Source organism: Carassius gibelio, chromosome A1, assembly GCF_023724105.1.
Source record: "Carassius gibelio isolate Cgi1373 ecotype wild population from Czech Republic chromosome A1, carGib1.2-hapl.c, whole genome shotgun sequence".
Taxonomy (NCBI): Eukaryota; Metazoa; Chordata; class Actinopteri; order Cypriniformes; family Cyprinidae; genus Carassius; species Carassius gibelio.
Genome location: NC_068371.1, coordinates 5,250,068 through 5,538,425, shown reverse-complemented (window position 1 = coordinate 5,538,425; position 288,358 = coordinate 5,250,068). Strand labels below are relative to the sequence as shown.

General features: G+C 37.0%; 10 protein-coding genes, 1 long non-coding RNA gene and 1 pseudogene across 26 annotated transcripts; 5 read left to right on the top strand and 7 right to left on the bottom strand.

Annotated features, from left to right (window-relative positions):
- Nucleotides 1-62,172: 62,172 nt before the first annotated feature.
- Nucleotides 62,173-151,574, top strand: fat1a (FAT atypical cadherin 1a). 7 transcript variants are annotated; one of them, XR_008155762.1, is made up of 31 exons: nucleotides 62,173-62,394; nucleotides 65,335-68,618; nucleotides 87,629-87,943; nucleotides 103,336-103,397; nucleotides 110,064-110,393; nucleotides 111,073-111,283; nucleotides 111,641-111,709; nucleotides 112,410-112,549; nucleotides 122,879-123,154; nucleotides 123,421-123,631; nucleotides 124,368-128,444; nucleotides 129,030-129,226; nucleotides 129,683-129,836; nucleotides 132,363-132,596; nucleotides 133,831-134,220; nucleotides 134,457-134,671; nucleotides 135,075-135,212; nucleotides 135,301-135,444; nucleotides 136,290-136,487; nucleotides 137,489-138,311; nucleotides 138,396-138,527; nucleotides 139,088-139,245; nucleotides 139,712-140,168; nucleotides 140,258-140,411; nucleotides 140,716-140,826; nucleotides 143,076-143,710; nucleotides 143,826-143,963; nucleotides 146,191-146,251; nucleotides 148,457-148,516; nucleotides 148,941-148,976; nucleotides 149,916-149,959. XR_008155762.1 is itself a non-coding variant. In XM_052568297.1 (30 exons), the coding sequence occupies exons 2-30, from the start codon at nucleotides 65,360-65,362 to the stop codon at nucleotides 150,590-150,592; spliced, it is 14,001 nt and encodes a 4,666-aa protein (XP_052424257.1). In that variant the 5' UTR covers nucleotides 63,654-63,763; nucleotides 65,335-65,359; the 3' UTR covers nucleotides 150,593-151,574. The 7 variants fall into 7 exon arrangements, 4 of the variants coding, with proteins under 4 accessions (XP_052424100.1, XP_052424016.1, XP_052424180.1 ...); XR_008155794.1 differs by lacking the exon at nucleotides 148,941-148,976 and having other exon boundaries at nucleotides 149,916-150,000; XR_008155795.1 differs by lacking the exon at nucleotides 148,457-148,516 and having other exon boundaries at nucleotides 149,916-149,955.
- A 3,578-nt stretch (nucleotides 151,575-155,152) lies between these two features.
- casp3a (caspase 3, apoptosis-related cysteine peptidase a) lies at nucleotides 155,153-159,206 on the top strand. Its single transcript, XM_052567937.1, has 7 exons — nucleotides 155,153-155,294; nucleotides 155,795-156,029; nucleotides 156,399-156,541; nucleotides 157,253-157,381; nucleotides 157,564-157,739; nucleotides 157,861-157,969; nucleotides 158,360-159,206. Exons 2-7 carry the CDS (start codon nucleotides 155,986-155,988, stop codon nucleotides 158,587-158,589), a joined length of 831 nt encoding a protein of 276 aa, XP_052423897.1. The 5' UTR covers nucleotides 155,153-155,294; nucleotides 155,795-155,985; the 3' UTR covers nucleotides 158,590-159,206.
- A 969-nt stretch (nucleotides 159,207-160,175) lies between these two features.
- On the bottom strand, nucleotides 160,176-183,416 carry LOC127966589 (long-chain-fatty-acid--CoA ligase 1-like). 2 transcript variants are annotated; one of them, XM_052567817.1, is made up of 21 exons: nucleotides 183,075-183,416; nucleotides 181,966-182,187; nucleotides 179,858-179,972; nucleotides 179,691-179,755; nucleotides 179,426-179,527; nucleotides 173,300-173,399; nucleotides 170,636-170,811; nucleotides 169,481-169,513; nucleotides 169,298-169,349; nucleotides 168,807-168,880; nucleotides 168,211-168,288; nucleotides 167,565-167,699; nucleotides 167,324-167,458; nucleotides 166,097-166,192; nucleotides 165,930-166,002; nucleotides 165,746-165,834; nucleotides 165,488-165,604; nucleotides 163,835-163,978; nucleotides 163,517-163,618; nucleotides 163,259-163,330; nucleotides 160,176-162,705 (listed from the first exon to the last, which is right to left on the bottom strand). In XM_052567817.1, the coding sequence occupies exons 2-21, from the start codon at nucleotides 182,158-182,160 to the stop codon at nucleotides 162,565-162,567; spliced, it is 2,094 nt and encodes a 697-aa protein (XP_052423777.1). In that variant the 5' UTR covers nucleotides 182,161-182,187; nucleotides 183,075-183,416; the 3' UTR covers nucleotides 160,176-162,564. The 2 variants fall into 2 exon arrangements, with proteins under 2 accessions (XP_052423777.1, XP_052423693.1); XM_052567733.1 differs by lacking the exon at nucleotides 168,211-168,288 and adding an exon at nucleotides 168,339-168,416 and having other exon boundaries at nucleotides 183,075-183,414.
- A 2,989-nt stretch (nucleotides 183,417-186,405) lies between these two features.
- helt (helt bHLH transcription factor) lies at nucleotides 186,406-191,987 on the top strand. 5 transcript variants are annotated; one of them, XM_052537667.1, is made up of 6 exons: nucleotides 186,412-186,522; nucleotides 186,765-186,800; nucleotides 186,878-187,036; nucleotides 190,995-191,099; nucleotides 191,190-191,286; nucleotides 191,471-191,986. In XM_052537667.1, the coding sequence occupies exons 4-6, from the start codon at nucleotides 191,082-191,084 to the stop codon at nucleotides 191,914-191,916; spliced, it is 561 nt and encodes a 186-aa protein (XP_052393627.1). In that variant the 5' UTR covers nucleotides 186,412-186,522; nucleotides 186,765-186,800; nucleotides 186,878-187,036; nucleotides 190,995-191,081; the 3' UTR covers nucleotides 191,917-191,986. The 5 variants fall into 5 exon arrangements, with proteins under 5 accessions (XP_052393471.1, XP_052393627.1, XP_052393547.1 ...); XM_052537587.1 differs by having other exon boundaries at nucleotides 186,412-186,644; XM_052537511.1 differs by lacking the exon at nucleotides 186,878-187,036 and having other exon boundaries at nucleotides 186,406-186,522; nucleotides 191,471-191,987.
- A 3,569-nt stretch (nucleotides 191,988-195,556) lies between these two features.
- On the bottom strand, nucleotides 195,557-210,930 carry LOC127941831 (uncharacterized). The gene is made up of 5 exons (XR_008149155.1): nucleotides 210,572-210,930; nucleotides 209,485-209,584; nucleotides 207,456-207,566; nucleotides 200,170-200,269; nucleotides 195,557-196,360 (listed from the first exon to the last, which is right to left on the bottom strand). It is a non-coding gene; the product is annotated as an uncharacterized LOC127941831 (long non-coding RNA).
- A 4,766-nt stretch (nucleotides 210,931-215,696) lies between these two features.
- LOC127982617 (ADP/ATP translocase 1-like) lies at nucleotides 215,697-217,831 on the top strand (annotated as a pseudogene).
- Nucleotides 217,832-218,231: 400 nt separating this feature from the next.
- Nucleotides 218,232-225,829, bottom strand: LOC127966438 (cilia- and flagella-associated protein 97). Of its 3 annotated transcripts, none has more exons than XM_052567612.1 (5): nucleotides 225,612-225,829; nucleotides 220,872-221,805; nucleotides 220,514-220,803; nucleotides 219,174-219,321; nucleotides 218,232-218,808 (listed from the first exon to the last, which is right to left on the bottom strand). In XM_052567612.1, the coding sequence occupies exons 2-5, from the start codon at nucleotides 221,761-221,763 to the stop codon at nucleotides 218,717-218,719; spliced, it is 1,422 nt and encodes a 473-aa protein (XP_052423572.1). In that variant the 5' UTR covers nucleotides 221,764-221,805; nucleotides 225,612-225,829; the 3' UTR covers nucleotides 218,232-218,716. The 3 variants fall into 3 exon arrangements, with proteins under 3 accessions (XP_052423572.1, XP_052423403.1, XP_052423490.1); XM_052567443.1 differs by having other exon boundaries at nucleotides 218,232-218,811; nucleotides 225,612-225,827; XM_052567530.1 differs by having other exon boundaries at nucleotides 218,232-218,811; nucleotides 225,680-225,824.
- Nucleotides 225,830-227,019: 1,190 nt separating this feature from the next.
- Nucleotides 227,020-230,024, top strand: ankrd37 (ankyrin repeat domain 37). Its single transcript, XM_052567324.1, has 4 exons — nucleotides 227,020-227,171; nucleotides 227,372-227,524; nucleotides 227,680-227,771; nucleotides 228,997-230,024. Exons 1-4 carry the CDS (start codon nucleotides 227,148-227,150, stop codon nucleotides 229,214-229,216), a joined length of 489 nt encoding a protein of 162 aa, XP_052423284.1. The 5' UTR covers nucleotides 227,020-227,147; the 3' UTR covers nucleotides 229,217-230,024.
- On the bottom strand, nucleotides 229,735-234,729 carry ufsp2 (ufm1-specific peptidase 2). Its single transcript, XM_052567223.1, has 12 exons — nucleotides 234,610-234,729; nucleotides 234,334-234,412; nucleotides 234,045-234,228; nucleotides 233,873-233,933; nucleotides 233,631-233,785; nucleotides 233,293-233,485; nucleotides 232,502-232,648; nucleotides 231,842-232,006; nucleotides 231,609-231,733; nucleotides 230,985-231,061; nucleotides 230,591-230,715; nucleotides 229,735-230,196 (listed from the first exon to the last, which is right to left on the bottom strand). Exons 1-12 carry the CDS (start codon nucleotides 234,610-234,612, stop codon nucleotides 230,110-230,112), a joined length of 1,401 nt encoding a protein of 466 aa, XP_052423183.1. The 5' UTR covers nucleotides 234,613-234,729; the 3' UTR covers nucleotides 229,735-230,109.
- Nucleotides 234,730-235,381: 652 nt separating this feature from the next.
- On the bottom strand, nucleotides 235,382-236,342 carry si:dkey-256e7.8 (cilia- and flagella-associated protein 157). The gene has a single exon (XM_052585453.1). The coding sequence runs from the start codon at nucleotides 236,306-236,308 to the stop codon at nucleotides 235,382-235,384; it is 927 nt and encodes a 308-aa protein (XP_052441413.1). The 5' UTR covers nucleotides 236,309-236,342.
- Nucleotides 236,343-237,528: 1,186 nt separating this feature from the next.
- pdlim3a (PDZ and LIM domain 3a) lies at nucleotides 237,529-242,237 on the bottom strand. The gene is made up of 7 exons (XM_052567107.1): nucleotides 242,050-242,237; nucleotides 239,967-240,118; nucleotides 239,681-239,765; nucleotides 239,407-239,594; nucleotides 239,099-239,232; nucleotides 238,323-238,434; nucleotides 237,529-238,075 (listed from the first exon to the last, which is right to left on the bottom strand). The coding sequence occupies exons 1-7, from the start codon at nucleotides 242,140-242,142 to the stop codon at nucleotides 237,907-237,909; spliced, it is 933 nt and encodes a 310-aa protein (XP_052423067.1). The 5' UTR covers nucleotides 242,143-242,237; the 3' UTR covers nucleotides 237,529-237,906.
- Nucleotides 242,238-244,605: 2,368 nt separating this feature from the next.
- LOC127966054 (sorbin and SH3 domain-containing protein 2) lies at nucleotides 244,606-287,763 on the bottom strand. Of its 3 annotated transcripts, XM_052566917.1 has the most exons (26): nucleotides 287,310-287,763; nucleotides 270,880-270,935; nucleotides 269,210-269,305; nucleotides 268,141-268,167; nucleotides 267,708-267,832; nucleotides 266,816-267,373; nucleotides 265,496-265,879; nucleotides 264,066-264,186; nucleotides 263,338-263,513; nucleotides 262,388-262,454; nucleotides 262,235-262,285; nucleotides 261,418-261,622; nucleotides 261,072-261,186; nucleotides 258,817-258,900; nucleotides 257,163-257,219; nucleotides 255,639-255,685; nucleotides 255,009-255,184; nucleotides 252,886-254,568; nucleotides 251,865-251,926; nucleotides 251,523-251,620; nucleotides 250,734-250,848; nucleotides 250,518-250,646; nucleotides 250,241-250,411; nucleotides 247,108-247,145; nucleotides 246,902-247,008; nucleotides 244,606-246,716 (listed from the first exon to the last, which is right to left on the bottom strand). In XM_052566917.1, the coding sequence occupies exons 2-26, from the start codon at nucleotides 270,887-270,889 to the stop codon at nucleotides 246,655-246,657; spliced, it is 4,764 nt and encodes a 1,587-aa protein (XP_052422877.1). In that variant the 5' UTR covers nucleotides 270,890-270,935; nucleotides 287,310-287,763; the 3' UTR covers nucleotides 244,606-246,654. The 3 variants fall into 3 exon arrangements, with proteins under 3 accessions (XP_052422877.1, XP_052422915.1, XP_052422973.1); XM_052566955.1 differs by lacking the exon at nucleotides 252,886-254,568 and having other exon boundaries at nucleotides 287,310-287,741; XM_052567013.1 differs by lacking the exon at nucleotides 252,886-254,568 and having other exon boundaries at nucleotides 251,523-251,569; nucleotides 287,310-287,741.
- Between the last annotated feature and the right edge of the window lie 595 nt (nucleotides 287,764-288,358).

Genomic DNA, 288,358 nt, shown 5'->3' with positions numbered 1-288,358 from the left:
TTTTCCCCCCTTCATTTTTATGTTTTGGAATATAGTAACCTGTAATACTGTTTCTGCATTTTGTTGTGAGTATCTGCAGTGCATTTCTGTATTTGTCTGTGTTGTGAGTATTTGCAGCAGGTTTCTGTATTTGGTTGCATTGCTAGTTTTTGCAGTGCGTTTCTACATTTGATTGTGTTGTGAGTATTTCAATTCAATTCAAGTTTATTTGTATAGCACTTTTTACAATACAAATCATTACAAAGCAACTTTACGGAAAATTACATTTCTACAATATTTAGTAGTAGCTTTTAAGTGGTGACTGTCAGTTTATGTGCATATGACAGGAATTTTCAGAGAAATTAATACACGACGTAGTCAACCAGACAATGAACATTATTAACAGCAATTATATGATGCAATCACAATATTTGTTAGTTCTGTTTGTTGTTTCATCTGGGGTCCTCTGAGGGTCAGCATCATCTCTTCTCAGGTGTTCTGGATCCAGACTGGAGCTTGTGTAAATCCTAGTTACCACAGGATGTAAATCCTATGGCAAAACAGAAAGACAAATAGAGACATAATTAACATAACCTGCTGTTCCAACAAAGTAAAATAAATTAGTTTAACCGAAGATAAAGATTAACAAACATTCATTGCCAAAGAAGCTAGCTGTTCACAGAGTGCTGTATCTAAGCATGTTAACAGAAAGTTGAGTGGAAGGAAAAAGTGTGGAAGAAAAAGATGCACAACCAACCGAGAGAACCGCAGCCTTATGAAGATTTTCAAGCAAAATGTATTCAAGAATTTGAGTGAACTTCACAAGGAATGGACTGTGGCTGGGGTCAAGGCATACAGACATGTCAAGGAATTTGGCTACAGTTGTCGTATTCTTCTTGTTAAGCCACTCCTGAACCACAGACAACGTCAGAGGCGTCTTACCTGGGCTAAGGAGAAGAAGGCAAGGCAAGGCAAGTTTATTTATATAGCACATATCGTAGGTCCAGTGTTAAGTTTCCACAGTCTGTGATGATTTGGGGTAAAATGTCATCTGCTGGTGTTGGTGTATTATGTAATGCAGATGAGCTGAAGGTCACTGTGAAAGAAACCTGAGCTTCCATACCACCTGAACAGTCCCACAAACTGTTCACCTCCATGCCACGCCAAATTGAGACAGTAATTAGAGCAAAAGGATAGTATTGAGTTCATGTACAGTTAATTTACATACTTTCCAGAATATCAACAATTCACAAAAAATTATATATATATATATATATATATATATATATATATATATATATATATATATATATATATATATATAAATAATTTTTTGTGAATTTTTTTTTTTTTTTTTTTTTTTTTTTGGTCTAATGAAGTATTCTAATTTGTTGTGTTAGTGAATTGGTGGGTTTATGTTAACTGTGAGCCAAAATCTCATGGAGTTTCACAATTTGAGTTGAATTACTGAAATAAATTAACTTTTCTATGACATTCCAATTTACTGAGATGCACCTGTATAGCCAATGGTTTCCACTTTATTCAGTAAGTCTCTTTTTTCATCCATGATTGATAATATTTTAAAGGTGTGCATGGCTATATGGCACAATGCATAATAAAAACCCAAGCGAAAAGTTTAATTAAATGAAATAAAATAAAATGTTATCCGATGTTTTATACTGATTGAATTATAATTTATTTTTAAATAATTTGCCTATTCCTGACATCAAAAATACTGACTGAATGTGGCCAGTGACAATTTAAAATGATGCATGGAAAAAAAGTGTCAGAAAGCAATAGTATATCGATTTTTATAATGCAGTACATTATAATCCCGTAACTGCCACATATGTTTTTATACAAGTGTCTGATTGAGTGACTATTGCAGGTACATAGTAAATTGTAGCTGTTCAGCTTTCATTGACCAGCCCAGATCAGGAAAGGCCGGCATGCTAGAAAACAGGTCCTTGCCTAATTAGAGCGGACTGAGTTAATGAGTTGTGTGTGTGTGTGTGTGTGTGTGTGTGTGTGTGTGTGTGAGAGAGAGAGAGAGAGCCTGTCCATGTGCTGCTCAGTCCTTGCTGTAAATAGAAGTCACCCAGGGAGCAGTGAGCTGTGAATACTTCCTGCTAAAGGTACAGTTCATTACAGCCCATGTGTTTTAAGAGGTTTTTTTCTAGTCATAGATATATTTTGTTTACAAAATCTTTGAGCATTAAAATATGATGTGAAAATATGATGATTTGATGTCACTGACAAAAAACAGACACATTTTTGACTGATTGACTGTAATGTGCTATTGGATATAAACACCTGTTTGTGGCAAACATTTGCTCTTGGTATCTCAATCGCTCTTGAATCATTTCATCAATAATGTTGTCTGGCAGAAGTTATAAATATACAAAAACCATTGTTATAGAAAATACAAAATTGCGGAAATGCCATTCAAATGCCCGGCTCGCTGTCTTCCCAGACTTACATTTCTTGTCATCATGCGAAGATAAATTAATAAATTCCTGATTAAAACAGTTGAAGTTGTCTATCTTCTCTTCCATTATGAATTCATGAATATGTTACGGGAGTGATTTGAAATTAGAATGAGGCAGAGAGAGAAAAGTGTATGTCATTAGGCTTAAAAGATAAGATAGCATGCTGACAGGGATTCACGTTTCTCAATCAGAATGCCGCTTGTGTCGGAGGAGAATAAATCCCCTCATTTGCCAATATAATAGGTATATTTTTGAAAATGGAGATTGGAAAGCAAACCCACACGAGCTGTTTTCAGGCCGGCAGGTGTAGAATTCATAAGCGAAGGGTGTCATTATCATCAGAATTGCACACTGAAGGCGATGAAAGCAACTCTCTAACTAGCACAGGAAAACAACTGTACCTCTCATTTCAAACTGATATGTCCAGCGGACATGATGAGAACTGCTTTTTTTGTTGTTGTTGTTGAAAGAGACATGTTTTTAATTCAGGGAGATACTTTCTGCTCTGGAAGACATCAGTCTGTTCTGACACTTGGAGAATAGATCTTTTTCTATCTCTGTCCACTTCATTTTGTCCCCAGCCTCTTGAAAACACAACACACATATACAATGTAGTTTGATTAAACTGACTGAGACATATGGATTTTGATATCACCACTTACACCACTCTGGATTTAAAGGGTTTCAGATTCCAACTCCTACAAAAAAAAAGGCTCATTCAAGTTCTCAAAAATGTACTCAGGTTTAGATTATTAGATAAAAAAAAAAGTTAAATAATGTGGAGTAAACAAAGTAAAAAATTAAAAGTATATTTCCCTACACCTTCAATATATGTGAGTACACACATCTCATTGTGCAGCCTTTTGAGACTTTTATTAGTGTTCTAAAGTTTTCAAATACTAAAAAGCAGTGAAGCAACTTCCTTATCTTTGATTCTTTTCCTTTCTGAGAAATAATAATAAATATTTTTCAGTCTACGTAATGTTTCGTTTATACTTATTGTTTTTTAATGAAGCTTTTTTTCTGAGCTATTATTTCAGGAGAGTTGTATGATCCTGATATTTTTACTTTATGAACCCCAAAATATCAAATGCTTAATTACCAAAACCAATCAAAATGCAGATAAAAAAATTATAAGACGGATACAAGTACATAAGATATCTGTATATCTATAAGAAATCTGTGCCTACGCATATTTAGTGAATGAGACCCATTGTTTTCCATTTGCACTGTTTCCCTTTGTTAAATAGCTTGTCATTCATTTGATTATGTTCAGGTGTGTCTAGTTATCTCATGTATTTTAGTTCAGTTCCATTTGTGTTCTGTCAGTCGTACTCTGTGTGTTAGATTAAAGACTTTCTAAATCTTAATATTCATGCATTTGTTTAGCGTAGCGTGACACTATCATATCTAACTTTCCTAGATTGTGTTTTCTAATTGTCGGTTAAGACAACTATACTATACTAAGTTGTACTAAGTTAATTGAACACACTCACACCTTTACACTCATGCAAGCCATACTACATAAATATATGCATACATACACACTTACATTTACACCTAGTCTAGTAACAACCATCCTACTGAGTTTAAGTGTATGCAACAATCTGGCCCATCTGGAGAAGAACAAAAAAGGATTTAATGAGAAAAGCAGAAGGAATGACAAACACAGCAGCTGAAAAGAAGCTGACATAAGCACAGAGAAGCACATTTGTGTGGAAGAACACAACCGAATAGTGGTAGACAATTCGGTCGGTGAGAAGAAGAGGAGAGGAGAGCGAGACGATAAGCAGAGAAACTCCCGAAGCTTTAAGACAGCGAAGATAAGTCTGCTGTAATCTTAACTGCAGGTGTGCAGTGAAAGGGAAAGAAAGAGAGAAGGAGAGACAGAAAGCCTCAGGTTTTTCCTCTTTCCAGCGTTACAGTCTCTTGCATGAAAGAATGTATTTTTCAGACCTCTTACAAAAAAGTTGGTGCAGTTAAGTAAGGTTTGGAACAGACTAGATGATTTTCAAATCATAACTGCTTTTAAAACCATGGTAGACCACAAACATGAAGACAGTTTCAACTGATTGTCAGCCTTATAATACTCTGAAAGTGCACAGTAGATGATTCGAGCAGGCCGTGAGACCACACTTGTTGACTGTAGGAACGATTTCACAGTGACACGAGATCTCACGCTGGTTCTCCTGAAACACGTTTTGTTTTACAGTGAAAAACAAAATGTAGGTGATTTTCTTTCTCAGTCCTCCACTTTCATGGCATGTTTCTGGCCGCCAAGTTTCGGCTATAGAAGCACGTGTTTGATATTTTAAGATTTGAGTTCAGGGGCCGTCCATCTTAATCGAAAGGAGTAAAATAATTCTAATGTGTTTGTGACAAGTCTAGATTGAGGACATGCCCCCTCCCCCTCAATATGTCATGTATACATTTATTTTAATACATTTGAATGTACTAAGATAATACAAATTTCAGGAAAGTCCAACAACCACACCCTAAACATACTGCATAAAGTAAAAGGACAGAAATTGGTTCTCTTAGACCATGATATTTTTGATAACAGATGGGTTTGGCTCAGCTATGCTTGGATTCAAAAAATAAGTTTGAAAATATCCAATGAATTAAAGCTTCTTTTTTTTACTTAATGATTTTATTTTGCAAAGATGTGATGAATTGAGCAAAAGTGGCAATGTAACGTATACATTTATAGAATGAAAGACATGTATAATAACCATAAATATATTTACTTACAAAAGTAAATTGCATTAATATTTCACAATTGTATTATCCCTTTTGAACAGTAGAGTGCATGTGTAGTTCCGTGATTCCTCGTTACAAAATAAGCAACTATGTGCAAAACCAATGACAGTTAGTTCACTCTGTGCTCTAATGGGATATTTTCACAAACCCTGTTTAATGGCTAAACCCAAACAGTGCAGAGTAAACCAGATTAAAAGACACATCCAAAAAAATCTCCCTTCTTAATGCTGACTAGTCTACAGTAAATTACATTTCAGATTTTCAGAAAGTGAAAGTGAAAGTGACATTCAGCCAAGTATGGTGACCCATTTAATTTGAGGTCTGCATTAATTAAAAATGAATACCTTAAAGTGATGCTGCAAAGTAACAAAATGTTACGCATAAATGCTTGATCTGGATTATGTTCTATGTTTGCAGTTCGTTCATCACTTGTTTCCAGCTGTGACTATTGACACGAAGCAAACCAGTAATAGTCTCTTCCACTGATGCAATTTTAATCCTTTTTTCTTCTTTAATTCATTAAAGTGACTGTAGGTTATGATCTCCGTGTTTGTGTGTGTGTGTGTGTAATTTAGCCCTACAGTCCCTACGAGAGAGTCTTGCTGTGTTCTGACCCCTGAGTTATACCCCATTGTCTCAGTGTGTCACGTTTAGCAAGATGGACAACCACAACACTGTATTCATTCCCCCTCTATACATCCATCATCCCTTTTCTCTCCCGAGACTGACAGAAAGAAAAAGATATCCTTCTCTGCACTGCTCTTTGCTCTTTCCTTCAGGAAATCAAAAAGAAAGACCTTTCTCTGATTTTACAACCTCAAGCAAGAGCTGCTGAACTAACTGAACAAGCCGAGACTCAAATCAGCTGGAATTCTTTGAAAGTAAGACTCGGAACTCACAAATGAGGAACTAACATGAACAATGGGGTACGAATTCAGTGATCCTGACATTTTTTAATTTCTGAGTGTATCACAACAGTGCAAATTCCAGCTGAGCTGGGTCATACCTGATTAGCTTTTGAGCTTTCTGAAGTAGGTATACCAGAATTTCAGAAATTTGCTTGTAAATTCCAAACCAGTGTTGATATATATATATGACAGCACAACAAAAACTAGGAAGGTCAATGTCTTTCTGTTAATTCTCTTCAAGATATGGAGGAGCCTACATCCAAACTCAAAAGATTACACGTATTATCCAAATCCTCAGAATTGCTATAGTAGATTGGATTATCTTTTTGTGACTCAAGGGGGAATTAATAAGTGTATATCATGTGAAATTGATAATATTATAATTTCTGATCATGCTCCAGTTGTCTGCACCAAAGAAACCACCATACAACATAGAATTTGGAGAATGAGTATGAATTATTTAATGGATACGGTATTTGTTGCATATGTAAAAGAACATATTAATATATTCAATTTAACCAATGTGCAGCATGGATTACTAAAGACTAACAGACATGAAGGCACAATGAAAAATAAATAAATTTAATAATAAATAAATTTAATAATTTTTTTTCCCCACTTTTTCACCAAGGAAGGGACAAAAATGACAACTTCTCAAGTAATTGTCAAATATCACCTGTTAATTATCACATTTGCAGGTGTGACAGAAAAATCCGTCAGAAGGAGGTGTCTTTCAGTCTGCTCTGAAGTGAACAGCAGCGATGTGAATTTAAAATCCTCTTTGTTGTTTAAGAAGTTCTTTCATCTGATTTCTCTGCCTCTCTGTCACTCTCTTTGAAAAAAAAAATTTCTTACTAATGTATGTATGTTAGGCATAATATGATGTCTTTAAGTTATGGGTCTGGAGTCTTTACTAACAGTAATAGTAGTAAAATGTTATTTATTTGTATTTATCTACAGTACATAGTGACAGCAAATAATTAAGGGTTAATGTTACTTTCTAAAGTAACAAACTTTTATCTTTTTTTGTTTTCTTTTTTTTTGTGAAGGTGACATTAAAGCATTTTATTAGTTAGAATTTTTTTACAAAACGCGTAAATCTGACATTTTATTCCAAAAATTTCAAGCACAGCACATAATTTGACAATTAGTAAAATTACAGGATTCTACTTCTACTTCTTCTTTCGAAAAAAAACAAAACATCAGTTTGTTTCCGCTAGGTTGAACATATTTGATCAGCAGAAGCTGCTTGTGCACTAATTCTACCATCAACATCAGCACTCAACACACACACACACACACACAAGGTAATTTGTTCCTCAGCGGTCGGTGTGGCAGCAGTGAACAGGTTTGAGATGTGAGTGGGAGTGTGTTTGACTGTTTCTCTTGCACCCAGCTGCCTGGTAATCTCTGATGCAGGATTTTAATGCAGTGAAGTTCACTTTGTGAATATGTGTAAGAGAGAAAGAAAAAGAGCGAGTGGGTGACAGGTAAACACATTCAAACTTTCCACAAACTGTATACTGGTGAGAAGAATTTCATTAAAACTTTCTAGAAGAGATGTTAAGCTTGCTTTCAGCGAGCAGCCTGTCCTCGAAGAAGGGTTAGAGATGCTCAAAGAGAGGAATGAGGAAAACTGAACGCTGTCTGAAGAATTAAACACACTCAGGCTGAAAACGACAACTTTCTGATAGATAGATAGATAGATAGATAGATAGATAGATAGATAGATAGATAGATAGATAGATAGATAGATAGATAGATAGATAGATAGATAGATAGATAGATAGATAGATGTCACACTCACACATCACATTGACTTTTGTCTTCATTTGCACCATTCCTCCCACCACTGCACCATTTGTTGTCATGGTTACAGATTCGATTTTGTTATTTAGTTCAAATGTGTGTGCCTTTCATATTGTATGCTCTTATATTTAAGTTTTACCTTCAGTTTGTTGGGTCTCATCAGTGGTTATGCTGTTTTTCTTCATTCTGTTTTCTTCAGATTTACATTATTAAACTCTATTTTGAACTTGAACTACTTTGTGTGCTTTATACTACACAACATTGTGACACAACATTTAGATTCATATTTATTAATTAAAGTTTAAGTGATAACCACTCATTCATGCTGCTGACCCGTGATCAGGCCAAACTCACTGAGCCATCACCCAGATGACAAAACTAAATCTGACCACATCAGGACGCTCATGACTCATGCATTTGAGATAAGGTCATATCTACTGTAGCTCTAAGTGATCAGCATGCCCTGACCTGCTGGATTATTATTTAAACATTTAGCAAGAGACTTCTCTACTTGTGTAGTAAGTAACTGGGGAATATCAACAGGGAAATCCATTCTTTAAAAGACCAGAAAAGACCAGCAAAAATGCAAGGAGAGGGTGGCAAACTGTGTGAAACAGAAGAAAAGCTCTCCTAATCTCTGCCCTCTTGATCTCTCTCATGTACCAGTGTCAAATGTGATTCATTCTACTGAACTGAATCCTCATGAAATTGTAAATGGAAAACACCCACAAGTCCTTGCATGGCATTCTAAGTCTTCTTCAGCTCTTGTCTTTTTGCTTGACAAGCCCTTGTGACATAGTCGCAGTCTTTGCAATGTGTGTCCTCCTTGCTTTAACATTCTCTTAAAATGGCAGGATTTGCTCTGTTGCACTGGGGTATGGCTTTTGATTGAACAAAGGGTTTTCTCCAAGCATCTGGAATGTTAGGTATTTGAATCTAATTTAAAGTTAGCTAACTGATCAAGGGCTTGGAAAATGAATGTGACAGGTACTTGGCAAAAGTCCTCCAAGGCCCTGTACCTAGTCTCAGGAGTTGTCAGAATATGATTTCTTAGACAGTAATTGCCAACTCATCCACATTTGTTCCAAAAATACGAAGTGAGCGTGAGTTATTACCCCTTTTAAAAATTCAGACGATCCGCTCATCCACAATGCCTGACTACTCAGATGATAAAACACACGTTTATAAAGGGGTTGGATTATGATTAGAATGATTATGAACATTTCATGTAGCAAAATTTTTATGTTTTTTTGGATATTTAAAATATCTTAATATTATTCCATTAAATACAAAATGTACAAGCAATTATGATTATTGTTGTTTTTGTTAAACCAAATGTAGTCAGATTGATTGATCTATAAACAGAAATTCCAAAAGAAGAAAAATCTTTAGAAGTCTTTAGTTTATTATTATTATTATCATCATCATCATTTTTTAGCCTAATGTAGTCAGATTGATTATCATAGATAATATACAACAATAATATTAACTTTCAAAAATATTGTTATTTTAATATTTTCAACTGTGCAGTAATTTGAACAATAAATCTGTTTTGTTTTTAATTTGATAATCCTCAAAGAAACTTTTTAATGATTTTATTAAAGTTTCTTTTTCACGTTTCTTGCACTTGACACATGGTTTGACTCATGAGAACAAAAACTGATTAAAACATGTAAGGAACATAAGTTTCTGCTGTCCTCACAAGTTCCAAACTTATTTAGAAGATATAGAAATAAACAACTGTTTATATATTGAGCACTGCGTTTAGCGATTATATGAATATACTCTTCCAAAGTTTACGTTTAGAAGCCCATTTATAGAATACGTGAAGCAGCTCTGTCAGCCTTCCTCTAAAATGCTCAAACCCTTGCCAGATTAAGGTCTTTTTAAAGCTAAAGCTGACTCATACACTTTAAATTATGAGTGCTACAGAAAGATCTACATACCGAGAGACGCTTGCAAATCACACAGCTGAGGAGCAACTGACAAACATAAGCTCTCGCAGCTTTCCACTTGGAGGGTTTAGCTTTTACTTTTGATAAGTTGGAGTGCATTTGTCCTGAAGAGATCTCTTCACGTTCACTGACTCCACTCTGCGGGATCAGCAGCTCTGCCACATCTAATGAAAGCAGCATCGATTCAAGAAGCATTATTTCTTCAAATGAAGTTCTGCAGCATAAAAATGGAATGAATCAAATCAATATGTTTATTTCCTTCTGACCTGAAACCTGCCGCTACATCATGAAAGGATTTTAAATGATGGTAAACGGTGGTTTTCAGAAGCGAGCTATAATGTTCTATGAAAGCTCTTTGATTTGGTTACGCTGCATTCTCTTTTGTGAGTCGAGCGCTTTGTAAGATCATGTGGTTCCGCATTTGTCTCTACACCAAAAACTAAAAACGGGGGATGAAATCAGAGCTCTTCAGAGCTCATCACATTTGCAGTGGCCTTGATATCTCACTCGTCCTGCTTCATCTCTCTGTCTCGGCCCAATGTATTGTCTCCTTTCTGACCTCAGCAGGAGATTAAATGGATGATGATGATGATGATCATAATGGCATCATTAACGCCTTATGCTCCCTTCAACGACTGATGTTATGCCCCAAAATCTGATAAAAATTCACCCCAGTGAGTGTCAAAAACCTTTTGTATGGGCTATTTCACAACAGAAGAGGATTACAAAACCATATCCTTTTTACAGCCCAACAGAGCCTATTTAGATAATAGATCAGAGTTATTATTATGGTCTGGAGACGTTGATAACCTGGAAACTAATCCTTGCAGGGGCTATAAACAAACCTTGTTAATAGTCATGTCTTTCAGCTGCTGTTCTGAGCCCAGTTTTGTGGATTCTTGTGAAATGTTAGATGTTAAATCAGGTTGGAAGATGCTGGTCCAAGGTCAGGTAAAACAACAGAGTGTTGCTGGTATTTTCAAATGCAGACTCAACAATTCACTTCATTAAGAGAAGACAAATTATCTGAACTTACCTTGCCCAATGAAATCTTATTTTTAATTGCAATGCGGAGCAGACATTAGAGAAATCATTTTTGTAACCTCGGGCATTCTTCTGTGTACACTTATCAACGCACAATGGGTCCTAACGCTGTTTGGAAAGTTTTATATCTTGCAGAGAGCAGTAAAGGTCCAAAATATTCAAAACACAGCACACACAAAGAAAAACACATCAGCCAACACATTGTAAATTATTAATAGTTTGAAGGACGTAAAGAACATATTTAAAAAAAAAAAAAAAAGCTTACAGAGTGCAGCAATAAGCAAACAGTTCTACTAAAAGAGTTCACAAATAGGTTAGAAATAATATTTGTGGCCATTTATTATTAGTTGTATTTCTTCCTCTTCTTCTTCTTTTTTTTTTTTTTTTTTTTTTGTGTGTACATTCTAAAAAATGCTGGGTTTTTTCAACCCAACCTTGGGTAAAATATGGACTAAGCCAACTTTTGGGTTAAAATTTTTATTACAAAATTTAACCTAAAAGTTGGGTTAGTCCATATTTGACCCAAGTTGGGTTGAAACCACCCAGCATTTTTTAAATTTAGGCGATTTCAGAGAGGCTGACACCAGCCAGAGCTGTTGAGAGAGAGAGTTGCATCATCTCCATTCAATCCAAGGGACCAGTATTAAAAGCAATGGCAGATTGTGGAGCCTCACAATAGTTGCCAGAAGTTAACACCAAATACTATCAGCGCCACAGATGTGCAGCAGAAGACACCGCTGTAAGGAACTTTTAAAAGGCAAGACATTTATAGAATAAAACTATATTATCAGCAAAGATAATCAATTACCTCGGGCATTAAAACAGATTATTATTAGATTATTTCTCATACAAAATGATCTTTAACCAAGGTAACTTTAATCTACAATTTGTTAACACTGCAGGTGACCAAAGTTGACCACATTAATCCTCAAATATTAGCCAATTTTATCTTTTAAAAACAACACTGATGTAACTGTGTATACTATATGTTGATGTATTTTATAAATATTGTAAATAAATCAATTTATTGTCAACGAATTAACAAAAAAACTGGTTTGAGTCTGCGTGAATCACATGACGATCAAGCATTTCGAACTTCCGTTTTCACAACTCTCTCTCTCTCTCAACTGCTCTGGGTTGCATTTCCAAAAAAAAGCATTAAGTAGGTAGTAGAACCATTGCCACCAATGGTCTTCACGATCAACAAGACGACTCTGGCAACAGCAAGCTAGCTTTGAAAGCAAGATCCCACCCTCTCTGCATAATCACTCTCCAAAGCCATGCCTGAACAAATGAACACACAGAGGCAGACCAGACTACAGGGCAGCCATTTGCTCCAATGCCTAGAAAAATGCAATGAAAAGCACTTTACATTCACTTCCCAACCTACAACTCTGCCAGTACTGAGACTCAAACCGGCAACCTTCAGGTTACAAGTCTTAAGCATTAGGCCACAACTCCCTTGTATTCTAGGAGCAAAAGGAGCCAGCCCGTACAGATCTTTACAACCTATTAACTTTAGTTTGTCAAAATATAACGCCCTTTCCTGCTTAATAAGTCCTTCTTTATATGATCTAGCAACTTCCACAAATTTTTTTCCATGGTTTAGACGTCATAAATTAGTAGAACAAAACCATAACCATGACGTATAGGTGCAAACGCTCTATAACATATCTTGCCAGTGATGTATAATATCTGTGCAAACAGGGTGCAGGACAGATCATAATCCTTGGAATGAGGAATATGATTGGACAAACATTTTAGGGTCCTACGAAAAAATTAAATAAAACATTTGAACCAAATCACCTACCCTGCCTTTAATTTCTCGAGTCATGAAAATATGTTTTAGTTAAGTTTCATCATTTTTTTTTTCTTTTCTTTTTCTTTTGTTTACTGTAGTTTCAGTTCATTCGAACACCTCACCCTCACTCATTTGCTGAGCCAGAAGGGGACATGTTGGAATACTCAAACAAACAATGTTTTGAATAATGCCTTTCATTTCAGCCTGTTCTTCATACAGAATGACTTCAGATACTTTGAAACACAATGCAGCGTTGTTTGGACCACTGTTATTGCCCTTCCACTGTGCCTTTGAGTCCTTTTTGATGTTTGAAAGCTCTGGTCCCCATTCACTATAATTGCATTGTTCAAAATAAAAAAAGAACATAAAGAAAGTCATACAAGTTCAGTAAATGATGACAGAATATTCATATTTTGGTGAACTGTTCCTTTAAAACACAAACACACACATAAATAAATGTCTACAACTCTAATGAGGAAACAATGATGACTGGAAAATCTTTCAGGAAGCATGTCTCAAGACACCGAAACGGTCCAGAACTAATAGCATGCTGTCTTATCAGCTGTGAAGATTCTCTATAGCTCTGACAATCTATCAAGCTATCAAGTTTTTAAGGTCTTTTTCACATCCTCAGGTGAATAGCTGTCTTTTACGAAGCCACCCGCAGTGAGAAGTTCTCTCATACAGGTAATTAACTCTCTACGGGGGAAAAGGGTGAAGGGACTGCTGGATGCAATTCTTTCCAGTTCCACTCATGTCCTGGAATATAACAATGGCTCAAAGTGAGTACGATGGCCATGGTCTCTTATCTCCACAGGTATGTTCTTCAAAACAGCACACAGACCGTCATTATTGGCTAAGAGGCTGTCTTCATCATCATGTGATGAGTTTCAATGAGAGGCGACACTGTTGGAAATTTATAGTACAGGCCAATGGTGAAAGGTACTGTGAAAGGACAGATAAAATGAGCAAGAGAGGGGGATGGAGCGATGGATGATGGGCTGGCTAGGACAAAAGAGACAAATGGGAATCTGTGAGGACAGCAATAAATCAACACGCACCTCAATCGCAAATAAATCAGTAAAGTAAAGGCAGCATAGTCGAAGGCACAGCAGGGGAAAGATCAGAGAAGACCTTCCCGTTTCAGACACTCCCCGGAATCTCATGAATAAACTGCTGGCTATTAATTCATTCAAATATGCAGCTTTGCATGCATACATTCTAATCATTACTATGCAAATGAAGTAGATGAGTGGGAACGGCAAATCACACGAATGACGAAAAGAATGAGGCTGGGAAGAGAAAACAAAAGCGAGAAACCATCTCGTCTGCTCTGTATAGAATGAACATTCCCCTCCGTTCTCAACTATCTGATCTCCTTATATGCACAGTCAGGCCTCAAGGAAACAGTGTCATTGTATCAGGAAACTGAATTTAATTTAAACTGCATGGAGGGGGCTGATAAGAACGTGATGTGTCACCGTGATTACACTTCCCCTTATCTATATTTGCCAACAGACTTATTTAGTGTCGGGAATAAGCCTCACCTTATAGACACCTAATGTCCTGAAGTAGACACAGACACAACTGTGTTTCCCTCCGTTTACAGCGGTGGGTGCAGGAGCTGAATTTTAAATGCCATAAGATGGATGTCCTGTTATAGCAGGATTAGACTGCACACTCCTTGTTTTATTGCAGCTTCTTCTTTTTGTAATATCCGTGTAATGGCTTTTTCAAACTGCAGGGCCCCGATTTCAGCCATCACTATTTTCTCATCTCGATTTGGTTCGGCTCCTGCAGCTCAGCTCCTTCTTTTCATTCAATTCCTTCCAGTCTCAGCATAATAAAATTCCAGCTTGGTGCCGGTGAGACTTTAGGCACAGATGACATTGTTTATTGTCTGTGTTCATTTAAGATGTAAAACATACGCAAAGCCTTCTTACAGGATATTAAAGACTGAGATAATACTCACAAAATTGAATGCAGTTGTTTTTTAATGCATGATTTCATAGCATTATGGGTTTTCATATGGATGCATGTGAAGAAAAAATGGAGAAACACAATGACATCTACTAAATATGAAGGTCTAGAGGGTCATTTGAGTTGCTCTGAGGTTGCTCTTTTGTAGCTTAAGAAACTTAATAGCAACATTCTGGCAACTATACAAACCCCCTAACAACCATATAGCGACCACCTAACAACTGGCTATCAACCACCCACAACACCCAGCTGTATAGAGCTGTATAGCAACAGCCCTGCTGGAAATAAAACATTATATATATATATATATATATATATATATATATATATATATATATATATATATATATATATATATATATATATATATATTCATCAAACCAGCAAAAGCTTGTTTTTGTCTTAGCAGGTTTAAGCTGGAAGCAGTCGGTCTCCCAGCCTTGCCAAGCTGGTGTTTAGTTGGTTTTATCTATCCATCCATCCATCCGTCTGTCCATCCATCCAACCAGACTTGCAAATTATTACTTTAAGTATCTACTTTGCATCAGACATGCATTATATTGCATCAGACAAACATATATTGTTAACATTAAAGGAAAATTTGAACAAAACATTTTTAAGTTGACTTATTTTTTAAGTGGAGTAGCATAAAAGTGATTTTGAAGAATCTTCTTGCAGCTCCCTTCCAGACAGTATTTAGTGACCATATCTGTCAAGCATTCAAAAAAGCAGTATAAAAGTAACCAGTATAACTTTTGCAATATATATTCTGAAGTTATACAACAGCTTTGTATGATGAATCTAAGTTGGATGTCAATCAAACCTGAAGCAATATGTCTAACGGCACCATATCTCATTTTTAGACTGTTCGATCCACAGAAAGTTATTGTATGAATGCAGAGGACTCTGAAAATATAGAATCCCATTTATAAGAACTATGAATTATTCCTTTAGTGTAGATAGTATAACCCATATAATTTAGATGTGGGAAATTTGGATGATAACAGTCTGAGCTAATAAAAAAATAAAAAAATTAATTGATCGCAGAGTTTGGTATCTTGTCAAATTTGAGCAGAGTTTATGAAATAGTTGAGGTCACAGTGGATACTGTGAGATTACCAGGGGCATATTTTTCTTAGGAGAAAATATGATAAGCAGGAGACCGAAGTAGGAAAATCTCTAATGGCTCACCATGTAATCTCATTTCTGTCTAGGAGGAAACAGTTGATATTTTAAAGAGTTCTAACTTGTGATTGTTCTTGAGTGTGTGAGTGTGTGTGTGTGTGTGTGTGTGAAGGAGAGTGGATGATGGAGATGATACTGTGAGTTCTGCCACCCTGTGAAAGGAGCTTAGAGCCTTTACCGGCTGATTTTTTTTTTTTTTTTTTTTTTTTTTTAATTTCAAGAGCTTACTGACCCAATGAGGTCACAATGTTGACAGGACTCGGGCTGTGACACATTAAACACTGTGTCTTTCTTACCCACTGACATGGGCTTCAACAAAATCCCTTCCATTTTATTGACAATAACCTGCAGTCCATTGTAGTTTAAAGGGATAACTCACCTAAAAATGGTACTTCAAATGATGATTCATTTGGAATTTTTTCTGCATTGATTACAAAATAGCAACCCAAATTATATCTGCAAACATATTATGTTCTAACTTTTCTCAGAAATTACACTGTTAGAAATTTAATTTTGCTTTCCAGTGATGCCATAAAAATACAAAATTAATAATGGAGAAATGAAGGTGAGCAAATAATGACAATTTTTAAAGTGTTCCTAAAGTGTAGCGGGGAAAAAAACACATTTCGGTTACATATGGTAACCCTTGTTCCCTTTCAGTCAATCTCTCTCGACGTCACGTCAGTGACCGACAAATTGGGATCCCTACCAAAGCGCCATGAGTGCTGCCCTTTCCAGTGCCCTGTGTAAGCTGTCTGCACCCCTATTTGGTGAAGACCGGGGCTCAGAACAAGTAGTTACACTCGCCATTGTCAAAGTACTACCACACTAAGTGAGATTGGATAACACTCTGAAAACTTACCCGTTTCACTGGGACCAGGGACGCTGCGGAAGCCCCATCTTTCCCGAAGGAGTTTTCGAAAGAAAATACACATACAGCCTTGGTTTATGTGTATATGGAGAAATTGGAGGTGATTGTAACCCTCTTTGGAAGGCAGAAATCTGCCGGGGAAACACGGGCTCTAAGGCTATACTGTGGCTATACTGTGGACTATACACATATGAGTACCGCTTAGGTCTCAATATGGAACTCAGCCTTACGGTTCTCATGGATTCTACATGTTCCCATGAAGGCCTGGCACCGGATACTCCGCCATGTCCAGCTGTCAAGGGTGATGGAGGATCTCAACAGTGTCTACAGTACGGACACTGTGGAGTAAGGCTGTTACGATATTAGATTATTCATATCACGGTTATTTTTCGCCATAAGAATTCACAATATCAATATATCATGATATCTATAGAAACTTGGGGGGGGGATAAATCAGTCAAATTATGTTTTACTTTGTTTATTGAGTTTTTCTTTTTCTCCCAACGAACAGAAGGATACTGATGAATGCAGGGCAAGATTATGGCTTTCTCCATCTTCTTTGAAGCTCCAAGAGACAAAATACTGTCAAGTTCAACATAATGATGAATAAATATTAATGGTAACACTTTACAATAACATCATTTGTTAACATTAAAGAATTAACTAACATGAATGAAGAATGAACAATACATTTATTACACAAATTATTGATCTTGGTTAATGTTAATAAAAAATACAGTCATTCATTGTTTATGTTAGTTCACAGTGCATTAATGTTTTGACACACCTTTTGATTTTAATAATTCATTAGTAAATGCTGAAAATAATATTAACTAAGATTAATAAATGCTTTGGAAATATTGTTCATTATTATTTATGTTATTCATATAAGTTAACTGTAACAATATGCAAATCTCCATATTCATCGGGAAGAAGGAGGCGGGAACCGGCGCACAATCAAAACTCATTTTAATATTCAAAAGTAAATACAAAACGGCGCACCAGCCCCTCACGGACGACTGGTGCGCATAAATAAAAACCAAAACATAAAGTAATGTCCCAGGCCTGGTCCTCTCTCGTCCTTCACGGTCGTCGCTCCAGTTTTATATCCTTCCATCTCCTACGTGGGACTCGATACTAGCGGTGGGGCTCAGGTGTAGCTCATCTCCAATCACTACACCTGGCCTCACTCCTCGTTCCCACGCCTCTCGGCCCCGCCCCACTCGCCACATACCCCCATCGCCCCTCGCAGGCCGGGGGGTACTCCCGAGACTGCGCTCTACTCCCCCCCCCCCCTTCTCTCCGGGGGAGACCGCTCACGGGGACCTGCGGGAACCTGGGGGTAGGACAGACGAGGCGAGAGAAAAGGAGATGGAAGGAGGAGCGACAGGGACGAGAGAGGGGAGAGAGGAAAAAAAAAAAAAAAAAAAAAAAAAAAAAAAGAAATCCGGTTCCCAGACGCACTGCTGCTCGGCCCTCCACCGGCTGGGTGATCTCCTCCGCGGTGCCCGGCGGTGGCACTGGACAGCCCTCGGCGGACGGCACGACACTCCTCCGCCGCCCGGTGGACGGCGACGGCTCCTCCGATTTTGGGCAGCGGCAGGAGTCCCCTGTTCCCTGCCCCTCCGGATTCCGTCACGGAGGCGGCAGGCTCCGGCCCCCTGGCGAACGGCGCCGACTCCTCCGCTCCCTCACGGACGGCAGCCGCCCCTCCTTGTCGTGGGCGGTCGGCAGCGAGCTCGCCCGTCCCCGGCAACTCGCTCCAGCCCACCGCCTCGAGCGTCCATGGCGGCACACACCTCGCCAGCTCGAGGGCACCGCGGATTCACCACAGCGGCGAGGGATCTTCAGCAGCGCGTCCCTCCTTCTCCCGGGCTTCGGCACCACTGTAACAATATGCAAATCTCCATATTCATCGGGAAGAAGGAGGCGGGAACCGGCGCACAATCAAAACTCATTTTAATATTCAAAAGTAAATACAAAACGGCGCACCAGCCCCTCACGGACGACTGGTGCGCATAAATAAAAACCAAAACATAAAGTAATGTCCCAGGCCTGGTCCTCTCTCGTCCTTCACGGTCGTCGCTCCAGTTTTATATCCTTCCATCTCCTACGTGGGACTCGATACTAGCGGTGGGGCTCAGGTGTAGCTCATCTCCAATCACTACACCTGGCCTCACTCCTCGTTCCCACGCCTCTCGGCCCCGCCCCACTCGCCACATTAACTAATGTTAACTAATGAACCTTATTGAAGAATGACCACAGATGAGGCATTAAGTGCATGTACAAAAACGATAATTATCACTTTGAATATCACAGTTGTCGTCAAATCCAGTAAATTGTGACACCCCTACTCTGGAGCTGACAATAACCGGGGCCTCTCGGTGCCACTGCCCCATTTGAGGTGAGAACACAGGAGGATATCGACTCCACAGGAAAGCTATAGAAACTAGTGAACGTGTCGTGGTCACCCAGCCTGCAGCTCTACAAATATCTGTCAGCGAGGTGCCACGAGCCAGTTCCCAGGAGGATGCAACACTTCTAGTTGAGTGAGCTTGCAACCTGAATGGGCAGGGAACACCTTATGCCTGATAAGCCAGGGTGATGGCATCCACAATCCAGTGGACCATCTTTTGCTTAGAGATGACATTACCCTTCTGCCGGCCTCCGTAACAGACAAAGATCTGGTCTGAGGTCCTAAAGCTTTGTGTCCGGTATACATAGCATCTTAATCACCACTTGGTCTTTGAAGGGTGTAGTAGGAACCTTTGGCGTGTATGAGTTGGTCCGCAGAAGCCAACGATATGGGCTGGGTAGCGCTGACCAGGCACCAAGAAACTGTTCAAGGGGGACCAGTGGAACCACAGTTGTATCCGCAGTGGGGCAGTGAGGTGGAACACAGGGACCAAACTTGGGTGTGAGTGTGGGGTGCAAGGCTCACCTGGTTCCACAGGTAGGCAGAGGGTGCTTGAGTAGGACCTTTGTTGAAACTCTCGAAGTGCCCACTGCTGCCATCTGGTGAAGGAGGAGGATGAGTGAGGTCGAGTGTTTGGCCATCCGCAACTTTTCATGCCCTCCTGGGACCCAGAGATAAAGAAAACTGCACCACTGAAGCACCATCTCGCCAACACAGGAAGCACCCAAGAGCATGCTGAACTCATAGTTCATGACTGGACACACAGTTGAGCAGAACGATACTGTCGCTCGGCTCCGAAGCAAAAAGCTGGTATGCAATAATTGCATGCCAATGTGCATTGGCTTGATTAGTTTACACTCAAAGTAGATTGGTCTATCGAAGCGATATCCCAATTCGTCGGTCACCAACATGACATCGAGAGTGATCTACTGAAAAGGAACCTCAGTGTTTCTAAAGCATTCACCCATATTCCACAGACTGATCTCTGGTCTCAGACAAAATCTGTCCCATCTCTAGTCACACATCACAGGCTTCAGATCTCAGAGGTGACACAGCATGAATCACACAAACCCCATGTGTACACTGCTCTGTAGATTCACACAGCTCTTGTGTACATCAGCCAAGCATTACCCACACACCTGCAAATATCCCAGAGATGAAAGGAGGGAAGGAAGTGGCCTGACAAAAGAGAAAAACAGAAAGGATAAATGAAAGCTGCTATTCTTTCAACCTGTGCAAAGCTACTAAAAATTATTTGGATGGTTAAAAAAAAAAAAATCTAGTTCCCCATGTTGGAAAAAAACAGTATGTTCCATGAGTGGCCTTCAGATAACTGGGACTCTTTCATGTGTGTTTACAGTAGATTTTACAAACTACAATTTAATGAGGAGAGACTTAATGTGAGGTCACTGGGGACTTGAAAGCTCACAAAAAATAATTTTTTGAAGTCCCCTGTGGTTTAGAATAAATAAAAGAAAGGATGAAAAGTAATTAACTTTGGTGACGTAATGCTGCATAGACTGCTTAGTCGTCTGCTATGGAGATGGCATTAGATGAGGGGCTTTGCAAAAAGGCTATAAATGCACCTATATCTGAAGCCTAAAACCTTTTCTTTCTTCTATTTTTTCTCTCTTATGGTAACCAAGGTCACCAAAATGACAGTAAAACATTGTGAAATATTATGTGAAATGTAAATTTTTGCATTAATATTAAAACAAATTACTTTTTATATTTTAAAATGTAATGTATTCTGATGGTAAAGGTGAATGTTAGCTTGGGCTAGTAGTTAAATTATACAAGTGGATTTTGCACACCATCAGTGTTTAATTCAGTTAATATAAAGCATGTATTTATTTCATGCCTAGTGCCTGTGTCATTTTCTCTGCTGTATGTGATTCATGCAACTGCTGAAATGTGATCAGAAGAGCTCTTGGGAAGCCCTTCATAATAAGAGGCGTCCCGGGTTGTTCCTCGCCACAGTAAAGGATCATCTCCGGCCCTCTTCAAACACAACGTCCCTGGAACAAATCCACACTCTTGAGTGTTAATCAGCTCCACCTCTACTAGCGACAGCACAATATCAAATACCTCCACCATCCACTCATCACAATGAAAAGAAGGGGGAAAAAAACAACTAATTTCCAGCCTCTGTGTGGGATCTTACTCAAAATTCAGTTATACCAGAATGAATAATATAACTGAAGATTAAAGGGTGTTGTCTATCTGTCCGTCTATCTATATTACTGAAGATTAAAGTGCTATCTATTTACAAATATATGTATGTGTCTATTAAAGATATCTAATTTAGTCAAACACTTGAAATAAGTAAGAGTTTGATAATTGATCTCTGTATTAATTTCCCCTATATTTAAGTAATGGACCGTATGACATTTTAATGTTTTAATGAAGTCTCGTACATGAATTACCACCATTACAAGCTGCCCTTCCTTGACAAATATAGGTCACTAATTAAATTTTATCCCTTTAGTCCAGAGCAAATGAAAATGCTCTTTTAATGGAGCCCATTATTTTACTACAAGATATGCTGATATGCATGACCATATCACTTTTTTTTCAACCTTTGTTTCATTTGAAAATGGATTCATATGATGATGGGTTTGATTGCACGTTAAAGGGCAGCTCTTTAAGAAGAGCCTGGAGACAATGAGAAGCACATTTCATTGTCTTCCTCTCAAGAGTAATAACCTAGACATGATACTATCCACAAGGGATTTGACAGCCATTCAGAATGACATTGTGTCATTATGTTACCCACAGCTCCTTATGTTTTTGATGCCACAGAATACAATATAGAGCTATTAAAAATGATGGAGCAATATGTCTGCCTGCATTTGAATTGTTGAGTTAATCGTGTGACAGAATTCTTTGCAATAAAAAGCAATGTAATTTAAAAACAATTTGCATTTATTACTTTAAAGGAAGACAGGAAAGCAAACAAACATAGTCGTCAAAAAAAAAAATCTATTTGGCTTGCAGAAATGGATATGAACTTAGAAACAATATCCATTCTCACAGCCAGATGTGAAGCAGGTCTATTAGCCATCAGATAAAACATAATACCCACAATCCCCCAGTTTTCCTCCAGAATTTCTATGTTAATTAGAGGAATTTGAGTCATCTTCTTTCCTCAACATGTTATTCTGAATTTCTCTCTATTTCCCTCTCTCTTCTCCTGCGGCTTTCAGCATAACATGTTGGTGTTTCACACACAAGCATTTGGCACACACTCATTTTCTGTCTGAATGTTATCTCTTAATTGCTTTTACTTTCTCACAACGTGTGCATGTTCATGTGTGTGTGTGTGTGTGTGTGTGTGTGTGTGAGTGTGAGTGTGCACTCTCGGAAAAATTAGCTTTCTTCATGTCAGGAACGCTGGTATTCACCCCACGTGTCTCCATCCGCCACCATTTCTATCTTCTAAATGTATTATCAACTTTAATTATTCATCCTGATTTTTATTCCTCAACTATAGCATATAATTGACTTATGAAATCCATTACTGGAAAGCACTATTGCATTATAGATAAGATGAATGAGCAGAAAATAAAACACATAGATGATTTAGGTAATTTAGTATAGTCAGTTTTTTTATTTAAACTTTCAAGTTGATTGGAAGTTTTTAACTTTATGTGCACGCTCAAAACTATGTCGAGCTTTGAAACTGGATTCTTAAATATTGATCTGCTGTTGTTATGAGGAAACCATTTATGTTTTCTGAGAGACATTTGATGCACAACCCTGTACTCAGTGACTTTGGGCCACATATGAAAGGTGTCCTTATCTCATTGTGTTTTATTATATACACTTAACTGCTTCAGGGGACAGAGGAATCTCTACTGTATGGTTATGAATTTGCACATTTCACCAAAGAGGTCTTGAGACGGAGTTCTTGCATGAGAATATCTCTGATTATTGTGACACTGCTATTGAGATTTGCGGAGGTTCAAACGTTTGCTTGAGAGTATAGGAAGGAGGGCACGAGGAGGGGTAAAAAGAGAAGTCCCAAGCTTTGGGCCCTCTATATCACAGACTAGTCAAACTCTTATCTTATCATCCTCGCTGCCTTTGATGTGTGTGTGTGTGTGTGTGTGTGTGTGTGCGCGTGCGTGTGAAGGTCATCTTTGAAAGCTCGCCAGGTACTTCACAACAGTTTAACCCAAGGTTCACCAGCACAACAGCTTCCTCCTCCCTGAAGGTAAGGCCTGAAAAAGCCCATCAGAGAGGAGCAAAAAATAAGTCTTCCTCTATTTTGATTCATGCTTAAAGTGTCTGACAAGTCTGACCCTCCAAGTCTTCCTGGATTGTGTGCCATTCAGATCCCAGTGGAGAATGTCTTTTAAATTATAATTAAATTCCTGAACTTGACGTGAAACTGAACTGAGATAGCAAAAAAGGATTGCAATTTGAATATACAGAAGTATATTTAAAATGGAATGAAATTTAAATAAATGTAATTAACCACATTTATACACACAAGATCAGTGTATGGGTATGCTAGTGCCAATTTTATCTAACTTGTCGTTTGTGCAAAGACGTCTTCCCTATAGTGACTACTATGGCCATGCACTCTTCCTCCCTATATATATATATATATATATATATATATATATATATATACACACAGACTGTACCACAACTGGATATGTCTGTCTATGTATACTGTATGGCACAACAACTCCTTATCCCAGCTTCGTGGACTGCCCAAATACAATTAGGTTCTTTCAGATTTGACAAAACTAAATTTTAAATTCTGCTGCGCCAGAATCTGCACTAATTCTAATAGAAGCACTAGTGTATTTAATAGACCACAGACTAAATTCAATAAGAATGTATGTTAGCAGATTAGAATTCTACAGCTGGAGCTTTACTGCTGGTAATTTTTGGGCAGCTTATTTTAACCAAGAACCAATGTGCTAAACAACCAACTACAGTTTGTTTAAGGATGAAGCAAATTTTTACCTTAATATTCTTCCAGGTTTTATAATATATTAAGGATATGTGGTATTTCATGATTCATATTTTATCTTAATGAAATCTAAATGCATTCAGTGTGTTAGAGTATGCACATTTACACATATTCATCAACCATAAAAATAAAAAAGCAAGGTCACGCAGGGTAAACTACATACTTTTTTTCAAAAGGTGCCATAACTGAAAGCAGCAGAGCCAAAGAAAACTTGAAAAGGAAATCAGAAACCTTTTGTTCCTCCAGAATAAAAATTTCAAGACAAAAGCAATTTAGATGATGCATTACATCTCAACCAAGAGCCATGATAATGAAAAGAGATAATATTATATCAGACACATCAGACAGTAAATTGGCCCTTTTACATAGAGCACATTGCTCATTAACTCTCTATAGCTCTTCATTGGAAACCTGATATAGCTCTTTCCATTTATTATTCACTCTTTATCTCATCACTGCACACTCAAATATTGCAACTAATATACAGTATGCAATTCAATACCCTTTGTAAATGAGAAATGATATACTGCAGTATACTTTTGACCAAAGCATATTCTAAAACATTTAGCTATGCAATCAATAACTTAAAGTTTTTTCAAAGTTCAAACATTATGCATATTCTCAATGACAAGATAACATTGTGCTGCATGATCTTAGTTGATTATTTATCAGTTCTGTTTATAGACAATAACAGCAGCAGTTCGTTTACCTGCTTTCACTTCTTCTGTCATTTAAAAGGGCAAAACAAACTCAGTGGTGCCACCTGGGACTGACCTGATCAAACATGTATATATTTACTCCAGAGAAGAGGAAATAATGGATATTTGTTTGTGCTTAAATTGTTGCTTTTTATGAACGTAAAAGACGTGCCTTACCACATAAACCTTTGTAATCCTACAGACTAGTTTTATTACATTACAATGGATAAATACAGTATTTACAATTAGCTTGTGAACCTCTGGTCTGTTCTGGGCTGAAAGCGTGGAAGAGTTTATCAATATTTACAAACCAGTATTTGGTCCTATAGCCCCTATACTGCATGGCAGCTTAAATACACCCCACTCTGACACAGCTTCTGTAAAACATTTCAGTTTCAGACCTTGTTTTCCTCATGGAAAGTGGCAGTGTTCTGTGTGAGCACTGAGCAGGAAGCTAAATTCTGATTATTTTTGTACTGCATATTTATGATAAAAATGCATTTTGTAGCAAAGCCACGGTCAGCTGTTATTGATCATAAACACTATATGTTATGCTAATAATATTGTTATGCATCCAGATGGCCTCAAATATATTACAATAACAACTTCCTCAAAACTATATGCTCATGAAAGTAGACAATAGAGCGGCCCTCTGTTCTGAAATTAATCATTATTGCGCATTACACTCTGAGCCTAATCAGCTGATTCCAAATATACAGGGGTTTCGGGAATTTCATCTTCAGAGCTCTCTATGAAAGTGCTTCCCGCCTCCTTCATTTGACTTTACAATGGTGCTCTCTCCAGTAAAATAACATGAATATATTTCTTTTCACCGCAGCTCATCTCTTGGGAGAGAGAGAGAGACCTGACTGAGAAGGCAGTTTTTAAGCCATATGTTGAATAAGAATTAATTATTTGGAGCACAGATTGAAGCATAGAAACACTGTACAAATGTTATAATTGAATAAAAAATAAGATTAATTTCTCTAAATAAAAGACTGTACAGAATTTTACTGTGAAACCATTGTAGATCATTATATGACAACAAATTGTTTTTAAATTAAAAAATTTCCTAAAATCAACTATGATCGCAAGTACCGTAGTTACCAGATGAGTTCAACTGAACTTGTTCTGTCAGGATTTTCTATATCTTTAAAATGTGACTATTTTGTTTTCAAATATAATAATAATGTAGTTTTATTCTTAAAGCACAAAAACTTAAAAAAGTTTTACAGTTTATATATATCAAATTTTTTGATGTTTGAGAAACAACTTCCTTAAAAAACACTGTAATTAAAACAAATTCATTATTAAACAACATAACAACACTTCCTCTGGTAAAAAAAATAAAATAATAATCCATCCCCTGTTGTCGACTCACATCAAAATCTACCAACATATTTCTTTAGAGCTGTTTTGGACAGTTTTCACTTGTAAACTTAATATGTGCATATTTCTCTCCTGGTTCAGACAAGACTACTTCAGAAAATAATTGTATAGATAAAGGACTTGTATATTAGACAGAAACAAAGGTTTGACTTTTAAAATATCTCAATGATGGATGTTTATTGCAAAATTACAGCTTGTGGGTTATTTGTGGATTGTGGGATGTTTTATCAGCTGTTTGGACTCTCATTCTTCACTCCAGGATCCATTGGTCAGAAAGTGATTTATTGCTACATTGCTACACAAACTCATCTAATTCATGGGTGGCCTGAGAGTGAGTACATTTTCAAAAATATTTAACTATTGCTTTAACCAAAAGTCAACAATGGCCACAATCAAAAAATGTATTTTTGAGAAATCCACACTAACACATTGCTGTTTACATCACACCATTACATGTAAACTGCAAATGCATTACTGTTATGCAAACACATGTAATCATTGATTCTGAAACACATTAAACTGCTTACTTAACCTCGATCACTTTGAGGACACAAGCATACAGCCACTATTAAAATCACACTATAAGTTTTTACATTTCATACTCAATACACTGCAACATCTAGACAAAGAACAGATGAGAATCAATCCAAAAATGAAGAAAACGTAATAACGTGTGGTGAAGGCAAGATAATTTACTTGCACACAGATTTATCTTTAGGTCCACACATGCACACAATCTTTCGCTCACACACACACACACACACACACACACACACAAGCAAAACTGCCAGAGAAGTGTACAATAGAATCATGAAATTCAAATCACTGACACAAAATACCATCTTTTGCATAGTCTTTCCATAGTCTCAAAACACATACACACAGCATAGATGCAATAAATGAAGATTTCTCTGCTCAACAAAATAGTATGAATATAAAAGATACAATGAATGTGGAATGTCTATGGGTTTAGTGAAGCATCTGGTTTATGGAAGGAATCTGATTTAAAGGAAAGTGTGCTGGAAAAAGATAAAGCTTGGCATAAAATGATAGTTTTCAGATTTTCAGGGCTCTAAAGATTTTTGGTACCGTTTGTGGATATTTTGTTCTACTGTATTCCATTCGGCCTGGTTTGAATCTATTTTATTTCATTCCAGCGTAGGAGATAAAGCCGTCTAGTTTGAGACAGTTCGGAGGATTTTTAATCTGTCAGTGCGTGTTCTCTCTTCAGCTTGTCGAATTATCCAGGTACAAAAATAAACGCTTCAAAATGTATACCCTGAAAGCAGCACTTTAAGATTAAAGCGTATCTTTCCTCTCATCCAAAACATGGTGATAGATGTGTCATGCTTTGACACTCGAGATATAAATGGGCAGTTATAGAAAAGAGTATTTTATAAGGGCTCTCTTATTGCCTGCCCCTTACTAAAACTTGTTGTCAGGCAATTTCAGTCCACTGAGAGGTCTTTCATGTCATTTGTTTGATGTAACATTTAGGAGGGTGAAAGGCATGTTAATGTGACAGAGAAAGACAGCACATGAGAGAAAAGCCTCATTAGAGCGGTCCACAGCCGTTTTGAAATTTCAATATTTGTAATGCTCAAGAAGCAGAGGTGGTCTTTAGCTGTAACTCACATTCACAGTACAGCAGGACATCACAGAAAGATGCTCACCTCCTCTTCTGTCAGATACATTCACAGTCTTACACACTGCAATTCTGGTTTACTCATTATGAACCTGTTCGCTGGGTGGCTGGATAATAACTGTGAAAATATAAAGGAGATGTGTGCATTTTTTAGTATAGAGACTTTGAGCCTGTTTTAATTAGCTTTGGCTTCAGACACCTCACTGTGGCATAAAGGCCCTTATATAGATCTTATATCTGGTTCAAAATTTTGGGGTTATAAGATGCTCAACAAGTCTGCATTTATTTAAAGCAGCTGTATGTAGTAATAGTACAACAAATAATTTTAAATAATTTTTAAATTAACTATTTTCAGCATCATCACTCCAGTCTTGATGCTGTTGTTCAGTAATCATAATGTGCTCAAGAAAATGTCTTATTATTCTCAATGTTGAAAACAGTTGCGCTGCTTTTACACAAAAAATTATAGCGATGGATTTTACAAACACTACTCACATTTTTACATTATCACAGAAGGTTTGGCAAAATATATGTGTATGATGTCAGAAATCATATAGAACTCATTAAGCATTATAGATAGGGAGAGAAAGAGTCTCACGTCCTTCTCCTGACAGATTGAGGCTGGAGGTGCAAAGAAATGAAGGAGAGATGAAACTCCACAAGCAGCAGATAAAGTGATAAATGGCTAAATGAACTTTAAATGATGTGTGGGGGAGTGGCTGGACGTTGATAGATGGATTGGTTAAGAGAGTGACTGATGGATGCAGTGATTGGTGGCAAGTGTTCAGGGAGGGCTGTGCATCACACCGGAGCACTCAACGGTGTCATATTTCAGATATATATTGGCAGAGATGAATTTGCTGTTCTTTGAGATGAACACAACTGATGCAGGATATTTTATTGCAATCGTTTCTAGTAATATGGGAAGTTTTAAAACCTTCAAAAATCAGGAAAGATGAAGGACAGATATGTTCAAAAGGGTCAGTAGGTTTTTTGTTCAGAAAGGAAGCATTAAACTGATCAAAACTGACAGTAAAGACGTTGTTAAAAATCTGCATTAAGTAAATGCTTTCTATTATTTTATAAATACCCCCTAAATACCCCTATTTATATCTAAATATGTTATATAAGTAATAATAAGTATAATAAGTATATATATATATATATATATATATATATATATATATATATATATATATATATATATATATATATATATATATATATATATATACAGTACAGACCAAAAGTTTGGACACACCTTCTCATTCAAAGAGTTTTCTTTATTTTCATGACTATGAAAATTGTAGTCACACTGAAGGCATCAAAACTATGAATTAACACATGTGGAAGTAGCCACCTTTTGCTTTGATTACTGCTTTGCACACTCTTGGCATTCTCTTGATGAGCTTCAAGAGGTAGTCACCTGAAATGGTCTTCCAACAGTCTTGAAGGAGTTCCCCGAGAGATGCTTAGCACTTGTTGGCCCTTTTGCCTTCTGTCTGCGGTCCAGCTCACCCCTAAACCATCTGGATTGGGTTCAGGTCCGGTGACTGTGGAGGCCAGGTCATCTGGCGCAGCACCCCATCACTCTCCTTCTTGGTCAAATAGCCCTTGATGCCTTCAGTGTGATCCGACAATTGAATGAAAATAAAGAAAACTCTTTGAATGAGAAGGTGTGTCCAAACTTTTGGTCTATATATATATATATATATATATATATATATATATATATATATATATAAAAATATGTATATGTGTGTGTGTGTGTGTGTGTGTGTGTGTGTGTGTGTGTGTGTGTGTGTGTGTGTGTGTGTGCGTGTGTGTGTGTGTGTGTGTGCGTGTGTGTGTGTATGTATAAAAAAAATACAGAAAAGAAAAAAAAACAGAAACTAAATGTGTGGAAAGTCCACAGGGCCAAAAGTGCCATATTATAGGTGCACAATGTGTTCACTAAAGGCTTTTAGCAGCTTTCTGAGTAATACGTCTAAAGGAGAGAGAGAGTAAGTGTATGAGTTCCTAATTGTCAAAGAAATATAAGACTTCAAAACAGAGCAGGCACAAGTGTATTGTTTTTAGTTGAAGTTCTAGGGATGTGGTTCTCAGTCTCACACAGTATTAATCCTGGCATCGTTACAGAAGTCTCTGTGTGTGTCTTCATAGGTCTGTTGAGGCTGAGAGGCTCTGCGATTGCTTTGGGGAATTATAACAGGCTTTATCAGCAGGATAAAGAGTTCAGAAGAGCAGTCTGTCCTTAGTGCTGCTTGCTCTAATCTCATATGCATATCAGCTACAGCATTAACGCAACTCCTCAGCATTCTAATAGTGTCTTTGAATAAGACAGTGATCTTCTCTGTTCCATAATGGTGCAATATTTCACAACGGATGACCAAGCAGGAGATTGTGAAGCACCCTAGACTATAAAATGCTTTGAGACATTTAAATAAGACAGGCGATTCTTTGAAATTAGTAAGCACAGCACACTGAACTAATGAAAAGACCGTATAGGGCTTCTCAGGATTGTTTGTGAAAAAGAGGGAAATAAGGGAAACTTTTTATTTTTTGAGTTGCCTTGGAATTAAAGCACCATTCAACAGAAAATATACACTATAGTTATTTGATTCAGAACTAAAGTATGGTGTTCCATATTTCTCTTAATGGCTACCATGAATGCTCCATTGTCCAGTTTAAAGAATAGAGGAAATACTGAATGGCCCAGTCACTGCAGCTTTGAGTTCTGTGAAACTCTGACCCCTAGCTGGGGCGCTATGAGCGGCCAGCGGTCACTCCTGCATTAAGACCAATCACCATCCAATCAGCTGGACTCACTGACCACGTTCTATTATCTCTGTTAAAGACAGATTTCTTCCCTGCTGACCCTGAAAGGACACAAATGACTTTAAATTGCTTTAAAATCACAGTAGTACAGTACTGCAGAAATTGGACCCAGCCATTTGCTAATCATACTCACCTAAAAGAAGAAAATATACACACATTTATTCTTAAAGTTTCAATGATACATAAGTGCGTCTGAACTTTTCTTCCATTTTGTGATGGACATTCAAATTGAGTGAAACAGAGTGAAATGACTGGAGAAGTCCAGCATACATCGCCAGACAGAAGTCTGTAGCTTCACTGGAAGATTGAGTTGTGAGACATTCTGATTAAAAGTTACAAGGTCAAAAAATAAATAAAAAAAATTCATAATACATCATTCACAAAAAGATCAATAACATGCATTTAGAAAACAGATTTAGATTTCATACCAACTTAAAGCTTCCTCAATGGTTTTTGCAGTTGCATAAATATATATAACAGAATAGAGTTTTCGACTTGACTATATGAATCTTTGGAGATTGAAAGTGTTCTTTGATGTTGCATTACATGCTCTTCAGATCCATGTATTGGCAAAGTACTCTCAGCTCTCAGTGGGCATCTTTGAAACACCTCAGCTATTTTCTTTACAGGTAATAAACAGACATATAAAGGTCATATCTATGGTGGAAGGATCTTTTGTTTCTTTGCTAGCAACTATCAAATTGCAGTTGCCCCTTTTACCTTAAAAATGCAGGACCTCCATTCCTATATCTATCATACTAGAGCATTGCAATTTCTCCTTTTCATTTTTCTACCTTATAATGTGTCTGGCGTTGGTTTCTAGATGGATTTCTAAAGAACTAGAGAACAAAAAGTTCTTTGTGAAAGTGAAAGGTGGGTAGTTTTAGTTGTTAAAAGGGTCTCTAATCTAAGGAACGTTGTGCATTGGAGCCAGGAACCAAGGAGTGAATTTCTTATGGATTTCTGGACAAAACTGACAAATCTCAAGGGTCTCTGCAAGCTGAAAATGGGTAGTGGAATATCACTGTGACCCTAAACGCAAATGGAATAGACCATCAGTGAGCTGAAATGTGTACATATGACGAGCGAGCTTTGTATCAAAGTCAAACTCATCTTTATTGTCATTTTTAGCATATTGCATGGCAATGGTTAAAAGCTAAACATTCAGTTCATTCAGTGAGCAACGGTGACACATATATACAAATATACTAAAGAAAAAGATAAAAGAAACCCGTAAAATAGGTACTTAATATGAACAATAGGTAGTTAAAGGTCAATAAACAGGACTTTGGAAAATTTGTAGTGACATTTAAATAAGTGTGTTCTAATTAACATTTATATATGGAATATAGTGTATATATGTACATGAAGTGTAATAGCATTGCCATGAGAGCAATAGATAAATAAATATGTTCTTATATACATATTATATATATATATATATATATATATATATATATATATATATATATATATATATATATATATATATACACACATATATATATATATATATATATATATATATATATATACATATATATATATATATATATATATATATATATATATATATATATATATATATATATATATATATATATATATATATTTATAAATAAGTGCCTATGAATAACAAAGTATTGGACATCTGTATGTAGTATAATTAATTACAAGTCTATGAATTAGGCAGAGATGATGAATTTGTAATGGGCTGTCAGATTCTTACCGAGGGTGGTGTGTGTTTGTGTGTTGTATGCTTGATGCAAGAGAAATAAGCCAGAATATCATCAGACAAATGTGCAGGGTGAATTAAGTCATTGCTCGCATCTGAAAGCTCACATACTTCTGTCAACAGCAGAATATTTAAATAACGCAAATCAGATGAAAACTTCACTTTTGCAAGGTCTGTGTTCATCTTCATCTATTATTTATATCGTTTCATATTAAAACCAAAACATTTTATCGGAACATATAAAATCAGAATTAAAATATGAGAAATGTGGTGTAATGAGTTTAATCTAGGTTGTTGTGTCAGGGTTGAACTTTTGGCTTGAAATTCTTCAGTGGCAGCAAATCAATCCATTAACATAGCAGCGGCATTGAGCTGCAGTCAGTCAAACATATTCACTGCCACAACAAACTGCTCTCATATCAGCTGTCAGTCAAGCACAGGCACATTGCCAACATAAGATAAGCCAAAGGAAATGTTATTATAACTATTGGCTAAAAGTGTACTTCACCTTCCAGTCGTTTTTCCACACATTTCACACACTGTGTGCAAAGCTGATATGCCAGCAACACCATTAGGAAAGAGGCAGAAACTAACACTTTTTGGTTTGCTCAAGTTTGTGTAATTTCACTTGGGGTAAGAAGTAATTTCCTATTTTTCACATTAATTTTACACATGCCTGGTACAAATATGTGGTCTTGTTTCAGAGCATTTTTTTTCACTGTCATCCTAGAAATAAGAAAAGTGAAGTCCATGTTTTTTTTTTTGTTTTTTTTTTTTAACATGACCATATGACTGCTTAAAATCCCCTTATATAAATGTAATCTGATTTAACTAAAAAACCGACTACATAGGTATATCATGCCTGTCTACTGTATAAGCTAATACTGCACCTTTGCCTTCTAATTTAAGATCAGATTATTCACACTCACACAAAGTCTAAGGAGCTGTCTGTGAAACATTCAGATGTTGCAAAGTGGGAAAAAATCTTACTTGGAGCTCAAAATGGAATGAAAACTACAGAACCCAGAGACTGTCTGGCCTTTTAAACAAAACAAGCACTGAGACAAGAAGGGGAATTGTCTGAAAATTGACCAAGAGACCAGCTATTACACAAATAGAGTTTGAGCTATTTGGCTGAAATGACAGAAACTGTCTAGACACCAACAATCTTCATAACACTTTACAGATTTGCCTCTGGGAAAGTGGCTAGAAAAGAAAAAAAACAGCATTAAGTCACATTGGGCAATGCTGGAAGCCACATGACCAAGCTGAAAACATTTGGATGAAAAGATTGTGTTCTAGAGAGATAGAAGTTGAGGTCTTTGGCCTGAAAGCACAGCACTGTGTTTGGGTGCCAGCCAAATACAGCCCAACACCCAGGTAACACCATCTCTTCTATCAAGCGTGGTGAATGGCAGCATTATGTTCGGACATTTCTTTTCAGCAGGAGCGAATGGAAAGCTCGTTGGCATGGACAGAAAGCCTTATACAAATAAAGCCTTAAAGAGAACATGCTTCAATCAGTTACAAACCTGCATGCTGAATAAACATTTTTTGTCAGTAGATGACTGCAAGCAAAATATAACCCGAAAAGCAATCTTTTTTATATATTATAATTATAAATAATTTTTATAAATTATGTTTTAACCTATGTGAAATATTTATTAGTAGTATTATAATCATAATTAATGATTAAGACAGTGATTTTCTATAATATTTTTATTCGTACATCATTTAATTTACATATTTGAAAGTATCACATTGTAATAATTGTTATGTGTCTGTGTGTGTGTGTGTGTGTGTGTGTGTGTGTGTGTGTGTGTGCTCTTGTTTTTGTGACATATCAGGACACAACTCTGTATAATGACATGGGTATGACACAGGTATTACAAGGAGAGGGTGACTTATGAGGACATAACCCATATCCTCATTTTCCAAAACACTTATAAATCATACAGAATGAGTTTTTTTTTTTGAGAAAGTAAAAATGCACAAGTTTCCTGTGAGGGTTAGGTTTAGGTGTAGGGTTGGTGTAGGGCGATAGAATATACAGTTTGTACTGTATAAAAACCATTACACCTATGGGATGTCCCCACCTTTCACAAAAACAAACTTGTGTGTGTGTGTGTGTGTGTGTGTGTGTGTGTGTGTGTCTGGGTGTGTTCAATTTACATATATAAATATTACAGAAAAAAACACTATGAACTCAGAAAAATTAATCGGTAATAATAGTAATAATAAATGTATTATTATTATTAGTGATATTCTTATTTAATATGTATGCGTACATTTTATCATGTTTGTTTTTAATGCAAAATGAATTTCAGCCGATTTAAACCAAAACTCAGATTATAAGACTAAGAAGCACTGACACACACACCCACACACACACAAATACAGACCTCATTGTTAAGAGACGGTCATTGTTTTGCCACAGATACACAGCTTTGTCAAATGAAGCTTTTCTTTTGGAGCTCTAAAGGCACTGACAGGATAATTGTTTTACACAACAGCTTAAATACCAGATGATCCACTGGTCTTATGTTGACAGTCTAGAGCACATTTACTCTGTTCTGGTGAAGAGCTGGCAGAAGGCCCTCTGTAAAGCTCTACTATTTACCAGAATTGTCAAATCATTACACGCCTGTACCAAACTTTTTAATTATATAATAGCAAGTATTATATTTTTGTGGTTATTAGTGCAGACAAGTATTTGGCAGCATACTAGCTTTGCTCATCAAATGCTGCTAGTGATGTAATTTCCTTATTGCAAGTCTAAACCACAACATTTGAATCCTAATATACTTGATCGCTAGCACCATGACTTAATAGATAAAATCCTCCTATATGTTATAGTTGTGGTCTCGTAGTTCATTATTAGAAAGATATTTGCTTAATGCAATTAACTAACCATAGCTTTTGTTCAAACCATCTGTTTGTTGACAGAAATTGTTACGTTTTTTTTTTTTTTAAATGACATAACCTAATATTAGAAAAGACTTGTATATTAATCTTGGTGAAGGCAGTTGTACAGACACTAGCTTCGTTCCCCAGTGTTATTCACCAGTGTCACGTGTAAATAGAGCTAATCAGTTTTTAACTGCATTAAAGATGCTTATTTAATGTCTTTAGTAATGCTGTGACTGATGCATCGTTAGATCAGGCAGCAACTTTTTCATTAGCTGGTGATTAATTTAAAGGACAAATTGTGGATCTTGCTATTAGAGACAGCTGGGATAGGCTTTAGAGTTGTAACATTACAGACAATTCATCAGCGGGGAGACCAAACACAACTGTGCTCTTGCAATGCCTTTGTTAAAAGATTTATTATTAGTGATGCACCAAATTTCATCTCCAGAACCAAAAACAAAGTTTATTTAACAATCAATTATTTTATCCAATTAATTAAACAAAAGGCACATACAACAATTTTGATATTACGTTTTTAATAATATAATTGGTACTACTCTAATTTGTTTGTTGAAATCTAATCATTTAAAAGGCAGCTGTAATGAAACTGTTATCAAGTTATCAAGCATACATTACATAATGAACACAACAGGTAAGGTAAAATATAATGAATATGTAATACAGTACATATATGCACATACGGTAAATATTTCAACAAACTATGGACACTGAATGTCCAACACTTATTACAAACATTTACTGAAAACCTTTCCGGGCTGAAACATTAACTGAGTGATTACATGAGACATGATACATTTCAGCAAGTTGTTCTGTATCATTAAACATTCCTTCAAATGTGCATTCATGGTTATTTCATCCTATAACTAGTATTTTGAACTAAGGTGCACAAAATAAATGCTGAACAGTAGCATTCGGCGAAACCCAAAATTTCCATTATGGACATTTATTTTTGGTGGCATCACATTTACTATAGTACTATGACAGTTTTTGCAGTCTGCCAGTCCTGATGGATACCTAAAGGCCCAAATAACCAATAAACTTTTGGATATGGGTATTTCAGACCCACACACAGTTTTTATTTATTTATTTCATTTTTTCTTCTTATTTTAAGCTCAATTTGACAGAAGCCATGATGTAAAACAGCTCTTTTCCGAGCTGCTATCACAAACGGACGTGTTGCAGATGATTTGTTTGTTTGTAAACTGCAATTGCATCTATACACACACAAAGTTATAAATACACACAAACACACTCTGTACAGTAGCTAAGTGAGAATAAACAGATATGTCCTAGTCTTGTTTGTCTATCATCACAAATGACATATCAGTGCTTTTGGGACCAAACGAGGTCAGTGCTCTGAAGCCCAGTGACCCACAACAGGCTACTGAGCCATTCTTCCAAAACTGACAAAAGAACATTTGATGGAATCCTTAAGGAATCCTTGCTGAGGAATCTGAACCAGAATGGTTACATTCCACTTCCCATTGTTACTGACAGAGTCAGGTATTTGTGATGGTCTGTTACACTAATTAATGCTTAAACACCCCCAAAAGTGTCAAAAGCAAATGGTTATTTATTTTTATTTAAAATTATTTTATTATTATTATTATTATTATTATTATTATTATTTAATTCTCATTTAAACTGTTTTCATATATTTCAGGATCCACAAAAGTTAAAAAGTGTGCTTAATCCATACATTTTAGAAGCCACTTTAAGATGCTTGATGTAGAAGAAACAGGGAGCATGCCAGAGAAAAACACAGACTGACCCAAATATATTCAAGGGTCTCTTTATGAACTCTTGACCCTTTCATCCTTGTGTTCTGTTTGTCGTCCTGTGGTCAGCTGTGTGAGAGAAAGGTCAGTCTAGCAGTCCCTGACTGTTTGTACTAGGGCAGGACGTGAGGTCAAATTACGCATAAACTCAATATGACAATATATGTTAAAGAGTTCAAGTCTGGTGTATAGATTTTTGGAATATAGCTGACTTACATTAATGGCTGAAATAATATTTATTAATAATGTTTAATATTATCATTAAATAGTATAATAATAATATTATTAATAATATTATCTCATAATATTTATTAAGTCTACAGTATACTGTCCTGCAGATTTGATTTTATTCTTTTTTTATCTTACTTTTTCCATACCATATGTATATATAATGTTCTTGTGTTTGTATTCTTTAATAATTGCGCTGTCCATGGAGCAGACCTGACTTACATTTCACTGCTGGTCATATACTCTCCATATAACCATGTATGTGACAAATAAAAATCTTGAACCTTGAATCTTGAAATATGTGGTTTTGAGTACAAATGCTGATTGATTCTCACAATGTACATCTTTACACAGCTTTAAAGGTCTTTCCTAGTAATTCAAATGCTGCATGTCCAAAAAAGACATCACAAAAGCCTGATAATGTGCACCTAAGAGCAGACCATTTCAATTTAAAAACAGCATCACTTGTCCCAAAATATATATTAGATTATTTGCTATCAGAGCCTAATGTAAGAAGATGCTACACCACTTGAATTGTGTAGATGTATAGCTTGTTTTATATAAAAAAAAAATAGCAGCTGTCCAAAAATATATAAACATATTTAAAAACTGAAGGTTATTAGAGCTATATGTAGAATTATATATATATATATATATATATATATATATATATATATATATATATATATATATATATATATATATATATATATATATATATATATATATTTTTTTTTTTATCCATTATTTTAAAATTATCTCAATAAAAATCGAATGAAAAATAAAAAATAAAATGCTTGGGAAAATGTATTTTTATACCGGTATTAATTGTTTAATTGTATTATTAATTTGTGGTTTATTCTTCAATTTGTTTTATTGTCAATTTGTTTATTCATATATTTTCTACTAAGTCCTACTAAGTACGAATCTATTGCATTAGCTATTTGATGTTCATAGCTCAGAATCATTTTCACAGTGTTGATTCAATCCAACAGAGCATTTTGATTGGCCTGTTTTCTTAGTAACACCAACAGACAATCTGTTCTAGGATTCTTAGCCTAACCTTTCGCGTCTATATGTTTACTGTAAAGGAACCTTCTCCCTCCCTTTTGTTCTGCAGTTTAACCTCTGTATTGGTAAAACAAAGATTCTGAGTAATAAACATACAGCCAGGAAAGACAATAGTGCAATTTATTTTTAGGTCAACTGCCATGTTTTTCGCAATTATCTTATCAGCCGAAGGAGGATTTGTGAGCACTCAGGCATGTTGTAGCTATGTGTGACGAGGAGGAGTCTCTATTCCCTGGGCATTAGATGTTGAATTGTCTTCGCCCAGCATGCATCTTGACTGACCTCTACCTTATCTTCTCCTCAGGGCACTTGCCTTCTGACCTTCTGACCCAGTACTCAGCACAATGATGCTTTAGCCAATCAGAGCTCAGATGACAGATGAAACTCTAGTAACTGGTTAGTAATTAGGGTCCAAGCACTGAAGGTGCATTGGTACCTATTCTATCCGTTGGCATGCTTATTCTTCTTCTTCTTCTTCCAATTTGATAGTCTATGGCAGCCCATAGGACCACTTGTGGAAAAGTTATGAAATTTGGCAAACAGATAGATGACAGTCTCAGAGTTCAAACCAAGAGTTCAAATTTGCACACGTTTATGCTAATACATTTTGAACAGTACATTCTAGAAGCAAAATATTTGTATTCCTCCGATTACATGGTTCATGATCAGTCAAATGGACACCAAAATGTAAAAAAAAGTATGGGTCAGGATTTTTTGTAAATTTTAATTTTAATCATTGACATTACCTCCCTCCTTACAATGTCAATGTAACAGATATGTATATTATTCAAATGTGGGTTCCCCTAGTGTGTGGTAAGTAAATGTCTGCTTGTGCTTTCGTTTTCTTAAAATATATATTCTCTGTGGTAGTACAGGTTCTGGCATCTGGTTACCACTTGCTCGTCTTGCTCAGGGGTGGCTGGTTCATCTGGTTCAGCTCTCGAAACTGCTGGAAACCCCTCATCAGGCATCACCAGTTTCTCTGTTTCTGAGGACCTCTTAGGCTGTTTTCCTATAGAGGACTCCATGCTCACCCAGGAACAATTTTTGTTCCTCTCCCCTATCAGAACTCCCCCAGCATATCGGTTATTGTTGTAACTGGAGTAAAAGAAGATAGAAACATTCTGAATGATGAAACATGGAGGCATAATCACTCGACTGCAACAATGTTCTTTAAGCCATCTCAGACATTTTCTTTATAATTATTATATTTATAATCCATTGCCAATCAACATAGCCTTTATTACAGTATATCGTATTGCTCATTCTGATAAAAAGCTACATCAGATGACAAAAAGAAATAATTTCAAACACGTGACTTGTGGAGTTGTGGAGTAAAAATATTTTGTTTTGTTGGACAGCAGGTTTAGAAATGCTTCTCATTGCAAGTCACTCTAAGGGAAGATTTTTTATTTGTGTTCCTTTTTCAAATCCACATTATAAGTGGGGACAATCACGGACAGAGAGAACCAATTCAGAGAGAAAGAAAACAAACGGAAAGTGTTTCCATGAAAAACCAAAAAAAAAAAAAGATCCATAAACATGTACTGAACCATGGATGCCATACCAAATGGTTCAATATTATATTGAGAATTGTGGCATCACTAGTACACATAATCTCTGAAATGTTCACATATTTCCCACTTAATGCTTCCCTGAATGCAGATGTTAGTTCTTTTCTTAGGCAGTCATTTTTTGTATCCATAAGGAAGCCCAGTCCTTACCTTCCTGTGTTTGATACAGAACCGCATCCAGCTTTTCTAGAGATGGATCACAGTGGAGGATGAATGGCTCTTCAAAGTTGGGTTAACCCAAAACAGTGGGTAATGGAAGAAGATCAATCAATTGGTAGAGCACCTTCTGGTGTTTTGGCATCCAGACAATTGGGTGGTTTGAGTGGAGCTGTCCCTGACTTTTTCCTTTCTTAACAGATTTATTTCCTCATTTTAGAGCTGTCTGACGTTCACCCTTTCCCAGGCTCAAATGATCAAAGAACAGAGAAGCTATCCTGGAGAAATCTGGTACGTATGAGCGACAATATGATATAAATCCCAACAACTTCTGAAGGTCCCCTACCGTTGCCCAATTCCTCTCATGCAAAGTCTGTACCAGTGTCAAGTCTGCAGGGTCCATTGTCTGACCATACTTGGACACAAGCTTTCCCAGGAACCTCTCACGATTCATCAAGAACTTCACACTTTATTGCCATCAGCTTTATCCCACGTTTTGATAGGACTGATAAGTCCCTGAGATGGACTTTGCTGTACACCAGTTTGTCATCCAAATAAAGCTGACATTTATCATCATCTCTCAGCCCTATTAAACACTCCTCCATGCAGCGTTGGAATTCTACTGGCACTGAAGACAGACCAAATGGAATGCGGAGCCATTCGTACAGCCCCCAAGGTGTTATAAAACCTGTCAATGGTCTGCTATTTTCCTCCAAAATTCCATGGAGGTAAGCTTTCCCCTGGTCTAAGATGGAAAACCAAGCACTTTCACTGAGTCTGTCCAGCATGTCCTAGGTGCGGGGAATTGGATGGCAGTCAGATTTCTGGTTAAGTTCACGATAGTCACAGCACAACTGCAGACTCTCATTTTTCTTAGACCTTGACTTTTTGATCCAGCCACAATTTAAGATATATTCTATGTACTCTTTGACTTCTTTATGAAGTCAAGATTTTGGTATTGACATGTACTTTCGACTCACTGGTGTTGTGTCTTTCCGTCTGATTTTCAACTCCAGTGATGGGATACACCCTACATCTTTTTCATTTCTGGAGAATGCATGATATTCCTCCCTAAGCAACTCTCTCACCTCCTCCTGCTGTTGAGGCAACAAATGATCAACAGGAACAGGTGAGTCCCATAGGTCTCCATCAGACTGCACTATGGAGTTTGAATCTATTTGTTTTGTCACCACAGGTTTTTCTACTCCTTATGTTTCCTCACCATGACTTATTACACCATCAAAATCCACCTGTTGTGCAACAATGAGGTAGACAGCTTTAACACTTTATATATGGTGCGAGTTTAATGTCATGGCATGTGTCATTACAGGGATGAAGACCTTTGATCAGGTGCCCGTCTGGAGCTTGACCACATTCTCAGTTACTGTCAGTCCTTTGGGACAGTCAGGACTCTCAACTGTAATAAAAAGCATTTCCTGGTTACATGATCGCCACTGAACACTTCACTACTTTTGTCTCACCAGGTAATATATTTGTGCTCAGCCTGCTCCCTCTCATGGTTCACGGTAGGGTTGGAATTTCCCTGTTGGACAAATCGCATAAGCCTGCCATCAGTGTTTTAATGATAGCTTGAGATTATATATATTTTTCTCCTGCTGCAGAAGATGTTCGATCACATTGAATCCAATAATTTGTTCTTCTGCCACAACTGATGTGGTGTGTCATTGCTATTAGCAATGGCGCACGCAGCTCTGAGCTGGATACACCAGAGGGCTTAAGCTGGAACTTTACTTCATCCACTGAAAGGAATTTACAGCCCTTCCAGTCAATGTACCAGGTCCCAATTTCTCCTCTGTCTCTTACCATTGTGTGAGTCAGATGTTCATTGCACCACTTTTCATTAAGAAGTCAAACTTGTGAACCAGTATCCCACAATGCTTGAGTGGGCATACCATCCAGGAAGCAGATAACCATATACAGTATTTCTCTCCCATCAGGTTCAGCAGTTACGTTTTACGCTTAGGAGAAAGGTGGGGTGGATAGATGGACTTGGCAGCGTTAAATATTCTTGTTGTTCGAGATGTTTTTTTTTAATTTTTTATTATTATTTTAATATTTTTTTTTGCAGAGATGCTCATTTTGGTTAATTTTCCTGACCAACAACTGCTGCTTGTTAGTCAAACATTCACCTGTTAACTGATAGTATTATAATAATAATAAATTTGCCTTAAAATAGAATGGACAAGTGTGTGTGATACATTAAAATTACAAAAACATTTTGACGGGTTTATTAAAAAAATAATAATAATGCAAACAGCACCACACAGAACAATGGTGTAAAAAAATGAACCTGGATTCACACATTGCCAAATTATCACACACCTGCAGTGCTATTGAGAAAAGAGATAAACAGAATACAATTATCAAAGGCTAAATAAAAAGAATAAAATAAATAGGCATACATTAAATATTTCCCACTTAAGTTATTGACAAATGATAACCGACAACACATTGAATCCCTCTATGCACCTTAACCGGCAATCCTTTTTTTTTTTTTTTTTTTTTTTTTGTCAGACATCATGTAGAGCCCTTTGAAGGTACATTCAAAAGCCTGGTTTTGTGGCTCTTTGATATGTCAAGACAGATTCCTACATTGCCACCAAAGTTAATATACTCTAACTCTACTATCTGATTTGTTTGTCTGACAAAATGATGTATTCGGAGTTACGATTGGTCAGATTGTGTGTCAATCAGGTTTTTTGCGAATTGTCATTTGGGCTAATTTCAAACTGTTAACCTCGCTTATGCCCTTACATATACACAAACTTATTTCTCAAAAAGGACACTTTAAAATGGTAATTTGCTGAAAGATTAACTCTGAGTGATATTTTTATGAGGAGTTTAAAATAAAATTTCAAATTGCACCTGCCCCCTCGTTTAATATAAAAATAACCAGAAATGATAACTGCTAACCAAATGTGGTTGAATGATGCATGCACGCTAATCAGTTACATCTAAATTATTGGTGTAAATAAAGGTTTGTAACCATAGTAACACAGTAGTGTATTTCGTGATGTTCCAGTGTTTTTTGTTTTGGCATAAAGTCTTTTATTTACAGGTTTGACACATCAACGTGATCTCATGAGAATGCGTGTGTATTTTTACGTTAAATGTGGTTCTACCACACGTACATTTACTTACGTTTTCATGCACATAAAAACGTACAACTTAGATGTATAAGGTCCTGTTCTCCTCTCCTGTCCTCATTCCCTGTCCTCTACTAACCTGTGTCATCCAGTGTTATCATCCTACTCAGTGGCTCCAAAGGTTCACCCAAAAATAGAAATTGATCATTTCGTTCTACACTATATGACTAACATTGTTCCATGAAACAAAAAATAAAATATTTTGCAGAATGTCAAAGCTGCTCTATTGCGTATGATGTTTTGTTTTATCTCATATACAAAAATATGCATACACACACACACCCACACACACACACACACATCTCCTTAAACATCCTCCAAATTCAAGTAAATCAAATCATATAAAGTAAATGATCAAAAATAAAAAGTCAGTCCTACTAATGTAAATCATAAAATAACTTAATATGGGATTAAAGGGTTCTTTATTGATAAATTACCACTGAATTTTCTTTAATTATCACTGAGTCATCACAGAAGTGGTGGATTGTGGGTAATTGGGCACAAGTCTGATTTAACACTATCCTGGTGGTATTTTAAAGCAGGTGGCAAAACTCTCCAGCTGTGGGACTTTCAGATCACCTGCACACACACGCACACACACACACACACACACACACAGCAGCAGAATTTATGACACTTATACTTCTGACATCTGCGCTGTCTTCTCTCAGCCCGAGGTGGCAGAAGTGCACGCTTATTTACCCTGAGACAGATCACTCACACTCATTGATGATGCATCACTTGTGCGTGTGTGTGTTTGTGTGACTTTTAAAGGAAGAGCAAGAGGAAGGCCAACTGGGTGGTCTACCACATCAAACTGACTGCAGTGCATTTGAACCTCTTCTACAATTAAACACGGACTAACAAATGAAGGCCATGAGGCATGTTGCTTTCTTTCTCTCTGTCCTCTCAGTGTGATCAAACCGCCTGGTGTCTCTTGACTTCCCATGCTGATTCAGTTGTGTAAAGGACAAAGTGACTCAGACCCAGAATACAAAATATTTACAGAGGAGAAAGGTCGCATCAAGTGCCGATCATCGAAGCTCAGCTATCTCTTTAGACTGTGTGTGTATTTGTAAATAATGCAACTTGCTAATGATTCAAGTAATCATTATAAGCCAAGAAGATGATACCATTCATGATAACTTCCCGGTGATCAGCTACACCATTACTAACAGGTACATAAAATCAAGCCATGTAATTCCTTTAGTTAAACATTTTCACTAGAATGGAGTGTGCTAAAGTGTGCCATTGTCAGAAGATGTCAAAAGGATTCCTTGAGTCTGGGGCAGAAGAAAAACCTGATCTCATTGGTATTCGTAGGTTAAACTTACATATGATGAAATGTATATGTACATAACAATCTAAAACACAAAAGCATTTGAATGTGCACAGCTAGATACGTTTAAAAAATCTTTATGAATTACTTTGTTATAAATTTCCTGCACTTTAAAAATATATTACATTTTACTATATAGATATTTTTGAGTCTCTAAACTCACCTCTACTCTAAAACAAAAAACTTCTTGGCAGTAGAAAACAGATAACAGGCAGATAAATGTACAGTGAAAATAGTTTTACAAAAATCGTGACTCCATGTTTACAAGTTCTTAACAATTCAGCTTCCCCATGCAGTGTTTCCATATATTCCTTTTAACTTAAATATAAGAAAATGTAATATTACTAGGAACAGTGGTCTGAATCTTGTTACAAAATTAGAAAGTATTATGCTCTTTTATCTGAGTTAATTAAAAGATTAAAATTAATTTTGATGGCCTTAATTCAATCTGCTTTCCCTTTCTTATCAACATTAGGGTTTAAGAAAACAAGGGAGACAAATCACCTCAGCCTCATATGAGGATTTTGTTTAAAATGTTTAAAGAAAATCTCTTCTGAGGCTGAGGTGATTTGCCCCCAGACCCTCCCAATTTAAATATTAATTCCCTGTTCCCCATGTCCATAAATTAATTCAATGATTTAATTTATGACAAAATGTATACAACAAATCTACTGGTAAAATTAGATTAAAATGTGTAATGCATAATGATATTTCAATAATGTTACTAAACAGTCTATTGAAGTTTTAATAATAATTTGTCACATTTAAGATGATGTCCATAAACATTTTTTTTTTTCAATTCACTATTGTCTTTTCTACTATAAAAAAAAAAAGGTCATTATGCTTTTACAAGTAGTCTCTTATGTTCACTCAGGCTGCAAATATTTGATTCAGTAACAACAGTAATATTGTAAAATATTACTACAAAAAAGTTCTGCAATCGTGATTTCAAAACCCAGAAGAATAATTAGCCATGGGATCCTTGAGATTGTCCGTTTTTTTTTTACCAGTTCTTGGACATTTTGCTATACAATACAATCATTCTTTTGTAGTTACTAATTTCAAAATAAACATAACTGCTTCAAAATTCACATTTTTAGTATTTGTTTGTATAATCTACTTTGTAAAGCAAAAATTCCAAGTTTAGTAAGATACTCAATATGTAACTTATTGTTTATTGAACTGCTGTATAAAAGTGTTATCAAGTGCTTTCCTATTGAAAAGGGATTATAGCATTCTTGTCTGTGTAACACTGCTGAATTACCCCAAGCATTGATCAGTAATCTGTAGATAAATAAATAAATAATCTTTGAAATTAAAAAGGATACATGTGCAAGTATACGAGAGAGGATGAGACCAGAAAATGCTACATCATTACACTGCAATATCTCAATTATTGTTGTATACCAGGCAAAGTCAGTGCATACGTCTCTCTGACAGTATAATAGTTTGGAGGCGCTAGCAGCCAATTTCAATTGAGTACAAACAAGAGTAATCTCTGGGAGTGGACTGAGGAGGAAAGACCAGAGCAGTTTTAATTTCGGATTGTTATCAGTTCTGCTGGAACGGTCTCATAATAGCCTGCTTTCTCTCACACACAGAAGACAAAGTGGCCTGAACGTTTAAGGGAAGTAATCTAGATTGACCTTGCCCTCTAAATGGATGACCGGCAACGGCAGCAAATGAAGCTGTTTGTAGACGATGGGTCTGGGATGATTGGTCCATTTACTATAGCAGTACAAAGCTTCATATCTACGTTTGATTTATATGCTTCTTCATTTGTCTTCATGGATTCAGTGGCAATTATTGAAGACAAGATAACAGCAATCTTAATCATTTTCTGCCCCCAATATGCCGCACACACTGTATGTCAATGAGAGAATAGTCTGGCACATACCATCACTATCCATTCATAGGGATGGATATTGCACACAAAACTGGAATCCATGTTCATGTTCTGGCAAGCTGGCAATCTGATTTGCTAGGTCTGGTCTATTTTATTTAAATATTTATAAATGGTACTAATAATTTGTACATCATTGTTATAACTTATAGAGGCAGTTGTTGCAATATAGTAAACTCTATTTAAAGTGTAGTCAAGAATCCTTCTCTAAATCTTACATTGCAGCATGTCATCCTGGGAAAAAGGCTCTTTACCCAATACTGATCTCAGACACACACCAGCAGTCAGAGTGACAGGAACAAGGAAAAGAGGAGAGCAGCGAGCTCACTGACCTGCAGACTGGGGTCATTGAATCCTATTACTATCACACAGAACTGAAGTGAGTATCAGAGCAATGCTGCAGCAGAGGCACGCCATGCCAGTCAAAGTACTGTCGCCTATACACAGCATAAGCTGTTAACTGTTTTTTTTTTAAAGAACCATGACTTTCTTTTAGTCACGGTCATGCCATTCCAAACCCAGATCTTCAGAATATCTTCTGTGGAACACAAAAGGAGATGTTCTGAAGAATGTTCATGCTGCTCTTCTGCATATAATGAACACGTACAGTCACAAAAAAAAAAAAAAAAAAATACAACTCTATACAGATTGTGCGCTATATTCCAAATCTTCTGAAGCATGTTAGAAACAAACTGAAAAAAGTTGTCTCTTTTACTCATGCGCATATTCAAACTTGATCTGTGAGGATGTGACACGTCTTAATAACACCAGTCCTAGTTTGAAGTTTGCATGCTTAAATGAAAATGGAGAGACATGGCAGAAAGAACACACTGGAATTAAAATTTTATGAGTTCAGTTCAATTTTCATTACTGGATTCAAGATGATTTCATGTTTGAATACAATCAACACATTTTGGCACTTCAAGCATTAAAAAGTCAAATGAAACACTAAATAAGCTGTGTCGCGTAATAGCATCAAACCGATTATAATGGCTTTTTTGACATGGTATTACCCTGGTATTCTCTGAAGTACATTAGATACATCAATTTAGTAATCATTTAGTATCACAGTATACAGTATATCAAAGTACCACAGTAATTCAATTTGATGCCCTCATTTTACCATGGTACATATAATTAGGCTGCAAACATAAAATACTGCAAAATAAAAATGGCTTAATTAAAAATGTAATAAAAATGTGCATAAATATATTTAATTTCATATTTAATCCAGATTACAAATTGGCTGTATAACCCAATATTTGTGTATGTGATGTTTTTTGATATAGTATCCCACTGTTAGCATAACAATATGCATACAGAAAGCTTAATTGTTTTCAATGTAAACTCATTGCTTTACGTCACAAAATAACTGTGTTTGTGTGTGTACAGAATGGCTGCACATGCAGTGTTCCAAATCAAACAAAACGTTAACTCATGTTGCTTTAGAATTCGCTGCTATATGTAGTAGTAGACAGCTCACAATGTTTTGGAACGGAGCCCATAACATGCTTTCTGTCAACTGACAGCTTCTCTGAGGTGTGACAGTTCTGATGACTTCTGAGTCAGAAACCCCGTTTCGTTGCAGCGCACCTCCCGAAAACAGGAACATCAGCAGAGATTCTGCTGAGACTCAGTGACTTTCTCTTCTGCATCTACTGGGATATTTACAACTGCTCTGTCATTTACTACTTTCTCCCTCAGTCTTTCTTGGAATCTCTTGTAAATAAATACACCGTTCCATGCCGCTTTGGACTGGGTTTTATGTCCTTCTGTTGACATTTCCTTTCTTTTAGGAAGCACTCAAAGCTACACCTGAGAAGAGCACAGGCAGAGATTCATCGCTGTTATCTGCTGCTGTCTGGAAGAGAAAAACAAAGAGACGTTTTGTCACAGGAACAGAAAATACCGCATACCTGTCTCCTTAAGTCTGTGCGTGCGTCTCACAGCATCTTAAAGTGTACAGCATGCAGCACTAAGAAAGGATTTACTCTCAAAATACAGGGATGCAATATTATGCAAAGGTGGCAGATATAAAAAATCAAAGAACTGCACTTGTGAATCTGTGTAATAAGAGTGTGCAGGTCTCAACAATAAGGTCTAGCCAATGGCCCTGGGTTAGGATACACTCGGGACAGTGACAATTTTGGCAGGGCAAGTAAATCACTGGCCTGAGTGGCCCAGTAGAAAAAAAATCCATAGTTGATTTTTAGTAATTGATCCAAGTGTTAATGTTTCTGAAATTACAGTATATGAAAAACAATCATGTTGCAAATTATGAAATCTGATCTGTAGTCTTAGCATGATGCTAAGAGACTTTCTCACACAACAAGAGTAGATATCTGTCTGGAAAGAGAAAACTGAAAACTAGAAACCATTTATTCATTCATGCATAGAATGCAGCCCAAAACGCTGATCTGATCACTCACATAATATGTAATGAATATTTTATAGTTCTTTAAATTAAGAAGAAAAAATAAGATAAATGAAAATAAATGTATTTGGACACTTTTCCAGGAAATATTGCATACTTTCGGTGACTTTATATGCACACCATCTGCTGAGCCAAAGCATTTCCAAACCTTTCTAATTTGATTTTAAAAGGTTAAAAGCCTCGCTCTTGCTCTTTCCCACACATCTGTGCCATTTAAAGTGATAAATACTTCACGTTTATCACTTTCATCTTTCTAGCTCTTTAATGGCTGTTACTGTTTTCCTGTTTTGAACACATTCTCAGTGAAGTCAGAGCTAAGAGGAACATTGGTTTAACACAGCAACGGTAAACATTTGAGCTCCGCCATTAGAATGATGTATACAAACAGGGCTTTGTGGATTTATTAATTTGTGGCATTAATAAAGGGACCCCAGCGTAGTGTGATGGATTATGGTGGTCTGCTCCATCCTCCACATCCTCATGATCCAGGCTCTAAGACTAATGCTGTGGGAGTTAGCAAGTAAATGACGCTATCAACCTGCTATTCTGAGTGAATGCTCCCCTTAAAGTTTCAGTCACATTTACAATTACGCAACAAAAATTTGTTGGTAAAATCCAGTCATTTCAAGAGGAATTCACACGATCCGCAGATTTTGCTCATGTTCAAGTTGGCCATTCTGACCAAAAGATGAAAAGTGAAAGTGACTTCTGTGTGACCAGTGTTTTGTACATCGCTACACTGATTTTGAGGGACAACAGACCTGCTTGCAAAACTGTGCTGACAATTCACTAATGTGTCCACACTAGGTATTCTTCAGTTTTTAGATGCATGTGTACAGTGCATGTGTCATAAGTGTAATCTTCAGCAATAGGGTTTAGCACAAATATGTATATCTGTATTTATGCTACACAAAAACATGCATTACCATTCAAACTAAATGATAATAATAATGATTGTATTCGCAAAGAATGGATTAAACTGAAGTGAAAGTAAAGACATGTAAATAGATGAATTCTCTATTCAACATATGAAAAACAAATTCTTTAGGATTATTTGAAAATGAAAACTGGAATAATGGCTGCTGAAAAATCATCACATAAACTACAATTCAGAATTTTGTTTGTTTGTTTGTTTGATTGTTTACAAAATCAAATTGGTGATTTGTTGTTTTTTTCAATAGCACTAAAAAGTCTTACTGACCCCAAACTTTTGAATGGTACTGTAATTAATATTGAATTATTATTCTTTACAATATTTTTTATTATATATATTTTTATTGTTATACTGCCAATTGTTTAATTTAGCATAATATTTAATATAATCTCTCAAAATGGGTCTTCATACTGTACATGAAAAAACATATAGCTGTTTTTATATTTTAAGGGTACCGCGAGAGGATCAACTCAACTTACATGGGCAACATTCATTTTAGAATGACCTGAGGTTAGGTGTCAAGTGTTCAGAGTTACAGAGGTGATGACTCAAGGATCACCTCATGCAGGGTCACTAGACTGGATTTTTCACAAATAGCCTATCTATGAATGTTATTCTTAAAGGACTGTCCCTAAAACCACTTTCCATCAGTGCTCAATTTATTATTTCTCACCATGCGACATAGCTGTGCATGAAGATGCCACACTGCAAAATTCCTTATGACAGTTATATTGATTCTCATTTTTAATATCAATGAGTCCTCTTGAACCTGCCCACTTGTGACTTGTGCAGTCTCAGTGACCTTTTAAAATGGGCGAGTGATGGCCCATCATAAAGCAGACAGCGCTTTGTTATGTTGTTGGGATGGAGCGATATTGATTGAAATCTTTTGACAAGGCACAGGGAGACTGGAAACACTGTAAAACCACTGGAGAGGATAGGTGGGATATTTTAATTTCGCTCGATCCCTCTCTCTCTTTCTCCCCACTCACTCGTTCTCAGTTACACTTTTCGTATTGGTACCTGCTATCCTTGTCTCTCGGACACAGCTCAGTGTCAAAAATAACAGACCTCCTAATGCTTTCTGTGTGTTTGTCCTTTATTCAAGCAAATAGCTTTTCTTTTCAGCTGTCAGTCAAACTGCCATGAAGATCCGGAGAGGGCACACCATTTAAGTGTATCAAAACACAGACAGATATAGAAATACAGAGCGAAGGAGAGTCGTACTCTGGTGTTTTTTCTTGTTTGCCATCCTATAAAGATTGCAGTCTGTCTTCTGAAATGGGAGATGGCTGGAAACTAACACGGCTTCTAAAATATAAAATGAGCGTAGCCTACATTTGCTGTCTTTGTTCACAGGTATTTACTCATTTAGAGCACAAAATTCACTTTGAAGTATGACGGGATGTAATTTAGGTTGAAGAACAAAACGTGAAAGTGTCTTTAAGGAATGTTAACCACAGACCTTACGTGCTCATAAATTTAAAACCACTATTTTTAAAGCATACTTCAGAGGGAGAACATGGAAATTACTCTTCCAGGTTGGCCTACAAATTGATATCATGACTAAACCGCACTGTTGCACCAGTGGTAGGAAGATGCCTTGTTGCAGTAACACACGGTTAAAATTATTAACTTTTTTTTTCTTCTTCTTCTTCTACTAATTTTACCTTAATTATGAAAAAAACATTTATATAATAATAATATTTTATGAAAGTTTATGCAACTTTTTTCTTAATCTGTTGTTAATAAATTACAAATTAATACAACTTATATTTTAACAAAAACAGAATTCAGACCATTTGCATTTTAGCATTTTTACAAAAATGTTAAAAATATGAATGACTTCATGGCTATAATTGCAGTATGCCTATTGAAACCACAAACCATTCCATTTAACAAATGGTATTGGCCTTGGTACATAGCTTAAAAGAAAATAAGTGGCATTAACAGTTCTTAAGTACTCAGTGGATAAAGTATTTCTTTCCCCAAAATCTAGCTATATTTCCCCAACCATGTTACTTTTTAAGTGAATACATTTTCACCATAAATTGTTATTATTTAAATAGAATAAAATTAATTTAAATAGCTAATTTATTCATATAATTATTATTTGGATGTTTGGTTATTTATTCATTTATTAATTTTCTGTTAATTAGGGGTTCTGGAACGGGGTGGGGAAAGAAAATACATAATTCGGTAATAGTTTGAACTTTTTTGTCTAAACATGTTTTGAAAAATAATAAATAAAGTGCAAAAAAAATCTATGCAAATGACTAATAAACGATGCCTTTTTTTTGTAGTGCAGAAATCTTACCTTTTCATTTATGCATGACAGACAAGCAAATATTCATAATATTACATTTATTAGTTGTTGTTTTTTTATGATAAAACTCTGTAATCCAAGTGGAAGAATATTTTATATGCAATTCAAATAAATATTAAAACTTGGAATACAATGTGTGATTCTTAAACTGATCAAAATCTCCGCACATTGAAGAACAGACATTTTATGAAAGAAAATGTACAACTAATGATGAGCATGGAGGCTTTTGAAGAGCCGTAGCAGCTGACTCTTAATTGGCTCAGCGCTCTGACATGCTAATGGCTGCACATTCACGCTCATCTCCACTGCTCCCTGAATCATCCACAGCAGAAATACTCAAATTACGCTGCTCCAGAGCACTTTTAGAAAACCCAGGATGACCAGCGGCTAGTCAATGAAATGACCTGGTCATAACAGTAATGATTTTGATTTGGCTTTAAAATGTGCCATGACCAAACTATGTCTTCAAACAGTCAGAAATTCAAAAGACCCATTTCATTTTCCAGAAACAATGCAGTGAAACAAATGCATTCTTGAAATTCATAAAATTTCCATGTACGTTTTCCTATTTCAACTATCCTCCCTGCATTCGGCACCAGTCTGACGGAGTGGTGCAGAGTAAAAGTCGCCAGTGTGGAGTTTGCTTGTGAGAGTCTGTTGGTGTGTGAACATATCATAGCGCTGTTCAGAGATGAACGTTTGGAGACCCAGTGGATGCTTCTAGAATAGTTGAGAAGCATTTTGTCTAAATAGTTAAAGATTTTGGTTACTTAAGTGTCCCTGCATTTTCCCTCTGAATGTTATCGAAAATAAAGAGAGAGAGAGAGAGAGAGAGAGAGAGAGAAGAAGAAGGGGGTCAAAAGAGAGACAATTTCAGGTAGGAAATGTTACAGGTGACTCTTGGTTACAGTGGACACAGTGGACTGTTTTTATTATTTTTTTTTCACAACAGAATTAGAATAGGACTGTAAATGAGAGTGGTGACTATGTGTGTATTTTTCAGAATGTTAACAGGATCCTCAATGTCAAACACTTAAAAGCGTCTTCGAGGTCCTCCATAGGGAAGCCGAGTCATCCTTCCGTTTCTTTTGATCTGTGGGATTGCACATGCATTAGCTGAATATCTAACAAGATTGAATGCTTTATGGTTTTGCCTGAAACGGTGGTTGTTCTTTTTGCTGTTGTCGTTTTATTATTATTTTAGCTTGTACTGGAGGCAGAAACAATGATGTATTAATTAGTAATGCCAACCAGCTCAGTAATGTAATTTTCCCAAAATATGTTTAAATTGCAATTGTGTGCGAAACTTAAGTTGTATATTAATTTAGTTTTAATTGAATGCGGTATTAGTATAGGTCACGTACAAGTGAGAAATGTCATTGTTGAATTGAAGTGAGTTCATTCGCATTGCAGTTTTCTCAATACAGTATATTTTGTTTCAAAGTAGCTTTACAGAAAATGTATCATTTTTAACCCAGGAATCAAGCCAAATACTTGATTATGATGTCAGTTAGTTTATATGTATATTCAACTTATATGTTTTTATTTGTTCTATCACTTGTAATTTATCACTTGTAATTTGCTTATTTTTATAGAATACAGTATGTATAGGTATATGGGTCAAAGACGTTAAGATGTCCGCATCAAAAGAAATGTACAAAAGTGATTTTGTGTCCATAGAAAGCACATTAAATGTAAGTAAAATGTCTACTTTTAAGGTTTCAAATAACTTTTTGGAGAATGAAATGTCAAAATTTGTTTGAAATAATGATACAATGCCATTCAGTGTAACACAATAGTTATGCTAAAATTCAAACAACATGCTTATTCTGACGTGTACATATTAAAATATCTAAAAGAATAATGGAGCATACTAAATTTTATTGTGTTTTAAATTAGTAAAAAATTCTTACAGACAAATGGGCAAAACCTAGGATAGTGGCAAATGTTAAAAATGTAAAATTACAAATCATTAGTATTTGGGGTGAAAGTAATTAGTCTTTTAATATGTCATAAATAGATTTTTGTTGTAAATATGCCTGACAAGATTGTTACACTGAATGACATTTTACTGGGTGTCTTCTGTAAATCAGGGGAAAATGTTTGATATCTATTTTTTGCTCAGAAAAACAAACACAAAATTGCAATTAAATAAAACAGAAAACATTTTGAATTTTTTTTTTTTTGGGGGGGGGGGGGGATGGGCTACAACAGTTTGAAGCAATATTACACTTTTTTATGGTTAAACATTTTTTCGTCTTTGACCCATATAGATTTTTTTTTTTTTTTTAAGTAGCAATGGTAATGACTTCTTATATTGTGACTCCTCTCCTCTCAAAATAGTCCATTTGATTAATTGTGCGCTATATTCCATACCTTCAGAAGCCATAGAACTGCTATGTGGCTTTGGCACTTAAGCATATTCAGACCTGCCCCTTCAAGACATGTTGTACCAGGTTTTACATCAGTGACGTCAGACGCCATTGAATCTCGGAAGTCTCCTGACTGATCTTGATGTGCCAGGTTTGAATGCACTCAAGTGTGAATGGGATTTGAGAGCTTCTGGGTCTATTTGCAGCTACATAATGAAATAATAACACAGAAAGCTATCGCATGATTTTGGCAGACCTGGAATTTAGCATGCTCCATGCTTTCTGGAGCATAAAAATGCCACTGGTCTCCACCTGCTTTTGAAAGCATAAGGGTAGTATGGAATGTTCTATTTCCATGGGATGCAAATATCGGAAATGTAGCAACTACCAGTTCTTTAAACAAGCCTTAGCAAAACTCAATTTACAGGGAGAATGTTACAGAGTTTGGATAAGAGACCTGGATAAGAAATCGTCAAGCTCTCATTACCATGAATTGGATTGAAAAAGTTTCAGATTGCATTTTAGATTTTATCCAAATTAGCATGAAGAAAATAGCACAGCTCCAGTTGAGTGTAGATGTGCTCCGTCTAGCTCAGGAGAATGGAGCTTATTTCAGTCAAAAAGCAGTATCACTGCTGAGAGATGGGGGATTAGAAACATGTAACCCCATGGCATTCTGTAAGCCTGATAAATCTGATAGAATATATGATCTTCTTACACAGGCCAAGGGGGCACCATTGAGAGCATTTTTCTGTGCGTGCTTTTATGTTCTGTATTTGTACAAATACTTTTTCAAGTGATCCCAAAGTATTTGAACAAAACAAGCTAAACATATATACAGTATACCATTAACATTAATTATTTTTAAATAAACACGGCATAAGCATATTTTTCATACAAATCATTTCACAAAAAATTGTTTGTTGGTTTGAAAGGGATAGTTACCCAAAAATAAAAATTCGGATATCCCGTCGCACCAAACCCATTAGATTATTAATCTTTGAAACATAAATTAGGATTTTTTTTTTTTATAAAACCTGAGAGGTTTTTGTCTCTCCACTGAAAGTCCAAGTAACCAAAACTTAGAAGATACAAAATATGTTATAAAGATATGGTAAAATATATCCATATGAATTAAGTGGTTCAATTGAAGACTTGTCTAGAGATGTGATTGCTTTATGATGAACAGATTTCATTTAGCTTTTATTCACATACATATAGTGCTTCATATATAGTAAATATTACATTTATGTGGATAGATTCACAATACTTATAGAAAGACTTATGATTCGATGGTTTTCCCCCAACTTTAACTGTAACTGAAAAAGTTTATTTGATTCTGTGCAAAGATCTAGTAGATGTTATATTGTTTTTATATAACAACATTTATATAGGCCTATTGATATTTATTTGAAGTAGGACTTCATATGGACTGCCAACTTCATGTGTAAAATGCTCTGAAAAGTGGGGCTACTTTTATTTTATTCTGAATGCTAATACCACATTTCTATTTTATAGCAGTGACCTTGGCTCAAATTTACAACAATGACTCTTAGACCTTGAAAACACCTTGAATGATTCCCATGTGTTTGTAGGCCATACATGTGGTCTTCGTACGACAATCCTATGGTGAAACTCAACTCAGATGTGTATGCACAAAAATCCAGAGAGGTCACAGGGATGATAAGATCAATCATGAGTTCAATCCCACAAAATCTTCGACTGGGTATGTTGCCCTCTGATGCTGCTCCATTTCCTGTTTGCTATAAAGGCTTTGAGCACTTTCCGTGACAGGAACACGTGGGAAAACCAGCTGCTTGAGAATGCATCAGAGAAAGCAACAGCTACACATTTAAGGATAATTCAGAGCATAACTTTAGAGACAGACAAAAAGACAGTGATGGTTAACAAAGAATCTCCACAAACTTGTGCCTCAAGTACATGACAGTTCTTAATCCAAGCATGCAAATCCATGTAGGAAATACTTATTTTGTGTGTAATCCAACACAATTTCCATGAGATTATGACTGAGGGGCAATGCGGCTGGTGAGGAACAGCAAAATACAAATGTAAATGTATTTAATATTGTAGAGGAGTTCTGGGGTTTCGGGGGCATTCGGGGGTTAAAGTTATTATTATTATTATGATAGATGTTTTTTGCGGGTTGACATTATTTATTTATTTATTTATTGTTAAAACATGAGGGTGTTTAAATGATGATAGCATTTTCATTTTTGTGTCCCTTTCACAATATTTGATTTGACAAGTTTTTGGGTTCTTTGTCACCCATCTATACAAAAACTTACACGCACACAAAAAAAAAAAAAATATATATATATAACATATATAACAATCCCTATGGAATTTATAAATAAATAATAAAAGATGTGTTTGGCAGAAATTTTCCATTAAAATATGTTCGTAACACTTACATTTTTATGGGAATTTATTTAAGTTTAGTATAATTTATTATATTTCACTAATATCAATATTCCATACAAAGTCTCATTTGAACCAGTCCAATATACTGATGACCACCATAATACTAGACATGGTAAAAGAGACAGATAATGAATTAGAGTTCATCATAAATAGCCAGTAGATATTTTATAATATAAGCTGAACACAGTCAAAACAACACCAAATATAGTAACACACAACACTTAAAATAATGCAATAAAAATGTATTAAAATAATAATGTGCATAACTGATTACAAAAATATATTTTTTAAATGCCATCAAATCTGAAGTTTCTATGTAACTTAACAACTGTTCATTTGTACTGCTAAATTCTGTGCATTTGACATTATTGCATTGTATAAAATTATATAAAATTACCCGTTAGAGCTATAAAAAAAAAATTCAATTGTAAGAGAACTTGTCATTAACCGATTACTACGTTTTTTACCATAGCATTCTTACAGTCTTTTACCTTTAAAATTACAAATATTTTCTACAGTTTACTATTTTCTCTGACTATTTTCCCCCTGTGGTGTAAAGATTATGATTTCATTTTTCATCAGAAATGCTTTCATGCTCATATAAATAATTGTAACATGACAAACTGATGTTACATTAAGTGAAATTCAACTGATAGATAGGTTGTTTAGTTTACACCCAGCTGTGTGAAAAAAAAATACATGACATTGATTTTTAAGAACAAACCAGCATGTTCAGATTATAGTTATTGTTCCTGTCATAAACAGCAAGACAGAAATCGCAATTTCTCTCAGACATTCAACCAGGAAAACATGTCATTTTTGAATATGACATAATTACAATTATAATTACAGTGTGTCAGTTGAGGAAACAGACTTGCAGGGTAAACTACTGTGATAAATAAAAAGTCTGCTCTCTCATGTTAAAGGATTGATGGACTTGATGTTTCAAGGTATTACATCAGTTTCAGCCAGGGCATTCACTCGCAAGCTGTCTTATATCACACAACAAAGATTACATTACACATCTCTTTAGTCTGTTTTATATCTCCTAAAACTATCCTTGTTTCCTAATCCCATATTTGCATGAGATCTGCTTTAGTGCTCAATTAGACCACCAGGCCTCATATTTTGCATTCTGTGTTTTCTTTGAGTTTTTATCTGTTCGTAATTCTCTCTGCAACATTTATATATTTTGACATGGTCTATTGTTTCACTTTTCTTGCAGTACTTTCTAAAAGCCTCTCGCACCATTACCCCTTCTCCACCGACAGGATGCCGATGCTCTCAAACCAGGAACTGCACAACATGAGTTGCCCGAGGAATGAGATAATGTCCTCACCAAGAACATTTTCAGAGCAACAACAGTTAGATCGCTTCAGTTGTAATCAACGAAGCTGTCTGCACTGTCTGATGTAGCGCATTCTGTAATTTTGTCACACTACAAAGCTATTTCAGACACTTGACATTCCCTGTCTGTCTTAAAATAGTTTATAAAAGTTTTACATATTTGACTTAGTCCATTGATTTTATTATTCATCTCGCTCTTCCCAGCCCATATTACCAATATTACAGCAATGTATTGTGACATCTTTTTGAGTGGCATTTACGAGTAAAACTGATTATTTAATTCGAAAATTATGCAAAATGTGAATCAATTGGATTGTGATGGGCTCCATACAAGAATATAGGCAGACTGAATGTGAATTTACAGAAACAATGGGTAAATATGAAGATTTTCGATCGTGTGCCATATTTGTTTGTGGGTATCGGGCCGCAAATGTCTCATATGAACACTAGCCAAACTAGTTCTGTAGGCAGTCGAATGTAAGATGATAGTATTTCATGCAGTACCACTGCAAATGCTAGCACCCTGCAGCAACATATTAGAGATATATTGTACTGCCATCAGAAGCAAAAAGTGCTTCTAATACTGAATGAGAACAAGCTCTCTATTTCTATAGAAACCCATCTTTGAAATCTGCCCTGTTCAGTAGAATGGCAATGCAGCAAATAAAACCAAGTGTACTAGAGATCACCCATGATCATTTTCAGTGGTGTATCAGTGGGGTGTGAGACTGGTAATTGGCAATTATGACTTTTTTATCTTGAAAGATTTACAGAGATAATCTGCAGTTTTCTGGAGAAGTGCAAAAGAGGTGCAGTGAAAAACAAAATGCCACATTCTCTAAATATGGTAAGATTGATTGCTTTTTTAAATGTTTGCAGGGACAGAGCTTTTTCTTTGCTGTATGCAATTACATAAAGTCGGTTTTGATAAAAACATCTGTCAACCTCATACATGATCTACTTTGTATAAAAGTTGGCAATCACTTTACTTTCACACTTGGGAAGTGTCACTGTGTGTGTCCACTTCTCTTTTAAATGGAACTTTAGTTAGCTTTTATTTTTTAGATTTTGTTCAGTGATCAAATTTGGCTGTGATCATACTGGCTACAATGTGTCTTTATGGAGTAATATGAAAGCGGTAAGATAGTTTTAATTCTGTCATAATTTACTGACCCTCATGACGTTCCAAACCCTGTAGCATTTCTAGCCCTTTACACACTTCTATCACATAAATATTTAAATCTTGAAGTTTTCCTTATCTTTTGAAAGTCGGTTGACCAATTCAAAAGTGATTCATTATCAAATCTGACATCGATAATTGAAGTATTGCTGAAATATTTTCAGGGAAATTGATTCTCAGGTTGTTATATTGTAATCTCTATTGACATACAAGGATTTATCAGAAATATTATTCTGAGGCACAGTGATTTATTTACTGGGGCACCAGTAAAATAGGTCTAGCGGCCCATGACCAAACCTACGTCTGATACTTCTACAGAAAAAAGAAAAAAGAAAGAAAAAGTGAAATGAAAGAAGAATGTTAGTAACCATACTGTTCTGTTTCCCTTTGACTTCCATTGTATCTTGTATCTTTATTGTAAACTTTACCCAGGAACTAGGGACTTTGGGCTGGTACTCGGTGTGTTTCCACAGGAGGAACCAGGCTCTAAATAAAGTTCCGGGTAAAATATTGCCCCTCGGAAAGTCGCTACTGGTTAGGGAGTACTTTTTTAAAGGTCCGGAACTTTTGGGGGCGGTTCATGCAGCATTGTGATTTCAACCAACATGTATTCTTTTCAAAATATTACTGTTATTGTGAAATGTAGTTTTAAAACCATTTCAGCTGAGAATGTAGTTGTTTAAAACTAAAATCTGCGGATTATTTATAAAGACAGGGCCTATTTAAAAATGTGTTTCGCCGATTTCGGAGACGATCAGCTCCACGCGATCAGCGGGAGCTCAGTGCTCATGTTTACCGCAGAGAGCAGTCTTGACTCGGCTAGTCCTTCTGACATTTGCCACTGGCTCTGATGTCTCTTTAGTGGTTAAGCATAAAATATAATTCATTTTGAGTAAATCTAACAGGTAATCTTTGGTCTTTATTCAATTTATGTTAAAATTACAATAAAAATAAGCAATTGATATCAAATTTTGTTTCATTGTAATGTAGGCTGTATACATTTACCTGAACTAAGTACACTTCTGCGGCTATATTTATGTTTAGGAGGCAGTGGTATTTGATATATTAGCCAAGGCGAGCTGACTGATGTTATCAAGCACGCTGCTGTTTGCAGAATAAGTCCAGCCTGCGGGAAATCACACTCCTGAGTCGAAATCGCAAAGTCCAAACTACCGAGGATGCAAGTCTGAAATTTGCGTGTGTGTCGTGAGACGTGTGTGTCGTGTTCTTTAACGTTGCACCTTGGAAACAAAGATACTGTGGCGCCAAACCCCCTCAAGAAAGTAGAAAGCCGTCATGTTTACAACTGAACAAAACAAACTGTGTTTGGCTTTTAAACATGTCAGTCAAATGGCCTCATGGGCGGGCCATGGCCAATGAAAGCTGCCATGAATTTCAGACCTTCAGCCTGAAGCCAAAAATTTCAGACCTCCATCGGAAGCAAAACATTTTCATTACCACCATTCTTTACTCTATCTTCTTTCGTGTTCAACAGAAGCAAGAAAGTCGTACTGGTATGGAACAACATGTGAATGGGTACCTTTTAAACAATTTTCATTTTTGGCTGGACTATCCCTTCTGTCATTGTTGACTGTTAATTGTTATGGAATCTGAATGTAAAAAAGCACGGAAATATAAACACCCTCCATGTCCACTGTTCTGAGATGTCAAGGTAAAAGAATTACTCCCTGCCTGTGCTGAAACAACCAGTTGTGAAGTTCTCATTCTTGCACACACACTCACACACACACACTTGGATGCACCTCATCCATGCCGGCTGTTCTCTCTTAGGGCTGCCACTCCACAAACTCCAGATCAGCAATGGAATGTCTCGGCACTGGCAGGATCAAAAGCACTGGCCGGCTCCCTCACGTCACCTGACCGGAATCCAATTAAATCTTTATGGAGGGATCAGAGTGATGCAGTGTGTTTGCATGAGTGTGTCAAGAAACTGTGGGGGTGACTGAACAATGTTGCATCTCGATAAATGGTGAGAGGAGGAGTTGGGGGCACACACACACACAAGGGACCTGATGCATCTCATTGACAGAGTCCCCAGGGCAAAGGTTTTATGAGTCTAAACTTAATGAACATCAGGTGCTCTTATTTAAGCAACATGCCACAGTCCGGCTATAATAAAGATTTCAACAGGTCAATATAGTCCCTTTATAAAATCAAGAAGTTTCAATCGCTCAGATTAGGCTTTTTTTCAGAATTAATCTATTAAACTGAATAAAAAGTCTATTTGAGGGACAGGATGCTCTATTTTATTGATTCTGATGTAATGGATCACCACAGACAGCTGAAGTCTAAAGTTACAAAGTTCAATTATAACTCAAAAAGCAGGCTCGGTGCGAACCGTCAAAGCGTACGGTAGAGGTGAGATCACTGACTCAAATGATCGACACCCCCGGGAGAGCGGTGACGTCACAGCGGCGGAAAGTCAGCCAGGCATCCCGGAGGATCCGCGCGCCCCTCCACTGCCTGAGCGCACGAGCTCTGAGTGAGTATTGTGGATAGTCTCTGCACGCGTGGTATCCTGCTCGCGAGGATTTCGGATGTGTAGGGGAAATGTAGGGGCTACTACACCACGAGCCGGATTTATTACGAGTTTTGTCTGAATCTCCATTCGAAGATATGCCTACATACTCTTTTTGCCAACACATCCTGGAGATCATTTAGACGCAACTTTGGAGCGGCGGCTTTTGCCCGCTTTATCTGTGGTGAGCCTCCTTCACAATAGCTTTTCAACTTTGCCGAATGCGGCTACTTTTATTACAAAATGCATTACAGAAAAGAAGGCAAACAGAATTACTGTATCTACTACTGTTACTACAACAACCAATCATTTACTTGTGGTACTTAACCAGTAATAAATATCATAATTATTAACATCGTCATAATATTGCATGCTCATGCACAGGCAATGGGCACACGCAAATGGATGTAAGCATTAGTAAAGTGAGTTGCACAGATATAAGAGCGCACAGTCTCGCGGTTCGCTCGCGCTCTCTGGTACAGTCAGCAGTGAGACAGCGCCATCATTCGCGAGCAACATCCTGCATGTGCCGTGCTGGAGCGACGGGGTAAAAAGGTTTTCCGTCTGAGGATACTTTTTCTGCGGTTTCCATATGGTATGGAACGTTGCTTTGAAATTTTCAAGTGTTTGTGTGTTTCTTTAAATATACCTCAAAATATAAATATTGTATTTTATATTTCACTATACCAGGCACCAGCCCGGGATATTACGATGCACAACACCACAGCAAAGATTAGCAATTACTTCTTAATTAAGCAAACATTACCTTAAGTTCTCAAACAATTAAAGGCAGGAAATCAGTCAATAATAATATAAGAAGATGAAAAAATGACAAGAAGGCTTGGTTTTCTCTTTTCATTAAGCTATATTGTTATATTAGCCTCTATATGTTATACTATTCGCTTGCTTTTACACTATAGTTTATATATTACCAAATCTCTTATTTATTTTTTATACATATATTCAGCTCTTATATTTATATTAACCAACACAACTTTGTTCACACTAATAATCACCAATATAGCATTTGAATAAACGCTTTTCACAGAGCACAGCCGCATATGTGTAATAAAACGCATTAATGCTGTAGAAAAACTGGTATTGATAAATCTTTGGACTTGGTACCGAAGTACTGGTGTTACTTTGATATCCCTAGAAATATGTAGCTTAATGTACCATATACCTTGCGCATCGACCTTTATCATGTCAAGTATCTCAAATGCAGACATGGAGATAATTGTTCTGCTTTGTTCCAAAACGCATGATGCAGCATATTTCTTCATTAGAGAGAGGTTTGGCACATAAAATAAAACATCAAAGATTTCTCCTGTCCCCCTGTGAGGGCAGAGCGACAGCCGTTTCATCTTCATGCCAAGAGGAAGTAGATCCGTGCGCTGTGCAAGGAGCGCGGAGAGATATTAAGAGCGCTTTGTGTGTGTGCAGATCGGAGAGAGTTCAGTCAGAGCGGTTGAGAGTGTCGGTACCATGCAGGGATTCGGAAATTACAAACTTCATGAAAAGCCACCAAGCAAAGGACGTTGGTACTGAAATAGGTATGTAGGATTTAGGAAGTCTTAATATTGCGCGAGGACTTATTGGACGTGTTCTAGTTTTGTGCTATTTTCAGAAATGCGTAAAAGTTTCAGTCAGCTCGCGGTGTAAAGTTCCCGTTGGGAGTCCTCCACTGCTCTCCGTAGTGGAAATAGGGCAGCTTTGAAGTTAACCGTAGGTGGGCAAAACTGTCGGAATACTTAATGTGTTCAGTTGTAGTTTAATTATTTGAGGTAAGCGGTCCAGAGTGGTCAGCTAATTGTTTTCGAATCGGAACAGTTGATACATCTGGCCAGCGCATGAAGGCATCAGTGTGGCGACGTGAAATGAATAAGAACTGACGGACTGGGGGATGGGGATACACTTTAACAACGGAGCAGAAGCCCGTCTTTTGTTGCTTTGGTATTTTGTTTCCATTCCAAAGGCTAAATTGCCGTATATTTAGGAGAGTTAACAGCGAGGTTCCTGCGAAAGCATTCAAATAGAAGGCTATGTTGTTTAGTGTGCTAAAAACCAAAAGGTTGTATGGTTCTCTGGTATTTCTGATAAAGTTCAGTCATATTTATTTAATTTCTGAACGACATACTGACGGTTGTGAGTCTTTTACTGTTTTAAACGCTCGAGGGCACGAATAGTTGCGAGGATATTTGGAAATCTCGAGCACGCTCTCGCGGAGTTCTCTGCTGTACATTGCTTCAAAAAGCAAAACCACTTATTAAATGTTAAATGCTGTATTAATGTTAAGAATGTCTACATTGCTCCATACTTTTAGCGAAAGATTAATGCGAACAGATGAAACGAATGCTGAAAGTTTTCTAGATATTTTTTTTGGTTAGCCATGCTAATTACACTTTCCTGATGTGCAGCATATCAGAAAATAAACAAAACAATTAAGTATACTACTAACCATCATTCAATGCCTTTCTTACAGCTAATACAAAGCATAAATGAATACATATTGTAATAAGCTCTTCTTTGTAGTGTATTAGTGAGTTCCGGTAAATAATACAGATCAAAGTAAAATAAAGTTTTCGTATTTGATCATTTTTTTTTCATAGTGATTAACACAATTGTTAATGTTTTCTTATTTATGAACATAATATTGAATACATCTCTGTACACATTGCATTGTTTTTAGCTAAAGAAGATTATGTCAGGAAGCAGTGAGAATAATGTATAATTTATTCAAGAAGCAGTGGAATGTGACTATATGTATACAAAAAAGGCACTTCCATCCTCACAGTGTTCATGACAGTTCATCATTTGGCCTATCAGCTGTCATGGTGTCTGTGGTGAAGTTGGAAATATAGACAAATAGTCAGTGGCTGTGTCTATGGATGCTGATGCACTAATCGTATTTGTTTTGAGTGATGATATACCGTAAACAGATATTCAAAAGTTGCCTGTCAGTTTCTTTTCTGCTGCAACCCAGATCGTAATGATAATTTAAGAGGTGATAGATATGAATTTTCAGATAGAAGACTCAAACCATGCAAATATGTCCCAAATGTACTAAATCTATTAAAATTGGAGCTTCATTATCTCTTAACTTTTTTCTCTTTATTCTCCACAGTTTCAGTGAGGAGTGCGCTGCAAACATGCAGAACCACGTGACTTCACTTCTGGTGGTTCTGCTGCTCCTGTGCGGCTGCACTGGGATCCAATGCCTCGACACTGCGCACATCCCTCTGTTTACCCAGTCTGTTTACAATGCAACCATTTATGAGAACTCAGCTGCTAAGACCTATGTGGAAAGTCCTGTCAAAATGGGAATCTACATCACAGACCCTACCTGGGAAATACGGTACAAAATCGTGTTGGGAGACAATGAGAACCTGTTCAAAGCTGAGGAATATCAATTGGGAGACTTTAGTTTTTTGCGAATAAGGACCAAAGGAGGTAGCAGTGCTATTCTTAACCGGGAGGTTAGAGACCACTATATTCTCACAGTCAAAGCCATGGAAAAGAATTCAAATGCTGAGGCTCGAACACAAGTCAGGATTCAGGTACTGGACACAAATGATCTTCGACCACTGTTCTCTCCAACCGCTTATAGCATATCTATACCGGAAAACACAGCTATTCGCACAAGCATAGCCAAAGTGATGGCGACGGATGCAGATATCGGCACGAACGGAGAGTACTACTACAGCTTCAGGGAATGGACGGAAATGTTTTCGGTCCACCCCACAAGTGGTGTAGTTACGCTAACTGGAAAGCTGGACTACTCTGAGACAAAGCAGTATGAATTAGAGATTTTAGCAGTGGATCGAGGCATGAAACTGTATGGTAGCAGTGGATTTAGCAGCATGGCTAAGTTAACGGTACGAGTAGAGCAGGCCAACGAGCACGCACCGGTCATCACTGCTGTAACCCTAGCGCCCTCAGACACAGACAAGGACCCTACTTATGCTGTTGTGACTGTCGAAGACAATGACCAAGGTGCTAATGGTGAGATAGCATCTCTCAGCGTGGTTGCAGGCGACCCTCTTCAGCAGTTTAAAGCCATGCGGACCAGTCCAGGCAGTAAGGAATATAAAATCAAAGCAGTTAAGCAGGTTGATTGGGATAGTCAGCCCTTTGGATACAACCTTACACTCCAAGCCAAAGACAAAGGGAGTCCACCCCAGTTTTCATCTGCAAAGGTCATCCATGTCACGTCCCCCCACTTTAAAGTAGGGCCTCCTAAGTTCAATCAAGATATTTACAGAGTCAATGTGAGTGAATTTGCACCACTGCACACACCTGTTGTAATGGTAACAGCTGTGCCAAAGTATCCTCAGCTTAAGTATGCATTCAGACACAAATTGGATAAAAATCATTTTACCATTAATGCTGATACAGGCTTGATCACAACAGCTGGGCCCCTTCATGCAGACTCTGTGAACAAGTATGAATTAGAAGTTGTGACCAGCGACAAAAAAGCATCTGCAAAAGTAATCATCAATGTGATCGACGTGAACAACAACGCACCAGAATTCAAACAGACATCTTATAAAGCTAGCATTGATGAAAATATGCCCAAAGGTACTAGTGTACTAACCGTAAAAGCCACTGATTTAGACAGTGGGGAAAATGGATATGTCACTTACAGCATTGCCAATGTGAATCCCCAGCCGTTCGTCATTGACTACTTCTCTGGTGTCATCAGTAGTTCCGAGATTTTGGATTATGAACTGATGCCAAGGATTTATACCTTGAAAGTGCGGGCGTCAGACTGGGGTTCCCCTTTTCGACGTGAGCTGGAAACTCAGGTTACAGTTACACTTAACAACTTGAATGACAACAAGCCACTTTTTGAGAATGTGGATTGCAACATAATTGTGCCAAGAGACCATGGCCTTGGTGAACAGATCACGACGGTGTCTGCTATTGATGCTGATGAGTTGCAGTTGGTGAGGTACAGAATGAAAGCTGGGAATGACTTGAATCTTTTTGAAATGAATCCAAACTCAGGCGTTCTGTCTTTAAAGCAGCTTTTGAGTGAGGGTGAGGCAGCAAAAGTGTCCTATCACAGCTTGCAGATCATAGCCAGTGATGGAGAACAAGAAACTCAGCCCATGTTTTTGAACATTACGGTCGTTACGGCGCGTAAACCAGTCCAAGTGAAATGTGTTGATACTGGAGTTGCCAGCATGTTGGCAGAAAAGCTGCTGCAAGGAAGCAAGATCCACAGCCAAAGTGAACCTGAAGACCACTTCCAAGACTTTCACTCTGTGAATCGCTTTGCACCCCAGTTTGCAGAAACATTTCCCAGTGTGATTGAGGTCAAGGAAGATTTGCCTGTCGGGGCCAGGATTGTCCATCTTAGTGCCACGGATTCTGACAGCGGTTTTAATGGAAAACTTGTTTACGTTATCTCTGGGGGTGATGCTGAGAGTCGTTTCGTTCTTGACATGGACAGTGGGTGGCTCAAAGTCTATGCACCTCTTGACAGAGAAACAACCGATCACTACACATTGAACATTACAGTTTATGACCTTGGAATACCCCAGAAGTCATCTTCACGTCTGCTGGATGTAAAGATCCTGGATGCTAATGACAACAGTCCACAGTTTTTACAGGACACATACTCCGTAGACATCAGCGAGGGCACTGCGGTGGGCACAGAGATCATTCAAGTTGAAGCAAAAGATAAAGATCTTGGTGATAATGGTGTGGTCACATACTCCATACTGGCAGACATGGATCAATTTTCTATTGATCCAAAAACCGGGATCGTTACGGTGAAGAAGCCTCTAGACCATGAAGTGCAAGCCAGTTTTGTGCTCAAGATAGCAGCTCGTGATCAGGCCACTGCTGAACCTCAACTTGTCTCTACTGTGTTGCTTAAAATCACACTGGAGGATGTAAATGACAACCCCCCAAAATTTATTCCTCCAAACTATCAGGTGAGAGTACGTGAGGATCTACCCATTGGTACTGTTATAATGTGGCTGGAAGCTCACGACCCTGATGTTGGGCCATCTAGCCAGGTACGATATAGCCTCATTGATAATGGGGATGGGAAATTTGAAGTAGACAAATTGAGTGGTGCCGTACGAATTGTGCAGAATCTGGATTACGAGAAAAAGCAAGTGTACAGTCTCGCAGCAAGGGCAAAGGACAAAGGGAAGCCGATATCTTTGTCCTCGAGTTGTCACATTGAGGTGGAGGTTGTGGACGTGAACGAGAATCTGTACAGGCCATTGTTCCCATCATTTGTGGATAAGGGATTTATAAAAGAGGATGTGCCCATTGGAACATCAGTGATGAAAATCAAAGCTCAGGATGAGGATAAAGGAAGAGACGGAGAAATCCGTTACTCCATTCGGGATGGGTCGGGTCTGGGGATCTTTACTATCGACGAAGAAACTGGTAAGTTATCATCCTTTCTCTTTTATCCATTCATGACTGGGGCGGAGTTGCGGGGGATATTTTTTCGGGTCATGAATTATTCAAGAAACAAATCTCATACGGATGAAAGTGGCCGGTGATAAAAACGATGCCAACGTGAAAGGGCTTGCTGTAGTAGAGGTGGTTTTTTTGTACAGAAGCAGGGATTCATATTTTGTGTGGCATCAGTTGGATACTTGCACAGGTTGGTGGAAGCAGTTGGATGTCTTTGAGAGAGCTGATGAAGAGCATCCTGATTCTTTTCATTTTTCAGCCGGAGGAGAGAGAATTGATGGCAGGAACAGATGGAGCAGCTGTCTCTCGGACCTGCTCTAGACATTCCACACTAGTTGCCGTGGTATTAAGAGGATCGCTCGCCCTCCCCACTCCCTACTTCCGTGCACACATATTTTTCTACTTCATTCTTTCTCACTGTATATTTTTCTTTTAAAATAATCAAATCAAGCACTGGCTGTTTCTCATTTATAGATTATTTTGTTATGTAGGCCATAGGGTACTTATGGTACTAACCTGTATTAATGTGAGCCGTAGAGAGTTAGGGAATGGTGCTTTTTGAAGCAAACACATTTCAAAAGTCAACATCTGGACTCATTATCTTTATACAAAGAATGTATTAATACCTCTCTCAGCTGCCCTGACCACTCAAAGCACCTGTGCCAAAAGCTTAAAATAAGCAGTCTGGAATTTCAACGGTCTTTGACACAGAGAAACTATTGGCCACCCGGTAAAAAATGAAAGCCTTATATACCCAAAGATCACAAGACTGTGAATATTAAGTGTGTGTGTTTATTTTTATTTATTTATTTTTATGCTGAGCTAAATGATTAATGTACAAACAGACCAGTGAAACGTCATGCCTAAAATATGTTTTTGTGCATGCATGCAGTCAAAGTCTGGACTTTCACTAGATTATTCAAGGTGGAATTGTATTAGTACACTCAAAAAAATATATTGTTGGTCTAACTTAATAAAATTATGATGCACATTTCCATGCATTTAAACTGATTTATTTGAACTTAAATGAAGTTAAATGAACTGAGAAAACTTGTGCTTAGGTTGTCAATAGCTGTCATACTCGCACTAAAATATTTTTGTTCATTTCATTTGTTTTAAGGAAGACATGCACGTCTACATAAAGCCACTTTCACACTTCATTCACATTGCCAATGATTTCCCGGAATATGTGTGTGCGTTCACACACCACCCGTAAAGGTCCCATAATGACACGTGACATCAGGATGTGACGTGTAATGTAGTACTAGTCGAAAATGCTTGGCACGTTAACTTTCACTTAAGCTGGCGAACAATCTCAGATTTAGCACAGATAATAAGGAGCTAACTGATCTCTGCTTCATTACAGTTTGCACCTATTTTTTCGGCGCAAACGTTGATCTGCCTTTAGAACACCCACACGATAACGTCACTACAACACACCCTTTAAATAAAGTTGTGACATTTGCCAACTATGGTAGCCCATACTCAGAATTGGTGCTCTTCATTTAACCCAGCACCCAGGGAGCAACTAGGGGTTCAGCGCCTTGCTCGAGGGCACTTCAGCCATTGGTATTGAGGGTGGAAGAGAGTGCTGTTCATTCACTCCCTCCCACCTACAACTCCTGCCAGGACCAAGACCTGAACCTGCGACCTTCAGGTTACAAGTCCAACTCTCTCACCATTAGGCCACAGCTTTTGTTCACACAGCGCTCATTTCGGGACTTAATCTGGCAATGTTATTAGATCCCCAACCCGGGATCGATCCCGGAATCAATCCCGGGACGTGTTTGTGTTCACACTGAAGGCTATATGGCAGTGTTCCGGCAATTTTCCAGGACCAATGTGCAGTGTGAAAGGGGCTTAAGAAAGTAAACTAGCAGTATCTCCTTTGAATCCCTTTTAAGAAATCTTGCTTTCTTGGGTGGTAAATTTAGCATGACAGGATGTGCTGGCATAGGGATGTCCCCCCCCAACAAGACCATCTGTTGGCCATTGTGCCTGCCCAGTCTTATGGAGATTGAGCTTTGCTGCAGTTCCAATGGATGGAAGCTTACTTAAAGGTTTTTCCAAGTTGATTTGGAAACAGGAAATAGTTAAATTGTGTCTTGGGTGTATCAAAAATTTAGAAACCTGAATGAGTTTGTCACCACTGCAGATATAATGCTTCTAAACTTAAAAAGTACTTTGCAGGGCTCAACAGTAAGGATGGTCTGCTGACCTAGGGCCAGTGTGAGAAAGTTTTGATCAAGTTAACAGAACTTTCAGTTTTACATTTATTGATATTTCAGGCCTCTATCCTTTTCTTGGTGCAGTATAATCTCCATATCAAAGTTTTAATGCAATAGTTACCATGATGTTTTGTGGCTCCGAGTGTTGTCAATTGAGTCCACTCAGCACCACCCCTAACTAGAGATGCAGGTCACCGGGAGTCTCTGACCTTCTCCCCCGCTCTTTGACCCCCAAATCGATCTGTCTGCTCCAGCAACCATGCCATTGTCTTTTTCAGGGTCCTATTGTTAAGGATCATAGCCAGGACTGGTAGTAGTGCAAATATGCCTGAGGTAACAGCAGCTCTCTTGGGAATGGAAAGATTAGAAGAGTGATGGGTAGGAGGTGTTCGGGTTTGAGGTCACTACATGTGGGATGAATATCATGTTTTAAGCAAGGAATCAATCTTTAACTCAGGTTAGAGAATAGTAATAAAGAGCCATTTGTTGTTCTGCACTAAATGAGTATTTTAAGAACGAGAGGTCATCGTTGCTGGAGGCTATGGATGTACCTTTAGTCATGTTTTATGAGAATGAACACCAAAAGAAAGACTGAGACACATCTGGGCCAGATTTGGTGCTTTGGACTATATTTTCCATGTGTATGTGTTGTTTACCCATTTTATTCTCTACTTCTGCAGACCCCACAGGGGGCCGAGGAATGTGCAAATTAAATGTTTTCCATCGTTCATTTCTACCCCCCATTTTGTTCTCCTCAGCCCTACATGTTTGACTTCAGTAGTTCTGCCTCGTAGGAATTTTAGGATTCCGTCATTTATATCCCGTCTTCCCATAGATGTATTTTTGTTTGCCTGAGCAGAGCAAAAGCTTCCCTCAAAAACCTCAGTTCTGAGAAACATAGTATGAGTTAAACTATTACTGCCACAATGGAACTTGACCCGATTAATGCTTGAACACTGAATGGTTACTTGAGATTGTGTGTAAATAGCAAAACTAGAAATCTGTTTCTAGAACCTCCTGCAGTGTTTATTTGTGCGATTTCCACAAATATGTCAAGAGCAGAGGGCTAAAATGGACCCTGGTGAGACCTTAGTGCTTAAGCCAGGGAAATTCTGCCATGTGTGTGTGTGTGTGTGTGTGTTTGTCAAGATGACACACACACACACACACACACACACACACACGTTAATGAGGTATGCCACTAAATTGATTGATGTCACCAGAGCTGTGCAAAGAGTCTAGTGCCTTTATTTAAGAATCCGCCCATGGTAAATGGGAAGATAAAGCTGGAGAGCAAAGTCACAGGTCAAGGACCTTAGACTTTGATATTTATTCTTATATTAAGTCTTAGAAATAGATGGTTGCTGATGCTGAGTTTTCTCTAGGGACACTGTGAGTGAAAAACAACCACACCACCACACACACAGACACGTATATATCTGAGAAAATCAGCGAGACCTGGTTGGTCTTAAATTGGGAAGTCTTGCTTTACTACCTTTAATGGGATAAGTTAAAAACTTATTTTAAGAAGCAACACATTAAAGGTGATGCAAAGGAGCTCAAATTTTGACATTGAATACTTAATTAGGTTTAACCTTTCATTTCATCTACTAGAGCTCATTTTAAAGAACCACATCTGCCAGACAGTTTTCTCATTTGGGTTCTGAGAATAGTACATTTCTGCTTCATTTTATTAATTTGCTCTATAATGAAGTCAGCTCAGATTTTTTGCCCAGGTGACCATGCAAGATTTGATATAGCAATCTCACTCCTGTGAAAGTTTTGCAGGTGTCACCAAGATTGAAATGCTGAGTAGCCACACATTTCAGCTCTTTAAATTTATGAAAATGACTCTGAAGTACATTTAATTTGTGTTGTTATTTAATATCCCAAAGTAAAATCTAAATAGCCTTTAAAAATTTGGATCAATTTGTGTTAAATCCACTGAGATTACAATTTCTCAACTATGTGAAAAATAGTTGTAGTTTTGATGAAAAAACTCACAAGTGACATACACTACACTTGTTTTTTTTTTTTTTTTTTTGCTTAGAAAAATCATCCAGATATTTGAAGTGCATTTCCTGTTGGAATTCTCATTGCAAAAAGACTAAAATGGCATGGAATAGTGCATAAGCATGCAAATTCGGATGCACCTACCTACTCAGAAATCAGCATACAGAGATACCTCTGCTTGAGCCAGACACCATTAGGTCAGAGAGTGCCCCATAATGCAGAGCATGCAACCATGCCTAATCCTTGACTCACTGCACAAAAATATCTGTCTGTGCATGAAGCAGCATAGAAAGCCATGATTTCTTCCACATTGCTGTTCCCCATGTGACTGATGATAAGAAAATTTAGACTGACTTGCAATATAACTATTCTTTTAATAAAAAACATTTAAAACTTCTGGTTAAGAAGTTTCAAAGATTGATTATTCACTAGGCAAGGCCAAAATCTTCAAACACGGTCTCTAAATGCATTTTAATTTATGTTCTCGGTCCTTCGTTTTATTAACATAACTGTTAACATCTTTCTCTCTTAAGTCCATATGCTCTGGCAAGCCTTTTTTGAATTCTCTTTGAAGACTTACAACCCCACTATATTTTTAGAACTTTTCAAATTGCATTTTTGTAGTGGAAACCAATGCAGTGTTTTTGAAAACTCAGTCCACTTGATACATGCTGACACAAATTAAGTCCTCTGTTCATTAACAATTCTTTTAGCATTTTTGTGGAAGATATTCAGAGAACAGAATTTGTTCTTCTATGAACTGGCACATAAGTGTATTTGTCAAACTACAGTGGTTGAGCCGTATGTTTTTGGTTTCCCTAAAAAGAACCAGTAAGATTCATTGATTTGTAATCCGACTACACTGATCGGCCTGTTTTTGATTTCCCTAAAAATAACTGGATCATAACTCAGTGGTTTATGACTCGTACCTTACTGGTCATTTTGTGTGCTTTTTAGATTCTGTAGAGGTTTAGTGGCTTTACTGAAAACTAAAAAGGAAAACACTAACAGAGTAGTTTGGTTCTAGTATTTTCAAAACTAGGTCCCATCCTTTATCAAAAATGCTTTATCTTTGCTTTGCAACATATATTGACTGTTGTACCTCTGAATAGTGAAATGGTACTTATTGAAGACATGAATTAGTATGATGTACAAAGCACTAGTATGAGAGTGTGCATGTGCTGCTTATTGTGCCGTATCCTCTGTATGCCCTTCCTATGGGGAGAAAGGTTGGCTGATTTGCTCTGATGCCAGATAACAGAGGAATGTACTGACGGCTTTGTCTTCTCATGTTTGGCTACCTTTCAGTTGGCCCGGGCAGAAAGAAAGGGAAGGGGTCATCTAAATGAAAGGGGTCAGGAATGAGTTTTTTCTCCTGTCATGCCATACCTGGTACCATCACATTTTCCACCAAGTGTCACAATATTAAGCCTATTATGCGACTACACTCTTTTACCAGTCTCGCCATCTCATTTATCTTTTCCTGTCTCTCAGGAGTGTGACTACTTCATTTCCACTTTTTGCAGAGGGCAAATGACTGTGACTGGCTGACTCTGTGTAGTCTTTGCTTGAGTCGTGTTGCTGGAGCAACCGGATTCTGGAATGCAGGATCAGGAGTTGATTGTAGGGTGCTAAATGAAAAGCACACTTTCCCTCGTTAAAGTCAACTGCCTTCCCCAACCATCAGGTCCCATTTTTGGGAACTAGTGCTGAAGTTAACTCTTGTAATTTTAATGTTCCCTAAATAAAAGCCAGTTGTGCAAAAGAAGGCCGTTTATGCCAAAGACAAACCAGCAGTGGAGTGTTTTTGGTCTTAGACGTGTGCGCTACAGGATTGATGGTTTGACGTCAAGCCCAGTGTTTCATACTCAAATTCCATATGCCATGGTCCAGCTCTCAGACATGCCAATTCCCATTACGGTGGGCAATGTTGCAGTGTTCACTGTTCCCCTGTGATGTAACAGATTTTTTAACGAGAATCTAAGGCGAGTGACAGCAGATGTAAACATGGCGCTGGTGGAAGCAGAGTGCGAAACCAGAGACGCTAACCACCGACGCGAGACAAACTGTATGATACATCTGCTCCCAAACTATATCTGACTGTGCGTCAAAGTTAACTGGCATTTTAGCATTGCACATCTTGGGACTATGTATGTCACACCCACAGCTTTTTCACTCAGAGTTTAGAAATGAGAAATGAAGATGAATTCTTTTTATTTCACTGTTGGGCTTCTGTGCTCGACAGATAATCACAACAGCTTGTCACGAAGGCACAACAAATGATTGCGTCATGGACTGTTTAGCAAAAATGCAGTGTTTTTCACCAAAATCTTGCACCTGTTTTTGAAATACCTCCATTTAGACAAATTTAGTGTTTTGTATGAATTTTGACAAACACAAACCAACATTCAAACAAAGGCATAACAAATAATTGCATAGTCCTATTACAGTGATGTTGCCGATTTAGTTCGTGTTGTTTGAAGACGGTGAGCGATCGGCCGGGGGTCGCTCTCTCTGGCGCACTCTCTCTCTCTCGCACTCTCTCTCTCTCTGCCCTGTTAAACTGACAGGACTTAAAAACACATGCAAATGATAAACTTTCACTCCGCAATTAATACGCGAATCACATTCGTCAAGGACCTGTACAGTTAATGAATAACGGATCAACTACGACAGCCTACATCGCACATCCTGAGATGTGACTATCGTGGATTCGTACATCACGATATCGATGCATAAATGACACACCGTTTTTATTAATCTTTGTAAATGTTAGTTAATGAAAATACAGTTGTTCATCGTTAGTTTTGTTAAATCACAGTGTGTTAACTAATGTTAAAAAGCAATAAAAAATTATTTAATAATGCGATAATAAATGTTGGAATTAACATTAACTAAGATTAATAAACCCTAGAAGAATTGTTCCTGCTTAGTTCATGTTAACTAAAGTAATTTACTAATGTGAACTAATGAACCTTATTCTAACGTGTTACCAGATTTTTTATTATGCAGCCCCCATTGTTATATATATATATATATATATATATATATATATATATATATATATATATATATATATATATATATATATATATATATGAAAAAATAGCAGTTAAAAACAGCAATAAGTATAATGTAAATTGGCATTTGTCATGTAGTCTTTGCTGCAGTCAGTCTTGCCCATCTTTAAGGCTTTGAATGTTTTCAGGTTTGTAGTCACAAGACTGTCCATGTAAACTCCCTCAGAAACAATTAAAGAGTTAGCATAGGCCTATGCCTTCATTTAGACTGGTTTGTGTGTTAACACTTTAATGTATGTAACGTGATATCACAGTGTCTGTGTATGTTTTGGAATGTTGGTTTTTCACAGCTTTGCCCCTAGATAACGGTTAGGTATAAATTTGGGTTCATAATTATATGTAAAAGTGTAATTAGGAGCCTAGTTAAGAGTCAGACATCTGGGGTTTGAACCAAATGACTTCTCTATTCCCCGTGTTTTACTGCCTCGCCAGACTCCTCCCTGCAATATTTTAAAGGCCTTTGATCCTCGCCACACTGAAACACTTCAAGGAGCACACGTTTATAAATAGAAAAGTTAGAGAAAAAAGATGTGAGGCTTTCAAAATGTGAACGCAGCACCCCGTATGAAACATACTCTCACTTCATAGTCTTATCAGCCTACCCAAAAGAGGAGAGAAGAAAAGCACTCCAGCATGAACTGGGACAGTAATGCGGCGGACTAGTGATAATGCCAGTGCCGACTATGTCACTGGGCAGCTATTTCATGCTTTGAAAAAATGTTGCTACAATGGAGGACAGATATTTGCTATCAGGGCTCAAAGATTGGAGGCAATTGATGGGGGAAAGAGCATGGATAAAGTCCAGACATGATATTTAAACAAACAGGCCGGCCTCACTGCCAGTCCTCTGCAAAAACACAAGGTCTTCTGGACAATGGGATCTGTTTTGGGCATGTGTCAAAAGAAGCTCTCAACTGGAATTAATAGGCTAAAGCAAGCAGGAAAATGATGGGAAGAAAAAAAAACTTTTTTTTTTTTTTTTGACAAATTTCCTCTTCTTTTTCATGCTCCTTTTTTGTGCCAGGTTAGAATATGTCAGCATAGTAATTTTTTCCCTCAAGATTGCAAGATTTCCACTCACTCTCTGCTTTTAAGATGATAAGATTAGTGTCATATGTAGAACGAGACACAATGACATAATGTAAGTGTACTATATTAAGTCGGTCAAATCATTCTGTTCCTCCTAAGTATGATTTTTCCCTCCAGCCAGATGTTCCAAGCTGTTTTTTGGTGCTAGTCAGGTTGGTAGTTGCTTTGTTAGTCGGGACGATATAGTGAAGATGCAATGATGCGTAACAAGAGGCTCAAGAGACTCTACAAGCCCGTAATCACGTGTCCAGCATGCCCTGCAGATAAGATGGCTTTTGTGTGCCAGAGTGTTTGTTAAAGTCATCAAGCACTCATTCTTTAATTGCTTCCTCAATCTGCTATTAGAGGCCGATAACCATGGCTGTGGAAGTCACTTTTTTTCTAAACTAGATTTGTGTTGGTTTCCAAGAGAATTTTATTCTATAATGCATCTTTTCCCATACATACATTAATAGCTTTTTAAAAGTTATAAAGTTTATTCAGTACTCTAAATATTTAGGGCTCGACGTTAAAGGGGGGGGGGTGAAATGCTATTTCATGCATACTGAGTTTTTTACACTGTTAAAGAGTTGGATTCCCATGCTAAACATGGACAAAGTTTCAAAAATTAAGTTGTACATTTGAAGGAGTATTTTTGTTCCAAAAAAACCTCTTCTGGTTTGTCACAAGTTTCGGAAAGTTTTTTTCGAGTATGGCTCTGTGTGACGTTAGATGGAGCGGAATTTCCTTATATGGGTCCTAAGTGCGCGCTCTTCTGCCGGAAGAGCGCGCGCTCCCGTATAGCAGAGCACTGAGAGGCTGAGCACAGCCTGATCAGAACGAGAGCGTCGCGAAAAGTCAGAAAAGAAGTGTGTTTTTGGTTGCCAGGGCAAGACAACCCTGCACAGATTACCAAAAGAGAAACAGCATTAAGGGACCAGTGGATGGAGTTTATTTTTACAGAGCATCAACGGAGTTGTGCAAGTGTTTTTGTGTGTTCCCTGCATTTCGGATTGCACATCGTTTATTTCTTAAGGATAGTCCCAACGGAAAAGGGTCACGATTGTGTGTTGGAACCACATGCGGTGAGTAAAACTGCTTCAAATATCTCTGTGTTGTTAACTTAGATATCAGCGCGTAAGCACATCAAGTAAACAACATGCGATGTTGTCATCAAACTGCACTTTCCACATGTACAGCTTTTGTTAAATTTCAGCCTCTGGATCTGTGTCACAGCTTCCACATGCTCTCAACTCAAAAGCCTACTCGCGCTCGTGATTCTTTAGCTCCGCCCACACGTCACGCCTCTAGGCTCTTATAAATATAATAAAATCTTTCTCTTATAAATATAATAAAAATAAAGACTTTTTGGAGTCATGAAGGATGCAGTACTACTCTATAGGTACTCAAGATTAACAGGATATTGAGTGAAAACGAGCATTTCACCCCCCCTTTAAGAATTCCCTGCTGGCCTATACATGCATTTTATACCTTGTAAACTTAAATATTTGGTGTTCTTTGTGGTTATAGATTCTACTTGCTCTCTAAAGTCAGCTAGGTAAATAATAAAGTATATTTCATAATTTTTAAGAAATATTATAAATAATTATTAATATTACAAATTATATAAAAAAATACAAAACATATAAAAAAAATGCTAATAGTATCAGCAAGTTATTAATGGCAGCATAAAATGTATTAATCAAGATTTTTTGGTGGGGTGGTCAGCAAGACAATAATGTGGTAAGTAAATAAATAAATGATGATTTTTGAAGTGTTATAAATCATATTTATTATATTATTCTTATTATTAAAATTTTAAATGAATATACATTTTTTAATACAATTATGAATGTCGACATAAAAGTAAAAAAAAAAAGTTTTGATTATTATTTATATTTTTGTGTTGGGGCAAGTGATGATGTAGGCATGGCCAAATAGCTTGTTTGCAGTCACATGATTCTGATGAAGTGTGAAATTCAGATGGATATCAGGAAGTTAAAAGCTGAATGGGTGAGATACTGTGCTGGTTTTGACACTATAACAAGAGAAAGGTATAAACATAAAATTACAACATATGTTGGATGTGATCCTTATTAGAGATGTTCCGATACCCTTTTTCTCTTCCCGATACCGATTCCGATACCTGGGCTCAGGGTATCGGCCGATACCGAGTACTGATCCGATACCTGGGTGTATATCTGTATATACAGCTGTATATACTACTAGCCCTGTGTAAATTGCTAGAATTTTTTTATGGTGTGCTTCAGACAGATCCCTCAATAAAACATGAACAAATACATGGTGAACTACTGTATTTATTACAGTATTTGTATTATCTAACATGAATTTGACAGTATTATTTATTTTCTTATGCAAAAAAGAACTTCAAATGCAGCCAAAAATCTAACACCGCAAACTAAAAAAGGTATTTAAGTTTTACAATATAACTGTATAAAAAAACTGCAACAAATAAGTCTAGGAATATAAAAAAAGATCTATTAATCAGATAATCTCTAACAAGTAAAAAACAAGTAAAAAACAAGCAACCATCTAGGCATAATTATTATTATTATAGAGATGTATTATTATTACTGTAGGCTACAACAGTAGCTTTATATATTGTCAATTTACTCATGTAAACCAAACATTTATTTTAATGGGCTGCCATGAAGATCTTTGAGTGTCTGTGTTTATGATATGACAGTATTCTCAAATGAAACGGTAAATTCTCATGAAGTGACGGTTTATGCGTTCGTGTCCTCATGACACACAGCAGAGACTACAAAACAGCGAGCTCTCGCGCATCTGTGCCAGTCACCCACAGAGATGTAGATTTTGCGGGAGTAATATTTAAATAGTATTTTGCAGTTTAATATTCACAGACACTAGTATATATTCGGCTACTGTCTGGAGCCCTGCGTTTTGACTTACACGGAAGCGACTGAACGCAGCTGCCGGTACTGAATATACTTGAGAGTCTGTAACTACCGGTACTACAGAGACATACTGCTAACCACTGATCTATAATATAGTAGCGGCTTCACTGTCTTTTGGCAGTTTAGAATGTGATGAGTGATCCAGTCATATATAGATAAGGGCTGCTAACGCGTTTTCATTTCTTCTTCGCTGCTCTAAACAGGGGTTGCTTGTGGCAACACAGCACAACTTCCTGTGTTTTCAATGCATTTTGAGCAGCGAAGAAGAACCGTGCAGCGGTTAGGCAAAGCTTGCGGTCATAACTAGGTCTTTTTTAAGAAAATGGTATCGGATCGGTATATGGGTTCATGTACTCGCCGATGCCGATGCCAGAATTTGTTGTGGTATCGGAGATACTTCCGATACTAGTATCGGAATCGGAACAACTCTAATCCTTATGTGAGGAAGAGGAGCGATTTTTCAATTAAAATGAAATACTTGACTGCAATCGAGAAAGGGATATAGTCTAAGCAACCAACCATAATTGCAAACAAGCTATTTCAAAAGTGAATACCATGATGGATCCAGGATATATGTCACTTTTTCCAGCATTTTTTATTCAATTTCTTTCATTTTCCACCCGTATGTACAACTAATTTTCGGGCATGATAAAAGCTCCTTGTGTTTTCTTGGATTGACCAATTTGAGCATTCATAAACAACCCAAAACATTTTGGATTTTGAGATTCTGCTAGCGATATAGAAAAGTCACCTCCTGGCATGCAGCTGCATTTCGCGCCACAGCAATGACATCATGTGTAAACAACCTATATGTGAATTATTATTATTATTATTATTATTATTATAAATGTTAAGTAAAAAATAAACAACAACAACATATCGTTCAAAAGTACAAATTTGACATCCTGCATCCCTAAAGTGAAAGTAATGGGGTAGAGCCCTTTTAAAGCCCCTAAAAAAACTCTGGGAACCATAAGCATGATATGATTAAAGTTGGGAAAGGAGGGGGAAGGTGGGGTGATGGGAGCTTAGCCGAGGGTTCCCTCATAGTACTTTTGATTCTGACACTGGAATCTAAACTATTTCTCTGGAGTCTCAGGAAAGAAAAAGAATGAAAATAGAGTGAAGCGGGAGGTGGAGAGAAAATCGCTGAGAAAGTTTATGTAAGCATGTGAGCAGGAGGCCTAAGAAGGTTGAGGAATGCAGGAGCCCGGCAAACAGAATTAGCCAAGCCAGTTCAAAGAGAAACGGACCACGTTTTTAAAGTGCAGGCCAGGAGAATACAAGCTGCCCTAACTTACCCTTCTGCTTCCAACGCCTCCATTACATATGTGAAACCATGTAGAGTCACTCTCTGAAGGTCAAAGAATTGCTCAGAGTTAGTCAGACTTTGCTTTGATGATATTCACAGCATTTCAGCTAACGTCAAGTGTGCTTAGAGAAGCTGAAGTCTTGTGACTTATTACTTATTTTGCATATCTTAATCCTCTGTTTGACATCCTTGGTGATATTTTTCTAGCTTTTTAATTTGGTGAAATTGCCAGCTTTCAGTACACATACAATTAGAAATTTCTCAAAATGAAGCAGTGTCATATTTTTGTTTTGTGTAGAAAGGAGAAACGAGGAGCTGCTTTTAGCTCTGTGGGCTATTCAAAAGTAAAATCTCTGAAAACACACTTTTTACACTCTCTCTCTAGTTTAGTTTGCCGACCAGTAGGGTTGGGTACCGAAACCCGGTGACAATATGGAACTGGTATGCACTGAACTGAATAAGAACGCAGATTTACTTAATTGCCTGAGCAATCGGTTGAAATATTTGTCCTGGTTCTCTGAAATGTACACAAGAAGCATAGGCATCGCTAGGCTTTTTTAGCGTGCTATATCATTTAGCTCCATAAACTGTACACACATTCGCCTCAAGAGTCAGTCCCCTTAAATTTTATATGAAAACGACGGCACACGGGTCTCCTCCCCGTCTTTCAGCATGCTCTTCAATCCGCAGACCATTGCAGAAACGGTGTGTGTTTATCGACAGATTGTCAGAATATTTGTATCTGTGCAGTTCTTTGTCATAAATATAGTTTACAAAGGGTAATGGGGGAGTAATCAGTTTCTCATCTACTGTAAAGTTTTTGCTTGGTTCACCGCTCATCACACCGTACACAGCTGTTTACTCCAGCGAAAATCTAGCCCTTAACACAATATGAACACATACTTTAATTACACTTATTTAAATATACTTAATCAAATTATATTTACTTTATACATACACTACTGTGCAAAAGTCTTAGTCTTAGGCAGTAGGGGTGTGCACGTATAGTCGAACATTCGAATATTCATTCTGCTCTAATTATTCGATAAATTAAAATGATATTCGAATTTCAAAAAAAAAAAAGTTCACAGTAAAACATAATTTGGTCACTTTCTGTTTTTCTCTATGTTGCTGAAAAATAACGTCTGTCTCATTAAACTTAATTTAAATAAATGAATATTCGAATATTCGTTTTTTGTGAGCTCAAATATTCGAATGTGATATTTGCAGAAAATGCCCATCCCTATTAGGCAGTCTGTCGTCAGACTGCTTATGCATTCAACAATCTCACTAGATTATTATAAAATTAATGGCAGAATGTAAACACACTACAGCAAAATATATAAATAACTTGCTTAAAACTCTTTTTTGGGGTGAAAATACTAATGTGCCTAAGTCTGTACTTTACAAACGACATTGTTGCTACTTCATAAAGAATAACCATAGAGTAATTCACAGAACTGATTAAAGACAGGTACAGACAGCACTCATTTGAACTAAATATCAGAGTGATTGATACAGTAGAAACATTATATGTGGTTTTGTATTAAATAATGACCCAGATCGTGAAATATATTTTATTAGCCTTCGAGCAAGGTAAGCTTGGGAAATGAAAGCCTCCAAGGAGCGTGTGAATGCTATGGATTTATTTTAAATCTTTTAAATTTTCTTTAATGTAATCCTTTTTAGGATTTTTTTATTATTTATTTATTTTTATAGAAGTATCTGTTCAGGCACCGGTACCATTTTAAAAGTATCGAAATGGCACCGGTATCGGATAAAACCCAATCGATAAACCAACCCTACCAAACAAAAATGTCCAACAGTGGATGTACATAGGTCGTGAGAAGATCAGATAATATTTTAATATTCCAAATAACTGTGAAAGAGTAGACAATAGGGGGAGGAACCGACAATGACCTAAGCTGGATCCGGTCACATGACCATCAGGCCACAGCATGTTGGTGAACTCGTACTAGCCAACAAGCCATGTATTCAGTGAGACCCTCTCTCTGACCCTCATTTTTGGAAAGTTGAGAAACATAAGACGAGGGAATGCAGCATGGAGACTATGCTATTACCCAATCCACTTAACATTGCCATCATTATGGTTTTTATAACTCTCAACCAGGACCAAACCTTAACATGTCAAGATCAGAAACCAAGAAATGCTTGTTAACTCAGTGTGGTGATGGTGTAGTCGTGGCCTTCTCATGATCTAATCAGTCACTGGGGATGTTGATCCAGTCTGAGAATGAAATTGGCTTCCTTTCTGTCTGTCTCTCTTTGCACACACAAATATGCACACACACCTTCGTGCAAGGTCAGCCATGAGTCAGTGCAAGTGATTCTCATTGTTCATCGAGGCAGTCAGGTTGCTGTGAAATGTATCGCTTCAGGGTGAAGAAATAAACAGACAAAGCAGCCAGAAAGAAAGACCTGCTGTATTTCTGTCATCATACTTTATAGCTTCAGGGCAGGTTTTACAACATCCTCAACCACAGTTGATTCAAAGGTGTGGCAGAATACCTATGAAACAACCTGAGTGAATCATTACGATTACAGATCGTCCAGATTGTGTTTGAATGCGTGCGCCAAGACGTTTGTGTGGAATTTACCAATTCCAAGTCTTGTTTGAACTGAACCAAGCTACATCTATTGCAAGTATTTAAATAAAGGATTCGACTTTGTGCAAATATCTATTTTTTTAAGGTACAAACTTCTTGTTGCACTCACGTGTTGAAGATTGTACCAGCAATTAAGCTTGAGCTTTAATGCTGAATAATGCCTGAAGCTTCTTCTCGATCAGGGTTGGTTAGTATTGTAAAGGACTCGTGTGTATGAATCAGACTCCTGTGGGGAATGTTTATTGTTAGGTAAATGTCCTTGCATGTCAATTCGGATCTATTCCACTCAGCTGGGCACCTAGAGGATGACTGATTGTGGGTAGTGTGGGTGGTAAATCCATGCTGTTGGATTTAAAGTCTATTCAGACCAAGTCAAATTTGAGTGAATTTGAGTCTGGCTTGCAATCTTCCTAATCAGTTCATACTCTAAATAAGTGTAAAAATGCTGTAAGTATACAATAAATGTGAAGTGTATTTTAGCATAGTATGATCGTTAGTGAACGTGATGAGCTTTTGTGTGTTGGTAAAGTCATCATCCTGTTGACTGCTTTTTCAGCAGCGGCCTTTTGAGCTTGAAGGAGTTTCTTTCTTTTGTGTGTGTTCCGTGGTCATCCAAATGAGCACTCAAGCATGGACAGTCGTTTGGCAGAGACAAAGCTCATTTTCTGTCTCACCCTTTCTCTATTCCACAGCTATCGTTAAGCTCCTCTGACTCTATTTGATTCAACTTCATACCCTGCTAGCCGCTTGCGCGCACACACACACACACACACACACACACACATGTTTGTCTTTGTTGTTCTTTCTTCTCAGCCAAATATCTACCAAGAAAAGTTTTATTTTTATAGATGTCCAACATTCAAAGACTTGCACAAACAATTTCTGCACTCACCCTCAGTTTAGTAATCTTAAACCTGTACAAGTGTACGAGTTAGCCTTCAGCGCTAAATGAATCCTTTGCAAAGTTCAGTTTAACAACCTTAAATATAATTTATTAGGCTGCCAAGACAAGAATTGCAATTACTATTGCTCATACTTGAACATATCCCTGCCATAGGCTTTAAAATGCTGACCCTCAGAGGACCTCAGATGATGCTAACCCTGAATCAACAAACAGAACTAACAATTATTGCTAAATGTGTGACTGAATCATATAATAACTTAATTAATAATATTGATAGTTCATCGTCTAGCTGATTACGTCTTGTATTATTATTATTATTATTTTTATTTTTTCTAAAATCCTGTCAAATGTGCACAAACTACTAGCTACTACTAAATATTGTAGAAACATAATTTTCTGTAAAGTAGCTTTGTAACGATTTGTTTTGTAAAAAGCGCTATACAAATAAACTTGAATTGAATTGAATTGAATTAAAATTACGAATGTAACTCATCCTAAATTATTTGTGCATGAACAGCACCTCAAATCGTATCACTTTTGACTATGTTATTAGCTTTCTAAGCAACAATGTTTATAGCATTATGAATGTTAGAGTCATTAGAGAGATTCATTATCATCAGTAAGTTTTGGGGTGAATTATTTTAGCTTGTTTGTAACCTTATATATGATATCTAATCTGAATTTACTTCAGTGTCACATGATCCTTCATAAATCATTCTAATATGCTGATTTGCTGCTCAAGAAACATTTCTCATTATTATCGTTGTCAAAAACAAATATTCTGCTTAAAGTTGTTGTGGAGACTTTGATAAAACTGGATTCTCAATATAAAGTTCAAGAGAACAGCATTTATTTTGAATAGAAATCTTTTGTGACATTAGAAACGTTTCTACTGTCATAAATAAGAGATGTTGTCTACTGTCTTTTAAATATATGTAATGTCCCTGCTGAATAAAAGTATTCATCTCTTGAAAACCTTGAACCCAAACTCTTCTAAAAGTGAAAAAGTCTAGTAAAATAAAGTCTTGCTTTTTTCAGTTGTTTTATTTCTGATTCATGTTTTTACTTGAAGTGTTAACTCTGCAGAGCTTTTACAGTGTTGAGTATATATCAGTGCTGATCTATGGGCCACTCTACACCGACAGCCCCGGGCAAGATGAAGAGAGCTATCTGTTTCCTTTCTCTCACCTCCGATATTAGATCCTTAAGCTATCCAGCTAGATTCAGGTGTAACAGATTAATGATGAATGAAAAATAAGGCCAAGAAGGTCAAATAAAACAGCCTGAGTCTGTGAAAAGCAGTAGTTTTTCCTTGTCTGTTTTTAAAAGAGGAAGTCTCCTTTTTCTCACGTAACCCTGTTGAGGCTCCATCGAGTCCTCTCGAGTTTGGTAAAGCCCAGCAGAACAAGTTAAAAAGAGAAGGAACCAGAATTGACACTATGCACTGTGCAAAAAAAAAAAAAAATGTTCTGGATAATCCAAATTGGATAACGTTGTGGCTTCCTTGTTTCATATGTCTTTGTGCAACATACTTGTACTTTGTAACTAAAAATGAATTCTGAGTTGGCTCAAATGAAGTTGGAGTGAATGAGGGTATTCTTGAAATGTTTGCAACCGGATCTTTAGATTTCTTAACCAGCTAGGTATAATCTAAAAGTTCTAGGGCTCAAGTTTATTCGGATCGAGTTTTCAACGACAGGAGCCTCCCTTTTCCTTTCTGTCTGGAGCAAACTTTGGCCAGGGAGTGTCGTTCACACACCCCACCTGCCTGCCCTCAGTAACGATGAGATCACTCGGCTACTGATAACATTACATGTCTTTTCAGGCAAGCCAATCTTTATTGACCTTGACCAAGCCTACACTTTATTCAGCGTGATGCAATAAAATATAAGTAAGATACAATAAAATGTAATGAATCATTCTGCAGCATAAATTATGCCACACCTTTTCACACTAGTGTGCATGGCCTGGATGATTGTAGAGATCACAGTCCAAGTGCTTCTTTTGCTTTCTTACTCTCTTGCCATCATATGTGATAGATTCGACTGCTCTTTGTACGCAGACCTGCTGTTTGCTCTTTGACGGCCTCCACCTCTTCTTCCTCCCCCATCTCATTCCTTTATGGCAGTGAAACAGAGTCTTGCCCATGTGAATAGGCAGACTGTTGACACAGCTGAGTGCAAGGCAGCACACATGTGAAACGGCTCTAATGTTTTGTGATTGCTAGGCAGAGAGCCGAACAGGTGACTCTGGCTCAAAGCAAGCAGGTTTAATAAAGGCCTTGTACACTTAGAGGACCAAGACACCTATATAGGTGAAATCTATCAAAGCCACTTATCTGCTTCTAAGGCTACCATTATCATAGGCAGTGCATGATGGGTATAGGATGTTGTGGCTGTGAAATGTAGAAATGCTATTTAAAGTTCTACTTTAGGTTTTACATCTAGAGAAAGAAAAGTAAATTGCACTCATTTGTGCTGAAAAAAAGATGACTACATTACGTAACAATATTACACCAATGCAACTTTTAAATATATATTTTTTAAAGCATTGCTTTATTTTAGGTTATACTTTGTTTTACAGTGTCCTTTTTACAGTGTAATTATACATTTAAATAGTGAGTAATATGAATGCAATTATGCATAATTTATTGTTAATACTGTAGTAAGTACATGTAAAGTGTAACAAACACACCATAAAATTAAGTGTTACCTTATTTTATTGATTAAATATATATTGATAATTATTTTCTTCATTTGTATGTGTCTTGCAGAGTTCCTTTAAGATTTTCTTTTGTTATTCTCAGGTGTGATCCGAACACAGGAACTGCTGGACCATGAGACCGTAGCTCACTACTGGCTGACAGTCTACGCCACTGACCATGGTGTGGTCCCACTGTCTTCCTTCGTGGAGGTCTACATCGAAGTCCAGGATGTCAATGATAATGCCCCACAGACCTCTGAACCTGTCTATTATCCGTCTGTCATGGAGAACTCACCTAAAGATGTCTCCATCATCCAGATTGATGCATTTGACCCAGACACCAAGTCCAGTGAAAAGCTGTCCTACAAGATCACTAGCGGGAACCCCCAGGGTTTCTTCAGCATCAACCCTAAGACTGGTGAGTGTTTCAAAGAGCTTTTCATCTTATCATCTTACAGTCCTTCTAGCAGTCGATTTGAAGTCACTGAGGTTGACAGAATTTAAAAAAATGGGCTCAAATCAGAAGTAAGGCAGATTTAGTTGACATATAAATAATTGCTATTGTAAATGATTTGACACACATATTGATTAACTACTACACTAAATTAAAATTATTACATATCAGATTACATTTTGCATTAATTCATGATTTAACCTGAATGCTGAAATTTCAGCTTCAAAAGTAACTTTTTTAAAGAAATTGAGACTTTTTATACAGCAAGCACACATTAAATTGATCAGAAATGGCAGTAAAGACATTTTTAATAAAAAATTATATATATATATATATATATATATATATATATATATATATATATATATATATATATATATATATATATATATATATATATACTTTTTTTTTTTTTTTTATAAATGTTTTTATTAACCTTCTGTTTCTCAAAGTATCCTGGAGAAAAAGTTAAGCAGGCTGTTCAAAATTCAGCTTTGCCCTTACAGGAATAAAATCTGTTTTAAAATACGTTGGAAATAAATGGAAAACTGATATTTTAAATTGTAATAACATTTCACAGTATTACTGTTTTTACTGTATTTTTGATCAAAGAAATGCGTCCTTGGTGATCTCGGTAATCTTAAAGTCTCCTTGAGCCATGTAGTGAACAGTATGGCAACTAACAGTAGTTCTGTTAATCATTTATTCAGCTGACAAACAACTCAGCCATTGATTTCCTAGTCGAGCATGGTGTGCAGAGCATATTCTGTTCAAAAGGCCATTTTTATGTCATATTGACCTACATCAGTACAGTGAAAATGGTCCATCAGAGCATTCATCCATCAGCAGGATGCATTCAAACAGTAAGAGATAGGTTAGGTGCTGTACATCCTAATGCTCTTCTGAGATTCTTTGCGTGCCATCAGTCCCAAACCTCTGTTTTTTATGTAAATCTACTGAAGCATAAGACTCAGTGAATAAGTTTATGAAGCACACTCGCCTGCTCTCAGATCTACTCCATGTTCTTGTTTTCTCACCATGTTTCTCTCTCTGTCGCTTTTCTCTCTTTCTCACTCTCTTCATGGATCACTGTGTACGCATATGGGGTTTGCTAAATGGACCCACACTGAATATTTTATACAGCTATGGTTCCCCCTCCTCGTGCTCCTCTCCCCCATAGAGAAGAACATGATTTTGCAAGCATACAGAGGAAAATAGGTATAAAAAGGTGCAGACAGCAGATCCAGAGGCCGGGCAGCTGTAGAAGACTTTGGCTTGAAATGATTCAAACTTCAAGTTCAGGACTTTTCGGAAACATGTTAGGTCACATTACCTATAGTCTGCAATTCCTTCATTGTTGTCTGAACTTGTTTTAGTGCTAAGAACAAATAACTTTTAACTGAAAAAGGCTGTCAGGGCTCTACAATGCTACAAAACGACTACATTCGACTGTGAAAAGATATTTAGGAGCCTTTGAAACTACTGTTTGTGATGTTTCTTGGAAAAAATATTTGTGGACCATTTGCTCTACATTTAATCTCATTATTTCCTTCGAGAAATTGTTACGATTTTAAAGAGATATCATTTATGAATGATCTTTCCTATGGGTAGATTTCTTGGAAATCCGCAAGCTTTATATGGATGGAGTGAGTATGTGCATCAAAAAAAGCCCACTGAACCTGAAAGGAATCAGTCTGAGAAACTGGCCCTGAAGTTTTATTTGAGTTGAAGGTTTTGGCTAGTCTGTGAAAGTTGGTGGCCACCCTCTCTCACAGTGTTTCACTGACTTGTGTGGTCTTTTTTCCCCATAGCAGTTACATACACAAATGTGAAGGTTATTTTTGCTAGCAGTGGCCAATGAGAGTTTTCAGACCAAATAAGGGTTTGTCCTCCAGCAGACTAAGTTCTCTCAGTAACGGTTCCACATTTGGATTTGATCCAGGGAAAGAAGGAAAGGGTGGGGGGGGGTGGAGGATAGAAAGAAAGAAACAAAAAAGAGAGGAAAATTTAGGCAGTCTGACTTTTTAGTAGAATATTTACAATTCCGGGAGTGGCAGATGTGTGGATTTACCATGAGAAAGAGATAAGGCTGGTAATCAAGAAAGCATGTTTTTGCAGCACTGCTAGTTTTAATTCCTAGTGTTCAACAGAGATGGTTCAGAGAAGGTCCTGAAATATTTTGTCATCTTGCAAGTGCATATCAGATCTCCAGAGGAAGGGCTCTGCTAAGCACAACTGATCTTGTTCAACCATATCGGTATGCAATGTAGACGGTACAAAGTTTTTCAAAAGCACAGGGTTCTCACCCACCCAAACACTTAGAGACATAATATAATATAACTTGAAGTAAACAAGGATGGGCCTGTCTCTTCAGATAACATACAGCTGCACAGCATGTCTGTAAATGAAGAAAGTTCATTGGAGGAGATCTTTTTTTACTGAGATGTTCCATTTATTTAGCCGGTTAATAAAAAAAGTCTATGAAAATATTAAAGTTCAGCCTCAAGGAAGTAACTGTTGCTATTATTAACAACAACTAAAATATTTGTCATTAATTGTAATAAAGCTGTAATAAAATAACATATAAAATCAACCTACATCTGTAAAACTTTAGAATTTTTACAATAAGAAATGTTGTCTTGGCAACTAACTCAAATAAAATAAGTTTTAGTTAAAATGTTTAAAGAATTAAAACAAAAACTGAAACTAAATAAATGAAAGCTTAAAAAAAAGCAAATGTAAATTAGCCACATAAGAATTAGTGAAACTTAAACTATTTGAGTATTCAAATTATATTAAATTAATACTGTCTAAAGGTTGATTGGTTTGGCCGCTTGAATTTACTTTATTGCTGATTTACACAGGCTTATCGTGGGTGATGAATGAAGTAGATGATGTTATCCCTGCTTTATTAAGCATTTCACAATAACCGGGAGTATAATCCATTTAATCAGGATGACTTGCAGTACTGTTTGAGTTTTGAGCTCGGAGGGAAAATGAAAGATTCCACGTACTAACTCTGAATGAAAATAAGAAAAAAGACACTAAACAGTCTCAGAAAGAAAATGAAATGTTTCAGTCACTGCCTTTTAATAATTAAACAAAATAGCTGCTACCTCTAATAAATGAAAAGTTTGGTTCGGAATTCAGTGGCTGATTCAAAAATGTGGGAAAAAAATCTACACTAGGCTTTGAGTGTACAAAATGTATTATCTAAATCACTCTCTTTGTCTCCTTTAAAAAAACATCATGAATTTAGCAAATACAGGAAATAGTAAATCCAAAATATCATGATGTGAATCACAGGTCAGAGTTCACTAGACTTTAACTTTGGAACATAGATGACACTTGCATGAGCTTTTGTATGAATGGAAGTCATTGGAAGGAAAAGTATTGTGTGACCGCCCATTTTATATAAAGGTAAGGTAAGGTAGCATACAAACTACCAGCATCCCAAATCCTGGTGACCTTTCACCTCTGAGAATTTTCTGAAGCAGAGCTCCAGTAAGAGATCCCCACTAAATCTTTATAGACGAGTACCAGCAGCCTTTACTTGTGTGAGAGAGAAAGAGTGTGCAGATAGTAACAGTATTGCAGACTATGATACTTTAATAGCTATTTCAACAATTAATAACTTTCTTGGAACACTTAAAAGTACTTCATGTGATATGGCTCAAAGCAATCAAGCAATTAACTCATAAAATTTATCACATAATAGCTACCTGCGTTTTTATATTTTTTCAGAAACAAGGTTTGAATACTCCATTGAATCTGGAGTTAATTGTTATCACCACTGACCTCTATTATTAGTATTTAATTTTCATGCCCAAAACGTCACGCCTGACGATAAAGCAGTTAAATATACAGCAGGCCAAACCTCAGTAATTACATGCTCAGAAACAGCAGAGCCCTGCACTGGCGTGTCTACAAAGCTGCCCTGCGAAAAATAGGACCTGTGGGAAGAGGCAGAATAAACTTGTTTGTTGCTTCGCTGGTAGATCGGTGAAGAGCACATCTGCAGTCTTGGAGTTTGATTGTTTATTTGTCAGCTGACATTTTTGTCTGCTTGGTCACAAAAGCACCTTAGCCGATATTGATTGGTTGTTTTTTAGTTGTGTGGGCTTTGATGAGAGTTTCCTTTTTTTCTTTTGGCAACAGTAAACAGGTCTTAGTGCTGCTTTTGTGTTTCACTGAAGGGAACATGTCATGGAAAACAGGATTTTCCTTTATCTTTTGAAAAGCATTTATTGTACTATGTAGACACACTTGAATGTGCACAACACAAAGCCTCCACATCAGTTCAGTACACCCAATTATAGAAAATAATCTATAAAACGACTTAAAAAAAAAAAAACAGGCATAATTATTAATATCTTGACATTTGATATATGCTATTTATTTATTAGTTTATTTCTATAGATAGACGATATTAGAAAGCAATAGCCCATATACTGTAAAGCCGATATAATTTTTTGTATTATTATTAATAATATTTAAAAACTTTGAAATCATTTGACAATGGATAAAAAAATAAATTTGTAAAATAAACAAACTTATACTTTATATGACAAAGTATTTTTCACTAATAAATAAATGTTTAATACAAATATAATTAAAAAGGAAGTAACCACTGTAACCAACAGGGCACTCAGTGTTCTGGGAAGTTTGTGTGCATTAGGAATCATATTTTTCAAATACAGCCAGGGTAACACTCATTTTACATACAGCACACAGTGAAAATGTCATGACTATGGCAGTGTGCAAATGCATAAAGCACAGCATAATTTGAAATCATGAGTTTAAAGTTTAAAGCATTCGGTTAACACAGACACCATCACACAGAGCACACACGATCATGCTAGATAAAAATGCACACTTCACAAAATCTCACAGCTGGAGTTTGCAAGGTTTGTGAAATTAAATGTAAATTAAATTAGTCTTTCAAAAATTTGTTTAAATTATATAAATGCGTATTTTCTTAATCCTGATGGAAAACGGGAAAGTATTATTTTGCCTTTCTATTCCTAATAATATATAAAAAGCAGTCGTTATAATAATTTCTACATTAATTCCTTTGTTTAACAGTTCTATCTGATTATTAGACAGAATAGATAAAGCTGTTAACAACGAGGGTGAGTGTGATCACTGTGTGCTCAGTCACTGAGCATCAAAATAAAAGTCCCGCCTCAAACACATTGGCCAAGTAGAAAACTTATTGGCCAACGCCGACATTAGAAAAATGCCAAATATCGGCCGATATATTTCGAACTTAGCGATATATCGGTTGACCACTTAAATCAATATAATACCTATATTAATTTATATGCCTCTGTTTATTTATATACTTACTTATCTCTGTTTGTGTATTATATGTGGCTGGGTGGGTGGATATAGGTAAAGTGACGTGACATTCAGCCAAGTATGGTGACCCATACTCAGAATTTGTGCTCTGCATTTATCCCATCCGAAGTGCACACGCACAGAGCAGTGAACACACACACACACACACTGTGAACACACACCCGGAGCAGTGGGCAACCATTTATGCTGCGGTGCCCGGGGAGCAGTTGGGGGTTCAGTGCCTTGCTCAAGGGTCGTGGTATTGAAGGTGGAAAGAGAACTGTACATGCACTACCCCCACCCACAATTCCTGCCGGCCCGGGACTCAAACTCACAACCTTTCGATTGGGAGTCAGACTCTAACTAGTTAACTAGTTAATTTTTAGTCTGTTTATTAATTTACCTCACAATAGATAGATAGATAGATAGATAGATAGATAGATAAATATTTTTTTGTCTTTATATTTGTTTACCTGTCGTTTTATTTATCTCTTTAACTTTAGGATGAATTAAAGAGATAATGTATTAAATATTTTCTAAAAAAACAGACAAAAATAAAGGATTTTGGTAAAAGACAGTCAAGCATTAAAGAATAGCTGCCTTAAAACTCATAACATCTGAAGACTGTAATTTTCTCTGACACCTGTGTTCCACAGCCACACTAAACAAGAAGCACTAGAATTTTCCAGGGAGATACCTGACGGAGAAACAAAGATCCCTGTTGAATTAGTGTTTTGTCCTAGAGCTGCATTCACAGATATGTTGAGCGACTGTAGCTGAGGATAATAACACACTGCTGGTGAACGGATTGTTCCCGTCTTTGAGTCAGGTCATGCAAAAGGTTAACCTGCTCATACTGACCTCAATCCCTTCTGCAAAGCTCAGTTAAAGTAATAAATGAGTGTGTGGGCATGATCTTGCATAAATATGGTGTGTATGTACCTGAAAGTGTTTGTTACAGTATAAGAGTTCATGCATTAGCTTGCACATTCATCATTCTTTTGCAACTTAATTTTTTCACTTTCTCTGTATCTTTAAGGCTTTTCCCAGAGGCCTTTGCTTTGTGTGAGGAGTATGGGTGGTTCCCTAGTCTCTGTCTTTTCCTTTGCCCTTGTGAAATGCTTTCTCTCAGTGACTGCACAACAATTTTTTTTTTTTTTAGCTAAACCATATATGCAAGAGAGATTATTTTGGTGCTCTACTTGTCGGTGAAATTAACCTGTCTGCCTTGAAAGCTGTGTTCATCGCGGTTTTTGAAAGCCCAGTGAGTTGGACTTCAAATGATGTAATAAAGGAAAAGGCTTTATGTGAGTGGATGTATTTGCACAAGTGAATGTGAATCCTCATTTTTTTTTAGAGCGGAAGCACATGTATAGAGAGACAGGGATCAGATATCAGTATATTCTTCATGACAGCAGCATTTTCAGCTTAAAGGTATAGTTTACCCAAAAATGTTAATTCTGTCTTAATTTACTCACCCTTGTGTTTTTTCAAACCTGTTTGACTTTCTTTTGTGGAACATAAAAGATATTTTGAGTGATGTCACTATGTAACAGTGGAAGTCAGTAGCTCCGATTCTCAACATTTTTATAAATGTAATTTGTGTTTGCAGATGAGAGAAAGTCATACAAGTTTGGAATGACATGAGGGTGAGTTAATGATTTTTGAGAGAACATTATGCTTCTCGTACATGAACAAGTCATGAGAATCTAAATATGATGTAAAATCTTCTTTTTTTTTTTGTCTTATTCGCTATCAGGAACAAAATAATTTAGTAAAAATAACTATGTAATTTTGTTGACTAGGTTAGAGCTGATATTAAGTAACTCCATTTAACTTTACCAAAAACAATTTTTACGTACTTTTGCCTCACGTCAGTGCTGTTTTTGTTAACTAAAACTATAAAAAAAAAAAAATTGTTTTCAGTATTGTGAAATGAACCTAAAATAGAATATAAATAATAAACAAAAAATATAAATAAGTTGATGTTCTAAAATTATTAAATGTAAAATAAAATGAAAAAAATAAAAAAATAAAATGTAAATTATTTTTAATAAATCTTTAGCTGAAAATATAAAAATAAAAGCTAATTCTAATATAATTATATATATATAAATATATATATATATATATATATATATATATATATATATATATATATATATATATATATATATATATATATATATATAATATTGTAATAATGTTATATTATATAATATTATATAAACAATATTAAAATAACTGTTCATTGTGGACCTTGAGTGTGCTGGTATGTGAGTATGGGAGTTATTTCTTTAGCTGGCAGGCACAAGCAAAAAGAATTGTGCTCAGTACAGTGCAGACAGCTCTTGCTCTGGTGTACAAACTACACACATTTCTGGAAATCTCAGATCTCTGGTGTAATACCTGATATCTGCATTAGCTCTCTCTTTGTCCTCTTACCAGAGTAGTTTAAGCTCACTCTACTGACAATATCAATAGCACTGGCTGCTGGGATAGAAATCAGCTCAGGTAATTAGAAGTCTACGAGCCACCTCTGTGCCTTTGAGCTCTGCTCTGCTTGTATAATTGGAGTGAAAGGAGGATATAGCTGCAATGATTCACAAGACCTGCTTTCCTCTCCTCTCTCCTCCTTTCCACATCTTATCAACTTTCAGCAAGCCCCTGGTTTTTTGAGAGAGAGAAGAATAAAGGAGAAAAAAATTGGGTTGTTATACAACAATACCATGTGCTCTTTTCAAAGGGTTCAACCCAAAGCAGGGAAAGCATGAAAGGAAATGGATACTATGTCCAACGACTTCCTGTCGTTTCCTGGCTTTTAGGCTCCCATGGTTGGCACGAGGCACAAAAGGTTATTAAGGATAAAGCAAGGTGCAGAGTGAAAAAAACAACACAAATCACTCCCCCTCCCTCTCATACATTCCTTTGGATAAAGTTGCAGTGTTTTAGAGGCTTGTAAAGCATATCCACTGGCACACCTGTATTGTTTGATTACAGATTTCACACAACAGAAATCTCCCTGATATTCAACCCAGCCCAGCGAGCACACATCCATGAAAACATTTGACCTCTGACAGAATCTTTGCATATGTAACATGGGTGTATAATAAAGAATGTGATTTGCCATTGTATAGAGAATCTTGAGAATGTTAATGTTTTTCCTCCAATTCTAAAATTGCACTTTTAAAAAATGACTATTTGATTGAATGACCCTACATGTCAACCTCTAAATCAACCAATGGTATGTTTTGGGCGGGACTAACTGCCAGAACAATTGAGCGGTACAGAGATGACATATGGACATATAAGACAACCCAGAATCACCCTGGTCCTTTGATTTTGACAATTTTTAGCTAGTGGACTGTTTTGGAACACTATTTTGGATCAATGGAGAAAATAAGCTTTATAAATGTATGATTCTCACTTTGTTAATCAGGATAATATGCATAAACACAAATTTTATTACTTTTATTACGAGTCCAAATATAATCGAAAGTACTAGTGATTAGATGACTTCAGGACAATGGAAGCTAGGGCTGGGCGGTATATTGAGTTTATACGATATATCAATATTTTCTTTATAAGTGATTCGTTATGAGACAATACCGTTTATAACGATACACAGTAGTTTAATACGAGCGCATTTGAAAATATAGCGAGGACACAGACTTAGCTGCTGCGGAGAAAGTGCTTAATCCAATTTGTTCTTAACATATGACAAGCTTCATTTTAAGTCCTTTAGAAACTCGTAAGACATAGTTTATAGTTTTGTTTCGCAGTAGTTTAAGCAGCTTGGCCCATCAGACTCTCAGACAGAAAGGCTGCGTGTGCCTCTGACTGAGACACAGTCTTATCACTCTATTTAATGTGCTTGATATGTGCTGTCTTCCTGAATGTATAACTTACATAGCACAGGTATATCCTCCAATTGTAAATGTTAGAAAGACATGTAAATATTTCCATTTTTCTGTCAGAAGTGCGTGAGCTTTCTGCTTTGGGATTCTCCGATAAACTTCAGTGAACGAGCACCGCCTCACGCATGTGCTCCAAACAGACAGAGCTCACTTAAATAGGAGCACTATAATTATAACCACATAAGCAAGTCTATTTTTATGATAGCACTGACTGTAAAGAGACTGCAATTGGATAATCAAAATAGCCTAACACAACTCTGTGCTTCTTGTTTTTTTTTTTAGTTTCGTGAATTTAACTTCTGCTTTAAAAGCCTTATTTTTGTTTTTAGATTGTAATGTTACAATTTTAGAATGAAATGTGATTTTAACTCTTTTTTTTTTTGCACATACTGTAATATAAATGCATGGTTCCATTAACTTTATTTGTTTTCATAGCCTTTGATATGTATTGTTTTGTTGGACAATATTGGGAGGTAAGTGAAATAAATAGATATTAAATACAGATTTTTTAAATACAAATACAAAAACGAAAATACAGAGATATATATCTGATATCGCAAATCAGCAAATCAGATTAAATCGCAAATCAGCCAAAAAATATCAAGATATGATTTCATCACCCAGTCCTAATGGAAGCAGAAGGTCAAAATACTAACTTATTTTTGTTTTGGGACTCAAACATTTTTTTTTTTTTTGCAATTGCTTTTGGTGCAACTAGTTGCACAACAGCAATTCATCCATAAAGGACAGAACAGATAGGTTTTGTGCCATACCTTGTGCTGTAGAAAAAAAATACAAATCAATGCTGCAGTCTTAATGCGAACAATGAACACTTTGAACACAACATGCTTACACAGAGGTGGGAATGCAGTGATTTAGTGATATAAATCAAGATTGTCCCTATGCATGAGTGAGTCATGAGCTCTGAATACTCAAACCAGAAAGAATGTTTTCAAAGAGACTTTATCTGCCAGGGATTTGTCTCTCTCTTCCTGAACCACGCTCTAAATGGAGTTAGTACACCGAATAAAGTGGAGGTCTGAAAGCTCAGTGTTGGTAATCTCAGTCACTCTCAGATAGGAATTTCCTGCCATCAGCTGCCCCATTTCCAGGGGCCTTCGGTTGCTAAATGCGGAGACTCAGCTGAATCCACTTGACAAGACTGATGGGATTTATTCAGATGATGTCTGCTTTATCCGCCAATGAGTTTGAGAGGGCCTAGTTTGTGAAATGTCTTGAGACGTCATCATTTAATGGACTCTATAATTACAGAATACATACTGAACACTTGCAAAAACAAAGTGTTTTGGGAAATTACATGTTCAATTCTGTTCAAGGCCACTGGTAAGACTGCCCAAACAGAATTGGGAACCTAGTACTTGCCGCTGTTGCTTATGTCATCTTCAATTGTAAACTTACTTTAGGTCACTTTTACTACAAAACACTGTCCATGTAAAGGCCTTTAACAGGTCCTTCGTATACTATTTCATGTGAATATACTCATTAGTTAGTATAGTATTAGTAACAAATTTATTAACGAATAATATGAAATCATACAGCATTTGCACTGGCTTGTCTACATATTTGTGTGTGCGAGTGTGGAAGAGTGTCTCTATGATAGGCTCTATTGAGTGTTCTGCAGGAGGTTAATGGTGTAAGGCTAATGTGAGGCTTTTTTCTGATAGACACAAACCCAGCAAAGACTCCTTTCTCAGCCTCAAGTGTTGCGCTCTCTCTCTCTCTCTCTCTCCACTCTTAAATGGTTGCCATTCACACACACAGTATGTGTTAAAATGAGGAGGAGGGTAAGGGTGCATTTGGAACATTGCCCAGGTCTGCCCACTGTAGTGCACATCTTTGTTTGTGCGCTCATTTATCTATGTAGCTGTGGCGTGGACTGTTTTATGCTTGTTAGTGGGCCTTGAGAGTGAATGTATGTACATTCATCTGTGCTCAAGAGCGGTGCATGTGTTTCTGTAAGTGTGTGTGCACTTTAACATGTGTTCGAAACCCTTAATGAAGAATGTGGCATAAGTCCACTGAATATTCTGAATATCCACTGAATATTCGGCAACCGAAATTATTCTTGCGAAAATATTTAAAAAAATCTCTTTCGGTGTTCAGCCGAGTAATATGTACCGAACAATGACTAACACAGTCAAATATAGGCACGCACTAATGCAAACATGTCGGCAGTGTGAAAGTATTTCTAACGATCAGAGAAAGAAGTAGAAATCATTTTAAGCATGAAGCACCGACAGCGAGAGACTGTTAAGTGCTGCGTTACATGTTCCGATTAGAAGAAGATATGATGATTACAGTATGATGATTGATATTGCGAAATTTCCTCAAATGATTAGTAAATAGATTTCAGAATGTAATATTTTCTGATGCACGCACAAAATCTATGTATTCTGAAAGCACTGCACAGGCTCGCGGCACCAGGAAATCTGCGCTGAAACTGTTACTTGTCAGTTTCTCAGTAACATTTTTGTGAATTTTTTAAAGGCATGTGACAGTGTGATATGTGCATCAAACATCTTTCCAAATTTGTAATGAGAATCATTTATAAATCTGCATGCTGTGAGTGCTGAGAAGCACTGAGATCTTCCTGCGGATCTGTAAAGTGCAAAGATTAAAGTCTCAAATCCAACGAGATATTCACATGCGCGTGTGTGTGTGAAAGAGAAAGAGAAAGAATCAGCCGTCTTAACCGTCCGTGGCTTGTGTACTGCAAGCACATACGAGCTTCATCACTGTGTCTGTCATGTCACTCTGTTCCTCTTTCTGGCCTTAACTGATGGTAAAACTAAGCGATTCTGAGCTCAAGAGAGCCAGAAAGAGAAAATAGCTCTTCTTCTTTTTTCTCTCAAGTGTTTTAGAGGAAAGAGTAGAGTTTTATTTACCCAGACACTTAGATGCTCTTTTTTTATTTTATTTTTTTTTCTGTTTTCTTTCTTATTTTATCCTTTTCTCTAGAGGGAGTGTAGTGGCACTATCATTATATGTGAGATTTCACTGTGTTTACAGTAGGAGGTCAGCGGTTAGCAGAGGCGATTTTAGCTGTGGATCACACTCTTGCGCTCAGTGAGACAAGTGCAGGCTGTAAGTACCGCTGACTATGCAGGCAGATCAAATAATGAAATCTTTGGGCAAAATGCATTTGCTTTCTCGGAAACAATGAGGTTAAACACCACCTGACGGCTAATGAAATGAGATTTCTGCAAACAGGACATGATTCATCCCAGTCTGCTGGTGTACTCACTAGGTTTCTTAAGTAGCTTAACTAGAGTTGACTGGTCAACTAACTTCACTGGAAAAGCCTTTAACATCCAGGGAACCATTATATTGGACTTTATGCCAAGAGAAAAATGGTTGTTTTAAAAAAAAACTTTTACTGAAAGGTTCTTTAGAAAACCAAAAATTATTCTTCTGTGCCATCACTGTGAAAACCTGCTTTTGGAACAATTTATTAGTAAGAGCGTAAACCATTTTGAACCTGCATCGAAATACACAAGAGTTCATTCATTGGTCTCTTTCTTTCTTTCTTTCTTTCTTTCTTTCCATTTGCTTTCCAATCTCCTAGCTTCAACGTTTTTATTTTTCTCTTTTCCAAAAATGGCTGAACTGTAATTTTCTTTGGCCATGCTTAGCCCACAATGCAGGAGACCACTGTTTTTTTGGCCGGGGAAGAAATGGATTGTGGGTATGAACACGGGCGTCTTTTTAGCAGCATGTTCTTAAAGTCTATCCAGCAGCCATACACCTCAGCATTACACGCATACGCTCACGTGTAGCAATATCTAGGGGATAGAGAGTCATTTCAGCTGAGAGATGTGTTTTAGCTCAATATGCATCCCTCATGTGCAATATATTCATATGAACTCATGAAATTGTATTCAGTAGAGGAAAGCATCACAGTCATATCTGCCTATTCTGAACACCAAAACTTTAAAAGCTGCCTAACTGAGATTAATTCAGAATAGCAGCTGCATATTATTACATTTCAGCCTATGGTGAAAACAAATTATTCTTAACCCGCTACACACACCAATTGCAATAGAATCGCCGCTGGCTAGTAAATGTTTTTGTCACATTCGGTGATACAGGAAACACAGGAGAGATCCAAGTGCAGGTAAGAGGTTTATTGAGGGGCAATCCAAAAGGGTAAACAGTCCAGGCAGGGTCAAAACCAGAATATCCAATAAGCATAAAAAAAACTAAACAAGAACACACGGCAAGAGCAGACTATGGAAAGTATCACACATAAGACAAGGACTCCGTGACACAGACTCAGACAGACCGGGTATAAATACACAGAAGGATGATGAGGGAACTGGAGACAGGTGGGGAACAATCAATTAACTAAAACAAGGAGGAAGGTGACCAAATAAGGGAACAGGAAGTGATAAGGTGACAGACACCGTGAAAAAGGAGGACATCTAGTGGAAACCCAGGGAACACAACCCAGACACTGTGACAGTTTTAGTTTACTCGCCAGAATGATATTCTATTTATATATATATATTTGTCTGTAAAATGGCAGTCAAAACAGGGATGATAATAGAGGAGCACCAGCCATTGAGATCGTAGTTGGCTCATTACTTCCGCCTACTACTTTATTTGGTAAGGTCGTTCTTTCTCTCTTCTTTGTGTGTGTGGGAGAAACAGTGCTCTCAGCAAAGTGACAGCGAGGCATGCACCTTCACACTAGAGTTTACGGTATGTCAAATACAGGTGCGTTGCATGTTCATTGAGATGAATTGAAATAATATGGATTGCTTGACAGAGAATGAAACTCTGAAGCGCAGTCATAGTGTTCGGTGAGTGAAAACATATCTGTGGTAAACTTGTAATTGGCTCTAACACACATTGGTGGGTAAAATCGAATAATTTATAAGCCAGTGAAGATTTAGTCACATATGCAAGTGATTTACTGTAGAGGGATGCCTATACATAATATTCCTGCAAACTCTTATAAAACCTTTTTAAATGTCCCTATTTAATGCTCTTTTCCATTCCAGTCAAATTCTTGGGTCTATAAATGTAGCTTTGCCTTTAATATAATGTTGTAAAGTGCATAGATTTTGATGTCTGCCCATATTCAGAGTTTATTTTCATTCCCATGTATGACTTCAAGAGCAAAGGAGAGAGAGATGGTTAGCAGCCTAACACAGTTTTGAGCAGGAGCAGGAGGCGTGTTGCGGCCGGGCTATTTCTGCTGCCTGCATGTGCGCCATTGATGGCTTCTGGTTTCGGAAATCCTTTTTCTGCACTAATCAGACGCAGTGCGGTCGGCAGGCATCTCTCGTGTGGCCGGGGCTGGCAGCGTCCACTGCGCTCTCTGCCCCATCTAATGTACAATTATACTGACAGAGGAACACAAGTCTGCTTATTATCTGCAATCAAGACGCTCTTTACAGAAACATGTGCTCATTTGCATTGTTGTTCGATCTCTGTCTGCCTGTTTATTCTCTCTTCACTGGGTTCGGCACTTGAATTCACTTCCAATTGGATTTCCGTTGTGCTCAGATCTTATTTTCCTGTAATGTAAAGCCCTTGAGAGAAATCTTCTAAAACCCACCATAGAAAAACACACCTACTAATAGAATCATATACGGAGTAAACACAGTGATGCCTGCATTGACATTTCACTCATCATTTCTGTGCTTGAAGCTGTTTATGATGAGTGTTGTGTGTTTGGTTCAAGGTAGTGTGTGAGGATGGTGTTGTCTGTTTTCAGGCAGTGTGTGTGTGTGTGTGTGTGTGTGTGTGTGTGTGTGTGTGTGTTTAAAGCGTGGTTGTTTGTTCAGCAGTCCTGACACGATCACAGTGCCCTTTTCTGCAGTTCTGTGCAGCTGGATCTGTGGTATTTAACGTTTGTTTGTGTTTGTCTGTCTGAGTGTGTGTGTGTGTGTGTGTGTGTGTGTGTGTGTGCTACATTCAAACAAATGTATCATAAAAAAAAGTTTTTATAATAATTATTATAATTGAAAGTTTTAGTTTAGCCAAGTCAAACCTTTGCAGTGAAATTTTATTTTATTTGGCTAAAGTAATGAGTTTTAATGTGGTTATTAAATTTTGTTCATGTGTTTGCAGGTTTGGTCACCACCACGTCTCGGAAGCTGGATAGAGAACAACAGGATGAACATATTCTAGAGGTAAAAACAGCCAGATGCATCCACTGATCACATGTTCACTCCTTAGAGCAGACAATTCTTCAAACTCATATTTAGGGTAGTCCTAAAAGGTCAATTTCTTTCTTCTGTTCTTTTTTTTTATTATTCCTAATTAAGGAGTGTTCTAGGTTGAAGTTTTGAGCTTTATTCAATCTAATATAATAATTTGATGCCCAAGAACCATTTCATAATTTTATCAATGTTGATATCAGTTGCGCTGCTTTGTGGAATATTTGTGGAAATTATGAGACATTTTTCAGAAATTTTTGATGAAAGTTTAAAAGAACAACTTTTGAAATACAATTTTTAAAAAAACATTCCAAATGCATTTACTGTCACTTTTATTCAGTTTAATGCATCTGACCCCAAACTTTCAAACTGTAGTGTATAATAAAATACTTTAAAATAGTAAAAAGATTTTTGTTATTGTTGTTTTCTGGTTTCAAATTTAACCTATAATATTATTTTAAAGGGAACTACTTGGGAGAAAAGGGGCAGAAATCCTAAAAATTGGGAAAACAGATGAGTAAAAAACTTTTAGCTTTGACTGCTTAGATCCAAGGCATAAACCACCAAACTGAACTGTGCACATGAGCGGACTGCATTCTCCCCCCTCCATTCCCTCCAGAGTGCTTCTGAGGGGATTTAGATATCCGGTGTGTGTGGAGGGTAGGTGTGTGTGTATATATGCATGTAGGAGTTTGCCTTTGTTCTCTCTCAGTGTACCGTCTCAGGATTAGGCAGGCCAGAACAGGAAGCGTCACCATGCCCAGCCAAAGTTTATACTTGTGGATTTTAATTGAGCTGCAAGATTCTCTCAATCTCTCCTTCTCTTTCTCAATAACTCTTTACCACCCGCTCCCTTTCTTCCCCAATGCTCCTTTAATTATCGTTATAGATTGTGCAATTCAAAGCCTGTGGCATGTCGTTTCATTTGCTGAATTTGCACCAGCCCTTACGAGTGCTTTCATACCCATGTCTGTGACGCTAATTGCATTGTAGATGGCAAGAGGGATGCGGACAGGAAATAAAACCAGGGAGGATAGTACACCCTGCAGCATACCCTCATCCAATGTCTGTCCTCCCTTCTTCTCTCCATGCCTCAGTGATGTGAAGAGCTCTCCTTGACTTCAAAGCAAAGCCTGCTGACCGATAGACAGTAGGCTTGTAATTAGCTAATGCCAACATTTCAGCTAAATATCAGTAGTGCCGAGAGCCCCTCAAGGTTAAATCTGTTCCTCTGGGTTTTAATTAACAAAGCTTTTTTTGTTTGTTTTGTTTTTTTAACTGTTGAGATTGGAGTTTGGCGGCGCGTGTAGTTTCATTTGACGTGAATGCCATATGTTAGCTGTATTAAGCGTAAGGAGCTGCAAGGAATGCTTTTCACCTGACATTGTCTTTTACCCTTTTAATTGCACTTTTAAATAGAAAAGCGAAAACTTGAAAAGTTTGTTAAAGTTGGTAGCCAGCCCAACTTGAAACCACATTTAAACCTTCCAAAATCTCCACTTAATTTACCCGTACAGAAACAGATTGTTATGCTATTACCTGAGAATGTGTGGGACTTCTAATTCATTCATTATTAAAGTACCCGTGCTGTAGACAGTAAAACTATTTGTGATATAAAACTATTTATGAAAATATGGTAGCAGTTTGCATATTATAAGCGACTTAGACCGAAAGCCTTGTCTGCTTTTAGTTTGAAATTAAGATAGAGAGGATTTTTTGCAGACGATATGTTGTGCTAGTGTGTTAAGTGGTTAGCCTATGAAACATAAGATTACTAACACAAAGAAAATGTATAAACAAAATGTTTTGTTTCAAATTATATAGTTTTGTTTAGTATTTTGCATAGTATATATTATATACTATGCAACAAAAACTATTAATGATTCTGTTAACGGTTGAGATGGCATGCACCATGAAGCAATTTTGTTATCAACCACTGAATATGTTACTTATTAAAGATTCTCTTTGCCAATAGAATCACTTTGAGGACCTAGGCAAACTCAATAGGCACACTAAATTGTTCATTATAGCGGTCCTAAATTTAACATTAACACAAAAAGAATATGAAAATAAATGTAAAAGAAAAAACTCTCCAGACTCTGGTCGGTTAGATATCTAGTCCATAGAACAGAAGGATAGTAATGAGAATTTTGGATACATTTCTCACAACTTGTTCTTCAACTGTCTTCTCTGTATAAACACCTTCTGGGACTGTTATGATCTCATGCTTAATTTGATTACCGCGCAGCTTTAGACCGGCTGAACGAAAGACTAATAAACAAATGACCATCAGTCTAGTCACTGGTTTTTTTTCCTGCACGGCTCCGGTGGCCCACTGCAGTAGTCATGACAACCCCAGCAATTTTGGTTTTTGGCCTGCGTTTAGTCAGGGGTCCAGCAACAGGAAGTTCTTTATTGACATCTTCCCTCCAGGGGTCTTGTCTCACCCAGCCTCCTGCCCTGGAGTCTGGCTGTCTCTCTCCCAGGGGCAGTACAATCCTGCTGGGCAGAGCACCGCAGGAGACAGGGGAATGAGCTGGTGCTCAGGGGCTCGCAGAGGTTAGTTGGAGGCAGCACATGCTTGGGGGGGAGGGAGAGGCAGTTATACGGGGCCAGGGTGAGGGCATTTGAGTGTGTATGTGTGTGTGTGAGAGAGATATATGGGAGAGCACCCTGCAAACTTTCACACACACTTAAGAGCTGGGAGGGAAGGAAGGTGTAGGGTGCAAATGCTCCTAGAGGGGGAAGGGAGTGAAATTTGAGAAAATAAAGAACAGAGAGAGAGAGCTAATCTGGAACATGTTGAGGCATGCACAGAACGTCGGAGAGTCTGTCCTGTTGCTCTTTGAACTCCCAAAAACCAAACAGAAAAATAATGAACATGATTCATTTATGCTGATTTGCAAAGAAATGAAATTTATTTCTGGGAATACACCCTGAGCGTCTGAGGATGTAGGGCGATGCTTTGCCTGTTTTCCAGGCATGTGAAATCTGTTACTGCCTTGCCTGCACTGAAAGCTCAGAACACATTCTAATTTTTAAGATGCTTGCACCTATTAGCATTGATTTATTCCAATGACTGTGATTTATATATTTATTTTATTTGCGATCTCTTTTTGCAGGTTATATTGCTATGTGGACCCAGACTTTATGCTTGTAATGAGTTACTGAATCATTCAGTCGACCCTTGTGTTTTTAACAACAAACTACACGCCAAGTCACCTTTATTTATATAGCACTTTATAGAATACAGATTGTCAAAGAAGTTTAACAGTGTTAAAGGGGGGGGTGAAATGCTATTTCATGCATACTGAGTTTTTTACACTGTTAAAGAGTTGGATTCCCATGCTAAACATGGACAAAGTTTCAAAAATTAAGTTGTATGTTTGAAGGAGTATTTCTGTTCCAAAAATACTCCTTCCGGTTTGTCACAAGTTTCGGAAAGTTTTTTTCGAGTATGGCTCTGTGTGACGTTAGATGGAGCAGAATTTCCTTATATGGGTCCTGAGGCACTTCTGCCGGAAGAGCGCGCGCTCCCGTATAGCAGAGCACTGACTGAGAGCACAACAGACTTCACTGATCAGAGCGAGAGCGTCGCGAAATGTCACAAAAGGAGTGTGTTTTTGGTTGCCAGGGCAAGACAACCCTGCACAGATTACCAAAAAAAAAAAACAGCATTAAGGGACCAGTGGATGGAGTTTATTTTTACAGAGCATCAACGGAGTTGTGCAAGTGTTTTTGTTTGTTCCCTGCATTTCGAAGATGCTTGTTTTACAAACAAGGTCCAGTTTGACGACGGATTTGCGTATCATTTATTTCTTAAGGATGATGCAATCCCAACGAAAAAGGGTCATGATCGTGTGTTGGAACCGCAGGCGTTGAGTAAAACTGCTTCAAATATCTCTGCCTCCTTGTTAGTGCGTCCGCCTCCCATGCCGGAGACCCGGGTTCAAGCCCCGCTCGGAGCGAGTCGTTGCTGCTGCTGCTCTCGTTCAGTTTCAGCCTCTGGATCTGATTCTGGATCATAAATAAACGGCTGAAACTGACTGTTCGCCATGGTTTGTTTTGGATGTTTTTTTCCTCACGGTAATGTCACAGCTTCCAAACGCTCTCAACGCAAAAAAGCCTTCTCGCGCTCGTGATTCTTTAGCTCCGCCCACACGTCACGCCTCCAGCCGGTCGTGTTTTTCCGGGAAAAATCGGTACAGACTATCTTTCTCTTATGAATATAATTAAACTAAAGACTTTTTTGGAGTTATGAAGGATGCAGTACTACTCTATAGGTACTCAAGATTAACAGGATATTGAGTGAAAACAAGCATTTCACCCCCCCCCCCCCCTTTAAACAGGAACATAATTTTTTAATAATACAAAGTAAATTCAATTCTCTAACCTCTAAAAAGAGGACAATAGCAAACAGTCATTTTTTCAATTTATGTCAGTTCATCATTGATTCAGTGATGTCATCTTCATCCAGCTCAGTTCAGTTATCATCCAATAACATGTCCAAAATACATCTGTTTTTGTTCATTTGTTCAATGAGAATTAATTTGTTTACCCAGTTCATTCAGTTCTATTTATTGAATGATATGTCGAAATGTTTAGAGTCAATAAAAAAATCAACATTCCTATAAAAGATTTGTTCAAAAGCACAAATTTATTTAATAATGAGAGTCGACTATTGCTCATACCCGCATGATTTATAATTCGTCCTGCTGCTAACATGATTGTTAGCATCATGGTAGCTCAAGCAGTAGTGTATGGAGCTAGTAAACCCAAATTCATGGATTCACTTCTCAGGGGATGCATAAACTGATAAAAAATGTACCATTTGTCCAATGTCAAGTCATAATGCATAAATATAATGTCTGTAAATCTTTCATCTTGTTGAAGAGAGGTATGTTCTAACTTTAAGCAATCAAATTAGAAATTTACCCTGTGGAGAGTTTTACTCAGGGTAGTTATGTAATTGATGTTCAAAGCAGACATGGTCTATTTTTTACCGAACTGGAAATAAAATGTAAACTTTCTTGAATTATTTCCATTTGCCGGTAGAGGTTTAAAAAAAACGTGCACTGCAGGCATACAAACATGCTTAACTTAGGAGAGTGGTCTGTTGGAGCTGTTCAGTTAAATCTATTTGGCCAAAACAGTTGGATGGCACTGGACAGATTTGAAAACGAATACACATTAAAGGTCTACTCGCTGTTGACACCAAAAGCTGGACTGCTTTTACAGAGTGCTGAACAGATGCTGTGCTGGCCTGTTATTCATCTGCTCTTGTCTGCTGAGTTCATTATTAGGAAATCGTGTGTGTGTGTCTGCATCTCTGTGTGTGTTTGCATTCATCAGCTTCTGCACCAGCGTACAATTAAGCTGCCTCATATGGGCATTTTCAGAGATTTAACTGAAGATATCCAGAGGAATTAATGAGCTGGTTAACGGATAGCAGCTGAGATTGGATACAGCTTTCTGAGCATGAGTATATGCTTAACAAACCACCAGCCTCTGCTTAATGCTGCCGTCTCTTCTCGTTTGTAACAGCTCCTGTACCTACTGTTCATGTTGTTGATAAAAGTGCTTTGCTGTTAGAACTGGTGCATTTTTCTGAACTTTTCTTTTTTGTCACTGTAGTGCGCTTGCAATACAATTGAACTAATCTGATCTACCGTCTTTTTGAATAATGTGTGAAGCATTCATTTCTAGGTCTGCAAGCAACACTGATTGGATAGCTTTTTGAAATCTAAAAATCCATATCCATTGTGATGCCATGTAATGTCTAACTATTACATTCAATATATTTTTGTTGTTGTTGTTGTAAAGTCATTAAAAAAAATTAACTAGGAAAAATTTTATTCTGTAATCATACAGAGAAAAGCATAACAGTCTGTTCTCACCTCCGGAAACCCTTCCCACCTTGCCGCACTGATCTGAAATATTGCTTGACAGCTAAGTGCACAGGGAATTACTTCAGTCTTGTCAGCCAATTGACTTAGATAAGAACACTTGCCCTCATGTTCTGAACAGGAGATTTTTCTTTACCTCTGGATGGCGATTGATTGAAGCTCTCACTATAATGAAGGTTTTCAATCACTTGTGTCAGATATTCTTGAGTGTGTTCTATTATTGTCCTGTGCACCTCTCTTAGTACCGCTCGTTTTGTCACTCTAATTGAAAATGTTCATTATGACACCAGCTCTCTTGGGTTTTGGGTTTTATTCGACATGAAAGGAAAGAAGAAAACTAGAACTGAGTGAATGAATCTTTCCGCCCCCTCAATTACATGCTGTTCTATCAGCCCCCCGAAGATTTCTATCCAAACAAATCAAACTTTAAAGAAGGGATGTGCAAAAGTACATATTTTCAAAACCATCTACTCAGTGGGTTTTTTGAACATCTGGTCAACTAATTGGTCTGAAGAATACACTATAATCGATTTATCTATCCATCCATCTGGTGTAGGATATACTTTGTATCTGTGACAATTTCTGAGTGAAAATTTTCAAGTATAAAACTGTTTATGTTAGTAAGTAGTTTATGTTATAAAATAAATATTGTAATCTTTTATTAACAAATTTGAAAAATATAACTTTTTTTATAGAATATAAATATTTAGAATTCTGCATTCTTATGTTACAGATCACAGTATCTGATCAGGGCGTTCCCGTGAAGTCCGCCACCGTTCGTGTCATCGTCAAAGTCCTGGATGAGAATGACAACAAACCACAATTTATGGAGAAAGTCTACAAAATCAAACTCCCAGAGCGTGAAAAGCAGGAGAAAGAGCGTGCCCTCAGGAGAGATCCTGTGTACCGCGTCATCGCCTCCGATCGAGACGAAGGGCCAAACGCTGAGATTTCCTACAGCATCGAAGACGGAGATGAACAGGGAAAGTTTTTCATTGAGCCCAAAACTGGCATGGTTTCCTTTAAAAAGTTTTCTTCTGCTGGAGATTATGATATCTTAACGGTGAGGACCTAGCCGTTTCTGTAGCACATATTCTGTCATTGTCATTTTGTAATTGCACTCTTGGAAATATTAGAAATGTGCAAATATCAAGATATGAAAAACGGGATCCTTTTCATTGGGAATGTATTTGCTTGCTAGCTTGAGTTACAGCATTTGAGGAGACCGTTTTTAATGATTTGGAATGTAGAAACCTGAGCTCTCAGATTTGACACACACTACATTTTTCCTGAATGCCCCTTTGACTGAAGTTTTATGAGTGTAAAGTGAACTCCCTGCCGGCCCATGTGGCCCGTGACATTTTTTGTCAGACCTCCCATTGTTTCATCACCTAACATCTGTCGCTTTCTAAAGTCACAGTGACAGGTGTTCTGGTACCGTTCTGTCTTTCTCACATTTATTAGTTTTCAGACAGTTGTATCTCTCCTTGATTGAGCTTCGAGTATGGCCATTTTGGTACCACTTACAGCACCACTAAGAGAATTGCAAAAATTATTATTGTTCCCAAACATATGGATCCTAAAGCCATTGTTCTTACTATTTTATGGCCTCTGTTTTGTTCCATACATTTTTAAACATTATAGTTCTGTTATGTTAATAAATAACACTGTAATATATGTTGCAGTTGTGTTATTTAATTGTACACATCTTCTTAGTCTTCTGTTCAACATTTATCCACCAGATTAAAGCAGTAGATAATGGCCGACCCCAGAAATCGTCCACCTGCCGTCTACATATCGAATGGATCCCCAAGCCGGAGCCGAGCGAGGTCCCTCTGGCATTTGACGAGGCATTTTACACCTTTTCAGTCATGGAGAGTGACCCCGTGTCACACATGGTCGGGGTCATCACTATAGAGTCTGTGGATACACCAGTCTGGTTTGAAATAACAGGTATGGTGGATGTAGGTTTTAAGAGTTTATTGTTTGTTGGTTTGACCTGTTTGGCCTTGACAATAATGCAGCTTGATTTCTAAAAATGTCTTTGTAACAAACTAAGATGATGAAATATTCTCCCTAGAGGAAGTTTGTTTGCATGAAATAACCTCTTTCTTTGTCTTTATCTTCTCAATAGAACTCTCATAATATGACTTAATAGTTTGCGTCTTCTTCCTGTCCCTTTATCTTTTAACCACTGACAGCTTTTACTTTCTCTCTTCCTGGTTTTGGAATGGTTTGGTTTCTTCTGCTTCTCTCCTCCTGCTTTCCTCCTCTCGTTTGTCTCCTTGATCCTCTTCTTGGCTTTGGAAGAGGACATGGTGGCTAAAGAGCTGTTTTACATCGTTCAGATGGCTTGCGACCTGAACTGCACCGCAGAAGGTATCTGCCGCAGAGCTCCTAATTCTACTGTGCGTGGCCATTATGAGATCTGTCATGTGCTTTTGTACTCGTGCTGTTGTGTCCGTTTCACATTGTTTGCACCAGGTCCCAAGTGTTGAACCTCTTTCCCTAAGTGCTAACGAGCTGGCAATGAAAGAGTTACATTAGTCTCCGTCCAACCTATGAGATCCATAAAGAGTAGTTTGTTTTCCTTGCCAGCATATGCACTGAGTGTTGTTCACTTTGAAGACCCAGTGCTCTTATTTTCTTTCATGTATGGTGTTTTTATGATTGTTATATTTATGTCTGGTCATATAATCATAAATATATATATATATATATATATAAGAAAACATAATTGTGTGAGTCCTAAAATAAAGAAAAAAGAATGTAACTCTTGAAATTAAACCCTCAGTAGTTTTTTTGTTTATTGTGGAACCTCTTATTTTGTCATTAATTCATATTTTTATTCATAAGAACACAAAATCTTGTGGATTTTCCTCCACTAAGGCAGCGAAATGGCAGAATGTATGTCAGACAGCCATTATTGTGGCATAGTCAAAAAGTGTGAAACAGAGGAAACTTTGACCCCTGTGCAGTTCTCTTTTTCTTTCTCTCCTGTCTTCAACTGCCTAACTTGTGATGATGGCCGTCTAATTTCCTGTCCATTTTGGTTGTGGTGAAAACCTCCTCTCAACAGGTGGTAATTCTGACAGTCGATTTGAGGTGGGGAAGGCGAGTGGGACGGTGATTGTGGCCCAAGCGCTGGATGCAGAGCAGAAATCCCATTACAACCTGACGGTGGACGCAACAGATGGCAACAGATCTGTCAGCACGCAGGTAATTGAATCGCTAATGAAGTGTTTATGGAAGCAGAGCATTCTGCGCTCACTATAGAGGCCTGGGCTTCTTTTTTGAGATAACTACAAAGGGCAAAAAATGGCTCAACCCAAGGAAATGCAACCCAAGCATTTCCAACTTTCCAAATTGAGTTTCCGTCTTTGGCTGCACTGGCACTGAAGGTCCCAAAGGTCTTCCCTGAATAAGCTCATAACAGCCTTTAGGATTAAAAAAGGAGCAGAACATCTTGCTACTGATGCGGATGTAGATAAGTCTAGGGAGAGCACAGAATACAGTTATTAAACCTAATCCAAATACATGTTTTGCAATTATTTTTTTTAGGTATTTATAGATTCATTCTTTTCAAGATCAGTGTGGGCCGGGTCATAAGCTGTTCTAAAAAAATGTTCAAAGTACCACATTTAAGACTTTTCTGGTTAGATTTAGGTCTGTTATTGTGGACATTTTTCATGTGTGAAGGTTCCCTAAATGTTCTTCAAATGCCTCACGTCACAACATGCTGGCAGACATTCCTTGGCCTGGCGGACAGAGTTTTTGGCCAGGGTTCCTGGAATCTTCCATTGTCTCATTCCTGGAGTGTGTGAGGAGGATGAAGCTGTCTGGCTTCCTGCTTTTTCATTTTGCTTTCTATGACAATCTCGCTGTCAGTTTACTTGAACCTTCGCTTTTGATACAAATGAGATGATGACACTCTTTTTTTCTACTTTCTAAAGTTGCCATATAAACCCATTTTATCTGTTTTGGGTTTTTGGATTAAAAAATGGATGACAGATGCTATAAATCCTGTAATGCCAGGGGTGATTTTAACAGAAATGTAATGAAAAATATATATATTTTTTATAAAAATCAAGGTATTTAGACGTATACCATTATTAATAAATCAGATGATCATTATATATTATTTCACAAATATTTAAACCATTTTAAACATCACAGCATATATATCACTAGACTTTTGCCCTAAACACTCATTCCTAAAAGCTATTGTAATTAGCACAATATAAAAGTAAGTCTTTTTTTTATTTAATTAATATTATTATTACTTTGTGGTGTGCTTTTTTTGTATAGTTAATATAATGTAATTGTGGGGTGAATGTAACACTCTGACACATTGTATTTACTTCAGTGGTGGGCCGTTATCGGCGTTAACGTGTTGCATTACCGTGAGACTCTTATCGGGCGATAAAAAAACTATCGCCGTTAATCTATTCTCAAAGTTATGTTGGGAGCTGGGTCTATACTAAGCAAGCTATGATGACTTTTACCTTGATATTTTATATAACCGACTGGATGAAGCCAGCCTAAAAAGATGCTCAGGACAGTTGACGGGCCACTGCTGTGCATCGTCACGAAAGCTTATCTTTTTCGTGTGTTTTTAAGCCTTATCGCTTGTCGACTTAAACATTAAAGCATCCAAAAACAAGACGCTGAAAAGCTGAACAGAGTAGCTGGTTACTCGCGCACTGTGTTCGGTGCACACGAGCGAGAGAGACGCGTATCACAGACAGCGACACTGAACCGAGCTCTCTTCTGCAAAGTTCTCCTCGAAGTCCCTCCTGCACCTGAACAAACAATTACAAATCACAGTTTGAACAAACAAAAAGATGTGAAAGAGCCCAATTCAGCACCGCGGTGTTCTGGTGTTCAGGGCTCACGCAGAGAAAGGCGTCTCAAAACACTTGAATATCGAATTTGCTTATTTTTGCTCGTGCCGACAAATACATACAAAATATATAAAAATATCCACCTTGGAAATTATGCTCGAAAAAACTGTCAGTTATTTCTAAAGTGCAAGTAAACTGTTGATGAAAAAAATGCGATGTGTATTATATTGGATGCGTTCATCGACTCTTAAAGTGACCGCGCCTAATTTAGCTACTGGCTGCTGTAATGTTAATCCAAGAAAATGAAAATGAAAATCACTCACTGTTCTTGACTGAATTACTTTGTAGTTTTAACAGTCAAACCAAAAATTATTCAGACACCAGATATATTTTTTGATATATATAGCAAAACTGTAATAATGTGAGAAATGTTGAAGGTGTCTGAATAAATGTAGGTTTGATTGTATATTTCATTTTTCCGTTGAAGACTATCCAGTGCTATTTTACATTTTATTATTTGGTTTCTGTACCTTGACACCTACAAACTTGAAATAAACTTAAACATTGTCTAAATAGCACAAATAAATAAAAATAAACAAACATACAAATTGATCAATTTTAAACAGGGCCCACTGGTACAACCTTCACCGGGTCCCCGCTGACCCAAGCTACGGCCCTGCTCACTCCTGTTTCACACATACTCCGTATGCAGTCCGTGTGCGTTACGTATGTGGTGCAGCACGGACTCAATGTGCTTTCACACAGGACGTGTTTGCAGTTCACTACTCGGTACGTAAACGATCGCTGCACTGCTGCAGATGCACCGCTACTGGAACGCAACTGGAATCTGTTAACATGGGTGCGTGAAAAAATATGCAACACATTCGCACTGCAGACGGAGTATGTGTGAAACAGGCGTAAGGTTGTTTGCACCTTGTGCAATGTGGAATTAGTTTACAGCTTTTTCAAGTACTTTGTGATGCATTTTGGAAACAGGAAATCAGCCCCTTTTCTAATGCAGCACCTAGCTTGATAAACCCCTTCTCAAAGACTTACTGTTTGTCAATTTTATTTGGGTAACACACATATTCTGAATTCCTTCGGCAGAATTCGAATTAGCCATTTTAATCTAGATCACAGTGAGATTAATCTAGATTAAAAAAATTAATCTATGCCCACCACTAATTTACTTAAATAATATGACCTCATCTTTGTCATTATAAGTTTGTTAATAGTTAAGTTACTGCTGGCACATGTCATTTTTTTATTTTTCTTCTAGAAGAATTAGCAGGTAGGATTGTAGTAGTCAGTGAGTTATGGAAGTGTAAAACACGTTGCCCCTGGTCTTTCCTTCATCAATTATATCGCCTCCAAACAGCTTGCACAGTTTATGTGCTGATTTCCTGTTGGATCATGAGTAAATCTTTGCATATGGTCCTAAAGAGGTCACTGAGGCTGTCTGATTGAGGGCTGTGTTTGTGCACTCACTCTTTTGAACAGAGCCCGCATTGTAACCTGCTCCCCAGCCCCCTTCCCAGGATATGTTTAGCCGACACTGTCAGAACTCTCTTGTGATCAAGCAGACCACTGTGGCCAATGATTCCACCACATATATACATTCCTGCACGCAAAATTAACTGCCACGAATATCCTGAACCGAAGCCCCCACCATCCGACTCACTCTCCTTCTTATTGATGAAATTTCCAAACATAAAGACAGTGACATGACACTGTGAGCCTTTGCACTGCAGCCCTTCAAAGCATCCCCTGCTTAATCTGAAGCCATTGTTGGGCCTTAAAACCTTTCAAGTCAAATCAGTTACAGTTGTCACATTCAAGGGGCACAGAGTGCAGATTTCAGTGCCCTGCATCTGGTTTTGTCTGGACCTGCTTGTGAACAGATTTTTTGGGTTTATGACTCTTTTGCTGTTGGGTTTATCATGTTGATGTTGTAATAATTCAGTTGAATTTGTTGACCTATGACGATTGAGGCTTTGATGGGAAACATTAAACTGGCTCTAGATCAGTGATCGTGTCCCCGTAATAAAAACTGATATTAAAATCTTTTGTAATACTGAAAATCAACAACAGACAAGAGCTTTTGGGTGATTCTCACAACTAATGTGGTTCAGATTTCGCCCCAAAATAACATTCTTTTGTGTATTTGGTGTAATTAAATGTGTTTATGTAGTTTAAGGTTGAAAAAACTCACTATTTTCCACATACTGTACATTATTGTTTCTGTACATACTGTACATTTATTGTTTCTGTAGAGTCATATGCCCCGTCTTTCTGAAACGAATTGATTTTTACAAAGCTCATCATTGTGAAAAGTGAGGTGTGCTCTGATTGGTCAGCTATCAATTGCTTTGTGTTTGGCCAAATACCTCAAGCATGTGACAGAAATTTTACGCCACTCACCATACTGTGATGCCGTGTCCATGTGCAACGAGACAAAAACAATAAAACCCATCACAAACTAGGCATTTGTAGCATCCAGTGGGGACATAATTATGGATTATAATACTTATTAAATGTTGTCTTTTTCTATGTGTTGCGTTGCATTGCGCCGTGTAAACATAAAACCGTGTCTGCATTTGTGATCAGAGAAATTACGAACAACATGCGCTACTCTACACTGCTCAAAACTGGTGTTTGAGTCATCAGTGGCAAATCCTTTAAATATGAAAACATACTTACAGGCTGTTAGTCAGCATTATGTGTCAGAACACTGGCATGGTAGGCTGCTCTCCCATTAAACAGTCCTCGTCTTCTGTAAAATGCATTGCACACATCTGAATATTTGAGTTGAACTTTTCTAGAACAGTTTTGTAATTACAACTTAACCACTGATTTCTAGTTTTGTCTTCTTTTGGCAGACCGAACAAAGTAGTTTCGCTTTCACAATAAAACACACAGCATCTCCACAACATGGCGGCAGCAACAATAATGCCACAGCAAGAATAATAGTTACTGCTTCTTTCTTTGTGTGAACATTTGGGTAGTGTTATGCAAATCTTCCCACACAGTGACATAGACGTGTGGGGGCGTGTTTAAATGAAGCGTTTTAGGAGTGCGTGAACGAGTCTTTAGCTTTTATAAAGAAAATCTCTTTGGGTTTGAGACTTTAGTCTTTGCAACTTAAGGAATCTTGTCTATTCACAATCAGCTTGTAACACTCTAAAGAAAAAAGAAATAATTGAAATTGTATTATATGACCCATTTGAAATGATGTCAGAGATCAAAAATCTGATTCTAAAATAGTAAATAGAATTAGAATAAATATATAATTTCTTACTTTATTTTATCTTTTTTTGTGATGAAATATGAAATGGATATATAACTCACCTTCTAACTGAAACTCCTATTGAATTTCGGAACCTATAGCTTGTGTCTCAGTACAGGTCTGACTGTACTAAACTAGGGAAGAGACTAGGGAAGTTTGTTTTTCCTTTGCACACATCCTCCGTACATTAGACCACCCTGACAGGAGTTTTCAGTTTGCTGGCTAATTAGTAATGACAAAAGACAGTTTCTACTCAACACTTCCAAATATCTCTGTAAACTCTCAGGCAGCTGTTGGAAAAAAAAACCAAGGCCAAACGAACAAATCAGGCAAATATTTGCTCCTAAAATTAAAGAGACGATATTAAATGCATGCTTGCAGGTTTTCATCTCGCTTTACAGATCAAGAGAAAGATGGATGGGTAATATAACCCATTTGATGCTTGTTTCATATTTGATTTCTTCATTGAACAACCAATGAGTTTGGAACCTTGTTGTATTTGGATGCTAACAAGTGCTTCTCATAGCCAAAGTCAATTTCAGTGTGTCACCCAGCGAGTACATCTGCAACTATATCAAGCTGTGTTTGAAAGAAAACACAATCTTAAACAGATTACAACTGACAAGGAGAGGATTTGATTTGTTTGTTTGATTTATTTGTATGAATCTGTTTGCCCTTGCAACTCACCAAAAACAGATTTTTTATCACAAATCTGCTTTCAGGCTCTGCTTTTGCCTTTGTATGTCTAGTGACCCTCTGCTGAAGTGATTAGATATCTCCTCCTTGTGGAGCAGCATATCTTTGTTTAAATCAAAGTCATGTGTATTCCACATGGGCTTGCTAGACCTTCTCCATGCTCTATTTTCAATGTTTTTGTCATTTATGAGGGATTATGATTATTTTGGAAGGGAAGAAATGAATGCAGAGGGTGATGAAAATGTATGCTGGGTGTAATCCTATTTTAGGCCTTCTGAGAGAATGTGTGGCAACTCTTGTGTGTTATTTTCTCTAAGACGAGTCACATACAAAGAAATATGAGGATCTGGGTGGACAGTGCCCCTGTGACATGTTACTGTGACACTTTATTTAATGCATATTTACTGAATAAAAGTCTCAGTACTGACCTCAAACCTTAACTGTGCATGTCACAATACTTTTGTGCTTGGTATAAGAATTATGTTAATTCCAATAAATAGCATTCATAATTGCATAAGAGAGTTTTCTAGGTATGTGCATGCTCGTGATTAAGTACCACCTTCATTCAGAAAAACAAGGCATTGGGGTGACCACGAGGGTCAAGCATTAGAGATCGACTGATCTCCATCCACAAACAGACGTACATCGTCTGCAGATGTAAGGTATTTCATTGCACTTTAACAAGTAATCTGAACGGCCTATATATTTTAAACGAGCCCTCACTGACTGAGTTTAATGCCACAGTTATGTCAGAATCCGTCTACTTGTTTCTGTGGCGGTGCGTCGGTCTCGTCATGGGGTGCACGGTCTGGAGCGCTGTATGACTGATGCATCAGTTCAATTTAACTTTACTCCAAATATATGAACTTACCTGTTTCAAATACTTTATATTTAACATGTTCGTCTATGTCCAATATTAGTGTTAAACTGTTGGACTTTAAATTAAATCTACTATTGATTTTCACCGTTGACTGGTTTTACAGAACATTATAACTTCCGTGTAACAGTTCGTCCTACTATATGTGAACTAGCTGTTTTAAGTACAGTATTATTATATTTAATGTTAGTTTATCAGTATGTTTGAAAGTATATATTTTCGATTATTGGTGACTCCACAGGCTCTCTCTCGCACCTGCATGGTTTAAAACACAAAATAGTTATTCTATGATGAGAACAAAGAGTCTCTCTCTTGCTTCACTCATGCAAGATAATATCGTGTATCGTCAATCTCACTGGCTGATGATATGACGATTTGCAAAATGACCATATCGCCCAACACTAATATATATGTTGTTGCATCTGAATTGCTTTAAACCAGTCTATCACATGTCCATGTGTGGGAGGAAATGCGTTTGCATGCATAGTCTAAGAGGTAGGAGTTTGTAACAGGAATTTCTCTTCACTAATAGGCTGCTAGCTTCTGGAATAGCCCCCTTAGGGATCATCTGATGAATGTGTATGTATATCTCATTCACACACACAGATCTTCCAGTCCTTTCTGCCTTTCTCGCTCTTATTGTGCCTCATTTCTCTTCCACATCTTTCTCCTTTTCTGTCTTTCACACGCGCATCCTTCTTCATCTGTCATTCACACTCTCTGATCTTTCTTTCTTTAATCACTCCCTCACTCACCACTTCCTTTCGAATCCCTCCATCTGTCCTTCTTTCTCTGTGTGTTATACATTAGTGGAGTTCCTTTGAGTTTTTTCCCATACATTTACAATCCCAGTCGTGAAGCCTATCGTTCTCTTCTAAAAATCGTGTAAAGCAGGCAGGATATAAACAAATAGAAGCTACAAGCTTCGTCTGTTTACACCAGTGCTTTCAGCTGACTGTCTGTGCTGGCATGAATTACACAAAAAGGAGCCAGGCTGCCAGGGCCAGGTGGCACGTCTCCAGGGTGAGGTGTGAGAAAGTAGGCAAGAGAAGATAAAAAAAGGCAAAGATTCTCTTCTCTGACCTTTGACATTCGATAAAACCAAATATGTTCTTCAGGGACAGGGGACATGCTGATGCTGTCAGTTACCCACACTCACACCCACATGGGCTAATCTTGAGCTGAGAGCAAGTAACAGATAACAGCCATGTTTTAAATAGTTCTTTTTGGCTATATCCGTCTAACATGGTTGAGAGATATATGTTCCAAAGCGAAAAACAACAAATTTGACAGTGATTATGCCTTATGAAGTGTTCAAACACATTGCAAAAGCTTACAGTGAATCAGCATTTTAACACATCTTTTTTTTATCATTCTTCTTATTTTATCTTATTTATAAAGTTTTAGGTCAGTAAGAATTTAAAACTTTTATTCCGCAAGGATGCATTACATTGATCGAAAGTGTCAGTAAAGACTCTTACATTGTTCAGAAAAATCTATTTTAAATCTCTTTTCAGCTATTGTGGTAATAAGAAATGTTTCCTGAGCACAAAATCTGCATATTGGAATGATTATGTGACACTTAAGGCTGGAATAATGAACCTGAAAATTCAGCATTATCATCACAGGAATTAATAAAATTTCAAAATATATTAAAACATAGGCACACTGTGATTCAGCACATAGTGATGTATCACTGTATAATATAACGATTGTAACTGAAACTGTGGATAAAATGCAAAAGAACCAATCACAAGTTCCAGTATAGATGACATGCTTCTTCTTCAGTAATACAACTCTATTAGGATTATGTGCACAGTAATAAAATATTATTAAGGTTCTAATGTATTGATATATATTGATATATGACTGTCTTAGCATAGCCACTCAGCCAAAAAATATATTAAGGTATATGAGAATCTCAAATGTTTGTACGCAAAAATTATTCTCGAAACCAAGCATCAGGCTTTCTAGTTAATGCTCTCTTGTACATTTGCTGCTAGATAGATTCCTTCAGTTATCACTCTGTGATATACCGAAATCCTCCCACATACTCCAACTTTCACTCCCAAAACATATGTGACTAGTGGAGCACATATGTGGCCAATCCATTTGTGAGGATTCTGCTTTGAATCAGTTGATCCACTTCTCTGTGCTTTTATTTGTTTCATGTAAAACAGCGCCCCCTGATGTCTGGCACGCATGCCTAACTCTAACTAGACAATGCATTTCACCTTTTTTGTTCTATATCCTAGTTTTATAAAACAATTTGATTGTATGAGCACAGTTTATGTATGCTCACACACATTATACACTTCTGTTCAATTGCTCTGGTTGTGTTGAGTGTTGAGCCTCCTGGCTATTCACTAATCCACTAAACCCGGAAGTCAAATAGACAGATGGTTTACTTTGATAAAAAAAAAATATATTAAAAACAACCCTGGGAAAAAAGATGACGATAAATGTGTGAGCACAATTTATGTGTCTCATAATGACAGCTTATAAATTGAATTAGTGCATTAGCCTATGTACAGGAAGTGTGTGTATTGAGAATTGCTAAAAAGTCAAAACGCTCATAAGTATGCAGTGGAATAACCTTGGCATTTCATTCGCTGTAGGACTTTAATCTGTTAATGAAACACATCCTTCTGCATTCCCGATACAATCATTCCTAACCAAAGAAAATGTCGACATGGAATGTTATCACAACCAGCCACAACTCATTTGAATTCATGTTGGTTTTCTAACAGTAATTGGTGAATGCAAGTCATAAGTAACCAGACATTTATATTATTGCCTGAGCTATTACTGGTATTGATCAGGTCAATATCAAAGCAGCTATGATAAGAGTTATGATCCCCTGAGGTATGCGACAGCAAGCATAAATTAAATTCAATGTCATGATGTGCACATTTTTTAATCAGCTTGTCTGTGTGTTGTCTGAACAACTAGTAATTGACTAATATGACTAAAAGAAGTGCTGTTTAATTAGGCTGGTGAATCATGTTGATCAGACAGCACAGCATTATATTTAATGTGGGAACTGACAGATATTCAGCAAATAGACTGAATTTGGATGTTAAATCTGATGTCACACATCACCATTATTGGGTCCAAACGAGTCCCTATCCCGAAAACATAAATCCTGAGCATAACTTTATCTCCATAAAAAAAATTATTCCATCAAGACTTAAGCAGATAACTATTACACTTCATTCAATGTTGCACAAAGTCATTACAGTCCTTCTGAACAAGCAGAGACCTACAGATTTGGCATAACCTTGCCCACAGCAGGTGATTTGAAGTCTAGTAGTAATTGTGTAGAAATATTGTTGAAAGCGATTCATTTGTTGCAAAAGCGGTGCTTTGATGGCTTTGGATGGGGTGCCTTAAAGAGAATGAATTTAAGCACATTTGATCTGACAGATACAGAGATGTGTGGTTTTCATCCTTTTGGAAATCAGTTGCACTAAAACGTAACAAAAAAACGTAAAAGATAAACTCACCTGTCAACCTCATTAAACAACTAGATGGATGTTAGACTGGCCTGTCCTAACTGTCTCACTGATCTTCCGCTCTGTTTCATAAATTAACAGTTATATTCCAGGTTTATGGGTGTTGTAATGGATCTTTTAAGAGCATTGATACATTTATCTTGGTTTATTTTACCCCATTTACAATGATCACTGTTAGCCAGATATTTTACTTGTTTAGTGTATGTTATGGTTTTTTTATTCATTCATCATGGAATACCAATGATGTTATCACTAATTATAGTAATATACTTCAAATTTAACCTGACACAAGCAGTTTCTAAACTGTTTATTTTTTGTTTGTATTTACAGGTTCTTATTAAAGTGATCGACACCAACAATCATCGCCCGCAGTTCTCTAAGTCCAAGTATGAAGTGAATGTCCCTGAAGATACCTCACCTGACACAGAGGTGTTACAGGTTTCAGCTACAGACCAGGATGAGAAGAACAAGCTAACCTACACGCTCCTGAGCAGCACTGACCCATTCAGTCTACGCAAGTTCAGACTAGATCCTGGAACCGGCGTGTTGTACACTGCAGAGAAACTAGACCACGAAACCATGCACCAACATACTCTAACTGTCATGGTGAGATCATGCGGTCTGCAACCTAATTTACAACATCATCTGTATAATCGATTTTTCTGTCTGATTTAGAAATGTTAGCCAGACAGCCATCATTTACTATAAACTATTGTGGCAGTTTGTTCTCCCTTTAATGCAGTCGACATGGAGGTGAATCTCCTAAGGACTTGCATGTAAAGTGTTTGATGTGTTTCACAAAAGCTTGTAATCAAAGTGTTGAAATTATTGGAGAATTGCTCTATTATATGCCTATCCTCTCCTCACTGCAGGTACGAGATCAGGACATTCCTGTGAAGCGGAACCTGGTGCGTGTGATTGTAAATGTGCAGGACACCAATGACAATGCACCTTGGTTCTCTGGTGCACCATATGTGGGCCGTGTGTTTGAGTCTGCTGCAATCGGCTCTGCAGTGCTTCAGGTCTCTGCTCTTGACAAAGACAAAGGGCAGAATGCTGAGATCATCTATAGCATTGAGTCAGGTAATCCATCTGATTGATTTCATTGCCCTTGACTTTTATCCAGTTTGTCCAGGAAACTACGTATTTTATACATATAATGTATGAAATGCCTAAATATTGAAAAGGCAACTAAGTAGAAACAGACAAAGTTTCTAAGCCTATCATATATTTGTTTTAAATTGGGATATTGCTAGGAGATCCACAGGAGCTGCCCTTGCTAGCCACTTAAGTCAAAAATGTGGGAGATATTGAATGTGGCAGCCAAGGGTCCTTCAGTCCACCGAAGTGTGAGCGTTTTGAAACTGAGCAGTGCATAGCACAGATATGACGCCAAGTGGCCTTTTGAGAATGCACATATTTGTAATGTCTGAGATTACAGAAGCTAATTGAAATGTACTGTGTGTGTGTGTGTGTGTGTGTGTGTGTGTGTATTTGTGTGCACACGACAGCAAACATTGTTCAGATCACATACTGATTGATTGACGTGCAGGCAGCTGATTGGTCAAATATAGATAGTTCCTTTCCTTGACAAACTCAAATATTCATTATAGATAAAGCAAAACAAACATTTATACTAAGAAAAATATTACATTTTTAACTTTAAATAAAATAATAAGGGAATAAAATGGATGCACTGATTTAGTCTTTAAAGCAGTTTGACGGAATGTTTAAATTAATGAGTTCTAAAGAGTTCACAAAAGTAAAATCTAAACCTTTTAGCAAGTGTTTAATGCATCTTTGTCATATTCCTTCCTAGGAAACGTGGGAAATTCATTTGCTATTGATCCTGTCCTGGGCACTATCACTGTGGCAAAGGAGCTGGACCGTAGCAACAGGAACCGATTTGAGCTAACTGTGAAAGCTTCTGACAAAGGCACACCACCACTTAGTGCTACTGCTTCTGTTGACTTAACTGTCACTATTTCCGACAATGCCATCCCTAAATTTGCAGGGAAGGAGTTTTCTGCAGAAGTCAGCGAAACCGCTCGGCCTGGAGCATTTGTGAGTCTGGTTACAGCCAACAGCCAATCATCAGTGTTCTATCAGATCAAAGACGGAAATGTGAATGGAGCATTTGACATCAACCCCAACTCTGGAGTCGTTGTGACCCATTCGGTTTTGGATTATGAGAATATTCCTTCATACAAACTAACCATTCAGGGAACCAACATGGCTGGTCTGGCTAGTAACACTACTCTGCTGATTCACTTGAAGGATGAAAATGATAATGCACCTGTATTTATTCAAGATGAGTTCACTGGAATGGTCAGCGAGTCTTCTCCAGTCAACAGTGTAGTCCTCACCAAAGACAACACACCACTTGTCATCCGTGCTGTAGACACTGACCATGATACGAACTCTAGGCTGGTCTATCAGATTGTTGAGCCCTTTGCCCATAATTACTTTGCCATCGACTCTAGCACTGGTTCAGTCAGAACCATCAGTGAATTGGATTATGAGCAAAGATCTGTGTTTCGCTTTTCTGTTCAAGTCCACGACATGGGAATCCCCCGTCATTTTGCAGAGAAGGCTGCTAACGTGACTATTGAGATCCTGGATGTCAATGACTGCCCGCCTCAGTTCAGCCAAGATCTATATGAAACCACAGTCTTAGTGCCAACTTACAAAGGAGTGGAAGTGATCACTGTCAATGCCACAGATATAGACTCTGGTCCAAATTCAAGGCTGTTTTTCTCTACTGTCGAAGGCAATATTGGAGAGAAGTTTAAAATGGACCCGGTCACAGGGGTTATCACTATTCGAAATGTCACTCAGCTTAGAAGCAGGTATGAGCTCAAAGTTAGGGTTTCTGATGGCAGGTTTTCTAAAACAGCTTTGGTAAAAATAAATGTCAGAGAGAATAAGGAAAGCACTCTGAGGTTCACCCAAGAATCATACAAGGTCTTTGTACCAGAAAATTCCGTAGAGAAAAAGACTTTAGCTGTAATTGCTGCAGTGGGAAACCAAGTCAATGAACCTTTGTTTTATACAATTCTGAACCCTGATAAGAGATTCACAATAAGCCGTACTTCAGGAGTACTCTCCTCTACAGGCACACCCTTTGATCGAGAAGAGCAAGCTGTATTTGATATTGTGGTGGAGGTGACCAGAGAAGACAAGTCATCTGATGTAGCCCATGTCCTTGTGACTGTAATAATAGAGGATGTTAATGACAACCCACCTGTGTTTGTCAATTTACCCTATCAGGCACTGGTGCTAGTTGACACTGAGGTGGGTCACATCATCACAAAAGTGACTGCGGTTGATGCAGATATTGACAGAAATGCTGAGATCAGCTACCATCTTCAGGAGCAAAATGAGTTCGTTCAGATCAGCATGGATGGTGAAATCTCACTAACAAAGAAGCTTGAGAAAGACTCCCTTAACACTGAATTTGTAGTAACCGCTGTAGCCAGAGATGGAGGTGAACCAGCTCTTTCCTCATCTGTTGAAGTGCCAATAATGGTTGTAAACAAAGCAGTGCCTGTGTTTGAGAAAAAATTCTACAGTCTGGAGATCCCAGAGAACATACCGTTACTAATGCCTGTTGTACACATTCAGGCTAATGACTCTGAAGGCCCTAAAATAGTGTACACAATTACAGAAGGGGACCCTCTCAATCAGTTCTCCATCAACTTCAATACTGGCGTCATTCAGGTTGTAAAGCCTTTAGATTTCGAGACCCACCCAGCCTATAAACTCAGCATAAGGGCCACCGACTCGCTAACTGGTGCCAAAGCTGAAGTCTTTGTCGACATAATCTTGGAAGATGTTAATGACAACCCACCTGTTTTCCATAGCAAATTGTACAATGCAAGTCTTTCAGAATCGTCAGTAATTGGGACATCTGTATTACAAGTCTCAGCTACAGATGCTGATAAAGGTAACAACCAAGTGCTCTTTTATCAGATTGTTGAAGATAAAGATAAAGACAAGAGCTCTGATTACTTTAGCATCGATCGTGACACAGGCACAATCTGGACAACTCAAATGCTTGACCATGAAGAAAAACCCTCACATAAGCTGATGATTAGAGCAGTTGATGGTGGAGTACCTGCCCTTTCCAGTGAGGTCATGGTGTTAATTGATGTAACGGACCTTAACGACAACACTCCAGTGTTCTCACAGAATGTCTATGAAGCTACGGTCAGTGAACTGGCACCCCGTGGCCACTTTGTCACCCAGGTTCAGGCTTCTGATGCTGACAACTCAGACAGTGGTAAACTTGAATTCTCAATAATATCAGGAAATGAAGGACAAAACTTTGCTATAGATCCAAACAATGGGGCTATAGTCATATCAAACCACCGGAAACCCCATATGGAGTCTCTCTACAACATCAATGTGTCTGTATCAGATGGTGTATTCAGAAGTTCAGCCATTGTGAAGGTCAATGTTATTAGTGCTAACTTTCACAATCCTACTTTCAACCAGGTGGATTATGTTGTTGAGCTTCTTGAGAACTCACCAGTTGGAACATTAGTCACTGAGGCTCAAGCGACAGATGAGGACTCCGGTACATATGGAAGACTCACCTATCATATAGTCAATGACATTGCTAAAGACAAGTTCTCAATCTCTGAAGATGGAGAGATCTTCACTTTGGAGAGTCTTGACCGAGAGAACCCACTGGAGAAAGTGATTCCGATTTCTTTAATCGCTAAAGATGGTGGTGGAAAAGTTGGCTTCTGCACTGTAAATGTGATTTTAACGGATATCAATGATAATGCCCCGCAGTTCAGAGCTGCTGATTACAAAGTTAATGTTGCTTCCGACATGCCAAGAGGAACAAACATACTTAAGATTGCAGCGTCCGACATGGATGAAGGTAGTAATGCAGACATCACCTATTCTATTGAAGGAGACGCAGACAATGTTGAGGAGAATTTTGAAATCCACCAGTTTAGTGGTGTCATTGTAACAAAGGAAAGCCTCATTGGACTTGAGAACCAACTCTACACATTTCTTGTAAGAGCAAAGGATGGCGGAAATCCTACTAAGTCCTCTGTTATTCCAGTCTATGTCAGGATTCTTGCTCCTGAGGTCCCAGTGCCAAAGTTCATAGAGTCCCACTACAGGTTTGCCATAGATGAAGATCTTCCTCTTGGTTCAGAAATAGATGTCATTCAAGCTGAAAGTGATCAGCCAGTCTTTTACAGCCTGGTGGAAGGGAATACTCCTGAGAGCAACCAAGATGAGGTATTTGTAGTTGACCCCACCTCAGGATCTTTGAAGCTGGAGAAGAAGCTTGACCACGAGAGCACCAAATGGTATCTGCTAACCCTACAAGCACAAAGCGAATATGATGGTAACAAAGTTGTCTCCTCTGTGGATATTAGTATCCAAGTCAAGGACGTCAATGATAATCCACCGCTCTTTGAGTCAAACCCTTATGAAGCTTTCATTGTGGAGAATCTTCCAGGTGGCACCTCTGTTATACAGGTGAAGGCCACTGACCTGGACTCTGGCACTAATGGTCACATGATTTACAATCTAGATTCCAACCAAGAGGCAAGGGACATTGCAGAATTGTTTGCCATCAACAGTGAAACAGGATGGATTACCACATTAAAGGAGCTTGACCGTGAGAAGAAAAGCAAGTACACAGTTTCAGTCTTAGCCACCGACCGTGGAGACAAAGTACAGCTGATGGCCAAAGCCAAGGTGGATGTCACAGTGGTAGATGTGAATGACAACCCACCAAGGTTCACAGCAGAGATCTATAAGGGCACAGTAAGCGAAGATGACCCACCTGGTGGAGTCATAGCCATTCTTAGCACTACAGACCTGGACACAGAGGACAATAACAAGCAAATCAACTACTTTATCACAGGTAGGTCTAATACCTCCAGTTTAATTTTAGCAATTTATTTTCACTCGTTTGGAATAATTTTACAGTACATGCAGTTAATAATCTTTTGGAAACTACTCACAGCTAAAACAAAATATTGTTTGACGTGATCAAATTGTCGCATGCTGAAGGATTTCTATGTAAAGAATACTTATATCACTATGAGATTATAAATAGAAAACTGGATAATTTTGTCAACAATGCTTTTGAAACAAAGCGGGAATGTTTCAGCTCTGGTGATAATTAATTAACGCGAACAACGATGCCAAGTGTGAGATGAGATGAGCACTTCCTGGCAGAGAAAACTGTCTCATTACATCGCTTCGTATTTGCCTGATTGTAGAGTGATGACAGAAATTGGCATAACAAGTCACACTGCCACTAAATTACACCGGCGCTTTCTGTTAATGTTGGGAAGTCCAAGCAAATAACTTGTGAAATATAAGCAGTTGAGCCATTACTATAGCTACTAGACATACAGCAGGAAACCACACAAATAAATAATAATTTCAACTGCTGTTCACATTCATTAGTTTGACTGACGTTTCTTGCGTTTGCTCTCTGAAGGTGGAGACCCCTTGGGACAGTTTGGCATTGAGCATACTCAAGGCGAGTGGAAGGTCTCTGTGCGGAAGCCTCTCGACAGGGAGGAGAAGGACAATTACTTGCTGAACATTACGGCCACTGACGGGACCTTCACAACCAAGGCTGTGGTTGAAGTCAAGGTCTTAGATGCCAATGACAATAGCCCAATTTGTGAGAAGGTATGAATGTTAGTTTTGTGTTTATGGGAGTGTGGGCAGTGCATTGCAGCAAAATGTCATGTAGTCTGATTTTGTCAGTTGAGGGGAGGGCGCTGCCTACCCGCTGTGCATGCTAAATGGGACGAGACTTAGAGAGAAAGAGAGAATGTCAGGAGGGATTTGAAAAGGTCCTTATGTGAAATGCAGCATTTAAGAAACAAAGAGAGTGATTTAGCACTGTGAGTGGGTTTTGTAAGGGCTAATGTGCTTCTTTTATTTATTGTGTTCCTTTTTGAATAATGTTAATTTAATAGTACTCCTGCAGGGAAAATCTTTTAGCCCTCTTTTCAATTTGGCTTCACAATTACCACCAAACTGTTTCTCTTTACTTTTCTTTCTCTCTTCTTTTTGGGCCTTATCCTCCCATTTGTGAAGTCACTTCTGCTTTTCACGTGTCTCCCTTTCTGTTCTTTGCAGTCATTCTATATGGAAAGTGTCTCGGAGGACTCCCCTGCTGGTAGGCTGATCCTGCAGGTCTCCGCCACAGATGACGACATCCGTTCCAATGCACAAATCTCGTACGAGCTACTAGGGCCCGGATCAGAGCACTTTAGCATCGACTCTGAGACAGGTAATCATCACTATTTGGATGTGCATGTCAAAGAGGCCAAATCAACTTAAAATACTGTGTACACACACACACACACACACACACACACACACACACACACATTAAAGAATCCTGAAAGAACATGTGTCACTGTTTCTTCAAAATATTAAGCATTCATAATGATATGAAATGTTTATAGAGCGTCAAATCTTCATATTAAAATGGCTAGAGTAATGGCTATTGAAAATGTTGGTTTGCCATCACAGGAATAAATTACATTTTAAAATATAACAACATAGAAAACTGTTATTTTAAATTTGTTAATGTTTCTCTTTACTATAACTATTTTTATGAATAGTACTATTACTATTTTTTTTATTCCTTCAATAAACTATTTCACTTTATTCACATTAATATAGATTTTTGATCAAATAAGTGCAACCTTGATGAGCATAAGAGACTTATTTCTAAAACATTCAAAAATCTTACGCATCCCAGACAGCCAGACAAATAAATGCCACATACACACTGAGCATTTAAAACATCATTTGCTTTTGCCTACAGTCAAACACACATCCTATTTAAAACCATAATAATTTCTAATTTAATTACTTGTGTAATTCCAGGGAAGGATGTACACCCTTAGGCTTTCATGACTGTTTTACAGTGAATACCATGGAATTCCTTTCCCAATATTGTTGTACTTTTCCTTTTTTTTTTTTTTTTTTTTTTACTTGCCTGTGTTATTCACACAAACACATTCAATTTTTTTTTTTTTCTAAAACATTTCAAGTGTTGCCCCACTTCAGCTATTAACTCAAATCAACTGTCTCTCAACTGTGTGAATTAAACATCGGTTCCAGGCGGAAAGAGAGCAGAAATAAACAGTGGGTTTGTGACAGCGTCACACTGCTACAACACAAAAGCTATTGTAAAGGCGCTACTCACTGGCTCTTTGATAAGGTTGAGTGTGAAGACAGGGAAGGCTGGCTCGCAAACTGAAGGAGCGCTACTGTTCTTCTGTGTGGGTTTGGTGTGCACTGAGAATTTTCTTCACTTTTTTTTCCTCTTCGTTCCATCGAGAAAAAGAAGAGGAGCATTATTGCAAGTTAGCAATGCCAAGTGTGCTCTCATGCGAGCCAACAGACCCCTGAAAGCTGGTGGCTGCTGTGCCGAGGGTGACTTTCCCTTTGCTTCTTTTCTCAGCTCGCTCTCCAAGCAGCCCACATGCTGACTGCACTTTCTTCTCCCTTGCCATTTCTCTCATTTCTCACCATCCCTCTCCTCTTTAATCTTTTCTATTTCTTAAAGCCTCTCAGCACAAGGATGATTTTAGCTTTCCTCGAGGGGGAACTTTTGGACACCCTGCATTCATCCTCCTTGAGATGCGCTCCGGCTCAAAGGTCGACAGCAAACAGCTGGCACACAAAATGACCACTCCAATGGAACATAGCTTACGCTTGCTGAAATTATTAGGTCAGATCACTTCCTCGTGAAAGAGAGAACTGTCTCCCTTGCTCTCGTTCTTAGAGTGTCCTCTTGATTTGACAGATGAGATAAGTTTGAAGTGGAACTGGATTGTGTCTTGTTCATTAGTGCAGTGCCAGCTGATGTTCAGAGTGATTGATGGGGAGTGAATGTTGGGGGCTTTAGCAAGCCACAACTATAATAAATATACAAAGTAGCCTTGCAGACATGACGAATGAGAGAGCAGAACTGTTTGTGTGTGTGGAAGCAGCATCAGTGTGCCTACAAACTGGTGTTTACACAAATTCATATAATTTGTTCACCCAAAAATGAAAGGTCTGTGATCATATACTCACTCTCATGTTGATCCAAGAATTTTTTTTTGTGATTTTTTTTTTTTATTGGAAGCTTAGAAATGTCTGTCCATCCATTAAAAGTAGGGCTGCACACTTAATCAAATTTCAATTCGCGATTACAATTATGGATCCCACAATTATCATAATCGTTCAAAGCGGCAATTAATCGTTCAGAGTCCACTTATGTTATTCTGCACACTTAAGATATGTTTTTTTTCTCTTTTTATGTTATCTTATGGGTTTTTCCATTGTTTTAGTTTTAGTATAGCATTATGATACCATTTATATTTTTACTTTTTTTAAAGAAGAAACCAATCTGATGTATAATTAACATTTGAGACTTAATACTATAGAAAGGTTTTTCACTTAGTGTTTTCAGCTTGTTTATTTTCATATAAAAATATGCTATTCAGTTGCATCAAATAATGGTATAAACATCATTCAATGTAAATTGTGATAATCGTAATTAATCATTACAATATCAAGGGAATAATCGACAAATATGATTTTTGTCATAATCGTGCAGCACTAATTAAAAAAGTCCATGCAACTAAAACTTTGACACTTTCAAATGTTCATAAAGACCAATGATGAAAAGATTTAATTTTGATTAAGTTAAATCAGAAATCTCTCTGGTTTCATTGAAAATATATTTTATTTGCATCATCAAAGATGAAGGAAAGTCTTATTGATTTGAGCACTCATTATTGATTGATTTCATCAGGTGAATTGAAAACATTGCTCCCTCTGGACCGTGAAGAAGAGGAGGTTCACAAGATGAAGGTGCGTGCTCTGGATGGAGGCGGACGCTTTTGTGAAGCCGAAGTTGAAATCACAGTCGAAGATGTCAATGACAATGCTCCACAGTTCACCTCTGACCCCTACACTTTCACTGTGTTTGAGAACACAGAGATAAACACACCTGTGGCTCGCCTGTACGCCACAGACCTGGACACAGGTAAGATCTCCACTATCCAGAACAATGATATATTTATTCAAAAATATATTCAAATATTTCCATATAAGTGTGTTTCCCAATATATTCTCCAATTTGCAACAGTATGGCCTGTCCGTGTCCATCAGTGCTGTTATATCTTTAGAGATGAAACCAACACGCACATATGATGTTCTCAGTCAAACAGGGCAGCACCTTTAATCTAGAAGAACACAAACCTCTCTGTCTTTCTCTCTCACTCGCTTCCACTCAATTTCTCTGATTTCCATTTGTATGGATTCCTGTCTTATCATCCTTTTGTCCTCTGTATCCTCAAATAGACACATTGTGTTTCACTTACCGTCTAGCCTAAACACAAGCAATCTCTTCTTCCCTCATTTCTCAACATCAATGCCACAACCTTCAGATCATTGGTTGCTTTTCTGAAGATCCCTGATGTGGTAAAATACTAGTTAAAATCTATAAACATCACCTATGACGTGCTTTTACTTGCACTTAAAAAGCACTTTTTTTAATTGAGTTCAATGGGATTAGCCTACAGTAGCTGCACCAATAGACTTGTAATAATCATATGAAAGTGTTTATTCCATGATCAGTAGACTTGCATAATACTGAACTGTCATAAAGCTGCTGCATTCCAGTAATTTGGTCTGACTGAAGTTTAGTAGAACACAAGAGATTGTGTTAACTGGCTATAATGAGAGAGAGTGATTGTACTAGCAAGCCACAAATGAGGCTTACTCAAAAATGCATTAGAGGGATTAGTGTACTTTATCTTCATCTTGTTTGTGTGTGTGTGTGCATGCTTTCCTCAATACAATAAGTGCCAATCACTCACACTTCTTAATATGCAGCTCAGGACCAGAGGTTTCACCATTGAATCTTTTGCAGGATGAATTCATAGTTAAGAAAATGAGACGAAGACATAATAAGTTCTTACAAATAATTTTAACTGCTAGAGTCTTTGCCATTGATCTGAAAGCTTCGTAATCTGCAAAATGTATTGATTTGTTGTCAATCATTATGAATTGGTTGTCCTATTGCAGTATGACAACAATTACAGCAACAGCTGGTCAAAATTGTTTTCGAATTTCAGTTATGCATTAAATTAAGGAATAATTGACAGTGTAACTGTATAAATGCACTACTGTTCAGAAAATTGGGGGCAGGAAGATTTTCAGGAATGGGTCTTAAATGTCTTTATTAGTCTGATTGTACTTTGTGTGTGTGTGTTTAGGTTCTAATGCAGAGATCCTGTATTCACTGCTGGACTCTGCTGATGGTGTGTTCTCGATCGATGAGGAAACCGGCATCGTGCATCTGGATCGTCCTCTGGACCGTGAACTCCAGTCACTCTACACCCTCCACGCCTTTGCCACAGACCGTGGGTCCCCTCAGCGTCTCTCTTCCATCACCACCGTCAGTGTTTCCATCTTGGACATCAACGACAACCCTCCAGTGTTTGAGCACCGCGAGTACACTGCCACCGTCACTGAAGACATTCCGGTGGGCACCCAGCTGTTACGGGTGCACGCAGCCAGCCGAGACACAGAAGCAGGAGCAGAGATTACATACACAATTATCAGTGGCAACGAGAGAGGAGCGTTCCGCGTCGACCCCCATACAGGTAAACACAGCCGCTTAGACGAACCGAATGAGAACCCTGCAGCACTGACTTCCAGTTAAATTACAAGTGGACTTCTGGTGGATACATATTAGACACTTCATGGCCTGTCTCATCTTTTAACACTGTATACATTCATTCATTAATTTATGTATTTGTTCGTCCGAATATTTATTTAATAATTTGGAAAATAATTATTTCATTACTTAGAGAGGTTTTCCTTGTTGGTTTCTTCGCAGGTGGTGTCTTCGTGATCGAGCCTTTGGACTACGAAACAGCCCATGAGTATTATCTAACAGTGGAGGCTACAGATGGAGGCACGCCGCCGCTGAGCGACATGGCCACAGTGAACATCAACCTGACGGATGTAAACGACAACAGCCCCGTCTTCAGCCAAGACATTTACTCTGCTGTGATCAGCGAAGACGCAGAACTGGGAAAGACCGTGCTCACTGTGAGTCATCCGGCTTCTCTTTCTCAAGCCCTGCTCAGCTCTCTGGGTTACATCATCTCCTATTTCAACACAAAGCAAAGAACACACACACTAAACAAGCACAGTCCAATGTCAAACTAAAGCTCAGCGACCCACAGCAAGCTGCAGTCTTCTATCTCGCTCACACTCTGCTCATTTATTAGAGATGTTCATGTCTTATCATGCTGAATATAAACTGTCAGTGTGAAAGCGAGGCTTTGATACCCAGCTCTGTTTCACTTGCATGCCTTCTGATTTCCCACGAGGGTCTCAGCCAATAGTTACTGACTCGTGAGGCAAGAAGGACGAAAGGCGGAGGGTGTTGCATACCTGAGTTCGTGGCAATCTTTATCTTAACCAGGTGTGTGTTTCTCTGTGTGTGAAGGTCATGGCTGACGATGCAGATGGTCCATCCAGTAATCAGGTGCGCTTCTCCATCATTGATGGCAATCAAGGCAGTCCTTTCACCATCGACCCCATTAGAGGAGAGGTCAAGGTGGCCCGCCAGCTTGACAGAGAGAAGGTACAAAACACTCAGGTGTCCCAGTAGCAGGTGCATTGGTAGTCTATTGCTGAAACCTAATGGCATTTTGTTTTGTTTGTTTTTTTAGACTTCAGGTTACACGCTGACTGTGTTGGCCTCTGACAACGGAAGCCCGGCTCGATCCAGCAGCTCTACAGTCAACATAGACGTCTCGGACATAAACGATAACTCGCCTCTCTTCTCTCAGGCCAACTACAGCATCATTATACAGGTCTGAGTCCTCAGAGACGATTCAGTGTTTTCACTGTCAATAATCCAATGCCTGTTGATTCGAAGGAATTTAGGGTCATTAGACACCAGTCAGATGCATTTCAAAACACGTTTTTTGCATTAGAAAACAGCTGCGTAGAGGAACAGAATTCTTCATATTTAAAAACACTGACAGTGCCTGACAGTCTTGTTATTGTTAGTTAAGCTTAAGCTTTAAAATCTTTATTTTTTTAGTTCATTAAATTAGTTTAGTTTGCAAAACTGAAATTAAAATTGAAATAAAATTAGCAAAAAAGCACATACAATTAGCAAAACTTAAACTAAAGTGAAAACTGAAGATTTAAAAATATAAGCTAATTCGAAATATCAGTAAAGACCCTAATAGTATATAAATAATACAAAAATAACACCTAAACAGTGTAAAAAAATAAATATAAAAAGGTTAAAGAAAAATGTACATAAGTTTACTAATCAACTATCTTGACCAAAAACTGCATAAAAACAACATTAAGCAATAATATTATAGTCTACTTATCATGATGCAAACAAATACCAATAGATAAATGTCTTAGTAAAAGGGGAAATAATGACTGTTTCACGCTGAAATCCATCATTATGGAAGCATTACGAAAACTGTTTCCATTTGGCTTTTGAAACATTGCTCTAAGGAAAACTCATTATTAGTCACTAGATGTGCCTGTGCTTGCTGGCACTAAAATATAATCATAGCTTCTCAGTTTTTGTTGTAAAATGCGTAACATGCCAAATTTGCCTTAAGATGTTAAAAAAAGTGTGAATTTTGTAGTTCTAAATTAACCTTTAACGTGTTCTGCATATGTTGTATAGGAGAACCAGCCAGTCGGTACCAGTGTTCTCCAGCTTGCCGTGTCTGACCGTGATGCCTCCCACAATGGACCTCCTTTCACATTTTCTATCATCAGTGGGAACGAGGGCGAAGCCTTCCGAATCAGTCCTCAGGGCGCGCTGGTCTCCACATCAACTCTGAGCCGCCAGACTCAAGAGTTGTACCTCCTACAGGCCCAGGTGAGACCTCAGTCTCTCCCTCTGATTCTCCGTAGGAGCTTTGTTTCATTTTCACTGGAGGTATGAAGGGATAGATGATCTGTAGAGCTGAGGTGAAGCATTGCTTGCTCAGTATGGGCCTGGCATGTACAATAGATTGTGAAGGAGCAGCCGTGAAAACCTTAGCAGAAGAGAGGAACTGTAAGAAAATGATTACAGCAGTCTCTTTCCCAGTCTCCTCTTCTTTTAGGTGTGCAATTTCCTTTATTCAGGAGAAGGTCATTCTATGGGTCTCTTTTCCATTTTGATAAGGTGGTTCTCTAAATGCATGTTATTTTGAGTTTTCATCAATGAAATACATTTATTTTGTAGTGAATTTCTTATTGATGCATTTAGAACAAAAAAAAAGTTATAGGCTGTTCACTGCTAAACTTTTCTGTATTTTGTTAGGGCTACAAATGACTCCCGTTTTCTAGAATAACTCAGGGAAATCAACAGGGTTAGTGAAATGGGAGGCAAAGTGATTGGTAAGAGAGGAAGGAACTGAGTGAGTAAACAACATGAGCCAGTCTCAAACTTGTGCAGTTGTCTATTGCTACAAGAGTAAATCCAGGCTCAAGTGCTCCCTCTACTGACTGTGACTGGCACTTATCATCAGCCTTTCCATACAACACGTGCACAGACATTCTGCTCTTAACACTCCATTACACTTCAAACAGCTGACTTGATAATGTGGCACCATATGTTAGACATATGTAATAATCTGTTGTTTTAGTTAACAACATTTATGATGCTTGCTGTTCTGTGCTGTAAAGTGAGATATACCAAAAGAGGTGTGAAAATTAAACTCCTTTTTCAAATTCTTCCCTCTGTGAATACTAGTGCTTGCTAAGGCAAACATCATTATTAATATTGTTTAAAATTAGCTTTGAGGATTTGACGTCCAAACCCCAAATAATCATAAACTAATGATTTCTAATTGTTCTGAATCCTAAATCTCTTGTCTCTCTCCTTTGCTCTAGGTAACAGACAGCGGTCGCCCACCATTGGTCTCCACTGCGTTTGTGAGTGTACGTTTGATCGAGGAGAGCATCTACCCTCCTGTCATTCTTCCCCTGGACATCTTTATCACCACAGCAACAGACGAATATTCCGGTGGGGTCCTGGGTAAAATCCACGCCACCGATCAGGATGTTTACGACACTCTAACCTACAGCCTCGCACCCGATAGTTCCTCCGCCTCTGAAAACTCTGGCCTCTTCTCCGTCTCCCCTGCTGATGGGAAACTAGTGGCCCGTGGGAATCTGGATGCCGGTCAATACGTCCTTAACATCACGGTGACAGATGGTCGCTTTACCGCAGCTGCCCGAGTCAGTATTCACGTACGGCAGGCAACAGCACAAGCTCTCGATAACTCCATCGCTGTGCGTTTCTCTGCTATAGCCCCGGAAGAATTTATCGGAGATTATTGGCGTAACTTTTTGCGAGCTTTGCGGAATATCGCCGGAGTCAGACGCGGAGACGTGCAGTTAGTCAGCTTGCAACCTGCTGCTGATGCCTCCGGCGACCTGGAAGTACTTCTAGCTTTAGAAAGGTCAGGAAGTCCATTCCAGCCACAGGAAGTGGTGTACAGGAAGCTGAATGCCTCAGTTGGGGTAATCGAAGAGATGACTGGAGTCCGTATTGTACGAGTTGTAAAGAAACTCTGTGCCGGTTTGGACTGTCCTCTTAGTTACTGCCAAGAGACGGTTTCCTTGGAGACGGGAGCAGTGTCGGCCTACAGCACGGCCAGGATTAGTTTTGTTACGCCACGTCACATGCGAACATCCAAATGTCTCTGTGAAGGTAACTCGAATATACAACTACAAAATCTTCCATAAGTTTCACTTCCAGTCTAGAGTGATGTTAACCCTTCATGTGTCCCTATAGGAGCTGAGTGTCCTGTCCTGAGCACACTCTGTGAGGGAAGCCCCTGTCCTGATGGCATGGAGTGTGTAGAAGACCCCATACACACCAAATTCAAATGCATCTGTCCTGAGGGAAAACAGGAAGAGTGCTCAGGTATGAACCCGCATCTGTGATGCAATGCACAAAAAATATATTAGATTAGGTGAACAAGCCGTGTAAAATGATCAGGTTTATTTTAACATTGTATTTGGAATTAGATAACTTTCTAAATTTTTGTTTATTAAAATTTTTATTTTTATTTGAAGGTTCTTGTTGTGTATTTTGACATATTTACAGGTTATTGTTTTAAATACTTCAGTTTTTATTAAGGTTTAATTTTTTTAGATTTTGCTATTTTAGTCCTGTGACCAGTGGTTTGTCTGTATGTGTATTCAGAGCCAGTGAGCAATGGACTTTCATAATAATAATAAAAAACCTGCATCAATGCGTGATAAAATAATTATTGGCATTATTCAATTAATGCATTAACGCGGTAATCACGTGTTAACTTGCCCATCCCTAATAAATAGATATATAGATAGATATATAAAACACACTAACATTTTGTGCATGAAGTAGACATTTAGTATTTCTGTATTAAAAACATATTTTCGGCTGTGGACATTATCATAGCATCACTTATAATTAGTTTTGATTTGCTCTCTGTGTTGTAGAGCGTCAGTCCTTAACATTCAGCGGAAATGGATACGCACGGTACAGGCTGATGGAGAACGAGAATAAGGAAGAAATGAAGCTGTCCCTCAGACTGAGAACGTTCTCCACCCATGCCACGGTCATGTACGCCAAAGGCACAGACTACAGCATTCTGGAGGTGAGTGTGTGCTCTTAACCCCCTCAATCCCTCCAAAAAAAAGAAGAGAAAACAGAGTTATTCTGGAGCTGGGAGAAGAGAGGGGAGCTCTTTCTCATGCATTCCAATTTGGTGAGGGAAAACCACACAACTGACAGAAAGAGCAAAGGAGTCTGGGACTGAAATGCAAGCAGTGTCATCTCCCTGCTGTAACATTATAATTATAATAATCTGTTTCTGCTTATCCCTGAACCATCATTCCTCATTTCATCTGTTAAAACAATTTAACTACCGGAATTTAACTCCTACAATATCACACCTGAATTACTTCACAGAGTCATATTTTGGGCAGTTTATAAACAACTAATAAACTGTCTACTTAGACAGTGATTTGACTTGAAATACTAAATATTTGAATTGACTCCAGATGTTTGAGATTTGAATCTAGGGTCAGTATGAAAGACAAGACTGCGTGTGTTTGTTTCAGATTGTGAACGGCCGTCTGCAGTACAAGTTTGACTGCGGCAGTGGTCCTGGTGTGGTGTCCGTGCACAGTACCCAGGTCAATGATGGAGAGTGGCACACTGTCTCTCTCGAGGTAGATGGCAACTACGCTAGACTGGTCCTAGATCAGGTCCACGCCGCGTCTGGCACTGCTCCGGGAACTCTGCGCACACTCAACCTGGACACCAGCATGTACTTTGGAGGTCATGCACGGCCAGCGAGCGGCTCTGGAAGACTTGTGGTAAATGGGCTGCGGGGTTGTCTGGAGGAGATCGTGTTTAACGGGAGAGAGCTGCCTCTGTCTGAGGTTCGAGGGGTTCACTCCGTCCTAGAGGAGCTGGTCGAGGCGACTCCTGGATGCAGCTTGCCTCCTCCAGTCCAGGGTTGCTCCAGTAACCCCTGCACTAACGGAGGCACATGTTCACCACTGCCTAATGGAGGTATGCATGGTGTTTTTACAGAATTTTGTCATTGTAGTTTATTTATATATAGGACTGACTGATGTGCTGTGCTTTATTGTGTGTTGTAGGCTATTTCTGTAAGTGCACCGCTGCGTTCATGGGCACTCACTGTGAAGTCACGATCAGCCCCTGTGCCTCCAACCCCTGCCTCTATGGAGGCACATGTATCCCACGAGGAGGAAACTTCTACTGCCAGTGCAGAGGACAGTACTCTGGGCAACGGTGAGAACAGATTTCCTTAATTGAACTCCATTAATATGCATGATCTGACTCAAACTAAAAAAAGAAATACTTCAGAAATCCATGCGGCATTCTCAGTAATTCCCAGTAAATTGGAAATTTAATCAGAAGCTTTGGAAGATTATGTGATTGATAATCAGATTTAATCCAGTAAGATTCTCTTTGAGATATTTCTTCTGCAATTAAAAACTATCCAAACACAGTTTGTCTTATTTAAAGTTTATCTGAAGTTGTGTGTTTGTGAAGTTTCTGAATGACATTTTGGCTCTTTGTAATTTTCCATCAGGTGTCAGCTGGGTCCATACTGCACAGATAACCCGTGTAAGAACAGCGGCAAGTGCATCGATAGCCTGGATGGTCCCGTGTGTGAGTGTGAACCAGGTTTCCAAGGAGACAGGTACATCTTTTGACCCGTCTTAATAAACCTGTGAGACTCAATCAAATGGGCATCATGAAGAGCTTCTTTATGAGAGGCTATTTCGACTGAGATGTACCTAGATGAGGGTTTTTTTAAATGAAAGATTTCTATTCAGCAGTGATGCATTCAATTGTAATTAAAATATTTCCATCTCAAATAAATGCTGTTCTTTTGAACTTTCTGTTCATTGAAAAATCCTGAAAAACAAATAAAAAAATTACCGTTTTCTAAGAATGTTAAGCAGCAATGTCATCGATATTGATAATTATATCAAATCATTCTAACATGCTGATTTGGTGCTCAAGAAACTTATATATATATTAGTGCTGTCAAAATTAGCGCGTTAACGCATTCGATTAATTTGAAATATTTAACGCGTTAAAAAAAAATAACGCAATTAACGCGGTTGCAGTTTTTTTTTATTTCCAGTTGTGGCCTATGTGTGTTCAACGTGCAAAGAAATATGGATAAGACCAAGGAAGGACTTTTAGACGGAAAGTTTCAGTATAAAACTCTGCCGGATTACTCTTCAGTCTGCCACAAGAAACATTACTCTTCATTTAGTCTGCCACAAGAAACAGCAACATTAAAATCATGAACTCAAATGTCATTGTTTAAAAAAAAAACAAAAAAACAATGACTGTAACAGTGCGTAAATCAGACCTTTCTGTAACGCTAACGTTAATAAGCTTAAATGAAAATAACGAAATAATTGTGTAGCGGAGTATTTTTTGTACACAGTGCCGCGAACTGTCAATCACTCCTGTGCGCGTGCATCACTGTCCTCCTCAGCTGCAGCAACTTGCGCTCTCTCTCTTCCTCAAGCTTTAAAACAAAAAGGGGACAAAAAGATCATATTGTCTTTGTGCATAGGCTATAGATTAATTAGATAAATGAATATCTAAATTTGTGCCTTGCCGTCTACGGTATTTAGAACTTAGAAAAAAGATGCTGCAGCCAATGAGCAGCCAGCGGGGGCTGCAGGACGACTCAACCTCCGCAGACAGTTTTTAATGTTTATCAGACAATAAATACTCAAGATTTTGCTTTAGTATAACTCACAACGAGTTTCACACACCTTCTCCGGCCACGTTGAGTTGTTGACACTTAACAGTGGGAAAGCGCCACAAATGCGCTATTCACTTGTATAACTTAAGGGTGAATGGGTAATGTATTTTCTGCTCTCGGTGGGATGAATTAGGAAGCTTGCATTGTGAAGGGCGCTCTGAAAATCGGCAGTGCAGGTAAAAGATTAAAACCTCTATTAAAACAGATGTCCAAATGAGCGTACCAGTATGCTACAAGCACGTTCTGGGCGCACGGAGAGGTGGCGGTTCGCTCAAGAGCTATATTTGGAAGTGGCGGTACTGAGTACCGGTGCGTCCTGGCCCACTTAAAGCACTGGCAATGACTATACTTTGGAATTTTTTTGCAGTCCACTTAGAATTCAACATGGAAATCATTTTTGTTTTTTATTGGCATTGATTGTTTTGAAATTCAAATGGTACTTACATGCCTGTGTTTTTATTTCTGTAATAAATATGGCTTTCAAGCCAACAGTTAATTTGGAGGATATTGATGGTTTATTGCAGGTATGTTGTTTACATGAGAAAATCTGTGTTACAAGTTAAACAAAAATTCCAATAAACAATCATGTTTTGAATTTAAATAGTTTCTTTGTCTTGAGTTTACATTAATTATTTACATTTTACATTTACATATCCAAAAAGTTTCAGTCTTTTAATTGCGATTAATCGCGATTAATCGCGATTAATTTAAAAAAAATTGTGCGATTAATTAGTTAATTTTTTTTAATCGATTGACAGCACTAATATATATATATATATATATATATATATATATATATATATATATATATATATATATATTTAAAAAAAAGTTTCTTGAGCACCAAATCAGCATGTTAGAATGATTTCTGAGGTGCTATGGGCTGCTGAAACTTTTGCAGTAAATTCAATTAATCACATTTTACAATAGAAAAAAAGAAAACACTTATTTCAAATTGTCATAATGAAATAATGCATAATATTACTGTTTCTACTCAATTTATGGTCAAGTAAATGCAACCTTTGCAAGCAAAAGAGACTTCTTTCAAATAACATGAAAAAGCTTCAAACTTTTGAATGATAGTGTAGGTTGAGTCTGCAGCTCTGTAATTACAGTACATGTTTATGTGTGTGTGTGTGTGTGTGTGTGTGTGAGTTTAGGTGCCTCACTGATGTAGATGAGTGTCTGAAGAACCCTTGTGCCAATGGTCACTGCCAGAACACGTACGGCTCCTTCAGCTGTAACTGCTCCGTGGGCTACAGCGGGCGGTATTGTGAATTTCCTCCCAGCCAACTTGTCTCCACCACTTGGAACATCGGCCTGGAGGAAGTAATCGGAATCGTCGTCTTCGTTGCCAGCATCTTTTTTATCGTCGTACTGTTCATTGTGGTTCGCAAGCGCATTTGCCGGCGCTCAAAATCCAAATCTGACGATGACGACAAGTTCGGCGTAAGCACAGGAGCCCCGCACGCCTTCCTCCAGCGGCCGTACTTCGACTCCAAACTCAACAAGAACATCTACTCTGACATCCCACCGCAGGTCCCTGTACGGCCCATCTCCTACACTCCCAGCATTCCAAGCGACTCCCGCAACAATCTGGACCGCAACTCATTTGAGGGCTCAGCCATACCAGAGCACCCAGAATTCAGCACGTTCAACCCTGATTCGGTGCACGGGCACAGGAAGACAGTGGCTGTCTGTAGTGTAGCACCTAACCTGCCTCCCCCCCCACCCTCCAACTCAGTGTCCGATAGCGACTCCATACAGAAGCCCAGCTGGGATTACGACTATGATGGTATGTACAGAGTCCCATCTGCAATCCAAGTCTCCTGCGTCTGACTTTTAAGACCGTATATTTAATGGGCTCTGTGGGTGAGTGAAAGTTTGTGACTGTCTTCTTCCCCTCACAGCTAAAGTGGTGGACTTGGACCCGTGTCTTAATAAGAAGCCGGTGGAGGACAGTGCCTGTCACCCTTACAACACCAGAGGCAGCATGTCTGAGGTCCACTCTCTCAGCTCCTTCCAGTCCGAGTCATGTGACGACAATGGTACGTATGGAACAGAATGCATTTGCTTTTACTCATCCTATAAATGACTCAAAGATCATAACCAGACAGATATACTTGTCAGACATTCTTGTGCTATTTTTTTTTTTGATTTCATAATTATTTATTCTGTATGTTTCTCTGTAAACCAAATAAAAAAAATATATTATGGAAAGAATACAGCTTATTTAGTAGACAAAAAAGGCTATATTTGGAATGGAACCACCTAGTGTACTGCATTCTGTGATACACACAGACAGTAGACAACAAATGCTGTCTATATTAATAAAAAATAATAATTGCGAAGAAATAGATCAAAAGAAGAAAACATCAAACAGGAGTGCTGCATTAGTATGGACAGTTTCGGGCACAACTGCAAACAAAAAATATGTAACAGATATATATACTCTATATACAGTATATTCAAATATTGTTTTATTAAAGATCAAGAACAGCACATTCAGATAATCACTTAAAGGGGGGGTGAAATGCTCGTTTTCACTCAATATCCTGTTAATCTTGAGTACCTATGGAGTAGTACTGCATCCTTCATAACTTCAAAAAGTCTTTAGTTTTATTATATTCATAAGAGAAAGATAGTCTGTACCGATTTTTCCCGGAAAAACACGAGCGCCTAGAGGCGTGACGTGTGGGCGGAGCTAAAGAATTACGAGCGCGAGTAGGATCTTGTGTTGTGCGCGTCTGGAATCTGTGACACAGATCCAGAGGCTGAAATTTAACAAGAGCAGCATCAGCAAAGGCTTCTCTATGTGGTATGTACTGAAACTGTACATGTTTGCTTAGCGGTTTTGGAAAATGACTAAGTTCCACTTTGTCGTCTTTTTTTTTTTTTTTTTTGTACATGTGGAAAGTGCAGTTTGATGACAACATCGCATGTTGTTTACTTGATGTGCTTATGCGCCGATAGCTAAGTAAACAACACAGAGATATTTGAAGCAGTTTTACTCACCGCCTGCGGTTCCAACACACGATCGTGACCCTTTTTCGTTGGGATTGCATTATCCTTAAGAAATAAACGATGTGCAAATTCAGCGTCAACCTGGGCCTTGTTTGTAAAACAAGCATTTTCGAAATGCAGGGAACAAACACAATCACTTGCACAACTCCGTTGATGCTCTGTAAAAATAAACTCCATCCACTGGTCCCTTAATGCTGTTTTTTCTTTGGTAATCTGTGCAGGGTTGTCTTCCCCTGGCAACCAAAAACACACTTCTTTTGTGACATTTGGCGACGCTCTCGCTCTGATCAGTGAAGTCTGTTGTGCTCTCAGTGCTCTGCTATACGGGAGCGCGCGCTCTTCCGGCAGACGTGCCCTCAGGACCCATATGAGGAAATTCCGCTCCATCTAACGTCACACAGAGCCATACTCGAAAAAAACTTTCCGAAACTTGTGACAAACCGGAAGGAGTATTTTTGGAACAGAAATACTCCTTCAAACGTACAACTTAATTTTTGAAACTTTGTCCATGTTTAGCATGGGAATCCAACTCTTTAACAGTGTAGAAAACTCAGTATGCATGAAATAGCATTTCACCCCCCCTTTAAATTATTACAATAGTAAATATATATACAGCCAGTTCACCTCTGTCCCACTACAGTTTTCTGGCATCCCTCCTCCACCCCTACTCCTCATTCCTATCTATTCATATCCCAGCTTGGGCATATGGGGAGTTCTCTGGGTTCAAGCTAAATTCCGAGCTCAGAGCCCTCCCCTCAGACAGCACTCCAAATATGCATACTTTTTGCTCAATCAGATTATATATAAGTCTTAACTCGTGAAATATATTTATATGTATCAGAACTATAAAGCAGTTTAAATCGTTGTTTTTATGCCACTTTTTACAGTCAAGGATGTTAACATAAGACATTAGAGTTGAGTTTTTTTCTTAAGTTAAAGTGATGTTCAGTTATCATCTCAGATAAAAACAGTATCTGATATTATTTATTTTCATTTATCATACTACATACTACTGCACAGACTACATCGTGTGGAATACTCTATTCCAAATATAGTCTAAATGTCTTGCATGCTCTTTTTCAGTTGACGGACCCCTATATATTTTATTGTGTTTTCATAAGGGTTTTTTTTCTGATCTGCTAACTCTGTTTTTATTTTACTGATGTTACTAAGTGTAAAGGGTGTTATGTTTTTGGGTCATGTGTTATGTCATTTCTCTCTCTCTTCCTTATCGCTGCACTTGGGCTTCAGCACCCATTTGGATCAAATCTCACCACAGACACAGAGCAAGGTTTTAAATAGAGGCCTGCTCGTAAGTGAACACTCGCCCACGGTGGAAGGAAGCGATCACTAAAGGCCCTGTAAAATTCTCAATGCATAAAAAGAAGGAAGCATGTCTTGCCTCTAAGCCCCCTCGTCTTTTTCTTTTGCCTTTGCTGAGAGCAGCTTCTCATAAGTTTTTAATCAGCTCAAGCCAACATCTGAGAATGACCTATATAGTATCTTTATTAATTCTCTGTGTGAAATTCATATTTTGGATCTCTTTTCTTCCTTTTTTTCCTTTTCCTTTCTTTGTGTCTCTTAATGAAGCCAATGGATGGTTGAAGACATCAGTTCAGAGTGTAAAAGCAGGGTATGAGAAGTACACATGATGGGTCTCCAGCACATGCAGCACAACATTTCTGTTGATCCTGATTACTGTATCTGAGGTCCCTTTCACATGACTTGTGCTAGCGTTCCCCAGTGCGACAGAACAAACTGTCCAGCTATAGTAAACCCCCGGCGCTGTTGCGGTCAGGTCAAAACCTGTAAGAGTGCTTAAATTACAGCTTCAGTTTTGAACCATTTGCTGCTGACCTTTTGAAGCAAAAGGTTACTGGACAGTTTGTAGGATGACATTATTATTGAGGCATATAAACAAGATTAAAGAGAATCGGGTCCGGTGTGAATCTAGTTAAAGGTGTGTATAACATCACTCACACGATATACCGTATTTTCCGGACTATAAGTCGCACTTTTTTTCAAAGTTTGGCTGGTCCTGCAACTTATAGTCAGGTGCGACTTATTTATCAAAATTAATTTGACATGAACCGAGAGAAAATGAACCAAGAGAAAACATTACCGTCTACAGCCACGAGAGGGCGCTCTATACTGCTCAGTGCTCCTGTAGTCTACACTGAAAACATACAGCGCCCTCTCGAGGCTGGAGACGGTAATGTTTTCTCTTGGTTCTTGGTTCTAAATAAATGCGATTTATAGTCCGGTGCGACTTATATATGTTTTTTTCCTCATCATGATGTATTTTTGGACTGATGAGACTTATACTCAGGTGCGACTTATAGTCCGAGAAATACGGTAATCCACATGTTAGTTATTGGCCGAACAACAACAAATGATGCTTGTGTTGAGGAATGCATTGAAACTAGTGATCCCTCAGGATGACAGGGTTTATTTACATTTTATTTATATCATTTGTTTATATATTTTGAATATTTGTTTCATTTTAGTAAAAAAAAAAAAAAAAGTAATTTATATTAGTTTTTAAGTAACATATTCCTATTTAGCATTATTATTTCATGTTCGTTTTAGTATTTATATATTTATTATTAGTAGTAGTATTATAAATTATAAAATTATTTTTTTAATTACAAAAAAAATAATACAATCAGTTTCCTAAATGAAGTGTATTTAAGAATATTTTAAGTATATTTAAGCCTTGCCACTATAACCATCAGAAAAACAATAACTGTCCAAATTCAAAAATCTACTTTTCAAACCTTGTCTCAAACTCTATTGCTGTGCTTCATTCCACTGTTTTTGAATGCAAGAGCACATCATGTCTAATCCCGCTATTGAGTTTTTCAAATATCCTGACATAAGCCATGTGTAAGGAACTACAGTCACCTAACCATTGACTCTTGACCCTCATTTGACCTTTTCAACCCCTGACCTTGACCTAACTACTCCCGTACTGAACCTCTGAACACTAATGCATTACTTTAAATGGATTTTCCGTATTTTCTTATGGCCATGTATCCGCATATTCCTCAGCTTCTGTAGTTTTTCTCCATCTGCTGGATTTTGTTTGGGGCTAGAGAGTGTCTTTGTTCTCTTTTATCTTTGAGAATGTTCCTGATCCTTCCTTCCATCTCTCTGTGAATGTGTGTAATCATGAGCACAGCGTCAGCGTCACTCCCACCGTCCTCCACCAGAGCTCAACCTAGACGTGTGCCTTACCGACACAACCCAACCCCCTGCCATTAACCCATCCGTCAGATCACACCCTTGTCAGAAACCAAAACCCCATAAAACCTGTTATTATCTGTTGTTCTTATGGTGCCAGTAAATCAATTCCAATCCATCAGTTTTGTCAGATGTCAGAATGCAATGTCTCACCATGAGAAACGCTGTTGTCGGTTTCTTCTCCCTCTTATAATCTTGACTTCAAGTGTTTCTTTCCTGTCATGTTAACTTGAAAAATTAATGTTAGATTTCTCTCATCTGCCTTTCTTACAAGCCTCCCTAGTGACAGTTATCCACCTTGTCAGCTCTGTTGTTGACTCGGTGGAGAAAGAAGGTATTCTTTTGCTGCTTCATTGCTGATTATCTGTGTCTTTAGTGTTTGCTGGGTAATTATTAGGTCTGCAAAATGCCATTTTCTTCACCCATATCACATCTAGAAAGACAAAGAAATTAAAAATGACATATCAAATAAAATAAAAATTCGATCAAATGCCTCATTAGCCAATCAGGTGCTTCATTTGATTTCAGTGGCACATGATCGTTCAGCTAATGTGAGATGGAAAATTGCAGTCTTACCAAGAGTGATTTCAAATGTTTCTGTGCAAGCAAATGGCATGAAGATCGTCTCATAACTTTTTGGCTCTTACATTTGTATCCATCTTGTTCTGCACTCTTTCTTTTCAGAGTGTTCTCCTATTATTTGACATTTTTTCTCTTTCTCTCTTTTCTATGCAATTCTGTATGCTTTTTATCTAAAGAGTCATTCTCGGCTCATGAACACAAGAACCCAAGAGGTGATTTATTTTTATTTTGTACAGTTTGTCTGATGCCTTTCCATTTGATTGCATTTTGGCTTGGTTACCCCTTCATTATAACAAAACTCTGCATGTCCTCAAAATCTGTGACAAAAAGAGTGTCAAATCAACTCACTTCTTTTGGTAGCATTAGAAATAAGTGCATATTGTGCACTTTTTTTGTCACAGCTTTTTGTCACAAAAAGTTTTTTGTTGTCCCATTTAAACTTTGTATTGTCTCCCTGGAATTCCCTCAAACTACTCAATAATCATAACCTTAAAACACCCTCCCTAATAATATAACGTCATCTTATATTCTGTCATATTTTGTAAATCTACAAACAGTAGACACATTCTGAGTTACTGTTTATTACATGTGTGATGTGTATTTGTGTGCACTCTGAATGATCTGCATTGTGTTGGTGTGATACTGACATTGCATGAGGTTTGAAATGACCTGGCTGGTGTTAACTGTGTGGTTTAAGAAGGGTAGAAGTCCATTCAACTTCAGTTAGTGCACAGAAGAAATTATCAACATTGCATTTTCATTTTCTTGTCAGTAATACATCAGTGCATGTTATTGTAAATAAGAAAGTCTTCATAATGTCAGTTAACGTTAGTCTAATAAAAGTTGTCAAATATAGCAAATAATGAGAGAAGCGTTATAAGAAGGGATTCTGGCTGCCAACATTTCAATAAAGCATTTCAATAATTTCATGCTGAACTTCTAATTTCTATACTGCATTAATGTTAATCATAGCGGGTTATTAATGCCATTTTTTTATTACTAAAATGGACCTCTCTGAAGCTGAATTGACATTGACCCCAGCCCTTCTTATTTTTGTATACCCCAACATTTTGTACGCCCCAACTTTTTTTTTTTTTTTTTTTGTATTACGGGCTGTCACTGTGGTGCTCACTGTTATTTTTGTCCGACAGGCTATCATTGGGACACATCTGACTGGATGCCAAGTGTTCAGCTTCCTGGAATCCAGGAGTTTCCTCTGTATGAAGTAGTGAAGGCCCAACCCACCATCTACAGTGACCCCACCCTGTTGGACACGGACTACTATCCCGGCGGATACGACATTGAAAGTGACTTCCCTCCTCCACCCGATGACTTTCCTTCCCATGATGACTTGCCCCCTGCTCCACCCGTGCCGGAGTATGGGGATCGCTACGACACATTGCAGCCCACCACACGAGCGCTAAACAGCGCCCCCTCTAGTCCTGGAGGATCTGGAGTACGCCAGCGCCCACCCATACCCCAACTATACAGCCTCACCCAGTTCCTACCCCACCACCATTACTCATCAGACACCGAACCTCAGACCGACCCCACCAGCACCATCACATCATCCTCCACCGGAGGATACCGGCACAGAGGCTTCCCGCTGGGCTATGGCCGCGACTTCGATCTCCCCGTTGCCGATAACATGTCGCTCTCGCTGTACACATCCACAGCGTCCTGCTCGGACATGTCCGCCTGCTGCGAGGAGTCGGAAGTGATGATCAGCGATTATGAGAGCGGTGGGGAGGAGGAGGGAGCGCAGTTTCAGAGGCTCATCATACCGCCGCTGGACTCTCAACAGCAGCAGCAGCAAACTGAAGTCTGACACTGGATCCAGAATATCAAAAGTGCCTAAATGAAACCCTGCTCCAGGAGACTAACTGTGTGTTCAAACCATAACCACACCACACACACGGTACACAAACGTAGTCTTACACTTAAAGTAAATGCCAAACATCCAAACGCACACACTGTATACATCTGTATCTCACTCAAGAGCGGTTTTGAAAAGATGTGCTTAAACATGAGTTCTCTCCAGTGGCTCGTGTGGGCTGTTATTAATATTATAATTATTTAACAGTATTGGGGAGAACATTAGACTTGGCTGTGCCATTAAATAGTATGTTGATCATCATGCACAAGATCATACTGAGATGTACAATTTACACAAAAAATATAACTGATAGATTGTTCTGGATAATGGGAGAAAAGCATAATTTGAAGGTGATATCTGTATTTGTATAGATATAACCATGCAAACAGATTTTTTATACAAATCCTCATTCATTTGTAATGTAAATTTTAATGTACAGTTTTGATTTCAAGGTTTTACTAGGTCTTTGTAGCTATTTTTTGCTTTTTTTCAGAAAAGAAAGACAGAAAAAAGTAGTATACCAACTCAAATGGTGTGTCATTATCAGCCTTACTGTATGTCCATTCAAAAGCAGAGAAAAGAGCAGAAAATAATAATAATAAAAATAATAATAATGTCAAGGAAGTGAATGTGTGATTATCACAACACGCAATCAATTCTGAAAGGATGTCTGCATATTCTTGTGATGTGTTATGTTTTCTTTTCTTTCTTTTTTTTTGTTGATTGTAAATTGTGACTTTGGAACATCTTTATTTTTGACCATGAAAATGGGACCCAATATATTTATAGTGCGAGATTATTCACAGACATGTGACTTTTTCAGGGTCTGTGTGTGTGTGTGAGCAATGCTATGGTCTTGATTCATGATTTTTATTAAATACTGCCACTAGCTTAACTGCTTTACTACTGGCAATAAATTATTCTCTAAAATGGGTATTTGTCTTGCTTCCGTTTATTTCCTTTTCATAACCACAAAGACAATTAGGCAGAACAATGAAGATATTCAACTTGAAATACTTCACTTTTATAAAGGGGCCGATCAATGCTTGAATGTGTTGATCTGTGATCAGAGTAAATGCTGTGTTGATAGCAGTTAAATGCATTATTCCTGTCTGAAAGTGAAAGCAACCATCTGAAACAACAGATACAAACAGTCTGAATGTTCTTTAGGGACCCAGCTTTGATCATGGTTTACTAAAATTTTCTATTAATTTTAACAGCTCCATGATGATATTGTCCTACAAAGTGTGTTAGTCGCACATATTGTCTAGGCACATTTCCCAAAAAAATTATTTACCACAAGTAAAAAAGGCTTTGCAAATGGTAAAGGGAAATCAAAGCTCAATATTTTTTTTGTAATCATATACAGGTGCATCTTAAATTAGAGTGTCGTGGAAAAGTTCATTTCAGTAATTCAACTTAAATTGTGAAACTTGTGTATTAAATTCAATGCACACAGACTGAAGTAGTTTAAGTCTTTGGTTCTTTTAATTGTGATGATTTTGGCTCACATTTAACAAAAACCCACCAATTCACGATCTCACAAATTAGAATACTTTATAAGATCAGTTACATTACATTACATTTACATTTATTCATTTAGCATTTTAGCATTGATTTTATCCAAAGCAACTTACAAATGAGGACAGTGGAAGCAATCAAAAAGAGCAATGATATATAAGTGCTATAACAAGGCTCAGTTAGGTTAACCCAGTACACGTAGCACGGGCTTTTAAATAATATTATAAATAAAAAGAGAACAGATAGAATAGAAAAAGATTAGAGCAAGCTAGTGTTAGAGGTCATTACACACACACAAATATATATATATATATATATATACACACACACAAACACACACAATTGCATAAAAAATTAAACGAAAATAAAATACAAAAAGATTAGAAAGGTTGTTAGATTTTTATTTTATTTTATTTTTTATTTTTTTAGAATATAATTATAATAGTGATTGTGAAAGTTAGAGGGTCAAATAAAGATGGAAGAGATGTGTTTTAAGCCGATTCTTGAAGTTGGCTAAGGACTCAGCTGCTCGGATTGAGTTGGAGAGGTCATTCCACCAGGAGGGAACATTTAATTTAAAAGTCCGTAAAAGTGACTTTGTGCTTCTTTGGGATGGCACAATCAAGCGACGTTGGTGAAATTGTGATGAAACGATGGATTTGCTGGAATCAAAAGCAGTTCTGTCTTGGCAAGGATCATCAGGATAGAATGAGAGGTAGAGTTGAGTGTCATCAGTGGTATGAAAAGCCATGTTTCTGAATGACAGAACCTAATGATGCCATGTAGACAGAGAAGAGAAGTGGTCCAAGAACTGAGCCCTGAGGCACCCCAGTAGTTAGATGTTGTGACTTGGACACCTCACCTCTCCGGGATACTTTGAAGGACCTATCTGATTGGTAAGACTCAAACCATTGAAGTGTGGTTCCTGAGATGCCTTTTGCCAGTAGAGTTGATAGGAGGATCTGGTGGTTAACCGTGTCAAAAGCAGCGGACAGATCAAGCAGGATAAGTACTGAAGATTTGGATTCTGCTCTTGCCAGTCTTAGAGCTTCAACAACTAAGAGCAAGGCCTTCTCAGTTGAATGTCCAATTCTGAAGCCAGATTGGTTGCTGTAAAGGAGGTTGTTGTGTGTGAGAAATGTAGAGACTTGGTTGAACACAGCTCTTTCAAGTGTTTTTGCAATAAAGGGAAGAAGGAAAACTGGTCTGTAGGTCTCTAAAAGAGATGGGTTGAGGGTGGGTTTCATAAGTAGTGGAGTTATACAAACCTGTCTAAATGATGAGGGAAAAACACCGGTGTGGAGGGATGTGTTGATGATGTGAGAAAGTGCAGGTACAACTGCAGAAGAAATGGCTTGAAGGAGATGAGATGGAATAGGATCAAGTGGGCAAGTAGTAGGGTGATTAGAAAGGATGAGTTTGGAGACTTCTGCCTCAGAAAGTGAAGAGAAGGATGTAAATGAGTGTATGTTTGCTGGTGATATGAGCTTGGCTGATTGTGGTGTGGAAAATTGTGCACTGATGTTTTTAATTTTATTAATGAAAAATGTGGCAAAGTCATCAGCTATTAGAGATGAAGCAGGAGGGGGAGGAGGAGGACAAATTAGTGAGGAGAATGTTTTAAAAAGCATGCAAGAGTTAGACGAATGTTAATTTTGCTATGGTAGTATGTCATTTTAGCAGTGGAGACATTAGCAGAGAAGGAAGATAGGAGTGACTGATACACTGAGTTAAAAAAAATAAACAAAATTAAACATTTTTAGTGAATTGTTGGCCTTCTGGAAAGTATGTTAATTTGCTGTTCATGTACTCATACTTGGTACAGGGCTCCTTTTGCTTTAATTACTGCCTCAATTCAATGTGGCATGGAGGAGATCAGTTTGTGGCACAGCTGAGGTGGTATGGAAGGCCTTCTTTGACACTTCACTTCTTTGACAGTGGCCTTCAGCTCATCTGCATTTTTTGGTCTCTTGTTTCTCATTTTCCTCTTGACAATAGTCCATAGATTCTCTCTGGGGTTCACGTCTGGTGAATTTTCTGGCCAGTCAAGCAAACCAACACTATGGTCATGGTGCTTTTGGCAGTGTGGGCAGGTGACAAATCCTGCTGGAAAATGAAATCAGCATCTTCAAAAAGCTGGTCGGCAGAAGCAAGCAAGAAGTGCTCCAAAATTTCTTGGTAAACGGGTGCAGTGACTTTGGTTTTCAAAAAACACAATGGACCAACACCAGCAGATGACATTGCACCCCAAATCATCACAGACTGTGGAAACTTAACACTGGACCTCAAGCAACTTGGGTTATAAGCTTCTCCACACTTCCTCCAGACTCTAGGACCCTGGTTTCCAAATGAAATACAAAACTTGCTCTCATCTGAAAAGAGGACTTTGGACCACTGGGCTACAGTCCAGTTCTTCTTCTCCTTAGCACAGGTAAGACGCCTCTGACGTTGTCTGTGGTTCAGAAGTGGCTTAACAAGAAGAATATGACAACTGTAGCCAAATTCCTTAATACTTCTGTGTGTGGTGGCTCTTGATTCCTTGACCCCGGCCTCAGTCTATTCCTTGTGAAGTTTACTCAAATTCTTGATTTTGCTTGACAATCCTCATAAGGCTTTTTTTTACCACAGCCTTGTGTATATATATATATATATATATATATATATATATATATATATATATATATATATATATATATATATATATACACACAAATAAATAAATGAAAAATCAGGGTTGTGTTTTATGACATTTTATATTATTAAAAACAAAGATAGCTACAGTGAAGATTTTCATAGTATGCACATGTTTCCTGAACCACATATTAATATTTTTTAAATGTAAACATTTAAAATGGTTGTTTAGCACATAGCTGATAAAGGCTTGTAACTGAGCTGACTCTTAGCGCAGAGGATCCTGAACCTTTTACTGTCTATGTCCTGAACGTGTGCAGAATGTTTGTGTAACAAGCCATCTATCCAGTAGATGGCGATATTGTAACGCAAAGGCTTCTGGGAAGTGTAGTTCAATCCCACAGAGAAAGAGCTGTAGTCTGAGCGCACTTCCTAGATGCTGAGCAGCCGCTTGGTCGTCGGAATCTTCTATATTACACGCTCCAAATAACACTGGACTTTGGTAAGCGTCTTCTTGATTGTTTTCTTACATCTTAGTTTTAGCTGTTGTGTTTTAGTCAATCTTCACTTGTTATCCGTTCAACATTGAAAAGCAGACAAAGAAACCCCATGCATACAAACACGCCCGCATATCTTTAATTTTTTTTTGGGGGGGGGGGGGGGGGGGGTCACTTGTGCAGCTGAGTAGTTTAAATTTATTAAACAGACATTGCAATTTCTCAAATGTATTGTTATGTTCACGATGCATTAGCAGGGCACACGGAACTTGACCTTCACCACAAAGGCAGTGTTTTAAAACCTAATGTTATAACGTTACAGTCCAGTTGGGCGCTTTGTGAACGCGCACGTTTGAAACACTAGAAAGACGGCTCACTAGGTTTTGGCACACAGCCATTGTGTGAATTATCTACCTCTGTAAGAGAAATCTTGCTTGTTTTGACTTTGCAAGTTGATATTACGCTGCATTTTTTCCATGTGTTTTTTTTTCTCCATCTCGCGCAGCTTCTCATTGGCTGGTCGTGCGAGTCAACAATCAACAAAGAAAATCCATCCGGCTTGAGAGTGCAGTGATCATTCTACCGGAGGCCAGTTAATAACTAACGCATTATACGCCTCCAGTTAGATTTCCATCCGCTTCCTCTGGAGATCAAACCTTTTTTTTATCCTTAAAAGAGATCTTTAAACGTTTGGAGATGAACGGAGACTGCGTGGACGCGCGGCGCGAGGATACTCAAGAGTAAGATGATCATGACGACTGTTGCTGGGCAGCTTTAGGAAGTGATTGACAGTTTAAAAACAGCATTGAATTCACTAACACTTGATTTTCTTTTTGTTACTATGGGGTTAAAATATATAGACTGACGTTTTGCTGCTTGCTTTTTTATAGCATTTGTGTCTATTAACGTGAAGGGTTTGATTTAACCTATTTTATTTTTATGATCATTATTATTATTATTTATGTGTTTAGTCCATGATTTTTCATAAACATTACAGGTTCTAAATGAATCAAGTATAAATGGGACTAAAGAGAATAGTCCTACATGATTCTGAGTAATGGCATTAACAGTATTAAATTATGTAGAGTTAAACAGTAATGTTTGTCCAGTGCTGCTGAGGTCGGGGCATCCGGACTGCAGAACATGGAGGTTGATGCTAAAGCTCAGTCACATGCCTTCAGATACAGCCTGAACTACCCCAGCATTGGCCACTGCATCATCATCAACAACAAGAACTTTGATCGCAGCACAGGTAACATATTGAAAATTTCACTGACAAATATGAAGGTGATTGTTTATTTTGATGTTATGGCCTATAATTGTTCAGTGGCCAGAAAAGCCCCGACCTAATTTGGTGTTCCTGCACAGGTTTTTATTTGTATTTTTTGGAACTGATTAGTGGTAGACCTCACTGATCTGATCTTATGCATCTAAGCATTTTCAGTTTTATACAAAAACCTGTGCTAACTGACAGTAAACAAGTTAATTAAACAAAGATTGCATTAAGATTTGTTAATAATGTAGCAGGAGAAATTGATACAGTTTTGTAGAATGGTCATTTTTGACAGTGTAGAGGGAAAAAGTACAAAGACGGTCAAAAAAGGTTATTATACCATATGTGAGTCAGTAAGTTTTAACATTACCTAGCATTTGTGGGTGCAAGAAAATCCCCTCTGGGTCAAAATGACAAGAAAACAATATGAGGTTAAACAAAATAAATAAAATCTATATTAATGCTACTGGTGACGTTAAACAGAATAATGCTATATAACTCTTCTAAATATTATATATGTATATTATGATAGATATTATATATATATATATATATAATATTAGTATTATAAATGTATATGATATATATGAAAATATTTAAAGAATTTTGAAAAGAACCAAAAATAAAAATCATGCTTTGTACATTCATGTGTAATATAGCTGATGGTTATTTGTTCTTCACCTCTTTCAGGCATGAACCAACGCAATGGCACTGACGTAGATGCAGGAAATGTAATGAATGTGTTTGGAAAGCTCGGATACACTGTGAAAGTCTACAATGACCAGACAGTCGCGCAGATTAAACAGGTTTTAACAGCAGGTGTGACATATTACACTCTACACAGATTCTTCAAAAATTTTTTTATTAAATTCCATTTCTTAGCTTTCAGACCTGTTGGTGTTGAAGCTGAAATATTACAAAATGACACATGAGTCAGTTATCTATACCCAGTTTTCATGCTAATTGATTTTTATTCATGGCTGTTTGTTATTTGATCACAGTTGCCCGTGGTGACCACAGCCAGTGTGCTTCATTAGTGTGTGTGATGCTCAGTCATGGAGATGAGGGGGTGTTTTTCGGCACTGATACGTCTGTGGAGCTCAAACAGTTAACTAGCCTGTTCAGAGGAGACTGCTGCCCATCACTAGTGGGAAAGCCTAAACTTTTCTTCATACAGGTACATCCCCAATGTCTGCTGTTCTCTTTTGTGTGTGTGTGAACAGATGTTAGTGTGAGGTTTGTTTACTTGGAGTACTTGTTTTCGCTCTCGAGATTTATGAAGGCTAGGTTTTTTCTAGGCTTGTAGAGGTACAGAACTGGATCCTGGTGTGGAGACTGACAGCGGGGATAAATCTGTAAGGATCCCTGTGGAGGCGGACTTCCTCTATGCGTACTCTACTGTATCAGGTACAGACACAAACTAACCTGACAAACACTTCCTGTGAGCATCGGATACAATATTCACAAACAGTGAATGTACAAAAAGTAAAAAAAAAAAAAAAAAAAAAATCTTGAAAGCAATACATTTTTTGATACAGTCAAGAACACATTAAAATCGTTCACTAAATGAAAGATGCTGAAAATTCAGCTTTGCATGAAAGGAATAAATTACATTTGAAATATCTGCTGACATAGAAAACTGTAATTTAAAATTGTAATAATATTGTTTTTATTATTAAATAAAATTAAATGTACAGGTGTATTTTTATGTATAAATGTGGCTACTGATAGTATTTATTTTTTAGGACTGTCAGTACATGGAGTCTTTTTCCTAATGGGGTTTCTTTTCTTTGTCAGGTTACTACTCCTGGAGAAACACCATGACTGGATCTTGGTTCATTCAGTCTCTTTGTGAAATGATAGCAAAGTATGGCAAAGAACTCGAGCTGATGCAGATCATGACCAGGGTCAATCATAAAGTGGCACTCGACTTTGAGTCGACCTCCAACCTGCCTGGCTTTGATGCCAAGAAACAAATCCCCTGCATTGTCTCAATGCTCACCAAAGACATGTACTTCACTGCTTGAAGGGACAAGGGACCCGTTAGAGCTTTTCCAGCTTTTTATGGCAATATCACAGCTATAATGTACGGATCTAGGTTTGAGTTTTTTTCACAGGAGCATTAGCTGGACATGCTCAGTCTCAGGACTGTTATTGCAGTTCTCATTGGCATTTTAAACATTATATGTGAATATAGGTACTCAGGTTTTTGTTATTGTGACTATATACTGTTTTTCTTGCCTTTTTCTCTGGGTTTCTAATCAAAATCTAATTAAGAACAATCACCAGTGGCAGTCCATTTGGGATTTTTTGAATTACAGTAATCAGGGACTTTTATAGGCTATTGCACTAGTCTGACTGTTGAAAGTGAATCAGAGTTGGGCATTAAATCGGTAAGATCTGAGATTCATCTAACTGAGGAAGAGCCAGTGTGCCTATTTAAATATGAAAAGCAAAAAACAACAATCAGAACTATGTTAACAGATTTTGATATCAATTCTGAAATGTCATGTGTTGGTTTTCATTAAGACAAAAAAAATGCATTTTTACAGACATACTTGGGGTTAAATCAAGTTAAACTGTGGATGGTATCAGTTACATCTGGTGCATTCCCACCGAAATAAAACCTTGTATATGCATTGACCGCTATGAGTTGAAGTTGAAGTCTGTGGGTTTAAAGGGGTCATATGATGCAAAGTTTTCCTTTCTCTTTGGAGTGTTACAATCTCTTGGTGCAAAATTAAGATCTGTATAGTTCCAAAGACTAAAGTCTCCAATCCAAAGAGATATTCTTTATAAAAGTTAAGACTCGTCCACACCTACCAAAACATCTCAATGTCCCTATGTGGGAAGATTTGCATAACACCGCCCAAATCAGTGGTTAAGTTGTATTTACAACACTGTTCCAGAACTACTGGGCAACAAAGTAGCCTTTTTATACAGCAACTCAAAATTTTCTTGTGAATTGTAGATTACTAATGTCTTTTGTATTTTCTTTTGAGTTTTTAACTTACAAACTCAACTTGATTTTATGCTGTTCTAACCCATTTCAAGATCACTCCCACTGTCTTGGCTATTCTGTGGTATATGAACAATAATTGTTTTTATTTGTTTGTGTGTTTGTGTGCATGTTTTTGTGACATATCAGGACACAACTCTGTATAATGACATGGGTATGACACAGGTATTACAAGGAGAGGGTGACTTATGAGGACATAACCCATGTCCCCATTTTTCAAAACACTTATAAATCATACAGAATTAGTTTTTTTGAGAAAGTAAAAATGCACAAAGTTTCCTGTGAGGGTTAGGTTTAGGGGTAGGGTTGGTGAAGGACGATAGAATATACAGTTTCTACATTATAAAAACCATTACACCTATGGGATGTCCCCACTTTTCACAAAAACAAACGTGTGTGTGTGTGTGTGTGTGTCAAGTGCAAGGTTGGGGGTTCGATTCCCCGGGATAAAAGTGTCTGCTAAATGCATACATTAAATTTGTTATTTTTTATATATATATATATATATATATATATATATATATATACATACACACATATATATACACACACACACACGCATGACACTAGGATCATTAATGAATAGGAATACTATTAAAAGACAATGCCATCAGTTTATTTTTCTCTTCAACACCCACATGCTTACAAAAATTGCGTGCACAATTTAGTTGAATACATTAAAGATGTACAAACATAAATAGATAACCTATATACAAGCATTAATCTCCAGAAGAGAGGCACATTTGAGATGTACCAAGATTTCTAAATGCTGTTAGGAGAATCTGAGTATCAACAAGAACCAATTTATGATGTCATTCCCCTGTCAATTTCAGTGAAAATCAATTATTTAAATATAGAAAAGGCCAGATGTCAAACATAACCTTACCATTTGTATGTTATCATGACAAAAGCATCGTGACTCGCAATAAAGAATATAGATTTAAATAGTAAACACTGATAAATATTAGTGGTCGACTGATAAGTTTTTCTACTTGGCCGATGTGTTCAAGGACTTTTGGTTGTGGGAACGTTATTTTAAACATTCCAAAAATGTGGAAATGTCCAGTTTGTTTAACGTTCCCAGAACGTTATTTTATGGTCAGTATAACATTCTTACAACGTTCTTGAAACCAAAATTTTATTACAAATATAACGTTCTATGAATGTTTATTTAGAATGTTCCAAAAACATTTAAATTTCCAGTTTTCTTAATGTTCCCAGAACGTTATTTTATGGTCAGCATAATGTTCCTACAGCGTTCCTGAAACCTAATTTTAATAAAATAAATATACATATATAACGTTCTATGAATGTTTATTTAGAACGTTCCAAAAACATTGAAATGTCCAGTTGCTTAACATTCCCAGAATGTTAATTCATGGTCAGCATGACATTCCTACAACGTTCTTGAAACCTAAATTTCATAAAAAAAATAACATTCTATGAACGCATATTTAGAATGTTCCAATAACATTAAAATGTCCAGTTTGCTTAACGTTGCTAAAACGTTATTTTACAGTATGGTCAGCGTGACGTTCCAGCAACCTATTTGCATTGTTCCTACAATGTTCTTCTTCAAAGTCGTGGCCTAATGGTTAGAGAGTTTGACTCACAATTGAAGGGTTGTGAGTTCGAGTCTTGGGCCGGCAGGAATTGTGGGTGGGAGGAGTGCATATGAACTTTTTATTATTGAAAACTTCTATATGAATTTGTGTGGGGGGGTGTGGGTGCTGAAAAACTAGCACTGTGGGAACTGTCCGATCTACAAATAACGTCCTAAAGATGTTCCAAGAAAGTTGTTCTAAGAACGTTTTCTATCAACTTTACAAGAACATTAACAACGTTATAAGAACGTTACAAAAACATTTTGTACTAACATTTACACAACTTTTAAAGAACGTTAGTGAATGTTCTGGGAACATTCCCTGTTAGCTGGGAAGCAAATTCGCAATTATATAATTTAACAAATCTTGAATGGCTTAATGAACATTAGAATTTCACAAACCTTGCAAACTTAGTCGAATCCAGCTGTGAGATCTTGTCAAGTGTGCATATTTATCCAGCATGATCGCGTGTTATCTGTGTGGTGATCGGTCCGTGTGAATCGAATGCTTTAAACTTTAAACTCATGATTTTAAATTATGCTGCGCTTTATGCATTTGCCCACTGTCATATTCATGACATTTTCTCTGTGTGATGCATGAGTGTTACCCTGGCTTTATTGGAAAAATATGATTCCCAATGCACAAAAACTTCCCAGAATACGGAGTGCCCTGTTGGTTACAGTGTTAACTTCCTTTTTAATTATATTGTTTTATTAAATATTTATGTATTTGTGGAAAATACTTTGTCATCTAAAGTACGTTTATATTACTCATTTATTTTTTTAATCCATTGTCAAATTATTACACATTTCTTAAATATTAATAAAAAATATATATTATATCGGCTTTATATCGGTCCCTCTGAATTGCAAGATACTGTATCGGCCTCAGGATCGGCTGTCAAAACCCAATATTGGTCGACCACTAACAAATATCCATTTACAGAAGTTAAATGAAAACCAAACTATTTCAAATAAGTGTTAAGGAAAATATCTGCACATGATTAACCTTTTTGGCATATTTCGTTTTGTTTTATATGATTTTGCAGGTTGTGTTCTGGGTTATTACACTCAAGGCATTCACTGGCCTAAGGCACTGGTGTGGTTCACTTCCAATTGTCAGCACAGATGAACAGCAGGGCTCATGAAATGTTTGGCATGTGCTTCACTGGTGAGACCGCACTTCACCTTGTCTGAGAGACTACGGTAGCACCTCCAAGTGATAGAAATGAAAAAAGTACCAGCCTTCTCTCCCCCAGCTCACCATGGAACAACATGACAGAACCGGAGTACGTCCTTCATAATCATCACCACACTGCATGTTTGGGGTGTTCTAGGTGTAGACAGGGTGTCTCTCTCTCACACTCTTTCTCTAGTTGATCACATTTTGATTTTAGAGTAGAGCTGGTCTAACTGCTGTCTGAAGTGTTTTCTCAGCTCGGTTCTCTTTGCTTTCAGTGTTGGCGTGAGGAGTCCATTCTGAACAGAGAACATTTCCACGTGCAGGGCAATGTCTCTCACCTACACACACACACACACACACACACAGTCATTCTTGTACACGGGTCATCAAAATGTTCTGACAATTAACTTAATTTTATAGTCCAACAGAGAGATTTTAACATTAATATATTGTTATATTTACATACTAATATGTTTACATGTAACATTATTTTAATCATTATTTTTAAGAGTGCATAAGCTTGTTAATATCTCTTTTCGACAATAAAATTTATTTAATAAAGAAATTGGATGAACGGCAATAATTACATTACATAATGTAAATAACTTACATTATGCTACACTTATGTTTTTAATATTTGTATTCTGTATAGAAGTAATAAAAGTAAATAAATGACATGAAGGTTTTTATTTTTAATTTTTGGTAATATAATTATTTAAAAAGGTTATTGCAAAAACTATTTAGAAATTATTTCTTATAATTTATATTTAGAAAATACATTATGAAATATGCTACATCAAAGATTGTGTGTGTTATTTGTGAATTAGCAGACATACAGTATTTAATGGACAACCAATGATCCTGGTTAAGAATTGTGTTCTTTAGATTCACCTGTTCAAAGGATTTCAGTCCGGCTTCCTTGCCCAGCTGAATCATATCCTCTAGGATGGCATTTTTCAGTTCCTGTTTAAACACAAAATCAGACATCAGTTCTTCAAGGATGGCACAGGCTATTCAAACACTACAGATCATTCAAAGTCCTAATGCTTTCACCAACAAATAAAAAAAAAATAAAAAAACATTGTCATCAACTATAAAACAGCTTGAATCCAGAGCTTTCACCTTTTTTTTTCTGTGTAAGTGTTTTACCTTGCTTTTGCACATTTCAGTGTAGGAGCCCACAATGCCTCTTTTCTTTGCCCATCCTGGCAGAAAGTCTGGATCAGGAACCACAATACCCACTAAACATGCCTACGAAGACATAGGTTGGGTTTACTCTCATTTATAACACATACCCACAAATATACTATCCTCTGACCCACCAAACCACATCCACAAGCTCTGATTCACTGCAGTGTAGAAGTGACAAAAGGCCAGAGTCCTGCAATATTTGACCCATTACATCTAATATTAATGGTATGGTTCACCCGTCCACGTGCAGGACTCTCATTCAGTCCTGTCTCTCACCTGCAGACTGTCTCCATGAACAAAGACCTGAGCCACAGGGTCACTGCGGATGTAGATGTTCTCAATCTTCTCTGGAGCAATGTATTCACCCTGAGCCAGCTTGAAGATGTGTTTCTTCCTGTCTATAATCTTCAGAGCCCCATTCTAAAACAATAAACACTCAACTTTACTAATTAAATAAAGAAGAAGGTGCAAGGGTTCTGTTATCTTAAAACACAAGCATTAACTTCAAAATATTAAAGGGGTTGTCGGATGCCCATTTTCTACAAGTTGATATGATTCTTTAGCGTCTTGATGAAGTCTGTCACATAGTTTGGTTAAAATTTCTCAATGGTAGTGTAAAAAAACAACAACTTTTTTACCCTGTCGAAAACCGCTCTTTTCAGAGCAAGCCGTTTTGTAGACTTTTCCTTTAAATGTTAATGAGCTCTGCAGACCCCGCCCCTCTCTTCCGAGCAGCTCTCTGAGGGACAGTTAACTTTAGCCGCATTCATTGTGAAACTTGCTAACTAGCACATTATTAGGAAAGGCGATTTACAAAGATTTAAAAAAAAAACGGTTATACTAACTTTTTGTCTGTTGGTTAAGCTGGACCACGAATGATTTGCGTGAACATAAATGCTTTTAGGTAGATCGGGGACACATTCTCTTAAGAACATTGGGTGGATTTTTATCATAATAGGGTGATTGTGTACTAGGGGTGTGCCATATCATACCGTCCAAGATACTACTGGTATACATTTTTACATGATAACAAAAAAGTGTCATATCGTGACATCAATGATATAGCGACGCAATGATGTATTTAGGCTACTAGGGATGCACCGAATATTCGGCAGCCGAAATTATTAGACCGAAAATAGCAACAACAACAACAAAAACTATTTCGGTGTTCGGTCGAATAAGCAAAAAGACAGAATAAATTGTACTGAACAATGAAATGACGCGATCAAACAGAAGTGCGCACTAATGTAGCAAACTTGTGGGCTGTGTGGAGGCATTTAAAACTGCCATAGAAAGACGCAAAAAGCATGACAAGCACCGAAAGTGAGGGACTGTTTAGTATTGCATCTCAAATACTTCAGGCAGATCTCAAATAAATCAGGCAGATTCTGATTGGCTGTCAGTGTGTTTATTGTTCATTAGCTGACAAAATCATTCTGAAGATCATTCCAGTGATATTGTTCATCTGTGTCATTATCCTCATAGCTGTGGTGTGTACTATTCTCGTAGAATTAGAATGATTATTAAAACTTTATAACTATAGTTATAATCCTTGAATGGGCCTTTAGACATGAAAATCTCTAACTTAGTTTTTTCAGTATTTCTGATTTTACAGTAGTTATGACCAAACAGCATTCTTGAATGTAAAAATAATGTTGGCCAATCAAATCAAAGTAAGCGGGGATTAATGTTCACAGAAGCCGAACGCAAACATTGAAAGAGAGCGAGATAAGATGGTAATTTGCAAGATGCAAATCATTTAATATGTCAACTAGTTTCCGATGGAAATTTTAAATGACTGACAGTGATAAACAAGTAAAATTCAAAATGGCTCTTCATACCCAAAAGGTTTTCGAAGATTTACAGAAATAAGGACACTGATTAAATTAGAACTGAACTGGGAGAGCTATGAGAAGATATGGAATTTACCGGGAGCCATTTGCCGATGTCTCCAGTATGCAGCCAGCCATCTTTATCTAAGGCCTCTGAGGTCTGCTCTGGGTCCTTCAGGTAACCTTGAAACACATTTGAGCCTTTCACACACACCTGTGGAAGACACACACACCCCCACACCAGTCAACTGAGTGGTACAACATTAACATTCACCACGAATGCTGTCAATAGAGCTCAACATGTTTTAAACCCGGAACATTCCTTCAAAATTCAATAATATAACTGGTGACACACCTCTCCCTCTCCATTTGCTGCAAAATAATTCATTTCAGGCACATCCAATAGTTTAACGAAGTTACAGGGCAGCGGTGCTCCCACATGACCTGAGTACAGAGACCAAGAGAGTTTGTGTTACAGAACGTTTATACATTAAGTCTATCTGTTTGTTCTATGTGTTACCACTTGCACATCATCTTACCTGCTGTCCAATCTCCAGGAAGTGACAAAGTGCAGCCTGCCGTACACTCTGTCTGCCCATAACCCTCATAAAACTACCAAAAAATATATTATGAAAAACAGTACCCTTAAAACCAGTTACGCGAATACTGGCAGCAGTAGAACAGTGGTCTCTGTGTGTTTGTGTACCTGGCAGCCCAGCGCTGCTCGCAGGAAGGTGAGGACGGTGGGAGAGACAGGAGCAGCTCCTGTGATCATGAACCTCACACGTCCACCCAAACTGGCCTGTAGGGGGAGTCACAGGAGTCACTGTAGTTATGTTATATAGCACTGAAGCAGTTTGAATGTTCATGCACAGTTTAGTTACAAAATGTTATAAAGTTCAATTAATTAATAGCTGAATTTTATATTAAATTAAATTAAATTGATGCATTCAGCAGAAGCTTTTATCCAAAGCGACTTACAGTGCATTCAGGCTATCAATTTTGACCTATTATGTGTTCCCGGGGAATCGAACGCCCAACCTTACACTTGATATTGCAATGCTCTACCAGTTGAGCTACAGGAACACATCAGTCTATTCATAACAAGGCTCAATATTGCGGAATTATTAAATGTATTTCAAATAAACGTTCTATTGAATCAATTCTATTCATCAAAGAATACTACAGAACAATGTATCAGTTTTCACAAAAATAATAAGCAGCACAATGGTTTTCAACATTTATAATATTAAATATTATTTGAGCACCATAGCATATTAAAATGATTTATGAAGGATCACGTGACACTGAATATATATACAGTTATTTTCACTTGTAATATTTCATAATATTACTTTATTCTTGATTAAATAAATGCAGCCTTGAGTATAAGAGCCTTTTTGAAAATTAGTACCAATATTTATAAAGATAACTATAAAAAATATTACTTTTAATGCAAACTGTCACCACAGTTATAATACTTTATAATACTTATCTATTGATTATTTTTAATTGTTAGAAAGTATAATGCATTTAAACACATTATGCATTCAAACATTTTACTTAAAGCCTTTATGTATAATGCTTTCTAAAGGTATTCATAATGTGTGTTTTAATGCATTATAAATAAATTTTTTTGCTAAAAATCATTAAAAATATATATTTTCTTTGCATCAGTTTTGCTATGGCTGTGGTGTGGACTTCCATTTTCTCATAGAATCAGAATGATCATTAAAACTACAGTTATAGTTGTCGTCCTTGGTGTGAATAAGCCTATATGAGGCTTTTATTGTTTGCTGTATAAATGTTAGATAGCTGGATGCGGAGTATTTTTGAATTTGTGTGTTGCTAGGCAACAGAGTCTTTATAGGTTCTCTATGGTTTCATCTGTCCTTCAGCTATACCACACTCTTTCTCTGTTTCATCTGATTACCTGCACTTTGCTGAAGATCAGTTTATCCCACATGCTATCCTTCCTCACAACTCCACTTTTAAGCTCCGCCTCTTTCCTACTGGTAGCAAAATCCAGCAGCCATCTTTTGAGAGGAGTGTTCGCCTGTCCAAAGATCTTAATGCAAACATGTATGAATGTATAATGAGCAAAGGTCACTGAGTAAATTTAAGCTGAAACATAAATGCAAATAGTTTATGTGTGCGTAACTAAACAGAAGCACCTTATCAAACATGCGGTTGAGTAATCTGGGCACTACAGGGAATACAGTGGGCTTAAGAGTCTTCAAATCATCCATCAGTAGACGGATATCACCCTGAAAATATCCAATCCTGGCCCCCTGGACCAAAAGCACACCCTAAACACAAAACAAACACAATTATACAACAAGAATATAATGCAAATTAATATATATATTCTGTAGCCAGTGTTCAGATGCAGTCGAGAAATCTATTCTGTAAATTTATTCACAATCAGGCCATTCAAATGTAGAGTTTTTCTCTTCTTTGGAACAGATTTGGAGAAAATTAGCATTAAACCACTTGCTCAGTAGATCATCTGCAGTGTATGGGTGCAGTTAGAATAAGAGGTCAAACAGCTGATAAAAACAGCACAATAATTTGCACTTGCTTATTATGGACTCTCGTTCTGACGGCACCCATTCACTGCAGCGGATCCACTGAGCAAACTCATCTACATCTTGAATGGCCTGAGGGTAAGATTTCAACCAATATTATTTTATGGGTGAACTATTCCTTTAACCAAAAAACTGAACTAAAATGAACTAAATCAGCTTTTTTACAAGCTGCATAGAAACTATATTAAACTATTTTTTAAAGACCGTGAAAGTGTGCATGCATAATACATACCTCAATCACTCTCTCAAACATGTGTGCTAGTGGTAGGTAAGAAATGTGAATGTCTGTCTGGTTAAACATGCAGTGTACCTGTAAAACACACACACACACACACACGTGCAGTGTGAAATACAGCGTACCTCTACTACCCTTTGAAACATGTGCGCTAGTGGTAAGAAGGAGATTAGAACATCTTGAGGACCAAGTTTCAGCATCCCCTAACCACACACATATACAAACACATCAATACACAGGACACAAGGGAGGAAGGAACAGGAAACAGACAATTCAATGAGAAAATGAGGCACAAGAAGAGATGAACATAACAGAAAGACAAAAAGAAAGAATTTCACTTAATTAACTGGCAAAATGAAGGTACATGCTCCTAAACACTGCACAGATCTGATCTGCCATTTACAATCTCACTGGCTGTGATTTTTGTTTACCAAGAAATGTACATGAACCATTATAGTTACACACTATATATAATATATATATATATATATATATATATATATATTAATTTAGCAAATGCTTTTATCCAAAGTGGCTAACAAATGAGAAAAATACATTTTAAAGGATGCATAAGTAAAAATCTCTTGGCTTACCTCAGTAACTTTAATGAAAGCGGAACAATTGGAAACAACGTTTCCATGTGTGATCATTGCTCCCTTTGGACATCCTGTTGAAAAAAAAAATTATAAAAATTATACATTTATTCTCTGAGTTGGACATCTGAAAGAAAGTAAAAAAAAATAAAAATAATCAGGACTATGGTTGTCAAACTCCAAAATTAGAAAAAAAGTATCATAAAAGATGTTCTGTGGACTAATACGCTAAAAAGTAATCTAAAGCATTCTATTTCTTATAAAGGAATAGTAGTTATTCACAAAAAATCTTGAAATTCACCCTAGTTTTCCTTGCCACATTGAGTTGATCAAGTTCATAAAACCAGTCTGAATGGTTTGTTCATGAATCAAACTTATACATTTCTCGAAAACAAATCAAACACATTTGTGCATGGTTTTGTTTTTTCATTAAGACGGATTAGAATGCATTAATGTGTTAACTACAAAATAGTTCTGAGATTCACTTTTACCTGTAGTTCCACTTGTGAAACAAATCAGTGCCAGGTCCTCTGGCTTAGGAGGCTAGAAATAAAAAGTCAAAATGAGGACTTGTCGCTATGAAGCAGAAAATTAGTAATAAAGCATTCAAATAAAATGATTCATTATTCACAGTTATAAGTCTGTAAATCAATACACTGTTGAGTTTTACTCACAATGGGAGTCTTGTGGTTAGCTTTCCCAATAGCCTGCCAAAACAACTTCATTTAGTGCAGCACAAATACAAGATTAATGGGATCACTGCTTACCAAGGGTGTCTAAGGCCCAATCCCAATTCTACCCCTTAGTCTCGATTCTCTTTTGGTTGGAGGGGAAGGGGTAAGGGAAAGGGCCAGATAGCCCTTCAAACGAAGACTTTTCAGGACAACACTTCAAAGGAAGGGGTATGAATTATCTCGGCAACATGGCTGCTACAGCGAACAAAAAGACACAATACCGTATTTTTCGGACTATAAGTCGCACCTGAGTATTAGTCGCATCAGTCCAAAAATACGTCATGATGAAGAAAAAAAGTCGCAGGACAAAGCAAACTATGAAAAAAAGTGTGACTTATAGTATACATTTTTTAATGCTTTTTTGGTATAAATAAAGATTTTAATGAAAAGTAATCATTTGTTTTATGTTACATTCAATTGTGAGTTCATATTAATGGTCATGTTACTCAAAGACATGTTTTAAAAAAATCGCCAATATTTGCTAACGTCTTATCATTACAGACTGCATGATAGCACAGCATATGTCTGATCAGGGCGATAACTGCTGTAGACATTGATGGGGGCTAATTCCCCCAATAATTCGAAATCGCTAAACCATTTTCTCAAATATTGCCTAATCGAGAGAGAGAGAGAGAGAAATGGAAATTGCGTGTGTATCTTTTTAGAGTGAGTTTACTTAAAAACAGTAATTGTATCCTCTCGTTGCTGGAAAATATAATGTAGCGATTCAGTATTTAAACTGTATTTAATAAAAGTCGTGAGGCAGCGTTGACAAGTTTATTTTCTCCTGCATATGTGCGCTGCATGATTTCCGATATGTGTGTGTGTGTGTGTGTGTGTGTGTCAGTAAGCAGCTCATTAATACAGAACGATAATTAAAGGCTCTAATGCACACTAGCACACCAGTATATGTGTGTATTGTAAGAGCTAGATGACGAATGATGGCGTGTGACGTCATGGTAGTGGTGTCCCAATCCTTAGGGGAATATTTTCTAGGGGAAGGGGTATAAAATAGAATTGGGATTGGGCCTAAGTGTGTGTTTGTGTGTGTGTGTGTGTGTGTGTGTGTGTGTATGTGTGTGTGTAAAATCAAACCTCCAGCTCCTTGAGGCTTAGGACCTCAATGCCTTTCTGTTGTGCTTGTGCTGTCAATTCACTGTCAAAGTTCCCGATGATCACTATGGTTGTGACACTGTGCTTGCGGCCAGACACACAGTCCAGGATCAGACGAGCCTTCTCCGGGAGGTCACAGATCACAGTGGAGATGGTGGCTTCAACAGAGGATGTTACTCATAACAAATTTATCATAATTTCAACAACACAAATGTCAACACAATTTCCAACTTCATTCAAATCTTCAAGTGAAATGAAAAATAGCTTTGGAAATTAATTAATTCATGTGATTTATTTTGAAATATTGCACAATTATTTAATTTTATTCAATTTTTTACATTTAATTGTAATAAATATAAAGTTCAGCCTAAATAGGGCAGACTTAAACGTCCTTTACATGCAAATGGCTTGCATTCACGTTATGTATTGATTGTACATTTCAAGGTGATTGGCCTTTGCTGATTCTGAAATCAGATCACTTAAAGTGCCCCATTATGCCTTTTCGAATATTACCTTTCATGAAGTGTGTCATGTAGCTTTATGTGAACATAAACTATCTGCAAAGTTGTGAAGCCGACATCACGTGCACAATAAACAAAGTTATCATCCATCAAAAAAAAAAAAAAGGTCTGCTTGCAATTGCCTAAATAGGTCGGCAGGAATTCTGATTCTGTTGCGTCTGTACGTCACTTTTTCTTATTATTACCACAAAATTATTAACACTTGACCCTTACCACTGAGAAACATCCTGCTCAAGTCGTGCGTGCGAATCAGTCTCTTGTCGATCAGCCATTTCAACCGTTTCATCATCAGACTCCGGCTCGAAGTGGTAAGGTACCATCGATACCATCTTTTCTATGTATTGACAAGTCTCCATTCCGTCATGGCAATGAGCGTTTCATATCCGACATGCACTGTACCCGGTAGACCAATCACAAAAGACTGCCCCATCTGACCAGCAGTGAGGGCTCACAGAAAGGAAGGTTTTATGGAGACTGATTCTTTAAACTGCTTCGCACAAGTCGTTTACAAATAATTTAGAAATTAGGTAAAATTAAATGTTTTTGATAAACTAACGTTTTTTTTACCTTGCATGCATGAAAACCAGTTTTAGGAGATTGATAAAACAATATAAACAACCTTAAAAATGACATAATAGGGGCACTTTAAACAGGTCCGGTTCAGTGTTCGCTGATAGCTGGTCCTGCAGCATGCTAGTTCCTCTGAAACCCTCCACCTCCCTCAGCTCCACCTGTCTAGATCTGCTATGGGCAGCATATCATACATGCTATTGGCAAAGTCCATACTTGATGTACAGCAGCAGCAGCGTGCAGTTGACCTAGCCCACCAAGACCGGGAACAATGAAACATGTGCCGGTATCCTTTAATGCGATATATCACGATAATGAATATGGACAATATTGTTATTGTGGGCACTTCAAAATACTGTGAATAATTATATATTAAAAATTATTCAGAATTTAGAATACATTTTAAGAATACTTTTTTGTACCACTGTATGCTGAGGAAGTGTGTGCACTCTGATGTAAACAAGCACGAATGTGAGATGCGCTGAATGAAAGCACGTTCACTCTCTGACAGCAGACGGTGCTAAATTGCAGAAAATGTAGCCGTTTCCCTGCAAACCCCATAAATAAAGCAGCTACGCTACGTTCTAAGATGGATTTAAATAACCGTTCATATTTGAGGATTTACAGTGTTTTTCATCACAGTGCCAAATACATAGATATTTAGACTTAGACTTTAGGCTATTTATTTTCAAAACAAATGTTTTACATTTCAGTCTGGACGACAACATACCCTAGATATTGTTTGAAAGTGTTTTGATTCTTTATTGTTCATTCACACTTTAAATTAGGCCTTCATTAGTTAACATTTGTTAATTCATTAGTTGACATGCACTGCAAATGAAAAATTCCCTCTAATCTTAGGTATTACAATATTTAATAACACGTTGTTAAAATTAAAAGTAGCCGCTGTGTTATTTAATGAGCTAACTTGAACCAAGAGTTGTTGTTTTTTTTAACAAAGATGAATAACTTCTGTAGCAAATGTAACTACTTCTCATTGTGAATATTAATGCATTTACTAAGGTTAACTAATGATATCTTATTGTAAAGTGATACCTATTGGTCTTTATAGTTCTTTTGCACTTTAATCTGTGTAAAACTTTTAACTTTATATATGTTTATGTATTGTTATTTTATATATATATTACTTATGTTATTTTTGTTATAAGAAAAAAGTTATTAAACCTGTTATACTGTATTATGACCTCTTTTTTTAAAAAACTAAATTTCAATACCATATACCGTGATAAAATCATTAGCAATTAAATCGCAACGTGAAAATGTTATACCGGCATCTCCCTAGGTACAATAACATTGTCATAATGATTAAAATGCTATAAAACTATTTCAAGAGTTCTCACGATTTAAGTATGATTACTAATGATCTAACTAATTGGATTTTAGTTCAGTGAACAAAACACTTTTCTTGTAAAGTACACAAACAATTTTGTAAGTCCCCCAAAAAAAAATTTTTTGCAGAAATAAAAACTTAATAGAAAGAAGTATATCATAAAAGTATTGCAAAGAATCTTAAAAATGCTGTGCGCTTGCTCACCTTTATCAATGATATGGCTGATGGCCTCTGTACCAAGTGTATCATACAGCGGCACTGCCACCAGTGAATATGTGTAACACGCCAGCTCTGAAATCGTCCACTACAGAAATGGTTCACACAATATACACTGTTAAAAATCGCTGTAAAAAAACGGCCAAATTTCGACAGTAACATACTGTTTTTCAGTAAAACAGTGCATTCTGGGTAATATTCATCGTTTTCGAGAAGGTAGCCTGCTGCTATATATCGTAAATTAACAACGTTCAAAGTCGACACTCAGCGGCTGTGTTTCAAATCACACCCTACACCCTCATTCACTATTCCACATGAGTTTACTAATATAGTCACCTAACAGAGAGAATGAAAACTAATGAGTGAATTCAGACAATGATCAACAGCTGCTGTTAATGAGTAGAATCACTGAAGAAAAAAAAACATAACAAGACAAACACATGAAATACAACTGACTTCAGCCACAGCCTTAGATGAAATCAACTGAAGATTTAAACAATCAACAAACAGCTTTACCAACTTCACTCATTACTAACCAGACTGACTTTATTTCTATCAGATCAGAGATCAGAGATCAAAAAATCTTATTGAGAATTACAGAGATTTAGATGATAATGTTACTGTTTCGTCTGACGTCACCATTGTGGAGATCAGTGTTTGCTTTAGTTGGGCTCCTGACCCTTGACTTTTGTACTTCAACTTTTGTTTCATTGTTATATTTGTATCTTTATGATACATCTGTTACAGCAATATTAATCTTCATGGTCAAGTGACTATGACGGTTTCTGTCAAGCATGATCTACTAGACTGATTTGTTGCTATAATAGTCAATTCATAATTTGGTGTTGAAATATATGAGTGAATAACACTTTTCTTTTGTTTGTTTCTTCAATTTTATAAGATTGAACGGTAATGTGATTATCTGGATATGGATTTAATGAAATTTTGAGCTTTAAATATTTTGGGCAGCAGTCCTCACAACACTGAAAGAGAGACATCAACAATCAGCATATTAATCTCAACAATGGTGGCAATCAAAAGGTTTATGATGCAATGCATGCTGGGTACCAGCACAGGATAAAACTCATCCATGACTCCCAGCATGCATTGGGGCATGAATAAATTATGCCCCTGAATTGTTCACTTATTTTCTTGAATTCTTATGTGCTTATAATTTTGCATTTGTTTTAAGTTTTAGTAGCATGTGTTGTGATGTTCAGAGCTGATCTGTTCATTTATTTTGTGGATTGTCACCATTGTTGTGATTCATACGCTGATTCTTGATGTTTCTGTCTAAATTTCAGCAAAGGTTTTTTTTTTATTATTATTATGAGTGAAATTTTCTTAACAGTCTTTTATAACTTATGGCTCAGAAGTGTTCATTCTTATGCTGTAATATCAATATTCAATAAGAGAAGAGACACGGGATTAGATCAGAAATAATAGTGTTTGTTCTTGTCAATATATAAACAACAATATCAGATTTTTTTTTCTTCTGTGTACTTTTGTTTTGCTATAACAAGTTCCAAAGACGCATTGTTACAGCATGTAAAAAAAAAACCTTAGTTGTTGAAAAGTCATGTTCAAGAGCCCAACTAAAGTAAACACTGATCTCCATCATGGTAGTGAAAAAAACACCTAAACCTATTTAACTCTCCATAAGTTCTTCTGTAGACATCTGACAGAAATAAAGTCAGTCTGGTTAGTAATGTGAATCTGGTGAAGCTGTTTTAATAGTTGTTTAATCAGATCTTGAGAGATTTGATGTATTCTTTTATTCAGTTGATTTCATCTAAGGCTGTGGCTGAAGTCATTTGTAGATCTTGTGTTTCTCTTTCCTTCAGTGATTCTGCAGGTGTTTATCACTAATGCTCAATCATCAATTAATCACCGAATTATCTCATTAACTTCACTGATTCAGTGTTACTCTAACACTCTGTAGTGTGCACACATTATAAGTGTTCATTTAAAACTGAGGATTTTCTTGTGGGGTTTAAAGTGTTAAAGATTTAAGATGAAGAAAAAACAGCATGAAACATAATTTAACAGTAATAAACTGTAATTAATTTACAGGAAACAAACTGTAGAAAAACAGTTATTTACTGGCGCCCCTGCTGCCACACTGTAAAAAATTTTGCCGTTAAATAACAGTAATTTTCTGGCAGCAGGGGCGCCAGTAAAGTACTGTTAATTTACAGCTCTTAACCATTAATTTACCACTCTTATTTTTTAACAGTATTTTACCGTAAATTCTACCATGGAAATTAACTCCACTCCCACTGCTTCAAACAGTTCGAGTTTTTAAAACTAGCATTCCTACGATGTTAGTACTATGAACTTATTTCATTTGAGTCCACTGAGAAGGAATATTTCTTACACTTAATGTGCAGTAATAAAGTAACTAAATACATGACTTTTACTCAAATCACTGCAGCTCATTGTCAGCTGTATTACACATGTATGTGCTGAAGTACTTAACACAGAGATCACCACTGTATCAGCGACTCCACATTTACTGCCTTTATATAAAGCAGCAGAAAACCAGAATTTGTGGCTCATCATTGACTGAAGCATCGGCTCTACTCTACAGCACAATGGTGAACAACAAAACTACATTAAACTAAACTATCTCTCTTGTGCAAACACACATTAATACAGTCAAGTTCAGTATTTACTCTCATTATCAGTGTATGACTTTGCCTAATTTTTTTTCTATGGATGTTCACAAATATTTTAGTTAAATTAACTTATTTTTCATTTGGTAAATCTGACGTTTACATTTTACAGTATATTACTGTTTTTCCTTGACTTGACGGCAAAAAACTGTAGAAAAACACTTTTTTTTGCTGGCAACCATTAATTTACGGCAAGAAACAGTAGAAAAACAGTTATTTACTGGCAGCAGGGGCGCCAGTAAATAACTGTTTTTCTACAGTTTGTTTCCTGTAAATTAATTACAGTTTATTACTGTTAAATTATGTTTCATTCTGTTTTTTCTTCATCTTAAATCTTTAACCCTTTAAACCCCACAAGAAAATCCTCAGTTTTAAATGAACACTTATAATGTGTGCACACTACAGAGTGTTAGAGTAACACTGAATCAGTGAAGTTAATGAGATAATTCGGTGATTAATTGATGATTGAGCATTAGTGATAAACACCTGCAGAATCACTGAAGGAAAGAGAAACACAAGATCTACAAATGACTTCAGCCACAGCCTTAGATGAAATCAACTGAATAAAAGAATACATCAAATCTCTCAAGATCTGATTAAACAACTACTAAAACAGCTTCACCAGATTCACATTACTAACCAGACTGACTTTATTTCTGTCAGATGTCTACAGAAGAACTTATGGAGAGTTAAATAGGTTTAGGTGTTTTTTTCACGACCATGATGGAGATCAGTGTTTACTTTAGTTGGGCTCTTGAACGTGACTTTTCAACAACTAAGGTTTTTTTTTTTTTTCATGCTGTAACAATGCGTCTTTGGAACCTGTTATAGCAAAACAAAAGTACACAGAAGAAAAAAAATCTGATGTTGTTGTTTATAGATTGACAAGAACAAATACTATTATTTCTGATCTAATCCTGTATCTCTTCTCTTATTGATACTACAGCATGAGAAGGAACACTGCTGAGCCATAAGTTATGAAAGACTGTTAAGAAAATGTCACTCATAATAAATAAAAAAAAAAACCTTTGCTGAAATTTAGACAGAAATATCAAGAATCAGCGTATGAATCACAACAATGGTGACAATCCACAAAATAAATGAACAGATCAGTTCTGAACATCACAACACATGCTACTAAAACTTAAAACAAATGCAAAATTATAAGCACATAAGAATTCAAGAAAATAAGTGAACAATTCAGGGGTATAATTTATTCATGCCGCAATGCATGCTGGGAATCATGGATGAGTTTTATCCTGTGCTGGTACCCAGCATGCATTGCATCATGAACCTTTTGATTGTCACCATTGTTGAGATTCATATGCTGATTGTTGATTTCTCTCTTTGAGTGTTGTGGGGACTGCTGCCCGAAATACTTTTTAACTAAAACTAGTCGTTAAACCCATAAATACTGGTTATCACACTACTTTTCAATCTTACTAAATTGAAGTGTCATTCACTCAAATATTTCAACACCAAATTAATATTTGATTATTATAGCAACACTTTAAGTCAGTCTAGTAGACCATGCCTGTTAGAAACAACCATAATCACTTGACTATCAAAATTAATACTGCTGTAAAAGATGCACCATAAAGATACAAATACAGCAATAAAACAAAATGTAAAGTGTAAAAGTCAATGGTCAGGAGCCCAACTAAAGCAAACACTGATCTCCACAATGGTGACGCTAAACGAAACAGTAACATTATCATCTAAATCTCTTTAATTCTCAATAAGATCTTTTGATCTCTGTTCTCTGATCTGACAGAAATAAAGTCAGTCTGGTTAGTAATGTGTGAAGTTGGTGAAGCTGTTTGTTGATCGTTTAAATCTTCAGTTGATTTCATCTAAGGCTGTGGCTGAAGTCAGTTGTATTTCATGTGTTTGTCTTGTTATGTTTTTTTTTCTTCAGTGATTCTACTCATTAACAGCAGCTGTTGATCATTGTCTGAATTCACTCATAAGTGTTCATTCTCTCTGTTAGGTGGACTATATTAGTAAACTCATGTAGGGAATAGTGAATGAGGGTGTAGGGTGTGATTTGAAACACAGCCGCTGAGTATCGACTTTGAACGTTGTTAATTTACGATATATAGCAGCAGGCTACTTCTCGAAAACGATGAATATTACCCAGAATGCACTGTTTTAATGAAAAACAGTATTTTACTGTCGAAATTTGGCCGTTTTTTTACAGCGATTTTTAACAGTGCAGTAAAAAACTGTTTTTCAACTGTTTCTTGCCGTAAATTAATGGTTGCCAGCAAAAAAAGTGTTTTTCTACAGTTTGTTGCCGTTAAGTCAAGGAAAAACAGTAATATACTGTAAAATGTAAACGTCAGATTTACCAAATGAAAAAAAAGTTAATTTAACTAAAATATTTGTGAACATCCATAGAAAAAAAACTAGGCAAAGTCATACACTGATAATGAGAGTAAATACTGAACTTGACTGTATTAATGTGTGTTTGCACAAGAGAAATCGTTTAGTTTAATGTAGTTTTGTTGTTCACCATTGTGCTGGAGAGTAGAGCCTTTGCTTCAGTCAATGGTGAGCCACAATTTCTGATTTTCTGCTGCTTTATGTAAAGGCAGTAAATGTGGAGTCGCTGATACAGTGATGATCTCTGTGTTAAGTACTTCAGCACATACATGTGTGCTATAGCTGACAATGAGCTGCAGTGATTTGAGTAAAAGTCATGTATTTAGTTACTTTATTACTGCACATTAAGTGTTTGCATCGTTATATTAAGAAATATTCCTTCTCAGTGGACTCAAATGAAATAAGTTCATAGTGCTAACATCGTAGGAATGCTAGTTTTAAAAACTCGAACTGTTTGAAGCAGTGGGAGTGGAGTTAATTTCCATGGTAGAATTTACGGTAAAATACTGTTAAAAAATAAGAGTGGTAAATTAATGGTTAAGAGCTGTAGATTAACAGTACTTTACTGGCACCCCTGCTGCCAGAAAATTACTGTTATTTAACGGCTATTTTTTTTACAGTGTACATACTGTATGCACAAATAAGATGATCTTACACAGAAATAATATAGAATAAACAAAACAGAATTAAGAAGTTGCCACACCTGCTGTATAATAAGCAAATAAATTAATGTAGGACTTAGGGCTGTCAATTACTATGCAACCTAAGTAATTGCATGATACTTAAATATATTATCGCATATATTGATATTGCTTACAAAGCACCTCAAATTAAGATAATTCAGAAGTTACTATATAATTGTGGCAGACAAATAAAGCCCTGAAAAGTCCAATTTCAAAGTCAATATATTACTTGTTTTATTTTTATATGAGTGGACATAAGCCTGTCATTCACCTACAGTCCACATCTCAATACTGTGTTTACCAAAACCATCATGTTTGAGGTTGAAGGTTTAAGTAGGCATCTGTGTAGGGGTCTGTGTGCTTGTGATTACCTCTGGTCTGTTCTGTGAAAAGATGCCAATGTATTTGTCTCCTGTTTGACTGTGTCCTCTGTGGAGTAATGCTGATCCTGCGAACTCTGCCCTGTCTGCTACCTACAAACATGAACATCATATGAATATACACAAATTACTTAAATGCACAGGACAATCAATAAAACATATAGAGAAAAAAAAAGGCCACAATAGTTTTGGAATAAGGATTCAAATGAATATATTAAATTAATATTAAATGAATATCATACTATAGCAATCTTACCTCTTTATACAAAAGCCATTTATATGACTTGCCCGGTTTTCGTGATCCCAAACAAGGACCATTATCTATATAAAATAAACAATGTGAAGGTCTCACACATGATGACGGGCTTCTTTTTTGGGTGAACTATTGGGTGATTTTAATGCTATTAATACTAGTTGACTTACTTGACACTCGTAGTCCTCTTAAGAAAAACTCATACATTGTCTGAGCGTCTTTATAGAAGTATGTCATGTATGTGTCACTGTCCTGCAGAATGGACCGACGAGCATATCTACAGCCCTGAAAAACAAACCAGATAATCTATTATGTTCTATACCAAAAAAATCGAATAACTCCTTACTCCAGGCAAATCCTCTCTCACTTCGCTTTCACACCAGACAGATAATCTGGCAAAGTGTGAACAGAAACAGCAATCGTCCCAGTGCTGTTGGACTGTGCATTTGGCCTGTGGATTTTTTTTATATATTTTGACAATCAAATTTGAGGACCAGCAACATTAATTTGTCAAAAAAAAAAAAAAAAAAAAAGACTGACAGCAGGAAATAATTTTTTCTACATTAGGGGTTTGATTTAAAAAAGACAGGCCATTAACAGCAGAAGAAAGGAAGACTTTATCCTTATGCAATTTACAGATGGTCACTTTAAAGCTGTTGCCAACACGTTTTAGTGTGTTACCATAGCAAACATACGAGAAATAGTGAGAATACCCAAACTCTTTCAGTCAAGAACATACAGCTATAATTAAACACATCTGTTTGAAAGAAGTTGTGATTATGTGTATCCAAAGCAAAGCTACAGTCTGTGCACTTATGTACACACACATATACACACAAAACTACATTAAAAACTCATTAATGTCTCACCTACATGTCATTCCAAACCCGTAAGACCTCCGTTTATCTTCGAAACAGTTTAAGATAATTTACATTTAGTCCGAGAGCTCTCAGTCCCTCCATTGAAAGTGTGTGTACGGTATACTGTCCATGTCCAGAAAGGTAAGAAAAACAACATCAAAGTAGTCCATGTGACATCAGAAGGTCAGTTAGAATTTTTTGAATGGTAAGTGGTAAATCCAAAAATAGCAAAAACTAGGACTTTATTCAGCATTGTCTTCTCTTCCGTGTCTGCTGTGAGAGAGTTCAAAACACTGCAGTTTAGTGATATCCGGTTCGCGAACGAATCATTCGATTTAACCGAATCTTTTTCAACCAGTTCACCGAATCAAACTGAATCATTTGAAACGGTTTGCGTCACCAAAATGCATTAATCCACAAATGACTTAAGCTGTTAACTTTTTTTATGTGGCTGACAGTCCCTCTGAGTTCAAACAAACTAATATCCCAGAGTAATTGATGTACTCAAACAGTACACTGACTGAACTGCTGTGAAGAGAGAACTGAAGATGAACACTGAGCCGAGCCAGATAATGACTCGTTCACGAGTCACCAGCACACAGTTTCAATGGAGGGACTGAGAGCTCTCGGACTAAATCTAAAATATCTTAAACTGTGTTCCGAAGATAAACAGAGGTCTCACGGGTTTGGAACGACATGAGGGTGAGTTATTAATGGCATAATTTAGATTTTTGGGTGAACTATCCATTTAATTACCACTAGTAAGTATGTAGTGCCTCCAGTCGGTCCTCTGCTATTTTCAATATACACGTTGCCCCTTGGTAAAATTATGTTGTCAGTTTTTGATGCAGAAAAGCTAGTTCATGCATTCATGACCTCGAGACTGGGCCATTATAATGCACTGCTAGGTGGTTGTCCTGCACCTTCAATATACATGCTACAGGTAGTCCAAAATGCAGTGGCTATGGTCTTTTACAGGTCAAGAAAATATTATCATATTACCCCAATTATATGGTATCTGCACTGGATACCTATTAAGTACTTTATCAATTCCAAAACATTATTACTTACTTTTACGATTACCTTACAAGATATCGTCAAGTGCAAGTGTATATTCTGCTTTCTGTACCAAATTATGGCGTAATAGTTAATAATCTCAAAATTAAAAAGTCACCACATTGCTGCATGCAAGAGTATTAAAGTGTCATCATCTAAACAGTAGTTGGTTGTTTTGCATGTAGGTCATATGGGTCCCTGTTCATATGGACTGAAAAATACTAACGTAGACTACCCAACGTTTACGTTTTACACATAGACTGACTTTGTAAGACTTTTCTACCTATACCATTTCACCTCACCAATGCTCTTCAAATTGGTTTTGTGAAATAATATATTTATTGAAGCATTTTGACACCTACCTGTACCTCCACAGACTGCATGTCGAGGTCACAGGGTGGTTTAAGTGCTTTAGGACGAGTGGCCAGCCAGTATGTGGTGATGGCAGCGAATGCGCCCATGCCCATGAGGGTGTTGGTGGGTAAACTGCGCACATACTGCCTCAAATCATCCAGCTCAGGTATCAACAGGTGCCGGATCAGATCCTGGGCCTGCATTGCTCTACCAGTTCTGCTTGTTCAAGTCTATAAAAAGAAAACAGACAGGGACGACTTTAGTGAGACAAAAAGCCTGATTGCGTGCTTAAAATCAGTTTGAAATTCATCCATTTAAGTAAATGCTTTATTTGTAAAAAAATTGGGGTGAATATCTGACATTACTTGTATGTATGTGTTAAGCCATAATGAGTGAATGACAAAGAAAAATACATTTTGTACAAAAATAAAGCAGGAGATTGTAGTCAGAGAATAATTAAAAAAATTAACTATAAATGTACAATAGTCCTTCAATATTCTTACAATATTCTATATCTACTGTAATATATATATATATATATATATATATATATATATATATATATATATATATATATATATATATACACACACACACACACACACACACACACATATATCAAAAGGTTATTTTAAAATTCCATGTTTAATTCAGTAAGTTACTTGAAAATCACTTCTACAAAGTGTACAATAATAGACGACAGTAATGAACAGGTCAGTTTCACTACTAAACTTCAGTTGTACTCACTCTGACATAGGGTATATCAAAACAAGAATATATTTCACAGAGCAAAAATAAACCAATAAAAAATAAAAAAGCCACTATCAGCTGATAGCAGTAGCCAATGTCTAGTTTCCATTCTACTAAAGTCCCAGTGCCTCTGACCTTGAACTAACCCAAACTAAAGATCAAATACACTTATAAATGAGAACATTCAGTAAAGATTTTTTGCTTTATTTATGAATGGATTGTCCCACGGAGGATGCCGAATTTCACTTACATTTCCCTCACTTCTGGGACAATATTACACCCAAAGTATTACATGCAAACACACACAGAGCTTGACATTGTCCCCTTTTCTGATGGAATCAAAACTGAAGGACAGAAAAATACTTACCCTGCAGCTCTAGTTGTTAAGTTTCTTCTGTGTGTGGGTGAGTATTAGCTGTAATTTAATATTCTGTTTTTTAATGGACACTTCAGTGTGTCTGTTATTGTAGTTAAACTGAGCTAAGCAGTACTGAAGGAAACCATTGGCTATGAATAGCAGAATGACCCTCACGTACAGCAATACCACCACGTGGATCTCTCTCTCTCTCTTTCACTCTAAACTTTCAGTGAATTTTCCCTCTCGATTTCTCCCTTTCTTTTACTCATGCATCTCCCATGCGCCTTTCATTTCAGACTGATTGTTTTTAGCCATTGGCTCCGGTTTTTAAGCCCCGTAGTCTGTTTTAGCAGATGCAATCGTGTGTGTGTGTGTGTGTGTGTGTGTGTGTGTGTGTGTGTGTGTGAGAATGAAGTAGTTCTTCTGAAATGCTCCAAAACACACAGAGATTCTGGCATCCCACACAAATCCAGTCAGATGTGAGAGCTGACACTGCTGTGTGTTTGTGAAATTCCTGCTGAACAGCACAGTAGCTGATAGTCGTGTAGCACATCTGCTCTGTAATACAAGAACGAGAGATGTGCGGCAGCTCAAACACAGTCCTGCTCAAACACAATACAGTAATTCACAAAGATAAAGAGGAAGAAAATAAGGACAGCATTCCACATGTGCCAGAAAGCATAAGCTCTCTTACAAATCTCACTGAGCTTGTCAAGAGCATGTGTGGGTCACATTTCACACTAATAATCAAAATAAGTAAAACTAATTGTGACAGGCTTTCTGATGCCAGTGTTGTTAAAGTTGACACTATAACTATAAAAAATAATTTTCATTAATTGTAATAAAGCTTAAACAAAAATCGATGAAACTAATTAAAATAAATTTAAGTTGGATTTACTCAAATTACAATAACTTAAAAATAAAAGCTTTAAAATATGAATAAATACTATAATAGTATATAAATAACACTAAATTAATGCTTGAATTGACCATTACGATTTTTTACAATGATATTATTTTTTAAAACACTCATTTACTCCCAAACGATAATTTTCACTCATTACTTTGAAGTAATAATGATTTTATTTAATTTTAAAAGTATTTAGCGATACACAATATATCACCATCATATTAGCTCATGGTTGATACGAGTGATTTTTTTCTTTCATTTTTTTTGGTGGTTGTACAGTTTATATAGAATATTTATGTGCATGCTCAATTAATTTTTTTGAAATTTTTTTTTTTATATCATTAAAGGTTTAAATATTTGTGTATTGCTGCACAGTGTTATTATATAAGAGAGTTATTCCTAAAATATGTACACATGAATGCTTCTGAGAGGGTGAAACTGACTGTGTGTGTGTGCGTGCGTGCGTGTGTGTGTGTGTGTGTGTGTAAATGTTCATGTCAGCAGCTGTGTGTATCTGGCTCACAGATGGGTAAAGTCATGCTGATCACATGGCAGATTGGCAGTGCTTGTCCTCCGAATGAAAGCTAACCTCTCTCCATACTTGGGCTGCAGATAGCACAAACCAATGACAGAGCTACACTCACTATCAGCCCACTGAGAGAGAGTCAGTGAGAGTGAGACAGACAGACAGACAGACAGACAGACAGCAGGAGCCAGAGGAACATTGCATGGCTCACACGACTAAATAAAGTTTTATTTGAGTATCAGTATCAATAATTGCAAATAGATAGAAACCAAGACACTCATTTTCTCAGGAAAAACATCAGGAAAACTCTACCAAGGTTTTCTGCAAAGCTCTCCATTTACTCTTGAAGCTGAATGAGAGAAACAACTGAGATATTAAAGAGATATTAGAGACTGAGAAAGTTCTATAAAGCATTATGTCACGTAAATGGAACCCCATGAAAAGAGAGAGAGAGAGAGAGAGAGAGAGAGAGAGAGAGCAAGAGCGAGAGACTAGAACGAACAGCAGTTATGACAAATGGCACTTGGGATACCAAACTCATGACACAACACACACACACACACACACACAAAGATCACACTGTAGCTCTGGAAAAGCTTCCTCCACTGGAACATTTCAATGTGAATGAAGGCTTTCTTTAAAAACCTTCAGATTAACAGAGGCCACTTAATACCACAGATTCACATGCTGTCATATATATATTTGGTGGATTTTCTTTCTTTCATTAAATCACTTGACATGAACTAAGACTGTTTCTGAAATACCCAATGGTTTATCAATGGTATTGAGACTGTTGGCTTTGTGGCCTCCAATTTTACCTTTAATCTCTTGTTAGCACATTATTGAATCAACACAGATTACTTGACCAATAATGTGTGCATATGCCACAAAAAAATCACGATGGCACATAAATAAAAAATAACCTTCCTGCAAAAAGAACCAAAATATTGATGAAAACTGTCCAGTAGTACGCTTTCTGGTGTCAGAAAGTCCACCCCCATTCCACCTACCTTTGCAATTGCAAAAAAAATAAAAATAAAAATAAAAAGATTTTTGGTCATAGTGCAACATAAATCATAAACAATTTTGGTTTTAAAAAAAGTTCCTTCCCACCCCAACTATTAATTGGTCACTGTTCCTTACACAAATATCTGACTTATCTATCTCTGAGTAACTGACCCAATTCAGTCCGGAACTGAGAATGATTTGTTTGGGTAATGTGTATTAAAGAAAGAAGAGAGACAAAGGCAGTGACAGTGACCCTGCTGCAAAATTATCACATACACGTACATTAACTGACAAGAAGCAAAAGGACAAGGGACAGTAACTAATTAAAACACTAAATGATTTGTGGAAATAACTAGTGCTGTTACTCATTAAAGGAATAGTGAAAAAAAGAAAAAAAAATGATGAAAATTATTCACCAACAGGCCTTCCAAGATTTAGATGAGCTTGTTTCTTCTTCTGAACAGAGACCCATTTCAGAAAGGAGGTTGAGTGAAAACGGAGTATGTTAACCCTTGTCACAGTCTTCAGCTGGTGTGTCCAGGATGGCCACCAGATGACACTGTGTTTTTCTGAGAGCACATGGCTTGTGTTGTGTTTGTTTGGTGTCATGTGCTCTCTCCTGTCCGTCTTGTTATGTCATTATTGTTTTAGTTGCTCCACCTGTGTCTCCCTCGTTAGCCTCCTCGTTTGGTTCCCTATATTTATTCTCCTCGTGTCTGCAGTCCTGGGCTGATTCGTTGTTCAATGTTATGTCTTAGAGTATTGTCAGGTGTGTGTATGTTTGCCTTGCCTTGTTTTATATATATATATATATATATATATATATATATATATATATATATATATATATATATACATACATACATACACACACACACACACACACACACACTCACACACTATTAATGAATGCCCTTATCTTCCTGCATTTGAGTCCTCACCTCATCCCTTCACCTGATCCTGACCACCCTGAAATGAGGGGAAACTCTGGGTTTTCTGTTTCAGAATGCAAGGTTAGTTAGGCTGAGCTACTGACAAGAACCCAATCTGAGTGATGCAGTCCAAGAGACTTGGTTATGACTCTAAGTGATGCTTAAATACTTTATTCATTCATGCTGCAACAATGCTTTTCTTAGTGAGTATTTTGGAATCTAAATTAAGTGCTTTTTATTTAGAACAAGAAAAATAACCTCGATCCAAATGGAAACAATGATCTTTGCAAAATAACAAAAATACACTTTTTGTCTCCCTCTAGTGAGCAATGTGGCGCCAGGAAACCTTACAAGGAAATGTATGTTTCAACCTTTTAAATATATTCAGTGAGCAGTAATTTTATATTTGATTTCGGACGTTTTTTTTTTTTTTAAGAATGCTATATTGTAATGCTTGAACAATGCTGAATGTCTCGTGTGAAGTGATGCAGAGGAGACTCACGGTGGCGCACGAAGCTAAAGGATTGTGAGTGTTTCTGGCCCGGGGTCACCACGGGTCACGTCGTCTGGAGGATCAACTTTTTTTCCCATCAACGTAGGGATTTAAAATCTCGTAAATGTGTTCAACATACTAAATGACAAATGTTTATAGTATGATATATATGGTAGTTGCAGATGAACTGTAGCGACAAAACTAATTATTTTGGTAACTAAAAGGAACTAATAAATCTAATGAACTAATAAATGTTGAAACCAAATAGCCAATCCAATAAACAGTAATAAATTAACAAACATTCTTCATAGACCCAATTAAAATGACAAATTATTTTTCAGATTTCTGTTAAAAGTCGACGTGTAAGTTTTGTTGAAATCTCCACACGATGGCGCTTTGGATTTAGTAGTTAATACAGAAAGTTAACGTTAGGCAAAAGGCATCTTGGAAGATTTGTTTTAAATAAGTTTTCTAATCAAGTTCTGGGAAGGTAAGGAAAAAAAAAATTGAATCGCCATTACATCATAAATTATTAGCGTACATTATTTATCTTATAGGCCATTTATTTTAAACCCTAAAGTAACCATTACACTAGAACAAGTTTTACAAAATTATATTTTCTATCAGAAGTTTCGAAATGGCCAGACTGGGAATAAAGCGTAAAGGCAGTAGCAGAGGGCAATGGGCAGGACTTTAAATCACTCTTTAAAAAGATTTGCCGTAGCGACCCTTCAGACAAGCGAAAACATCCCATCCTGTCCGAAAAAGCCCAGACTTGTTAGTGTGTCTGTGAGAAAGTCTTCTGTTTTTCGGAATATAAGGCGAACTGTACCGCTGTAATCAGGGTGACATGCATGACTGCGCTCCTCAATTCTCTTTCACATGGACAGATCCTTACAGACAGAGTTCAGCTTTCAGGTATAGCTTCTCTTTAAGACAAGGCAAGGCAAGTTTATGTAGCACTGCGATCCCCATACAGAAGCGCGTTTGGACAGATTTATTAAACCGTTATATATGGCACAGTAATTAAACATTGATCCAACAATTAGGGGAGTTTATGACTTTTATAAATTTATAAATTGTATAAATGTTTATATTAATAATTAAACAATTTAAGTCAATTTTGTGTTATTATAGTTTTAAAAAAATAGCATTACATATTCAAACGTTTTATAGCTTTAATTGTGTATGAAAAAAAGTGAAAAAATAATCGTGTAATTCAGAGGACGTAGTCTATAAATTAAATGAGTCATAAATATCCTTATTTTTTTAACGTTTAAACGGTAACATACAATAAATAAACGCACTTAATAATAAAACAAACAAAAAAAGTTTTTTTTTTTAGTTTTATATTTTATTTTAAATTTCATATTTTAAGAGGAAAAAATATTATACATTTTGTTATAATATAGTTTATAATTGTATAATACTGACAATTTATAAATATGTTTTTATGTGAACGTTTTACGCAAAGTTATATTTGTTAGAATATGTATCGGGAATACGTATAAAACATTCAAAATCAGGAGCTTGAGAATACAATTGTGTTTGGTGTTTTTATAACCTATGGTTATCAGCGCTAAATATAGAAACTTGTTGCACAATGATGCTTTGGTTCACGTTTTCCAGCTTTGTGCAGTCTTTTTGTTCTTTAAATCTTCCACCAAAAAAGAAGAATGCAACACAGCTCATTTTAACATGTTAAAATACTGTAATCTTTTTTTTTTTTTTTTTTTTTTGTCTGGTTGTTTGGTGTAATGTTGGGCAATTCAATTACGCTGCGATAGGAGATGGCGTACTCCGATCATAAACAGTCACATTACAGAACTTATGAATTCGAAAGAAAGTTAAAAAGGTTTGTTGTATTTACACCAAATAGCGTTTGCATAAAGTGCTAAATTTAACAATAAAAGTAATGGGATTTTATGCTTTAGTCTATTTCATTGGTGCGTTTCTTTTGCGCGCTACATAAATAAGTCTCAACTGCTTGTGATATCCAAAGGGCTTGAATTCTGTAAAAGAAAGAAAATAAAATCCTCACATCTTTGATTTTTTTCCTCCACGATGCAACACGATCTCGCACTTTAAAGCATAGCCAATCTTCAGGATTAAAAGGTTCCCAGTGGAAAAAAAAGCAGAAGATCCAGGCGTTGGCGCATGAAGTCTGAGACTGGGAGCCTGGGAGAACACAATAAACCTGTTGTTAACCTTGCTGTGAAAATATGTTTGATGAAAACAGCCAATTGTTGTATGAAATGTATTCAAGTATAAAATAATGCCCTTTGTTGGGCACAAACTTGAGCAATGCGGGGGTACAAAAGTCCCCTGTGGCATGAATTGCGCTTTGGCGTCGCCACTTGGCGCGCTACCCAGACTCCTCTATACGCGATTGTTTCTTTCTTTCTAATGACATTTACCGGATCAAAACATGCTGTTAATTCGATCAGAAAGCTTCACCCTTTACAACAATACCAGAATAATTTCTTCCAAAGTTTGTTAAGTTGACCGAAATTAGGCAAATGAATAGAGGTCTCCAGGCGCAGGTGACGGAGAATAATGCGCGTCAGGACCAGCTGCATTCTTCTTTATTTCTCCTTTTCTTTCACTGCATTATTAAAATTTAGGCCAATGAAACTATTCATTCCGCTCAATAGACATTTTCTTATAGGATAATAGGATACAAATTGAGCCCCTCTGAAGGGAATCCAGCGGTGGGTAACCCTCGTGTGCCAAAGACGGCTGGAGTCTCTAACATGGACGGAGGGGCCGCTCGTGTGCCAGGCCGGGTCCCCACACCTGCCGAGGCCCCTAACAAAACTAGAGAATGTAAACAAAAACCCGGCCGTAGCCCATGAAAGATGGACGTGTCACCAAGTCGTGTGAGAAACGCCGCGAACAAACGGGGGGACTCCGTCTCCAAAAGGTCTCCCCTGAACTCGGCGGAACAGCCTATTATGTGCTTACTTAATTACTATAATAACAGTAGACAGGCTTTAAACCTGATACGGGCTTGGGATGGAAGTTAAGATGGCTTGCTGGGACCCATAAACAGGCGATCGTGTGAGAAACGCGACGTGGAACAGAAAGAGACGCTTTGCTCCAGGGGCTTTGTTCTCATTGCGCGCGCTGCGTTGCGCTCGCGAGCCATCTCCAGCATGGCCTGTTACTATGCAAATAATATTCTACAACCCATCACGTGTCTTTAGACAGGCCACGTGGATTAACAAAGTAGGTCTGCCCCCCGCTAGCCCACGGCTTCAGGTTTTACTATTTCTTTAACTGATCCTAAGTGCACACATTAAGCAAAAAAAGCTCGCCTTTAATCCTATGGAATAATTTAGGGCCATGAATGCGCGAGCGCTTTATAAGCGGCCGCCGCCGTCAGCTCATCTCACTCTGGAGCGGCTGGAAAGTGGAAAGCCTACTAGTCTATCTACAATAGTTTCACAATTGTATAATTTCCCCTAGTTTTTAACCAAATGATGGCGTCTAAGATGAAGGATCGCAAGGTATGTGGATACTTTCGTGGCGCACACATGATGCCGGAGACTGCTTTTTTTTTTTTTTACTAAATGGCATTTCTCGCATGATGTTAGTGTTTTCAGAAGGACATAATATTAATATTTCGAACTAAAACGATTATTTTCAATACATTTCAGTTTGGGGAATGGTGCATTTGGCTACGGTATAGACATAGTAGTTGTTTTATTTGTATGGTCTTACATTAAATGTAAGTTAGTGTTTTATTCTAAATCAATTAATTTCTTTACTTTGTTGAAGTGAAAAAGCGTTTTCATTCAGTGGCATTCTAGCTCTGAATTTTGCGCGCGGGGAAGCAGAGCGCAGCGCGGCTCTCATAGCTTTTGACAAATGTAATTTAATATGGTAATTTTACCGACCGAATAGACTATCCTCCTGGTTTCATTATTATAGCTTCATTTGCATTGATTGCTTTTTACATTTAGTCAAACGTATGCAACACGCAATGCAACCAATCTTTGTGTTTGGTAATGGCACTTTTCTTCCCTTAACCTGTTATCTCTACGTTCCCTTCCCACAGAAAACGCCTGTTTCTCACAAGGTCATTGAGAAAAGAAGAAGAGACCGAATCAACAGATGTCTAAACGAGCTGGGAAAGACGGTTCCTATGGCACTGGCGAAACAGGTGAGTTTAAGCGCTCTTAGTTTAAGCGCTCGCGTTTGCCTTGATTTCTAATTTAAAATGTCGACTGATAGACGTTGTGTGTTAAAACAGAACTCCGGGAAACTCGAGAAAGCCGAAATCCTGGAAATGACGGTGCAGTATCTGCGCGCGCTCCACTCCGCAGACTTCCCGCGCGGGAGAGAAAAGGGTGAGTAGGAAATAACCAAGAAACCGGTTAACATTCACTAACATCAACAAACCAGAATACAAATGTTAACAAACTTCCACACGACTCCTTAACGACATCGCAAATGTAAAACGACTCCAAATCTACCGTCAAATCTAGCATTTTATTCCCTGCTAATTTCTAACGACGTTCTTTGTTTTTACAGGAGAACTGCGGACAGAGTTTGCAAATTATTTTCACTTCGGCTATCACGAGTGCATGAAGAACCTCGTTCACTACCTGACCACCGTGGAGCGAATGGAGACCAAAGACACCAAATACGCACGCATCCTCACGTTCCTGCAGTCCAAAGTCGTTACCGAGCCCGTGTTTGGCTCGTTGGGCACCATCTCACCAGATCCTACGGACCTTCTGTGCCAGCTGGAGTACCAGAGTCCAAGTCCACCCGAGTCAGTGTTTCAGCAGAGCCCTCCCGGACACTTTTCCTGGCACAACTCGGCGCGGAGCCCGACGCTCGCGTATCCAGCCATGTCTCAGCACAGCGGATACTTATCACCGGTCCAGGGACTCGATCATCATTACATGAACTTCATCGGGCACTCACACCCCAATGCATTCAGCTTATACAATGCACAACACGCTGCACTGTAAATACGTCTGCAAATGTCCTTAATTTATATATGTGTACATGCTTTATTTTAATATGTAGATATATCATGAAATAAATAATGTTGGAATAAGACTCGATGTTGGAAGTCCTTTAGTTGGTATAGGCCACACAGTGAGATATCATTGGGATGAAGATATCAATAAAATCAGCTTCTGAATCCACTCATATCCAGAGAACATTATCAGCACTGCAAACCTGGGGGTTCTTTCTTTAACAATTCATCTAAATAATTAATAATTTGTGCAAATTTAGAGACAAAACAATAATGGGTATGAACAAAAATGATATTTAGAGAGAGTAAAATATCATATTCTTACATAATTCAAATCTTTAAAATCATCTAATGGTTCCACAATCATCAAATGAAATCATAGAGTCACTGAATTCCTCATTTCAGTGGCATTAACAAATTCTTATGTAGACACCATTGCTAAATTGGTCTTTCTATCTAGACAGTTTTGTCTCTAAGATTAACCCTTAGTGTAACGGTCTGCTGGTCTGAAACCCCTTGATTGACAATAAGCCTCTTTTTAGGGGGATCCATTTGGACATAAATCCAGCCCCAATCCTATCCCAGTGTCTCTTCCACCTATATTTAAATAGGACGAAAATAATAAATCAAACTGGTAAATACTAAGTATTCTGTAGGGAAGGAGTCTGATGGATGTGAGAGGCAATGTTCTTTTAGGCTGCAGTTGCAATACTTATATGGATATATACAAAAAAATATATGGATTTCTGCATTGCTTACTCATAAAATGTGGTCTTAATTCAAGTCACCATCATATACGAATACAATTTGACTGGACTAATAACACACAAACAAACACCATGATACTCCTTCCACACATTCAGTGGTCTTTTTGCTCTAAGCTAAGCAGTTTTTGCCACAAATAGCTTTGCAGGACGCTGCTAGGTAGAGTACTAACAGTCCATCATTTTCTGTATTGTAGACAGACACACTTACCCACTTTCTTGAGAAGAGCAGATATGTCAGTAACCTGGCTTTTTGTGCTTTTATTTCATCTCTTTAATTGACTCCGATTATACATTTTGAAATACAAAAGGATTCACAAAACTACTCACACTCACACACACACACACACACACCTTCTCACAATTTTATAAAAAATTATACATTAATGACCCTGTTCATTACCATTTGTTACGTTCCCACTTTCTAGTCTTGGGGCCGGAAAGAAGCGTAACAAAAAGTTGTGGGGAGAGTTGATGAGCACAAATATCTATCTATCTATCGAACACAATATTTTATTTAGATATATTTTAACATGTAATTTATTTCTGTACAGTCAAAGCTGAATTTTCAGCAGCCATTGCAGTCTTGTAAAAAAAAAAAAAAAATTTGGCCATTTTTTTTTTTTACATTTTTTTTACTTGTATGGAAATGGAAATAGAAATCGTTTGTAACATTGTGGAGGCATTATAAAGCATGAATTTCTCAAATATATAAAAATAAAAAATAAATAATACTGTATACTAACCCCAAACCTTTGAATGGCAATGTAGGGTTTATTTTATTTAAATTTTTTTGCATTTTCTGAGACAAGTATTATTTATCCCAGCATGTTCTTTATGCAGACATTACCCCTATTTAAAATAATGTTTATTTATTTTTATTTAATTTATTTTTCTGACATAATCCAGCGAAACAGTTCAACTTATGTTATGAGAAAATATCATAGCGAAGCATTGTGACAAGAATATTGACTGTGAATAATGAACAGAGAAATATGCTAAGGCCGTATTATGCCGTTAAATATGTAATATGTGAATCAGTCTGGACAATATGTGTAATTTCCATACATGACTTAAGCAAATCATACAGACAGTTGTTCACTGTGGTCAGGATTAGCTTAGGGGAGACACGGCCACCATGATGGAAAATAATAGAACTCTTCACACATTGCATATAATTTTACCAGGTTCCAGTCAGCCATGACGCTGATTGTTTCTGAGATGTTGGGGTGTCCCTCCCTCTTTAACTGTAGAGGGTTTACTCTCTTTAGCCTCTACAATGGCACAGAAGAAGAGAGCCACGCCCCTCTCCACCCTCGTCCCACATGCTTTTGACACAACAAATAATACCAGAAACCAAAATCAATCAGATCACCTCAAAGAAGACAAATTGGAGAGAGAGAGAGAGGGACAAAGATAAAGAGCATTGAAATATCACTAAGTGGACATACTGTCCTAGAATATCACGATGGGTACAAAACAGGTGTGATTCTTTCCAGATAGGGGTCCTGGGACCCCTCCTTCTCAAAGCTTGAATTCATCCCATCGCCTTTAAGTCCTTTAAGTAAGTTGTATGGAACCAGTTTCCAAGAAAGCACGAAGGAAAGAGAAAGGAAGCATGAGGGAGAGGGATTCTAGAGAAGGCGGGAGAGGTTGTGGTACTTTGGCGGGGGTTGCTCCATTGTGATGGAACTGAAAGGAAGACAATCTTGGGTTCCTTGGGCTTCATCCTTGAGTGGACCCGAAGAAAAATAATCAGCCCCAAGAAATCAAATCTCCTAAACACAGGGCCAGAATTCAGGCATGAGACTGGGATGCAGGACAAAACCACTCCAATGCATATTATATTATATTATATTATATTATATTTAAAAGGTTTTTTTATTATTCTTTGAGAAATCTCTTTTATTATAAAATATTATTACAATTTCAAATAAGTGTTTCCAATTTAAAACATTTTAAAATGTAATTTATTCCTGTTATGAATGGAATTTTCAGCATCATTACTGTAGTCTTCAGTGTTATATGATCTTCAGAAATCATTCTTATATGCTGATTTGCTGCTGAAGAAACATTTCTTGTTGAAAACAGTTGGGCTGCTTCATACTTTTTGTGAAACTATTATGTTGAAAATATTGTTATAAATGTCTTAACTCACTTTTGATCAGTTTAATGATTCCTCAAAAGTATTATTAAGAAATGAAGAAAAAAAAGGATCAACAATGCATCAAAACTCGCCCTCTCATGTCTAAAGTGAAAGCCAGGTTCTGTCTTTCTGCGTATACAACACAAAGAAAAGCACAGGTATCGGTCATCCAACTGTCAGAGTGAGTAATTGATGGATGAACAGACAGATAGATGAAGGGATGATTGGGTGGATAACACAAGGCTGTGTTTGAAACACTGGTGCCGAAAAGAGGAGAGAAGACGGAGAGAAGACGGAGAGAAGACAAAGAGGGCATGCAGATGGGAAAAACGATAATGCCATGAAAGACGAAAGCGATGAAAGAGCACTGAGTGACTAACAAGCCAATATTAGTTTAAATCCGCAGAGGGAACACTGTGTTAAGCGGAGGGAGAAAAGCTGGTAAAATTAGAGTTCTTTAGCTTCATAACACAGTATGAACCAAAACAAATGAAGCAGAGCTAAAATGGCTCAGGGTTTTATTCTATTGTCATGTAAAATATTTTAAAATGCCAAAGAAAGCAGCCAAGAAAGTTTCTTCTCATCTGAAGTTTTATTTATATGCAAGCAATTTTGTTAAGAAAACTGTGGGTCTTTTCTAAACTAAACACATCTGACACCGCAGGGAAGCACATGAAACACCGTCAGGGTGGTGTGGTGTTTCATCTTCCCTTGTTCACTCAGTATGATGGACACTTTTACAAATTACACAAGAGAAGGCCTAGTCAGACCTATAGTAGTCCGAATTTTACAAAAATATGTTTGAGAAGATTTTAAAACCTCAAATAATCTCAATCAACAATATGAAATATTGTACTTTATATTATTAATCTAGAAAAAGAATTTAAAAAAAAATCATTATCAGACACAGTTTTAAATAGTTTTGGTGCAAAAAATGTTATAAAAAATTTCAGAATTTGTGTCATTTTCTTTTTCAGCATTATTGAGTTCAAATTTGCATAGTACAAATAATATGCAAAATAATCATGAAAATCAATGACAATCGACTTAATTTCATTATACCCTGCTTTGAGCACACTGTACTATAAAGCAATGAAACCCAAGTCATAGAATCTAACCAAATCTAATATAAAGCAATGCAATACAATACTAACGTTTAGGTCATGATTATAACTTGAATATTAATTGGGCATCTTTATTTCTGCAAGAAGCCAATAGGGTTAATGTGTTTTGCATCTCTCTTTATGTGAAAGAAATTGTGACATCTCCAATTCACAAATGTACTAAGCCAGTGTAGCCATCATTTGTTTGAAACCTCTGACCTATTGACTCCTTTGGCTGAGCTGGTGTTTGGCCGGCTGGCTGTGACTGGATGTCCCGTGTTTGTCCATTAGCAGCGGGCGGTAATCTAAGAGTCCAGACGGGTGTGAGTGAAGGGTAGAGAATACACTGCCATATTGGATCCGTGCTTCCATATTTGACTTTGGGATAGAATAGGCTTGAGGAATTCTGTGTAGGACACGCTGTTCAGAGAAAGAAAATTCCACGAGAACATGAAATGCTCAGTTATGCCTCATCATATAGATGAATGTGAATTCTCTATAAAATGTATATGCTAAATCTAAATTCAGAAAAAGCCACTCATCACAAACACAACTTGATACTAAGCCATTAAGTAATTAATAACGATCAGTATTACCAATAATATCATCATATTCTTTCATTATTATTCATCTCAGTTTACTTAAAATGGATAAAACATTGCTGGTTTTGGACCTGTTCACAAATGATCTGTCTGTTTATGTATACGTTTCACAGGTAGACCTTATTATGCATTATAAAATATGTAAAGCTGCAGAAGGGTCTTGAACTTTAAACAAGACAGACAGACAAATCCTTTTCACACCAAGAATTCTACACCATGGTAGAGGTATTTTTACACCCCCACCTTGGCCCGTGAAGCATCCACGAATATATCTGAGACGCAGTTGAGTGTTTTGGAGAGGCGCATGAAGTCATTGTCTCCATGTTTGGGGGGATTGTGCTTGGCATTGGGGTAACAGCAGGATTTGGGGCGACGGGCCAAAGTGACTCATAAACTGTTGAAAGTCCACAGTTCCATCCTGCTGAGTGAACAAGCAGGACCACAACCTTCTGACCTCTCCACGAGTTACCTCAGGATGGAGCTCTAACCTGAGCAGGGCGAGAGGAAGAATGACAAACTAAAAGAGAAGAATAAATGATGGGAGGAGGGAAAGGGAGAGGACAGTGGGATTCATGAGTCCTCTACATTAAGAATACACCTCATATTCTTAGAAGAATGTGAACACTGTATCCTTTAAAAACCCCTTCACACCCCAAAAACCCCCCTTGCCTTATTTAAGCAGTATTAAAGTTAAAACTTTCCAACCAACAGCAAAGAAGCAACATTTTCTCTCACACTGTTACACAACACAATGTCACGCCTAAAGAAAAGACAGTACTGGGAGAAAACACAGGCGATCTGACCGCAAACAAACACATCTGTATCATACAACCCTGCTGTATACTATGCACAGTTTTCAGCCTTGCGTTGAGTACAGTATGTGCATACAGTACATGTGAACAAACACGAATGTGCTTGTCACTGCCTTATACGAGTCGATCAAGGAAGCAACAGTTTCTGTGAGAGCCAGAGAAGCTGGCACTGATATGTCAGGCAACCCCTCTGTGAACTCGGCTGCTGTAAAGCCTGTTAGTGTCACTAATCTCTGAGCTGGCGAGGAGAGTTCAGTTCACCTTGGACTGGTTGGCATCGTCTCTCTCTCGGTGTCTGTGCACCAGTGCCACGCCACAGATTATGCAAATCCACCACGATGCCCCTCATTCAGACAACGACTCCTTTTAGGCCTGCTGCCATATTCCAGCCAAAAAATGAATAGAGAGATAAAAGAGGGTGATGTAGAAAAGGAATGAAAAAGGGTTGGAGAGAAAACACAAAAGGGTCAAAGGAAGAGCTGCAAAAACAGCACAGGGAGGGAGGGACAAGAGTAAACAACCGGTCACCACAACAACATGTTTAGTTCACAGACTCAAAGAGAGAAAAGAGAAAGATGTGGGGAAAGAGAAGTTGTTAAAAGAAAAGAGACAAGGGTTGAAAAAAGAGATGACAGGTACAAGAGCCTATAAGAGACTGAATCGCTTAAAAACAATTAGATGTTGCTACAATGCAAACCCTTACGAAAGGAAAATATATTTACCAACATATTTCTTAAAATATATTGTGATATATTGTAATATATTATTTTCCCTTTTTATTTTCTAATATTTTATATATTTGAATACATTTAATAATATATTGATGATACATATATTATATAATATATTGCAAAATATACAAATGATTGCCCCTTTCAATATATTGCAATATATTGGAAAAAATAAATATATATAAGAATATATGCCTAATATATTACATGATATTTTCCAATATACTGCAATATATTTTTATTTTATAAGGGAATAATAGAGACAATGACAATCAAGATGTTGTTATTTCTTGCAGTTTATTGATTATTGATTCATTTTGATATTTTTGGTAGGGCATACATTCAATAATGTGTAGCTGGTAAAATTCTCAAAGAAGAAATAAAATCTCATCAAACGGTTCAAACTCTAAGGAAAAACTGTAAAATCAAAGTTTCAAAAGATCTTTTAGTTTATGTGCAAAAGGCAATACAATTCTTCAAAATATCAGGAATATTTCAAATTAATTAAAAATAAGTATTACTAATATTGAAAATAAACAGGAATAAATTAAATACATATTTAAAAAATAAATAATGTAAGAAATAATGTAGTAGTTAGTAGTCATGTAGTAGTTTAATACTAAGGGCTAGAGCTTAAGTAAAAAAATAAATAAAAAATATATGTGAAAGAGTAATAGTAATGGTTGCAATACCTCTAACTAAAGGAGCAGCAGAGATACATATGATAGTACAGCAGTGTAGCTCAACATGAAGCAGGCATGGGAACATCTAAACAAGCGTGCAGTAGGCCATAGAAAACCAACGGCCTCAGAACTTCACCGTGCCAACAGCTCTCTCAGTCTCTGTACACCAAACACATTGTTATTCATAAGAGAGAAGAAAAAAAAAAAAAGAGTAGGTTGTTGACTTGCACAATTAAGGCATCATTTGCCAAGAGAAAAGGCCTGCTTTCTGTTGGCGTTCTCTTTGGAGACAAAAGCGTCCAAGAGCTCTGTAAAAACAAGGGCTGGGAGACTCGGTGGACTGCATGGGTCTTGTGAGACACACAGGGAATGCATGTGTCACAAACGCTGAGTGGGAGAGACCCAGGACTGAACACCATGGAGAAAAACTCAGTGATTCGACATGGTGCTAAAGACAATGAGAAGCAACACATTCCAGGACATCTTCAATAGTGTGTGTGTGTGTGTGTTGGAGACAACTATATAAACGTCCCCCAGATAATCATCTGAAGTACTGACTACCAAACTGAGGTACTCCTAGAACTAATGAAGACATTATGCCTGAAAACCAATTAATTATTCATTTGATTTTCATGCATTCATTGGCTTTTATAGGCTGGTACTATTACTATTATGCTCTAGTGATAAATACTGACAAGTGTGTATTGTGACCAGACAATAACATCTTTGCAATGTGGAAGAAAATAAATCTGAGGGAACTTTTTTTTTTCTTTTGTATATGTGGTCCATCACCTTTTAAGTAACTGGTACATGTCCTCCTGAGTGAGACGTCTGGTGTTTTTCTCACCCAGTATATAGTGTAAAGTAAACCCTTAAACATTATAAGACATCATATTTAAGAAAATTTAATAATAATTTATCATATAGATATTCTGAAATTTCTACACTGCTATTCAAAGTAAGTTTTATTTATACATATTTTTAAAGAAATTAATACTTTTAATCAACAAGGACACATTAAAATGAGCAAAAGTGACAGATTTTTTTTTTACATTGTTACAAAAAAAAAAAAAAAGTTTTAAAAATAAATGTTCTTTTGAATCACAATTGCCATATAACCGTTTTCAACTTGTTTCTTGAGCATAAAATCAATGATGTCTGAAGGATCATGTGACACTATAGACTGGAGTAACAAAAAAATTCTCTATTGCAATAATATTTCACAAGATTACTGTTAATAACATTGCATTGATCAAACAAATACAGCCTTAGTGAGCATAAAAGCACTTAACATTAAGACATCTTACCATTACCAAACTTTTGAATTGTTTAGCTTGTAAAGCAGCATTGTACACCTGGGAATTTACAACTGATGTATTATGAAGTCACATGAGATCATACCTCATGGTCACTCCGATCCTCCTCTGAGCCCTTCTCCTCGTCTGAATCATGGTTCAAGACAGGCTGTGCGTTTGCCTGGAAGAGGCTGGGAACTCCTTTCCTGAGGAAGCAAGAAAACGTCCTTGAGACCATGGCTTTAGTTTTTTAGATCTTTGATAAGTACTTCATACAATATAAGAGAAGCCCTGAGGAACCCTTAGAATGAGCGACCCGCTTTGTGTCGTTCTCGCTTGAGTGGCGAACAGGGACAGCTACAAGACCTGACACTGAAACAGCCTTGCTGTGCTGACCGCTTTGAGAGCAACTGAAGTGGTCAAACCAGGCAGACACCTGATGGTCTTGAAGTGTTAGTGAAACTATGAAGAAGCACATGAGAAAAATCGGACGCACAAAGCCCAGCCTAAGCTAATGCATTCCCTGTGCGCTTGGATGGGTTGATGGGGGCCGGACTCGGCTGAGTGGATGGCCGTGGCTCTTTTGTGCTCAAGAGAGGACAACCACTCCCTCGGCTTTAGGGCAGTGATCTGGGCCATCTTAGGGCCACAGTCCGAACGAGGTGGGCGGACTTGTGGCTTGAGGGGTCACGGGCTAGAGTAGAGTTAGACGCACTGTGTAAAGGGAGAAATAGAAGGGAGGGACAGAGAAAGATGGTGAGATTTAAAAGACAGATGCTTTAAATAATGTTGATAGTAGTTCAAAGAGACAAACTGCAGTGACACTGACTGCAAAAGGCATTAAGTTTGTGTTTGTGCATTGTGCCGATGACAACATGAACGTGCCTTCAGGATTTTCTCAAGAAAACCACTCTTTTCAACAGTTAAGCTGACCTGAATGAGTCAAAATAAGAGTTTACTGAAAGCTCTGTGAGAAAAGTGCTTGAAAAATGCAATTAACAAAGAGTGAGTCTCCATTTGCCAATCTGCATGTCACAGCAGAACAGATATAGAGGTAAATTCGGTTAATTCATCATATTCAGCGCTTGAGTCTATTAGTGGACCTGTCGGATGCTGAGGGAAGAGACCTTGTGACCCAGCCACGGACATCTCAGCAGGACACCCATGTCCAGCAGCCCTGCCACAAAACCAACACAGCAGGACATGACATCACACTAGCTTACACCACAAACAGACACTCAAACTAAAAGAGAAATGAGCCAAAGATCCACTGAGTTAAGTTACAAAGATTTCCAAAAAATGTTAACTCTAAAATATAAAATGCCTATGTTATGTACTCAAAAAAGTTAAGAATATATTTGGATGTGATGTTACATGTGAACTGAAGGACTAAAATAAAATAACTAAAAATAATTAAAGATAGTAAAAAGAGTATTTAATAGTTATGAAGTCAAATAAAACAGTAAACTATTTAAAGTCATAAAATAATAATAAATAAAAAAAAAAAATTATAATAAAAAAAATAAGCTTCTGAGTTATTTACTTACAGCTAGAATACACTGCTATAGACGTAAACAAATTATCAGCTTTTGGATTTGTTTTCCAGACAAGCACATGCATGTCTCTTTTATGCCCATAAGGGGGCACATGATTCTCAGTTTGACTTGCTAGAAAAGCAGAAAAAAGAAATGTAAAACTTTTTAGTAAATTGACCCTTTCTTTTTTTATTTATTTTTGCTAGGTGACTGATAATCACAAGACTTACAATCCTTAAGGGAGCAACAACTTCAGTTTAACCTGATTTAATATTATATTACAGTTTATGTTACGGTTTATGTTTTTATTTTGTCAAAACCTCCAATTACTGAAACATTTTCATCCTGCTGATTGGAAGTGAAATGAGTGCTATTATTCTTAAATTATTCTATAGCCTTTAAGTTATTATACAAAAATGCAGCTGAGCAAATCTTTTATTATTGAGTATAGTTTTGCCTTTAAAAATGTTCTCCCTCATCTGCTCAGTTCTGCCTGTTCAAACTGCATGATGAAGTAACGCTGGTTTTAAATTAAGACATGTTCACATGCTAGATATTGTTTAGATTACTTGAGATTCGGATTGCCACCCAAGTTCAGTTGTGATTCAGAGTCATTGGCAAACCCTCTTTGCCTCAGACGACTGGTCTTCAGAGAGGAGAGAGAGCTTGTTGTTTCAACAGACGAGGGGTCGGTTGAACTCCTTGCGGACCCCCTGTTCTCCACAAGCTCAGATAGAGGGATTTGAAATTAAAAGAAGAGGGAGGAAGGAGTCCCATCACTCGCAGAGATGAGATACAGATTCCCACAGAGTTAACTGGTGAATGAATGGGCTGCTTATTTTGCTTTCATTTCATCTCGTCTGAGGATGGATGGACTGAGTGAGGGAGTGAAAGAGAGGAATAAGTAGATGCACATTTATCACGTTTGGACTGTATTGTTCTGTTTAATCTGGGCCACCATCTGAGAACAGGAGACGTGTGTGTGTGTGGAGAGAGAGAGGAATGTGTGAAAGAGACTACAAGAGCCACATGAGTGAGCTGCAGGAGCTCAGACTGAGAATGTGTGCCAATTTACTCTTCAGAATTTACCCCAAAATTTTAATTCATCAAAAGTCATAATTTCCTCTCTTCCATGTAGTTCAACATCTGATTGCTTTCCTTTCTATACTACACTAAAGAAGATATTTTGAATCCTAGCAAACATCCACAACAACAGCAACAAGAGAACAACCAAAATATAAAAACAAATCTAATATATTCAATAATATTCCAAATGTTTAGTTTGTAAGGTTTTTCTTTATTTATTTATTTTAGTCCCCTTAATGCTCACCAAGGCTGCATTTATTCCATCAAAAATAATACTGTTATATTGTTAAATATTATTACAAGTTAAAATAATATTTTCAATTGTGAACTATAATTTATTCCTGCGATGGAAAAACTGTTTTTTCTTTAGCAGAAATCATTGTAAAATAGCTGTGCTGCTGCATATTTTAGTTGGAACTGTTATCATTATTTTTTTATGAATATTAAGTTTAAAAGAACAGCATTTACAGTATTAATATATATATATATTACATTTTTTTTTTCATTTAAATCTTTATTTTATTAATCGTTATCACTTTTAATCAATTTAATGCATGGTGGCTGAATAAAAGTATGCATTTTATTAACAAAATTGTTTACTATATATATGGTACATATTGAACATTCTTTCTGAGATATTATCTTTATGCTTTTTGTATACTATTTTTTCCCCTATACCCACCTCTTGCTGTATTAATCATCACTTGATTAATACTTTAATCAAGTACTGTCATGTTCTTTAAAAAGGGTTATATACAAAATGCTACTTCAAAAATGTTTTGCTTTATATTAATAATGTGGTTTGTAGGTCTGAAAAGACTAACTGGTTACTGTCTTTCCCTAATTAAGCTGCCTTATGCTTTCATTTAATGCAGTTTTGATATTAAAATTCATTTTTAGGTTGGTTTGTGGTTGATGGTCAGTTCGCCTGTCAATATCGACATCTGTAATTTGATGTATGTTTTCAATGCCTCTTTCATAAAAGGTGTCACATTGTATAGTCACAGTGTGTGTGTGTGTGTGTGTGTGTGTGTGTGTGTCCAGTGTCTTCTACAGCTGCAGCTTCAGCGGATTACCCATCATCCACACGGCAACATTACACAAGTCGTTCTTTGAACAAAAGTCATGGCTGCTATTAATGAGATGGTAATCCCGGGCAGCGCTACCTCCCAAATCTGCTTCCACTGACAGGGGAAGAATGTCCAAACGGCCTGCTCACAACACCCAGCACAACACTGGGGCCATTGTCAGCAGCGCTGGTCTGAGCCCTGGACCCAGCTCAAGAAGTTATCCCCTTCCATCCCGATCCTGTCCCCACACCCCTGTCTCAACCCCTTCACACCCCATGAATAAAAATTAAAGCCCTAAATGGGTGGAGGGAAAGAAAGCTAGGGACCAAAGAGAGAGAAAGAGGAAAAACAAAATGTTTTGCTGGAGATTAGAGTGGGGTATCTGGGATTTTGATGTCTGAGGTTCCCACACGAAGATCTGACATCTACCCATCCTATGACTGCTTGGTTTCTCCGTCTCACAAACTGTGAGAGGCCCAACACCCTCGAAAACTATAGAGAGAGGCAGACAGATCAAGGCTGATGAAACTCTCTTAACACTAACTACCAAAGGTTTACAGTATAAAAGACTGATATAGTTTAATCTTTCATGGTGGAGGTCATAAAAAAGAAATATCTGATGATATATTCATCAGATCGTAATACTTTTCAAACAGAGAGAACAAACATTAAGTCAAGGATGCAAATGTGCAGAAGTCATCTTAACTGATGGTGCTGTACCTCAAGATGCTTACTAGCCTCTCAAAAAGTTTGAATTTCTTAAAAGCAACATATTTGTTTGAGCTCTCAAAGAGGGATGAGAAAATATATTATATTACAGTAAAATAGAGTATAAACTGTAAAAGTTTTAACATTTGATTACAATTTGTTTAAAAAAATTTAATGAATTTTCAGCATCATTACTGTATTCTTCAGTGTCACACGATACTTCAGAAATCATTCTTGTATACTGATTTGCTGCTCAAGAAATATTTAGTATTATTATTATTATCATCAGTGTTGAAAACAGTTGTGCTGCTTAATTTTACATTTTTGTAAAAACTGCAATACATTTTTACAAGCTTTTTGGATGAATAGATATGATATGATATGATATGATATGATATGATATATGATGTTTGCAAATAAGGGGTTATGACAACGCTATCTCACGACCAATTCGTACGTATTTTACGAGGTGGCTTATTTGTACGAATTTGTACGACCTCACTCGTACGATTTTATACGACCCCAGTGAGGGTTAGGTTTAGGGGCGGGGTTAGGTGTAGGTCATTCGTACAAATTCATACGAATTGTGCAAATCGTAAAATACGTACGATTTGGCAACAATCGTATGAATTTGTACGAGTGTGGTCGTACGAATTCGTACGAATAAGCCACCTTGTGAAAAATGTACGAATTGCCGTGAGATCGGGTTGGTTATGAAAGTCCAGCAGTGGTAAATTTCCATTCCCTTTGTTTGTTATAGCAACACATTTTTTTTATTATTATTTATGGATCTAGTCTTAACAAAGACACAACTAAATTATTCCAGAACATCACCTGGCTCCTGCTATTCTGGATGACAAACTGATAGAAATTAACCAGACCTGGTTAGATTTGTACAGCAAAATCTGATATTTCCTCACATACTATGGCAAATAAACTGGATCCATTTATTAAATATATATATATATATATATATATATATATATATATATATATATATATATTTAATAAAATTTCAATGTATACAAATGCATTCATTTCTTTTATTGTGGCTATTAAACATCCAATATAAGGAACAATAATGTGATTAAACTCAGAAGAAAGCTAGAGCGGGATGTGAGCGGTGTTAATCTGGCGAGGTTTGAATGTTGACAGCTAAAGCTCTGTTTGACTAACATGTCAAAGTTTCACCCAAACAGAGGAAATGCCACACAGGAACTACTGACACTGGGATCAGGCCGCTTTAGCATGAATTATTTAGCATTTCTCATGGGACAGAGAGAGAGTGAGAGTTTGTAGCTGTCATTTGCGGGGCATGGTCAGTCTTTCTCACTCTTCTCTGCGAGTACAGAAGTTCTAAAGTTTTCTTTCTCTCTATTCAGGAGGTCCCTTGGTGCATGGGCTTTTTCCCCACTGTTAGTATTACAAAATCCCCATTCAGTATAACCCTTGTCACCTGTCAACTAAGCCAGGCTGTTTCTCTAGGTCTTTATCCCCTACACACACTGAGAGAAAATAAAATGAGCAGCTAAGCTTATACCCAGCCCCCATTTGATACGTGCACACACCCTATAAACACACACACACACACACACACACACACTAAAACCGCATGTCTCAGAGCTGCTACTCTAGCAGATTAAAATTCATTAGCCTGTTCTATTTAAGAAACGTTTACATTGCGTTGGTTATTGTTGGTCATTCATTAGGTGGTCAGGGGAGTTCACATGGGTCCCCCAGGGTGGTCAGATCCTAATTCTCATATCCAACCATTTTTAAGCATCTCAGCACAAACAAACAAATGTGAGGGTCTAATTGCAACAAATATGTATCATATATGGTTATTCCAATATTTATCTATTTATGTGTTCCCCAACAAATGCAGGTGTTGCATTTATTTCATCACTGGTTTAACACTGTTTTTAGCAGCATACAGTACATGTGAATTCTAAACAAGTTTAGATATTACAACACAAGTTCTGTTGATTCAGAAATTATTCGGTAATTGACATTCAGAACTCTTTATGCCAGGACAACTAGTGAAGCAAATACTTTAAAACAAGCTTAAAAATTACTGGTTAAATTCAAGGATGATTATTCTTGGAAATCAGCTTCAATCATATAATTTACTCAAACTTATCTGTTTATTTTTGCATAAACCTAAACATTATTTTTAAGCTATTTTTTTTCTGCATGTGGCATCCTACCAGACAAACACAATGACCAAAATACAAAAGCACAGAAAAGAGCCACCCTGAAGCATGATCTCACTATAGACCTAATCTCTTCCCTCTTCCTGAATACAAATCACACAAACTGCTGTAGCCATATTTACCAAACACACACACAAATAAAAGAATACTTTAAGTTGGATACAATATAAATCCAATGCTTTTCATTTAAAGGATGACTTGTATTGTCTGCTGATCAGAAAATATTTCACATTTTTAGTAAACTTAGTAAAAACCTGGTAATAAAACTATATATAAATAATGTGCAATGGAAAATTTGTGTTACCTTATTATGTTGTCTCTTATTTTTATATTTTCATATAACCATATTTGATAATAAAAACAATTAGATTTAACTATTTAAAAGTAAAACATATAGACATTTAAATGTGCCATGTCTGTATTCATCATGAACTGTGTTATATACAGAATTACATCAAAATGAAAAAATAAATGGATGGTCATTGAATGGAAAAATCTAAATAAACAAATGAAACTATATTGGTTATGTTATGTTTTTTTTTTAGAAATCTCTGAAACAAATTGCAGGAACCAATTAAAAAGTAAAGCTTGAACAGTCATAGAGACCTTCTTAGTCAGTTTCATGTGTAATATTTGTGCTACTAATATTTGCATATATTTAATTCTTGAGTATGATACCTACATTCAATTAAGAATTCGAATCAAAGCCAAATCCAAAGCTAGTGTGCAGTGAACAGTGTTACAACAAATGCTGACCTGACCGGTCAAAATGGCCTGTACCTGGTGTCAAAAGCTGCCATGAAGATCGGGTACTGCACATTTCCGTGGTGGTCAAGAGGGAGCCTGTCCAGCAGCTGCTCAAACTGAGGGTCGGAAATCTCCAGGCCAAACCTGTGGAAAAGGTCAGTGGATGGTCAGCACGAGGTCACTGATGCCACCCTAGCCTGAGAGTCCACTCATCAGGGCTGGCCAGTCCAGCAGGCTTTAAGCATACGCCACTCATTGACCCTGTCGCACACTGCAGAGTCAAGAGGTCATAAGGTCAGCTGCCCTCTTCACCCAGCCATCGCACAGAGCTGGACACACACTGGCCAGTCAATCAAGGGATTAGACTTTACATACACGTATGCACACCCTCAAATATTCACTCACACAAGCTACAACCATCACTCGCTCCAGAAAACATAGATAAAGACAAATGAACTTATCAAAGATTATGAATAAAAATGTGAGATTGTCCTTCAGATCTGACAGTCACGGTCCACACTGACTACAATACTACATACTCAAAGAAAGAGGATTACGGTGAGGTAAATGTGTTTTAAAGGACAGAGAGAAAAGACAGGGGAGTTTCAGTCTTTAGTAATTTGAGTAAATTAGGTTCTCACTCCATTCAGGACAACATAGGTCTTCAGTCACAGTCCTGGATTACTGAGGCATGAGCCACATGACCGAAGGAAAATATTTTTAACAACTTAGTAATTCAGCAGATGACAGTTTAGTAAAGTGGTTCTCACAGGGGCCAGAGCCCACTAGGGGACCTTTTCAAACTTCCAAGGGGGCCGCAAGATGGCTTAAAATGATTTAAAGCGCATACCTACATAAACACCATACATTTATAGTATACATTTTCTAATTATGCAAGGCTGTAAAAGATTTTATCAGGCAGACATTGCTGGGAAATTGTTATCTGTGAGAGAGTAAGTAAATACATAAAATCCTAAAAACTAGTCAAATAAATAAATGTCATCATGAACAACTAGTCATTTAAATTCACTTGCAATAAAAATTAATAAAAGCTTAATAACACTGTTCATGGAATTATGTAATTATGAAATCTAACTATTCATAATTGTTTTAAGCAATATAGTAAAAAAAAAAATCTAAATACTGAGAAAATCATTTTTAAAGTTGTCCAAATGAACTCTTAGAAATGCATATTACTGATCAAAAATTAAGTTTTGATATATTAAAGGTAGGAAATTTACAAAATATCTTTATGCAACCTGATCTCTACTTAATATCCTAATGATTTTGGCACAAAAAGAAAAATTTATAATTTTGACCCATACAATGTTTTGGCTATTGCTAAAAATATACCCCAGACTTTGTGGTCCAGGGTTACAAATGGTGGTGGGAACTGGAGTCAGGTTGAAAAACCACTGGTCTAGTCATATAGATCTAGCAGTATTAAGCAGTCCTAACATAATTTTTAAAAGCAAACATGTTAAAGTTGAGACTTGATCAGACAATAAGCATGTATAATTTGTCACAACAATTTAGAAAAATATTTTTCTCACAATAATTATGCAGCTTATATAGATAGAAAGAGTGTTCCTGCTCTCAATAGCAGCTCTGAATTCTTCTTTACTTACAGTCCCTTTGTTAAGTTTGTCAATGTTCCTATACAAATACACACAGAGAGAAATACACACATATATTGGTAAAAATATTATAGAGAATTTTCTGAGCACATAAGCTCTTGGTAAGACAATTGGATTTTCAGACTCAAGAGAGATGCTTCGAGCTAGAGGGTTTGGAGTTGAAGTGGTTTGAAAGGAAACTCATTTGAGCAGATGGGTTTCTGTCATGAGGTTCTTAGTAACAATGCAAAATTATAATTAAAGAGACCAAAAAAAAAAAAAAACATTTCAACCTTCGACCTAAAATGTTGTAAAAAATTCTTAATTCTTAAAAGAGAGAGAAAAGATACCTATTCTCAATCTAGAGGACGTTAATGGGGTCTTGCACACATGGAGAAAAGATAAGAAAGAGTGGAAGAAGAGAGAGAGAATGGGATTGTACTCACTGAAAGGTTTGGAGGAGGGAGAGGTACTCTGACTGAAACAGGTCAGTTAATTTGACCTCTTAATGAGGAAGCCCCACTGATGTTCTCATTAGAATGAAACCTGCAGGGGGAAAAAAAACATAAGATTCGAACATTCACTACAAATTATTCTGAGTCAGAGTTGATTAAGAAAGTACTTACAAAAATGTAAAGTAATCATCTTTTGTTTAAAGATTGCATTTGTTCTAATATATAATTATTTAATGCAATATAATTCATATATTGTAAAGTGTGGCTCATCCCAAAACTTTTTGGGGCCACTGTGTTTTGTCACCATGGTGAAAGGTTCTATACTTTGTAATTGTTTGCCTGCCCCATTTTATTCTTCCGCCAATCCTTTAAGCTGTGGACCACCCCAATCAAACCAAACACAGTCAGGCTAGGCCTAGTGTTCAGCTGCTGTTTACTGATCCCTGTGTGCTGGGTGACCCAGGGCAGGGAACAACTATGGGCTGTAAGCTTGTTAGAAATGGAAAGAGTTTGACTACAAGGCTTAAAGATCACTTTCTGTGGATGTGTCTGTGTAATTTGGGGTCTGTGTAAGCACAGAAAATACTCAGACTTTCTGTTTCCACATTGCATTGTTACTGATGACAGAACAGAATAATATTAAATGTTGGGGTAGTGAGATTTTGTTTGTTTGTTGATGTAAATTTCAGATAAATATTCTGATAAATATTCAGTTTGAGCTAAGTTTAAAACATGCACATGTTTTGGAATTGTTGGAGTTGAGCTCTCTTTCTATTGATTATTCATGCTTTCTGAAATTCTGAAACTCAGTATACTCTAAAAATACAAAATTATCTCTCAATTATTCATGTCCTTAAAAACAAAACACAAGGGTTTAATGAATTTTGAAAATGTAAAAATATAGGACTCCTACTTTATATATGTTTTTAAAACCTTAGTAACAAAAATAACTTCCTCTTAGCTGCAAAAGATTTAGATAAAACAAATAAACTTTAGAATGGCAGGTGTTGGGAACCTGGAGGGATCAAGGCTTCATATGAATAATAATATTATCAGGATATTATGATGTAAATCTGACCAGTGTTTTGGGTGGGAGATGATCTTGTCAGGGATGCCATCTGAACTTCTGTCCTGGAAGGTGCGCAGAAAGTTCAAATACTGCACACAACCCTTATTCAGCATCAGAACACACTGAGACAGAAACAGAGCCAGGTGCTCTCTCTTCAGATGCAGGTCAAACTTTCTTAGCACCTGCAGAAAGCCTGCAGCCATCACCTACAAAACAAAACACACGATATATACATAAATCAATAAGACTCACATTTCTGGACCAGTCTGCTTTCATCCTCTGAGCTCCTTCCCTGAATCTCTCCTTCAGCCAGGTCTCTATGGCCATAGATCTGTGGAGCTCCTCTTCTGCTTTAGAGAGTGTCCTACCAGGAGCTGCAGGGTAGAGGAAGATATGACAGGATATTATGTATTAAATGACCATTTAAACTCTCAGATTAATTACATTTTCTGATGAGTTCATATTAAACAATGAAAAAAAAGCTAAATCCTCTCTCTGAAGAAACTCTGAAGAAACAGGACCACAGCATCCTCTAGTGCAGAGTTTATTTTGTAAATTGACTTCTCTTGATAAATTTGGCTATTGATTATTTTGTAACTTGACAGCTGAGGATACTTTATAAATCCAATAAAGAAATAAATAAAACTATTTTTCTTGTGATACAGGTGTTCTACATATGTTAATATTATTAGCTAACATGTAACTTAACCCTTTGTCTTGGTTTTGGGGTAATGCAAGTGTGGTAGTTTTTCCTCATTGTTTGGTTCAGTCCTTTTGCTCAATCCCAATTTCTTTAGAAAAATTGTCTGTTTAACTGCTCCAAATCCATCCACATCTTACCTGTTTAAAACAGATAGGTATTATCTATTAAGGCTGCATTTGTTTAATCAAATATACAGTAATACAGAAATATAAATATAAGAAACATATTTATAGATTTTATATATTAATGTTGGTTTAATACAATAAAAAAAATGCAATTTATTCTGATTAAAAAAAAATCACTCTTATTTGCTAATTTGGAGCACAGGAAACATTCTGCTGATTAATATTTTGCTTATTTGCTTCTTTGAGGAATAGAAAGTTCAAAAGGGCAACATTTATTTGAAATATAAATCTTTTTTTAAGATTACAAATGTCTTTACTGCCACTTTTCATCATTTTAATACACCATTGCAAAAATTTTTTTTAAATAAAAATAAAAAAATAAAAATCCTTGAGGCCAAATATCAGAATGGTAGTTCAATGCTTTGACGGTGGTATCATTAAATATTCCAAATATTGGCACACTATAAATCAATTTTTATTTATAAAATGGCTCAATTTAAAATATAAAAAATGTAAAATCATGATAGTAGTAGAATAGTTTATTTCTTTTTTCTATACTTTTTAAGTTATCAAAATAAAGATTTTGTTTCTTAATTTTTATCTGAGTGTGTGGGGGTGAGAGAGAACATTGCAGAGATTGTTTAAAAGTCCTGTTTTTGTTTCTCCTTTCTTTGTCTCTCTCTCTCTCTCTCTCTCTCTCTCACACACACAAACACACACACACACACACGTTTGTTTTTGTGAAAAGTGGGGACATCCCATCAGGGGCATAGGACTGGGGGTAAAACCAGTACTGATTACCAGGGCCCCAAAGGAAGAGAGGGCCCTTGAAAAGTCTGGAATATATATTTTCAAGGGGAGGTGGGCCCATGAGGACTGTCTATGCATAGGGGCCTGGGATCTTGTGCAGCGCCCTTGCATCCCATAGGCGTCATGGTTTTTATACCTTACAATCTGTATATTCTATGACCCTACACCAACCCGACCCCTAAACCTAACCCTGAGTTGTGTCCAGATATGTCACAAAAACAAGAGCACACACACACAGTCAATCATACATATGATTCTCTTTTTTACGTCCCTCTATCTCTTTAACTTATTCTTTCTTGTTCTTTTCAAGCCTTATGTACCCATAAATCTGCCTTTTGCACACTTTTTTTGTGAGGCACAGTTCTCTTCTTTTCCTGTTGCTTTTTCATCCTTATCCCTCTCGTTCTGTCTTTTTATTCAATCTTTTTTTTCTTTCTCTCATCCTATCTTTCCCATCTCTCACTTGGACTCTCATAGTCAATGTGTCTGTAAGAAAGAGAGGGGAAAAATGTGTGAGATTAGTCACAGAGATTTCATTTATTTTGCTCACGGCTGGAGAGTGTCTTGGTCTGATCAGGTCTTATGCAATCAGTATAACACACACACACACACACCAACTGAACTTTCACACTATTGCACACTCTACAACCTCATTGTATTATACTGATGCTTTAAACAGTTAGGTACAATAGTTGCAGTAGTACAGAGAGGGAGAATGGAGGGGGCAACAGAGCGGTAAGCTGCTTTGCTGATCATCCTTTTGCTTTCTGTCCTCCCTGAGCATCTGAGCTGCTGTCTCACTCCCTGCTGCTGAACTTTGAGCATGAGCCATTTGTGCTATATATATATATATATATATATATATAAAGATCAGTTCTTACCTATTGTTGTTCCGCTCACGTTTGTTTTTGAACAAATAGGTTGAGTCAATGATTCAAAGACTCACTCACTCAATGCCACTAACGGTAATGATGTAATTTACAGAATGACAAATTTGAGGATGGGAACTTTTTTAGAAAACGTCAAATGACAAAGATCTCACGTGCTGCATGCAGGTCCTCTCAGCAGAGCCATTTACTGAGGAATCGTAAGAAGGCCCACGGGGTTATTTTACTTGCATCTGGATCTTTCAGGGCACCATAAAACTCCTCAGAACTGATAAGCACTCGGTCAGAGAGGCAGAGAGAGAGGGCAAGACAGGATATTTTTAAATAAGGATCTTGAAACACTGATAATTAATAATTGTCATTATTTACCGAAATAGATATTTTTCCAGCTGTTTAGCTGTGACAGGCCTCCTCAGGAAATTTGTAAGGATCTCAGGTAATGCAGATCTAGGAAAACAATAAACTTAAGACAATGGAAGAATTTCCAATATTTCCATCTGTGTGTGTGCCTGTCTTCACCTGTTTACCAGAGGTTTACCGTCAGGGTGGTTGTTCTTGAAAAGGACTTTGAGTGTCAGAGCTTTGATTTTTACTTTTCTTGTCTTGAAATGACACACATTACTCCAAATTTAATTATGTGAATGAATAAACTTAGTTCAAACTAATGTTTCTTATTTTTCTTATTTAATGTTTCTTATATTTTTAAAGAAATATAAATAATCCTTTAGTTACTTCTTGCTGCTACACTCTTAAAAATAAAGGAGCTTCAAAAGGTTCTTCACAGCGATGCCATAGAAGAACCATTTTTGGTTCCACAAAGAACCACCCAGTCAAGGGTTCTTTAAAGAACCATCTCTTTCATACCTTTTCATAATCTGAAGAACCTTCTTTGGCCACAAAGAACCTTTTGTGAAACAGAAAGATTCTGCAGATGTTCATGGTTCTTTATGGAACCCTTTAGACAAGGTTCTTCTATAGCATTGTGAAGCAACTTTATTTTTAAGAGTGTATATGTTGCAGACCAAATTTAGCTTTTCCTTTCTGGAGATCATTCATATATCTGCAAATTTGACATAAATAAATAAATGAACCGAGCAATCATTTTCTGATAACAGAAGATCTCTTCTCAATGTTAAATCTGAGAAAACATGTCTGCATAAAACATTATTGTGTAGCATGTAAATTCGTTTGCATTAACTGAAAGATTTGAAAGTACTGAATGTATTAAATATGATGAGTGACAGCATTTCAAGTTTCTATTGTGAGCTGGATGGGATGGAGGGGTTGTGTGTTTATCCATATACGCTCTCTGACTCTTATGACGGGTGTGTGTGTGTGTGTACCCCACTGTGTGACTAAGGCAGCTCTCGTGACCAGGCGGAGTTGAGGGGGCCTGTGTGCTGGGTTCAGTCGGTCAGACAGACAGGACCCCAGGGATAAGACTGGCAGGGTTAATCACACACAACACCCCCTCTACAAGACAGACACCTGCAGATTTGCAGCACTTTCTCTCTCACACACCCATTTGCACATATACTCCCTCCTTCTCCTTCTCTTTATCTCTCTTTGCTAATATCTCTCCTGGGTAAACTCTGTTACACATTGGTGTTAACCACTGAGCTGCAGCTGAGATTTTATCAGTTCTTGTGTTTTATTCTACATGAGCAGTCGCTCTCGTTCTCAATGGGATAATGCCAGGCTTTGATGTCAGAAGGGGGAACACAGGCCAGCAACTTTGGCACTGAGAGGAGAGCACATGGGGATACTTGAAAACATGCCTGTATTAATGCACTGCACTCCGAATTACACTCTGTGGGAAACACATTGTGCACCTATGCAAACACTATGTGCACAATAATAATAAAATAAAAAATATTGCATTAAATAAAATATTAAACCAGGTGGCATCTGCAACAAATTATGCTGGACTTTTTCACAGCAGTAATATCACTTACTATTAATATCACTAATTTCAGAGCTCAAATATGAATAGCGGTCCTTATTATTATTATCAGTGTTGAAAACAGTTTTGCTGCTTAATATTTTTGTGGAAACCATGATAGAAGGAACAGCATTCAGTCAACTTAAATAACAGCATTTATTTGATATTACTTTTTATAGAAAGAATTATAATTATTATAGAATTATTTTCTAACACAACACGTTCATTGTTGATTGAAATGTTTCTTGAGCGGCACACTAGAATTAGAATGATTTCTGAAGGCTCATGTGATACTGAACACTGGAGTAATGATGCTGACAATTCAACTTTGCATTTGCAATTTTAATTATTGTTAATAAGCATTGGATCTATTTTCTATTTTATAACATAAAACCCAACTAATTATTCTGATATTTTATTATCAAATGTAATGATATTCATCTACTAAGTGTTCAAATATTGATTCAAAAATACTACTTTTTGGGCTACTGTAGCTGCAGTGTGTTTTTAGCACAGTAATCATAAACGTATCATTTGTGAAGTAATGTGTGGCCCAGTGCTGGACTATGTTCTATGAGAGACTCTGATACTGCATTGTGACCCATATCAAACACAAATCACAAATTACAGTACTTAATATTCTACACCAGGTAGGTTATTTACTCGAATGAGGGAGCAAGGTAAACAGCAAAATATTTTTTTCATGAAAATATTACAATGCAAAAGTTTTGTGAATCATAAACCTATACATGTTCCTGCAGTATACTGCTCCTTTAAATGCATTATAAGCATTTATACAATAATTATCTGAGGCTGAGCAAGAAGACACTCTGGTTTTACTGACCACTAGACAATTCATTCCCTTGATGAGACAGCGCCCTCGTGTGGACTAACACGTGAAAGACTTAATAATCATAGTAACATGATAATCTTATTAATAACGATTGTTTAAAGGTCATGAAACCCTAAAATAATATTTTGAGACGTTAACAGATATTGCACATGAAGTAATTTTTTTAAATACCAAAATAAAATGAATTTTTCGTTAAAGGCTCATTAGTTCCGAGAAAAATAGACGTAGAAGCAATTTTCATCCAAAAAAGTAAATTTCACAAATGGCGGCAAATAAATAAATAAATAAAAACGGCTAGACTGAAATAGTAGTTTATTGTAAAACGTAGATAGACCGTGATAGTAAATTTTATTTAGGCTAAGGAATCTTTTTTTGAATTATTTTTCCTTTCTGATGAGCTCGAGGTCTAGATAAAGTCTCGATGAAGGGTGTTAAATGGTAGGGAGCCATACTAAAGCCACCGTAAACATCTTGACTCTCCTGCAAGTCTTATAAGAAGAGATGACGTTACTGTTTACTGTTTTACAAAACATCAGCCAAGTTGCTTTTAGCAACATCAAGCGCTCGCGCCTGCAGGTCGCGCAGGTTGCACGAGCAAATCTTAAATGCTCGTGATGTTAGTACACGAGACCAAGAGTACGCGTTCAAGTTTTTTATTTTATATAAAGACAAGCTACGTTTAAATGTGAAGGCTCAGAATCCTAAACCAATCCGTAAAAGAATAAATAAAGAAATAAAATGCAAACTTCAGTCCTCAGAATCACAAATAACCGCTCATGACCCTCTCTGTTTGCGCTGTCCATGGTGCTACGTCATTAAGCGTTAGGCTACTGAAAAAGTGAAATTTTAGTAAGTATCTTTGATTATTGCTATTTGTCATTTAAAAAGTGCATTTCCTAAAACAATATATATATATATATATATATACATACACACATACATTTGACCTTGAAGACTTTCTTCACTACTTCCATCAGTACCCGAGTTCATAAAGGTCAATCGTGTGTTAAGAAGTGTGTCGCCAAGTGCAGCTCTAAATTCTCCCATTTTTACTTAAAATCCAAGACAACTTTTGGGCTTCCCATACAAGTTGATCATGCAACACTGGCAGGTGAGCATACATGATATAAAATATCAGTCGATGATAGATCACAAAAATTCACATCTGGTGAGATCACAATGATATAAAGCTCACCATCTTCCACTTACCAATCCAAACTTTGCTGCCTCACAGGTCCAGCATGCCAGCAGACAGATCACAGTTGAGACACAGTACAAAGGCATCATAGACTGTGTAGAGAGAATTCCCAAAAAGCAGGGATTCCTGTACTTCTGGAGAGGCAACCTCGCCAACGTCATCAGATACTTCCCCACACAAGTACTCAACTTTGCCTTCAAAGACAAGTACAAGAAGATCTTCCTTGGAGGAGTGGATAAGAATACCCAGTTCTGGCATTTCTTTGTCGGTAATCTGGCCTCTGGCGGTGCCGTCGGTGCCACCTCTCTGTGCTTCGTCTACCCTCTCGAGTTGCCAGAACAAGGCATGCTGCTGATATCGGCAAAGGCACAGCGGAGAGAGAGTTCACTGGCCTTGGGAACTGCCTTGCCAAGATCTTTAAGTCTGATGGTATTAGGGGTCTGTCCAGGGCATTATTATTTACAGAGCCGCTTACTTTGGTATCTACGATACAGCCAAAGGTAAGCAACGAATCAGAAACGTCTGATGCAGATAAAAGAAATTGCTTGTCAAATACAACTCAATGACATTGCCTGACTCTATCACTCAGGTATGCTCCCAGACACCAAGAACATTGTCATCAGCTGGATGATCGCCCAGACTGTCACAGCTGTTGCCGGTATCATTTCCCTTTGACACCAATAGACGTCATATATTGATGCAGTCAAAGAAACCTGAGCTTCCATACCACCTCAGCAGTGCCTCAAACTGATCACATCCATGCCACGCCGAATTGAGGCAGTAATTAAAGCAAAAAGAGTCCCTACCAAGTATTGAGAACATGTACAGTAAATGAACATACTTTCCAGAAGGCCAACAATTCACTAAAAATTAATTTTATTCATAAATTTTATGAAGTATTCTAATTTGTTGAGATCGTGAATTGGTGGGTTTTTTGTTAAATGTGAGCCAAAAGCATCACAATTAAAAGAACCAAAGAACCACCTTTTCAAAAGCACTTCAGGAGTGACCAATGAATGACTGGCATTGTTAAATTCATTGTGACAGACGGGACGTGTGTCACTTCATATGAGCATGCCAGGTATTCAAGTGTCACAACTGAGTCAATAAACAAATCACTTTTGATTTCCGAATAATGTAACAACACTGAATACAATAACTAATAAAGCATTTATTTCACATTAAATTTACAGACACGATAACAGCAAAAGTGGCTTTAAAATTATATACACAGCTTAAATATATATATAAAGTCTTCTTGTTGTCTGTCACATATAGGCACTAGTTTACTTTTGAATGTCTCAGAAAATGGAATGTCACACTTCATGGTCCTCCCGAACAGTGTTGACTGAATTCATTTAGTCTCCTAACACATCAAAACATGTATATAAGCCACACACTGTCAAATAATTAATTTCAGCAAACATTTAGCTGTGTAGATTTTCTGACAAATATTTAAATTTATATCACTCCACATCTGGACAAATTACCATGAGCTCAAGCAGTTTGAACTTTTGCAACATTCACCCAGAATGTTTGGTGTTGTGACCTACAGTCATATTCTCTACTTACAGTAAGAGCAGAACATGTACGTGAAAGTGTCAGAGGTGGAGAAAGAGAAGGAAAGGATTTAGGATCATGACCATGCAGGACGTGGTATTGTTCTACTGAGCTTAGCCGTTTCCGGTCTAGATTTATTAGGACTACTTCCAGGTCTTGAAGTCCTCCCTGCTGTCATGGAAAGACAAGAGCTGTGTTAATTGTACTGTTAATATGAGATTTAACAATATACAAAATTAAATGCATGAACTGCAGTTAAAGTTCTTAAAGAAGTAGCTCAATATTTCTTCTCAGAGGAGAAAAATGAATGCAAAGAGAATTCACTATATTATATATTTTATGCACTACAGAATGCATATAATTATATAATGCATATATATATATATATATATTAATCGTCAATAGTGCAAGTAATTTGTTTATTATTCCTGATCTCTGAAACATACAGTTGAATATGGAATAATGCAATAGGATGACATACAGATGACTATACATAAAGTGCTTCAATTTGTGTGTCTTGTGTAAGCATGTACCAGATGTTTTGCTGGACTTGAGTTTGACTGGTGGAAGAGCTGTAACAGGTGTTCCCAGGTATCGGCAATGCCGCTGGTAATCAGCTAGCTGTTCATCTCGGGTCAAGCCAGGAGTGGGTTTCACAGATTCTAGACGCTTCAGGAATGCCTGCAAGCATACAGCACATATTTACACATACAATGAATTCTTTGCAATGCCCAAAACAATGACCCCTCTGCCATACTCAATATTTTACAGGCAACAAATCAAATTTGCTTAATTATAACGATAATTATTAACATGCTTAGCATGCTGACATAGAATTCCTTTCATTATTTAGCTTGGACAAAAAAAAACTTAATATGGATTAAAATAATTGTTGAAAAAATAACTAAAGGCATCAAACAATGACTAACATCATGAATATGGTATTTACACTGTGTATTAAATAAATAATTAAAACTAATTCTGAGACAAAAAAAAAGAAAAAAAGAACAATAACAATCGGATAAATTGTACTTTTTTGTATTCATTTAAATATTATTATTTCCACTAAGATTTTTATATCATCACAAATTTAACCAACCAAATCAAATGAAATTCATTATTAATGAAAGCTGCTTTAATTAATAAATATTTACAATTAACTATAATGTTTTTTTCATTACATAATTTACAGAAAATGTGTTTGTCACAGAATTGCCACATTGGTCTTAAGGCTTAATAAAACATATTTGACATCTATAAACTCAAATTATCTTGCTTCAAAAAGGATAACCAAGAGACAAAGCCACAGTGAGCCATTGAGAATAAAAATAACCAGAGCAGATTTTCACGTTTTTGAAAGTCTTTTATGCTCACCAAGGTTTATTTGATAAAAATACAGCAAATGGTGAAATATTATTACCATTTAAAACAACTTTTCTATTTTAAAATGTCACATCCTTCAGGCTAATTTGCTGATTTTGTGGTCAAGAAACATTTCTTATTCATGTCGAAAACAGTTGTGCTACTTAACAGTTTTGTGGAAACTTGATACAATTTTTTTTTCAGCATTCTATGATGACTAGAAAGTTTAAAAGTAAAATGTTTTTGTAAAATATAATTTTGCAAATGTAATTTCTGAGTGTATTCTGGCTGAGCATAGGTATTAATTTCTTAAAAAAGAGCATCTTTTGAATGGTAGTTTACATGATTCAAACTCACCATCTCTTGCTTGAAACAGGCTGACAAATAAAGTTTCTCTCTTATAATAGGAGTTGCATGTTAGAAAAACTAAAAAAATAGGCAATAGCTCCCTCTAGTGAAAGGAGAGAGAATTTTTTTGTTACATGAAATAAATAAAAGACTTGACTCTGACCAGGTTTTCCTTCTGAATTCGCTCTTGCTCTCGTTGTCTGTTGAGGGCACTGTGGTAAAGCCGAATGGGTGGTGCACTACTCCTGCGACTGCTGGTTTTGGAGCAGGCAGAGCTGCCACTTCGTGAACGTGCCGATGAACGGGACAGTTCGCGTAATAGCCGCTGGTTCTCCCGGTCGATCTCCTGTACCTCTTCATTTGTGAAAGAATAGTTCTTACGTCTGCTGCCAACACTGGAAGGGCTGGAGACCACGAGTACTCTGTCTAACTGTTTCTCTACTTTCAAGAAACCTGCAAAGGGAGAGAAAGAGATTCAGCGAAAAAATTTTTTTATTTATATATCAGCCCATTGCACCAACCTGGTACATCCTCTCCTTCAGAACTTATAGAGCCCTGACCGTCCGAAACATCATTCGCAACCCCCCTCTCAGAAACACTGGGCTGTTGTTGAACATCTGCTGCAGGTTCAGAGGGCAGAACCACATCAAGGGACTGGGAAGGACTAATATTTGGTGTTGAGAGAGGGGTAACATCAGTGACCGTGTCTTCAGATTCTGCTGTTTCATTTTGTCGCTCTTTCTGGTGAGCTGAACCCACCCGCTGATGTTTTACAGGTGATTTCTGAGAGCTTCTCTCTTCACTACTGTGGGAGGACTCAGGATCAGATGATGATGAACGGCTACGGCTCAGCTTGTGGAATTTTCCTGCAGATTTTTTAGGCGATCCATGGGACAATCCCTTATGTTTTGTTGATCGTGTCACTGGCGATCTCAAATCCTCCTCACTTTCATCGTCACTACGATGGTATCCATCATCTTCATCATCATCATCATCACTGTTAACATTATCATTGGTTTTCCTGAGTTTAAAATCTTCCTCAGATGAGTATGAATGCACACTAGATCCTTCATCTGATTGACTGCCGTTCATAGTCTCTGAGGTTTTGGCAACTGGGAGTGATGAAGAGCCTTTGAAAAAGCCATCATATTCTGTCTCTTCTCTTTGCCTTCTCCTGCCCTGGTTTGAATCATCCTCCAATTTGGGTTTATCTTCCAGGTTCCTTTTACTTTGAGCTAAAATTCCTAACTGATCCATTGAAACATGGGTGTCTTTTCCGGTTCTCTCATCTTGTCTTTCTGAGACTTTCTGTTTATTGAGCTGCCCATCTTCAGAGCCAAGTCCATGAGCTTCACCATCACTGTCAAAGAAAGAGTGGTCAACTTCTCCCTCTAGCTCTTTGGGGCTGTACATGTCTGCAGTGTGTCTTTCAAATGTGTCCTCATTCAGTGGAATCTGAACGGAAAAAGGAGAAGAATTGGAAAAATTAATTTTCTGAACAAGTTCTGTTTTCTAAAGCAATAGTTCTCAACTAGGGGGCTGAGGCACACAGTGTATGATAGCTTAAAAGTATTTTTTAAAAGACAATACAAATCACTTTTTCTTATCTTAACTCACCTCAGCAACAACCATTCCTAATGCCCAAGGGGGTGGGGGGAGGGGGTATAATATATATATTATGGAATATAATTATTATTAAATTATTATTTTTTTAATTTACTTAAAAATTGTGTGAATTTTATTTTAAAAGTGTTATTACGCTTAATTCTTGTCCAGTAAACCACAAAAACATGGTCGCTTAATTGCTATCTTTCCTGTGGCTGTTATGGGCGAAACGCTGGGAAAGAAAGTTTGATTGAATGGGTGAATAAACCTCAGATCTACAAAAAGTGTCGATTTACAAACACATAAGGCCCTATGAAAATTATTCTCGAGACTAATAATTTTTTAACGATTGCTAAAATAATAATTCTTACAAAACCAACTGTTTTTTTTTTCTTTTTTCAATTTATTGATTCAAGTAAATCATTACACAGGCATAATAAATGTTTATATAATAATAAAAATATTAATCGTTATTATTAGTTTCACATATAGCCAAACATAACATAGTAAGTTATTCATTCAGTCTAAAATAAAAAATAAATAAATAAATAAAAGTACACCTAACATTAAGGGACTGATAACCAATTGAGAATAAATAAAACCAATTATCAGTGCATCCCTGTTGTTTCCCGGTGTTACGGTTTAACTGGTTACCGTGTTATCTGGTGACCAACTTCCTGTTTAGGTCTCCGCTGCAGATGTGCTGGAACGACAGCAGCAGATTCGCCGATTGTGAAAGCACGAACTGACGTGATATTAAGTGCCTAATAAACGCAGACTTGCTCATTGCATGATTTTGATATTCTTGCAGAGCTAACAAGTTATAGGTATGATCGACCGTAGCGGCTGAAGTAAGTAGGATAAACAAAAAAATAAAATAAAGTAAATCTGTGAGGGCACGGGTTTCGAACACGCGCTAAAAGACGACGCGCCGCGAGACGACACTCACGAACCACCGAGCCATCGATCTTGACGTAATCAGCTCCAGATCTCTGTATTCAACACAGGACTCTCGGCGTCACATCGTGACACTGGCTGAATCAAGGAATTGTGACCGTGTTAACTTGTGACCTCTGTTTGCAAGCCAAAATCCAATTTTACTGTTGCTATAAATTAACAATTCCAGCCAAAGCGCTTCTAATGCTGCTAAATGATTTGATACGATCTGAAAAATTACTCATCGTCAAAAATTACGAACCCCATTAATGTAAACATGCATAACAGCCCAACGTTTAAGTAGCTTAGTTCCATTGGTTCATTGGCAAAACACATTCTTACAGTGGCAGGCTGCCCACATACACTTCTTGTTTTACAACATAAAAAAAGATATATATCACCTGTCATCTATCCAAGACAACATTTAAAGTGTTACTAAATAGCCACAACTTTTAAAGAGTGTCAAAAACACTAGTAAAAATCAGGATTTCGAAATGGATCCATATCTGTTGGGACATTGTTCCCATGCAACCTCTCAGCCACAATGTCAAAATATGTAAATGACAAATTTCCAAAATCTTTCAATCAATGCTCCACAAGTTATTTTCACAATCCCTTTTATTGTAAGATACAATGGATTTATAGGTACAAGGAATTTATCTTGGTGTACTAGACATTTGTCAAAAATACAAATAAAACAAAATGAATCAAAGAAATGTTAATGCTCAAATCAATCATGCTACAAAAGACGGTGTACACAGAAGTGGTTCATTTCACTGGTTCATAATCACTAAGCTCATTGGTTTGACGATGCCATCACTAAATCCAATGAACTGACTTTAGCTGAAAAATGACTGTTGTTCTCCATTTTCCTGTTGACTCTGTAAAGCTGCTTTGACACAATCAGTATTGTTTAAAGCACTATATAAACAAAGGTAAAAAACAAATTCATATGACACTTCTAGAGGACTTTTCACTGCTTTACCACACACACACTTAAACACAAGCAGGACAAATCAAATCTTCCTCACTAGGAGGCTGACCAACACAGTTCCAGTGAAACCATAGGTCACATGTGATATTAATCTGTGAAGAATGCATGTTGCACTAGACAATGTGCCTGTGTTAACTTGTTTATCATCTATTTTGTTTAATAAAGATTATGTGAAATATTATCTATTATATTGTCTAAATGCTGGTGAAAAACCTGAATAAAAACAACACAGAACATTTTCACGAGCTTTAATGGTTGTAACGGAAATGGCCATTTGGGTTCAATCAAAACTTTGATGGTCTTTGCATGTAAGTCTGTAATGAAAATTTTATGTAGTCAATTGTGCTTTGTGTCTAGTTGATTTCAATTCAGATGCATACAATCACAACCATTCAAGCAGAAAAATATGTTGCAAAGTTATTTAAACAAAGTAAATTACACTTTACAGCAAAGTAGTGCAACCTATTATAATTAAATATTCTTCCTCAAAGTGAAATGATGCATTCTGTACATCTAGTTTTGCAGTTCATAGCCAAGAAGTGTATGTGGGCAGCCTGCCACTGTAAGAATGTGTTTTGCCAATGAACCAATGGAACTAAGCTACTTAAACGTTGGGCTGTTATGCATGTTTACATTAATGGGGTTCGTAATTTTTGACGATGAGTAATTTTTCAGATCGTATCAAATCATTTAGCAGCATTAGAAGCGCTTTGGCTGGAATTGTTAATTTATAGCAACAGTAAAATTGGATTTTGGCTTGCAAACAGAGGTCACAAGTTAACACGGTCACAATTCCTTGATTCAGCCAGTGTCACGATGTGACGCCGAGAGTCCTGTGTTGAATACAGAGATCTGGAGCTGATTACGTCAAGATCGATGGCTCGGTGATTCGTGAGTGTTGTCTCGCGGCGCGTCGTCTTTTAGCGCGTGTTCGAAACCCGTGCCCTCACAGATTTACTTTATTTTATTTTTTTGTTTATCCTACTTACTTCAGCCGCTACGGTCGATCATACCTATAACTTGTTAGCTCTGCAAGAATATCAAAATCATGCAATGAGCAAGTCTGCGTTTATTAGGCACTTAATATCACGTCAGTTCGTGCTTTCACAATCGGCGAATCTGCTGCTGTCGTTCCAGCACATCTGCAGCGGAGACCTAAACAGGAAGTTGGTCACCAGATAACACGGTAACCAGTTAAACCGTAACACCGGCATTAAAAAACAAAAACAAAAAAAAAAACAATACAATGAAGATCCTGAGTTACAATGAAAAGTTCAATGAACACTTACAGAGATAAGAGTGTTGGTGTACCTGAGGCCTGCTTCATAAAACAAGTTTACCAAATAAACCAGGTTTACTTCAGTTAGTCTGACTTATTGTCCGTTAATTTGGTTCAAAATAAGCCAGACTAACTGAAATAAGCCTGGCTTAAAACTTGTTTTGTGAAACAGGCCCCTGAACATGCTCATGATACACACATGGGACTTGTTTCCATGACAAAAACTTTAACAAGCTGCTTAGCAATCCATCCTTCCACAGAGATACAACAACTAACGTTAGCAAGCTAGCAAGACTAGCAAACTCTGCTACGTTTAATATGCATATTTAAATGCAGTAGAGATTAGACAATAAATGTAACGTTTCATACGCAAAACTCAAGCACGCCAACGCAAACTCATTCAGCTCACGTATGTTACGTTAGTTAGTTAGCACTAGCACTGCCTACCTTTAGACATTCACACCAAAAACATGCGGGACCGCGATACTGTCAGACTAAATCTCCAGCTGACGTACTTCATTTTATTTCGCTGATTATCTCCAAATACTGTTCAGTAAGATAAAGGCTGAAGATACGAGTCAAAACAGGCTTTTTCAGCTGTCCAGCATCCTGCACAGAGAAGTGTGTGGGCTCGTTAGATACTGTAACCACCAGGTGACGTCATTTCCTCAAATAGTTTGGCGCGCTAAAAAAAAAAAAAAAAAAATGAGAAGAGAGCTGCTGTATTTATTTCTCTTCGGGTCTTTGGGTCATTATTTGCCTGGCCAGATATATTGCAATGATGCAATTAAGATAATTTAAAAATGAATGTAGATTATATTTATGGTTGCTTGTTATTTTTTTTATTTTTTTTTTATTATTGCAAGACAAAAAGAAAACAATACAAAACAGCACTGCACTGAGAAACAATATCAAAGGATTTAAAAAAAAAAACGACAATCAATCAGTAAGAAAAATATTTTCATAAGCCGTAATAAACCTGTTATTCTTATTGCTATCAATGGGGTTTCAAGATTTAATAAAGAGCTGTTTTTAATCGTTGTCTTTCCTGTTGCTGTTATGGGCGAAACTCTGGGGGGGGAGCGTGATGTGTGAATAAAGCGTGACCTCAGTTCTACAAAGTGTCAGTTAATTTGTCTACGCATAACGCATCTACACTGATGATCCAATTCAACCATTTTAATAAGCAAACATGACTTTAGTTAAACAATTCAAGCATCTCTAACGGTTTGAGCTGCATTGTTACAATCTGTTTCAAAATGATTTATCAAGCTGATAAACAAGCATGGCTTTTGTCTGTTATATTATATCGCAGTACGTGACAAGTGTGCATGTTGCTGCTGCCAGCTCAGTCTTAAAGGCTGGCTTTCTGCTAGATTGTGTGCGTGCAGCTTAGTCCCTAAAAGCCTGTTTCATGTTTGCTTGGCACAAGTGGCATGAGATCCATCATCCACATGCAAGGACGGACTTGCAAGTTCAACATCCTCTGCTATTAGAATAAATGCATAAAATCTTGTCCATGACCAAGTAAAGGACGATGCAGAACTGTGCCACAGTGGTTATCCCTGACCAACCCATTTCAACTTCAAATTACCAATTTATTTATTTTTTCTTCTCAAAAAAGACTTATTTTCCGTCTTTTCGGAAGACCGTAATGTAAATAATTTATTATGTCAAATTCACATATTAAAGCAGAGTAGCTCAGAGTAAAAGTGTGAATTGATGCAAAAGTGCGTACGTGTGGAACTGCACAGCTTGTTTCGCAAGCTGAAAGATAGATGCAGAGTCACGTGACAACGCTTTCCCATTCTTGATCCTGATTGGTCTGTGTCATAGAACAACGTGGCCTTGTGCTGCTTTTTCGTTGTAATTTCACGTGGATCTGTGTGCGCTTGTTTGATTGCAGAACACTTCAGATCAACAGCGGACTGGACTGTGTCACGCTCAGTCAAATTTTTATACGGCATTAACCAGACATCAGCTATGTTTCTGCTTGAGACAGAGTCGGTAAGACAATTTATTTCATTGAAACTATTATGTGTATGAAAATTCAAAATCATGTTTAACCAAGTAACAACAAAAAGTGTTTCAATCATTTAAAAACAAAAGCCATAGCCCTAATATTTATCCAAAGGCGCTTTAAAACTTGTAGAAAACAATGTATTTAAGTTGAAATGTTGTTTGTGTTTCATTGTGTGTCCATTCAGCTGGACTGCATGAGTAGTCTGTTTGAAAGCGGGTTCGCGGTGAATGGAGGTCTGAATGGTCCCGGACAGTCTCCAGCGCATCTCGCGGCGTGCGGAGGTCAGGCCTTCTGCTTGCTTTGGCTGCTGCAGACCGGTGCTGATGCAAACCAGCAGGTACAAAGTCTCTTAAAGCTTTACCTCCGTTAAGCAATAGATACTTGAGTTTCTATTGAAATTGATTACATTCCTGTCAGTTAATGCGTTTTCCCAGGCCTTTTGCATTTTTTTTTTACGTTTTGTGTGTGTGTGTGTGTGTGATTTTTCTTAAGGATGCGAGTGGAGAGACACCCATGCATAAAGCAGCCAGAGCGGGCAGTTTGGAGTGCATCAGTGTGCTGATGGCAAGTGACGCACATTTCGAGTAAGTGGCTGGTTTGATAGTTCCTGTTTCAAGCTTTTGTTTGACAGAGAGAAACTTCTAAATACATGTACTTATTTTCTGCTGTACATTTAATGTCTCTATATAATTTTATAACATATTGGTTGGAAATCATATTTTTCATAACTTTTAGTAAGTGTAACATTTTAACTTCTCTTTTTCTTGAGAATATTGTTTTCAGTGGCTACAGTTTAATATATATTTTTCTCATGTTCTCAATATCATTTTCTGGCATTTCAACATTTTTTTATTACTATTATTATTTTTTGGTGTCACTTAAATAGTCCAAACGAGACCAAATATTAGCAAAGGATCTTATGAATTCAGCAAAGTTGGTTTGTCTCACTTTACAACTTTTAATCTTATTAAAATAATAATATTAATACAATAAATTTTATGTAATATTTTATTAACAGTTAAGATAGTAAAATTTGCCAAATCAAAAGACACAGAAATGTAAAATTTTCTATGAAGATTTTCTATGTAAAATATTTATTTTATATACACACTACCATTCACGTTTGGGGTTGTTAAGATTTCTAATGCTCACCAAGGCTGCATTTATTTTATCAAAAATACAATAAGAACAATAATATTGTGAAATATTCTTACAATTTAAATTAAGCGATTCTGTTAATATATTATAAAATGTCATTTATTCAGGTGATGGTAAAGCTGAATTACTCCAGCCTCCAGAAATGATTATCACCATCATCAGTCTTTAAAACAGCTGTGCTGCTTAAAACATGATATCTTGTTAGATTCTTTAATGAATAGAAAGAATCATTCAAAAACATAAGAAAAAAAAAATCGATATATATTTTTAATAGTCTAAAAGTCTTTACTGTCACTTTTGATCAATTTAATCTGTCTTTGCTGAATAAAAGCATTAAATTATTTCCACAAAAAAAAAATGTATAAAATTAAAAATGGCTGACCACAAACTTCTGAATGATGGTGCATTGTAGAAGAAAAAAAACTAACTCCCATACTGAAAAAGTCGAAATTATGCTATATGTTAATTTTATTACCATTGTTGAAATAATTAAGCAACAAGCATTCATTTTCAAATGTTCAAAAGAGCTCAAACTTAACAGGAATGTCTGATTGTTTACCTGTTAAAGCAAACCTCATCAATTATAGTCATGACTATAATCATTTTATGAATATGAACACTTCTCCAATTAACTATTCCTTTTCCATTTAGCATTTGCAACAACGCTGGACAGACTGCTGAAGATATTGCACGGTCTTGTGGGTTTGATGAGTGCGGGAGGTTTCTGAACATGCATCGCAGAACACTGGACTTGAAGAATGCTTCATTATCATCCCTCTCTGAACGGCACACGCTGAGCAGGACTCTCGCAGGACAGAAGAGAGGAGCAGACTCCAGTGCTCAAGATGGGAAGAAAGCACGGGACTGGTGATGAATGGTCTCATAAAGAGAGAGAATTTAAATTTAAAATAACTGTTTAACCATTACTGGAGTGAATGGTAAACAGATGTATCAGTGTGCCATTCAAAGACTGAATTACCAGTGGACATTTGGTATTGAGCCTATACTGTAGCCTCAACAGATTTAAGTATGAGAAGAATGACTTGACACTGGTACAGTAGCACTGCTCCGAGCTCAATGTGCTCAGCACGTGATACCTGCCAACAAGAGCAGATGAGAATCAAGGAAAAGGCTGACAATTTTCTCAAAAGGGCGAGACTTCTGGAGGAAAAAGTGAGAAAAATTTAACTTGGATCACATGTGTATTGTGAACCAGTCATATAAAGGCCTTAATTTCACTGAAATGTTTTATGACAAAGTTTAAAACAAAATTTATGACAGCGTGGAAATGAGCAGAACAGAAAACAGTTGACTTCCTGCAAGGCTTGGCTAATAAAGACACTCTGAGAAAAGTCAGAGACTTTGCAATAATCAATGAATAATGAAACATTTGCTGTTTGAGGAAGATGTTTCAGCTGCGGTTTCTTTTTATTAATTTGCAGGAAGCCTCATCTGACGTAGATGTACAAAGATATCTTGTGAATATGATGTATGATGAACTTGGGCAGTCTTGAGGATATGATGTCATTAATATCATCCATTTGAAGCCGGACTAAGAATCATGCAAGATGTTGCTGAAATCAGCGTAACCTTTAGCGTGACTCAAAGTGGATGTTAAAATAGTCAAAGGCATTTTAAAACATTGTAAGGACAGCGAGTAATAAATCACTTTTCTGTGACATGTGGGTTTGCACTTATTGAGACTTCCAGTGAATCCATGAATTCAGATGACAAATAAAAGTGAGTAAGTGTCATGCACGTGACTCAAATGGTCTTGGGTCTCTGGGGAAGGCAGAGGTTGTAATATGCATTTTGATCCCAGAACTCTGGCCCCTTCCATCCACACCAGCCCTGAAGAAAATACACACACACATCATTAACAAATGACCTGCTTTAAACACTGAGCTATTGATTCACCAATGCTGTCCTGAATAATAAAGTAATGTGGAGAGCAATAGAAATATGACATTAGAGAAACTTTAGGTGCAGCAAAACCTTTTTTTATTTTTTTATTTTGGCCGTTCGGGCACAATGTAAAAAGGTTTCTAATGTCTGAACTATTAACTGAACTGAAGTGTAAATACACTTCAAATCTAATGTGTCTGGGTATAATGGAATATCATGAAAGATTATTATTATTGGTGTTATTAAAGTAGCGTGCTATCATTAAGACAATAGAATTTTATAGTATTTTTATATTAAAATGAAAAGGTCTGACTAGGAGTAGTGACCTTGTCAAATGTACCTTGTCAGTGACGGTCTGCAGGTCTTCTCCACCAGTATAGTGAGGGTCTAAGATAAGAAAGCGTATTTGACCAGAGTTCTCACTCCACGCTACGCCTAGAATAGTGTGCGCAAGAACTCCCCCACCTGGTGAAAAAATGTGCTTTATTTTTCAATTGCTGTTAACATACAAAAATATCAAAACAAAAAAAATAATTTGTTTTTGTTTTTTACATTCTTTTAGGAAAAAAAAAAATAGAAGAGTTGGAAAAGAACAGCAAAGCCCAACATTTGAATGATATTGTATACTTCAAGTGTGCTGGATTAGATGTTCATTATAATATCATGTTTTGAAGGGGAAACCTTGCTCCTATCCAAGAAGTTGAAGAGAGGCACTAAAGACAATGTTAACGCACCAATCATGACAGGAGTTCCTTCAGTCTGAAAGTGGTTGGCCAGCTCTCTGCCCTTGGTGGCCAGCTCAGATCCCTGACTTTAACAGAAAGACAATCATTTTTACAATTCAAACTATTCAGAAACTTGTAAATCTATTTCATCATAATCTTGCATCGGCTTTAGTTTAGCTTAAAGCTGGAATACACTACTGGACCTTTGCCCCGATATTCAGTCTTGAGGAGCCAATGAAGCAGTCAGAGCTGACAGATTTCAAAAATGTTATTATTTCTCAAACGTTTTAGCTTTCAGACTATGATTTTCATCCACATGTCTGATTTTGAGCTGAATTTAGATATTTACATATTGTTGTGACTGGTATTGTGTGATCCTTAGTTTAGTCGCGTTTTTTTTCCTGCAATCATTTCCAAATTATGCAAGTGTATGATGCCCATTTTTTAAAAAAAAATTCAGATCTTAAAAGTTATGAGTAGAGTATTCCAAGCTTTAACCAAAATGCATGGTCACTTGTGTGGAGTGGTATACAGAAGAAAAGAATGTGTCCAGTTTTTCAAAACACTCTAATATGAGTGGTCTGAAAAATACTCATCAATACACACACACACGCACACACACACTTTGTCTACCTGACAAACATGATCTTTGAGGTGACCCCCAGCAGCTGGTTAAGGACAGCCTGAACTTCGATGGAGCCAATCCACTGACGTGAACCCACAAAACGTGGCTCTTTATCCCCAACATCCACAAGAGCCTGAAAAAGCACCAAATGTATGGTTGTAACAAGGGTTGTTCCTCTTAAATACATAGAACAAGACCGCATAAATTGAAACACCATCCCATAAAATAGAATTTGATTTACCTGCTGGATCTGTGTGTGTGTGGGCACAGCCGTCTCCACATATCCTTGCTGCTGAAACCAAGAGCAAATAGTCTGAAGGGAACGATATGCACATCCCCAGCCATTATCATCCACGTGATCCTGCATGTAGTGATGATAACTGTACACACCCTGCACCAGATACAGCTACAGAGAGAAACACAAGACAAAGACAAGATAGTTCATGGTTCAAATGTCATTTTGGCATCAAGAGATGTTTCACTTTAAAAAGTTCTCATGACATATTCAGCCACTTTTAAATGGGGTAGTTTACAGGTAAATGAAGAGGTTACCATCACTTTACTTACCACCCAAGCCATTTTCTTTAATATTTGTCATCAATTATGTCAATCAGATAGGTTTAAAGTCTCAATTTTGTAATTAACAAGCCAAATTTTCAGTACAAGAGAAGATTTGATCTGTTTCTAACACATAACTTTCATATGACTTCAGAAAAATTGAAATATAATTTTAATAAGATGTATGGAACATTTATGATGCACACTATAAAATTCTCATTTTGTGTTCCACAGATAAAAAAAAAAAAAAAAAGCTAGCATGCTTGGAAAGACAACATTATTTTCATATGTTGGTGAATTATTCATATCGTTACACTTTAATATTACTTTATTCCAGTCTCACCTTAGCATCCTCAATGTTGGGTGGGTTCAGGTGTATGTGGGGATTGCGGAGGTAACCGTCTTTATAAGCTGCATCAGGGAAATGAAAGGCATTGGCATGTCTCAGGTATGGCCTGTCACATGGTAATTTAAACTTCCTGTGCAGATCCTACACACATAGGAAGTTGACTTGGTTTAGGGACCACACATGTGGATCAGTAATAATCAGCAATTCATAGGATTGAGACATTGTGCTTCCTTTAAATCATGTTTAATTGTTTGAAAAGACCAGACCAGGTGTCTTATGCTCACTTAAAAATACAGCAAAACAGTTATAATGTGAAATATTATTAAAAAAAAATTAAATAACTGTTTCCAAATATGTTATAAAATGCAGTTTATTCCTGTGAAAACAAAACTGAATCTTCAGCATCATTCCTCCAGTCTTAACAATTGTAAAAAAAAAAAATTGTAATATGCTGATCTGCTGCTCAAGAAACATTTCTGATTATTATGAATGTAAAAAGACAGTTGTGCTGTTTAATATTTTTGTGAAGACTGTAATACATTTTTTCAGGACTGAAATTTTTTCAACATATTTCAGCATTTATTATATTTTTTATTGCATTTACATATTTATTTTAATGTCTCCTTGCTAAACAGAAGTATATTTATTTTAATGTCACCTTGCTAAATAATAATAATTATACATGTGTGTGTGTGACACACACGGAGACATTAAAATAAATATATATATATTTTTCTATTATTCTTACTGAAAACCTTACTACATCTGTTCTGTTCATATCTTACCTCTCTGACGGCCTGCAGCTGGCTATCTGGCACTCCTGCAGGGTAAACTACAGTAATGAGTCCAGAAGGTTCAGGCAGTTGAAAGTGAAATGGCTGTGGCACCAGGAAAGATGAGCCCTTTCTGTACTGTAGCACCACCTCTTCCATGTCTGCCAACTGCTTATTTAATGCCTCCACCAGCCCTGTACACACACTGATCAAATCACACACACACACACACACACACACACAATGATTGTGCTGAACTTCACAACCCTGATCTTGACATTCAGTTCATAGCAATAAGAACACTTCCTTTTTTTTAAGACAAGCTAAGCCACCCCCCAAAAAGCACTCACGTTGCCAATCTCTCATCAGTGGTCACAGACAGAGCACAGTCTAAAGGCAGTGGCATCTTCACACAATGCTGCTGTGTGCTCACTCGGATGAGACTAGGAGCTTCATTCCCGGCAGGTTCTGTGACCTCAAACAACAGCTTCATATTCACTACAGTCTACATAAAGATGGAAATACAGCAGAGAGTTACTGTTAGAGTGACTGTTAACAGTTACCACCTTTCAATCTAGTCAAAGAGTCTCACAGGTCCAGATTTCTTCTTATCTTTCTTTTTTGACGACTTCTTGCTCCCACCATCATCTGAACTGTGAACAGCAACAAGAAAGAAACACACTTTGTTAACATTCAGACTACGCACGCTACATAATACTTCACATACACAAACATTAAGATATGAAAGAATTAACAGTACTTACTCTATACACTGCAAAATGTCTCCACATGCTGATGCTTCTGTCAAGCTTTCCACACTTGACTGGAACCCAGTGTTAGGCCATATTAACACTGGACTGTTACATACAGTGAAAACTGTATTTTTTGATGATACTTTGGATCGGAGATCCTGGAAACTTTTTGATATGGTGCATTTACTTTGTGCGCCTGACAAAAGGAAACCGATATATTACTTTTCTCATAACCAGTGTATATGTAAATGTTTTTTTCATAAAATAAAAGTAAAATATCCAAGTATAATTTGAGGGTTACCATTTGGATTGTCAAGCTGGCAAGCAAACTCCAAGATTCCTTTTAATCGAAATATAAAGTCGCACTCTTCTGAATAAACCTGAGGAAATCAAAACACGCAACATTAACTGCTTAAGACAGAAATAACTGAGTGTATGGATCTTGCCGTTCATTAATTCTCTCTGAAACATATGTTGACAAAAGGCTAACGTAGCACATAGCTCATCAACATTAACATGGTTTTATGAAAGAAAGCGGTTTGTTTTCTACAAGTTTGTTTCAAAATAACTTAATTACCATTTTTATTCCCTCGACCAATGATCAAAATCAGCTGCTGTCACCAGGAGGCTGACATATTTGATGACGTATCATAACACGTCCGCGTCTTCCTCGCATAGTTGATTTCGTGTCACAGGGAAAATACAGTCTCTTACTGCCCCCTGCTGACCTGACTGTGACTGCGCAATGTGGAAGTGATCCAATGACAAAAATATACTGAACGACTTTCTGTAATATTGCTTGAGAATGTTTATTTAGTTGTTAACAGTAAAACAGTAAAATGTTAACAGTAAAAATGAAACAATAGTTGTGTGAGAGAGGATGAATGGCTAAAACAATTGTGAATCCATGACAATAATATTTAAAATGTATTTAAAGAATATTATTAATATTAATATCATTTTACTACAATTTAGAATAACAAAAAACTATTTATAATTTATAAATATTTATAAATTACTATTTACTGGCTATATTGTTAAGATAATATATATATATATATATATATATATATATATATATATATATATATATATATATATATATATATATATATGTGTGTGTGTGTGTGTGTGTGTGTGTGTGTGTGTGTGTGTGTGTGTGCATAATAGCTGTCTCAGTAACATTCCCAGATATTTGTCCAAGGTATTTTCTATTTCTCCTTGGTTGTATGTCTTCAAATTGAACCTTTATCTGCCACGTTATGTCTCCTGCTATTAGTAACAAAACAATAAAAAATAAAGCCAACTTGCAAATAGTTAACATAATCAAAATATTGATCAAACTAGTCTTACTTATAGGATGCTGAGGTGGTGGACTGTGCTGTGCTGTGGTGGGGTTTCCTGAGAGCGGCAGCTTTGTTGTTTCCTTTCAGCTGCAGTGAGATGCTGTTAGTAAGGCTGATATATTCCTGATGGAGTCTCTTTACTTCCTGACGCAGTAGATTCCTCTCAGTCTCTACAGTGAGCAGGCAACATTCTGCTTCATCCAGCTGCTCCTCAACTCTCTCTGCTCTACTTTCAGCATCTTTTATGACCTGACTGATGTGGTCCAGTCTCTCTCTTAGAGTCTGGTTTTCCTGTTGAACCTGCGTTATCTTCCTCTCTTCGACTATTTCTGAATCCCGTTTCATTCTTTGAGATTCCCTGACTGGTTCGGTTAAGTTCTTTCCCTGGTCTTGGAGAACAACGAGTGTTTCTCTTAGTTGCTGCTTCTCCCAGTGTTCACCGCACGAGACGGTCTCCAGATCTTCAGACTGAAGTCCGTTCTGCTTTAAGACCTCTGTAATTCTTTGCCTCATTTGCTGGTTTTTAATGAGAAGTTGTTTGTTACTTGTGTCCAGGTCTTTGTTGATGTTTTTAAACTCTTTAAACCTCTCCACAAATCTTTGCCGCTCTGATTTGCATTCTCTGGAATATTTCTCCATCTTTTTAAGCTTCTTTTTAACCTCTAGGTTTTCCTTCTCTAATTGTGTGCACTTTACTAAATAGGCCTCAAATGGACACTTCCGGGTTTGTTTAGCACAGCCTGCTTCATGTTTTATGCCTTTATTTTCTTTCTTCCTTTCCTCCTCGAGACACGCTGTCTCTTTAAGGTTTGTGGTGGCTTGGGACTTGCTGTCTGTAACATGGTCTCCTCCTCTTTCTCTTGTTTGCATGGCAGGGCTGGAATTTAAGCCACATGGTAAACTATTGCCTGAAAATCTAGACTTCTCCATGATGTCCGTGGCACTGAGAGTTCTGCGGTGTGTGTGTTTTATCAGTTCTGTGTAAAGCTATTCGACTTCTCCTTCACCCTGTTGACTGATGCCTGTTATGAATTAATTCCTTTTATGTGGGATTCCTGAAAAAAGAATATCTCAAATGTTTTTACAGTATCAACCCAATGCAATTAATTGCATTTATATTGGAACTAATTTTATTTCTTGCTTTTAACCAGAAACAATAAATATAACTTTATCATTAACTGTGTCACTAAACCAACCAACACAACGTGAAAAAGTAACGTTAAAATTAATTCAAGGTCCGTTCATACCAACAATACCAATAACTAGCCTACATATAACTATAACCATATCATTATTATAACCAGGATTTTATTCAATATTTAGACATGAAAAGGAGTATAATATTAATTAAGCATTTATTTACAATTCACCATATTTTATAGCCAACCGTAACAATGATTGCAAGTTCCCTTTAAGCACTTTATATTTTGTCATTTTCGTCTCATTAGGATATCTAGATATCTCTTTGTGGGTGAAAAAGTACATTTCCGCGAAGAGGGGAATACTTACTGATAATTTGTTTATACTTCTTGCTTCGATTCATATTTACATTAGTTTGATGAGTGTATCTATGGTAACCAGTCTCTCTCGCGCGTTCAGCGTCAATATTGGACGTCGCCGCGTGAGTTAAAGTTTAAACGTTAACGTTTTTTTTTTTTTTTTTTTTTTTTTCAGGTCCCCTTGTTCTTGTTCAATAATCGGTCGCATGCACTGATCTAGATCAGTGGTCGCATGTCTAATTTGTTTATCGTAAACAAATGGTTTCTGATGGTAATATTGACAATCGATCGTTTATGGTTCAATTTATCGAATATGTAAATTGTAAGGTTAAATGTAAAACATTTTTTTTTTTGTAATAACATTTTTTAAACGTGATCTGTGTAGAAAACCGTATAATTAAAATTAATGTAAATCTCACTTGTGTTCATGTTTTTATCTTATGCAAAAAGTATACAAAATATATTATTTGTTGATATTTATGAATATGATACATAGCTATAATTGGCTAGGTCATGGCAGGACACTAAATCACTCCAGGTGGCAGTAATACTGCAAAGCAGACTTTTCTTTACCACCAGAGACAGTTACCACTGACCACAGAAGAAGAACGAAAAGGAATTTTGAATTGAAATAAATAAATGAGTGACACATTTTTAATCCATAAATTCTTATTATGACCTGCAAGCACATCAAAAATTATGGCAATGATGTAAGGACACATTATGTTGTCAGGAAAATGCTCCCCTTGTCTCGTTCAAACACTCCTGATAAGAAATATTATGATTATCCAAAAACAAAATCTTTATTCATACAAACTTATTTCAGTCAACACACCCTATTCCTACAAAGTAAGTGCAAAACAGCGCACATGACAATACACTATCCATAGATGTATCTCTCAGTATTTGTCTGACATGTTTGTGCATGAATTGTGGTAAAACCTTTGTGTCTGTGCTTATAACAAGATGTGCACTGAGTAGTTGAGCTTCCCTTGGTGCCCTCATGCATTCAAAAGAACAACGAGAAGGTCAAAGGTCGGGACTTTCAGGAGGTTTTGCCCGGGCATGAGCATGGGTTTCACAGTATAGCTCATCATCTATGAAGTAGTATCCTTTCTGCTTTAGATTTTCCTCACATTCGGTGCACACAAAACAGTCTGGATGCCGAAACTTATCCTGAACCTTCACAACCGTCCCACTGAGAAAACAGCCAAAGAGCCAAAACAGCCAAACACGGAGCCAAAGAGACAGAGCCATAGAAAAAGAGACGGAGATAGAAATGTTAACTGAGATTGGGATCTTACTTAGACAAAATGTGTAGAATTTTAATATGTATATTTGGTTTCTCATATTTGACAGAATGTTTTGGGCTTAATGTATTACTGAGAATAAAAATGTAAGTAAATGTTTTGACAATGAGCAATGACTCAAGTGGCCTGACTTACACTATGCCGTTACCACACTTATCACACATCGGTAGCTTGTGCAAGTTCCCCGCCGGAGCAGACGGCTTGGTCGTGGGTGCATAGACTTTCCTCGTCAATAATGGATGTGTACCTGTCAATCAAAAAGATCTGAATCCCAGTACCAGTCACGTTCACATTACAGTATGTAAATCTTAATGATTCTAACTCAATCGCAGATCTCAAAAGTGCTGTTTATATGTACTCTAAACATTGTGCATTACATCTATTCAGAAAACATCAATAAACTTATGTGAGCATAGTTGCCATTTTTCTCTTTATGAAATATCTTTTGCAAATATTCCAAGACTAATTTTGTAATATTTAATAGCTAATTTTATCGTACAATATGTAATCGTAGAACTGTGGATTGCATTATACAATATTGATGCTTGTTTTATCTAATATTTATTATAGTATCTTGTTTACTGCAAATAAAACATGTTCAAAGTTCAAACAAAAAGTATATTTTACAAAAAAATACTATTTCAGTTGTTAAAAACGCCACATTTAATTCAATGTGTTTAATTCAGTGTGTTGAACTTGCAATTTCTTTGTAATTGCTTTTTACATTTATAAATATAAAAATCATAAATTTACTAGCAATTTATGAGTAAAAACTGTTTCAAAATCTTACACCATTTTTTTCTGTGTGTGTGTGTGTGTGTGTGTGTGTTGCATAATACCTATTAAATATTGTGCATTCTCTTTGTTTTTTGTGTCTCTTCTTCTGTTGGTGCAGTGTGTGCATGTCATACCCTCACTGTTGATAAAGCTCTGTAGGGCTTTAAAGGATCCTGACTGTCTTGGTTCATGGGGCTCGTCTTCATCCTCATTTCTCTGCAGCATTTGATATACATCTGACTCCTCTATGTTGCTAAGCTTCCTGGGACTACAGACACTTAATTTCAATGTAGTCTCCTTCCAAGAATCAAACTAGATGTTATATTTCAATACATAATGATAACTTAGCATTTTTTTCCTGATCAGCTCAGTGCTACTAACAACTACTAGCATTTCCAAAAAAAAAGTTACAAGACTGATAAGTTCAGGTTTGAACATTCACCTTTCTGGTTTGTTAGGGATGAGGCCCTTCAGCTGTCCTTGTAAGGCGTCTGAAATATTGCCTGAAGAGTAAAGGCCGATAGGGGAGTTGTAGGTTGGGCTCACCACCTGACGTGTTTCATCGATGTTAGCGGCGGCCACAAAGGGTGAAGCCCTTCGATTATGGCCTGTTCCTATTGGTGTGTACTCCTGTCAGGCAAAACTATATGCATTATAGATCACATCAAACCACACGATACAGAGAGAGATCATAAATAAAATATGAAGACACATACTTGTCGCTCTGCCTCTAGGTTCATTTTAAATGGATGGCTTTTGTTGTGCACAGTGACATTTGGTGACCACAACTTAGTCTCTGGTCTGCAAAACAGTGATATGATGACAATTTAATTATTTCTTGTTTTTTTCTTATTTGGTCTGAATATATTTATTTGAATACATTCAAAAACCCCAAATCTTAAAAAAAGCTAATGCACATCAGCTACCCCTTTGTGTGGTGCAGAGTGCAAGCTCATGTGATGTTGTCCAGCTAGTTAAGTTGATCTAAAGGTGACCTCTGACCTCTCAACAGTAAGTCTGAGCTGATGGGTGGCATCCCTGATTAGAGTCTGGGCCTCTGAGTGCATCATGTTTTCTGCAGAAACTCCATCTATCGCAAAGATGATGTCTCCAGGAGAGAGGTTGACTCTGGCAGCTTTACTTCCTGGTGATATCTGAAAACGCAAAATGGTAGACAACATCAGCAGGAGCTGAAAGTGTAAGCAAATTGCTATGTGTGTGTGTGTGTGTGTGTGTGTGTCTGAATGTGTATGTGTATATGTAAGTCCTTGTCATCATTGGTATGTGCACCCTTGTAAACTACTCTCCACAGTAAACATGCTGGGGAAATAACAGTCTCCAGAGAAGCTCTGCAGTCCTGCTGTTTCCAGTTCTCAGAATGAAGCGCTACAGATGAATTATATGAAACTGCACATGCACTGCATTATCTGACTTGCATTACATGAGCAGAATGGCATGTATAACTGCATAATAACCCAATGTAAAGGTGCATCCATCATATTAGTCATATATAAAAAGGCATTTTGGGTGCAGTGGGGTTTGTCTGTGGAGCTGCATTGGTTTGGCATTGGATCAGGTCCTGACTCTTTATCACAAGCAGAAAGACGGATCAAGAACTCAATATGTTCCTCGTAGTCTTATCCATTCATCCCAGATGTAGCAGCTTTATCTTTTAATTTAATATACAAATGCGCCAGTGCTTTTATACTTCAAATGCTCAGAACCCAAATATAACCCACTATATACAACAGAGCAGAACAGACTAAATCAAGATGATTTTCAAAATTTTTCAAAAAGGTCTGTTTTCTAGTTAAATATCTCAACAATATCAGTTTACTTGAGAGAACTCCATAATATATCAAGCATGGTTTCATGATAAATTGACGAGTGGTTTCTAGAAATGACTGTCTCTCTCTTGCTAGAAAGTTCCACGGTCTATTGTCATTTCTGAGGCCAACAAATCTCACTCTTACATTTTGAGTACAGTTCAACAACCTGCTGTGGGTAAACAGGCCTGGTTTCCAAACATACTTTGATTAATAAAGTCCAGATTACAGTCCTAGCTGTAAGTGAAAACAACTCCCAAGGTCTAGAGACAGAGGACAGGAGGGTGTTTGACCAAAAATGGCTGTGCAGTGTTGAGATTAAGTAACAGTGTCATGCTGAACCGCAGAGTGAGCAGAAACTGTTCCAAGTGTGAAATCTCATGAAACCAAAGTAGAAATCCAAAACTAGAGCTGCACAGAGAACAAAAGCATAAAACCTCTGCGCAAACAGATCAGCACAATTACTTCAGTGTGTATTTCAACACTGGAGGTTTGATCATGTGATAGGTTGTAACCTTTTAAATGTTATTTAAACAATACAATTTTTTTAACAGTATTATTGTCTGAAGATTCCGTTTTCATGTGAATTTAAAGAATATTGAAAGATATTGTATAATTTTCTTCAGTGGAACACAAAAGCCTCAGGCTCATTTTGGATAAGAGTAGCCAGGACGTTCCTCAAAAATTCACCTTTTGAGTTTGAGTTTCGTGGAAGACAGAAATCATGGTTTGGGATGACATAATGACGACTGTCTATCTATCCATCCATCCATCCATCCATCCATCCATCTATCCATCTTTCTTTCTCTCTCTTTTGGACTCTCTCTGACATTTAGACGTAGAATCCACAAATCCACCGCCACAGCAGGTGTGAGGATCCACAAGTTAGTTCCAGTGAATGATTCATCATCAGTTTTAGCTACACACATAAATAGAGCATGATGATAGCCATTGTTCTCCTCCATGAAACATTCTCTTTATAAGGGATGACATACTGCAATCCTCAATTCATGCCAGATTTGGTTGTTTACGGTTTAATTATAAAACTAATTTATTTTCCTTTACTCACCCTGCGTGTGTTTTATGTACTCTATTAATTCTTTGTCAATATTGCCATGCATTATGAAGTGTCCTTTTCTAATTGAGCTTAATTTTTTTATGCTTTTTAAAAAAATTATTATTATTATTTAAAGGTGTTTTTTTTATGTTAATGTAGACATGTCTATACAATAATACAATATATTATATTATATACCCACTTTGGCGATGGTAAGGGGTTGGCTGAAGTCCCGTCCTCCAATAAGTCGAAAGCCCCACGGCGCGGGTCCATCCAGCACAACAGTGAACGGCATATCCACAGCAGGTGTGTGTGTGTGTGTGTGTGTGTGTGTTTCGAGTGTGATGGAGAAATATAACTCTAAATCCTTTAGAGGAGATTGAAGACCACTCCTCCAGAGTGCTTGCTTTATCTCTTGCTTTATACTGTAGCTTTCTCTCTCACTTTTTTTCTTTTTCATAATGCTCTTCCCTCTCTATCTTTCTGTTCATCATGGTTTCTATCTCAACTCCCTCTCCTTCAATCCACTAAGATCTCATTTTGCTTGCTTCATTTCTGTGCCACTTTCTCTCCAATTACATCTTAATCTGTTTTATCACATAACTAATCTTAACCACCTCAATCTGATATCAGAACAAACGTGTAACTAAGCCCAACCTTGTTTACACATTCATTTTTAGAACCAAGAGATTTTTCCAGTTTAAAAGGAAGAGTTTGCACAAACAATGGAAATGGCCATAATGTTCAAGCTGCTCTTTTCAATATGAAAAAAGTTAAAGATAAAAATAAATATTAATAATAATTGTCATTCCACCTTTTGAAACCTAATAAACTTCTTTCAGTGATGCATTTTTGTTTTTTTAAGTTTCTCTGTATTGTCTAAAAATAACAATTGATTTGCTCTTTTTTTAATTTTATCATTTTTTTTTTCAACGGAATATGCATCCAAAAGTGCAATAAATAAAAAAATACAAAAAGAAAAGAAAAGAAAAAGAAAAAAGTGAGACAGATTTAAGTTACATAAGGAAATAGTTACTTTTTTTATCGTGATCTGGGCTTGCATAGAAAAGCTTCCATATAACTATTGGACCAGTCACACATTTGTAGTTCGATAAAACCATTTTCTCAAACTAAGTGGTTCACTTGGTGGCTTTTTAAGATATGCAATCTGAACAACAACAACACACAAAAATGTGACTATATCAAAGAAATTAAGTGATCATAAAAAGCTGTTTTAGATGCAAAAATGCCATTTTTGTCCAGCCTCTGAAGCTTGAACATCAGAATGAGTGATCTTTGATTAGAATGACAGAAACATACAGCCACCAGAGATGGAGGCAGGACTCTGTAGCCTGCTCTGGTCCTCATGGCTGCTTGTATGGGTCTGGAGAGAGGCCTCACTGCTTCTGCCCTTATTTGGTGAGTGAACGAAGTGAAGGCTTGTGAAGTCTCACAGGCACATTCTTCTATTTCCAATCTGGATCTCGCTGTATTACACGTTTAGTTAAGAAGAACCTTGTACAGTTCTTCTCATTTTGACATATTCTCCTCTTGTGTGGCCTATTTTTACTCTTCCACTCTGTTGATAAACTCATGACAGCAGACATGGATCAAAATGCAAACTCTTCTGTTTTCTTCCATTGCTTTTCTCTGACTCAAACTGTTGGGCTCCCTTCCCTACTCATCTTATCCAGTCCATTCCTACAGTACATCTTCTGGCTCAGTCCACTTTAAGTATATGAAAATAAATGACTGAACTCTATTATAGTACAAGTGTATTTTTCTTTAACAACAATGTAACCCCAAAGGAATTGCCAGAAACAGATTTCAACGCCTGAATAATTTATTCCATAAAAGGTTTTGGGGGATATGGCCAAACACAATAAAAGTCACTGACAGTAAACCAGATCCTTATCTTTTTTTTTTTTTTTTTTTTGGCTACAGCTACTGAACTAACAGCTTGACCAGTGTGTTCACAAGTTACACAAAATTAATACTCAGCATTAAAGTGATGGTAAAGACCTACTATTTCAAATAAACCCTGTTCATTTGAACTTTCTATTCATCAAATAATCCTGAAAAAAACATATCACTGTTTCCACAAAAATTTTAAGCAGCAAAAAATATTTATAGCGCATTGATAATAATAAGAAATGTTTCTTGAACATCAAATCAGTATATTGTATCAGTATAAGATTTCTGAAGGATCATGTGACAGCTTTTCCATCATAGGAATAAATTACATTTTAAAATATATTAAAATATAAAATAGTTGTCTAATATTATTTGACAATATTACTGTATTTGCTGCATTTTTGACCAAATAAACACAACCTTGGTGAGCATAAGTAGCTTAAATAAAAAAATAAAAATCATACCTGCTGCAACTACCAACAAAAACATTAACAAATTTAATACAAATGCATATTGTTGTGGTTTTATCATTAATTTCTATCAGTGAAATGTTTTCCTCAAGTTTGCCTGTTTTGACTTTACAATAAACAACAACTGCATTAATGTTTCTTTCTTCTATTCTTTCTCTCTCTCTTTTTAGGAGCAACAAAAAAAAAACTAAAAACTAAAAGGGTGGCAAAATACTTGAAATTTATATAAAAATTACAATACCAATGTTCAAATATCAGAACCGGAGGCAACAGGTAAACAGAGAGGCTCAGATAAATGAGCAGAAATGTATTGGGTGCAGAATAAAACAAAAGAGCAGAAACAGAGGGAGAGAGACAGAAAAAGAGAAATTGGGGGAAGTTAAAAAAAAGTTTTATTTGAAAGTGAGCAGGTTAAACTCGATTCTCTAAAGCTCACCAGCTCATCAAGCACACGTCAAATAACACTATATGTTATTTAGTCAAAAGGCTGAGGAAAAAGACAAAAATATCCTCCAATCCACTGTCTTTAGTAGAGCAGAGTAGTTTGCAAAAAGTGACAAAATATCTTCTGACTCCGTTTTGTCTTTACTCGGTGCTGAAAGAAGTCTTTTAACAGTCCCCAAGATATTCTTTGCCTATTTTTTTGCATACATTTTCTTTTTTTTCTTTTTTTTGCACCAAAGATGTTCAATAAATTTGGCATATGGGATGAAATACAAAGATTTTGTGAAAAAGGAAGGGCTTTATAATATAAGTGAAACTCATGTACAATACAATACAAAAGCACATATAAAGTATCAGCAAACACAGCCATGAAGCTGAAAAAATGCAAACAGTGTGATTAGAATATTCTAATGCTGAAGTGTGTCATTTGTGCATATTAAACACAGTTGCAATTGTTTTCAGACAGGTTTCCTTCCCATCAGCCATTGGTCAGCCAAACAGAAAGCCCCGCCCCAAACTCAAACGACTGGTTGTGCTCAAATGAACAAAAAAAGTTTCCTCATAGCTCTCTGCATATTAAGAAACAAAATATTTCATTGCTGACATTCTTACACACTTCAACCTTAAAGAAAACAAAAACATTTACAGACCTAAGAAATGTCTAAGGTGCTTTAAGTTTGCTATGCTATACCCTTTTCCATATACTGAATATACGTATTTGTAAAAGCTGATGCAACACAAGCTATATGCTTTCAGATGAGAACACAACAAGTGATACAGAAAATACTGATATACAAATCCTTCAAAAACGAAAACATTTTGAACGTCAGCCAAGCATACAAACATTCATCAAAGACCAACAGCTCTCTCTATTGCATTTTATGATTGCAATTTTAAAAGAGTGAAACTCATTAAAAATGTGGGAGATCAATTGCATCATTTAAGTTTTATATCAGAGATCAAACTTTCACCAAAAAAGGAGAAAATAATGCTTTAGATAAATTAATTTAGGTTAACAAATAAAACAATTAAACATCATAGCAGGCTCACCTTTATGCATTGTTACCATTCATTAATAAAACAAGCAATGACTGAATATTAATTTACACGATTTTATACTGTTTTAAAGTCGGGTGATTCACTCACAATTCTAAAACTCAGTCCGTTCATAAAATTCTCAAGTAAACATTAGAAAAAATTTATTAATCAAATATTTGTTACCAAATTCAAGAAAAGCACTTTCTTTTTAAAGACAACTTTTACAAAAACCCACAATGCACTGATAATCATACGAACAGTATCCTATACGAATGATTGCCACTTAGACAATTGCAAAATTTCTCCATGACAGTTATTTTGTAATTGGCAAAAACATTGTTACCGATTCAATTAATGGTTAAAACACGTCAGTTCCTATCACGTTTTTGGCCACACACAAGAGGAATGAGCAATTTCATAACTGTCCATGCTATCACATTCAGCTCATTTTCATGAAAATATCCATCCTCATTTATAACCAGTGGTCTCTATTGCTATTAACCTTGCACTGTTTATTACACAACACAGATAATAAAGTTCAACGCTGATGCCTGAGGTTTCTTCTCAGTATCATTTCTACTGATCTACTGACCTTATTCAATACTGTGGAAGCCTGAATCCTCACTGTACTAACTCTGAGCTACCACATCCTGGAAATGAACTAAATGTCAAAATAACAGGAAGAAACATTGTCAGAATAGCAGATGAAGGAACAGAAAGAGACTGTTTGATGGCACAAAAACAAAGTGCTCAAAGTGAAATAAACTTCAGTGGTTTGTCTGTGCGGAGATGGCAGAGCTAAAACTGTTGTGTTTGTGAACACTCACACATATGGACACACACACACACACACACACACACACACTCAAAGGTGAGGTGCCTCATTGGCCCTACACAGTAGGCACTGGAGTGGCCGTATTTGTGCCATTGTTTCCTCTTTGTTAAAGCGGTTTAACATAGTTTCCTGGAAATGTTCCAAATAACCTGGTTCTCTGAGAGGTACCTGAAAACAAAGACGATTTTCAGCAATACATTTTAAATATCTTTTATTTAACAAACATGTTTTCACGGTATAATGCATAAAAGGTGACAACATAATGTACAATGTACTGAGTATACTGTAAGTAAATTTGATAAAGAAGAAGAAAAACAAATTGCAGAGGTGCTGTAGCTTTATAAAAGACGTACCCACAAACCAGCCATCGTCACACTTCTCAGTGACATCAATAACGTCCCCCTCCTTCAGCTCCAGCTCATCCTCATTACGAGGCACATAGTTGTACACAGCTTGAAAGCTAACGTAAAATTAAAATAGGGTTTTCAAAATGTGCTCTTTGTGGTTGGAAATTAAATAAACAACTTAATACAGTATAAAAAAATCGAAGTGCACTTACGGCTCACCACCTGAATGCTGAGAATCCTGCATAATTTTCTGAAAGAAAGAGGGAGGAAAGTGTCAGTATAATGTACATGTAACACTTTGCGGTGTCAGAATATCATGCCAAATCCAGACACAAGATGTCAGTCTATGAGTCTTCATCTTCATCACAGAGCTTAGAGAAGACCTGTTGTGTTACAACACACACAGAGAGAGAGAGGAAATCCACCCATGATGCGACCAGAGAACTATAAAAGGGATTAGAAAGGACTTCATTTCCCAGTCTGCACTGCTGCCAGTTTCACAGCACACTCCATCCTACCCTTCCTGCTCCACTGGGTGATAAACAGGGAGATAAGCAGCGCCTCCTGGTGGAAATAGGGCTACTACGCGGGGGCTTACCCTCAACCACTTGCCTATAAACTGTCTGCAAGAATCAAATGCAATCAGAGATCAGCATTCTCTTACAAACTCCATCTTAGTTATTCACAACCCCTTTATTCATCTTAATGGCACAAATAATTGTTAATTATCATTTAAGTTTAGTCATTCCAAAATCTTGAATTATTAGGGATATAAGTACAGTCCAACAAGAGATATATTTATACATAAAAAACACCCTTCTCACTCACACATTTGATACACGCCATATTTAAAATGATGCAATGGGGAATATAAAAACTTGTATATCTTGTATATATATATATATATATATATATATATATATATATATATATATATATATATATATATATATATATATATATATATATATATATACACATTTTTTTGTTATCTAGTAACCATAAAAAGGAGAAAATCTAAATCTAAAATCAATTGATAACTGATAATTTAGTGATATATCTTGCATGGCAGCAGAAAACACGTAAAGCCACCATAAAAGTGCGGTATATGTTCAGCTCTGTTCTGCTGTGTGTTTGGAACTATATGAGGGTGTATAAATAATAATGTTTTCATTTTGGGGTGAACTAGCCCTTTAAGACATTATTTCTAACTCTATGTTTCTATTGCATCACAAGCCTTTGTCATCGCCCCTAATTCAAGTTTTTATGCACACATGTCGACAACATTACAGATGCACATGAACAAGCACCACACAGCAACCCTGAAACCACTGTTTTGTTCATTATTTTAACCTTGATCTTAGGAGATCGAGGCTGTGAACGTAGGGAGAGAGGAGAGGATGGAGGGAGAGGATGGAGGGATGGATGGAGAGGGCTGAGTGGAGACAGAGGAGGGAGGAAGAGAAGAGTTGAGGAGTGGAGGAGATCTGGGAGGAGATGGGATGTGATCTGAAGAAGATGGAGGAGGAGAGGGAGAGGAGGACGGGGAGGCTGGAATAGTTGGTAAAAGAGGCTGAAAGGAGGAATAAAGAGGAGGATGCAAAATTGCTTTGCAATGATTTGGATCGTAAAAAGCGCTATATAAATAAACTTGATTTGAATTTAATTAAATAGGATTTGTCTTGCCCTTTTGAAATCAGATTGAGGTAGACTATAAATATTTCTATTGGGAAACCTTACCATATAACCATCTATGTTTACATATTCAGTATTCAATATTCAGAAGTGTGCCACGGAAATGCCCAGGTCACATTCACCCCAAAACCAATAAAAACACAATAAAGAATAATATTTTGCATTTGTAAAATAGTATTGTCAACACAGTCAGTCTCATTATTTTTTAATCTGATTATTCTCATTATGACTTTAATAATTTAAAATAATACTGTATTGTAATACAGCAAAAAAAATATAATAATAATTATTATTACTTAAAGCTTTTTTATTAGCACTGCAACAAATTCTATGATTATTTTAAATTGAGATATTCACTTATTTTTCTTTTTACAGTAATGAGAATGAGGCTCTACTAAACTGTGGTAAAGAGAATTCTGAGGGAGAAAATAAGCTTTATTACCCTGGAAACAAATATAAAAGATCTTCTGTTTTCTAATAGCAGATATATTCCCACTTTTTTTTTATTTTTTTAGGTATACTGTAATGTGATCTGGACACTTCTTCATAAATCTTTCCAAGTTATACTTGATCCAGCATAAAACCTGCAATGCACAAGTAACCACTGTTATTATTTCACATGCAAAGGAGTTAGCTTGTGCATTTACAATAACTATATTTAACTATAACAGTAATTAGAAACTTTAATTATTATTCTAATTCTATGAGAATAGGAAAGTCTAACATCTTTTTTTTTTTCAGCTAATGAACGATAAAAACATTGAATCCACCTGTAAAGCATTCGAGCATTTAAAGCAGAAGATGACAGTTATGACCTATATATATAAATGACCTTTAAGGCTTAGTTTCTGTTTCAGAAAAATCTGGACTTCAAAGAAAAACAATTACAAACATGTTTGATATGCCCCCTTTGATTAGGTTATTGAACATGCAAATAATGTTTTGAATATAAAAAATAAGTGTTAAAGTGTTAAACTTAAGGTTCTAAGAGTTTTTATTCACTGCACACAACCAGACTGTCATGCTTCTTTCATACTGCATGTTCTACCTCTTTTTTTGAAACAGTCTCCAAGCCTGATCTGTTGTTTGTTTCATCGTCCTACCTTTGTATCAAGCTTTGCTCCTTTACATTAATATCTTTTAACAACGTTTTACCATCATGACTCTTTTGTTCCATTCTTAACAGCTCTTGATCATGGTCTGTGATCTGATCTATTGCTGTCATTTTATCTCTGTAGAGATGTTGATTGGAACACAGGGAAATATTCGAGGACTCTGAAGTGATTGGTCCTTGGCTAGGAAGAGGGGAGCATTCTTTTGCATCCACAAAAGGGGAAAGGTTCTGTGGCGGTGTGACACTTTGCACAAGTAAAGCAGGGGATTGGGGGCCTGTGTAGTGTAGATTGCTGGGTAATGGAGGAGGGGTGGGTGGGACTGGACTGCCACAGGAAGATGGGTAAGTAGAGGAAACTCCAAAAGTGAGGGACAGCCATTCATTTGTGACAGTTTGAAGGTGTGTCCAAGTGACAGAATCAAGACATTGCAAATGGGAGGGCTCTGTATTGTACTTAAGCAAGGGAAAAAGAAAAGCAGGAATATTTATAAACTCAAATAATGTCTGTAGGACTAAAACTGGTGATACAGACTTACCTTATGTGCCTTATATGTGTGTGTGTCTCCAAGGTGACTGGGGCTCTTGGAAGGAGAGCCCTTGATCACATCAACATAGGACACAGGGAAAATGCCCTGCTTGTTTGAGCCAGGAATCTTTCCTTCATACCAATTCTGATCCACCTTCCTTAGAAGGATCACTCGCTCCCCCTACAACAAAAACATGCATGCTTTAAATACATGATTCAGAGAGTTAACAAGTGCATTTTATAGAGCTCCAAAGATGGTAGAGTGTAATATAGGGTTTTACACTTGCCTTTCTAAGAGAAAGCTCCACGTTAGTGTCAGCAGTGAAATTGTATCGTGCTTTGGCCTCTCCCATCTCTCGAACCTGAGCTGGAGGAGGAGGCCTGACAGGCTGCTGCTGCTCTGGAGATGCGACCTTCTGAAGGAGAGAATTAGAGAGGGAATGTGATTAAGTGCGTGTCAGAGTTTGGTTTAACTACTGAACATAGGTTATTTTAACACTGACCTCGACATAAGAGATGGGGAAAATCCCAGTCTGTCCTCTGTGTTCCCCCTCGTACCAGTTACTGTCAATTTGTCTGATGATGTTGACAGCATCTCCTTTCTTAAAAGAGAGTTCCCTGCAATATGCAGCAAACATGCACATAGTAAAAAGAACATGTAAATCAGTGATGCACCTGAATTGACCTTCTGTAGCACTCACATTTCTACATTTTCTAATGATGCAACCAATAACTGATTAAACTATTTACCAATTCCAGTAATTACAATTGTTGATAAACAAAAAGAAAAAATTATATAATATAATATAATATAATATAATATAATATAATATAATATAATATAATATAATATAATATAATATAATATAATATAATATATACATTATATTACATTATTTATATATATAAATAAATTTTTTCTAAAGTCTTACCCAATGAATTTGGTAATATGCAAAATTCAGGCTGAAATTCATGGGCCTTGACATTCTTTAATGGTTTTATTAGCACGGCTTTTCATGCAAGCTGACACGTTCATGCAACGACATCTCACGGCTCAATTGCTGATGCAGAGACCAATTTGACTTAAAGCAAGTTAATATGCAGTTGTGCAAAAGCAAAAACTGCAGCATAAGAAAATGCAAAACAATGAAAAAAAAATGCTTTGAATGGCTAGATAAGAGTAAAATATAACACTTTTACAAACAAAAAGCTGACACAGCACCTTAAAGATTCAGGGAGATGCTGTGATATTAGCATGCGCCAGACAGAGTTTCTCAGAGTTTTATACTCACTTGGCAGACTGAGCTTTAAAATCATAAATAGCCCTGGTAGACTGTTTCTGATGGAGGAGAGAAGACAATATAAGATAGGTCATCTGCTTAGAAGAGACCTACAAAGCAAGCAAAAACACCATCAGCTATCCAACATAAGCACAGCTAAGCCTTATATTCTGAGACCTTAATCAAAATGAAGGTTACAGGGTCATGGGATTTATGGCAGAGCAGAATAAGGATTCAGGATTTAAGATCACCTTACGCTTATTCACTAATCAATGATTTTTTCCCCCTGCAGGTTTCAAAACATTGTTCTAATAGTTTGTGTAAAAATAGATATGAACAAGGCAGCATTTCTACCTCTCTTTCTGGCGTGGGTCTTCTGCTCTGTGGTGTGAGACGTCCTGTATCAGAGCCCTGATCTGTGGAAGCACGGACAAGATGTCAACAGATAGAAAACACTTGTGTTCATGGTGGCACCACATGCATTCCGCTGGTGTCAAAATAATTTTTTGAGACAATTAAAAAATGGCAAAAAAAAATTCAGGTCAAACACAAAAGGATGGATGATCCGGATATACACAGTATGACATAAAAATGGCATGCAATTGACATAAAAAGGACCCAAATGTATCACAAAACACTGTATTCAGTAAAAACTAACATTCAAAATACATAAAAGAAAGCAAATAATTTGATTTATAACAGTATTTCATACATCAGCAAAAAAAAAACAAAAAAAAAACAGTGGCAAGGTCACAAAATCAAAAGGAAATTTTCAGCTTAGTTAAACACATCATGCATAAATACCAGACGGACAATAGTTGCAACATGGATTGCTAATACTTCTTTTCCACTTGTATCATTGCATGTAAACAGCATGGAATGCAGTGATGAAACTGGCATAAAGAAAAACATCTCCCATGTACTCGTAATTAGTTTATTTGTGAGCATTAAATGCTAACTATAAAGTAAAAAATATACAGATATATATATATATATATATATATATATATATATATATATATATATATATATATATATATATATATATATATATATATACTGAAAGCAGATTTTTGTCCCATTTTGTTCCACTTTCCTGAATATCCCAAACAAACTGTGTTGATTCCTTCTTTATGTCTGGATCAAACTCTCTGTTTCAGTATATGAATATTGGACTCTAAATAATAAGATCTCCTAAAGATCTAATTCATTCAAGTAGGACACTAGGTGCCATGCTAATAAAGCATTCTGATTAGCTGGAAAAGAAGTGAAAGCCCTTTCAAGTTTCCGCTAGGGAACGTTTGAGGTAATGACATGAGGATTTGGCAAAAATGATAAGAAACAGAACAAAAACCCTAGAGAGCTAATGTAGCACCTGAGTAGGAGTGCACATTAGCATTAGCATTATGCTGGTTGTTGTTGGACGTGTCGGCATGGTGGTTTTGCTGTTGGTAGGAGGCACATTGGTGGGCTCCATGATAAGGCTGGTGGACGTGAGGCGAGGAGGGGGAGCCGGACCCTCTCTGAGCCCGCAAGGAGGAGCTACGCTTGGGCACGTCTGGTATCAATTCCTCTAATAACCTCCGCAATATGCTATCATCTGGCATGCTTGCTGGTCCCTGCCCCTTTTCAGCCCTTATGTGGTCATAAATGTCCTGCAAAGCTGCATCTAAAGCCTCATAAATTGCAGTTTTGGATTTCGGCCGACCGCTCCTGCAATGTCGTCGTTGGGTCGGCGGGGAGCCTGGTTTCCGACGGAAAGGCACAGGGCTGACCAGGAAGGCCAGTTTGGAAAGGCCTGTCTCACTGGGTGACTGCTGGGCAAGAGGAGATGTAGAGGCAGGGTGGGACACCTGCTGAGCCCTTTCTTGTTGTCGCTCATGTTTTAGCATGGTGGTGAATCGTGTATAGGATGCTGGACAGCGACCCTTACATGAGCTGATGAGGTGACGGTGCTGGTAACCTTGACTCTGACCGACACTCTGGTGCACGTGATGGTGGCGATGGTAACGGTGTCTATGGTGATGGTGTCCATGATGGTGATGTTGCCCGGAACCGTAGAAGCTCTCTGAGGAGGTAAATGAACAGTGATCCAGGTCGCTTTCGCTACACACTGATGATCCTTCGATGTGGACGTCGCTCATTTCGGAGGCACAGGCGTCCTGCTCATTGTCCAAGTAGTCTTGATGCATCAGGTTCTTCCCATGAATTGGCACCAGGCTACTGCTGTCTGGTCCCGGTTTTGGGTGTCCCTCAGGGGGACTTCGAGCCCTTTCTGGAGGATCGTCTTCCTCTAAAAGTGATTCCACAGAAAAGCGTCGTTTGGGACAGCTGATGGCACTTGAGGACCCTGGTGTTGTGGTGCCCGAATGAGCATTTTCGTCAACGAGGTCTGGCATTGACTTTGATTTCTGGATGAGCTGTTCATATTCTGATATAAGGTTTGGGACCATGTGTTGAGGTACCTCATTACCGAAAGGTGCCCAACCATGGAGGCTGTGCCTCTGTTGCTGCTGTAGCCGTTCCAGCTCGAGGATCCGTGCACGTACAGAACGAATCACCTCTGAAGGCAACAGCTGCTCACGGTCTATGTGGTGCATTTTCTTGTACAGTTGAAGGAAACCTGGAGAATCATGTGGCATTTTACGCCGGTGATGACGGCGCCCCCTGGGAGATGAGGTAAGGCTTTTTACTTGAGGCGTCTGAGGAGCATCTTCATCGAGCAATGAACCTGCACTTTCAGAGCGAGTGGTAGTCACAGAAGTGGACGCTCTCCCATCATTACTAGCACCAAGTCCATCAGACAACAAATCATCACAGCTGAGTGATTTGAGCCGTGGTGATGACGGAGTCACGACAGATTCATCGTCAACACTACTCCAAGTCTCTGCAGCTTCATGTCGGCCCACCTGCCAACCGTTCTTGAAGCAGATGGATCGCTTGGAGCCAGGCCAGGTTGGTGTGGAGATAGTGAGGGAGTCTGAGGAGAGACGAGAGGAAGGGCGCTCCATACCTGGAGAGCTCATACAGGAGGAGAGTGACTCACTAGCATCTCCAGCTGTGAATTAAAATAACATCCAATGCAGCATGACAAAGAAGAGACAGGACAGCTGGTTAGTGAGCGAGAGAAAACAGGTATCAGTACAAGTTACAGAAAGTCAGAATGTGTCAGTAAATTTATAACAGAAAGGGGACAACTTACAGACTCACATCATAATGATCTTATACAAAAATTGTAAGCTTTTGCTAGGAGTAAGTCTAACCATCAATGTGACCATCTAATGGTGGAACAAAAGAAGCAAGTTGTTTCGGTTTTATGTCACAAATCAGACAAAACATTCAGATAGAATGGTAACAGAACAAATCCATCAAAATAATGCAGCACTAATGTAACATGCCATTAAGCATCGATGCATAATCGAAACGTCTTCAGCAACACTTTATCAGTCTAACACCTTCTGTTCGCATTTGTAGTTGTGTGACCGTGTCTGAAATTACCTTTGGGTCTGGATGGTGAGGAGGGGGAGGAACGTATGGTGGGCTTCTTCAATGTCTGTGCTTTATTGGAGTCCAGTGGGCGGGAAAATACTTGACTGGCATTCTGCTCACTTCCTGTGTTGGCTTGAGTGACAGATGAATCCGACTTTCGCCTCTTCCTGTAGTCACTTGCAGAACTAAGAATCCCCCAAAATAATAAAGAAACGTTTATGGTTTTGTAAAATAACAGTGTACAATACAAATAACTAAACCATTTATGGAAATGGAAACAGCACCCCAAAATGGCTCAGCTAGTGGACAATATCTCTCTGATTGCAGGGTCTTCTACACATTAAACAGTCCTAAATAAGGTTTCTCATATCCTGTACAGCAAGTGACACTGAGCTGAAGATGATTAGAGAGGAGTAGGAGGTATACAACACTTAATACTCTGCATGCGATGTCAAATTCATAAATACACACACATTGATAAAAATAAACAGTGGCAGAGCTTTAAAAACATGCGTTAATTAAAATGAGACTGAGGATGCTCGGGTTCTGTCCTCCAATTGATATCCAATAGGCATCTCTCTAAAAAAATTCAAGAGCCTGAGTGTGAAAAGCTGGTTTAAGAGTGAAAGGGGAGCTTACCTTGAAGGTGCATCAGGTCGTTCGGAAGGCGAGAGATAGAGGGATGACTGAAAGAGAGAACACAACAAAAGAGAAGAGTGAGAACCATGGGAACAAAGAAGCATGACACTCCCGTGCCGCGCCACAATCAAAACCTTCCCCACCCCCGCATGCGCTGTCATGACCAAGGGTTCCACATCTCTCAATCCCACCTTGAAGGATTATGAAAATTAACTTTGACCTCCTGCGAGAATAAAAAAGCGCCGGGGCCCCACAGTAAGCAAGACCCCAACAAAAGCCAGTGAACAAAACAGTACAGATCCAGAAAAGCTGCACGTGGCACAAGGTCAAAAGAAGCCGTGTCTATTATGTTGTCCAAGATCGCCACGCCTCCTTTCCTTTGACACAGCCTGGGGTGAATTACAACAAATCTGAGCACAATACAGCAGTCCCTGGTGTTCATTTTGGCTTATTCATTCGACTTGGATCAGGGACAAGAAAGAAAAGCGATTACTGACAACACAGCATTTTTAACACACCGATGCTGAACCTAGGTCAGATAGCAAGACAAATAACAAGACAATCCAAAGGCACAGAAAAAATGCAGTATTCAGTATCACATTTTAAAATAACAGACCTAAAATAAAAAAAAAGAAAATTCACAACACAAACATGCACATAAACACATTCATTCAAACTGTAAGAGAAACAATGAAATGATAAAAATCATGTCATCATTTACTTACCATCATTTCATTCCCAACCTTTTTGATTTTCTTTCATATGTGGAACATAATTTAGGATATTCTCAGAAATGTCTCCATTTTCACACAATGGCAGCCAAACTGAAGTCAAACAAGTTTGGTTATCAACCTTATTTTGTGTTTTGTTAGAAAGACAGGAAATCATTCAGATTTGGAATGGCATGAGGGTGAGTAAATGATGACAGACTTTTCATTTTTGGATGAATTATCCCTTTAGGATGGAAAAACATAAATAGCAGAGAAAGAAAACCTGGCTGTAAAATAAAACACACGAAAGAACAATCTGAACAATTTACAAAAAGCACAAAATGCATACAGTATGTGGGCATTTAATAGTTTCTATATTTTTCAGTAATATATTCATCTGCCACTCTAGGAAAGCCTCAAATAAAGTGACTCTTCTCATATGAACTAATTGTTTCACATTTAGTTTTGTATTTGTTTTATTGAAAAGGCTGTTTGTATAGTTTACATGGCTCATAAATTACTAGTAAATCTGACAAATAATTACAAAGACAAGTAACACGTGAAATTTCTAATTTCAAACACTGCACAAATAGTATTTACTTCTAAAACATTCTCAAATCATTTTTAACAGTGTGTGGGTCAAAATGTTTTGCATTCACCATCTGGGGAATAAATGATGGGAGAGGAGGAAAACTGAAGGGAAAGGAGAAAGACGGAGATAGTAGATGATAAGTGAAAAGCAGAACAGCAAATTGCAGGATGAGCAAACACCAGCAAAGGATGCATGGATGGATGGACAGGAAGGTAGATTTACCTGTGCCACAGCATGTGTGGAGTAGTCAGGATTATAATCCAACCTCTTTTTAGGAGGCTGGATGCCCCGCCACCCGAAAGAACGAAGGAACGAACAGCATAGAGGTGAAGGGATGAAGATGAGGTGGAGAAGCAGGTGCATCATGGAGGAAAATACACATGTGGAGAAAGTGACAACATTAGGGCATGGAGAAACAGAGATCTCACAAAACACACACAATGCACACACAAACAAAGTGTGAATACTTGTGAACCTAAGTGTGTTGAGAGTAATCGACTATACAAGTGCCCACACATGCTTTATACCTCACACAGACTGACGCTTGTGTGTACATACTGTATAATACACACAACGGTGAAATTACATAAAGGTTTCACACATATTTCGCTTGTTTACACATGGTGGCAGCAAACTCAACCAGTAAACAAGCAAGGAAGAGTGTGATCTATAGTAGCTGGAGGACCTGTGCATAAATATCTTATTTACGAACATAGAGTGGCCTTCAAAATATATGGAGATGTTTATGAATCTTAATTCTTTAGATAAAATAAACAAATTACACTCCTACTTAGGCAATCATTTTTGCAATTACAATTGCATCTGCTCCCAGTGTTATTTTAGTTCATGTATTTCTGTATTTTTATTTTACTGCCTCCGTATAAATGACTTACACTACTATTCAAGTTTGGAGTCAGTAAGTTTTTTTTTTTTTTTTTTTTTTTGAATTTTACAAAAATAATATTACTGTTTTTACTGTATTTTTAATCAAATAAATGCACCTTGGTGAGTTTAAGAGACTTTGAATGGTAGTGTAGGATTAGCATTCATAACTTAAATCACCACAGATATTGAATGTGATGCATCTCCACCAAAATTAAGATTAGTGCTCTTTTTGCTAATTTTTCGATGAACCATTCTTTGGTCACCCAATCAGGAATATCTGGTTACATCCTAGTACGGTAGTAAAATACATGCTCAAGTTCGACAACCAGAAAGTTCTACATGCTTTTTTTCATTCTGTGCAGTTTATCTATTGTTTCAGCATTTAGAACTTCTTGAAAGTGAAATTATTCATCTTGAAAAGTGCAAAGTTTATATGTTGGTGTATAGACTAATTACAAATACAGGACCACTGTATTATCCAACATCTGTTCATTTTTAATAAAAAAAAGTGTTCAACTTGACTTAATAGTGTTTTCTGCACAGGTTCTGCAGCTATAAGAGCAAGTGTGTGACACTGCAAACAGAGCCAAATCAAAAACACAGTTACAATTTATTAAAAACCACTGCTATTCTTCTAAAGACAACATTGTACCCTGTGATACTTGCTCTTTCGGTGAGTATTTTGAAAACAGAGCATGATTGTTTACTTGAAATATTAGCCTTGGGATTTAACATCAGACATATCATATGTGTCTAATGCCTGACCCACTCCCTCTAACATTATTGTTGTGCAAATTGTTACTGTGATGATGTTAAATGTCATAATTCTGTTTTCAGTGTGCAAATTACACCAAGTCAGAACTTGAATTCTAAAACTACAAACACACACACACAGAAACAGATGCTTGTCATTACACAACAGCATGTGTTTACCGGACAAGGAGATTACAGCCTACAGCATGCCAACCTGCCACAGTCTCTCTCAACTTACCGGCCGTCCAAACTCCAACTCAGAAAAGAATTTAAACCAAGGCTCGTTCTCTAAATCTATGTCATCTGGGTTTAAATCAAATGTCTGGAGCAAGGAGCAACATAGAAAAAGAGAGGTAAGAAGAATAGGAAAAACAATGAGGGGAAAACAGAGATGGAAATCAGGGTTAGGAGGAGCAAAATATGCTGTAAAAACTGGTGAGCAAAGAACAGAGGAGGAGGATGTTCTGGTCATCCACGCATTCTCACTCACACACATTAAATATGTAAAATTAATAAGACTTAATAGATAAACCACCTAAACATGCCAATTCCATCATCAGTTGCTCACCTTGATGTTATTCAAAACCTGTATGAGTTCCTTTCTTCTGCTGAACACAAATGTATATTTTGAAAAATGCTGGTAACCAAAACAGCTTTGGTTCCTATTGACATCTATTGTGTGGATTAAAAATACAATGTAAGTCAATGGGAACTGAAACCATCTGGTTACCATCTTTCTTCATTTTCAGCAGAAGAAAAAATTCATACAGGTTTGAAATGACATGAGGGCAAGTCGAAGTTTCATTTTTGAGTGGACTGTCTCTTTAATACGTGTTGTGCCTCTCAGTACTGTCCAAAAGGGGGAGACATCATGCTTCTTCCTCTCTGCTCTCTCTCTGAAATCTCTTTCTCTCTTCCTTAAGCTACTGTATGACTGTAGATGCTGAGAAAGCTGCCCACTCATTTTGCCACCTGGGACATCTCCCACTGCCACATCCACTGAGTTTGTGCTGAGGGCAGTGCTGTGATTCAGCCTCCTGACATTTCTGTCTCATTGTTCTCTGAACCGAGCCGCTGGCTACAACTGTGCTGCTTTTACTGACACCTTTCCAGCTTTCTACATCTGCACTGAAAAAAAAGTTCAATATCTGTCAAAGGAGACATAAACACTGAGCTAATTCCTCTCTCGGGCAATTATATTTGTCTCGCCTTAGACAAATACAGTAGAATGTGACATTATTATGGGGAGATTGGGACATACTGTATTGCTGGCAACATTTAAACATTGTTTCCTTCATGAAAACCACAGCTGCATGTTTCAGGCTAACCTAATAACTGATTGCTTTCAGTTTTGACCGACTACATGAACTAATACACAAAGGAAAACCACATTGCTTACATTAAGCAAACTCATGGTTGATGGGTTATTATTTGGTCAAACGATCCATGAAACAAAGGGAAAACACAGCCTTAACACATGTCCAACCAACAGGCCGGAAAATTGCAGTTTGACACTCTAAACAGTGAGTTGGGAATGAGACACCTTCATAAACAGAACTCAAATGACTGTAGCTATAATGAAATAGAGAGTTTTCATAAGACAGGACTGCCATGCTAAAGTTTGGGGTCAGTAAGATATTTTTTTAAAGAGTTAAAATGATAATATTTGAAAATAGTTTTCTATTGTAATATATTTTTTTAAATGTAATTTATTCCTGTGATGGCAAAGCTGAATTCTCTAATCTTTATTGTCACGTGATGCTTCAGAAATCATTCTAATATGCTGATTTGTTGCTCAAGAAACATTTATTCTTATTATTAATGTTTAATAGTTGCTGCTTCGTAATTTTGGGAAAACCATGATAAATTTTTTTCAGGATTTGTTTTTTAATAGAAAGTTCAAAAGAACAGCATGTATTTGAACAGAAAACTTTGTAACACTATAAATTGCATTACTGTCATATTTTTATTCATTTCTCATATCCTTGCTGAATAAAAGTACTAACTAGACTTTTTAATGGATGAGTACATATGAGGGAAATTAATGAAATATAAAACATGTTTAGAAGAATGTTTAAGTTGTTCTTTTCAATGAAATGAAATGGATTCTGTTTAGCTTAAAAAAAAAAAAAAAAAAAAAAAAAAAAACGGGTGAAAATAAATCACCATAAAAGTATATTTAAATGGTCCATATGATGTGTGCACTATTTCACTGAATTGTTTTGAGGACAAATAATTGAATTGAATAAACCAAAATTTGTCATTATTTGTGATCAGAAATGAATGGCATCAGTGACTAACGTGTGCACCAGAAGCATCGCCATAAAACCTGTAGGTTTGATTTTGAGTTTAAAGAGACGGCAAGAAAAGGATTGCCTTCAGACCTTAGCAACCTTGACTCTATGTTATGTGTGGATTTTTATAACAGTTTAAATGAAGTTAATGACAAAAAATCACTTAAGTGTAATGTTTTAACTAAATAACATCACTCACCGGCCTTTCTTGCTCAAGGATGGAGGATTTGCCAGGCTCATACTCAAAGATGCTCCGTGGTTCTGCCCGGTATTTACGCGTATCCACTTTTCGATCTGGAGGACCCCACTCATTTCTGCAGATGAGAATGAGAATAAGAACCAGTCAGACCAGTCGGACATTTTTTGTGAGTGTAAGATTTACTTAAAAAAAAATTCACTCAGAAATTGCTAGTAAATTTCTATCAGTTGTTTACAAAAGAAAGAGCAAATGACACATTGAATTAAACTAAAAGTGTTTTCTTGTAATTGCACTCCAATAATCTTAGTTTTATTGACAGGCTAGTACATGAGGTCAGGTGTCTTACGGGTCATGGGAGAACTCTTTCTCTCTGTCCAGGTCTCTTGAGTGGAGCTGGAGGAGAGAGGGCATGGGAGGGGGTGGAGGGGGCACGGGTGATGGCGAGAGCTCTCGGTGGGCGACAGTGTCTGGCGGGTCGGAGGTATTTCTAGAGAGAGGCCGGTAGGTGTGCGTTCGAGGGGGCGGGTGGGCATGGACAGGAGGGTAATTGTCTAAGAAAGAAGCACAAATATCATAATAATATAACAGATAAATTAAACAAATATACAGAGGCTTTACATATTTGGCTATAACAGCAAAACATAAAACGTGAATGTGCACTACCTTTTATAAAATGTTTTTAGAAACATTTATTTTTATTATCAATGTTGTGCTATAACACTTTTTTTTCTTTCAGGATTCCTATAGAATGTTCAAAAGAAGAGCAATTACTTGAAAAAAAAAACACTTCTTTAAAACAATAAAACAATCTTTTGTAATATTATAAATACCTGACAAACTATGCTATATAAACAAATTAAATTCTTTTAAGAAAAATCTTTTAAGAAAAATCTCATTGACCTATTTTATATTATATTAAATTAAGAAAAACAATTTTCGGATACTTTCAAGTTTTTTCGTTTACTCAAATCAGTTTTTAATGTATATCATTTGTTTATTTCTTATAGAATATAAACATTTTGATTGTACATTGAATTACAGTTACTATATTCTAAAAACACTTTATTCTTACAATACAGACTTCACACAGAATTAAGACTTTTACTACACTTTACATGGATTTTAAGTAAGCAGAAATAGAAGTTAATATACACAGAACTTACCTTTGTTTATGACAGCGTATGTTGTATTATATGAGTCTCCATAGTCATCATCTGGTGAAAAACAGCATTATTAAAAAGAAGATTAAAAAACGCACAAAATGAATACTACAGGATATGTTCTGTGTATACTCCCACTCACTCCATCATACACACCTGCTTTATGAACCATGTGGATCTGTTTGAACATGGTCTTGTACCAGTCCTTGGGTCTGTCCACAGTCTAAATAGAAACACAAACACACACACACAAACACAGAAGTGGTTGCCTTGTCAGTTTGCTGGGTAAGCGCACAAATAGCTAAAAGCATTTTTCATTACTTGACAACCAACAAAATCACTAGAGCACAGAGAAAAAATGAGACAGGGAGTATCATAGTAACCTGCCAGGAATGTTCTCTTCTGCTCACAAACACACACATTCACAGACAGTCTGAACTGCTGAGAGCTCAAAAGCATTCCTCTAACCACAATACGAGGATCAAATGTCAGAACAACTCAAACACAAATCAAGAAAAAATGCCCTCAATACAGATCATTAACAGCGGATTTAAAACTGACCAGTGACATTCAGGCAGCTAGATGTCATACTGAGTGATGGGTTTTGTTCTGTTCTATATATTTTATAATAAACAGTTAATGTATACTGTTTCTATAACACGATGCAACAGTTATGGACAGACACATTACTTGTCTGTAAACTTAGCTGATTATAAATGTAGCAGTCATAACTTAAATATGTCACTACAGGAAATGACTTTGAAAAGTCATTGTGACACCAGTAATGACAACTGTGCATACATTGTGGTACATATAATAAACTCTCAAGTTTGCTATAATGAAACATAGCTGGTATATAACAAATCAGCATAAAAAAAACCACACAGAAAAATGCACAGGGTTTAATTTTAAATAATTTTCACTATGAAACTGCTAGTAAATTTCAACCCCAGCAAGTATCGATAAATACAGCATGCATTCTTTAAGTAGAAAGACTGAATTAGCATTTCTTGTAAAACATACTTGATTTTTTTATTTTATCTTATTTAAAACTAAGATTAAAATATATATTTAAGTTTCCTTAAAAATGCCTGGATTTCACTTACCGTTCGGATGGCGATGGGAATGCCTGACTCATCCACTGGTCCAATGCCTTCGTAATGGGGCGCTTTTAGGATGGACACCTTCTTTTCTTCCTCTGAGAAACGAGCGATGGGCACAGAGCTACTGACCACTGTCTGACCAGAGACAGCGGTCTCTCTCTTCACTGTCTCTGAACCCTCTAAATGAGAGAGTGAGAGAAAGGTGGGCGAAAGATTAGAAAAAAAGACAAAAAAATGCAGTTTAATTTTTTTTCTGTCCTTTACAATGTATTCTTGTCTAATTGTGACGCCAGTAACAGTCTCTCTCTCTTTCTCTCTCTGTCACTCTCCCTCACACACACACTTCATTGATTACACTGCCATTGATATGGTCACACTGCAGGCCTTACATTATGTTACTGTTAAGACTTCATAGGATGCTAAGATTCATCATAAAGGCAATCAATTGGGAAAATGTCACACTAAGCAATCAGAACCTGCCTTTGACAAAAGCAATCTATAACGATGTCCAAAATTTGTATCAGATGGCATGATCATGCCAATTATTTCACATAGTGTCAGTCTGAAAAAGATATGGTGACAGAAATTGGGAATAGAAACTAAATGGAATGTTAGAGCTTGACAGTCACAGTCAAATCTAATCTAGTAGAGCAAGAAGATTTAGGCCTGAAATAGTCAAAACATGGCTTTGCAATACTAGCTAGCAGGTGTGTGTGGGACTCTCCACTCACCTGAACTATGCCCCTGCTGGATCTTCACCAGGCCTGGGCTGGGGGTTGGGGGTGGAGGTGGGTACACAGGTGGAGAAAAGGGCCTCTGAGATTGAGAGCTTCCATTCACTGCCATCTGACCCTGGGCAACATACAAATCAGTTTATAAGATATAAACAAGTATGAGTGGGTGACAGCTATGGGACAATAAGAAGTTAGAAGAATGAGAAATACATGACATGAAAGTACACATTAAAAGACAATTTTTTTAATATTACAGATACTCTACAACAAATGTTTCTGAGTAATGTCAATACTGAGGAAAATGCTGTTACAAAAAAGACAAAGGTTGTGATCAGATGTTAGTGTTTCTGTAGAAACATGAGAGGAACGATGGACGACAAATGGAGAGGTAACTGGAAAACTGTTAGACCACATGACAATAAACACTTTAAAAAGAACCTGCAGATAATGAGTGCAGGACAATCTATGTAAGAAAGAGTGTTAACACTGGAATATGTTCCATTATACATTCATATTCCAAAGAAGTTAAAGTGTTCAGTCACCAGAGGCAATAGATGCAAATGTTAATCTCAAACACTCATCATAACAGGCCACAATATCATAGGTCATCATAGGAACCTTTAAACCCACATGAAATTAAAATTCAAGTGAACCCTTTTTCAAACACATTCCTGGACAATTCATTAGTGGTCATTACTCCAAAGAAATGTGTATAATCTGCCAAATTTGCCAAATCAGCATATTAGAATGATTTCTGAAGGATTGTGTTTATTGTTTTATTGTTTATTGTTTATATATTAAAATAAAAAACAATAACTGTAACAGTATTTACAATATTACTTACTGTTGTTGAATATTTTTGATCTAATAAATGCAGTCTTGCATGTAAGGATCTTCTTTTAAAAACACAAAAGATCTTATTCTGACTCAAATCTTTAGAACAGTAGTGAACATTTCTATATTAATAAACATTACAGCAGCAAATTATAATAGATTTTTTTTTACCATTATATGCCATTTGTATACAGAAGTTTGAGATATCTACTGTACATAATATTTTTCATCTTCTTCCTAAACTTGCATTTAGGTCTGGCTCCATTATAGCATGGACTATGACCCTTTGAATTCCCAGTGAATAAAATAAGGTCACATTCTACAGTTCTACATTATTTCACTTTAAAACATGTCATATTATGTTGACTTTAAATGGGAAACAGCATACATAGCACAAAATGAAAAGCTGCATACCTCGAGAGAAAATCAAACATAAAAACACAAAAGACAATGCAGCCACCTGCTGTAAGCTGATGCATTATAGGATGTGACTCAAAGTTAGACATTCAACAGCACTGAAAAACTAGTGAGGACATACAAACAAACATGACACCAGACTGAGGTGAGGTGCGCCAGTCGAGCGTGATAGTTACGTTAGTGCCCGTGGCAGCTGACAGGGCGGCAGGAAGCTCGTCAGTGGTATTGGAGGCGTGGCTGAGTGTGGGGGATGGGGTGGGCGTGGCCGCAGGGGAGGAGTCCATGCCGCAGATCCGCAGCTCTTCCAGCCCAACCGTGGATGATGAATAATAACTCAGTGCTGACACAGTTACTGGTGATGGGGCAGGGGAGGCTGACATTAGCCCGGAACGTTCCAGAGGGCCGAAAGGTGTCGGTGAGAGGGCTTTGGGCAATAGCCCTGAAAGGAAGTCAGGGGAATCCTGACTGGCCCGGCTATACGGTGACTGGCGAGCTGGGTCTGGGGAAGGTGGTCCAGAAGAGAGCGGGCCGATGCTCCCTCTTACAGGAGAAAACTCACGCTGATGGAGGCGGGTGGGAGGGAATAAAAGGGAAGGAAGACAAGATAATAAAGTGAACACAAAGCAAAGCTGGTGAGCACAGGCAGATTGAACCATGTTGAGCGAAGAAGAACAGGTGACTGTGTGGGAAGGAATAAAGGTACTTGGCTGGAAACATGTCTGTGTACGTTCACTCTTTTCCATCAGATGAGTGTGAATGAGTGCTAAATGGGTTACACTCAGTTAGTTTAAGAAAGAGATACGAAAATTTCTAAAAGTCTGGAATAAATAAGATTTCACCAAGGCTGCAATTATTGGATGAGAAAACAGTAAAAACAGTAAAACTATGAAATATAATTACATTTAAAATAACTTTTATTTTTTAATATACTTTCTATTTTCAGAAGCCATTAACATAATAAAATATCCTTATTTGGTGCTCAAGAAACATTTCTTATTATTATTATCATTGCTGAAAACAGTGTGCTGCTTAATATTTTTTGTGGAAACCATTATCTATTTTATTCCATAGTTTGGGGTAAGTAATAAAAGTTAAAAAAATAAATAAATAAATACTTCTATTTGGAAAGAATCCATTAAATTGATCAAAAGTGACAGTAAGGGCCTGTTCACACCAAGGACGATAACTATAAAGATAACGATAAAGATATAGTTTTACAAATCGTTCTCAATATTAAAGAATAGCAGAGTCCACACCACAACTATAGCGATAAAGACAAAGAGAAACGATATCGTTGGAATAATTTTGCTGAAATCAGCTCTTTTAAATTGTAATAATATTTCACAATATTACTGTTTCTACTGTATTTTTCATTTAAATCCATGCATCCTTGGTGAGCATACTTCTTTCAAAAATATTAAAACATCATAATTATTCCAAACCTTTGACCAGTAGTATGAGTGTACATTATCACTGTAAATAAATGACAGTAATACCACCAAACTGCTCGCTGGTCTTGGTGGTACGACAGGGGCTCGGGTAGGGTCAGCGAGGTCCACAGAGTTTTTCTTGGATTGAGATTTAGGCCCTGACTGGGTCTCTGCTTGGGGTTTTGGACTGCGAGGATCTAACTGGATGGAGAGAGAAGCTAAGTGTGTTTCAGAAGTTGCAGTGGGGTCTTGAGCTGGGGGAGCAGTAGTATTTTTTGGCTTAGTTTTAGACTTAGGGTCAATTTTTATCACGTTTGTCTTGTTAGGTGCTGTATTTAGTTGGTCAGTGGTTAATTTCGAAGATGACCATTTGTTTCCCAGAACCTGAGTGATAAAACTGTTAGCATGAGCTTGTTGGGACAAGGAGGGATCCTCCAGTGAGGGGGTAGTGGAGGTTCGGGTGGTCTTAGAGTATGAGTATGAGGAGGTGTAGGAACCTGTAGGAATGATATCATGACTCTGTGGGGGAGAGAGGGAGGCGTCTGACAGCATTGCAAGGGAACTGTATGTTGGGGGGTTAGGGGTCATGTGATAGCTCTCTCTCCGAGGGGGAGGCATAGGGACCTGTCAGAGAAAAGGTCAATTAAAATATATAGTCAGTTCAAATAAAGTACATCTTCTCAGAGAAATTTCAATTTTGCTACTTTAGGGGTCAAGAAAATCACACTTGATATGAACCCTCTAGAAAGAAGTTATCATATTGGAAAAAGAACATGACGAATATTAATCCCAAATAATTTTGAAGCAATATAATTTTGAAGCAACGCATAGCATGAAAGAAGAGGATCGTTTGTTGTGGGAAAAAAAAAGAAGAGTGTACAAAATGTAACAGTAGTAAGACTTAGTAAAAACATTTTTGAATTAATTAATTTTAATTGTATAATGAATAAATATGTACCGTCGTGGGAGATTTCTTATCTTGTAGGTTCGGTCTAACGCTGCGGAAGCCTTTAGCAGTCAAAGACGAGCTACTGGCATCTCCATTCCTTAACCCTTCAGACACACTACGTGAACGCCAGGCATCTACACACAAATAAATAAATAAATACAAACACACACACACACACACACACATTATTATAGTTATTGTTAACTAAAACTAAATCTAAGTGAAAAAAGCTCATATAAAATCAAATCAAATCAAATTATTCGTTTAAAAAAATGTAACCTTAAAACAACATAAATGACAACATAATACTTAAACACTTATACATGCAGTAAATACTGTCTTGAGTGTCCATACTTCATGTATTCACTGAACAGTACACATGAATATTTATATAAACACACCGATGAAAACAGAGTCACATGGACATCCAACAAACACTTGCCTGAATCTGAAGACTGGGAATCACTACCTGTGGAAAAATAAAGCTCTATTAATATAAACACAATACTGTAAAATAACATAAGTGAGCTAACAATTCGGAAGAGGAGCTGCAAAAATGCTGTAAATATCATAACACTAATGACCACAGAAAACCAAGACAAATATGACACAAAACATGCAGAAGGGTCATACCCATTGAAATTAAGGGAGAACATGGCTTAGTTTTTAATGCTCCTATGTTACTTCTATATTTGGACTTTTTGCTATAAAAATAGTTTTCCCTCTGAGCCAGTCCTGTTATTGGTGCCCCCTCCAAAATGATGTGCATGATGGCCACAATATGGGACTGAAAAGAGAGATGCAGAATTACAGAGAACCGATGATTAAAGAGCAGAAGCTTTGGTTGAACACAACTGAGAGAGAGAGAGAGAGAGAGAGAGAGAGAGAGACAGCTAGTAAGATGACCCACAGTGTGAAACACTTACTCCTCTCACTCATAATGATGATTAAAACTACTGTACAACATAATTCAACATGAAGACTGGAAGAACGAAAACTTAAATCTTGAACAAAATCATAAATAAATGTATTTTACAATTAATTCTGCTCCTGTCTTTTGCAAACTATACATGAACACATGCTGTCAAGATGACAGAGGTTTCAGCACTGTAATGGCCGTCATCTGCATGTGTACTATAAAGTGAAACATGTTATAGAGGCAACATAGAACCTCAAAGTAATCATTCAATCACACAGAACAACACTGAGAATTTAAATTTTTGCCCGAATTATTCCTTTAAAACTGTAACACTGACAACACAGAAAATAGTAATGTTCTGTTCCTCTAAAAGCTATGGAGAGACAAAAAGGATAATGTAGACAAATGCAGTAAGACATGAAACAAAACAGATGTTGTGAACATAAAAACGTAAAACAAGCACATATAAAAAGATCACGGGGGAGAAAACCAATTTACATAATGAAGGCAGATGAAACAACAGTAAGCAAACGGAGATAAGACGTTCTAGAAACTCTGTGTCTATTAGACAGCCCTGCTCCATCACTGATACCTGCAGCTGTGTACAGGCTGGGTGAGCTCTGGACCCTCTTCACAGGCCAGAGAGTGAGCGACAGGGATGCTCTTTTATGAGCACGTCCTCCGCTATCTGGAGTATGTTTGTTTGCACACGCACACACAGAAGCCCACATGCAAAACAAACAGAAAGCAAAGCACATGCATTGTCAATGCAACATTATTGCACCAAAAGATTATGCAAAAAAGATGCAATAAATAAATAAAATTGAATGATGAACATTACAGTTTGGGATGAGTTAGATTATTATTATTTTTTTTTAGATTTGTATTTTTATAATAATTAAAAAATATGTTACTTGAGCACCAAACCGGTATATGAGAGAAAATTCTGAAGGGTCATGCAACACTAAAGACAATAATAATAATAATAATTCAACTTTGCAATTATAAGAATAAATTACATTTTAGAAAAATATGAAATTGAAATATGTAAAAAAGATCAGTTAATTATAATTGTATTAAATGCTATTATGGTTTTCACTGTATTTTTGATCTAATAAATGTAATTGGAGAACATAAGAAAAAAAAAACATAAAAAAACTTACCCACCCTAAACTTTTGAATGATATTGTGTTATAGAAAATTAAAAGTTAGTCTTCCTTTATAGATCAGCGTACAACTTGTGTAGGAAATTATTTGCAAAGCATTCTGGGAAAGATGACTTATAAAGACAATAGGCATTTCTCAATGTCAAGGATACTTCCTTGGTAGGACTGATCCTTCCAAGTCACTTCCTTCAGAGGCTAGGTGAGACTCCTCTTAAGCATATGGAGAACACGTAAATGGAACAGGCTAGCAAATGCACGTAATTGTGTCATTACGTTAGTGAAAAGGTACGTTTGAATAACGCTGTGAATGGTATCATTAAATTACATTAGGCAACTTAACTAGTTATTTATAAAAGAAATGCCGTTGACGCAACCAATTGTTAAATGACAGGTCCAGTTCAGTTAACCATTTGTATAATTTACAATATCAATATGGTATTAATTTGTACTGGCATTTAAACGTCAAACTTTACTTATATTTACTACAGTTATAACAAATGTTTGGTAACGTAAATAAAAACCGTTAACGATCCGACTACGTTAACGTTCGACATTTTTGAATTTTTGAACTAACGTTAGATAGCACAGCTGCGCCCATAGGATTGTGGGTGATTTGAGAGCGCGAAGGATACACATATGCATCTTTTCCTGTGTATGGGATATTCTTTGAACGAAGGACTCAGTCCTTGGTTGAAATTCCAAGGATCCTCAACATTGGAACAGTCCTTCGAACGGATGGCTTCCTGGCTTCCGAGGATCCTTCCTTGACATTGAGAAACACCTAATGTTTCCAAACCAGGCATGATGTGAACAAATTTTATATCAAATATGCCAGATTTCGGACCAATAATATTACTTTATTTTCCCAAATGATCAGTAGCAATGAGCTGAATAAAGCTTACTGTGTGGAATATATCCCACAATGCAATGCATTTGGTTTGACCTTTTATTGTGGGACCACTTACTGCTCCTCTTCCTTGACACAAAATGTTTCATTGTAAACATTTTTACACAAGAGCTTCTTAAAAATGCACAGTAACTGTTTTGTTGCATAGGTGGCTAAAAACTTACACAGGTATTTTAATAACAGACTTACCTGTGTTCATGATGAAGATCTTCACTGAACTGTGTTCTGAAGAAGGACACTTTCACCTGTAAAATACATCATACTATTCTTAATAATCTCAAAATGGATTCATCTACACCTACATACGTAAATAGATGCTAAAAGTATGTATTAGAAAACTGATTTATTAGCATGAGCTGTCTATGTTGATTAATGCCTAAAACTGCCTGCTAAAGTGCCTAAACTGTTTAGCAACCGCATATTTTGATCTAGTATTTCGACCGTTATGAATAGAACAGGTTATACTTATTCAGAGTGACAGATATAAAGGATATTCTGTTTTAAACACGTTTATTGTGTATCAAATGTGTGTATGCTTGTAGGAATACTCTGACTGACTGACACCAGAGAGTCTGGACTCCAGGAATACACTTGATGTCCATGCTATGTGTTAATTTTACTTTGCATTATACACATTTTCTCTCTCTAGTCACTAACAGTATTTCCAAACATGAAGCACAAGGTGTGGAATGCGTGTAGTGGAATCTAATCATAGCATTTGTATCTGCCTCATATAAATACTAAATAATGTTACCCAATAAAAAATTTTAACAAGATAACAGATTTTAAATTATGTCAAGATAATGTTATGATAATGTTGCTCCACTTCAAAATAGCAACCGTGTTCACTGAGGATAACAGGGAGCAGACATAATGGATTAAAGACAGACAGAGAGAACATGAGAGAGAGCATTTAGACATAAAAATAAGATGCAGTTGTCCGATATCCCACTGCCACTGACAGATTTATAACTTGCCAAGAGAAACGAGTTACACTCAGGGAGTGAAAAGGCTGTCAACACTATTTGAGTCTTAGTAACTTGAGCAATGGCACCATTGTGGTCCTAATGTGACCCAGGATTCCACAGTAAAATCAAGTTTTAAACTCATCATAATAAATAAAACTATTATGATATTGGTTAGATGTAGCTGACAAGTCGTCAGGTTATAGATTGCCTACAGCACTTCTTAATACAGTCACTAAGTGGCTATGTATTTTTCAATTGTCTCCTATCTTGAACCAATGCAGGAAGACGAAGAACACTCTAGAAGGATTTTCATAACTTTCTGCGTGATCCAGCAAATGCCATGAAGGTTCCTCCCCAAGTTGTTGAACCCTAAATAAAGACACTAAAAGCACTTATAATAGTCTGTAGCATCTTTAAAAAGAATGAGTCTCTGGGAATAAAAGAAAGGGAAACAAAACACAGACTATTTAAGGATCATCTGCGCTATCCAGAACCAGTTTAGTAATTTATTACCAAACTATCTTATTTTTAATACACTATTTTACATTTTGGTGAATTGGTGCAGAATTCTTAATAATTTGTACTACCTTATTTGTACATGTAAAACAGATACAATGTCTTTTGAGACTGTGTTGCATATGTCAGAAAACTCATATTCTAGATCACTGGTTCCCAAACTTTTTCAACTTGTGGCCCACACAACCAAACACACATGTTTCTGCGGCCCACTGCAAACAAATGAACTGACCCCACTATTGTTGGGTTAGTAACTTAGTACTCAGAAGCTAGATTGTTAACTGTCTTTATTGAATGAACTGGCAATGAACAGAAAATAACTCGGGTTGGCACCGCTTGGCACAACTGCTGTTGTTCTGTATCTAAGATAAACTGATGGTTTATTCTTAAACCAATCTTAAACCAATCAGCGAGCTCGAATAGTGGAAGCATAGTTACAGTTTAATATTATTTTTTTCTTATTTAATTCCATATATGAAATGATGTTATTATGTTATGAAAGACATGTTTTACACATATGAACAATATTATTATTTATTTTAATAGTAATTGGCGGCCCAACTGCAATACCATCGCCGACAGGTTGAAAACCACTGCTCTAGATTAAACCTTAGAGAATGAACTGAAATGGACTCATTAATCGACACCGTGAAAAAAAAGATTTTCTTACTTAGATATTTTTGTCTTGTTAAATATCTAAACATTCTTGAATCAAGATGAATTTACTTGAGAAGCAATATAAAGATTTTCTAATTTAAAGAAGTCATTTTCTAAAAAAAAAAAAAATGTACTAGTTTTTGCCAATGCGGTAAGAAACATAATCTTGATTCAAATCAAAACAAGATTGTTTTTTCATGACCCTCTAACAAATAACTTTCCTTACCCTTTTCCTTTCCTTAATTTTCCTTATTTTTCAACTCATCCATTTGACTTCATTATGGTGTATGTAATTCCAACCTTTTTGCAATCCAATTCCTGGATAAAATCAAGTCCTGTCCATCCAACCTTAAAATGTTTTACAGTATCCTTCAAGCGCCTGATTAGTTACTGGCAATATTAGTGCAAAGCCCTCTGGGTGCACTTGAGTGTGACAAACATTCAATGCCATCTGAAGCTTGTGTTAACAGGCAATTAAGCTGGCATTTCCATTATGTAATGGACTAGCTGCCTAGGCTATACACTTCCCCATTAATACTGTAATTCTCCATTGTTTGACAGGGCTCAGCTGGAACAGACAGATTTGTGTCATAAATAGCCAGAGTCCGCTCAGTACCGATTTTTAGTTAGTAGTTCTGAGTGCTAGCTTGCAGTTTTCATGACATGACTAATAAAGTTGTTCTTAGCCATTTCCTTGCACATATATGGGCTTTCACACTTCAAATTGTTAATTAAGACATCTTTTAACCATGGGGCAGTGGTAACACACAGTCATTTGTGGTCTCTTAAAAGGAGTCTTCCACACACACTCACACTGCCTGTGGAATGTCGGCACTATATATCAGCATACACTGACAGGACAGTACATGGATAGAGTTTCAATGGGCAGACAGAGGCATCAGCCGTACAGTGTATGAGAAACACACACTATTGTTCAACAGTTTGGGATCTGTAAGATTTTTCAGTGTTTTGAGAGTCTGTCATGCTCACCATGGCTGCATTTATATGAACGAAAACACATTATAACAACATCTGTTTTCTATTTTAATATATTTTAAAATGTAAGATGCAAAGCTCAAATTTCAGCATCATTACGATCCTTCAGAAATCATTCTAATATGCCGATTTACTGCTTAAGAAACATTTCTTATTATTATCAATGTTGAAAACTGTTGTGCTGCCTAATATTCATGTGGAAACTGTGAAACGTTTTTTTTTTCTTCTCTTTTATACTTTGATGAATATAAAGTTCAAAAGAACAGCATTTATTTAAAATATAAATCTTTTGTAACATATCTTTACTGTCAGTTTTAATCAAATTAATGCTAACTAAAAGTAGAGACACTCTCTTCACATTTTGTGAAGGAGTAAAGTATAGGAAGCAGTACTAAAGCTATATTAAATGAGGAAGGATACATAATCTCACATCGTGAAATCCATCATAAAGTTCTTACATAGTTCTCAAAAACAATCTGTGCTCATGAATAATGTGTGTCTGTGGGAAACTGATCTGACAGCTGATTCAGAGGGGTTCCGACAACCATGAGAACATCAATATGCACCACATGCCAGAACATATTTCACATCTGACAGCACTTCAGATTTATTTGTTATATATACATCTACACACACCCATCAAACTCTACATTAAAGAGACTGAATTTGAATTTAAGTCAATGGAATCCAAATTATTGTATTGTATCCTTGCATATGGACCAAAACAGCTGAAATAATTCAATTTTATTTCACAATTATTTTAAGTGTATTGTTCCATTAAGCCTGTATCTGTTAAATACTAGTATGTCTAAGTATTTCTAAGCACCTATTAAACCTTGTTATCCTTAATAGAAACAACTTCAGGACTGTTATGTACTTAAGCAAACATGGTCTCTATTGATTATATTTTGTTGGGAGGTAGGCTACAGTAAAAAATGGCTCTTATTAATAAGCAGTGACACTTAATCATTATATGGTGGCAGAGAACATGTCTGTGTAATAAGGTCATTTTAACAGCTGCTGAGTTAAATGTAGAATGGTGATATATCACAAATATGCTGTGTGTATGAGTGAATGTGTTTTTGTCTTGTAAGTAAAATAACTCTGAATAGGCCACCATCATCTGCCAAAGAATTTGATTTGGAATATTTTAAACCACCATGACAGATTCAAAGAAGCCAGAGAATCCAAGTCAGCTAAATAAATCAACGCTGCATAACTTGATGATATAATCTACAAAACGGGAGGACAACAGCTTCCAGCTTGAGCTGGAACAACAAAATGAATGTTGATGTTCAGCCTGATTAGCTATTCTGTCTAAAGCTGGTGGGAGTGAGAGGAAGCTATAAGTGTGTTTGTGTCATTAGAGAGATGTGGAGGCCGTGTGGGTTTCTAAAGTTATACAAAAGTTGTCATTAGTGTTCTATTGGATGCCCAAATGAATGTGTGTGCATCTAAAAGTTTTGTGTAAATCCATTACACTCCTGCTTACTCTGTCCTTGCCCAAACCACAGACTCTCTGCCTCCCTCTGTCAAAGACACTGATTCATTAGTGCTTCATTCGTTACGCCACAAACCACATTCCACTTCCTATTAGTGCAGTGAAGCATCTGGCACAGTACACAGAAAGTAAACTTGGCTAATGTTTTGAATCAAGTTCTTTTAACTGAGTTTACTCAAAAGCAGTAAAAGCAGGAAGGTTTTTTTTTATTTTATTTTTTTATGAACCCAATGCTAAATGCTAAAGGAAGCAGGAGTGCAATGTGTTTGAGGTCAGTAAGATAGTTAATTATTATTATTTATTTTTTTTAAAGAAATTAAAACTTTTATTTAGCATGGGTGAACTAAATAGATCAAAAGTGAGAGTAAAGACATTTATAATGTTACATAGCATATTCAAATAAATGCTGTTGTTTTGAACTTTCTATTCATCAAATAGTCTTGAAATCCATAGAAATATTAATTTATCCTTAAGCTACAGGTGATCAAACAGTGAATGCCATTGACAATGTTTATTGTTTAAAAAAGGTTTAGAGGCAGGATATGAACAATGTGCTCATAATATTGTCTTGTACATAGAATACTGACTTACTTTTGACTTCACCAGAGTTATTTCATTGTGACTGAAATTGAGCCATCATCAAACATTAATGTTAGAGCAAATTGACAAAATGATTCTGGAAAGTAGTCTTGCTGGCGGTGCTCCAGTACTGCAGAGTGATTTATTATTTATTTCCTTTTTTAAAGGACAATGTGGTTTACGGTAGAATGCAGTAGATTATGTGGTTAACTGTGTGACACAGGGCAGTATGGTTACATGAAGAAAGCAATAACGCTGTGAAATAAAGCAGAGCTCCATCAGTCAAGCTTAATTCAGTTCGGTGCTGCCTGCCTCATATTATTTGAACATATATGATTGGAACATGATCCAGATTTCTGCTACTGTGACAGAGATAGAAAAACCTACACTGGTGAAAGCCACAACCACAAAGAGATTTTGCATGCAGAAATAAACCATCATAAAACATATGACAGTCAGCCCATGTGTTTTACTCGTATTCTCAAAGAATCATGGGAAACCACACATACACACAGACAAAATAAATAAATCCAATAAATAGCTTAACATAGAAAGACACATGTATGCATTGTATGTATATGCAGTATACTGTATACTATATATATACTTTTTTCAGTCTCTCTGACTTGATTTTTCTTATACTATTTTAATGTTTTTAAAAGTATACATGTAGTAAAATTAATGAGGTTTAGGTTTAAAACAAGGAAAAAAACTTAAAACTTATTAAAAATAACTAAATTCAGTATGTTCAGTAATATACATATTATTTCACACAGATTTGCTTCTCAAGTTTGTGCATCTTGTTTCAGGAATTTATTTATATATTACTGGAAAACGAGACAATAATAATGCTGAAGTAAATTACCTTTTGCAGTGAAGTACATGTAAAGAGAAGACCTTTAAAAATATATGTGACAGAGACTGAGAAAAGGTGACTTTTTTTTAAAGAGTAAAGGTCACAACATGTCATCACTTACAGACTGTCACCACTTCAGATTATGTGTGCATCTACATATATATATATCACATACACAGTGTGTAGTGTATGTGAGTGAGTGTGTATGCTCCTATTTAAAGCTGTACAAGAAAAGAGCAGTAGATAAACTGTTTTAACTACCATACTCACCTATCTCTAAAGTTTTCACTCTTTGATAAGTTAGGAACACACAGCTATTCCTGGATGTGAGTTACATTTATTTTCACATCAGTTTTGGCGTTGAGCAGCCAAACACATTCTACTTCAATAAAAATTGAGTTCAATTCTGAGGGCAGCAACTGTATCCTTCCTTCAGAATTTCAAGCCAGATGTCCAACATAAATCTGAACGCAGACACAGCAAGTCTCTTGAGTCCCTTCCGAACACAAGACCCAACCAAATAAGGAAGAATTCGTTTCGTTTTTTTCTTGGGAACAAGCTTCTGAAACAGTGCCAAGATATTTGCTTGGTACAATTTTGTGGGGTATTTGTCAAAGCCTCATACTTTAAAACGTTGTGTCAGGAGTTGCAAAAAGGAGTTTGAGAGACTTTGGCTGGTGAAATACCAGCTGCTGTTGCTAGGTTCAGATTGCTCTCTTGGTTTCCCTATACTGACCACAGATATTCTAGTTAACTACAACCAGGCACTTCTGTTTCCCTGGAGCTTTACCCTTATGATCTCCAAAACAAAACAAGGCCATAAAGGCTAATGAAACAGTGCTGGTCCAAAAGAGAGTTTTCATATAAATTAAACCCAAAATAATGATTTATTCCTGTTGCTTTACTAAACCCAACAGGAATAGAATAACCACACAAAGTTGTGATGTAAATCCTTTTCCCTATGACTGTAAAGAAGTTACTATTAGACAAAACGCAAATCTGAATCTCTAAAAGTCAATGTAAACCAAATTTTTTGCTCTTCTGCAGTAAATGGGTGCCGTCATAGAGTCCAAAAAGCTGGTAAAATCATCACAATTATCCACTCCACTCCAGTCCATCTTTTAACATCTTGTGAAAAGCTGCATGTTTGTTAAGAAATAAATCCATCAAAGCTTTTTCATTTAAAACCATTGCTTCTGGCCAAAATACGAGTCTATAATTACTAATATTTTTTTTTTTTTCCAGTGAAAATGTCCATCTCCTGTTGTCGTCTCACAACAAATCCACCAATATTCAATTCACAAGATACAAACCCGATTCTAAAAAAAGTTAGCACACTGTAAAAATTGTGAATAAAAACAGTTTCAAATTTCAATATTTTATTCAGAATACAACATAGATGACATATCAAATGTGTAAACTGAGAAAATGTATCATTTTAAGGGAAAAATAAATTGATTGTGGGTGAAAGATCTGGACTGCAGGCTGGCCATTTCAGTACCCGGATCCTTCTTCTACGCAGCCATGATGTTGTAATTGATGCAATATGTGGTCTGGCATTGTCATGTTGGAAAATGCAAGGTCTTCCCTGAAAGAGACGACATCTGGATGGGAGCATATGTTGTTCTAGAACTTGGATATACCTTTCAGCATTGATGGTGCATTTCCAGAAGTGTAAGCTGCCCAAGCCACACGCACTCATGCAACCCCATACCATCAGAGATGCAGGCTTCTGAACTGAGCGCTGATAACAACTTGGGATGTTCTTGTCCTCTTTAGTCCGGATGACATGGTGTCCCAGTTTTCCAAAAAGAACTTCAAATTTTGATTCGTCTGACCACAGAACAGTTTTCCACTTTGCCACAGTCCATTTTAAATGAGCCTTGACCCAGAGAAAACACCTGTGCTTCTGGATCATGTTTAGATATGGCTTCTTTTTTGACCTATAGAGTTTTATTCGGCAACAGCGAATAGCACAGTGGATTGTGTTCACCGACAATGTTTTCTGGAAGTATTGCTGAGCCCATGTTGTGATTTCCATTACAGTAGCATTAATCTATGTGATGCAGTGCCGTCTAAGGGCCCAAAGATCACAGGCATCCAGTATGGTTTTCTGGGCTCGACCCTTACACACAGAGATTGTTCCAGATTCTCTGAATCTTTGGACGATATTATGCACTGTAGATGATGATAACTTCAAACACTTTATGAGATTTGTAAATTATTCCATTCCTATTTTACCCACAATTTGTACAGTGTCCCATCTTTTTTGGAATCTGGTTTGTATTAATCGATTGAATGGAGTGGTGTGGATTACTTGTGGATTATTGTGATGTTTATATAAGCTGTTTGGATATTCTGACGGCACCCATTCACTACAGAACATCCATCGGTGAGCAAGTGATGTGATACAAAATTTCCCCAAATCTGTTCTGCTAAAGAAACAAACTCATATACATACATATATGAGATTTACTTCTTGGATGTTTGAAGCCACTGAATTAAAGAGCAAGACTTTTGAAGCCACTGTAATGTTGTTGGATGATTTGATTATGTACAGCAGCATCTCTACAGAACACCTGATGATGACATATTCCTCATGATAACCTGTTACCCCTCACAGAGCCCACAACATATTCATGCCCAGGGAAAAAAAGTAATGATTTGAAGAAAAGGGAAATTAGGGTGCTTGGGCACAACATAAGCATGTCATCCAGAGAAATAGGAGACAAATAAATAAGTAATAGCCTTGAGGTGTGAAAAATCGAATATGGTGAAATGAAAAATTTGCTCATTTGTATTATGTGGTTGTGGTAAAGAATAATAAGAATATGAAGAGGATGAAAACAGGGAAAGAGACAGAAGGGCGATTAAACAAAAGAAATCGCAAGGACAGAGAAATGAAAAATTCTGTGAGAGCCTGTGACATGGAGTATTATGTAAGATGAACGAGTTCCTTCAGGGCAGCGAAGAGCAGTTCCTCACACACATACACTGCAGCCTAAGCTTTATTATGCCTCAGTGCTAATTGGACTAATTACTGTGGTTTGTGTGATCCTTACAGACAATAAGAGTTTGGTTCATTAAAGGAACATGAACAATGTCTCTTTTTTCACACACTGATTTACCAGCAGACATAAACAGAACACTACACAGACTCGTGCAGCAAATGTGTGCATTGTTGATAAAACTCAATCATTTTAAGACATGCAATCAATGTCTTAAATATGCTAAAATGCACACACATTGATATATATGATTATTTCTTTGTTATTTATTATATTTCCTTTGTTCGTTAAGGAGTTCATTATAATATGACTTTTAAAGGCTCAAAATTGAGTGCATTATACTTCAGATGAGAAAGTCATTGGATGGCATGGCACGGACCACATCACACACTTAACCTCAGTCACAGGGAAAGGGCCTGAACAGAATCACCTGCAATCCATCCATCATACTTCAGTCTGTGAATAACGTCACCCATCCACTCCAGTGCAAATTCCACTGATACGATGAGTCTAAAAATAAAGACCTGCTCTGCTATCCTTCCTGAAAAGCATGCCCAGTCATCTACAAAAATACACTTTTACAAGTGTTTGAATGGCATACTTTTGGTTCATGTGATTATACATAATTAGTCGGGTCGGTAAGATTTTTTAATGTTTCTGAAAGTCACTTATGCTCAACAAGGCTGTATTTATTTGTCATAATAAATGAATGTATAAATAAATAATAATAATAAACTGGTGAAATATTATTATAAATAATTGTTTTCTGTTTTAATATTGCTCAACAATTGCCAGCATTAAAATGTACTTCATGTTTTGTTGCTGTGTGTAAAAAAAACACAATGTTTGTCTCTTAGTGTATGAGTATTTTTGTTCGTCTTCAGTATTTATAAATGGCCAAATATAAAACAATAGAACTCAATTGTTTGTCCTCATTCAGGCCACTAAGTGTGTGTGTGTGTGTGTGTGTGTGTGTGTGTGTGTGTGTGTGTGTGTATGCATGCCCTGTGTAGCCAGGTCTTCAAGTATTCCCAGACCACTGAAACTCAAACTCACAGTTTCCTTTTGATGCCTTTGTTGTGGTGAGAGCTAGTGAGCTTAAACAAATCACACACAAACACAGGAATGAGGAAGAGAGGGGAAATACACACAAAGAGCCGTTATACACATCCCCTTGCTCTCGCTTTCCATCTACTTTATCTCTAACACACAAATACACAGAAAGTCAAATAACAAGCTAGATCAAAGCTACTGTACCTTTCAGATTAATCATTAAAAACATTTGAGAATTTAATTTGTTACTGGGAGATAATGAGATGTATTAGATGCTGAATGAAGGTATGCGTGCGTGTGTGTGTGTGATGCAATCATAGATCTTACTTTCTATGTACTTTAGGGGTGATAAAGTCAAGCTGATGTTCCAGTTAGACAGTTTATATTCATAAATTTTTTTAAAAAGATTTATTCAGAAAGTCCTTTGGTTTCGTCTGACATCTCTGGTCTAAACTGCAGGCTGACTTTTTGTTGTCCTGTTCTAGAAACACTGGCTTTATTCTGTCATCTATTTAAAAAGAGAAAGCAAGAAAAAAAGCAAGAAAGCAAGAAAGAAAGAATGAACAGTTCATATCTTACATACTGTACAGTATCACAGACTGAAATGCTGCAGTCCTCTTGGAGACTCACTGCAGCAATATGACTGATATATGCACTGAGCTGAACTACTCACCAGTCACACATCTGAACATTTTCCATTACAAAGTGTACTGCTCTTCAATGACTCAGTAAAATTAGAGTTTTTCAATATCCAAGGTAGGCAAAAACTAGTGAGCTCCTCGCTGCCTAGCTAAGCATCTACCTTCTAACAGCATCCTACATCAAAACTCATAAGCGACAACTTTACGATACTTTACAATCGACATAACTGACAATAAAATTCAATAAACATTTTGCTAAGCTAAGAACACGGTGCGAGCCACCTTATGTTTTAGGTGCGAGACTTCCACTTCATTACCCATTATAAGCCCAGTGAAGTCACCTTTATTTATGAAGCACTTTATACAATACAGATTATTTCAAAGACAAACACGACATCAAAGGCAAATGTCATCAAATATGAGACAATTTCGAATTTGTCAGAAAAAGCAGCTCTAAAAAGAATAAGTCAGTTCGGCTCGGGTTTCCCTCGGTTGCGTGCTTGTCATGTTTTGTGTGAACATGCGGCTTATGAGTGTACAATTCGTACGTATTTTACGATGTTTATGTTGTTTACGATTTTGCCATGTGCTCTCATGTCTATTGTCTTGACCCCACCTTTCTTGTTCTCTGATTAAGTTTCCCCACCTGCTCTGCCTTTTTGCCCTCCTTGTTTGCTCCCTATTTTATTCTCCTTGTGTTTGCAGTCCTGTGCCAGATCGTTGCCGTCTGTACAGACCAGAACAGCACCTAAAAATGACCTCTACATCCCTTAATGTTAGCGGAGACCAAGCCAACTAGATGTGCCCCAGAGACAGCTCCCCTGTGAAGACCTGGTCACCTTGATGACCACTGGCACAAGACCATGGTTTTTCTTGCATTATTAACACTGCATTTTCCTGTTTGACACTGTAAAGCTGCTTTGACACAATCAGTATTTTATAAAGTGCTATACAATTAAGTACACCTTGTGTCCTTCACTGCAAAGCCTTGCCCACCCTTGCCAAGCTTTGCCAGTCTAGTTGCCAGTTCGTTTTCCCCTACAGGGTAGTTTTTTTTGTTGTTTTTGTTATTTTATTATTAATAAAAAGCCCATTACTTCTGCATATTGAGTCCTCGCCTCATCCCTTCACAACAATCCTGAGTGTAAATGGTACAAGTATTTAAGCAACAAACCAGAGTGTTTTTGATTATGAAAATAAATTAAAATAACATAATAAACCAGTTAACATCATCGAGTGGTTTAACAGATTGTTTTTGTACAGCTTAAATAATGGGAAACAACTGATTGCCCAGTTTGTAATTACTCTGAACTGTTTTCATTTACACTACTCAGTATTGCATAAAAAGTTTTATTATCAGTATTCCTCTCACTTCATACTCATCTCATTTCATCTTACAGAAATGCATTCTAGGATTGTCTTAGAATCTTCCTTAGAATTGGGCTAAAACAAGGTATCTTTAGAGGCAGCATAATTAAACTGTGTACCATTTGGTACAATCAATCTGAAGCGTGGGAAGTGCCACTATTCTGAATCCACAGGGGCTTTACTTGGTTTTGGAACAGCAAACATCTCTTTCCTTGACTCATATATAATACCAAGTAGATCGAGACCCAAAAACCACTGTACACAGCCGCTCTGCTCATTGTGCAAAAAATGTCCTGTTTTCTATCTGTTTTTAATAGAGATGCACACAGACACATGAAAAGACAATGGCATTTGGACCTATATGTCATATAAATTCTACTCTTCTTCAAACATCACTCAAAGAAAATGTCAGCACAGCACTGTTCTTTTTGCGCTGTTTTGTTTCTCTTTTTTAATTATTTTTATTTTTTTCTGTATTCAAGCTATTATCATAAAGTCTTACCGTCCAGAGCAGAGCACCACTCCTGGAAGACAGGAAAGTAAGACAGGTGGGGTGAGAGAAAAAGAGAGAGAGAGTGAGACATGCTTCCGTAGTGGCTAGAAATTTCCCTTCTGGGGTCTGCATGGCTCCACCTGTCATGTCTGAATCAGTGACCCAACCTCTCCACATCTACCTCAAGCAGCTCAATGACCTAAGGGAAATGTAACAAGCCATAAAGCACCTTAAAGTGTTTTTTGCTTCACATTTAAATGATGGTCCCAAAGAGAGACTCATAATGTTCAACAGGGCAGTTTGAGAAATGAATTATCATCCCTTATTTACTGATCTAGCATTTAAGAGACACATATATAACCACATCAAAGTGCTGTCTGCTGATGAACAACGACCTGCTAGCCAGTCAGCACTTGATGAAAAAGGACGTAATCGCAGGTCCTGCACATGCCAGGGATGACTGTGCTGTCACAATAAGCTGCAAAGTGATACTACGCACAATGATGTAATGCTGAGGAAATGTTTCTGATAAAACTGCAGTCAGGAACAATACAAATGAGAGCTCTTTCTAGAGAAAAGATCACACTTAAAAAACAAAAACGAAGTATGGGTAAAAAGAAAGCTGATCCTACTCCACTGATTTATGTTATTTCATTTACATCATCAATTCACCAGAGAACATGATATTATGACACAGAATACACATCACAGTGCTATGCATTAATCTTCCATTTCCTGATTAAAGTATTACAAACCCTACAATTCAAACAAATGGTCATATGCTACAAAATGTCTACAGTTAAACAAGCTCACAGTAGAGGGAATGGATAGACATTTACCTTCGGTTACCCATCTCAACACCCAATCCATTATCAGGAAATACCAGCTAAACATTGTTGACACAGCAAGTGAGAGGTGGTAAAATGCATTGCTGTTGAGTAAACACATGTATAGTCATATATCTGTGGGTTGATACAGCAGTCACTGCTACTGGATTGTCATTTGCCCTATGGCAGCACTAGTTGATGGAGAGGGCAAATGGACTGTACAAAAAAATAAAAATAAAAAAGTGCCCCAAAATGATTAATGAGCCTGCAAAATGACACTTACTGTAATATAACGTATTTGTCTATTTAAGGTTGTGATGCTTGTAGTTTATTCAATGTACAATATAAGGACATGTTTATTGATGTTTAGTTTAAACTTGCATATTTTAGTTTAAAATCAGATAAATCTTTTATATAATTTTTTATTTTAAATGGTTATATGCTAGATGAGAATGTTTTTAGACTTTATGTAAAAATCTGTGTAAAGCTATATGGTTCATTCATATACTGTAAAATGCATTTATAACCATGGTTATTATAGTTAACTAAAATTAAAACCATAAACATGTATTCTCTGAAAAAAAGCAAACTTTAACTTTAAAACTTTTAAAAACTTTAGCTTATTTTATTTCAGGTAGTTGCCAATGCAACATGTCCATGCAGTTTAGCTTGATGTATTGAAGTAACTAAAACTTAAATAAAAAATTATATATGTGTGTGTGTGTGTGTGTGTGTGTGTGTGTGTGTGTGTGTGTGTGTGTGTAATAAATAAAAAACTGAGAAAAAAAAAAACTCAACAAACGTTTGAACTAAAATGAAAATGACAAAACAAAAAACAAAAAATGACAAAAAAAATTATATATATACACCGGCACCAGGCATGCAGATCTCATCACACAAACACTCAGCGATGGGTTCACAGGGATGCTTGCCTTTATGACACCATGACATTACATGCATGCGTCTGTCTAGCTTCAGAAGTCCTTACCTTATGTAACGAATTCAGATTATTTTCCTATGGCACACGCTGATTCCAGGCAGTTTAGACAGCACACACTCAGTTCATAAATTCTGATATTGAGCCATAAAGTCTGCCTTAATTTTTTTTCCCTTAATTCGGATAATGCAGTGATTTGAAGCTTTGTATCCGAAAGATAGTAACTAGCAGCAAACTGAACCACAATCATGTGAAGGTTAATCAGGTTAAACTATTGAAATCCTTTAAATTATTTGATTGATTTGATAATTATGCAACTGATCATTGCTGTACACTCACATCTCTCAGTGTGAGGTCAATGGTGTGACTGCATTACCTGGCATGCCCTTTCCCCGCTAGTTAATCTCCCACAAGAACAGTATTTCAATGAATGTGTAATAATGATATCCACAGATAAATAGAGAGAAAGGGATAGAAATCCTTCTAGCCTCTCACTTAACCATCACTACATCATCCTATACACACAATATCAGACAGATCTTGTTCACAAGAGATTAAAGCACCTTCATTCTCTCTGCTGTGCTTTAACACATTAGCATCCTGTCCCCAGGCCATAGTCAGCTCATCAGATTTGACTATAGGAACATCCTCACTTAAACAGGAAACTACATCTACTACAGTGAGTTCATTATAGTACAATAACATTAAATATATAAAAAAATAATAATAATGATAATTATAAAGGTATATATTTAGAATAAACATAAGCAAAAAATGCATAATTATTATTATTATAATTGTTATATAAAATTATGTTGTTACAATATTACGTTATATTTAAAAAAAGGGCAGTATAACTACAGATTTTTATTTAATTATTATTTGTATTTTGAATAATTTTTTTATTATTATTAATAGTAACAGTTATAACTTTATAAATCATAATTTAAGACACTTTAAAATGACATATATATTATATATATAGAAATACATATAATACAATAATATTAATTATTCATACTATTCATATTAAGTATTAAATATTAGAAAAAATATATTATTATGTGTTATTAGTGTTTTTTATAGTTGTTAATACATTATTATTTATTGAGACATTATAAGAACATATAAATATATATATATATATATATATATATATATGTGTGTGTGTGTGTGTGTGTGTGTGTACTATATACATAATTTTCAAACTAAACAGACTTGTTTTTAAAACTAAAAACAAAAAAAAATGACTTTGCACTGCTTAAAATGAGGATTAAATGAGATAATTCTGGTCATGGTGCTAAAATGTCTATGAAACAACATAAAACAATCATCGGATAATAAATGCAAAGCCATGCACACACTTTCCAGTCAACCGCGATAAGAACAGAGATGGGTCATAACCTCCACCGCCCGCTGGACCTCACTAATGAGCTGGTAATGACAAGCCTCTTAATTGTTATGTTAATCAATTAAGCCAAAGGATCTTGGCTTGTGTTTTTGGGACACAAGCGCTCTTTGTTGTTGTGGAAGTCACGCTATAGAGTTACAGGTAATCAGTTTCACTCTCCACAAACTCAATCCAAACACCAAACACTTCGGAATTAGGACAAATTGACAATTATCTATTACTTCTGACTACACTTGTTGGGTCAACTATTGCAACACATCAGAATCAATGAGCAAAACATCTTAAAAGGAAACTGGAATCCCACAGCACATCCAAATGTGCAGCAATGCTGCTTTAACTGTAAGTAACCAACGCCAGGTAACCTTCAGCAAACTGAGAAGCAGTAGAGAATAAAAAATAACTAGATGAGAAAGTGTTCCAACATACGATAGCTGTACATTATGTTTTGAGGTCATCAGTTTGGTCATAAAGAGTGCATCTTACCCGTTAAAGGATCCATGCTATCTCTAGTGTTTTATAATGTTTTGAAATCTGTTCTGTAATGTGCCACTTAATTATGTATCTAAAATATGTCTTCCATCACTTATATATGCATTTGAAATCTGCCTCTGGAATCCTTTGCCTCTGAAATCGGTAGCCGAGTTTTTAATCTGGAATTCACAGTGCCTCTGAAAACTGTATCTAAAATATTATCTCTTACAATCACTAGTTGTTTCAAAATTTTGTAATGATGTTTCTTGGTCTCTAAAATCTGCCTCTGTAGTCGGAAACTCATGCCGTTTTCGCTGATCAAACAAGCGTTTCTTACCCTGAGCAATAACCGCGCATCCAGTCATCCACTGCAGTTAACGAGCCGCATGTAAGTCCATCAGAGTCAGAGAGAGACAGAGAGAGGGGAGCTCTGAGTACAGACTGAAAGCGCACACCTGCTCCGCTCGGTTCTTGTCTGCTGAGCTGACTCCAGATAAATGCGTGAACGCGCATGGACTATGCCAGTGCGCGGCACCACCCCTTTCTCTTGGGTCAATGGCTCTCGTGCAGAGCTAGAGAGCTATTGAAATAGCATTGCAGTAAAACTGTCTCTTTACACATGACGAAACGCCTCTCAGTGTCGGCTCCAGGAGAAGGAGGAGGAGACAGGAACGCAAGATCACATTCGTTGTGCATACTCAAACCGACGCGACGCTTGCGCGTATGAGCACGTGAGGTTAGTCCTTAATAGAGAATTTATCCACACATCATTCAGTCGTTGCTTGTTGCTCAGGGACGAGGAGTATTTTGTAGCACAGCCTATGAGTCTGTGAGATGGAGAGCAGCGCCGCGCATTGGTCCCTCACAGATTCTCTGTAGTCATGGCAACCACAACACTTCAATCAGCACGCGGGCTCAGGAGAGCGCGGACTGGGATGTGATATGCTGAGGTCACTTCCGCCACTCAATTGCAAAAAGAGCACACTGATGTGAAAATGTCAAAGTTTGATATAAAAAGTACCTCAGAATGTTAAACTAACTAGTCAGCTAACGTTTGACTTGCCATCAGTATAGGTCTACTAATCCTCTATGGGAATGTGGAGTTAAAAAAAAAATCTAAAGAAACATATTCCACAGGGTGAATACATACAAAGAGTGACAGCTAAGCTAATGTATATTCTTACTAAACATTTTAACAATTACTAAACATCAGCATTCAACTCACTCCGAACTATGGCACAAAATGACTTTTTTAGTTCTGACATAATTTCCGACAACATGTCATACCGTGTTAGCCTGCAGTGCTGGGAAACACTATCAAAGCCTTTTATAGCCATTAATCAGATTTTACTAAAATAATTTTTCAAAGTATTATTTACTTCCTCT

What these genes read in the sequence shown, in the direction of transcription:
- fat1a (XM_052568297.1), top strand. Translation starts at nt 65,360, where the DNA reads ATGCAGAACCACGTGACTTCACTTCTGGTGGTTCTGCTGCTCCTGTGC. An exon ending in CCTGAACTGCACCGCAGAAG is followed by an intron (nt 111,710 to 112,409) that starts GTATCTGCCGCA and finishes TCCTCTCAACAG; the next exon opens with GTGGTAATTCTGACAGTCGA. An exon ending in ATCCAAATGTCTCTGTGAAG is followed by an intron (nt 138,312 to 138,395) that starts GTAACTCGAATA and finishes GTGTCCCTATAG; the next exon opens with GAGCTGAGTGTCCTGTCCTG.
- casp3a (XM_052567937.1), top strand. Translation starts at nt 155,986, where the DNA reads ATGAACGGAGACTGCGTGGACGCGCGGCGCGAGGATACTCAAGA. An exon ending in CGGCGCGAGGATACTCAAGA is followed by an intron (nt 156,030 to 156,398) that starts GTAAGATGATCA and finishes ATGTTTGTCCAG; the next exon opens with TGCTGCTGAGGTCGGGGCAT. An exon ending in TAAACAGGTTTTAACAGCAG is followed by an intron (nt 157,382 to 157,563) that starts GTGTGACATATT and finishes ATTTGATCACAG; the next exon opens with TTGCCCGTGGTGACCACAGC.
- LOC127966589 (XM_052567817.1), bottom strand. Translation starts at nt 182,160, where the DNA reads ATGCAGGCCCAGGATCTGATCCGGCACCTGTTGATACCTGAGCTGGAT. An exon ending in CAGCAAATGGAGAGGGAGAG is followed by an intron (nt 165,605 to 165,745) that starts GTGTGTCACCAG and finishes TGTCTTCCACAG; the next exon opens with GTGTGTGTGAAAGGCTCAAA. An exon ending in TTCATGGAGACAGTCTGCAG is followed by an intron (nt 163,619 to 163,834) that starts GTGAGAGACAGG and finishes ATGTCTTCGTAG; the next exon opens with GCATGTTTAGTGGGTATTGT.
- helt (XM_052537511.1), top strand. Translation starts at nt 186,771, where the DNA reads ATGTGGCGCCAGGAAACCTTACAAGGAAAT. An exon ending in AGGAAACCTTACAAGGAAAT is followed by an intron (nt 186,801 to 190,994) that starts GTATGTTTCAAC and finishes CCCTTCCCACAG; the next exon opens with AAAACGCCTGTTTCTCACAA. An exon ending in CCCGCGCGGGAGAGAAAAGG is followed by an intron (nt 191,287 to 191,470) that starts GTGAGTAGGAAA and finishes TTGTTTTTACAG; the next exon opens with GAGAACTGCGGACAGAGTTT.
- LOC127966438 (XM_052567443.1), bottom strand. Translation starts at nt 221,763, where the DNA reads ATGTACAGCCCCAAAGAGCTAGAGGGAGAAGTTGACCACTCTTTCTTT. An exon ending in TGAAGGAGAGGATGTACCAG is followed by an intron (nt 220,804 to 220,871) that starts GTTGGTGCAATG and finishes CTCCCTTTGCAG; the next exon opens with GTTTCTTGAAAGTAGAGAAA. An exon ending in CAAGTCCAGCAAAACATCTG is followed by an intron (nt 218,812 to 219,173) that starts GTACATGCTTAC and finishes TTTCCATGACAG; the next exon opens with CAGGGAGGACTTCAAGACCT.
- ankrd37 (XM_052567324.1), top strand. Translation starts at nt 227,148, where the DNA reads ATGTTTCTGCTTGAGACAGAGTCG. An exon ending in GTGCTGATGCAAACCAGCAG is followed by an intron (nt 227,525 to 227,679) that starts GTACAAAGTCTC and finishes ATTTTTCTTAAG; the next exon opens with GATGCGAGTGGAGAGACACC. An exon ending in GCAAGTGACGCACATTTCGA is followed by an intron (nt 227,772 to 228,996) that starts GTAAGTGGCTGG and finishes TTTTCCATTTAG; the next exon opens with CATTTGCAACAACGCTGGAC.
- ufsp2 (XM_052567223.1), bottom strand. An exon ending in AGCTGCAGGCCGTCAGAGAG is followed by an intron (nt 232,649 to 233,292) that starts GTAAGATATGAA and finishes CTATGTGTGTAG; the next exon opens with GATCTGCACAGGAAGTTTAA. An exon ending in TCAAAGATCATGTTTGTCAG is followed by an intron (nt 231,062 to 231,608) that starts GTAGACAAAGTG and finishes TTTCTGTTAAAG; the next exon opens with TCAGGGATCTGAGCTGGCCA.
- si:dkey-256e7.8 (XM_052585453.1), bottom strand. Translation starts at nt 236,308, where the DNA reads ATGGAGAAGTCTAGATTTTCAGGCAATAGTTTACCATGTGGCTTAAAT.
- pdlim3a (XM_052567107.1), bottom strand. Translation starts at nt 242,142, where the DNA reads ATGCCGTTCACTGTTGTGCTGGATGGACCCGCGCCGTGGGGCTTTCGA. An exon ending in GAGCTTTATCAACAGTGAGG is followed by an intron (nt 238,435 to 239,098) that starts GTATGACATGCA and finishes TTTGATTGACAG; the next exon opens with GTACACATCCATTATTGACG. An exon ending in AAGTGTGGTAACGGCATAGT is followed by an intron (nt 238,076 to 238,322) that starts GTAAGTCAGGCC and finishes CTGTTTTCTCAG; the next exon opens with TGGGACGGTTGTGAAGGTTC.
- LOC127966054 (XM_052566917.1), bottom strand. An exon ending in CCACACATGCTGTGGCACAG is followed by an intron (nt 255,686 to 257,162) that starts GTAAATCTACCT and finishes TCTCTCTTTCAG; the next exon opens with TCATCCCTCTATCTCTCGCC. An exon ending in CAGCATTCAGGTGGTGAGCC is followed by an intron (nt 247,009 to 247,107) that starts GTAAGTGCACTT and finishes ATTTTACGTTAG; the next exon opens with CTTTCAAGCTGTGTACAACT.